We start from the raw sequence: 262,812 nt of genomic DNA, 5'->3' as shown, positions 1-262,812 counted from the left end.
TGGGCGACACAAAGGAAACAAAAGATTTAATAATATAGTTCTTCCTTTACATACATGCTCTTTCCATATTCATTATTTCAGTGGTTCTCAGGCTTATAAACTATAGTTACTGTAAGTTAATAATCATTATCATTAGACGCCCTTGATTATAAATAGTCTTTAAAATGGACACTTCTGGCTATAGTTTGGTACATGTAATCTCACACTTTTGGGGAAAATGGCTAGAATTATCTATTTAAAATGATCTATTTAACACCATGAAAAACAAATTCAAAGATTTTTTGTTTTATTTTGTTCTCCTGTATCTCTTAAATTATTTGATCGCAAAGAAAAGATTCTGATCTAATGATTACCAATGAAAATGAAAAATAAGAAGAAAATAATAGTAAGAAAATTGGTGCTTCTTGAATCTACTGTATATTTGAGTCTGCTTGTCTTTCTCTGTGTTCAAGAAATACACCTAAATGGCAAGAACTAGGACCACCAAATTTGGTATACAGCTTCCTCCTATCATAACTTAAAGCAAGGTAAGGGTTTGGTTGTACCAGGAAAATGGGATGTGCCTGGGATGGCTTCTCATAAAACCATATAGAAAAGAGACCAAATCACCAGGCAGGTGAAAGGGGCTGGGTGGAGGCTCGCTCCCCTCATTGTCCAGGACTTCCCCAGCCCTGAGCCACCCACCCTCAAAGTGTCCGTTGGGGGGGCTAAATCTCCCACCCCCCAAGTTGATATGGGGACATTGCTGGCTGATGCCCTTCATCAGGAGTGAGGGGAAAATGCATAGTTCGCTGCATTCCTCACTCTGGCTGGGGAAAGCAGGGGTCAAACGAACCTGGATCTGCCCCAGCCTGGGGACATGAACCTCTCCCCGAGCTGTGCCTACTAAGCTGCTATGGTGAGAGAGGACGAGGGTTGCCCTTTCTGCCTGGGGCAGCCTGCATACTAAACCCTTCATCCGCAGACCCACCCCAGAGCAATGATTTAAATGAAGAAAAACAAAAAATTAATTGAGTTAAGCAGTAGAGCAATGCTGGGTAAATCATCTAGTAATGGAATACATTTTTCATTAGGATTTTTACATATCATTAATCCTGTTCCAAGGCATATGAGAGGGCCAGCACAGCTGCAGTTCCAAGCTATTCCAACTGCTTGCGTAAGTACTTTAACAGGTTTTTAACATATTGCCGCTGTTTTCAGTCAGCCATAACTTTCTGAAACTCAAGATTTCAGGTTGAAATCTCCAAGTCTTCATCTTTGACCACTGACATTTTTAAGGAAATATAAAGAAACCGTTTAGCATTTTTTGACTATGAGAAAGGAGGCAAAGAAAACTGTTTCCTATTTCCTATACAAATTGTTTTTGCAACCTTTTTTTTCCCTCAACAGCTGTACAGTCACACTGGTAGGGGAAGCTATTTCAAACTGTTTATCTGTTTAGTTAGAAATCGTCCTCAATAGTCCTGTTTACAACAGATTTTCCTAAAACTTTAGGATCAGTCAGTTGCATTACCACCAGGAATGCTCCTATAAATTAGTCACAGGCATTTTTATGAACATGTTCAAAACTTAACTCTCCCCAAGTTCTTTGCCCAAGAATAGGCTTCACAGCGTGCCTAGAAAATCAACATATTTGGGTTATTTAGCCTTATTTGAAATAAAATCTCCCAAAACAACTACTTTGAAATAAGCTTATTCCTCTTCACAAGCAGGAGTTAGTATTTCAAAATAACAAGCCCATTATATCAAAATAACAGGCTTTGTAGTGTGGATGCTCACCTTGTTATTTCGAAATAAGAGGAGTTATTTCGATCTAACTCTCCAGAGTAGACATGCCCTTAGTGTGGAAGTGAATTCTATGGTTAATAGGGCCCCCCCCCCCACATGTACTTTGTCCTACTTGTAATTACCTCTCTTTTAAACTAAGGGACTTATCTTGAGTGTCTCTACTAACCACAGCTGCTTCACGCAGGAAGAGTTGCCAGCCACTCAAGCTATGAGGTTCCAAATCATTTCAGACTTTGTAGTGTAAGGTAGAAATGTTACAATGTAGTTTATTTGAATACAAATGTAAAATCTGATATAATGTTACCCTGTAAACATCTGTAAAATATAAAGTACTGTGTTATATATGTATATCAATTCTCATAGTAAAATGCCTGTATATCTGAAATATTTGGAAATTTGCAATGTCTCAAAATGGAGTCTAAAACTCCATTTTGAATTTGGAATGCCTCTGGTACCATCCATTAAGGTCCAACATTCTGTCACATTCACAGGTGACTGTTAAAGTTTAAAACATCATTCACCTGTCGGTTGCCATTTACATAAATATATGAATATTCAGTAGCATTCCCACCACCCAATCAGTTTGTACCACGCCCAAGGTGCATCATTTGGCAGCCAATCATTTTAAACCATTGCAGTCTATGCATATTCATGAGGCCAGGCTATAAAAGTTCTGACCGAACGATGGTTCGTTCTGGTCGTCGGGCTTAACCCGGGATCAGGGCGTCGCTTGTCCATCAGGTCCTAGGTTTAGGATTAGGTTACGAGTGAATGTCAGAATGAGAAAGGTCCTGTAAAGATCTTATCTTCAGAGAATTGGACGGAAGGTCTTTTTCTCATTTAGGGTTAAGTTAGTTAGTTTAGTGATTAGATAGGTAGATCTCGTCATCGTGTCTGTCCACGTATGTCGGCCGTCGTTGAGTCTGTATGTCGGGTGCGTCGAGATTAGTATAGGGTTTTATTTTAGCTTAAGGTTAGGATAGGGTTAGGATAGAGTCTAGCTTCCATCGCCTGTTCCGGTCGCTACCGAAGCGCGAGAAGAGGATCCGGAGACCAGAGGCTTCACGGAAGGTGAACCGACTGTCACTGAACTCAACCTGTACTTCGAGGGATCACCTTGGTTGTTCCTCTCCTGCGGCTTCCAATTAGCCAAAGGATTGTAGGTCGCCAAGCGACAGGATCATCCGACCAGGGACGCCTGGTAGTTCCTCCCTGAAGGCTTTCAATTAGCCCGAGGGTCGTAGGTCGCCAGCATCACATCAATCACCCCTTCTCGCCGCAGACTCTGTTGTAGGTATAGTGACCTTAAGGGACTTCCCCTTCTGGTCTATTGTTAGTGTAAAACGGGGACTGCCCCCGATGTTATCTCGAGGTATCTCTGTTGTAAATTTTATTTTTGTTTAATATAGTCTTGTGGTTGTCAGTTTAAAACCCAGACTTAAGTTTTTATTTCAACGCGCCGCAAACACTCCACCGGTGAATAGATACAGAACGAGGGTCCCATCCTGAAATACCATCCCTAAATGGATTGGTCGGGATATTAAATTATCTCTCTGGGAAATGTCCTTTAACACCCTTGACATTTCCTTATTCTATTCGATATACAGGTAACAGTAGGTCAGGATCAACACATGAAATCACACTGAAATCAACAGGTAGCTATTGCAAACTCTGACATATTTGGTGTGATGCACTCGCATTGAGATATATTGCTTAAACAAATTTCTGAAGTCGTGCATGAACTTCAGTTTGTGAGCTATTTAAGATGTGACCTTAACTATATTACAGAGGATTAATCTTAGCAAGGCGAGGACTCAGAAAAGGCTGGAAAAGGAAGAGATTGCAAAGACTGGGCTTATGGTGCAGAGTGGATCAGAAGCTGAACTAACCTTGTTTGTTACTGTGGACATAGGCATAAGGAATTCTGAAGGCACTAGCCAGTCAGATCAGTAGAACTTATACAAATTGTGCCAGATTCTGGGTCCTTCATGTCCTATATATTATGTCTATTCCCCACTATTGCCCATCCCTTCACACTGATGGAAGACGTGGGTGGACTCTTCGTCACCATACTCTGGTTGTTCCCAGCTGTTATGTTAGAGGGTCTCTTGGACCCATGAGCAGCTTTATACAAATAAGCTACTCCAAATTGTATCAAGGGCATCACAAGACCACATTTGTTTCTATCCCTGATCCATTGCTTAACACAACGCAACCAGAACCATGAATTAGACCCTCAGTGCAGAACTGGATCCTGGGTTAGAGGGTTAAGAAAACAAACATCTGAGTAGAACAACAGCTGTAACTTGTTTCTTGTTAACTCAGTAATAACAATTTCATGAGCTAATTAGCTTCTTAACCTTCAGTCTCTGAATTTACTTGCTATAAATATCTTGGCCTTTTACTTCAGTGTTTTTTCTGAATAGGATATAGTCATAACTTCATTGGATTTGGTGAATGAATATGACTCAGCATTCTCACTTTTCTGAGTAACACTAAAACTTTCAGCTTCCTGTCAGGATGTGATAACTGCTATGTGGCCTTTAGTTCCATGGAGAATCTTGATGGCTGACGGGAAATCCTTATAATGATGAGGTCTTTTGGTTTCAGCAAAAATCCTTCTGTTATTGAATAAAGCTGGAGTTTAACACTTGACAGGGAATTTACGCAAACACCCTGAAATTATGTTTTCCATCCAGGAATGCTATATTAAAGACTTCATTTTCTCTTCAATAATGTCAGAAATAATGAAAATGAACTTTAACATGGAGGAAAATCAGAATAATTCAATCTCCTAACTACATCTGAGACACTGTCCTGGGACACCAAAGATTATAAGCATTTTTCTAGCCACAGTGAATGTGTGCACGCGCGCGCACACACACACACACACACACACACACACACGCATTCGAATCACTAGATTGAGGGTTGTTGTGGGGTTTTTTTAATCCTCACCATATGGAGGCTTTTAAAACTAGCTTTGTTCTATAAAAATCCTCAGTTAATGATACTGAGGCAAAAATGTCATGACCTTCTGTACTCTTTTAGATCAACACTGCAGAATCCCATCCTCTTTGTAAACTAGACAGTGGAGATATTACAAATCAAAAACAATCATTCAGGAATCCCAGATGCTGTCTGGTCATTTATGAAATAAAGACAGATGCTGAGGAAGAGCGACATTTTAGTCTTAAATGTCTCTACTTGAGTTATGCCAAGGGACAGAAGCAGCCTCAGAATAATTTTCTTTACCTTCTGATGCCTTGGGTTTGGCGGTGTTTTCTAAGACTATTGTTTACCTTTTACATAAAGTAGTGATTTAATACCATGTTATACTCTCTGGAAAAAAAACCAGAGAAAACAGAACGTATCAACAAAGATTTAAAAAAAAAAGTGTTGTTCAGTTTTGCATTGACTATATCTGATGATTTGATTTACACTGTACAATAACAGAGATGGTGCACAGAGTTTACAATACATTGCACCCTTCTTCAATATAAAAATGTTCACTGTGTTTATCTAAACGCTTGGAGTAATTTCCTAATGCATTATTAACAGATTCAGAGTTCGTACACAGGCCTTTAACCATCACTAAATATTTAATGAAAACAACATTTTATAAGCAACAAGCAATCTCGTGGCACCTCAGAGACTGGACTGCTCTCGTTTTTAAAGTTACAGAGTAATACAGCAACCCCTCTGAAACATTTTATAAGGACCTTCTTCTGCTTTACAATCTATAACTCTAAGCATCACAACAGAGGAAAAAAAGGAACATACACTACTACCACTGTGTTTCCAACTAATGAAATGTCTTAGGACATTAAAAGGAAGTGTTACAGATTTTAATCATAGATCTTCTATGTGAAGAATGGTATTTAGCCATACAATTTCAAAGTTTTTAAAAACTTTATCATTTTCATTATAGTTCCAGTTCATGTTTTAGGCAAATGCTTAACAACATTCTTATTCAACAAAGCACTCCAGTATATGAAGTTAAATATGTACTTACAGCAATTCTTCATAATGGCCGCACACGCTCACAAATATAGGTCCCAAAAGGAAGACATTTTCACCTTTGTAGAACTCTATTGGCAGACACAAAGGGGTTTATGTACAGATCTAATTGCAGAACTGGGACCATGGAATGTATTTTTAGTTGAGGTTCCTTTTGGAAATGGATGGGAAAACATCATCTGAAGTGCAAGATGTAACTTTAATGACCAAAGTTCTTTTAAATAATACAGGTTGAACCTCTCTAGTTTGACACTCTCTGGTCCTGCAATATCCTTTGTCTGGCAAGATTTTAGTTAGCTGGAGGTCCACTTACCATGGGTATAGCCAAGTTTCTCACAGTCCCATACAGTTTGTTTACAGTGACCAGTCCTGGCTCTCAGTGTTCTGTGCTGTTAGTTAGCTCTAATTTACCTCTAAATGTCTTCTAAAAGTCCAGTAAGCAGCGGAAGTATTGGTAATGCTACTGGACAATATCGAGCTCCCGTGATTTGACAAATTCTCTGGTTTGGCATCAGTCAGGTCCCCAGGATGCCAGACTAGAGGGCTACGTCTACACTGGCATGATTTCCCGAAAATGCTTTTAACAGAAAAGTTTTCCGTTAAAAGCATTTTCATAAAAACGCGTCTAGATTGGCAGGATGCTTTTCCGCAAAAGCACTTTTTGCGGAAAAGCGTCCATGGCCAATCTAGACACGGTTTTCAGTAAAAAAGCCCCGATCGCCTTTTTCACGATCGGGGCTTTTTTGCGGAAAACAGTACTGTGCTGTCTACACTGGCCCTTTTGCGCAAAAGTCTTTCGGAAAAAGACTTTTGCCCGAACGGGAGCAGCATAATATTTCCGGAAAAGAACTGACGATCTTACATGAGATCGTCAGCGCTTTTCCGGAAATTCAAGTGGCCAGTGTAGACAGCTGGCAAGTTTTTCCGGAAAAGCAGCTGATTTTCTGGAAAAACTTGCCAGTCTAGACACAGCCAAGAGGTTCTACCTGTAGTTTCATTGAGGCTGTTGGACTATTTTTACAAGTCTAGATACACATGACATTTTGCTAGCTTGGCCAATATGCTTATCCATTTATTTGTAAAGATTTTGCTTACAAGAGAGATGGGGCAAGGACTCAAATGCACTCAAGCAAGAGCTGAATGGAGAAATAACAGAAATTGGGCAGATATTTAATAAATGAAAAGATGGCCAGCCTATTCCCCAGTCACTGGAACTTTTAAAATGATGCTTCATGCTAATATCCTTGAGAAACTGACAAATAATATTGTGTCAATTCAGTTATATGCTAGTTTGTGTGATTTTAAGCATTGTATAAATGGTTTCCTGTGTAAATTATATACTATAATATAGTTACTGTTCCCCTGCAAAATCAAAGTATCTACTTGCATTATGATGGGTCACCCTTGTATGGGATTATATTATATCCTGCAAAGCCAGAGGGAGCAGAAAATGGAGCATATAGGCCTATGAAAAAACCAAGGGGGAGCAATTGTTCCTGTTTCCCCATAACAAATGATTCCCTTGACTTGTGTTGCTGCTGCTGAGCTTATAATTTGATCTGCAGATAGAAAACTTCACGCCCTGTGAATTCTATTCCTATCACAAGCACAATCTTAGTTTTGAAATCAGAATATTGCTATTTGATCTCCCAGTGAACCATCTTTTTAGTGATATCCATAAAGTTTGAAATAAATGGTAGGAGTTTCTGATCAAATATATTGCATTAGACTCAGAAAGATTATTATTTTTCAACAGTCGTCAAGAAATCACCATGCCAGTACAACAGAGGCTGCTGATTGCTGCAGGTTGTTAAAATAAACGGCACAGGTCCTTTCTTTCCTTAAAATCAGAGACTGCTTCATCCAATTTTGATTTTACTAGCAAAAAGCAGCCCCTCAAGGAGGCAATATTTTTGCATGCCGTCTCCCAGTTTGTCAGTGTTGGTTTTTAACCCTAGAGAGCATTATGTTAGCATTGCTAAAGTGACTTTTCTTTGCCCTTCATTCTTTGCTTGAAAAAAAAAAGTTTCTCTCTTTTCTGGCAGATCAAACCTTGAAAATCCATTGCCATGGGTATTTTGAATCTTTAATTATTAATTATTATTATTTTAACCTTATTTGTGGGGATTTTTGTTAAGGGCCTCAAGGTGCAAAGGGATCACAAAGACATCAGCTGATATTAGATTTTAAGTTTAAAACCAGACTGACCTGATTATTACCTAGATATGAGGGAGTTATACAAATTAGTACGTTTCACTTCAAGCCAGAAGTTGACGTCATTATAGGAGCAACTCTTATGGTTTTCATTTAACAGATTGCTAGCTATATGTTGTCTGCCATTTTTATATCTACAGAATTTGCATGGATACTGCCTAATGTTTTTTAACATCAGCAAATGAATGTCAGTATAGGTTACTCAAGCAAGTAGCAGACCCCTGATCAGAAGAAAAAAAAAAGCTTTAGCAGTGTCTGTTATGAGAAATCACATACACACTGGTCATTTCTTCAGAGAGATGATCATATTTTAGCTCAATTTCCTATTCACATAGGGCTCAAGTGTGTCATTCAGGCATAGTCCATGGTAAGGGAGTCAAGGAGCCACATTATTCCCAGGGGAGCTCTGAGAAGCATTCTGTCTCCAGGAGGTAAAATGCCTTCTGTAGTTAATGGAAATGCAGAGGATGCACACCTGCTACCCTTGCCTTTTGTGAGGTGAAGCTGTAAAATTTTCATTAACTCCCTTCTACGCTCATTTTCACGTGGTCAAAGCCTGCCAGTCTCTCTCATCAGTCACTGTGGTATTTGAGCTCGCTAGCTGTAGAACCAAAATACCTGATTTTCTCATCACAAATGCCACTACGTCACCACTGTCCCTTGCACAACTTAAAAAGGAAAAGGGTGGGAGGAATCAGGAAATTGGAACCTTGCTTGGGGCGGTTGTTAGTGTGAGTTGCTGCTTGAGGCAACTCCTAGAGCTGAGGCCTCAGTGGTTTGGGGCCTGGGCAAAACATCCTCTGGGGACTGGAGTGTTGTGAGAGCAGGGAAGCTAAGGCTACAACAGCAAAGGTTAAGAGTCAGAGCCCCAAAAGAGTAATATGGGGAACTGGAGCCCATCTAAGCATGAGGAAGGAAGTTTTTGGGAGACCTGCACAGCACATTTGGGATGACCTGATAATGCGCTGATGGCTTTACCATTAGTTAGTAGTAATTGGACCTTACCATGTTTAGGTCAATGTAATCTTTTTACGTATTTCCCTGTGTGCCTGGTCCTTGAAAGTGTGTGTGTAGGGTGCGGGGGGAGACCGGGGACTGAAAAGATGAAATGCTCTTGTGGCCCTCTGTCTCTCTGGAGCACTCATGAAAGGCCTATAAAATAAAATTTAGCCTATAAAAATTCACTAAACGACCTTCCTTACATTCTGCAGGTAGGCCGTCCTGTACCTTCCCTAGCAAGCTTTCCCCCATTTAAAATGTTCAATAACTTCTAATACTTCTTTAGCTTCTAATACTTATTTACCAGAAACATGCCGACCCGCACTGTCACTTTGTATTTCAGACAATTCTGAAAGCTGCCGTCTGCCCTTGACTCATCTCAGACACATACCTCTTTGTGAGTGTGCAACTCACCTAGGCTAGGATACCTATACAGCAACAGCACTTAAGCATGTTGTGAAACACTCAGCTGAATTGGGGGCCTGCTATTCCTAGTTCTGGTTTTAATGACACCAGTGTCACTCCCACTGGAAATTCATAAAATGCCTCTAGAATCCAGCAAATGAAGTTATATGTTCTACGGGAGAAATTCATCTCTGTGCAGAGAACCCACTCACAACATCCATGATGGCCTTATTTTGGGCTCTGCATTTGCAATGCACACTGGGGGGACTCCCCTAAACTCCTGCATGCCTTATGAAATAACAGAAGTCCTTCCTCAGCTCTCAAGGTGTGAAGTTCTTCCCCCAGCCTGAGGTCCCCACTGTAAAAATATTCAACTAGGTCAGGCTTTGCTACCCCGCTGACTTTGCATCCCATGCTGGTGCAATGGATTCTTCCTTGGGCACATAGTTTATTAGCTCAGTAAAATAATGTACCATAATTGCTCGATATATGGTTTTCAAAGTCTTAAAATTAGACTCAAAACCAATTTTCTTTGGAACAAAAGAAGATACTGCTTCTCCAAGAGGCCTATTTCCATGCTGAATTACCAACAGTAGTTTCAGGGCTGTTCACAAAAAGGGATGAGAATTTTTAAAACCAGAAGAGCATATCCCATCCAAGCCCCATTCCTCACCAGGAAATCTTCACATGCATCTGACGAAATGGGTCTTTGCCCATGAAAGCTTATGCTCCAATACATCTGTTAGTCTATAAGGTGCTACAGGACTCCTTGTTGCTTTTGCAGGAAATCTTTGTGCCTCAAACAGATGAAACATTTTGTCTTAGACTTTCACAACATAACGCATTTTTGGCAGAGCCCAAGAACAGAAAATCTCAGAGAGGGGGCAGTTTAGAAATGTATGAACAACAACTGAACACAGAAGGTAATTGTCATGTAACCTTAACTATAGCAGTCACTGGGGCTCTTGCTATAATTAGTGTTACTTGCTGAGAGATCGATATTTCCGACAAGAGTTCAGAATTAAACTATTTGTGAAATAGAAATAAATTACAGCCTTCATGCCGCAGACTGCCTCATTAAGGAAATGGACTAGCTTATTTCAAGAGATAAAGTATCGTCTGAACAAAACCCCATGGTGAGAACATAATTGTCAGCTAACAACAATTGCTGGAAGCAGGTCCAACTTTTAGTTATATTACTCTCCCTGTTACCAAGCCTCCCAGTCATGGCAACTGCCTCTTTCCTTATATGATACTGCCATACTAGAGATTAGTGGAAATGTTCGATTGCGAACTTCTTTGGTATAAAAGAAGGGGGAGAACTGGGAGGCTTCTGGAAAGGCTTCTTGTCTTTGAAATTGACACCCTCCTCCCTCATACCTCTAATCTGAAATAGCCTGAGGTTGCTGACTATCAGGGTTCACTGGAAGTCCCCACTTTTCTCCCTGGCTTTTAGGGAGGAGGATATTTGTAAGGGTCAGGTTTGAAGAAGGTAGAATTTGCTGCTCAGGATGACGGGGTGGATTGGCAGCTCTGGAGACTGAAATCCTTCATTTATAGTTACAGCTCAGGCAGCAGCAGTATAAATACTCGATCGGACACTGCCCTGGAGACTCTCCTCAACCCTAGTGCGAAAGGAACACTGCCAAAGATGAAAGGATAAATCAGTCTCCACCCCAATTAAATCCTTGGTCTCTCTGCTGGAACTGCCTGGATCATCTTTTTCTGCTGGGAACTTGACTGAAAAAACTAACTAGTTTTACATAGGTCATACATCAGTGTTCAGCTGCTAACTTTCTGTAACTGCTGATGCAAGGCACACTTGTACCAGTGATCTCAAGGGGTGCCTCTAAACTACACGGCTCCATCGATGGAGCCATGTAGATTAGGCTGATCGGCAGAGGTGTACCTGCGCAGGTCGACAAAGGCTTCCTTGTCGACCGCGGCGCGTCCAGACTGCCCCGATCTGCCGACAAACAGCTGATCATCAGCTGGTTGGCAGAACGCGGCAGCCATTTAAATGTAAATGAAGCCGCGATTATTGACATCGCGGCTTCATTTCCCTCTGCCGATCAGCCTAATCTACATGGTTCCATTGACGGAGCCATGTAGTTTAGACACACCCAAGGTGAAATACTGAACTATTTAATTACAACATACAATGGAATATAGGTAACCTGTGGTTGCATCTAGAAATACATTTCAAAGGCAGCTTGCTTATGAATTAAAAAAATTAGAAAAAATATTTTGTGCTACTTGTGAAAAATAAAGATTCATTTGTGGGAGACAAGGGTTGATAAGCCTCTTAAAAGCTTTGCTTTTGTAATCCATTAAGGTCAGTTTACCACAGTTACCATCAGTACATAATCACATGATAATCACTTCTAATTTTTCTTTTTAAAGCCCAACTATTTACATTCACAAATCAAAATAAGAGAAATATAGCTCTTTAATAGTTAAAATGCAATTGAAAGAGCCTGGATGACTGTAGAGGAGCCTGGACGGCCCTGCCTTGACAATAATAATAACGCCTGCCTTGACCTCAGTGCGGATCTCTAACAAGCAAGACCCAGGCCTGTCTCACGTCTGGTGCACGTAAGCACATAAGCAAGGCTGGCGGGGGGAGCTTCGAGAAGCAGGAATGCTTTTTGCACAGTCATGCAGATACATGGTACAGCGAGACTATGCCAAGGACATCGGGAGAAACCTTATACTGGTACTTCTATTTCTGATGAACAAAAATTACAGCTACAGCCATAAATCTGTTAACCCCACACATAGTTTTTGCATCATCCTGGTAGCAAGATGTACCCCAAATAAGGGCATTGGGCATTGTAGGTATCTTACACAATATGTAATCAATAGGTAAATATTAGAATGACCAAATCTTGCTTTGTTATAAAATGAGCTTAGTAAGAAAAATCGATGGGAGGTAGTGAGCAGGATTGCTCGTTGTAACTAGAAGTTATTGACCCTTCACACTGGCTATAGAAGTTCATGGTGTGCCGTCGCATGGGAGTAAAAGGGACCACAACCTCCTGCCCGGTACTGTAAGTGGCATACAGGTAAAGTGTAAGTGAACTAGGCGTAATTATTGTAATATAATAAATCTTCTATTAATTGATTTTGTATTGTTTTGTGTTGTACTAATTGTTTTAGAATTTATAACATTTAAGGTTTAAATTGTATAGTAATTGTTTATAAGGCCTGTAAAACTTAAACAACTATATTAACTGCTTAAAGCTTGCAATAAATAAGAAAATGGTTAAGTCTCTTGGAAGTGTCCTGGTTTCCCTCAGATCTAAAATAAATCAAACCATACGACAATGACTCATATGCTTGGCAGCAGGATACAAAGCCTTCGGAGAACTAAAATTTATTTTCACAAAAATGAAAAAGCAAGGGTCAAATCTCAAAAAAAAAAAAGAAGTGTCAAAATTGATAAAGCTTAGCCCTGATTGTGTGCATGACACAGGTAATGCAGGAAATGTATATTTCTTGTGTCCATACTGACCTGACTTAACAAAATGCTTGACAATAAAAATATTATTTTCTTTGACATGGACCTGAACTTTGCATTATTAAAATGTGTATCCAAATTTGTCAGTTCATGTGCATTGATATGGATTTGTAATGGAATTTAGTAGGCCATGACTTTTACTTACCATCAAGGGGAACATACAGGAAAGGGCTTGTCAAAACATTTCCATTGAAACCGTTCACTGATGTAAAAATACATTTTTAAGACAGACCTCAGTCAAGGACTCCCATGATGTTCCGCAGCAGCTCCACAAGCTGGGGAATAGTGATGCCTATTATGAGAGATATAGTCCACCCCAGAAGCGTATCCAATAGAGAATAGGGACATGAGGCACCTGGAACACAACTGCTATAAGGTGGATCACAAACAAACATTTTGGGTTTTGGAGAACATTTTTGTTTGATGTTTTGCTGAAAATTTGAAATTTTCCATGTATATTTTTTCCTGACTTGCCCTAATATAAACCTTTCAACTCATAGCTTTAAATTAAGAAATATATGTAATAAAAATTGGACACTTGAATGTGTTAGCTAATTGTGTGGAAATACAGATTAAATTGCCATCAATGGCTTGTCTTTCTTTTTTTTGTTGTTGGTGCAAGTCTACTACAGACATTTTCCTCGAGCTTTAATTTGGCTGGCAAAAGTTCCAATTCCTCTTGTTATATCAGCATTCAAAGAAAGGGGAAGTAAATGGTCAATGAAAAAGATTTCTGAAATATCATAATGCTAGGCAATAGATTGTTGTAGACACTGTCTATTTGTGATGGGACATATGAGATGATTGATCTTAGTACCACACTCTTGACTTACAGGAATGTCATATGTAACGCTGGACTTACACGTTTCTTTTTATACTTTGACTGAGAATGCTGGATTTTTTATTGTATATTTTTTGTAGTTTTCTACTCTATTGCATGTAGAAGTCTATGTACTATACCATACTACCTGCATCAGCTTTCTACGATTTATGAAAGGTCAGTAAAAACAAAAATCAGTTGATCTACTAGTGTGTGGGTTTAACCTGCCAAGGTTATTGTGTGAAGTACATTTAGTATATGAGTTACTATTCAGTTATTCCCAGAATCCCATATGTAAACTGGTGATGCTCCATTGAAGATCTGTCTCTCTATCTAATTATTAATTCCTACACTGAACCTTCCAGTTATACACATTATTTCTTCATTGTTATTGAAAACCTCTAACATCAGAAGGTCAGCACAGAGCATTATAGATGGTTTAATGGAATTGTACTGATTTGCACCAGCTGAGGATCTGGCCCCAAATGGCTATTTCTAGAGCCTAGAAGAAAGTGTCACCATAAGAAGGCGAGTGGGTGCTGTCATGCTCTCTTTAAATTTTCTTGTGTTACAATTTTCCCTTAAAGATGAGGAGCCTTTTGTATGATTCAGGGACATGATTGTTATACTCACTGAGATAAATGATATAAATGCAATGCTGCTTGAATTTGAGATGGCAGGTGCAGTGAATTCTGCTTAGAGATCAATGATAATGAGGACTGAGGACCCGCCACGGGAACTTTCTCCTGTGCCAACATATTCTCTCTTCTTGTAAGGGAAGGTGAGAGGTGAAAATTCCATTGATAACTGCCCTACCATGCTATTTTCTTATCTTATCTTGCAACCAGATTCATTGCTGTTTCTTTTTTTGCAGCAAAAAAAGAAAAATCACGACCCATATGGATAACACTACTTTGATTCCAGCAATAGCAGCAGCCTATTATATTTTACTAGAAGTTGCTACTTATTTAAGGCTACGTCTGCATTACAGACCTTGTAGCTGTGCTGCTGTAAGATCTCCTGCTCTGTGCCAATGGAAGAGCATTCTCTAAGGGTACGTCTATACTGCAGGCTTATTTTGAAATAAGCTATTCCTGAATAGTTATTCCAAAATAGCTTATTTCAAAATAGCATGTCTACACTGCAGGGAAGCCTCAAAATTAGTCCAAGGCAGGCTTCCCTAATGTAGATGTGATATCTCGATTTAGAGTCAGGAGGCAATGGAGAGGAATAATTTAGAATGGCCCTGGTAAGGGGCTATTTCAAAATTGCAGCAGTGGAATGTCTACACATGCCTTATTTCAAAATAGTTTTTTTGGAATAGTAATTATTCCTCATGGATGAGGTTTACAGATTTCGGAATAAGCCATCCATTATTTCGAAATTATTTCAAAATAACGGAATGGCTGTGCAGATGCTTTCATTGTTATTTTGAAATAATGCTAGTTATCTCGAAACAACAGTGTAGTGTAGACGCACCCTAACAGAATAAGAGCCTAGAGTAGGAAAGAGGCAAAATGGAGGTGTTTCCAGGGCTTTTTATAGCTTCTGCCATATGGAAGGAAATCCATTGTTTGAAACAAAACCCACAGCACAGACAGTGGAAAATTACAGTATAAAGACACGAGTGAGTTTGGAGTCACATGGGCAAGTCACCTCTCCATGCCCGATTGCACTTAGTCATAGCCGTGGCTATTATCTATATTTCAGATGGAATGGCCACAGGAAAGTCCTTTTAGTGAAGACAGGCGTCACCCATGACCCATTATGACTTAAGTGTCCTTTTGACGGGCCACTCAATTTGAATGGGTTAGCTAACGACCTTGTGGTTCTTGCCCCAGGAGCAAACATTTGAAATACAGGGTACAGAGCCAAGAGTCATAACTTCAAATACAAACATGATACCTACATACAAATAACATCCTCATATTCAGCAACTCTTACCATACAACAGTGGGTCTAACAATGTTTTATAAGAGATATTTTAATCTGATGTCACAGAAATATCTCTAAAAAATGGAAGGAAGCTCATTGAATAGCAAAGGTTGAGTTGATTGCCATGTCCTACCTTATAAATATCTGATACATCATTCTGGTCCAATACGTAACAGTAAATCTGAAGTTCAGTATGGCCTTGATCCTGTGTCTTTAAAGTCAATGGGAGTTTAACCATTGAATACAATGGGTATAAGATCGAGCCCTGTTAACTGTGTCTTGGGGCTTAATGGTATCTAAACCTTAATGGTATCTAGAAACTAATAGTTTCTATGTCGGTAGGACAGATTTTGAGCTAGCTGCTTACTTATCTGGTGAGCACTTACACATATAAGATGACCCCTTTAAATCAAGGGGTAATTCATGTAATTGAACTACTTATGTGAGTAACAGCTCATTAGGGAGAGTGAGGTCTTTCCAGTCTTGCCCATTGTGTTGTTTGGTTTGGTCATGTGGATCCAACCTCACCCTGTACTGCAGTGAAGTTGTCTCTGTGCAATTCCACTAGAGAGCACTTAGTCTACAAAAAGGTCACTTGTGTATTGACATGGTTTAGCGGCATGCTGTGCTAAACCACTTCACTGCACAGCGCAAAGAAACAGTCAGAAATTCCACCTTCTTAATTATAAAAACAATATTGATACAGGATGGAACTTTCACCTTCAAAGTCCCTTACAAACATTAGCTGATTAACCTCTCTTCTGTGAACATTCCTTAAAGGGTCATAAAAGCCAGGGGAGAATTCAAGTACTGTAGTAAAAATTCTAACTCATCTGGTGATAAAGTAGAGCAAAGCATAAAATGCAGTCATCTTAACTCATCACTGAGTGTTAAAACATTGCTTTAAATACTTAGCTAGAACTTATTAACAAAGAGGAGTGAAATTTACCTCTGTATTGATGGCCAGCACAAGACCTTTATTTCATTTTTGTCCTACTTAAGCCCTTAAAATAGGACTTAAGTGGTACATAGGCTTTTTACACAGGAGTGAATTTCACAATAAAGCCCTGATCCTGCAGACTTTTATGCAAGCTTAACTTTATGCAATATGAGTCCAATAGAAAGTTAAGCACATGCATAGGTCTTTGGAGGCTCAGCTCCTAAATAGATATATATCAACAAAAGCTTTACTTCTGTTCACTTCAATGGGAGACAATCACTGCGTACTTCTGAAAATTTAATCTCTATTTTTTTTGGTAAATTTCTTCTTTGGTTATATTTTGATTAGTTGTTTTTATTTGATTAAATATACCAGCTGTACCTAGCACAACTACTCCTCTGAATGTGCACAGTGTGCATGAAACAAACATTTTAGTGGTTGAGTTCTACTGCTTAAGTCTATCCCTCTCAGTTAGCTAACTTGTAACCAATCTATAAATAAAGAGATTGCACTACAGGACTTACATTAGGTGAATTGAAATATACTATCTCTTGTTTTTTACAGTGCAAACATTTATAATCAAATATAAAGTGAGCATTTATATTTTATATCCTGTGCTGTAATTCAAATAAAAATATTTGAAAATGTAGAAAAACACCCAACATATTTAAATAAATGGTAATCTATTATTTAACAGCATGTATGATCATCACAATTAATTTTTTTAATCATGAAATTAATCACAATTAATTTTAATTCCTTGACAATCCTGATGAAGTAAGATGACCTTTGTTTCTTCAATTTTAGTTATTGTTCTTTTAATGTGTTCACTGATCTTGAGAATTTTTTTCCAGAAAGTATATTTTTGAATAATATTGTTTTGCTATATTACTGCTTTCTGGTATAGAAATACTGTCCTAGATCTACTTGTGGTATAACGTTTCACAGCATTCATTTCTTTGCAAAAAGAGAAAGTACATGGTTGGGGTTAGTTTATTCAACTGTTCACTAGTCCCATTATGTGTTGCACTGTGGCATCTTATATGCTCACCTTTGGGGCAAGATACAAATACCTTACATGACCAAAAAAAAAAAAAAAAAAGTTCCGTGTCTTGCTGCACCACAAGCTCACAGCTGGGACTCCTTTTCAAATCCAACCAGCATTTAAATATTCATCATGGTAGAGTAATATAGGTTTGGAGGGAAAGAGTTTGCACCACATAAATAATTCTCACTGTTTCTTCTCAAGCATATTATAAAATAGTTTTATATGTTGATGTCACACTAATGTCTCTCAGTCAGTGGGTAAGCACTCAACTTTTTACATATTATTTATTCTTTTAATACACAATGTCACTATCACAGATCTCTAGGTGAAGTCACATTAAAAATTTAAAAACACAGGATAAGCCAGTCCATTTGACATAAAGAGCCAGTTTCTCTGCTGCTGCATAAATCAATGTGGTTCCAATACAGCTATCCTGATTTATGCCAATTGAAGATGTGATACACTCTCCGTACTAATAACTCGACTGCTTGGTGAAAGGGAGTGAGGGTTTAAATGGAGGCCTAGCCCTAATGCTAGTTCTCCTTTTCAAAACCTTTTTTTGGCACAGGGCATTTTAAAATTGCTATAACTAAAACCCCACTAAATGTTAAACTCACCCTATGCAGAGATCCAACCAAAGGGTGTACTGCACTCACGTCTCATTTAAACAGGATATTGAGGTTTAAATTGTACATAAAAGGTGCATAGATTTTGGTCCGGCCCTCTGCTCAAAGCCAAATGATACTGTACATGAGTACTTGAATGTATGACATTGCTCACAAAGAGCAATGTTCCCCTTAATACGGAGCCATCAAAATGAAACTCAAGAGAAGCCAGTCAATATTTACCCTAAGGAGCATCACAGGGCTAAGGCATATTTAAGCTTTCTTTTCTGCCTTCCCAATCCTGAGCTGCTGTAAAGCCACAGAAGGCCTCAGCGTAATTTAAGCAGCCCTGGAGATGTGTCTAAATTATAGCAGCCTCCCTGGGCTGCCCAGTGAGAACACAGCACTACCCAGAACCTCCAAGGGGCTGTATTGCTGCCCTTGGCATGTCAAGGCATGTGAAAAATATCCTTGAGAAGCAACCTTACAGCTGTCTTCTGCAGTACCTGTGCTGAGGAATCTTCCAGTGGTTGGATAATGGGGCCTTTAGAATTTCTTTACATCTCATAGCATTTTTGCATGCTAGAAAGGGGCTGGGGCAGGAGAGGACTGGGATGGTCTGAAGGTCTCCCCTTAGGGTAATAAAATGGAGTAGATTTTGTGATGGAAATTAAGATAAATCCAAAAAGCAGTCAGTTTTCTTTTACTGCTGCTGTACGCAAAACATTGTGCAGGCAGAAGCAGAATCGATAGCATTTTGTGTCCACTTCTCAATTGTAAACTGGGCCCTAGGTAATCCAGATAGCCAGAGGTTTTTGAGTCCAACCAAGCAAAAATTATGTTAGATGTTCAACAGTGGGGAAGAGGCCTTATTATTCACCCAAAACATACCAGGCAGGATTTTGAAAAGTATCTAATGGACTTAGGCATTTAACTGTTGACTTTTCATGTTTCACTTGGTGGGTAATAACATGAAAGGACTCCATGCTTCAAAGCTAAAGTGGCTCTTTACAGAGATGCAGCCAATCCCACAGAACCCAGGAAATCCTAGGTGATGACCTTCCTCACCATGCTACTTTTTGGAAACTATTCTTGGTTTTCCTTAGGAGCTGTGGTAACACTGGCTATTTCCCTTTTAGTTATGCAGTAGGGAGACCTATGAAGAAGATTTAAAACTATATTACAAACTAACATACAGATTTCTACTTGAAAAAGTGCCCACAAATAGCAACTGATTTCTAGTTTTACCCCATCAGATCCTTCCCAAAGGTGGACTACATAAACTAATTTAGAGGGGCTTTTGTATACTCCTGGGAAGGAGGGGCAGCAGGCAGCAAATCTCTGCCCCAATTTTCACCCCAATTTTTTCCCTCTCATCAATCTGTGTAAGAAGAGAGACTATCCATACCATTTTTTTTAACATCCATAGTAGTATTGAGCACAAACAACATTTTGGGAACACTATTTCCTGAGGATTTATTTTCCCTCTTGAGAAACTATAGGTGGGGTTGCTTGTTGTTTTATTATTGATGGATGTACCTCTGAAGTTCTGAAGGTTTTAGTTCAGCTCAAGTTGCAGTTTATTTTAAGTGCTTCAGGTCAAAAAATGTTGGCTTCCTTTCATCAATCACCAAAGCTCAGAAGTTCACTTTTCTGTCTTCAAGTACAATCTGTAATATATTATCTCCCAAACCAAAGACCAACACACTTTTTTCTTCACGCTGTTCCTAAAGACCTAAGCTTTTTTCTCTCTCTTTAAATATCATGTTCATGTTATATCCTGTTTTGGAAGAGAGGAGATATAGGATATGTCACTACAGCATAAGATGATCTGGATTTCGTACGCTGGAGTAAAAGAAATGGGATGAAATTTAATAGTGCAGAGTGCAAGGCCATGTATTTAGGGACTAATCAGAATTTTGCTATAAATTTAGGACATATCCATTGGAAGAAATAGAGGAGAAAAAAGACCTGGGCTTACAGGTTGATACAAGATGACAATGAACCACCAGTATGATGTGGCTAGGAAAAAGGCTAATGCAGTCTCAGGATGCCTCAGACAAGGTTTTCCAGTACCAACAGGGAAGCGTTAATACCATTATACAGTACAAGGTACTGGTGAGACCTCATCTGGAAGACTGCAATTCTGGTGTCCCGTGTTTAAGCAAGATTAATTCAAAATGGATGATCCAAGGAATGGAAAAACCTACCTTATGAGGGAAGACTCAATGAGCTAGGCTTGTTTCGTTTAATCAGAAGACAACTGAGGAGGGATATAATTGCTCCCTTCAAATACATCAGCTGGTTAGCTACCGGGGGGTATTTAAGTTAAGCACCATTATGGGCAGAAGATGAAATGGATATAAACTGGCCATCAATAAGTTTAGGCTTAAAATTTAGAACAAGGTTTCTGACCATCAGAGGAGTGAAGTTCCGGAACAGCCTTTCAAGGGGAGCAGTGGGGTGAAAAACCCAACTGACTTCAAGACTGAGCTTGATAAGTTTATGGAGAGGAAGTATGACAAGACAGCCTGCAATGGCGTGTAGCTGGTCTGTGACTAACAGCAAATGTTTCCAATGGCTGATAATGAGAAACTAGATGCGGAGGACTCTGAATTGCTGCACAAAAAAAATATTTCCCGGGTGGTTCTTGCCCCCAGGCTCAGGATCTAACTTTGATGACCTCTCGAGGTCCTTTCCATGTCTAGTATTCTATGGATCTATATCAGACACAGAGGATTCTAATGGAGTTAGCATTCTAAAGACAAAAGACATTATAAAGATGTAATTGGGCTAATTGTTGCTTACCTTGCCTAATTATATATTAAAGTTTTATTCCATGATGTATGGATCATGATTTCTCTGAGCAAACTGATTTTAAGTAGATACACCATAAAAAACAAATTATGCTTAGTAGCAGTATCAGCACGTACACTGCTTGTCAAGCTCTTACAAGACAATTAGAGGTAAATTAGAGCTTCTTACCACATTTCATGCTAATTTCTAATGCTCCTTTGAACTTAACTGGCAACCCTCAAGACATAAGTTCTCTTTGCTTATATTAGGAAGAGAATAATGTTCCCTTGAAGAATGAAGACCCTCTTATCCTAGGGGATATCTCAGCTGTCTTTCCCCTTGCAGTGTTAGAACAAAAATCTCTCCCCTCTCTTCAGACAGTTTTAAAGAATGACCACATTTTTTGCCGTAATTCCAGTATAGCAATATGTCAATGATATACAATTTGATTTCTGCAGAGACGATATTCCTTTGTCATGTCAGTAGTTTTTCATTTCAGTGTGTGCACAAATCATGAGTTAGCATTAAATGTATGTTCTAGTTCATACTGAAAACACATTGTAGCACACTTCAAAGGTTATTTCATGCTGTAACTAGGCCCGATGTGGAGAGCCAGCACAAGACCTACTTTTATTCTCATCTGATGGAGTGGCAGTCAATGGGCAACTAATCTCATCATTTTAATGCTGCTATCTGATACTGGAGTACTACAACAGTACTTCCATTTGTCTGAATAAAAAGATATGCCTCTCAAAGAATCTCTTTATATAAAGAGAACAAAAAAATTTAGGCCTAATTCAACAAGCTGACTAAACTTGAGTCTAATTTTAAGCATGTGTGAGTAGTGCTATTGGATTCAATAAGGAAAAAAAATGTCAAAACTGTTTAAGTGACTTTCAGTTGAGCTTCTCAAGTCTGACATCCTTGGGATCTGACCAGTGCTGAACTAGAAAATTTGCCGAACCATGGGAAGTCAACATTGTAGCGAGCGGGTCTCTATATTTTTATTTCACTGAGGCAAATAAATGGAGCAGCGCTTGCAATACTGCTTTTTAATGTATGACTGTACTGGTACACCCTGTATAAGCCTGTGCCTAGCCAAGGGTTATCAGCTCTCTTTATAAGAAAGTGTTAGTGTTGTTACACAGTTTTACTGTATTGGCACAAGGAAATAAGTAGATACACCATAAAAAACATAAGTTATGCTTAGTAGCATTACCTGCACTTCCACTGCTTGTTGAGCTCTTACAAGACATTTAGGGGTAAATTTGAGCTAAATAACAGGACAGAACACTGAGACCCCAGATTGGTGGCTGTAAACAAACTGTATGGGACTGTGGAAAATGTGGCCAAGCCCATGATAAGTGGACATCCAACTAACTAAAATCATGCCAGGCCATGGATGTTGCTGGACCAAAGCATGCCAGACTAGAGAGGTTCAACTTTTAGTATCATTTATATCATGGTAGCATTCAGGAGCCCGCCCAGCCATGGACCGAGACTCAATTGCATAGTTACTGTACAAACAGAGCAAAAAGACAGTCTTTACTCCCAACACTTCTCAATCTTCCCAACTGGAACTATTCCCATGTGCTTAAAGTTAAGCATCTGCTCAAGTACCCAGCTGCATTAAGACACCCACAGTGAACATCTATTGACTTCTTGTTGGTAACAAAACAGGAAACACTTAATCTTAGCACATCTGCATCATCATAATTGCCAAACACAGCTTTGAGGGGGGGAAATGTTTCATAGGCAAAGAGTGGGGAAAATAAACTAACATGCATTGTTTGTGATAGGATACAACATGTGTTGTTTATATTAGCAGCCATTCATGAAAAATAACTTTAGTGGTGCTATGATCTTGAGCTGAATATTTCTTCTGTGAAAAAAGAAAAGATAGACCTGGTTATTTTCTTAATTTTAGTATTAAAAGAAAACTTGTTTTTAAATGCATTATTTGTTGAGGCAGAAATGTGTGTTCAAATGTTTATTACTGAGGATTTTCTGAGCTTTGAAAAAATATCATTTTATGCTGGCTATAACCCAACTATAATATTAAAAATAGTCATGTGCCATACACATCACCCAACATACATGACAAACTTACAATTAAAGACAAATGGTACCAAAATTGTACATTACTTTACAGGATAGGGCGATGCATTTTGAAAAATAAAAAGGTAAAGCACAGGGTTAAATATTTAGTTAGGCAAGATATACTTTTGTGCTTAGAACTTTTAATAATACTTAATTAAAAATTCCTGTTGGGATATTTGCTCACTTTGTTGTATTAATTTAATGCAGATTCCATTACTTGATGTTATCTTTTAAGAAAAGTACCACAAGGAAAACTCATATTTCACATATTAGTGGCTTGGATTAGAAGCACAGTTAATGTTTCTGTTGCTTGGTAACCATATCATCAAGGAAGTTAAAAGTAGCATTAGCTGTTGCATTCCTGAAGGATTAAAATAATGAATTTACCAGATTTATTTAATGTAATGTTACCACCTCAAGCATTTTGATTTTTCTGTTTTTTTTAAATGGGGAGGACAAAAAATAATTGGATAATTCTCCTTCCTCTGTACTTACTTCTCCCATTCTTACAGGCACTCCTCTAGGTTGCAGCTTACATTTTGCCAGAAACTGGTTATCATAGAGAAGTGGTTGTGGTGCAGAAGCCCATGCCCATGGAGTGGCTGGTGACTGTTGTGCTGGGGCACTCCATTTAGCTAGGGCCACCTGTTTCCATTTCTGTCCCCCTGCTTCAGGCACTAAGTAAGTCTCCAAAGCCTGTTGGTGCCCACCAAGATTTATAGTAGAGAACAGCACTTCTCTCTCTCCTTTCTCTCCCCCCCCCCCACCTCCTTCTTCCAAATTCTCTATAGTGTCCATTTTTCTATTCTGTTCCTGTGCCCACTGGAACATTTTGTGTGTCTGGCCTGCTTGCTGCCTTGCTTCATTACTTCTGACTTTACTTTTGTTTCTGTTTCTTGCCCTGACAAATTTGTGGTGTATTGCCCATGCCATACAAAAGGCATGGCTGTAGTTTACAACAGTATTTGATGATGATGATTACTACTACTATTTCTTCATGACTGTTTTTTCCATACCTTCATAGATTCCAGTCCATGTTTTCCCACTTTCTTCTTTGACCTCATATAGACCACATTTACTTGCTACCCTGTGCGTTCATACTCTATCAAACTCTGCATGGATTTCTACTGTGGGGGAGGAGGGCTCCACATTTTCTGCCATCTAAAATTGTGACCTAAGAGCACAGGGGGCTGTCAGACTTATGAGGCCACTGGGCAAAGTGGGAAGTGGGGCTCCGCACTAGGGGCAGAGAGTCAAATGGAAGAGGTAGGGCTGGGGGGCTAGCCTCCCCCCAGTAGCCAGTCCTCAGCACTGCCTGGAGCATGCTGTGTGGGGCTCTGGCAGCTATTTAAAGGGTCTGTGGTGGCAGCGGCAAAAGTCTTGGGCCCTTTGGAATGGCTGGGACCCGGGGGAGTTGCCCATAAGAGGACAGCTCTCTACTTACTAAATCAGCAATCACGTTACCAGTGTTGTTAGCGCTGTTGGACGCGTCTGTGCATTGCTCCTATGCAGTTTCTGGAGCTCAGGTGTTAGCCGCACCGGAGTAGCTTGCAGCTTGTTGATTCCACAGCCTTTAATGTTAATCATAAAGACCATGGGTTTGGTGGTGATGGGCACTTGTCTAGGTTTATTGTTGACAAAGCACAGTGTCAGTTACAAATACACTATGTCCATGCTAAGATACAGCCTCAGATAGCATGATGTTGTCCCCTAGGCCAATCCAAAGATGCTCCTTCCACTTTTATACATTGATATAAATAAGTTACAGATTACATTCCCGATGCTTTTCTTTACCACTACGTACCTTGCACCTGCTAGTTAGATCAAAACATCTTCATTCATTATCCTGCCATGCCATCCTTATCTTACAAAGAACTGGGGTGCTCTTGTGCCCCACCTCCAGCTTGAAAATAGGTATACATAGTTCCTTAAGAGATTGGTGTGGTTTTGTGCCATCCTCTCTGGTTAGCAATGTGCTTACTTGGTTAGCTGACATTCAAAGTCCGCTTTGGCTCTTAGCCTACTTTGGCTCATACTTTTAGTCATGCCTACAGCTCCAGCAGCTATCCTGACTGGTAATGAGGATTGATGAATTACTTTAAATAGCTCACCACATCATATATATTTTTTATGCTTTACTTAAAAAGAATGAGGAAAATTAATGATATTTTATAGCAAAATATTTTAAGCAATTTACAATATTTCTTAGTGATGCTATCTGAATAGTTCTGAGTAGACTGAAAAGTAAACCACTATACACCATCCTTTTCTCCTGTATAGTCTGGGTGAAATCCTAGCCTTATTAGGTTAATACAAGTTTTGCCATTGACTTCAATGGGACCAAGATTTCATTGACTGTATTACCATAGTCTGTATGTTCAAAACAGAACCTTTAATTATATATATTTTCCTCCAAGAGAGGGCAGTATTAGCCTTTGTACTATCATTTTCTAAAAAAAATCTCCTACAAACAAAAATTGAGGATAATTCTAACAGCTGTATTATCACAAAGTACTGCAATATATGTATTACATACATATTAGAAAATATATAGAGTTCTATAGATTGCCCAACCCTTTGTGATGAATCACTTGGCTGGATTTAACTACTTGCTACTTCTTTTCCATTCAGATGCTGCCTTCAGGGATCAGTTTGTCTGAAAGTTGTTAATCACACTGGTAAGGACTGGTTTCCTGGTTACTTTCTAGATTCCACTGAGCATTTTTGTTCTCCAAGATCAATGTGGAATGCTACATATCACAGTACTTGTGCGATCATCCACGGGGGCAGGAGAGAACTCTGAATTCTATTTCACTCAACAGTTACATTATTAAGACTCATAGGGCTAGCTCTCCACCCGGTATAAACTACTATAGTTCCAAAGGAGTCAATGGGACCAAGACAGTTTGCAACTAAAAATCTGGCTCTTATCCACTACTCTAAGAATAATTTATTCATTTACATAGTGAAATTGTAGTTCAAACATCACTTCTGAAAAACGTTATCTGTGCAACAAGAATAAAAATCACCCATATAATCATCAGCACACATCTCAGTGCCACAGACATTGTCGTGAAACTTTAATGCAAACATCAGTCAAATTACTCCAAAAATTACAGTATAAAAATGTTATGAGCTCTGCTTACCATATTCAAACATAAACTGATTTCATATTATCTTCAATGAAGTTACACTTATGATCATTTCCATAGCACCTGGGAATGCTAGTCATAGTCACTTACATGAATTATATAAGTACATGAACATTAAACTAAAAGTAGCACAGTCGGGAATAAAGTGCTAAAGGCAAGTGAGAATTGCAGGTTCCTGTACATACTGTTTTAAAGCCTTTATTTCACCTTGCATGTAGAATAGTGATAGAAATGTAGCCGTGTTAGTCTGGGGTAGCTGAAGCAAAATGCAGGACAATGTAGCACTTTAAAGACTAACAAGATGGTTTATTAGATGATGAGCTTTCGTGGGCCAGACCTACTTCCTCAGATCAAATAGTGGAAGAAAATAGTCACAACCATATATACCAAAGGATACAATTAAAAAAAATGAACACATATGAAAAGGACAAATCACATTTCAGAACAGGAGGGGGATGCGGGGGGGAGGGGGAAGGAAGGTAGGTAAGTGTCTGTGAATTGATGATATTAGAGGTGGAGAGAGTGGGATGTTTGTGAGTTAATGGTATTAGAGGTGATAATTGGGGAAGCTATCTTGGTAATGGGTAAGATAGCTTGAGTGTTTGTTCATTCCTTTTTGGAGAGTGTCGAATTTTAACATGAATGACAGTTCAGAGGATTCCCTTTCAAGTGCAGATGTAAAAGGTCTTTGTAGCAGAATGCAGGTGGTTAAGTCATTGAGAGAGTGTCCTTTCTGGTTAAAATGGCAAGAAACTGTTTTTTCTTTGTGCTCTTGTCTGATATCTGTTTTGTGGGCATTAATCCTTTGGCGAAGTGTCTGAGATGTTTGTCCAATGTACATAGACGGACACTTTCGGCACATGATAGCATAGATTATATTTCTGGATGCGCAGGAATATGTGTTCTTGATCTCCTATAGACAACCACCTAACCTCAAGATGATTCTTACCAACAACCACAGGACATACCACACTACCACCAACCCTGGTACCTTCCCTTGCAACAAACCCCGTTGCCAGCTTTGTCCACATATTCATTCTGCTGATACCATTATTGGACCTAACCAAGTGAGTTATAAGATCAAGAACACATATTCCTGCGCATCCAGAAATATAATCTATGCTATCATGTGCCGAAAGTGTCCGTCTGCTATGTACATTGGACAAACATCTCAGACACTTCGCCAAAGGATTAATGCCCACAAAACAGATACAAAACTAGAGGGCTTTCTGCACTGAGCATTCGTGTGCCGAGCTTAATATAGGGTGAATCCTTAAGACTGGATTCTAGTCCCTTGAAGACTGGTTTAAACCCAAACCCAAGAACCAACCCTTTCCCCTGCTGAAACACTGGGCATGGTCAGATCCATGACGGGGCCCTCAGCATCCATCCCACAACTATTTGGACAGATTTCAGTGGATGCCCTTCACAGAGCCCCACTGAAGCCCACCTTCACACCTGTACCTACAGGCGTAGGTGTGGGATGGTGTGTATGTGTGTGTCTGTCTTTGTAACTCAGCTCAGTCAGTACCACCTGGTCCCTCAGCCACAGAATTGGGCCCTTAATCTGCAGTGGAGCAGTGTAACTGATCAATGTCCACACTTCATATTTTCATACATTCATTTTAACATTTTCCCCAGCATAAAACCCAAACCAAACCCACTTGTGTTTGTGAAGGAATGTAACATACGCCATGACTTTTAGGCATTTAGCTTGTTTTGTGAGCCACTTGCTACATTTGGCAATTGTTGGCTGTCATGGACGCTAGCCCACAAGGTGCTGAGTTCGCTGGTCTTGATCCAGCAAAGCATTTAAGCCTATAGTTAAGCATGTGTGTAAGAGCTGACACTCAGCACCCTTGCAGGATTGACTTGCCAAAGAGGTGAATGCCCTGCCTCCGTAAGCTCAGAACCCTGCTCTTCCGCAAATGCTTCCTCCCCGCCAGCCAGGCTGATGACATTATAAAAGCCACAAACAAACTCGATACAATTCAGCCTTCTCAGCTGGAGCTTGCTGAATCCAAATCTAGCATGGCACTAGAATATTAATGGCCTGACAGTTCTAGCTGACCCAGACGATTCATTCCAGCAGGATTTGTAATGCCAAACAAAGCTTCCCTGATGTCTCAGCCTCCCGCATGACATGCCATTACCCTCTTTCATCACCGTGCTTTATGGTGTTTTTGTTGACCTGTGACATGAATGAGATGGGCTCTAATGATACCGGTACAAAGCACGTGGCACACAAGTGAGCTGTCTTTTCCTGAGCAACAAGGAGCAATCATTGATGTATTGCATGTATTCCTGCACCAATACAGCGCCAAGTCCCCTGCTCATTACTAGGCTCATCTCAAACGTTTGGAACCACATTTGAAAACCTTTCCTCATTTTGGGTTGCATGTGTCTTTTTAAAAAAGGCCCTTGTGATGGATGGTGGTTAGGCTCTTTCCTGAGTTATCTAGAAAGGGTCCTTTAGGACAGCGGTTCTCAAATGTCAGTGTTGGTAATCCCTTTCACACAGCATAACCGAGTGCAACTTTCCCTCATAAAAACACTTTTTAAACATTTAGCACTATTATTAAATGTTTAATAAAATTGTGCCCCCCCCCCCGGGGGGGGGGGGGGGGAACACATGACCTCCAGTTTGAGAACCCCTGTGTTAGGAATTGCTTGCCCTTATTGTGGAGTTGTGCAGAATCAACCATGAGGAATTAAGGATTTCCATAATGTGCTAAGAAGTAGAGAGCAAGGCAAAGGGAACATGCATTAAGGTCCAAATATTGAGACATATAGCCCCTAAATTGTGTCCACTTATGTATATTTTGTGGGAAAGATTTAAGTCCATTACTACAAGCATGTACCTAAATATACACCATGTGTCTGTTCTATTGCTAACAGCACTAATGTAATTGTACAGTTGGATAAAAGGGGTGGGTCAGAACTAAATTCCTGACATAGGCACCCGCAAATGTTGATAACATCAAGCTCAGAAGACCCAAGTTTTACACATTTATGGTATTTATTCACACATAGGCTCTTTATCAACTTATTGCAAGTTCTTTCCCAAAAGGGGATTACTTAGAACTTTCTCCTCTGTATGCTTCTCTTTCATTAGGGGTTTTGGTGTGATTTGTGAGGTAGATATAATCAGTTATCCCCTTACATTAAAAAAAATCCTGTAATTCCATGTATGATAACACAGTACCAAGACAGACATTGAGCTATATCTGGCAACCCTTTACTGTCCCTCCTGCTTCTATCCCTGCTGCTGACTTCTGTTGCTCTTCCTGTTTCAGAGCTTCAATCTGCAGCCAGTCAAGCTTGAGAAGCCACCCCAAAACAACCCCACTTTTATGAAATTTAGAATCACAGAATCTTAGGGCTGGAAGAGACCTCAGGAGGTTATCAAGTCCAAGCCCCCTACCCAAGGCAGGATCAATCCCAACTAAATCAACCCAGCCAGGGCTTTGTCAAGCCAAGACTTAAAAACCTCTAGGAATGGAGATTCCACCACATCCCTAGGTAACCCATCCCAGTACTTCACCATCCTCCTAGTGAAATAGTATTTCCTAATATCCAACTTAGATCTTCCCTACTGTAACTTGAGACCATTGCTCCTTGTTCTGCCATCCGTCACTACTGAGAACAGCTTCTCTCCATTCTCTTTGGAACCTCCCTTCAGGAAGTTGAAGGCTGCTATAAAATCCCCCCTCACTCTTCGCTTCTGCAGACTAAACAAACCCAAATCCCTCAGCCTCTTCTCATAGATTATGTACTCCAGCCTCCTAATCATTTTCGTTGCCCTCCGCTGGACCCTCTCCAATGCGTCCACATCCTTTCTACAGTGGGGGGGGGGGGGGAGGGGGCAGAACTGGATGCAATACTCCAGATGTGGGCTCACCAGAGCCAAATCAAGGGGAATAATCACTTCTTTAGATTTGCTGGCAATGCTCCTTCTAATTCAACCTAATATGCTTGCTGAATACTTAGACATATTGGATCAGATTCCATGGCCAGAACAAGTTTGCTACCGCCTATCATCTCTATGTGGTCCTCCAGGTCTCCAGAAGCATGTCTATTCTCACTAATAAACTACAACAATTATGTCTTAATTCCTATACTTTAAGTGTTCTAACTGCCTTAACATCCTGCAGAATCTTGCAGTGTTCTGTATCCTTTGCGTTCCCTCAGTCTCGCAGACTGAAAGTGTAGAATCCATGACCCAAGATTACTTTTTTGAGTCTGCAATCCTTTTAGCTAAAACCAGCCTTTAACATGACTGCCTCTACAGGGCCTTACCCTAATAAAACAGGCCTGTCATCATAGCAAAGCCTAATAACCCAATTGTAAGAGTTGCTGACTTGCCCCCTTGTGTTTCAGGTTAAGAATTTTCCATTAGTATTGTACCCTAGTGGGGTTATTCAACTAAAGCAAACTTAAAATAATACATGACAAGGTCATAGGTCAACAATAGATTTGGGCCAAAGTTGGAACAGGCAACTGGGACCATGTAGGGTGACCTAGTACGGGTTCAGCCACCTATGCTAATAACCCGCCGTTTTCTCAGGTATGTTTTGAACTCTGTGGTGTATGTTCCCCCTCAGTGGCCTCTCTTGGCAAATTCATATTATAAAACAAAATAAACAGCTCTTAAATATATTGTCCTATATGCTAACTTTAATTTTCTCTTGTTTCATTTGATGTCAAACACATACTTGGGGCAGTTAACCCTTTCCACTGCTTGCGCCTCCACCCTCTATGGTTATGCTCTGTTTTTAGCAAACCAGCTTGATTAGAGCTAGCATAGACATGCCCTTTGTGGTCATAAACAAACCCTCTTATATTTCTAGTCTCAAGTATTTGTAACTCATCCATATACTCCCCTTTGCCCTGGGTCTTCACAATTCAAACTTTCTGATCCCTTTGTCCCCTTTAAAGGACGTGCTAGTGTTATTTAATAGATTCTCACTGATTTTGCTGTCACTGAGCTCAGTGGAAACCACTGCATGCTCAGCACCTTTGAGTATAAGGCCATTTACTTAGCTGCATTAGTATGTAAGCAGGAGTCTAACTTTAGGCATCTGTTTTTGAAGATCTTGGCTGTGGGTTGTATTTCCAGCTCTCTTGCGGTCTTTCTTTCGATCAAACCAGGAAACTTCTCTGTGCCTGAGTTTTCTGACTTGTCACACTGGGGTGATAATTCTATTTTCTGCCTTATAAGGAAGTTGTGAACCTAAATTAGAGTTGAGAGAGACAAAGTGAGGTAATCTCTTTTGGACCATCTGTTAGTGAAAGAGACAAGCTTTTGAGTTTATACAGCGCTCTTCTTCAGGTCTCTGATAACTATCAAAGTGTTCTGCGTAAGATCATAAACGTGTCTCTTTTACCAACAGAAGTTAGTCCAATAAAGAGACATGACCTCATCCATTGTGTCTCAATACCCTGAGATTGACATGGCTATTACAACACTGCAAATTAGTTTTTGTAAACTGTGTGGTGATCTTTGTATAAAAGGTGTTATAGACGCGCAAAGGATTATTATAACATGGGAAGGAAATCGGAGCATATTAAGAAACCTCCCCACAAGCCAGACTTGCTCATCTCTAGAACCCCATGAAGATACATACTTTGTATCTGCATCTGATCCACAAACATGGTTCACAGGTATAAAGCTTTAAAAATTGATATTTGCAGGTTTGCAGGGCTCTACTAATCTTTAGAGTGGGAAAAAAACCCAAAACAGGAAAAGTCATATTTCATTACTTTTATTAAAATAAAAATATCATGCATTAATACACAGACATTTCTGAGAAACAGTTATAGGCTATTTTAAAACTACATTATTTTCTGCATAAAATAAGTCAAGCTGGTTCAGCATGCAGCTTACGTAATGGAAGGGATTGGATGAAAGGTGTTGTAGTGGCTTTTTCTTGGTGTACAAAGGTCATCTATAAAGAAAAAAGTACTATTTAACAAGTCAGTATAATGGGGACTTATCCAGGCTGATCTTGCACTTCATGTATCTAGTTCCAGCTCCTTTGACCTTTTACTATCTCATCTTAATATATTTTGCTTCCAGAGGAAGCATAAGATTTTCTTTCCCTTTTATGTACTAAGGATGTTAAGTATCGAGTAAATGACTAATCGTGTACTCGATACAATATATATCTAAGTACATGATAAGTCGATAAGGGACCATTGCGGCTCTACAGCTTAAAAGTAATAGGAGCCAAGTGTGCAAGCAGCCTGGCTCCTACTTCATTTAAACAGAAGAGCCACAGTGGGAGTAGATCTGGGACCTGACACAGTGCCTGCTTTTGCCAGCTCCAGACCACTGCTGTTTTGCCTTTTAAACGTAATAAAAGCCACCCAACTCTTATTACATTTAAAAGGTAGAGCCGCAGCACCTGTTTCCCCTTCTCCGTGCCTTGCAGAGACGGTGCTGGGGAAAACTAGATTTTAAGCCAGCTCCCCCCAGCACCTGTTCTTATTCCTCTGATATAGAGGCAGCAGTGGGGGCCGGGGGGGCGGGGGAGGGGTAGAATGCAAGCAGTCAACTTGATTACCTGATAAGCCTAGTCTTATCAGGTAGTAGTGCACTCTTATATCCCTACTATATACCTCATTGACATCTCCATTACATTTAGAACTATGTGTTTCCTTAATCTTTCTATGCAACACCCATTTCATTCAACAGAGAGTTCCACCATTTAAATTAATATCCTGTATAGGGTATGATCCTAACTTATATGGTTTCCATTCTTCTGCAACCCTGCTCATTCATGCTTCCATGCTGTTAGTCTGAGAAACTCTTTTCTATCATGTATTAAAACTACATTTCATTACTTCCTTTTTTCATACCACTATTTAGTCTGGAGTCAGAGGTTGTAAGTTTTATTTATTTTTCCAGGCATTTTTCACAGTGTCATTTTCCCCCTTACGTACTAAAGTCTTTTGTGGGTTTTCAGATTATTTTAATGTATTCATATTCCCTGCCCTTATCCCAGATTCTTGTTCTGTTAATTGTGGTGGAGAGGGAAGCTTCAGACGGGGACTTTTTTAGTTCACAAATGGGCAACAGCATGGTCTTCAAATGTAAAATATCCTGTGGATTTGAGCTTGAGATTTTGCTTTGACTTGTTTTGGTTTTGTGATAAAATTGAGAGACATTGCTGTGCATTTCATAGAGTGTGGTGGCCAAAACTCTTAGTTGTATTAGATTGTGCTATGTAACTCCAATAGTGAACATTGGTCACGAGGGCAGGATGAATGTGCTAGAGGAATGGTGCCTTGTTATTAAGATCAGAAAGCTCTGGTTAAATCCCCATAGTGGCACCTTTTTAAAAATCAAAATCTTTCAATAAAAGACTCAACATTAGCTCTTCCATGGCTATTAGCCTTACAAACCAGCCAACCTGATTTATTCCCCTTCAAACACAATACTGTATATTACAATAAATGTTCTCCAAAAATTAAAAATTAAGAATAATATACATCTTATTTTTATCACTCAATATACAAACAATCTTTGATCAATAATATAAACCATTAAACTGTATAAAAGACAGCATTTCTTATTTGTACAAATAGTGCTTTCATAGTTGATTAACTTTACATTGCTAAAAGATATTGTTTATATGGGTATATTGCTGGATAGTTTATTACAACCAAGGCATTACTCCCAGTTGATTGCATCAAAGACACCTAAAACTGGCACTGGATCCATTGGATCTCTATGCATAGTGAGAAGGATTTTAAAAAACACTCAACATCGGCTTCACTCTGCTTCCACTGAAATCAATGATTGCTTTGAATAGGAGCAGAGTTAGGCCAATGCGGATAGCTTTTCAAAACCACCATGCGTTAGATAGATTCTAAGCGATTAGAAAGATGTTTTGGAAGAATCTCCAGGGGCACTGGAGAGCTAAGCACATGTACCGCAATCACAAATCCCTCAGGAAGCTATTGGTTAGGTTCAGGGCTATGGATTTTGATTTTTCAGCTTGTTCATAAGGAGGGTAAGTTACTCTAAGGCAATAATGAGGTGAGGGCCACGTTTTTATATATATATATATATATATATATATATATATATAGAGAGAGAGAGAGAGAGAGAGAGAGAGAGCGCAAAATCCCAGCTTCAGGCATTTTGCCACTCTCTGTTGTGACCAGGGTTTGGCTCAATGCATCTTGTGGTTTTTGACAGCCATGTTCCAAATTCTCTCATTCGCTCTGAAAGAATCCCTTTCTTTGACTTTGACACTATCACAGGTTTGCTATGCATTCATTCCTAAGCTTTACCTCCTTCTCTCAAAGTCACCTTAATTCCTATTAGCATTAATTGGAAAATATGATAATTTCCCATCCAGAAGCCTAAGGAAACATGGGTGGCCTGAAAAGATGTACAGTCTCCAAAAGCAGGAAGAACACGTGGGTGGGAGACAGAAGTGCCTCATGAAAATTTTATGCTTTCAGTTCACACCCCATACTTAAAGAAATAATGTAATCAAAACTGTGCTTACATGACAGTCTTATCTGCCTACAAACCTTATCCAGATGAAAAGTGATCTAATCACTCATTTGCCTCTCTTTCCCCCTCCCCCCCAGAAACAAATCTGAAGTCTTTGTTCAGTTTTTTTTCAGTCCCTATTTGGCCTTAACTCCCCCTAATTTAATGAGAGTTTTGTCCACGTAGAATGTAAGTCAAAATTGAATAAAGGCATCAGGTTTGGGCCCATTAGTTACACTGGCTCAATTTGAATCTGTGGGCAAATCCTTGTTCTCATGAAAAGCCTTATTGACTTCGGGAAGGCTCAGGCAGATCCTTTTGTACGATTATGGGACAGTGATCTTCCCCCCCAGATAAGAAGCTGTGGAAATGGTAATCAATTGGCATTTTGATTGATTACTTTAAAGCAAGAAAATAAGATATTATGTCTTTGGTCCTAATGCAATCCATTTAAAGAGCTATTGAACAGTGTCTTGTTTTACTTACAGAAATTTTTATTTTATTTTATTTTATTTAAAAAAAGGTCTTTAAAAGGCATATGTTAGAGAAGAAAGACGAAACAAAACTTATTGGGAAAGCAAAGCTAGAAAAATGGGATTTCAATATAAAAATCCGGGGTAGTGGTGATTTAAGAACATTACAAAACACTCTGGTGAAGTGTCCCGCGTGGCAGTGTAACCATACAGAGTTTAAAATTTCATTACTGTACATTTTCTTCAGGAAGAAGGATACAACTAAGATACATTTTCTCACTTTGTCCCAACTAAAATGTTTTCTCACAGAGAAATGTAAAAAGAAGAGAGGAAAAGAAGAGCAATGGCAATTTTACCATTGGATAGTGAAGAGGTAGCAGCTTCTGTGCTATAGTAGATGTTAAACTTCTAACCTAAAAAATGAATATTTGTCAGCAAATGCAAAGTGTCTCTTTGACATGGAGTTATTCATCCCCTTATAGACAGACACCTCAAGCACTTCTCAGTATGAAGTGCTTGAATCATTTCAAGTCCTATGGTTTTGACTGGATTTGGAATACATACTGGATTTGGAATGCATACTGGATCTTCTGTGCACAGGATAAATTTCACATTTATAGCATAAAGCTTGAGCAAATGGGGTTTGCACCCAAAAATAAAAAAATGTGGAAATTGAGAGGATTTTCCTCCCAATCAGCAGGTAGGGCACTAGGCACCTGCTTAACCACTCACAAGAGCTACGATCATCCTGAGCTGAAGTAATAGGCAATGACCGCTGTGCCTTCCTCTCTAAGCAATATTTGGGCCAGTGGATGTGTATTGTGTGTAGATCCCCAGGTAATGGTCCGCCAGTATAATTCCACCTGCAACCACCCCATCCCATGTTGGCCTGTTTCCTTTTCAGAAGCTATGTAATACTTCAGGGCCCTAAAGATCGGCTGAATGGAATAGGAAGGAGCAGCATTAAACATTTAAAAACAAATAAAAAATAGAAAAAATTTGAGAAGTGCCATGCATTCCAAATCGCTCTGACCAAAGAAATTTGTCAGGTTGTTTCACTTGACTTGGAAACGAGACAAGGGCATTGGACCCTGCAGAGAATTTACATTAGTGAAGCATTTTCAGACTTTCCCAAGCCAACTCCTTCCCAATGCAAAACAAAACAATTTACAGGTAAGTGAGCTATACTACACTGCTCTATACAGAGAGCACTGAAAAACACCAAACTTGAAAATTCTGACTTACGCCTTAAGTGTTCTGATATTTTGCAATTTAGTGGTATGATCTTGAAATGTAGTGTTTAAAAACAGCATTTTAAAATAAATATTAGCTAGGGATGTGAACAACTAGTCAACTATTTGATAAGCAGAGGCAGCAAGGGGCGGAGGTGGTGCTTCAAAGCAGCAGCACTGTGTGGAGCCCAGGGCCAGACCCTGGGCTCCACATGGTGTTGCCTCTTTGAAATGCCACATGCAGCCCCCCCCCCCCCCCGGGGCCAGATGGGGAGACATTTCAAATTGAATTGACTATTCAATTAGCCCATTAATGTAATTTTAATATCCTTAATATTAGCTGCTAAATTAGTGTTTATGATATTGTAAATACGCAAACTGCTGTCAGTGTTGTTCCCCTTTTTGTAACATTACTGTCCATACCCTTTATGAGAGGAATTAGAGAAAGTGTTTTAAAACTCCTTCCCATGTGAGTCTATGGTCCACTAAAAGCTGTTGTGGCCTGTTAGGTCTCACTCTATTCAGGAATATTTTTTAAAAAGAAATTTTATGTATGCAACTCCCAGTATACCATCCTAGCCATTTTAAAATGGTTTTATTCTATTATGTATTAGTATTTAGGGAAACTCTTAAAATGGACCTGACTACAGATTCTTGATCATAATGGCAGGAAGTATTGGGGCTGCTTTATAATATATCAAATTGCAATTTTAATTTCCTTGCAAACTTTTCAAAATCAAAATCTATGTTTTGCTCAGATATTGCAAAAACATCCTCTTTTGGCTACTCTCCTGGTTTTAAACTGGAGATGCTCTGATGACTTTATAATGGAATCATAGAATGCCCAAGAAAAATGCAAAAAAGAAAAGAAAGTTATAAATTAGGTTATGCCCTAATGCTGCAATAGTGTATGTAGCAATACAGCTGTAATCACAGTTTAATATAATAAAATAACTATTCTTGTCATATAGACCTTCTCTATAATGCAATAATCATGAAATCCCTAGTCCAACATAGCAAGTAATACCCCCCTCTGACAAAAATAAGTGTGCAATTGGGATATCAGTAAAAGATGCTCATTTATACCTAGAGTCTGTTTCATATCAGTTGAATTCTGAGACTAGATTCATAAATCGTCTAGCAAACTGGTAAGGACAGCTAAAGCTATGTGGACTTCACTGGCTACTTAGGTTTATTAGTTTACTGTAGATCGCTGAGTAGTGACATGCAGCTGTTTCATAGGCATCGTAAGAGACTGTGTGATTTACTCTGAAATCTAGCATGCTCTAATTTATCATTGCTTTTATAGCTACGTACAGGTGTATTTGCTCACTGTTGTACTCTAGCGACTGGCCCACAAAAAGGATAAGGGACTTCAGATTATTCCCAGCTGAGATGGAGCACATTTATCTAGAGAGAGGCCTGACTAAATGGCCTGAAATGCAGAAAGAAAAGATTTATAGTTCTGGGTTTAGTAGAACAGCAGCTTATCAGGATTCCATAAAAAGGGTGAAATTGCCACATAACTTCCATTGTTCTGTTTTGAACTCAACAATACAAAATGGAATGTTTCCTGCTGCACAATTTGTGTCCTCTAGTAAAAACATCAGATCATGTAAACCATACATTTACCTGAAATAGTTTGATACAATTAAGCTGAGCTGATTGGCTAATATGCTCATTGCTCTTCATTTCTGCTGGTATTTGAATAACTTAGGGTGGCCTATTAGGAAATCATGACACACACTTATCAGAATTATTTTAAAATATTGTTAATTCATAAACCTAGCACATGTACTACATAAATTAGGATAGCCTGTAAGTTAGACAGACAGACAATATTGTATCAGAAGATGGCTCCTATAATTCTCTGCTATGTTTCCCATTAAACAATACATTAAAAAAATGATAACTCATCCTTACATTTCTTAAACACTTTTAAAGGATCTAGCTGCATGACTCATTGGCTTTCATGATGATCTCTGCCAGCAACCACTTTAAAAATGTAGAGTGGTTAGTATGTATTAAATAGTTTTCATGCTACATAATGCTGGTAACTTATAGTGTTATTTTTATTTAAAAAATAACCATTTTACAGCTCAAAATATCACTTGATGAAATGAATCATTTTCAGAATAGCTTTGGAAAGCCTGTAGGAAAACAGGTAAAATTGTACTGTACTGTATTGCTTTGAGTAGCAGACTTAGTAAACTATCCATGACTTCTGTTGGAAAGTCATTTCATTTGACAAAATACAATCTTATTGTGAGTTTGTTAATGGGGGAAAAAAGAATAAAAGAATGTTAAAATGTCTGGCTGTGTACATGGGTGAGAGTCTGTGTGAGCATGTGTGTGTCCAGTTCACTTTTAATATAATATTGGGACAAAATTTTGCTCTCAGACAAGTAAATTGTATTGGAGAGCAGAATTTTTTTCAATGTTTTAATTGCAAGAAAGTAATATAAGTTGTTACATATTCGCTGTAAGGCTATGGCTGGGATGCAATCGTTGCAAGTGAGATTTGCCCATAGAGGAGGATGATAAATATATTTTGACCAAATTTGCTCTTCAGTTCCAGACTCTGTACTGTTAGAGATGTATTATGTGCATTGGTTTTCAATGAAAACATGCACTGCATTGCTCTAACATGAGACATTTTACACTGCCTGTCTTCGTTTCTGCCCCCTCTAACAAGCCTGCCATGACAATATTTTAAGGGTTTTTGACCTGATCCCAGTCTCAAATACAAGATTTCAACTGGAATTTACACAGAGGTATTCCAAACAGTGGAGGAAGAGTGAAATTTGACAGTTCCCTGATGTTATAGATGCATTAATACCATAAGAATAAATGCTACATACTTTCTATGTTACAGTTTTCGTGTCATCTCAAGTAACTTCCTAATGATTAGCTATGAATCTTAGAGATGTATTATGTATTGATTCACATCTGGCTTCCGATCCAGCTAGTTGGCTAAAATGTTTTTTCCAGGAAGGCGCAGTCTGGAGGGTTGCCTCCCCATGACTGATTACTTTTTGCATCAATCCTTTAAAACTATTGTTTTTCACACTACTTTGAAAGAAGACAGCAACACTGTAAAGAGAAGGTATTAAAAGAACTGTGGGTGTTTTAAAGACTATACACAACATAGAGAGACAATCTCTAACTTCTTGTGCTACCATGGTTTTATGTACACTAGATATATTTTATATTTATTAAGCCAAATATTCATTTCGATTATTCCACTGTGACAATCAGACAAATAGGGTGGGACTTCAAAGGGGCCTGTAGCATTTCCAGCATCCAATTTCAGAAGAATAAACTAAGCCAGCAGTTCTCAAACTGTGGATCGGGACTCCTTTTTAATGGGGTTCCTAGGGCTGGCATTAGACTTTCTGCCCAAGCTCCACCATCGATGACCAAAGTCCCAGGGTACACTGGGGCTCAGGTTACAGTCCTCTTGCCTAGGCTCTAGCTTCAGTCCCTTCTCCTGAGATCAAGAGACTTTTTGTCAGAAAGGGGCTGCAGTACAAAAAAGGTTGAGCCCCCTAAACTATGCAATTGCATTCAAACACTTCAACCTATTCTTTTTCCTCTGATTCATTCTCACCGTATTTCCTTTATACCTAGCAATAAAGGCCACCCTAACACAACAGCAATAGTCATCCAAGAGACAACAGCTTCCCACATAGCAATACAGCAATTGGCAATAGTCTGCCACAAGTTTAACAGTATATCGATGTATTCCCCTCCCCCCTTTTCTTTGGGATTTTTATACAGGGAAAAAGGTTTTTTCACTGAGCAACTTTAAAAAAAAACCAGATCATCTCATTTCCTTGGGTTGCACTTTTGGCATTTCTATCTTAGCCACATATAAATGTTGTGTAGCTGGATTCTGATAATCAGCTCTCTCACTAATAAGCCAGTTAACAATCTTTTGCATTTCTTTGCTCGTTCTGGAAAATCTGTTCAAATGAGATTGAGACAGAGGGAACTAACACTTCATTTTTCAATTATAGTAACATCATTAAAATTTTTGTTTAAAATCTAATTTAACAAATGTAGAACTAACCAAGGGACTGGAAAGAAGAAAGGCTTGCATTCAACATGCAGAAAACAGACTTACAAGTACTTTATAAACATTTACAAACAACTCTTCCATGTGCTGAGTTCTTTCTGCTGGTGTCTAGCAGTAGTGGTCAGTAAGGTCACGTATGCTACCATCCAGTCCTTGTGCTAAATACACTGTGGGTTATAAAATTTCACCAATCTGTTCCATTAAAAAAAAACCCACTTCATCAAGTAGAATATCCATACTTCTCCCAGAAACATTTTTTTTCCTGTTTGTACCAAGAGGCAGTAAATAGAGTAAATATTTAAGATCCAATCATTTGGAACAGTATTCAACTTCCAACAGTATGAAAAAAATCTTCTCGGGGCGATTTAATAATATATTGCTTCCCCCCTCCCCTTTCTGGAGAGTCACACAACAATCCAATAAGCAACCATCTCATCTTGTAAAAGTTCCAAAAATTCCATTACAAATGTTTATAAAAATATGCAGCGTAGAAAGGAATTCTTACGGTTTATCCCAAAATGGCTTTTTAGGCTACCACCACTGGAAAACAAAAGGAATGCATCTTCAGTTTCTTATCTGCAGAAAGTTCTTGCTCTAGTCCAACAGGCATGTATGCATATGGTATGTGCCTAAGTTACATATGAGGATGGGCAAGGAAAAGCCCAAAATACACAGTAAAATAAGCTTGGTTAAGTCAGCCCACAGGCTTGAAAGGAAAAGTGTATCTGCCAGTGACTAATAATTGCTCTTCTGTCTGGTCAAAGTTTGATCCTGAAGCAGCTATATTGTTCATCTGAATTTTAACTGGTATTACTGCAAGAAGAGAGTTTTTCTGTGGTCATGCTGAGGCTTCAATGTATTCACTCTTTGGTGCTGCTACCCTTAAGTACTCAGGATTTTCTGCTGTAGGAACTTTAAATATGCCATTAGCCTTAGTTTCCTTAGGAAAGTAGTCCTGTTGGTAGTCAGGATTGTCCAGATTTATTTGGTGGTTGGCTGTTTGGTCTGAGTAGCGGGAGCTTTCCAAAACCATTGACACAAAAGGTGAATGGTTGGTGTTGAGATATTCTGGGTTGTTCACTGCTGTACTGTGGGAATTTTGATAGTTTGAGACTGTGGAAGGCTTTGGGTTCATTGGGAAAGAGAAGTTGTTGTAGATTGGATTCTGTACTACAGGTGCTTGTGGTTTGCTGTGGATTGACTGATTGACATATTCTGAGATTTAAAAAAAAGAAAGAAATTAAGGTAAGTAACAGTCCTTTCAATGATCTGATGTGTACTTTTAATCATGTGGAAACAATCTTTGCACACATCTGCAAAGTCTTTGGGATCTTCCTCAGGATTCTGAGACTTGGCCAAAGGCAAGACATTCCTTTGAATGGCATCAGATTTTCAAAACAGCCCCAGTCCCCAGAAATCCTAGCCAACGAGCTTAGCCAAGAGCTATCATGCATAATACTGATAGATTATGGAAATGCCTAAAAAAAAGATCAACAGCAATCGAGACCCCATGCCCCCCAAAAATATGATGCTCAATGCTTTTCCCTCAGTGAACTGCAGTACTATTTAAGGACAAGGCACTGGGAGTATTGTTTTATTAAAATATCACTGTAACACTCTCACAGTACATCTACACAGCAGCCTTATTTTGGAATAACTAATGTTATTCAGAAATAACATAGTGTAAGTCTATACTACAAGCCTTCATTTCGAAATAATGTCAAGCTGGAGGACTTCTTATTCTGAGTCAATGTAACCCTCATTTCACAAGGACTAAGGGAAGTTGAAGGAAGAGTGTTTTTCCTTTGACTTCCTGCTGTGTAGACAGCGCCAAAAGCTGTATTAAGCTATTTCTACTTAAGCTATGCAACTGATGTAGCTGAAATTGCATAGCTTAATTCGACTTTAGCCCTGCTATATAGAAATACCCTTAGTAATCTTTTAAGCCAGCTAGTTCTGGCTCCAGTCACCTACTATATAAGTAAATGTGAGGTAGTGATTAGCAGCACTCAATATTTCATTGTGCCGTCAGTTCTACATGAGTATGTGTCTGTATTAAAAGCAGAAAAACAGCAACAATAAGCAATTTCTACAATAAAAACAATTAAAAGGACTAAAGAGTTCTTTGAGAGGTGTGAATAGCAGGAAAGAAACCACCGTGATAATGCACTCCCAACAAAAACTAGAAATCTGATTGGTGGTGGTGGATAATGTAATCAAAAAGCTTTCAGAAAATATCCAGGACATTTTTTTCTCCATTTATTGACAATGAAGAAAAACTGTGGGGATTATAAGGATATCAAAGACTCCTCCTTTGCTAAGAGTGGGAAGGAAAAAGATTACTCAGAGATCAGCAAGAATCTTCCAAGATCTAAAAAAGAAGCAGGTGGCATTCCAAGTTGCTTTCAGTGAATGAACTTGAGGATGAGAGGATACCTAGATGATTTACTCACCTGGAGCAGGCAGGAAGCCATCATCTATGCTGTCTTCCAAGAAGAGGCCTGTAGGATCTGAACTGTAACGCTGGACAAAGCTGTCATCTCTCACAGGGAATCCCTGCTAGGTTAGAGGGACAGGTTAAGAAAACGAGTATAGAATAGTGCATTTCACAGAGGCCGGTGTGTACCGATATGAGAGTGCAGGGGGAAAAAAGGGAGAGGGGGGAGAAAAAGCCAAGAACTGGTGATGAAATTGAGGCACTATCTGCAAAATTAAGACTTAATTCCTTAATTAAGTTCACAGCATTAATACAATGAGGAGATGTGTTTAACTGCAGCTGCTCACACTTACCCCATTTCTATCAATGCAGGTTGTGGCTGAATCGTTGCTTGTGGCACTCTTCAAAAGACAGAGAAAACATTTTAAAATGAGAAAAATAGGTTTTGCCTGGGAAATGATTAACATTAGGTGTTTCAACATGGATGAAAGGTTTCATACCAATGAATTCAAGAGGGGAGTTCGGGATGATAAGGGGCTGTTGAAAAATCCCTGGTGTGGAACGAGGTACTCATCTGCATCGACAATGTCCTCCATGTCTTCCTCTTCCATCAGGGTGCGATAAAACTTGGAGTCCGTAGGGCTTGGCAAGTGCATTCTTTCATCTCCCTGTCAACCAAGCAACAATAAGAACAGCTTGCTGGACACCTTGTAGGCTGCACTACAACTAAGTGACTTTCTCTATGGAGAAAAAGGAATTTTCTGGACATGCACAATTTAGACCTGGATGTAAATTTGCAGGGAGTTTAGACCTAGCATTTCTGATTATTAAATCTAGAGTATCTGCTTTTTAAAGTGTTCAAAATCTAAACTTTATAGATTGCAACAGGAATTATTATAATCCTGAACTAAGATCAAGGCTTGAAAAATGTACTAGTCCTGAAAGCATTTGTATAGGCCCAACTACGTGTTTCTAGCCCTGGAGGGTTGCAGCATATCAGACTTTGAAAAATGTGTGTTTCTGAAGTTAGGTCATGCCCCTATTTAATCAAATGTTGCTTTTGTGAAATCTCTCGATAATTCCACAACATACACTAACAGCTCTGCTGTTCCACTACAAACTGAGAGCTATTTGAGATTTCTGCTGCTGCTACTGTTGTTCTCCTAAGTAGCTCTTCCCTCCACATTGAGTGCTAGCGAATGTTCTGAAGTGCACAACCCTGCCTTGGCAGGGAAATGGACTCAATGGTCTAACAATTCTCGTCCGTGCATCTTCTTTGATTCTATGAAAGATGAAGTGCCCTGGCATTCCTAGTTACATTTCTGTTCCTCATGTCCATATTTATTATTTGTCCTGTTCTTAATTTTAAGCAAACAGTAATATGTTAAAGCTTTTCCTGCAATCACTTGGAAATAGACTAGAACCATCAAGATGGTGTTTGGTTTTCTTTATTGGATATTTTGAAGTTCATGTGGTCGGGTTTCTTTTGAGATTTGGCCATGAAATCTAAGAACTCAGTAGTTTTCTCATCTGTGAGCATGCCATGTGTATGATTTCATATTTGCTCACTGGCGCAGACTCCATGGGTGCTCTGGGGCTGGAGCATACATGGAAAAAATAGTGGATGCACAGCACCCACCAGCAGCCCCACCAATCCCTTCCTCTCCCTCGCTCACAGCACCGCCCATCTGCTGGTGATCTCATAGGCAGAACTGGTGGTGGTGGGGGGGGGGGAGGGGAGAATGGGAAAGAGTATAATGGGGTGAGAAGAGGTGGAGCAGGTGTAAGATCGTGGAGGAATGGATGGAGTGAGGGAGAGTCTGGGTCTAGCACCCCACAGTAACTCAGAAAGTCAGGGCCTCTGTATTTGCTGCTATTTCCCCCACCAGCTCTCAATATGACTGTTTGATATCTTGGTTTCCTGGTAAAACAAGCTCTAATGAATATTCACCTGAATAACAAGATAGCGCTGAGGGTCTCGAGCCATTTTGGAAAATTCCGATATCAGCTCACGAAACTTGGGGCGGCTGTCTGCATCTATCATCCAGCCTGAAAGGACAGTATAGAAACCAAAGAACAAATCAAATCATCTTAGAACTGAAAACCTGAAGAGAGGGTAAAATAAGATGAAGAACTGTATTGCGCATAGAACATCAAATCATAACAATGCGGAACCTATTCACATCAGCTTTTTTGTTAGACTTTCGTCTTTGCTCCTTTTTCAAAGAACAACAATACCCCGTGCTCTTCTTGTAAGACCAAAACGATAAAAGATGTGGTAGAAAGATTCTTGCTTAGCATCAACATGAAGGGGGTGCCCTTCTTTAATTCCTGCTCGCATAGCCTCCTAAAAGATCAGGATTTCTGTTCCACACAAACTCACTACATAGCAGCTCACAGGGTGGGCAAAGGAGGGGTGAGCCAGAAGACAGGCAGGGGATCCAACACTATGCAGGCCCGGATAGATTCCCACCCCACATGGCAGATTTGTGGAGGCTGCTTAAGCTTTAGAGTTACTCTGGGTGGGGAGGATTCCTTTCTCCCATTGCCCTATATATTTGACCAATACATGACCTGCTGATGGTATTTAGATTTGCCTCTACAGCTTCAATTTTGTTCTCGTTTATATGGGTGCACTTTTCATGGAAATCAGCTGGGTAACTGAGACCAGAACAAGGCCCCATGAGTAACTGGATTTTTAATAATCTCCTATACACGGTACCATACAGATAGGCTAACGGAGCTGGGAAGACTATTTGGCACAAAAAATGTACTGGCTGAAAGGTGAAGTTTCAGCTCACCTGACACGATCCATGAATTTGACATGATTAGTTTTAGCCAGACATATGGTTTTCATATCCAGCTTCAGACTAGGGGATGGATGGCAGAGACAGATTATTGTATACAAGTCCCCTAATAACTTTTAGCCTGGGGGTTAGGGCACTTGGGACATAAGAGACCCAGGTTTGAAACTCCCCTCCCCTTCCCCCCCATCCCTCCACTCTGGGGTAATGACAAAGTCATATCTTCATCCCCTGGTGAGCATCCTAACCACTAGACCATCAGCTATTCGAGGGTGGGCTGTACTCAGTCTCTGCTATTGAAGGTGTTCCACTTTTATATAAAACCTTCAATATTCATTGGAGCAGGGAGATGAATACACATCTCCTTGTGGTTTATGGAATTCCTTCTGATGCAATAAGGGCTTCTCCTTGACAAATACTTCAGCCTGCCCAGGGAATATATCTCACTACTGGAATAAATTGCAAATCTGAGATATGGTTGCTGTTGTAATGCAATTAATTTTAAAAAACACATTGGTCAACTAAGCTTCAGTCTAAATATTGTCACATACCATTCAAACCCATAAACATTCTTTAGAATAACTTTGAAAGAAAACCAAATTTACAGTTGGAAGCAGTGATGAGATATGTTTCCTGTGTCCAAACTAGTGTACAGATGGCCAGCATCATTCTTCATTGCTAATTATTCAACAACTCTATAGTGATTTACACTAGCTCAGAAATGGGCTAAGTAGATTGAAAACAGGGTTTAATATATAACATTAAGTTAATTTTATTTATATTTTAATATTTGCTATTTTACTGGTTTAAATTTTTATTTATAATTTGATGTGGTGATTATTTTGCACATTTTTATTATTTTCTTTCTAAACTGAAGTGATGTTTTTATATATTTATTTCAGTTAAGGTTTACTCTATAGTCTTCATTAACTAGATACAATATTGGGACTGATACCATTGTAGTTGGTAGTGAAACTCCCACTAGCTTCAGTGAGATCAGGGTTGGGCCCTTTGGTAGAAACTCCTGTTTAGATTTCTTTCCAGATTAGAAGTGTGTGTTTATTTGGCTGATTTTTTTTTTTTTTACCAGTAAAATTATATTTCCGAGCTCTCTCAGTATTCAACCACAGACTTGCTGCTTAATATTTCTAGAACTGAACTAAATCAGAAATATTGTAAATTCCAGAGCAGTATCACTGTCCGTGCTTGGTCTGCATAGCATTTGTGCAAGTACATGGCATTGTCATGTACTAGGGGAGGTTGTGAAATCAGCTAGCTAGTTGTGAAATCAACCATTAGATCTGTGAAGCTCTTATTTTAATAGGCTAATCCTTTGTGGATGAGTGATTTACCATTGTTAGTAGTTGTAAGAAGTATGTATTCAGAGACTCCTAAAACCATAGCATTAGTAGAAGTAAATTATATGAATCAAAAGTTTTACCTCTTGGAGGACTTTATAAATGTTATCTAAGAAAGTATTTAATCGCCACCTAGTGGGCTGTTTCTGAATGTCTTCTAATGCACTCAGTAATGAGAACAATGAACCAATGCCACAGAAGTTTGCTTTACCGCATCATTTAGCTTCTGTGCATTTATCGTAATGTCTGTGTCTGAGTATAAGTCATAACAAATTGGAGGGCCAGACCAATTATGAAGCTCAGGATTCTGGCTCAAAGTCTTCATGTGCAGCCACTAACATGGCGATTGTCTGCATTCTCAGACATTTTTTTCCTATGTGTGTGTTTGTTACTGAATGAAATTAAATGAAAACATGGGAAGAGAAGGCAGGACAGATGATTGAGTGTGTAAGATTGGAATCCTGAAGCTAGATTCGGATTACAGCAATGCTGCTGCAATTCTGGAGTAATTCCACTGTTAGTTTGGATTTACAGTGGCGTAATCTACATTTACATCATGCTCACCAACACAAACAAAGACGAGAACGAGAATTTGGACTCTGAGCTGTAGTCAAAGAAAAACCTGCGGTCTTGTCTGAAGTATAAGCTATCTGCACATAGACAGTGATGATAGTCTTCTCATATCTATCACCTCGCCATGTTTTCCTGTGAATCTCAATAATACAGCATAGCCTGCAAACATTCCATAACTGGAACCATTTTCCTTCTTACTAGAAAGAACTCAACTCACATTTGACCATGATCATATAGACATCAATTGTACAGATAGGAGGCTGAGGCAAACGCTCGCCCTTCTCCAATACACACGAAATTTCACTGGCTGGGATCCCATCATATGGTTTTGATCCAAATGTCATTAATTCCCAAACTGTGACACCTGAAGAGTAGGAGAAAGGGACAATGTTAAAGTCTCATCAGGTCAGCAAGAATTCACGATGTTCCCAAAATACAATGGGTTATTGTTGGGTTGACCTAGGAATAGTATGTCTAAAATACAGAGTGGAGACATTAACATTTGTTTTAGCACTGCTAGGGCTCACTAAAGGTTCAATAATTTATTTATTCACTTGTTAAAACTGTTCATGGAAGAAGAAAACCATCCATCTCACAGTTGCAGCTGTTTTAATGAGGTCCAAGTTAACAAAACATAATAATTACTTAGGTTATATTTTTTGACAATGTAAAATCCCAAATTTCACCTTTACTTCATGACTTCACATCCTCACAACACAAAGATACTAGATTGCTAATTACTGATTCCAAACCACAATGCTGGGTTTGGTTTTTTTAAATAAAAGTTTTGTTAATGTTTTAAATAATCTCTGGATGTAAAATAACAACTTCTCTCTTTAAAGGCTTTCTAAATGTACTGCATCAAGATATTTTCTTTCAGCATACTACCTATTCCATACTGGCTCTCTTACATCATGCTCTCCATTTATATGGGCCCTAAAATAACATTATAGGCATGAAGAAAATGTATTTCAGTGAACTAACAGGGACATAGGAATGACCATATTTGATCAGATCCAAGGTCTTTCTAGTCTCTCTCCAAGCACTTCACAGAAAGGTGCAAGAGACCATGCAAAAACAGGTATGAAATTACCTGCTCCCAAATTAGAGGTTGGCTTATTCCAGGAAACATATACAATGAATTTTTAGATATGAGCTCAGAAAAGAAGAATTAGCATATATTCTACATAAAGGATATTGGTGTCCTAACAACCTGACTTTATGGGCCAATGTAATGGGCATTCAAGTCCAAAATTCAGCCTACTTTAAAATTGCTAATTTTAAAAACCAATAGTTTACCTATTCAATTATAGTTGTGTCTGTGTGTTTTAGTTCAGTGGCTAAAAGTCTATCTGCTTTTAAAGTTTGTTTCCTATGGAATAGGGTGAACTCGTATTCACTGTGTCACTTATTCACTCATGGACTCAGGAAGATAATTTCTGGCCACTGTTAGTTGATTTAAATCAAGCTCTTCTGAAGATAACAGGTACACTGATTGACATTGGCTCATCACCTGGCCCAAATTACACCCTGAGCCAATCTGCCACAATGGTTTTTGCTTAGCTATGCTGACGTCCCATTATGATGTTACTTTGTAGAGGGGGGTTGGTTATTTTTAACACAGTGCACTTTGGGAATTATACCTGCACAACTTCTTGTCATGACCATGAAGGTTAGCCAGCAGCCTGGGGACTAAGGGGTTAACTGTACCTAGCCAGGTAGCAGTTAGCCAATAGAAATGCAGGTAGGAATTCCAAACTGAAACAAAGGAATTTTTGGGTTTTCCCTCCTTTGTCTCTGTTCAGTCTCTCTCCAGATACTGAGGAGGACAGATAACATGTCTCTCTCCAAGAAAAGACTCTTCACTATCTGTAAATAAGGTAACATTTAGATAAATCCATTAGGTGTTATTGTTTTATGGTTTGGGAATGGGAAGCTGATGTCTGTGCATTTAAAAATGGGTTTTCTTCTCCCTTGTAACTAAGTTTTTGGCCCATGGGAGTCCCCCATCAGTACAGCCGGTCCCCGAGTTACGAACACATCAACTTATGACCATTTGTATTTACGACCAACTTCCTATACAGCGAGTCCCCGACTTAGGAACAAAATCCGCACACATGAACAGCACGGCCGTACGTAAGTGAATGTAATCTGACTTACGAACAGATCGCGTTATGACCTAGTGCTTGGTACGTAACTCGTTCATAAGGCGGGGACCGGCTGTATATTAATTGGTGACTTTTCCATCTAGTCATTATGCTTGTAACAGGAGTATTATGGTGATAATAAAAGTTCTTTCTTTTTTATTAACCTGGTACTGATTAATTTGTATGTCCTGGTTTTATTTTAGGGCTGAGATTTCCCAAGTGATTTCTTCCCTGGTTTTCTTACCATTACTTGGGTGGTGGCAGCAGATTTTTATCCCCAAATTCTAGGTTTTTAAGATTTTGGGGGGAAGCTTTATACCTAAGCCTGGAAAGATATGATTTTGGGGTACTTTTGCAGGCCCCCACTTCTGCATTCATCATGCCAGAGTGGGGAATCAGCCTTGACACTTCTCCTAAGAACATGGACCTCCGAAGTCCCCCAAAATATGTGTATGCATATGTGCATTAATAAAACAAGGTGTGGCTCTTTCAGGGACAATAATAAGCATATACTAACAAAATCCCATTCCCCACCAGGCTTGCCAGGGGATATGGAAGCAAAAGTGGCAACTGCCCAGGGATCCAGGAGCTTTAAAAGGACCCAGGGGTCCTTGGCCACAGTGCAGTAGGGATAAGGCAGGCTTCCTGCTTGCCCTCACTCTGCACCACTACCGTAAGCAGCCAGCACCATCCACGCAGCCACTGGGGAAGGATCTCCATGGGCTGCCCCCCACCCTGACTCTGCAGCTCCCATTGGCTTCAAATTGCAGCCAATGGGAGCTGCAAGGCTGGTGCCTGTGGGTAGTGGTATGCAAAGATCCCCAACCCCTCCACCCGGCATAGGAGCCATTGCCAGAGCAATGTCCCAGTCACATTTGGGAGCTGCCCTCAGAGAGCACAAACTCCCTGACCCCCTTCTGAATCCTAACCTCCTGGCTCAGCCCCCGAGTCTGCTCCACAACTCCCCTTCAGAGCCTGCCTACTCACCCCTTTCCACAACACAACCCAGAGCCTGCATCCTGCATGTCCTCTCGCACCCCAATCCCTTACCCCAGCCTTATGAAAGTGAATGAGGGTGGGCAGAGCATGGGGCATTGCCTTAGGGAAGGGATGGGGCAAGGGTTTGGGGGTTTTGCACAGTTAGACAGTTGGCAACCCTACTGGGCAGGCATGTGGAAGCCCTGGCAATGCTGGAAAAGCACACCCAACAGCACAGCTGGCAGCTTGCTGGGAACCAGCCAGCACAAGTGCAGCACCACCCAATGTCAGGCAGACTGTGCAAGAGTGCAGCTTGTACGTATGGGGGGCCCAGAACTGCTGTTGGCAGGCCTGTTCCACACTCAAAAATCAACTGAAATTTTGCTTCATTAGGAAGGTCAGGATTTGGCCCATCATTGATATTTATTCTCTCCTTCATTTTGGTATTAAGACCCTGTTGTAAATATCATGAAAAGATGACTGGATTTCTGGGAGGGAGGAGTAGGCTGTGGTGTCCCTACCAAATCCTACAATTATTCTCAGCCATCTAAAATCATTATCATTTTTAGACTCACCATAACTCCAGACATCACTCTGATGCGTGTAGATCCGGTGTAAAATGGACTCCAAAGCCATCCATTTAATAGGAACCTATTAAGATTCAGTTAAGCGGTAAAACACCTACTTCAAATCTAGGAGTAATGCTATTAGTACAACAGTATTATCATCAGTCAATTTGACTGTCGGCAGAGAATCCAAGATGTACAGCAAGCAGTTTGAAATTTGCAGGGATCAATGATCATTGTTTTGATTTGTCACTCTGAGTCTGGGAACTTGGATAACATTTTGCTTTTTAGCAGAAATATCACTGATAACTCGGTTGCTTCTTAACAGCTAAGCTTTTATGAGCTTTTTTTTGTTTTTGTTTTAACATCTCATATTAGATCAGGGCACAAGTCCAATCCCAGGCTATGCAGCGAAGACTGATCTGAGATCAGATGGCTTCTATTTATGCTCTCTGCAATATTCACAAGCAGCTTCTCTTGGAGCACATTCCCTTAATCAGGGATGTTGAAGGAAAATCTGACAGGCCCTTCTTCATATATAAACATAGTATTCCCTTTCTGTTCGTAAACTACATAGTATTTGGTGTTGTCTACATGACAGAATTCACACTTGCCCTTTTTAAAAATTAATCTTGGATTTTCCCAGACATCATTCCTGCAGATTTTTGAAAGGGCTCATCATCTGCCCACCTCTGTTCTCACTGAAGTTACATGAGGCTAACTCTGCTTGCATTAACATCTATGGACTTCCACTGGCTACAGTGGGAACAGACTTCAGCCACGGATGAACACTTTTGCAAATCCCACTACATTTCTCTCTTTTTAAACAATTAAGGGTGATATTCAAGTGCAAATATCTGCCTCCAATAACACAAAGATGGTTCTCTGATATATCTTACTTTGCCACCTTCTGCATGGTACTCTTTTTCCTCAGCACCAAGCAGTTTTGCCAGTCCAAAGTCAGTGATCTTCACATGTTGAGGAGTCTTCACAAGGACATTTCTGGCAGCCAGATCACGGTGGACCAAGCGGCGTTCTTCCAAGTAGCTCATTCCCTGCAATAGAGGTATGACATGCAATTGGCATACCTCTCAAACACCCACACTCATTCTGTCAAGGAGAGGGGAGGATAAATGATCAGATCTGAAGCTGGGTCAATGCATTCCACTGAGATTAAGCCCAAGAAATCTACGTATTGGATGTTAACTGTGGGTCAAATGCTGCTCTGTGCAATCCAACTGACCTCAGTGTGATTCAGAGTAGAGTTAGGCCACCCCATTAACATACATGTTGATATATTGACAGCTTAACTTCACATGCACTGTAAATACATTGAACTGGAAGAAGAGTTTAGCAATTAAAAATAACACCACCAAGCAGTTGAATCTCTGCTTCATCCTTGCAGACACCATTTTGTAGTTGGTAATACTCAGGCAGACTGTCACCATGATGATGGAAAACCACCAAACAAAAATTATATGTTTATGGCTGAGTTCAGTGACACACTCCTTTTTAAGGCTCCTCTTGAAACAGTTCCAGTAACTCTTTGTGACTAGGTAACTCTTGACATTCCACCTCTATGCTCCTTTTATTCCATTCCTCTTATGGAATATTGATATTGATTGTAAAGCTCTTTTAAGCAGATAAAAAAGTTAATTGCACTGATTTACTTATATTATGCCATGAACCTAACATCTATTTCTGACCCCAGAACTTCCCCATTTGCCTCTTTGTGCACGAAGTGCATTAAAAAGAGACACATATTCAGGCTGCTAAGTTTCTTTCAAGATCCTTTTTAAGAAATACAGTCATTCACTATTGTTGTTTTTTGAACCATTAATACAGAAAATACTTCCAGTCTACAAACAAAACACAAAAAGGATCATATTAATGTGATGACAAAACACCAGGAAATCATTTTCTCTCAAGCTCCCACTCCCATTCTTCCTCCACCATTAAGCTAGACCACCCTCAAATCTTACACTGATGTTTTAAAGCAAAACTTCCTCAGTGTATGATGGGTGGTTAATGCTGCCAAAATACACCACCCCAGCAATTTGGCAGAATGCCAGTATGCAAAATAATTTAATTTAACTTTAATGAACTGAGCTTTTGAAACAAACAAACCAACCAACCACCTTAAGCTATTGAAAAAGCAGCCTACATTGGAAAAAATCATTTGATATAATCTGTAAGAAGATAATTCTTCTATTAACTTGGTTTTGATAAATACCAATTCACTGCGACAGCACAGGACTGGGCCAGAGAAACCCAGTCACCCATAGCCTTTTATCTGAAAGCTACTCATTCTGTACACTATGGAAATAAGTTAGCCATAAAATATATTAAAAATTAACTCTAAGGCACAAAAAGAGAAACAAAAATAAACTTTACAAGAGTCCATTAGAGAGTCTGTTAGTTAAGAAAGATGAATAGATATGCTATTATTTATAGAATAAAACAACAGTGTGGGTTTTAAAAGATGTAGATAATGTCCAATTTTTAGACAAGATTTGTGGATGTAGCAACAAAAAAAAGTGTTGATAGGAGAAACTGTAAGCTTTATTTATGTTGATTTTAAGAAGAGCATTTAATAAAAACACACACAAAAGACTCTGGTAGAAGATCAGTTAGTATCTGTGAAGGAGGGAATTACTCTGAATTGGAGGGTGAAAGGGTGTGAAAATTAAACAGAAGTGAACAATTGTGAAAGATAACAGTTCAGATGTGCAGAACTATGTAACTAATGAGATGTCACAATTCTAAGATCAATTTTGTCACCTGAGAAATTAATGTTGGGGAAGATTGGAAATACAGTGAGAAAATAAAATCTCCAGAAGTGGCAAAATCAGGAAGGTGCCAAAATCAGCTTAAAATTAAGCAGATTAGAAACAGGGGCAGTTTGGGTGATACATGGACTAAAGTTTATATACTTTATTAAGTGCAGTAAACACTTAAGAGGAAAAAGGAGCTGTGTAGTTCATGAAGTCTTCTGCACGTTCATCAAAAGTAAACCACAGTCAGGTGAAATTGAAATGTGTATAAGATCTCAAGAGATAAGTGCACCAATATGTTCTGGTTAATTTTAAAATAGATATTACAGATATGAATGTAATACTGCCAGAGTGTTATAGGGACCTGAGCATCTTAAAGACTATTAGTGTCCATAAGAAAGATAACAGCAACTACATCTATTGCTCAAATCCTCTCTCTCCTTCCCTCCCCCCCATCCCACCAACCTCCTCCTAATGATCCATGTTGCAATGATATTTTAAAACGAAGACAACTGTCTTTCATCCTCCTGCAACTTAAAATGGCTAAAGGGATTTTGCTCCAACTTTCCAAAAATCTCATTGAACTGGCCCAAACATAGACCTAGTCCACAATGGGGATGCTTCAGTGATTGAGAATGGAAAGTTAAAATAAAAACCATTCTACAATCTTAATAATGGGTACAGGTAGCAACCGCTGAAATACAAGGATTTAGAAAAAGAAAATGGAAGGGTTGTATGCTTCTCAAGCTCTGTTTCTGTTTCCCTCTCTCCCCCTCCCCCCCAGACATTCAACGGCTATTGTCCTCCCAGGACAAAGTCTTCTATTTCTTTTGTAGAAATTTTAATAAAGAAAGGAAAAAGCTCCCTTACATTCCCACAAAATTACTAAGAGCTACCTCAAAATAAGACCTGTTTTGCCTCTCATCATTTTCTTCTTTTGGACTGAGCTACAGTAGTTTTGTTGTAATTACTTAGTCATTTAATCAGATCTGAAAATCTGAATTACACGGGACAGAATAATTTATGAAGATAACTATTTAAAGAACATCTCAGGACTGACTAATATCATGACTTGGCATATGCCATCAATTAATTGTGACAATGAGCCAATAAATTCTGTTGGTTAATGATTTTCCTTATAAACAAGTTTACTTTAATTTTTAGTAAAAATATAATTGCTTGTGCTGTGCCATCCTAGTTCATACTTATACTACCCTGAAATGTTGACTTGCTCTACTATGCACAAAGTTTATATTAACTTTGACTCCAGTTATTTTCTCAATGTTCTTTAGAATAATTTGGTTAAGAATATACAAATGCATGACAAATGGATAGGTGATGAGACACTCAGTACTGTAAATGACTCACTATGAAGTATTAACAGCAGATGCAAGCTACTACTGGTTCGAAAGCCATTATGGATGATCTTGGTACTCTTCATCAGCACAGGAAATCTCCATGCTGTTGTTTTTCCTTCTGCTAATGTGGGTAGTCCTTCCTGTTTTTATCCAGACTTTTTTTTTGTTCTGCCCACACTAACTGGAAGTTTTTCAAGGTGTACACAAAGCTGCAGAGGCAGCATACTATGTCATACCATTTAAACAGAAATGCCAGAGCACCATGCTTTCAGCCAAATTGTAGAAATGTCTATGCAAGCAAAGTTTGTTTAGGTTGTTGAAATGTGACATCTTGAAAATGGCTGTCATCATGGAACCTTTAAAAATTTAAGCAATCTTGTGCTTGTGCGAGGTGCAAAATGGCTGGCCAGGAGAAAGAGCTTCTTTATTTATACAAAGAAAAAGGAGCATCTAGGTAGGAGCAGTGAAATATCTCCTATACTGCCCTGTCATGGTGGCACAGCCTTAATATAGAGGATTACTGCTGAGGGCTAGAGAGTATCATTTAGTCTCCATGTTGCCTTTCATTCCGTGTTGAACCTGACAACATGCCATCCCTGACAATGGTGATCATGGTTTTGTTATATGGATACATGCCCACTGGAACTGGTTTAGGTATACCAGGGGTGAGCAAGAAGCAGTCCAGATGTGATTCACCAGGGTTAACCCTGGTGGATCACCAGATGCTTTTTTTTTATCTGCACTTCTACAGGTGTGGCCACTCACATCTCCTGTTGGATTGCCATTCCTTGCCAATGAAAATTGCAGACAGTGGTGCGGATAGGAAACTGCTTCCCGCAGCTCCTATTGGCCAGGAACAGCAATCCACAGCCAATGGGAGCTGTGTGCGGCTACACCCATGGACACACAGGTTAAAAAAAAAAATCCAGCAGCTTGCCAAGGGCTAACTCTGGAGAACCGTGTCTGGCCCGCAGGCTGCTTATTACCCGCCCCTTACCTAGCGACACTGTTTTTTGGTCATAACAAAATAGCATCAGTAGCATTTTCACTACTAAAATGAGGTTTTTAGTAATGAAAGTCTCTGCACTTGCTCACCGTTCCTCTACAGTCAGCAAAGTCAGGGTGATATCCCCAACACAAGAGATTTTACCTTCATATGTGCCCAGTAACATAGAACAGAAACAGTGTTTTGGAACAATCATTTATGGATTATTGTAGGAGAAGCTTGGAACTTCACAGGATAGACAGCCAAGAACCACCACGTTCTAGTCCCTCTTCTGCCACTGATCCACTGCATGCCTTTGGGCAAGTCATTCATTTGCAATCTGTGCAATTTTCATCATCGATACAGTGGTGATAACCCTGCACTGTGCAGGAATGTTCTGAGGATCAGTTAATATTCACACAGTGGTTTGAAAATCAAAAGCACTACACAAATGTAAAATGTTAACTTTACTAGAAAAAGCCTTTATACCCTAGACCTAGAGAGACAACTAAATTACATACTTTCAGAGCTCTTGGTTCCAGTTATGATCAGCATTTGGAATGGACTGTGCTGCCATTCATTTACCTTGGCAATCTGCACACACCAGTTGAGAAGGTACTGGGAGCCAATGTTGTCCTTATGCTCTCGGATGTAGTCAAGGAGGCAGCCATAAGGCATCAGTTGTGTGATAAGCTGGACAGTAGAAGTAAGGCAGATTCCCAGCAAGCGGCACACATATGGATTGTCAACACTAGCCATCACATAAGCCTCCTGGTCAGAAAAAGAGAAGACATCCTGAAACAGTCCTTCATGGGTGACAGAAATACTAGGATTCAAGAGACAGCAGTAAAAAATAAACAAACAAACAAATAAAAAAAAATCTGGCACTTTCCTGATTACTGAACCTTTTGTAAAATGCTTTGTGTCTCATATGGGCTAATGCATATTTCCCAGTGCACCAAGAGGTCCTGAATATCAAATGTTGAGGCAGCATTTAAATTGGTATCAGGACAGCCTGTTTCCTGGTTCTTATATACCAAGCAGCGTGGTCAGTGCAAACTTCCAGACATGAAAACAGGAAACCTAACAAGACTTAATTTTAAGTTCAATGGAAAGTGCGAGGTGCCTCATTTTCAGGAAGAATGGCTCTTGCACAAGAGGGGTTTTTTGCGCAAAAAGGAGCCATTTACACAGCTCCTTTTTGTGCAAAAGCCTCTTGCGTAAAAACAGCCCCTAATTAATTATGCAAATGAAGTGTGGCAATATTCTACTTGGCGCTTCATTTGCATAAGTTTTTGCAGAAGAAGGGTGTAGTATAGCTGTAGCCATAGGGACTTCCATTTTTTGCAGGGTAATTTTTTACACCCATTATGAACTGCAACTACTAAGCTGCTCCCTCAAAAATGGTCTTATGGAAAAATAAAGTCTAATGTTTAGCAATCATCTTTTTACTTGCTTTTGTTCCTGATCTACAGGATATTGCTTTTAGTTATTTTTTTTATGACACTGAACTTTAAGGCAGAACTAAGTGGGAAATCTTCCATGTGGTGAACTTTTAGGTCAGCATTTAAATCACCACCTGGAAAGACATCAGACACCAAAACATCATCCATTGAAAGACAGCAGCCCAAAGCAAGCAATCAAAGTCAAGACACTTCTGTCATGGAGATAGAAAAAGTTCTACTCTTTACAAAGGTGAAAGAAATGCAATATGATAGCAGTTTAATCATTATCTAACAGACTTCTGACAGATGTTAAGTTGTTGTGAGGCTGTCAGGGAGCTAGTGTTAGAAGCACATTTATGCATTGACATAAAAAAAATCTAAAATCCATGAGTAATATTTTCTTTTGTCCACTCTACAGTTATGTGACATTGTCAGCTAAATGATGACATCTGTTGTTGGCATATAATATTTACTACAAGATACCGAGATAACAATGTTGAGAGGTCTGCTCTGAGGAATAACTGTTTTTGTTTGTTTTGTTTGCCACACAACCCACACTCAGGCTGCCCTTTACAAAGATTTCCTGGGCAGCAGGATCATAAACGATTTCTACAGAACCATATAAAGAATGATCATCCTACTACAAAATATTGAAACAAAGCTATAGAATTCTCAATGAAGTTCCAGGAAAAGCATGTCATTCTTTACTAAATTATACAGGGTTTCAGAGTAATTTATATAGGAACCTCATGGCTCGATACCTCACACGCTGTAAGATGTTTCCATATGAATAGAGGCTCAATTATGTTGATCCCAAAGGACTTAAAAACCATACAACCACAGCAATAAAGAAAGTCTGTTTCTTGTACTGTTTCCTGTTCAGATTCAGATGCATACTGAATTAATTTTAGCCGAGTGAAAAATCTGCAAACTCAGAGATGTTCTCACTGCCCATCTGCTGCACAACCTATAAGGAGCAGGCCTCAAGACTGGGAAATTGGGAACTGAATGTGTGGAGTGGGTGTATGGGCCACACGGAATATGGAGTTCTTCCAGGATTTAACGCTGCCTATTAAATCTGATACTGCAAAGTAAAATAGGCCATGGACTCTTTGAAGAATCATTGAACTTACAATGGAAGCATTGTGCAGTTACAGGTCCCTTTAAATATTTTACTAAATTAAAGCAAGTCTTTGTTTCAATATTTATCTTGGAAATCTCTGAGGTACGCTCTGACCCACTCCAACTATGCTTGGTATTTGGTAACAAATCTACTGAATTATCCCTGCCCTAATAAAGCCAACGGCTGGAGAATAAAACTGGATTATATAAACAAATGCTGTTTTTTACACACTGAATATCTAACCATTCTTCTTACAAAAAGTTGTTATTAATTAGCCACTATCTTCAAGGGATCAGTGATCATGGAGAGTTTAGTAAAATCTTTTTTGAAGCTCTGTTTATTTCTCTCTCTCTCTGTGCTTCCATCTCTTTGAATCTTTTCTTTTCCTGTGAAATGGGGAATGAATTCCATCAACTAAGTCATCTAAAATGTAAACAGGGCTAAAAATGGCACGAGCTGCTTGCTAGGAGTCCCACTTCAATGGGAACAAATGGGGGGGGGGGGGGAGAAAGATCATGTAGAGATATCTAGCTCTTAAAAAAAAAGTACTTTGATATTCCATAAGTGCACACAGGCGACACATCTATTGCCCTGCCATGGGAATAGCTTGAGATACTGAATACAAAAGCAATCATTTTGGCTTATTAATTAACCCTTCATGCACTTAACATGCATTTAGGAATTTTAAGGCCAAGGCAGCTTTTGCAAGTTTACATTACAGGCAGTCCCCGGGTTACGTACAAGATAGGGACTGTAGGTTTGTTCTTAAGTTGAATTTGTATGCAAGACGGAACTGGTACATATTGTAGGGGAAACTCTAGCCAAACATTTCTCCAGAGCTCAGTTTTATTCTCCCACACCTCACTTCCCTCAGTCCTTTATTCTCAAGCTAAGGCGTCTGCTGAGAAAAGCTGCTCCACGTCTCCCTGGTCTGCTGGGAGGGGTGCTAGCTTTGCATCTCCCTGGTCTGCTGGGGGGAAGCAGCTAGTGCGGGGTTGCCTCACCCCGTTTGTAAGTAGGGATCTGATGTAAGTTGGATCCATGTAACCCGGGGACTGCCTGTATTCTCTCTACATCTCTGTACAACAGTTTTTAAAGACATTTTTATTTCTTCCATTAAATCAGGTTAAAAGTATTGACATGTATTCATGAGATATAAATGTTTAAAACACACAGACAGATCTGTAAGTACACTCACACACACACACACACACACACACACACACACACACACACACACACACACACACAGGCCATGCAGTTCCCTGAACTGTGGCTTTATCTTTGGCCATAAAGGAGCTGTGTCATTTACCTCAGCATCTGCAAAGAACCCTTTGTGTGTCAAGGGATCCATGCCAGTGTGAAAAGGGAGGAGGAGCATGGTTCAGAGTGGGTGGACTTGCACCATCCTCACCATATAGGGAAATCTCTAGGAAAGATAAAACAATATGCACCTGCACTAGCTTTCCTCTACACAGAGACCCTCTCTGCTACGAAACTGCCCTTCATAGGTGATTGGAGGCTGCCATCTTGGGGATCATGTAACTGTGCCTCAAGGCAGTGGGAAAAGCAGCAGTATGTGTATTTGTCTTACAGCAGGTTTGGAGGCACATGGTCTATGTGCCTGTGTTTTTGCTGAGTTGCATGTAGTTAGGGGCCAAACCCTTTATTACTTCCATTGGTTTAGGACAGTGGGAAAACCCTGCCTTCTCACATCCTCTGGACAAAATTCTATAAGGAGAGTATCAGCGGGTTTTCCTTTTGCCAAATGTTTTCCTGAAGGTCAGCACTATGGTTGCATCCTTTGTTTGTGCCTACCTGTTTTGCCTCTATGTTGTGTAAAAACATAGATGGTGTTTGTGAAGAGATAACCAGCTTTTAGTAAAACACCTAAAATCAGCAGGGATTATTGTTTGATATATTGGTCCTGAAAGTACCCCCCTCTTTTTTGGGGAGCGGGGCATTTTAATAGTATAGGCATATAATGATGTGTCAGGCCAATACACTAAGATAGGTGTGAAATAGAAAAGTTGTTTTTCTAGGATGAAACGAGGATTCAAAAGTGCTCTCTTGTAGGTGGCCGATAGCTACGGTTGCTCAATACTTCCCCATTGTGAAACCGGGTTTTTGGCTGCTTATCGGTTTGCCAAACTTTAACCATTTAGGCTGAAATTTTCCAGGCCAGGTGTCAGCTTGAGGTTGTTTTTGTTACTGTTGAAAGTTTCAGCTAAAATAGTTGAGTCACTTCTGAGACTGAGGGTAGAGAAAAATAAAGTTTTTGGCTCATACTTAAAAAAAAAAAAAAAAAAAAAAAAAAAAAGCTTATAATCATCAAGAAACTCTAGATTTTGGAGGCAGGACCCTGACATTAGAAAGGGATGTTGCCATGGTGCCACGGATATATCTTTTGCCATTCCTGTGAACATGTGTCCAAATTAGCCAAATTATAAGCTGCTGAGGAATCACAGTCTGCACATGCTCAATAGAGACTTGTTAAGAGTTCATAAGCTAAGTACTCTGAAGTGTCTAGCTGCAGCAAGCATGCTCGGCCTCTCACAGACATATATGTGCTGAGCGGACTGTGCACACGCGAGCCCGACAGAGAGACTGAGTGTGCTCCAGCCCGGGCTGCAGGGATTAGTAGGGCTCATACAAATAGCATGTGATCATATAATTCTGTGATGCTCAGACTGTGTGTGGCTCTCGAGTCAAAAGTGGGTTTTTTGATGTGTCCCCTCTGATGCTTTCTAGTACCTGCTATTAAAACAATGTGATTTAATTATTAAACAATCTAAGCTATTAACCAATCAGGATACTTTCACTATGCTATTAACAAATTAAGTAATCAACTTGCAGTAAGTTACTGAACTTATTTGCTGTGAGAATAATATATTATTTTCAAAGCAAATTACACACAACACAATAGCATGAAAGACAGAGGAAATATTTCGTTTATATAGATTTCCCATCTTTCACACTACTGTGGCTCTTTTGTCTATTGTTGATCAGTAATTTGGCTCCTGACCCACTGAGATATCAGCATCACTGAAAAAACAAGGAGTTCTGTGGCACTTTACAGACTAACAGATTTTTTTTGGCATCACTGATGTAACTAAAATTTACTATTAAATGCCCACACACGGGCCAAAATAAGATTGCAGGAGTAACCTTTATACTGACATTTCCTAATTTTTCTGGTCTTTGTGATCTTCACTTTCTTTTAATGTAACTTTCCTTGGAGGAAATAAATTGTATGTGTGTGCATGCGCGCACGCACACATGCACATTAGCCTCGAACAGCAAAGTTCACTAAGCTCAAGGAACCCTGGATCTGGGTTTATGGGTTTACAGTATATACATACATCTAAAACATGATCTCTGAGCAAGGGGCAGTACATTATTGTGCAGCCCCTAAGAGGCAAACTGTGATTCAGAAGGACACTCCATCACCCGTTTCCTGCCTGTTCGCTGTGGGAGGTACCCTGTATCTGATCTGAACCTAGCGCAGTGTAGCTCCATTTCTCAGCTGCCTTAGATAGTGCCTGAGGTTTGAGAAGGGGTTCAGACATAGACCAGCTCTAGCAGCTGTGAGTCACAGTATCTGTCCTGTCCAAGCACAATAGAAGTAGAATTCATGTGAGTTTCTTTCATTTGTTAATTATGGGCTAGGTTCAAGAAAGCAAATAAAATCCAACTGGCTTCTGTGGTCCTTGGTTTTTTTTTCCACAAGGCCAGATGATTTTTCATAATTTCCATGGCACATGAGCCAGAATATATATATTTTTAAACCAGTTCATTTAGTTCTATGTAACTAAACATTTAATCCTACATGAAATGTCAGAGCCCAAAGAAGATTAGTGATCATTGCTACTGTTCTAATTTGTATCACCCTCATATTTAGGAGTCCCAGTCACATACCAGGAGCCCACTGAGCTAGACACTGGACAGACACAGAACAAAGACTGTCTCTGCCTTAAACTCACTGTTTTAACATGCCCTTTAGCACCAAATCAAACTCTCTGTGCAGTGCATTAGTACATGACCTATGCACAGAGGAGTCCAGGGGAGATAAAGGGAATGCAATGGTATCCACAGACCAACCACGCAGATAAAGGGTTTGACTGCAGGATAAAGGGTTTGGCTGGCTTGGTGAAGGATTCACCAGTTGTCAACAAATGTTAATCTTTTAATGATGACTGCCGTATCTCAAAGCACACTGTTTTTCATGGGGTTCCCAGGAGGCACAGAGTGGAATTATCAGCCTAAAATACTGTCCTCTCCATTCCTTTTTGAAGTACCATCGACTATTCTGCTGCTAGTCAAATAGGTTAATATTGCTTAGTGCTAGAACCTGTAATTTCTGTAAAGCCCTGAGGAGCTGGGAAAGCACTCAGAGATCTATTTGACTGGTCTTATTTCAGACATCTTAGGCTTCCATGCCTCCTCTTGGCAGATTGCTCCACTGTCTAACAGATACTACTGTTAGAATGTTTTAATGGATAATCAGTCGGACTTTGTCATTTTAAAACTTCACATCATTATTGCTTGTACCATTCCAAGGTAGGGTTCTCAAACAGCACTCTGCTTTTGGTCTAGCTCTGTCAACGGTAAAACCTCCACTGACTTCCATGAGAGCACTGGAACCAGGGTCTTCAATGTCCTACCCTTTACCCAGTTTTCCTTACATGTATACAATGATCTTAGTCTTTTCTCCACCCCAGCTTTACTATACCTGGCAATATGAAACTCTTAATATGAAAACTAGTCCTTCAAATGCTAAAGATGTCTTGTGCATTTGATATGAATGCAAATCAAAAGCCACCAATGCTACATGAATTCAGAGCACACAATTTCCCTCCTATTAAAACTATCACCAGCAAAGATTTAATTATAACAAATAAAGATGAAAACTCACATCGAGTATTTCCTTGTTGGCTTTTGGGGAGGTAGCCTCTCTCAATTCTTTAATAGCAACAGGAATTTTAACCTTCTCTCCTTCCGGAATCCAGAGCCCCTATAAAATATGAAGAAAGGTTATTCAAGTCCTTAGCATGATGACTTACTATCATTGAGGAAACTGCAAATGCATGCTTTATATTTTAATGTTTATAATGTTTCCAGACCAGACAAATATTCCAAGCAACTGTTAAGAGAGGCTAAGCAAGCAAGTGAAGGAGGTATATAAGCAGTCACTCTCTCTGGAGGGCTGCACAGAATCCTGTTATTGGACTCGGCATACATCTCAATCTCTTGGGCCTAATCTTCCACAACATGCATTTGCAGTTATCTTCATGTGCAAAGAGCCCAAAAGATGCATAAATGGTGATATGTGCGCACCAATATCCAGTTAATGCTACCAGTCACAGCAATTGTACATGCAAGTTGGACACAATTGGACATTACTACAGGTTGAACCTCTCTAATCTGGACTTCCCTAGTCTGGCAACACCCCTGGTCCGGCCCAGAGCACTGACAGGGAAAAAATTGTGGGTTAGGGCCAAGTGTATTGCTGAAGAATGGAAGAATGGAACCACAGACCCCGGAGAAGAACCCTTGTGCCCTAGCGCGCCAGCAACTGGAGCTGTGCAGCCATGGTGCCTGGGGACAGGAGGAGCAGAACCCAAAGGGCGGGGAGTAGAGGTCAACATTGATCTCCCCTAGTCCAGCAAAATTCTGGTTTGGGACCAGTGAGGTCCTGAGTATGCCAGACTAGGAAGGTTCAACCCACAGTCTTTGCTGAACTCACTTTTCAAAGTGACACTATTGTGTCACTTCCAATGTATTAGCTGTTGAATGATGGGAATCAGGATTTTCTCATCTGAAACTAAATTTCAGCCAGCCTGCTCCAAAGCTTATACAATAATCCAATCCATAATATATACTATGAGAAGTAAATTTGTGTCAGAATGCTTTCTTGTTCACTGTCATTTAGGCAGAGGGGTTTCAGCGGTCAAAAGAGGAAAACTTCAAAATCACACCAAGAGACTTAGGAGCACAAGTGCTCCTGAAAAATAATTAGACTTATGTTTCTAAATTTCTTAGGCACATTTGAAAATCTGCTCCCAAATGTCTAAACTAAAATATAAGTAAGTCAGTCTATATTTTACAAGTCAGTACCAAATGTGTACAACCTTGAAGCTTCCTCATTGAGAAAACTTTTAGGGTACGTCTGCACTGCAGGCTAAAGTTGAGTTAAGGTACGCATCTTCAGCTACGTTAATTATGTAGCTGAAGTTGAAGTAGCTTAACTCGGCTTTTGGCGTGGTCTAGGCTGTGTCCAGACTCCATGCCTCCGTCGACGGAGGCATGTAGATTAGCCAGATCGGAAGAGGGAAATGAAGCCGCGATTAAAATAATCGCGGCTTCATTTAAATTTAAATGGCTGCCCCGATCTGCCGATCAGCTGTTTGTCGGCAGATCGGGAGAGTCTGGACGCGATGCCCCGACAAAGAAGCCTTTCTTCATCGACACAGGTAAGCCTCGTGAAACCAGGCTTACCTGTGTCGATGAAGAAAGGCTTCTTTGTCGGGGCATCGCGTCCAGACTCTCCCGATCTGCCGACAAACAGCTGATCAGCAGATCGGGGCAGCCATTTAAATTTAAATGAAGCCGCGATTATTTTAATCGCGGCTTCATTTCCCTCTTCCGATCTGGCTAATCTACATGCCTCCGTCGACGGAGGCATGGAGTCTGGACACAGCCCTACAGAGCAGGAAGTCGAAGGAAGAACACTCTTCCTCCAACTTCCCTTACTCCTTGTGAAATGGGGGTTACAGAGGTCGGAGTTAGAAGCTCATTATTTCAAAATTATTTCAAAATAATGGGCTTGCTTTGTAGACGCACACACTCTTATTTTTAAACAACATGAGTTATTTCAAAATAAGTGTGCATAGCCTTTGAGAGACTCTCTATACAGACTGTGGGGAGGGGAAAGGAAATCTTTCTGCATAACACCCTACCAGAAAGGATCCAATTGCCTTTCTGTAACTCTATGTAGTTCTTTTCACCCAATAAATGTGATCCACAGATAAAGAAAGAAGATTAAAAAAAGAGAACAAAATTCTGCTTAGCACAGGAGACTGAGTTGGCCATACTTTGATTTCTCTTAATATTTTTACATCCCTAAGAAAGCATTTCTGGCAGTGGTATTTTGTTAATAGACACATTGATTTCATATTCAGCTGCATGGCTTTCATACAATCTAATGCAAAACTTTGTGCATTCACTCACACATGGCTCAAGCTAAAGACTATTTGAAAAGAACTCAAAAAACCCCCCATGACTATGTTTTCAGCTTCCATTGCATACACTGTTTGTGTGCATGTGTGTGGTGAGAAAAACATGGTGGTCTTACCTTATAAACAGTACCAAAAGCTCCAGAGCCTAGAACTTTGACCTTTTTAAATTCTGTTTCCTTTAAAATCCTCAGAAGAGCTTGGTTTGGCGCCTCGCCACTGGGTGTTAGAGGTTCAACAAGCTATTGTATAAAAGGAACTGCACTTTAGAAAGACAATGTAGAGAAGGAAAGCAAGCAACACATACTATTGAAACGGAGCAAACATTGCTGGTAATTCATGGGGCAAATCCTTCTCTTTTTTATGGCTATGAAAATCAAAAGCATCTCTAGAGTTCATGCAGAGTTATTCCAGATTTCCACTTATGTAAATGAGACAAGAATGAACTCCATAGAATTACTCCAGATTTACACAACATAAGTGAAAACAGAATGTGAGCTTGGCATGACAACTAACATTTTAAAAGAACATGGACAGATGTCATTTTTCATATTAGGATGTAATATTTATACCCTTGAAATATGTACATAATGCTGACCAGTTTAATTATCATATATTCTATAAAAGGTTCATTTCTAAAAACCTTGACTCTCTTTCAAAAAAGTGAACTGCTTTTTCGAAAAGTCTGCTTGTAGTCTAGATGCTGTCTTTTGAAAGGGGCTTGTAGTCTAGACGTAACCTTAATGTGTGTGCCTACGCAGCGACGCGCAAAAAATTCTAACCTAAGCCCCCTTACCTCTGCAGCTGCACTCACTTCCTCCTGCTCCTAGAGGGTGAGTGTCATGGCCGCTCCTGCGGGTGGAGACAGAGATGGCCTGGGGCTGAGTTGGGGGTGGCTCCTCAGGCAGCTGTTCTGGTGTCCAGGGCCGCATCGGTAGCCAGCCGCCACTGGGGCTGAGGCCATACCATGGGGCAGGTTGCTGCAGGGGGGGTGGGGGGAGGGAAGGGGAGGGGGAGCGTTTGAAGCTGCAGACAGGGGGGTTGAAGCTGTGGGCGGGCGGATTGGAGGTAAGGACAGGACCACTGCCACACTGGGGTGTGTGTGTCTGCTCATGCAGCCACTCTGACATGCCGTAGGATGCCAAACCCTGACTCAGAGATTTGAGTGCTGCTGAAAGTATCAAGCTACGAGCCCGAGATCAGAGAACTCAGCAAGGCACAGCAAGGCCAAGGCTCACACTAATCAGTAAGATCTGCATCTCAATGTATTAATGAATGAAGCTGCTGTGAGTAGGACTATTATTGACTTGAAAACGTATCACCGGCACACTGACCCGTAAATAGAAGTGAATAAGTTAAATCTCGGCAAACCACTTCTGAAAAGTTGCTGACCCCAGTGCTAGGATGAGGTCAGGGCCACTGTACTTTGACCCAATAAAACAGCTCTTTCAGAGATGCTATGGAACACCAATAAAGTTGGTTAATATATTTAGAAATTTCTGGCAATATTTACCTCCCTTTCCTGAAGCAGCCTGCGAAGCGTGCGCTTTCTAACGATGCGACGCCTGCGCATGTAAAGCCCTATGCACAAGGCAATCACAACCAGACACAGGATACTTCCAACAACACCAGCTGCAATGGATGGAACTTTGGAGCTAGAAAACAAAAAAGGGGAAAGAGGTGTGATTTGGTGTAAGAAAACATACGGGATATTTTGAATAGAACATTCCTTGTTTGAAATGTGATCAATCTATGGCCAGGGTTGGCAACCTTTTCAAATCAAAGAGCCAAACTACATCAAAATTCAGAACAAGTGGTCAACAAAGAGCTGTATAAGCATTCCTGTTTGCATGACTGAAAATATACAACTTAATCAGCTTCCGTACCCAATGACTGGAAGATAGCTAATGTAGCGCCAATATTTAAAAAGGGCTCTAGAGGCGATCCCGACAGTTACAGACTGGTAAGTCTAACATCAGTACGGGCAAATTAGTTGAAACAATAGTAAAGAATAAAATTGTCAGACACATAGAAGAACATAATTTGTTGGGCAAAAGTCAACTTGGTTTCTGTAAAGGGAAATCATGTCTGACTAATCTACTAGAGTTCTTTGAAGGGGTCAACAAACATGTGGACAAGGGGGATCCAGTACATATAGTGTACTTAGATTTACAGAAAGTCTTTGACAAGGTCCCTCACCAAAGGCTCTTAAGTAAATTGAGTTGTCATGGGATAAGAGGGAAGATCCTTTTATGGACTGAGAACTGGTTAAAAGACGGGAAACAAAGGGTAGGAATAAATGGTAAATTTTCAGAATGGAGAGGGAACTAGTGGTGTTCCCCAAGGGTCAGTCCTACTACCAATCCTATTCAACTTATTCATAAATGATCTGGATAAAGGGGTAAACAGTGAGGTGGCAAAGTTTGCAGACGATACTAAATTGCTCAAGGTAGTTAAGACCAAAGCAGACTGTGAAGAACTTCAAAAAGATCTCACCACACTAAATCACTGGGCAACAAAATGGCAAATGAAATTTAATGTTGATAAATGTAAAGTACCGTATTTTCCGGCGTATAGGGCGACTGGGTGTATAAGACGACCCCCTATCTTTTTAATTAAAAGATAGGGTTTCATCTTATACCCCAGCGCCCCTCCGCCTCCTTTGCTCCCGGTGTCCCTGGTCTGCTGGAGATGGTCCCCAGCAGACCAGAGGCACCGGGAGCAAAGCCGCCAGGAGCGCCTGGGCTGCCCCCCCCCCCCGCCGGAGCCCCTCCGCGGCTTTGAAAGCCTCGGGGGAAGCCGGCGGGGGGGCATCCCAGGCGCGCATGGGCTGCGCCCCCGCCGGAGCCCCTCCGCGGCTTTGAAAGCCTCGGGGGAAGCCGGCGGCGGGGCATCCCAGGCGCGCATGGGCTGCCCCCCCGCCGGAGCCCCTCCGCGGCTTTGAAAGCCTCGGGGGAAGCCGGCGGCGGGGCATCCCAGGCGCGCATGGGCTGCCCCCCCGCCGGAGCCCCTCCGCGGCTTTGAAAGCCTCGGGGGAAGCCGGCGGGGGGGCAGCCCATGCGCGCCTGGGATGCCCCGCCGCCGGCTTCCCCCGAGGCTTTCAAAGCCGCGGAGGGGCTCCGGCGGCGGGGCATCCGGCGTACAAGACGACCCCCGATTTTGGGGGGATGTTTTTTAACATCAGAGGTCGTCTTGTACGCCGGAATATACGGTAATGCACATTGGAAAAAATAACCCCAACTATACATATAAGATGACGGGGACTAATTTAGCTACAACCAATCAGGAAAGAGATCTTGGAGTCATCGTGGATAGTTCTCTGAAGACGTCCACGCAGTGTACAGCGGCAGTCAAAAGAAGCAAACAGGATGTTAGGAATCATTAAAAAAGGGATAGAGAATAAGACAGAGAATATCATATTGCCCTTCTATAAATCCATGGTACGCCCACATCTTGAATACTGCGTACAGATGTGGTCTCCTCATCTCAAAAAAGATATACTGACATTAGAAAAGGTTCAGAGAAGAGCAACTAACATGATTAGGGGTTTGGAATGGGTCCCACGTGAGGAGAGATTAAAGAGACTGGGACTTTTCAGCTTGGAAAAAAGACTAGAGGGGGATAGGATAGTGGTATATAAAATCATGAGTGATGTGGAGAAAGTGAATAAGGAAAAGTTATTTACTTGTTCCCATAATATAAGAACTAGGGACCACCAAATTAAACTAATCGGCAGCAGGTTAAAAACAAATAAAAGGAAGTTCTTCTTTACACAGCGCAGAGTCAATTTGTGGAACTCCTTGCCTGAGGAGGTTGTGAAGGCTAGGACTATAACAGGGTTTAAAAGAGAACTAGATAAATTCATGGAGGTTAAGTCCATAAATGGCTATTAGCCAGTATGGGTAAGGACTGGTGTCCCTAGCCTCTGTTTGTCAGAGGGTGGAGATGGATGGCAGGAAAGTGATCGCTTGATCATTACCTGTTCGATTCACTCCCTCAGGGACACCTGGCATTGGACACTGTCGGCAGACAGGGTACTGGGCTGGATGAACCTTTGGTCTGAGCCAGTATGGCTGTTCTTATGTTTTAATATTATTGATAATTGACATACGGATTAAGAATAGCATAAATAAAACATTCTACTCCCAGACTTTAAAATGGGACTTCTGCTCCTGTATCTTTTTGCACAGTTCTCTGAAGTTTACATCATAACTGGTCAAATGCACACATTCAGGCTGTCTTCTGCCAATCTTATGGCAGGGGGAGGGTGATGCGGGGGTGCAGGAGTCTGGGTTAGGATGCATGAGGGGCTCAGAGTAGAAGATTGGGGTGTATGATGGACTCAGGGTACAAGTTTGGGGGTGCAGACATTTTGTGACTGGGGATGTGGGGGTGCAAGAGTCTGGGGAGCAGGGGGGAGGTCTGAGGGGCTCAGGCGTATGATGGCCTCAGAGTTGGTGGGAGTGGGGGTGGTGATGCAGGAGTGTTATGACACTGCAGCCAGAAGGGGGCTGGGCCCAAATTTGGGGCTTGTTGGCCAGGCTTCATTTTTAAGTAAAGTAAAATATTATGTCCAACACAAAAATTTTCTACATTATCTTTATTTATGGCGGGGTGGGGAACCTCCAAAAACCTCCAACCCTCACTGGCGTGGCCCCCAACTAAAACACTTCACTCCACCGGTGCTCCAGCCCTATAGTCGGGGCAAGGACAGGGAGGACTGAGATTCAAGGCCAGATTTAACCCTGGGGTTCCAGGGTTAGTGCATTTTGTGCCCCTCCCCTCCAGCCTCTGGGTTGGGGCCAAAAATGAGGCATTAAGTGTGAGGGGCAGGACTGCCAATGAATAGGATAGAGATGGGAGTGCAGGATCTGAGCGGGAGGTGGGTGTGGTGGGGGGGGTGAGGGTGCAAAGTCTGCTCAGGGGGCAGGAACTGAATAAAGGGGTAAACAGTGAGGTGGCAAGATAGGGGGCAGAGGGTGTCTGGCCAGGAATCTGGAAGCAAGGGGGTATTTTGGCCAGGGGGCTAGAGGCAAGGGGGTGTCCGACCGGGGGCAGGGGGGATTTTTGCCAGGGGACAGAAACAGGGGATGTCTGCCAGGCGGCTAGGAGCAGGCTGTCTGACTGGGGGTGTCAGTGGGGGGGAGGCATGTCTGGGCATGAGGGGATGGGGGACACTTACTGGTTTTTGCACCACAGTAAGGCACCGTGTAACACACCTCCCGCTGCTCCCATTTCCCAGAAATCTCCAGGAAGGGCTGGCAGGGGAGGCTGCTGGAAATGTGTCTTGAGGGAAGGAAATGTTAGTTCACAGGGAGCTATCTTTGGTTCCTGGTTTCCCCCATGCATGGGGAAGGAAAAAGCTGTTGCACTGAGCCACGTCTAGCCTGTTTGTTCACCGCATGCCACATCTGGCAGGGAAGGGGCTTTCTTCCCCTACCCTTTCCCGCAAGAAGCTGTGCTGGCATTCGAGTCTTCCGGGGGCCATAAAGCTGTAGTGTCAACATGGGCTCCCTGCTGTGGGGAGAGCTGAACTGGGGCTCCAGAAGAGGCATATCAGACTTTCTAAAGAGCCATATTCGGCTCGCGAGCCATAGGTTGCCGATCCCGATCTATAGCTTTAATCTACTTACATTCAAGCAACACAGGCATCATTTTCATTCAGAAACCATTTTTGAAATGTAAATACGGGAATGTTCTTCCCGACTGTATCATTAGTTGTGAAGAATTCAATAATTACCCTAATGGACAGCCTTCAAGACCTGGTCCTTTGCACCTGTGTAAAAAAAAAAAAAAAAGACAATTACAAATATATATTAGCAGAGCACTTATTCTCACATACTGTGGAATAACTGTATGGTCATTCACAAATTATCTTTTTAAAAGCTGACTGAATATTAACCTCCTGATTAATAGCTAAAAAACCTTTTTTGGAAAATATTATTTTGAAAGTTTTACTGTGTAATCAGAGTTCACGGGCTCTGGTGTGCTGTATATTCCTTTAAAAGAACAAATTTATGAATATCAACCTATAAATGTGGAAGAAAACAGCTAAGGCATATACACATATCATTTGAATGCACCATGGGTTCCCGGGTTCTCCCACCTCCCCCGCAATACCTCCACCATCTTTACAAGTGCTGCCTTATTCAACAACTTCAAAAGAGCCGACTTCATTCCTACCCTGGGGGTGCACAAAACGACTGATCACAAAGAGCTGACTGGTGGTCTGTGTGAAAAGAGCTCGTGATCTTTCTCTGAGTGGGAAAATGTTCATTGTAACAGGCTGGTCTTTTTGTTAACAGGGAGGCAAAGACTGAATCTGTCTGGAGACGGAATTAACCTCTCACACTAGGGGAGGTCCTTCATACAAGGCAGGGGATTATGAGGAAAAGCTTGTACTGCTGCTCACCACACTGTACAGTACCTGTTTTATAGACCAGTAAAGGATGTCAGTGTCCAGGTCTTCTAGTCTAATGAAAAATATCACTAGCAGACATCTCCTCATCAATGAATGGTGTTTGGTTGCACTATTTTACCACCAGGTACACTATTTGTGTAAGCATCCAGGATCTTACATGGCTTTGCTGACACTGAGCAGATGTGTTAGAATGGGTATGCCAAGGTTCCATATTCTGTAGAATCCTCCCAAGAATCAGACATTTTACCCTCTGTAATAGTTATAAACTATACCACTTTCTGAATGCCTTCAATTATTTCTGGCAGGTAGAGTATACTGCACACCATCGCTAACATCTGAAGTAAAAAAAAATACAGTGACTGCACAAGTGTAAAGCTCCAACTAGAAGTGCCACAGTCCAAGTACTGCTAAATGAAACAGAACAGTACAAGCACTTCTAAGTGGTAAGATGGGTGCTCCTCGTGGGAATTGTGGTCTTTGTGGTATCTACCAAGGAGAGGACAGCACTGCAGAAACCATTACATCACTTCTGACAAATGGAGCCGAGCAAGGACAAGAGTTCAGTCTGGGGCTTCTGCCTTCCTCTCTTACAAAAAATACATAATCTCAAAGCACATACAGAGTAGGTCAAGCAGGGGATAAGAATTCCATGAGTAGGAAAAAAGAACCAGAGCCATTTTAAAATGGCAGGTAGAAAGGAAGAATTTACTCCATAAATTATTCCAGGTTGTGACAGGACATGCCAACCCCGCACTGGCAGTGGAAGGGTTAACCAGGCTTGCTGGGCTGCAAAGGCCCCTCCCCCGAGGCCCTGCTGGGCAGGCTCCAGTTGCCAGGTCAGTATAAAGGCTGGTGGAGCAGCTCAGTCAGGGCTGACCAGCGAAGAGAAAGGAGCTCCTGTCAGAGCCCAGGAGTAACCGTCCCTGCTGGACCAGCAGGAGTCGCCATCGCAGCCGCTGCCGCACCAGCCAGAATCGCCACACCAGCCATGGTCCACCACGACTGCTGTACGCTGACTGCCTCCGCTGCACCAACTACAGCCACTGACGCAGCAGTATTTGCCCGCCCAGGTGGGGACGGGGCCAGTCAGCAGATGGGAGTAGGAAGCAGCCCAGAGCAGGGAGCAGAAGGTATCCCAGAGAGCTTGGTGTGCTTCAGGGGCAACTCCTCACCGAGACAGTGGTGGGAACCATTCACTGCTGATAGGACCCTGGGCTAGGGCCCAGTGGAGAGGTAGGGCCCGAGCCCCTCTACCCTTATACCCCAGAGAGGGGAGCCATTCTTGCACATTATAGACTCGGCCACTGGGCCAGATTTCCCCCCTAGGGGGTGCGACCCCGTGACACAGGTCTTTGAGGGATTTACTGCTCATTTTCTTGTGCCTATTATTGCTATTTTATTCTTTCCTTGTGTCTTCAGTGTGAACACAGTGCAACAGGGACCAGCGTATGAAAAGTTCAGTGAGTACATTGAGCTCCTATAGAAGAACTTGTTGTACAGTTAAGTTATTTTGCACAATTGTTCCTGAAACTTGAGTATCCAACTTTACCAACGTCCTTCATCTGGTTATGGTTTTCTCGGAGGACTTGTTTACTTCTACAACTTGTTGAGTTGTATAAGTAAACATAACAAATCTAAGCGTGTGTGTAGTAGGACTGAGGAGATAGCTGTAAGCATGTGCACAAGATAGCACAGAGCTTCTCCATTAGGACATTTGCCTAGGCTGCAGTCCCACCACCCTTGAACCTCTAAATGAATGTACAAGTGAAAAAGGTATATAACATTCTCCAAATGTTTCCATCTCAAAAGAAGTTGCATGGGGCAGACATATTATTTCACTTAAAAGAAACGCTCCCCCTTAATGCTTTGCCCATAGTCTGAAAGATGAGATTAGAAACTAGAACTGAAAAAGGGGCAAAGATTTTAATCTGTGGAGTCTGGTATCCATACAAATCTATCAATATGAAGGCTTCCAAGATAAAGCGAAAAGAGGTTTGTGAAGAAAAATGCTGGATCAGATTGTGCTTTTCAAATTCCGTGTGAATTTCTGATTAATTTCACAATTCAAAGGAGAATCAAAGCATATAACAAACATCAATCCAAGACTAATAGAAATTATCTTTCTTAGTGTGGATTTGTATCATTATACCTAACATAAGCAACCAATGTTGTATTGAATCTAAATGATCACTTTTTCCATTCCTGAATTATTTTTCCTCTTCTTCTTACAGAACCTAAAATGAGAAATGTGGCCTTGTGTTATAAACTATCTGGGGATCTTAAGCATATATTAGTCTGAACTTAATGTTGGGTATACTCTGAAATACCTCTCTGCTGTCCACTTACTGTAAAATTAGTGCAGCATATAGTCCCCTGAAATGACAATCTTGGTGCTATCCACAACTGTCTACATATATATATATATTAATTGTCTCATTAATTAGAAGATACTGCTAATTATTTCCCAGCTCAGAGGAAATACTGAAGTGAAATGGGAAACCATCAGGGGATTTTAAAGTCTTAAAATACCTTTCCTCATCCTTTCTTTTTCACGGACCTTCTAAATAACAGGCAAATATGTCCCACATGTGCAATGGCTGCAAAAATTTATTCTGGTCATTTAGCATGAATGATCTGAGAATTCATAAATCAGTAGTAACTAAATGTCTAGGGAGGTTCTATCAGTGAGGAAGCCGAGTACAATTAATTATACTTTTGCCTCTCTCTTCATAGTTTTTGCTGCACTCCCACACCGGATGGAATGAAATGTACTTGTAGTCTCCTGGGACAATAATGAGGAAAATTCAAATCACCCACATTTGAGAGATTAATCATATGAATGTGTTTCATTAATTGCTGGAAGACTGACTTGGGTAATTCCTAGGCTTTGGTAGAATTACTCTCTCTTTAAATGACATATATTCTCTCAGTTGTACATGGAAAGAGACAAACGTTAATAAGGAAAAATTCCCAAGCAGTTAGAGAGGGTGGAGGTAGAGAAGGGGCCATTTAGGCTGAATAAGTGATGGCTGCATTTTTTCCGTTTGTCTTATGAAAAGTTGAACAAAGAGGTAAAACCTCGAATGTTGGGGTCAGCATCCTATGGCTTGTGAGCCAAATACGGCCTTGTCGTGGAAGCAAATATGGCTCTTGGCAGCCACTGGGCGTTCCCTCTAGTGTGCGTGCACAAAGAATTAGTGGTGGGCCAGGATCACATGGCAGCTGCCTGTCTGCTCCCAGGGCGGGCCATGTGCCGGGTGGCTGCTGGAGCTGAAGCCAGGCTGTAGTGTGCCTACTCCGGAAGCCTGGGACAGGGTGTGGCTCCAGGCCTGGCAGCTGCCACAGGGCCTGTCCCGGGAGCAGCTGGGCAGCCATTATGTGTCCCTGGCCCAGCACTAGCACTGATAGCTCCAGCATCTCCGCTCCTGTCTCCTCGGGTTGCTGTGGGAAGCCACCTCCCACCACTCCTCACCCTGAGCCACAAGGCTAGCAGGAGCCTCTGGCAGGTGAGTGCTCTGGCTCCTTGGTGGGGTGGCCTTGTACTTCACTTCCACTTATTATTATGAATACTTTACAATGTTGTAGGTACAGAAACAAGTGGAGACAAAATTCAATCCACAAAAGGACTTAAATGCCACAGTTAAGGTTTAATTTAGGCTATTATTAATCATGTCAATTATCAATAACATTAATTTCTATATTTTCAGTCATGCATATGGGCATTTTTCTATGGCTCTTTGTTGACCACTTGTTCTCAATTTTGATGTAGTTTGGCTCTTTGGTTTGAATGATCCCTATTCTAATGAAAGTATAGTGAGAGAAACAGAGATTGCACAAGCCCAGAGCACAATGGGGAACAAAAAGCCCGGAGAGTGAACAGTCTCTACTGCACCGGGGTCTCAGCTGGGACCTCTAGGAGCTACTATAATATCAATAATTAACAATGGCAAAGTTATCCCACCTCACGCAAATCAAAGACAAATAGGAGTATCTGTCTTTGTGCACTTCCTTAATATGGCTTATGGTGGAATACATAGAACCTTTATTACATATTCAAATAACCCTGCCCCACCACACACATTGGTTCGTCATGGCTGTGTCGTCTTAAACCTTGCTACAGCTCAAGACAGCCAAAAAACCGAGGTTCCTGGTGACATGCAAACCACTTCCAGCTCTAGGCTGAGGCATAAACATTGCCCAACAAGCTCTTTACCTAAATGACAACTACTCACACATTTGGCAACTTGTGTTACTCAAATGTGTTGTTCATTTAACTTCAATTTTCTTTCTAGCAGAACCACACAGTTAAAAGCTTTGTTTAGCTGATAGCTTTAGCAGAACAACGGCTAACCATGTCTAAAGGGGACTGTAATACTGTGGTCTAATTTTGATTGTTGGGTTTAGTATGTGGGTGCTAGGTGGTATAGGGGGCCTGTGATAAACAGAAGTTCAGCCTAGATAGATATTCTAATAGCTCTGACTCTGGGCTTGCAAAAAAAGACATTGATTTACTATGGCCAAGTTTCTATCAACGGGGACTAATTGAAATCATAATAAAACACAGGGAAATTATCAATCCGTGTTACTGTCACTGATGTAATCTAGAAAACACTGCACTGAATTCCATAAAGACTTGAAACACACCAGATGACTTAGGGCAGTGTTTCTCAATGAGCAATCCATGGTCTGACACGGATATAGGAGATCTCCCTAACACAGTTTAGAAAGGCAGCTAGTCCCTGATATCGTAAAAGGTTGAGAAACACTGATTTTGGTCATGTCTACATGGGGAAAACCCACAGTATGAGGATGCGCTTACTACGCATTCAGTGTCTTTGTGCACCTGGCCTTAGTGCATTTTGAAAGTACACACAGGATATTTGTGTGGAATGCTAGGGCACATATACACCCTAGCTCAGTGTGCACGAACATTTCCTTGTAGACAAGAACTTAGCTTCCAGTCATCTATGCAATAATAGTGTAGGCTCTTTAATCCCTTGCTTTCTTTCTCTCCATGCATGTACGAGTCCAAAGAAGGCTCTATTTTTCAAGGGTTGGCAGGGAGGCAGTTGAATACTTGATGAGGACATGAGACCTGGGCCAAATGGCAGTCTGAGCCTAGGAAGAGTGCAATGTATAAAACTTCTCTTAGCTACTTGAGAGCACTGGAGGCAAGATTCCCACTAGTATAGAGGAGGTTCCAGGCCAGCCACCTGCCCTTTAATTGGTTACCAGTTAAACATCACATTTAACGAGTTAACCAATTGAACTGGATTTTACATCTCTATTTTGCATGCACAAAAAAGTCAAAGTTTCAATGAGATACATGAGCAGCCACTCGTACTATCACATTAATTTTAAAGGCACAGGGCATACTTGGTAGTCTTCCAGAAACTTGTCTATAAAGGGATCTCAAAACCCACCAGATGTCACTATTGCTCCAGACAAATATAGCTGACACAACATTGAACTGGTGGGGAAAAAAGTGAATCATATGGCAGGAAACTTGTAAAAGTGCAGAAAGTCAAATTTTAAAAATAATTTTGTTTTAAGTTCACTAAAGCCTCCACTTCTTTTTCATCTTTTCTGCAGACTAGAAGCACTACTGAACCTTTCCCTCTTCCAAACTCAGCAGTACTTTGCTTACATTACCTGCAAATTCATAACCTCTTTAATTTTCTATTTTTTTAATCCCAATGAATGACTTTAGAGTGAGAACAATCACAAGCAAGAAACATTTACTCCTTCCACTTTTGTATGAGCAGGAATTTCACCTACCCGCGAGTACAATTCAGATGACAAAGCTGACACACTTGATTTTCATCTGCATATTTCCAAACTAAGGTATCATTTTCACCCAGAACGCCTGCTGGACAGGATTTAACACAGTGAGGGCCATCTTTGTAGTGGGCACACTTCATGCAGTTGTCTGGACCCTGGATAAAGAGAAAGAAATTGTTGTTGTAATAGATTTGTCCAAACCATATATTAGCATATACAGGAAGAGACTCTCAGAAGATAAATAAATTCATGTTTGATCATTTGAAATTCTAAACATGACACTGTTTTATCCTACTTTATTATCCTATTATTGTACTACATGAAATGCTTGCAAAGTTTTGATTCTCTTGTATAATATGCTATGTGAGATAAAGCACCTGATGTTAAATTATTCTCTCTCTGTGTATCACTGCTGAAGTATGTTTCCTGCTGTTCTGTAATTTTCCTATTTTCTGTTCTAATAAAATAAAAACTTACATTTTTTATTTAATACTGTGAATTAAGATGCTCTGACAGTAAATAAGTTTAAAGTCAAAGGGCCTGTCCCTCCTTTAATATAAATCACTGTTGCTCTATTGGAATCAGTGGATTTCAATATCCATTTATACTAGATAAAAGATCTGGCTCATAGATTATACAGAGAAGCAAACAGCTTTAAGACAACATTTCTTTATTTCATTCTGAAGAAAGGGAAACTGGGAATATGATAAGCTTTTCTATTCTGGGCCAATCTGAAGTGCTTTTAGCTGAAGTGTAGCTGAATTGCTCTGACCATTTTCTGGAATGTTGTTTTCATTCATTTTCAAAACTGAGATTGTGGCAGGACCCAAAATGATTTAGATACTCTCAAACAGAGGAGCGAGGAGGTCTCAGGCAACACTGTTTTTTCAGAAGGAAAAGCTGGAAGTGATGTGAACATGACAACCAGAAGGAAGACTTGTGAATGTAGTTTTATGAGGCCAGTAAGCAATTAATCACAAACATGAAGACACTTAACGAAACTTCCAGGCTACCTGGATGGCATAATTTATTTCCATGCAGGAGCTCCAAGTACGTTGCCGAAAGTAGTAGGCTAGATCCTTAGTTTTGACTGCAGCAGAGCAACACGAATGTATTTATGTATTATTTGTACTGTCTAGCAGCCCTACTTATGGATTGGGGCTGCCCTGTACAGATGCTGTATAAACACAGAACAAAACAATGCCTCCTACCCCAAAGCAGCTTGCAATCTTAGTAGCTGTACATCTGGCCCAAAGTTCTCAGGTGGGGGCTCTCAGCCTTTTTCTTCCCCAGGGGCTCTCCAACATGCTACAAAAACGTCACTGCTTGCCTGTGCCACAACAACTGTTTTTCTGCATGTAGAAGCCAAGGCTGGCATTAGTGGGTAGCAAGCAGGGCAACTGCCTGTGGCCCCATGCCACAGGAGGCCTTGCATAGCTAAATTGCTTGGCCTCAGGTTTCAGGCTCACTGCAGCTTCAGCCTTTTCGCGGCGAGTCTCCGGTTTTCTGCCCTGATCCTCAGCAAGTGTAATGCTGGCCCTGCTTGACAGAGCCCCTGGAACTCTCTTGCAGACCTCTATGGGGCCATAGACGCCTGGTTGAGTACTGCTGTTCTAAGCCATAATGGAATGAAGTGAGCACCTTGCATTACTGAACAGTGGCTTTCAGACTCATGAAGGATAGACAGCCATCTTGTGTCAGGATAGTGGCTGCAACAGAAGGTTCAGGGGGTTTCCAAGGACTGTATGATGTGGTGGAGGATAAAAGTGGATCTTTGACACTCTGGCAGGGCCTGAGAAAATTCTTTCCACTCCTTTATTAAAAATATATATTATTGAGCTAATGGGTACACTGGAATTGAAATATCCTCCAAATTAAAAATAAGGGACTAAATTCAGCCCTGGATGTAAAGGAGTATAATTCTCCATTCACTTTTACCCTTAAGGCTGAATTTGGTACAACATGTAAAAAAAAAAAAAAAAAAAAAAAAAGTGTGTTTTTCACAGGTTCCAAGAGATTTCATAAAATATAGTATTTTAAAAATCTGAAAAAGATAAAACTAAGGAGAAATTTGCCACTGGATATTGGGAAAGACCAAGATGTTTTAATATTTATAAAAAGAGCCTTTATACAAGTCCTGAAAGTTTAAATTACTTTGGAAAAGTTGATTATCATTTTTATAAACATTGAATAATTGGCAGTTACAGTACAAGAACTGCATTAATTTTAATTGTGTTGGGGTGGAAGTTGGTTTTAAATAGAAACTGATTCCTTAATATTTTCTAATAAACATCTGCTATTGATTTCTTCTCTGCACCAATAATATTGAGGCAGTGTAGATGTAATAAAAATAAATTGCAGTTCACATGTATGTGGGAAAAATATAACAAGGAGCAATACTTATGATATTTAATATGAAATCAAATAAAGAAAATTAACACTACCCTTGGAGTACATATATCATCAACCTTTCTAACAGTTCAAGCTAGTACTTGCTACTTCTGACTCATAAGAGCCACAACTCTACGACATACCAAAGATCTGGCCTTAATGCAATACAGTTTACCATGTATTAATTAGTAACACAGGATTAAAAAAAAATTAAGATCAGAGTTTTAGATATCTGCAGGAGAGGTGAGTTTGAAGAGTCCCATATGCACGAGGGTGGGGAGAGCGAGAGAGAGAGAAAGAGAGAGAGAGGCAGAAACTCAGCACACTCCCCCTTAGCCAATTACTTACTCACTCACTCCTTCCTTCCCTCTTTGTCCCAGCCACTTATTCCCTGCTTATTTGCATTTTTACTTGCTCTAGGAGCTGCTCCGTTTCAAGCATGCAGCTAGCTCTGTTTAGCTGCCTGTTTAGCGAGACACCCTGCTCCCCATCGGTCAGCTGAGCTCCCTGCCTATGTGGGAGCTTTGAATTTCTGAGAGGAGCTCAGAAAACAACTGCATGACCATGTAGGCATGCAGCTTGCAGGGAACTTAGATGTTCACTACGTGACAGGGTCTCTATGTATACAAGTTTATTAGGTTAAATTTGTTCTTACAGGCCCTGTGCAGGTTGCATTGTAGGCAGTTGAGTTTTGCACCAAGCATTCTGGGTGACATGGAAGACATTCAGAGTCTCTTTCAAACTCTCTTGGCTCCCTGAAAAATAAAAGAAGAAATACCTGACAAGATGTCAACTTCAAATTTACATGTCACAACCTCCCGCCTATTAGGATGACTATAATGAGATGAGAGGGAATATCAGAAGAACATGACTAGTTAGAGCACATGGATAAAACTTACTGAACATAACACATGGAAAGGTGTGAATAAGGACAAATTTGCCCACACAGGGCAATTCAGGTTGTAAACTACAAATTAGTCTTTACATTTTAAGCCATTTCTGAAGAATATGCTCAAAAAATTTCAAAATATTTTAATAGCTGATCAGCAAAAATATTTCTAGTGATTTTGAGACCCTAAATAAGAAGTTGGCTAATAATCAGATTCATGTCCTCCCCCCAAACACACAATGAATCATTAAAATATGAAAACTGAGAACAGATGGTTTTGATAGCAATAAAGCTGTTCTACTTCAGGTAATTGTGTTATTAATTAAAGCAAATCCACCCATCATTTGACACACAAAAATATCCAGTTCTGCCCTGTAAGGCATTATATCAGCTGGAGGGAATTCACTTGAAAAGATAACAGCTACTGAACCGCAAATTGCTAGATAAATATAAACATTATCGACATCAGCATTCTGTAAATTATTGTCATACTATTATTTTTCAAAGTTTTACAAATCTCAAATAATTAGTAAAAATGAAATGGGAAAATACGGTCACTGTAGTTTTATGGAGAATTAAACATATTGTGCTCTGTATATGCAGAGTATTCAAAATCCTTCAGTTTGGGGATAATCTTTCATGTATCATTATATTAAATATTACAAATTTAAATAACTAGGAGAATGTTCCTTTTCAAGATGTAAGGACACTTATAAATGTTGCTAAACATTAGCCTAGCTGATGGAATTTAGGTCATCTTGCCTCCACTATAGTTCAGCAATAAAAGTGGGCAAAAATTGTAAGGACAAATTATTCACTTAGGCCAGGCTTCCCGTAGTTTTGATGGGAGCCATACATGGGCATTTGAGAGAAGACTTTGACCTTACAATGTTTAGGCTGTGATCCAGCAAATTCACTTTGGCGTGTGCAAAACAATAAGCCCATTAAGTCATCACATTGAGGTAAATGAGTCTAATCAACGGGTGAATTCCTAGCTGCAGTAAAGTCAGTATCAAAATGCCATTGGTTACACTAGGGTCAAGATTTCACTTAATATTCTTAAAGACAGATTTTTCAAAAGAACCTAAAGGAGGTAGGCTGCTTGATTTTCAAAGGGAGTTGGGTGCTAAGTTCTCTTCAGCCCCTTTGAAATCTCAGTCTTCTTCCAGTAGGTCCTAGGGGAGTCATCCACCTGATGTTGGGAGAACCAGCTCATAGAGCAAGAAAGTTATTTCTTCCTTTTCTGCATTTAGGTACCACACTCAACCTAACATTTTTTGCAAAAGTAACAAAAACTGATACAACTAGAATGCCTGCTTTTTATTTCCCCCTATGACGTTAATATTTTTCTTTCTAAGCTAAAAAAAAAACCAAACAACCCTCCCCTCCCCAACAATCTCCTTACCCTTGTATAATATTGCATGTTTTCACACACTCCCTTTGGCGACTGAAATGACGGCAGGAAAAGCATTGGAATGGCCCCGGCCCCCAACAGCCTACTTCTGAGCATAAGGGGTCGCACACATGTCCTGTAGCACCTAAGACAGACAGAGACAAAGACAAACAATAGCCAGGAATTTCAGAGAGAGTAATTAGAGCACCACAAATGACTCATTTTTGAAAGCCAATTTTTCCAAATTAACTCAGTGTAGATCTGAAGGATTCTGAAAGCATTACAGAGCAGGAGGAGAAACATTTATACTTTTCTCTAGTTTCCAAAACTTGAAATGTAATGGGACTGTTAACTTTTGTGATTACTCTGTTGTGAAGAAATCTACTTCTGAAATGGACATTAACATAAAACAAATCAATATGCTGCAGACAGACACAATAAGGGCTTGATCCAACGTCCAAGAAAGTCAATGGAAAACTCAAATTGGGTCCTGACTGAATGTGACTGACATGAAGTTGGAACATGCACTCTTGTACTTCAGCTCCCAAACTGCAAGCCTCTACAAGCTGAGGCATAGTAAAGCAAACCTTGCCTAGCTGTAGGTCATGTTAATCTTTTATCCCAGGGTGGGGAATCTTTTTTGAATTGGAGGCCACATAAGTGAGAAAAAAAAAAAACCACCACCACCAAAAAAATCACCCTCCTTGACGTGGTTCCCATTTAAAAAGGAGAACAACATTCCCCACATTTTTCTCACACACCAGAACCTATGGGGGCCCAGGTTAGTACATTTTGTGCACTCCAGCCCCATGGGTGGGTTTGTGGATGGGTGGAGGTGGGTTGTACCAGTGCAGGCAAGCCAGGGGCTGCAAGCCCGGTATACAAGCAAGCCAGGGACTGCATCCGACCCTCAGGCCTTAGGTTCCCAACCCCTGCATTTATCCTCTCTGTAGGCCAACTGCTACAGCACAATATAATGCAAACACACACATGCATGTGCACACCCAGTCCCTACTGTGCAAGAGAATGTGTTCAGAAGAGCACAATCCTCCTGACTCTGGAGGATTTTAAAAATTTATTCTTGCTCCCCATTTGGGACATATGAACGAGTGCTGCCAATGTGTGAGTGGGAAGGGCTGTTTGGTACCAAACTGCCAGAAACTAGGTTTTGCAAGGCTAACGTCTCATCATTTTGGGCTCATGGTGTAATGACATTTACATAAGGACTGCATCATTCACAGCCTTTGAGAGGAAACAAGTGACATTTTGGGTCTGCCCTTTCTTGCCTCTGCCATAGAAGTGGACAGAAATAGTAATACGCAACCTAGGAGGGCACCACTGTTGCATTCATATCAGCTGCAACATACATGCCTTACTTCACTCTTGGCAACATACCCATACACATTCTCAGTCAGTTCAGGTGAAATGGTGATCCCAGGAGAGTCGGGGCAAAGCCTCCATTCACTTCAGCCAAACCAGGATTTCCCCTCTCCTGCCTTCCACAACAAACTCCCTTTCAGTTCCTCTATTTAACCAAATACAATGAAGACACCCACTTCCTCTCAATCACACTCAAAATGAACCACCGAAACTCTTTCCGCACACTTTCTCCTCAAGAAACACCGTATGGCTGAGCGTGGAGTGAGCATGCATCTTTGAGGAGAAGTGAGAGGAACGGGGAGTTGTCTTTGGTTATATGTTGAAACTGACAGGAGCTTTCTGTGGAGCAGGGTACTCATTTATTGTGGTGCTTAGTTTCTAAGACATGTGAGCTGAGGTTGAGGGGGGATGTGACTATTACTTTCACTGATGCCTAGAATTTTAGCAATTGCGTTGATAGACAAGGAGGCTGAACAACATCAACAACAATTTAATGGAGATTTTTGTTTGTGGTAATACAAAAGGAAGAAAAGTGTGCTTAAATTACTGCTCTCCATCTCTTTCTCTGCACCTCAAAAGGGCGTTCCAAGACGGACAAAAAAATAGCATTAACTTACTGCATTCATTTTGCTTTCTGTTGCTTATTTTTGTGTTCTGAGTTTCTGTCGCAAACAGTTTATTCCAGTTCAACGTCTCAACATAGCAGAGGTTCTTGTTCTTCATAATGACAACATCACCATCACTTATTTCCTTGAGGGAGCGCAGTCCCAGGAAGTTTATATTTAGGTTAACAACGGCGAGAGAATACTGACCACTAAAATAGGTGAACATCAAAAAGAATAATAGATGACAAGGAATTAAATGTTGTCTTACTGAGTACCTTTTCTGAATTTCAAAGACCCCACCTGGGTTAGTGTAAACTGTATTTTTTACAAGGAAAGATTCTGCTTGGTCCACCAATTTTAATTTGTAGGACATTAGTTGTGGCATAAAAACATTTGTATTGTAAAGGTACTATGGTCACATTTGATTTTCTATATACACTGGAAGTTAAGCCCTGCCATGGAACAGACACACTGCAGCACGCATGCACTAATACTATATAGAAGTGAAGCTAATGTCATTATTTTGCACTTGAATCTGCCATACTCCTAAGCACTTACAGCACAAAGCACAAAGGGACATTGATCCATACTAGGACTTCTAGATTGGGGATGGTTCTATAGTCCCCAAGGGCAGAGCCGGCAGCCACTGTATCAGAAGCAGCAGTGTGGGGTTCCAGGCAAGAGCTGGTCCGCAGCAGTGAGGGATGGCGGCAGACTCTGAGGGGTTTGTGGGGTGGGGGGAGGGGGAAGTATTTGAGCTCCTGGACCCAGACCAAGCCAGAACTGAGCTGGGCTGCCTGCCTGCCTCCTAATATATTTTAAATGCAGAGCCGCAGCAGGGGTAGGTCCCGGACCCAGTGTGAACTGGGCTGCTGGCCAGCCTGCTAAAAAATTTACTTGAAAGGGAGGAGGGGAGGGAAATGCATGTAGTCTATAGCATTAACCTATAAGCTTTTACTTATCGATTAATCGACTACACTATTACATCCCTATTTTAGACACTGCTGTAATTCATTCTTTCACAGTCATGCCTGGAGGCACCAGTTGAACTCAGGGCCCCAGTGTGCTAGGCACTGTCCATGTACTGAATAAAAGAAAATCTCTATACCAAGGAGTTTGCAATCTACATAAAAGATGGACAAGGAGAGGCAGCAATAAAACATTAGAACTGTCTACATGATGAGCTGTGATTTCTAAAGCACACTAACATGTTGCATGTTAATTGGTCCATGTAGACTCTGCACACTACTGTTTCAAATAGTACTACTTTAAAGCACACAAGGGCACTTTAGTCTGAATCAGCAGGGTCTAACCAGACCAATTACTGTGCAGCTCATTAGTGAGCTTTTGACATCACAGTCCCATACAGCATATTGCTCCAGCATATAGACAAGCACCTTTTACAGCTAAGGAACTGAGGCCCATAGGGCTAGATTTCTGCAGTACTTGGGCATTGCTCTGCTCTGAGTTACAAGGCCTTACTGACTTACGGGCCCAGGTCTCATTTTCAAAAGTAACGTAGGCACCTAAATTAGGCAGTATTGCAGTGTTGAGCACAGTGACCCTTAATGGCATTTAAAAATCTGAGCCAGTGAGATTTTGTGACTTGCTCAAGGTCAGAGAGGAAGACTGCCTCAGAACCAGTAACTGAAGCCACATCTCCCAGGTTCCATTCTAGTGCTCTAACCCCAAATCCATCCCGCCTCTCAAATGTAGACAGGGACCATCTTGACACAGTCACTTGAAAACATAGAGCAAAATTGGTATAAAACTGGCATTGAGTCAAAAGAACTGCATCATTTCATAAGACTACACAAATTTACACCAGCAGAGAAATTTGTACAACCCACACTTTGTACAACCTTTTATTATTTAGACAAACCCGGCAGTAAACACAGTTTCTCCCACCCTCATTCTGGCACATCGTTTACTTACTGTTGCTTTGTTCTGCCTCGTATAATCTCCAGATTTTCAAAAGCATAGAGATTAGTGGCATTTTCAGGCCAGGCTTGAAACAACAAAAATCCTGAAACAGGAATAAAAAACAAAACAAAACAAAAACCCTCAACAACTCAGCAGCTTGAAAATGTTGTTTTAATTGTGAATTCCTGGTGAGCCAGGAAAGGCACTTTTACCTTCCTCACATCTTTATGAGACTTGCAAAATGAAGTATGACATTTTCAGGAGTCTGAAGATATTTTTAACGCTGCTTCGTAAACAGTTTACTTTCAGGCCACCAAGAAGGCTTAACATTATACAAGTCTCATATGCTATAGAGCTGTACTTCCTGCAGCACTTGAGAGACCACAGGAGTTTCTGCTGGAACATGAGAACAACACTGGATCTTTCTAGATGTGGAAGCATTTAGGAAATGGGGGAAAAAATGAGTGTGGGGGGGGGAGCACAGAAGATTTTACCTGCTCAAAGCATTGACTGCTTGGACATTCAACAGGGAAAGAATTTTGGGAACAAAATTATATAAAAGTTGTGTGTAAATTTAGTGGCAATTATCTTAAGTAACTGGATATATTTAAAACAAAATACAGGACTATGTAGCACTTTAAAGACTAACAAGATGCTATATAGTCCTGTATTTTGTTTCAGCTACACCAGACTAACACGGCTACATTTCTGTCACTATTCTGGATATATTTAAAGTGAGAGAGAAAAGGGAGAGACCATGGGTCTGATTCAGATTTTACACTGCTTTCGCAAAAGCATGGAGTCCTTTAGTTTCAATAGAATTACCTTTGAAAAGCTTTCCATTATTAGAAATACAACCATTATTTCAGTGAACACCATTTTCTGTGTGTCTCCATTAACATTTTTGAGTTTCTGAAAGTGTTCTGATTTTGCTATTTAATACGTCTGATAATTCAGCAGAAGGGATGGGCTAGTAAAACCAGGCACCTTAGATCAGGTTCTGATCTGAATTACATGGCTGTAAATCCAGAGTAATTCCATGGACTGCAGTTGAGAGGCATTACTGTAGATATATACCAGCACTAACTCAGATTATTTAGTTTCTTGTGTGTCTCAACAAAAATTGTTTTTATTTTTTTACACCCTTTTATTGATGTTTTTCTAGCACTCAGGTCAGACAAAATTTTTAGCTAAACATATCATTACCTGTTATTTCTTTAACTGTTTTGAAGATATCCAGTTTCTTTGGATCCAGAGGTTGTGTTTTGGTGAAGTCATCACTAAATATCAAACAGACCACATAGTTTGAAAAAAGAACACATCAACTTTAACTGCTGTTACTGGTAAAAGATCCACCTTGACCTCACCCCTCCCCTCAACCACATACAAATCAGTTGGCAACTTACCCTAGAAATGAGACTGGCAGAATGCTGACATCCCCATTGATCTTGGTACAATTTTTGAAAGAGTCAATATTTGTAGCATTTATGGAGAGAACCCCTTTCAGTTCACCTATTCCAATCCCATTGCAGACTGTTAAAATGAAAGCACAAAAGCTGCAGGTTTTTTAGAGATTTTAGGAATTAACGAATTTAAGAAAATAAACATCAATGTGATATTCTGGAGAGAATCAATTGCGGCAGTTTTATCTCTAGATCTGTAGCTATAAAATTCATTACAGAAGTACCTAGGGGGAGACAGCTGACAAGACATGGTAATAATTGGAGAAAATGGGAGTGCATAGGCACTGAAAAACTTATTGTGCATGCGTCTAAGGCCCTTTTACACTGCTTTGGTTTTGTATGTTGAATATATTTTTTTAAAGAAAAAAAAAATCAGTATTATGGCCAAAGCCAGAGTGGAGAGAAATTAGCAGTTATAAAAGCAGGAGTGAAACAATTGTTTCCAGAGACTCATCTCACTTACACCTGATGTGAAGGGAGAATTAGGGCCAGTGAATGAAGGGGAGGAATACATGGCAGTAGCTGCAGCTGTGAAAGCTTTTATGCACCAAGTGGCAGGACTATGGAAAAGGACAGATGATGAGCTGGGAGGAGGGAGATGGCAGTAAGCGTATTACGATGAAGAGGAAGCGGAGGGGGAGCCAAAGGTGCCAGGTAAAGATGGGGAGAACATAGATGTGCTGCTTGGTAGGAGAGGGCACGCAGCTACACACCAGGGGTGGGGAACTTTTTTTGGGGTGGGGGCTGCAGACCCACAGAAAAATCAGTCGGGAGCCATATACCAGTGAGAAGTAAAGTGAGAAGCCCCTGACTGAGAAGCAGAAAGACAGTCCCCCACATTCTCCTCGCACACCAGAGACTAGAAGGGCCAAGGCTAGTGGATTTTGTGCCCTCCAGCCCTGCGGGTGGGTGGCAGGAAGCTGGAGCGCAGCCCAGGCTCCCCAGTGTTGCGGGGGCCAGGGAGGGGGAGAGATCCCTGAGCCTCAGGGTGGGATCCAGGCAAGTCACGGGCCACATCCAGCCTCCGGGCCTGAGGTTCCCCACCCCTGCTGTACACGATGGACTCTAATAACTAGGTTATTATAAGACCACAGGGATTCTTATAATAGTCAGACTCTTAATAGTCAGGTTACAAGAGCTGCCTGCACGGATGTGTATCTACGGATGTGAATGAGTAATATTGCCTTATAAACTCATAGAACATCTGGGCATAATCCTAATAAACCCCACACAAATCACAAAGCAGTTCATACTAAGGAGTGGTAGTAGTGGTGGTCAGGCATTTATGACACTGCATCCGATGCTGCAGTTGCTGAACATGATACTGGCAATGTTAAAATATGAGCTGGGACCTTAGTTCTACTCAGGAACTAGAGGTTTAGGCAAACAGACATTGTCATTCTACATCAGACCCACACTCCATCTAGTCCAGCATCCTGTCTCTGACAGAGGCTGGTGCCAGATGCTTCAGAGGAGGGTACAAGGAACTTGCTGTAGGCAGGTGTAGGCTGGTCAGCTCCCTACACAGGTCTCCTCTTTGTTGTTTTTTTTAAATATAATATGGCTGCTGTTCAATTGTTTGTGCAGCACAGGATCTAGGATAAAGTTGCACACATGCATGCATGCATGCTTCTTCATACACGCTCCTCTCCATTTTTGTGTTACTCTCATGGTCAAACAGTTGGTGAGACAAGCTAAGCAAAACTGTGCAGGGGACTTTCTTCCCATGCTGAGCAACCCACCCAAGTACATGCTCTGGAGCATTCATTTCCGTACTAAACTACTTGCTCAGGGCTCCATATTGTTAATAGGTATTTATATTGCAGCAGCACCCAGAGGTTCCAGTTAGGATCAGGGTCCCATTTGGTTGGATGCTTTGTCAAGTAAATTCGTGCCACACTAAAAACATTACTGTTTTCCTGCACTTCCTGTACCTTTGCTACACGGCCCGTCGCATTTTTTACATTTCTGAACACCATTTTCTTCCACTTCATAGCTATCGACATTACATGAGCGAACACAGGAGCCATGGTCTGTCACCACGTAGTTATCTGCAAAGACAGGAAGGGAAATACAAGGTGGGCATTGACACAAAGGAGAGATGCTTTGGGGGTTGCATTTATGCTGTAAACAGGCAATTAATGGACACAAAATTATGAAGTGCCTTTTAATTTTTGAATAGAGAAGGAGAATTAACACACACACAGCATTCAAAGCACTAACCAACCAAATTAAAGACATTAACTAATTAATCCTCACAATATCCCTGAGGGTTAGGTTGATAACTATTATCATCATACCAGTTGAAAAGGCCTTTCTTAAAGTCAAATAGAAAGATAGTCACATAATCAGAAGAACTGAGCACTTCCCAGTGCCCGGTTCCATCCTCAATCTTCCAGACCAAATGGTCTTTCTAATAGACAATGGTGATCTTGAGATATAGGGCCTAATTCTGTGTGTCAGTTGCTTCTCTACCTTTAAATAAATATTTTCAAAAGACCGTGGACAGGGAACAGAGAGAAAAATCAAAACTAAACAAAAATCTCTCTCACACACACAGGAGCGAAGAACACACACACACAGGAGAGAACACGCGCGCGCACACACACACACACACACATACACACACACGAGCCAAGAAAAATCCATATGCTTTGTGGTGTGGTACCAGAGGTATTTAAAGCAGTAGATTTCTGTAAGCCCCAAGTAAGAACCAGCTCTGCTTTATTTATGGGCTTGCCCTTGTGCCACTGAAGTCAGCGGGAGTTGCCACTGACTTCAATGGGAGCAGGTCTTATAAGAGCACTCGATAGATTTTATAAAGCATTTCTTTTTTTTGGCATTCACCAGTATAGACTAAGATAAAATTTTCAAAATAAAAAGACCAAAAATAACCCTGAAAAAACAACTGATACAAAAATGTTACGTGATTTGTATTTTCTCAGGTATAAATCATTTCTGATGTCTGCTAATGATTTCCAGAGCAAAAGCAGCTGAGGAGAGAGAGGAAATTCCTCTGTCTAAAGGGAAGCACTAAACTGAGGTGCCTGAAATGCGTGGGAAGAAACAGACAATAACCTCTGCCTGCCACCTTTTGGACCTACTATCTTCCCAGCTCTGATCAGATTAAAGGTCTAAGTGAACTTACGCGGGCATTCTTTCACACAAATGGCTCCAAAGCTGTATTTTCCATCAGGGTTGACATCCATCTGATAGGTGGTTGGGTTGTACAGCACTAAAGGCGGACAAGTATCCTTGCATGTTGCTTCGTCCCGAAACTTGCGGCATGCCTGCCATTGCGGAGGTGACAAGGGTATAAAGTAAACTACAGTCTATTTGTACAGCAAAAAGGAAGATACAATAAATGTATATTTTATAAGGCTGCTAAGGCCAGATCTACCAGGCTCTTAGCCCTAGGCCCACTGATAGGAGGACAAGGGGGGCAGTTGCCCCAGGGCACAATGTTTCAAAGGTTGCAATGACTGGAGCCCTGGGCCATTTAAGTTGCTGCTGACGCACTGTGCCACACACTCTGGGCAACGCTACAGGCCGGTGGGGAGGGGCTCATTGAGCTCCAGGGAGCACTATGGGCTGACTGTCCTCAGCCCCAACCTGTCCTCATTCCTATCCCTTCCAAGAGCACGAAGCCGCCCTCCCTCACCCAGAGGCTGTTGGCTCTGCTGCTTGGCCCCAATTGGTACAGAACACTCTCCAGGATGGATCTCTTGTGCTGTGGAAGTGAAAGAGTCCAAGGGTGTAGGCCAAGCTTGTCTGATATTTACAAAAAGGGAGTATGAGGGTTCTTAATCTTAATGGACTCATGCAAATAGCTTCTGCTTTACAAAGTCTTATGAACCCAGGCTCCTGCACTCGATCAGATCCCTGAGAGATGGACCCTTATACTTGTATGGAATGCCCATAGGTTCCACCTAGAAACATCGACTGCCTGCAAGTTTTGGATTGTGAGGACAGTGCCAAGAAATCAGAAACCAAATCAAGAGAAATGGCTATTTTCTTTATTGGCAACGTTTTAATAACATTAATGAAATGAAGTCCCTGCAGTCAATTACTGATCTGGACAGTTTATTAAAGGAATGCCATTAGGCTTGGCTATTGGTAATGAGCAATTAAGTTGGCATGTATGAAGTACAAGTTATTTCTACCAAGCTAATTCTACATTCAAATTGACCATCTTCCTTCCTCTCTTGGTTTTTCCCTTTTTTCCTGAGAGAGACACAATTAATGTTCCCTTCTATCAGTCAGTAAGAACACAATAAAGGTGATTTGTTTACATCTTTAATGAGCACAAAATATATCTAAGCCAATGAATGAATGAATAAATAAATACAATGAATGAACTTGGACTGTTTCCATAGAAACCGCTGAATTCCACTTAATTTAGTAGTAAGCCCCAACTATATGGAATCACTTCTTTTAAAAGGAGGAAAGATACAAAAAAAAACAAAAAAAAAAAACCACAGAAGAAAACGCTGCAACAGTTAAAATACCAGCTAGCGTAAACAGTTTTTTTTTAATTTCATCCCCTTGAGTGTTAAGAACCTAGTGAAGTTGTGCCGGTAAATAAGAAACAGAAAAAAGAAAGTGAATAGTGTATTATCATGGTCTATGCTAAATGAAATGCAAAAAGGAATATTAAACATGATGAGAAGTTAAGTTTCATTTTTAAAATTCTTTGTTTTAAAATTCCAATTTTGTTCTACTTCTAAAATTGTTGCCTAGTGTAAGGAACACCTGAACCAGATCCATCAGCTGGCGTAGACTTGCATAGCTACGAAGAAGTGAAGCTGTAGCAGGGATGGGCAAGATACAAACCAGATTCAGCTCACCAAGCCTTTTAATTTGGCCTATGGCCCTCCCTCGCGGGCATGGAGCAGCTCCATGCTACTGAAAGTGGCTGGCTGCTCCATGCAGCTCTCTGCACCATGCTCCACAGAGAGGGGGGGCTTCATGTGCCACCTCTGGCCCCAACACAATCTCTCAGCTCCTACTGGCCAGAAATCCGCTCTAGACCACTCCCCAAAACCTTGGAGTGGCCCCCCCATCAAAAATTATTGCCCAGCCCTGAGCTAGTGATTTACATTTTGTGCTCAGTGTTACTTTCAAGGCTGCTAAAGATTAAAAAAAGTTACAGTACATTCAGTCCAAAGCTTGGCTGCTGCTATTGAACTTTAAGTAAGTTGCTGTACTATTACCAGGCAGTCACTCTCGCGAGGCCCCGTACAACCAGCAGCACACTGGTTATGACAACAGTCGCTGGGCACCCTTCCTCTGCATCGGCCTGAACATTGCTGGGCACAGATAACTTTTGTTACTGAAAGACAGAAAAAAAAAAACAAATTAAAATGCATATTCGCCAAACCAAGATCCACAAGAATGGAGAAAACTCCAGATAAAAAGCAAGTGGGGAGGGCTTCTCATGGGACACCAATTTCTAGTGTCAGCATCCTGTGAAATTGGTGGGATGGAGAGGCCAGAAGCGAATTTCTGAGATTTTCCTTAACAGTGTATTTGAGCCAAATTTAATTCTCAGTTATCCGGCAGTACAGTATCAGTTCTTCAAGGACCTGATCACAGTGGCCCTGATCTCATAAATCACAGTTAAAAGTGAAGCTTTGTGAAAAAGGAGCCAATGCACAGCACCTTGCTAAATCACAAATAACTCCATAGGCATCAATGAAGTCACTCCCAACCTATGAAACACCAGAATTTGACCCTTGTTTCAAATAGGTTGTCTGAGATGATACAATATTAATTGGTGCTACCTGTGAGATATCAACTTTGTGGGAAGACCAGTTTTATATGAACAGGTAACAGTACATATTCTGTGTGTCATTAGAATTCCTGTTTAGTATTAAACATATTCCTGATGCTAGCAGAGGAACCCCACTCCTGCAACTCATTTCATATGTTTCTACACTATTTTTTAAACTTCAATGCCTTGGGCTAAGTCTTCCTCTTATACAACTTGCCTGGGGTTTGTGCTAATATAATTGACAGGATAATTTTGGATCAGAAGCTGTTTCCATTACCAAAGCAATCACCCGCAACAATTTTTTAATATCAAAATTATCAGGACTAAAATAGTGAAAAAAAAAAACCATTGACTAATGTATGTTTGCGCTACTGCCCTAGGCAGGACAGAACCAGAACTGCTCAACTATGCGTCCTTCACGGCAAGTTGATTTTCCTTAGACTGATAGAGCCTTTGTTTTGTTTTCTGAGCAGGAGGATTTGATTTCTAACCTGTTGAATAGTTACAGGGTGCAGTGTAGTCCAGATGCACTCAGAGTTGTTACAATATTTTAAAAATTCTTGTAACTCAGAAATAATCAGACTGTAGTCCAATCACAGAGTTAATACTTACATCATCCGAAAATTGCATTCTGCTGCAGGGTAATCAACTAGGATTGCTTCTTTTTTTTATTTACTTTTTTCTGTTAAACTTTTGCAACTAAGTTTTATTTTTTTCTGATCTCAAAATTTGTAACCAAATACTACATTTTCAAAGAAACATTATCTCCAAAATACACATAATTGGTATAGCAGCTGCTCCACACAACCAGGAACGGTGGGATAGAAGACACATTGTTTTACAACAGAATTTTTATGTCATTTTTGTAAGCATCAGCAGGAGTGTAAAACAGCTCATCATTTTGAGAGCAACTGACAAAAGCTTCCCACTGGACACTTACCAGAGCAAATGCTTATATTTTGTGCAATATATTCCACATTTGTTCAAGGATGGCAAGAAACAGGACGTAAACATTTCCCACATATGGAAAGTATTCTGATAAGCTAGATTCATAAATAGCTTAACAAATGAGTTTTAATTGCTAAATAAGGTTTGATCCTGCAAACATGTATGAGTATGCTTAACTTTATGCAACCTTGAATAATCTCACTGAAGTAAACAAGTCTACTTGCAGTGCGTATGATTAAGCACATGCATTCATACATGTTTGCAAGATCAGGATGTAAATTTCTTAAGCCCAAGGGACAGCATTACCTCTGGACATCAAGCTAAAAGTGAACATAATCCTTAACATGATCCAACCACTATTTACAACAATACGTACAGAGTAACTGTTACATTAGTCCCACAAAATCCAGTATAGGGTGTTTTATGAGCAGCTGTGAAGGACTGAGTCATGAAACCATTAGAACTAGTTGAAAAGTTATGAAACTGATAAAAAACTGAGGGGACCGGGGGCAGTGGGGAGGGAGGAGGGAATATTTGAGTGCTTTGTTTCAAATCGCTCTAGAAGGTATATAGATCTGGCTTGAAACACGTTGAACCTTCCTTGTCAGGCACACACTGGTCTGGCAAGATCTGTGGTCCAGAAAGATTTTAGTTAGCTAGATTTCCACTTATCATAGGTGTGGCCAAGTTTCCTGCAGTCCCATAAAGTTTGTTTACCGCCACCAACCCTAGTTCTCAGTGTTCTGTTATTTAGCTCTAATTTAGTCCTAAATTTAAAAGACAACAAATAGTCTAGCAGCACTTTCAAGGCTAACAAAAACACACAGATGGTATCACAAGCTTTCGTGGTTTCATCTGAAGAAGTGGGTTGTACCCACGAAAGCTCATGATACCATCTACATGTTTTGTTAGTCTTTAAGGTGCTGCTAGACTATTTGTTGTCTTAAGTTTTTCCAGTTACAGACTAACTCGGCTAACCCTCTGAAGTTTTTACTCCTAAATGTCATTTACGAGTTCAGCATGCAGTGGAAGTGTTGGTAAGGCTGCTAGACAGTATTGACCTCCCGCGGTTCTTGAATTCTCTGGGTCAGCACCAGTTAGGTCCCGAGGGTGCTGGTCTAGAGAGGTTCAACTTGTATCTGAATTGAGAGCAAAGAACTTCGATCTAAATACATTTGTAGGGCTGGATTCTGCTGTCACTTATGCAGATTTAAATCACTGAACTCGGTGGAATTAGATTAGTGTAAAGCTGCAAGAAAGAAGAATAAGGGCCAACGGCATTTCCCTAAATGCAGACTACACTTATTATAAAGTAGTGAAGAAATAGGCATCAAGAGAAACAAAAAACATTCAAAATACATTCCTCGCCAGTCTTTATATACCAAAAAGTAAAATCTTCATAGAAACTTAAGTGTCTGAACATCTTGTGTTTGTTGTTCTCTTGATGCCTAAGGGCAGCATCCAAAGTGCAAAATTGCAGGGTAAAATGTGTTCAGCCTGTGAGTCACGATTGCCTAAGAATCCTGACATGCTCTATAAATAATTAAAGACACCTTCCCCATGCTGTGAACCCTCTGGACCATACACCCGTAAGGCTAACATATCATTTTCTGAGAATGTCAGGACTTGCTTTATATGCCTATGCAATATATGAGTGTGACCTATTCTGGCTCTCTGGTGTTTATGTTGGAAGGAATTCTACAATGGGGATTTAAAAAAAACAAAAAATACAGTATTGGTGAGTTAGTCCCATTCTCAGCCTAAAATATTATGTAAGAATGTGTATGCTAATACGCTATTATTCTACTTGAAACAACAAAAGTGGAGAAAACTAACATTGTAGCTATTTCATTACACCTTTATAATAACATCGGGCTATATTTTCACATTTGTGGGGAAAAGCCATGAGAGGCAGGAAAAGTGCCTCCAAAACTTAGAGTGCCCCACACAGCTGAGCAATCATGGAGACATCTCCATCCAACCCAAGCTATTTTGCAGCTTCTATGCTGCTTACCAGGCCTCCACAAATGGGTCTGCTGTGTTTTTCGTCTGCCTTTCAATTCTGCTATACAAGAAGAGGGAGGAGTGCATATGATCAGCATTAATTGTCACTCGGATATTTGATGGATTGCAAGGGGAACATGCCACCAAGGTCCATGGTGTGCTTATGAGTTCTCAGGGCAGTGGAAGGGAGCATACTGTTCTTTGTAAAACACTTGTCACCACATCAGGGCTTGTGAAGGACATTCTTCAGTGAATAAAACAAATATGTAAGCACAAAAAAAGTCAACGATATTTTAAATGAATCAATGGACTTACATGTCTGACAGTTCTCTTGGCCAGCACCCCAACAGTGTCCTTCTGTACAATTTGCATGGCATATAGGACCTAAAATGCAAATGTTACATTGATAGGAAAACCTTTATGATGTACGAAATCTGTGCACGCAATTGTTAGATAACACACCAGGGCTGTCGGGCACTGAATCTTAGTCTTTTAGTCACAAAATATCTCCCATGTGCCTGTTACTAGAGTTAAAGTCAGCTTCTGTGCCACATGAACAATGTGGATAAAAATAAATGTTAAATAGATACCCATTCACAGTCAACACTGTCCACCCTGCGTACTAATTAAGGCAGGGAGAAGGTCCTGTGGGGGGGGGGGGGGGGGGGAAACAGTATACGATCCCATAATTAATTGCATCTTAAAACACACACACAGGGGGAGGGAAGGGAGTGGCAGGAAAGGCGGAACACAAGGGAGCTGGAGCAACATTTTAAGTTTGGAAGTTCATGTTTGAGTGCTTGACTTCACAACCCTAACTTTCTTCTTGTTTGTGATTCTCTACATTTATTAAAAAAAAAATCCCAGAAATTCTATCATATGGAACCATATGGACTCCAGCATGGTCACTGACTGGGCTGGGATATTCAATTCACAGCACACATCTCTATTTCTTGAGCTAATGGTGTTAGGCTGTTGTTCTTTATGTGGATCAGCCACTAGAGAAGGAGGAGACACATACTCTGCCAGTAGATTTCATAACTATTTGCTGACAGCAGAGAAATAGGGATACAGGCTGTGGAGAGAAAGGTAGTTTACAGGTTACTGGTTTCCATGTCCCCATCTGCCTGTCTCTGTCCTTCTCAGTTCACTCCCTCAAACTTGTGTCCATCTCCACCCCAACTCCTGTATCAGCCTCCCTCTATTCCTATTCTTTGTGGGCCTCTGTAACTGTTCTACTCCTCACCCCAAGCTCCACTACCTCCTGCTCTTCCCCCTGTCCTTTAAGTCAGGTTGCTTCCTCTTACTGCTTCACGCTGCCTAGGCTCTGCAGGGGTAGCACTGAAGGCATAGGAGAGAGACAGTCTAGTGACTGGCATCATAGTGGCTCCCAGCCTGCTTGGCCCCTGAAGTTCGGAGCTGGAGAATATTCAGGGCCCATATTACAGTGCTATTGTGCTTAGTGAAAATACTTCCTACTCTGACAGGAAAGCTTCTCTCTATTACAATGACAGACCAGTTCAGGGTCAGAGACATAGGCCAATTCACTTATGCATGCAAATCAAAGGGGTTAAGTGTATTGGCATACATTCAGGCCAACTCACTCACCTGTGTGTTAACAGAGATCAAAGATGATGTTAAATTGCATTGCTTTTCCCTATCTGTATCCTGTTATGTAATAGTAAATAATGGAGGCTCAGTAATTAAGTAACCCTAGATCAAAGTGTGTGTGTTAATGAAAGAGTGTATTCAGGTGTTAGAACTTCATGAAAATCAATGGAATGTTACTTGTTTTATTTTCATTTGTCTATTCCCAATACAAAGTAATGGCAGACATCCCTATAACTAAATAACTCATCAAATGCAAAAGAACAGGAGCACTAAATGCAAAGCAATTGGCCATTGTGTAGGTATAGAAATTTGTCCTCTTCTTTTTATCAGAACTTGATACAAAGGAAGATCCTTTGTTTCTAGACTGTTTGAATCCTAACAGGATGGAATAACTGAATGGACAGATGGAAATCTGCAGTTTTTTTGGGTAGCCCTGGAAAAGATCTTTGGGAAGCTGACAATCACTACATCTCCGCTTTGGACTTAACCAACGTTGATTCACCTTTTGTTATATTTCACCTGCTTTAGCCTCTCAATAACTCTTTTTCTTCTTAGCTAATAAACCTATAGGCAGTTTACTACAGAATTGGCTGCCAGCAAGGTTTTTGGTGTAAGATCCAGAGTACCAAATGATGGGGGTGAGGGGAAGAGGTGTGATCAGTCATTTGGGACAGTGTGTGATTTCTGATTTATGTGACCATTTCACTATGTTCAGTTTGTCTGGGTGACAAGATAGGCTGGAGAGTTTGTGGGGACTGTGAGACTCCATGGTACGACTGGGATAGTGATCCAGGACTTTACATGCTCATTACTGGTGTGGTGAAATCTAATAATAGAATATGCTATCAGTCTGGAGTGTCTGCTCTTGTTTTCTGACAGTCAGCCCTGAGACAGGCACTCCCAGTAGTGAGTCACTCCAGCCAGTCTGACCCTCCCGTTAGTGTAAGTACTCCACCTCTCTGAGAGGACAGGAAAACTGTGTTAACAGAAAAAAAACTCTCTCGTCGACATAATACTGTCTATCCCAGGAGTTCGGTTAATATAACTGTGCCACTCAGGAGTGTAGATTTCTATACCTGGAGAGACTTAGTCATACCAACATACATTTCTAATGTAGATCAGGGCTCAGTTATTTTATGGGGATGGCACATGCACAATCAGGTTGACACATAGGAGTTGTAAGATGGATCAGAGGCAATACAAAGAATACGGCTGGCATACTATATCAAGCCTTTTTGGAGCACGTGTGATTTTTCAGAGACTTACAACTTGGCAAAATTTGGATGAATGTTGAGAAGGATAGTTGAAGGCACATTCCTGACACCAGAGAAACCTCCCCCAACTGCCCCAGGCAAATTTCAAATGGCTGCTCCAAAGCATGGAGTTTCTCAAGAAAATGGTTGGAAGAATTATTTAATGAGAGGGGAAAAAAAACCACTTAATTTAAAAATAAGTATTTAAAAAATTACTCATATAAAATAAATAAAACCAAGAACTTGCCAGCTAAGTGTTTGTCACTGATTCTGCAGATTTGTAGATAGTTAAATTAGTAGGTAGAATTAGAGCCTTAACGGACAGAGTATGTGTGTCTGGGCAGAACTGAATATAAAACCAGGATATTATCTCTGGGAATTGAAAACAAAGACTAACTGGCCTCCTCACCTTGAAATGGTATAGTTAGCGCTCCCAACCAGATTGTAATTGGCCATGTAAATCAATATTTTTGATTAATACACCACTAACAAGAAAACAAATATGACAGAATTTGCAAGCAATTGGCACACACTGTTTACTCTAACGACAGGGTAATATGTGCCTTGACTTAATTACTGTAATCTCCACAGCTCTGAAAAAAAAAAGTAATTCTCAGCACTGAACTGTGCAGCACATGTACAATTAATGAAAACAAGTTAAGGTGAACAAATTGATCTGTGGAGTAAGTACAATCGTTCCAACTCTCATCTCTCTCCCCTTACTTTTTTATTGTTATTTTTGTTGCTTTGTTTCCCCTTCTATTTATTTATTATTAAAATCCCAGGGGCATGTTGCATGCTCATTATTTATTTAAAAAAATGGCTGCCTGAGAAGATTAATCAGAAATTCACTATATTTAAGGAATATATCTACCTAGAACACTATTGTCCAAATAATGCATGGCTCTTTCCAAACCCCTCACTGCCAAAGTAATTGAAAAGTGCCAATACATGTCCAATAACTGACTGATTTACTGTGGGATCAAAGGGATTCAAGTTGAAAAGCTAAAGGTTAAAATTTCCATCATTTCAGGGCCAAATTCTCTGCTGATTTGCAACTCTTGCAATTCCACGAACTGCTTGTGTCACCTTTTAAAAATTTGAGAGATGAATTTAGATCTTACAAAGAATTTACAGTGCTGGCTTGAACTAGGGATGTTAGATATTGGGTAATTGAACAGTTGTGTAACTGCATGAAAACCTCTCTTAGTGGTTACATGACTGTTTGATAGTCCAGGGGCGGGGGGTGGCAGCCAATGCACTCCTGGCCGTGCTCCCAGGGTCTGAGGCAGCAGCGCAAGGTGGCAGGGGGAGCCAGTCCATGAGGGGAGTCAGTTTAGAAACCAGCTTCCCTTGCAGACTGGCTGCCTGCTGCCCTGTGCTGCTGTCTCTGACACAGAGGCAGAAGCGGAGTGGCAGCAGTGCTTGCCCATGGGGGGTCCTGAGCTCCCCAAGGACAGGCATCCTCTGTCCATGGGGAGCTCGAATACCCTACAGACAGGGCTGCTGAATGGGATGAGAAGCAGGCTCAGTCCATGGGGCGCTTGGATGCCCTGGGGACAGGGGCTGGTTTGCGGCAGCCTCCTCTGCCCCCAGGGGCTGCCACTGATCGAGGCAGCTGTGCGGGGAGGGGGACTTTGGGCACACTATGAAGCCGGTGATGGGGGGGGGGGGGGGGGGCGGAACAAGCTTTTAAGGCAGTTCCCTCAGCACTGGCTCCTGCTTCCTCCCCCCCTTGATGCCTCTGATTCAGAAGCAGTGGGCGGGGAGGAATGGAATGCATGTAGGCATCAAGTTTAACTGATAGGCCTGTGCTGATAGGTTAATCTTATAGTTGACTACACATTGACATCCCTAGCTTGGACCAGATATAAGCATGGATACATGGCATATAAGCTTTCAAATCTACATCTATGTCGGTGTGTTGATCTAAAGAATCACTATTTATCCATTTCTGGTCCTCATTTTTGCAAAGATTTCCTATACTGTCAAACCATGTGTAGAGTTCATGATATTCACAAATAGGAAAAAGGGCCTCAACCCAGCAACACATTTAAGCACCTTGGGAGTACCTACATGCCTAAAGTTAAGCATACACTTAAGAGCTTTGCTGAATCAGGGTCTTGCACTATAAATTTAAAATCACTTGAAAAAAAAATGTATATGCATTTTATTGCTGTGTGTTGTTTTTACCAAAGAAGCACACATTTAAAGGCCCAATCCAAAGTCCACCGAGATCAATGGGATCCAATCCATTGACTTCAGTGTGCTTTGGATCAGGCTGTTAGGTACAAATCTTGGTCCTAGTAAATTCAATAGCAAGATGTAATTGATTTCTATGCAAGAAAGATTTGAAGGCAATGCATTTACATAAAAGTGTTTACAGAAATGGAGCTCTATAAAGCAATAAGCAGCACTACTACTTAAACAGATACTACTGTTGTTGGCATTGGAGCGACTACTGTTTTGTTAAATGGATACTTACAATCAGTCAGATTTTCTTGATAATCCAATATCATTGCAGGTTTTTTGCTCAAATCAACAATGTCATCCCACAGAACTGTTTGCATGTTGCACAGTTTTGGACTGTTGCTGATTTTAACTCCCCCATTAAGAATTTCTGGGGAAAAAAACAAAAACAAAACACACACACACCAGGATGAAAATGAAGCAATTGATTGTTTTTTCTTTCTTTCTATACATGATGAGTTTTGGGGCATAAGTGGGGGCTTTGGCTATGGGTTGGGAGGAATCAGGGGTGGGCCAGGAGGGCTTACCTTCAGCAACTCCTGATTAGCAATCCCGCTGCTCTGCTAAGGCAGGCTTTCTGTGTTTCCAGTCACCGGAAACCCTGCAGTGCAGAAGCAACCTGCAGCAGGTTTCCAGCCACTGGGAGTGCAGAGCTAGTGATTGGGGCATGGGCAGTGCTCAGAGCCCTGTGTGCTCTCTCCTTCCCTGCACCTCGGAGGCGCAGTATAGTCTGCAGTGTCAGGACAGGTAGGTAGCCTTAGCACCCCTGCTGATGACCTCATCTGCCTGCAATAATGAGACCCAGTGCCTGGCATTCCATGACCCCAAGTTTGGAAACTACTGCTCTAAGGCATCTGTAACTAGCACCCAAAAAATGTCTTCTCACTTTTGGGCCAACACTATTACTCTACACTTCTATTGACCACCGGACATTACGTGTCTATGCATTGTAAAACAAGGATTTTTTTATACTGAAACCTGGGTAGTTATAAAGTGAGTAGGTATGTGGATAGACTACATTTAAATTAATTCAGTGTATCTTCTTTGGAACAGGGCTCTAAAGGTGAATTATTCTTAAATGAACCTTTTCATAAAGATCTGGGAGTTTACTTCAAATAAAGTAACATTTCCCAGCCACATTGTCTGTCCCGCCATCTCACCTGATAAATGTTTCATTGGCAGCTCCCTGAGTCCACTGGTTTCACCTGTACTTGTGTCATAATTGGATAAAATTGCCAGTGCATAAAGGTTGTCATAAAGCACGTTTCCTCGTATGATCTGGAGACTGGTCAGTGGAATGCTATCCACGTTGTTGAGTGCTATTAAGACATAGCCTGCAACCTCCTGTATGGTCTGAGGAAAATCGGAAGGAACAAGACATTTAGTGTCATTGTGTCAAGCTGTTTTTCTGATCTGTTTGCCGAGAAGAAAACAAGATTAATTTGAAGAGCTTATCACCTCAGAACTTAGATCAGTGATCCACCCATGAATCTTAGGTACCCCACAGTTCTTTTATATATTTTATTTTAACACACAAGTGAGTTATATTTGATATAATTACTCTCATAATCTCTCACCGACCAAAAATACTGTAACCCAATAAACAATCATGAAATAAGTACTGAACACACCATTATTTGCAAAAGCACAGATCTGAGGAAGAATCATCTAGTGCGGGGGAAATCTCTTCTAACAAAAATTACTACATGACTCCAGGAGGAAAGACTGAAGCTGAAGTCCATGTGTGCCCTGCTGCTCCAGGCAGGGAGGCCAAAGCCCACATCTGACTACCCAGGGCAGGCAGGCCTAAAGCCAATGCTTATGGGCTTCATCCCCAGACCTGAAGCTGAAGCCTGATCCTTGGGTGGGAGGAGGGGGTTAGGCTTTGGCCCTGAGCCCCAGCCAGTCTAATGCCAATCCTGGTGACTCCCATTAAAATGGGGTCATATTCATAGTTCCTGCTAAGGTGTACGCCTTCCCTGTCCACTTCCTCTGGAGAACCACACAGCAGCACTCATGCAGCCAATGGCTGCTTCAGCAGGAGGGGCCAGCTGAGACAGCATGCTGAGGTAGCCACTGGAGTTGGGGGCCAGGACCTGCTGCAACCACATGATGGGAGGAAAGCCTGCTCCAGTGGCCAGGGTTAGGGGGTGTTCTAGCAGTTGGGGCCAGGAATGGGACATACCGCATGGCTGGGTCAGGGTATGCTCCAGTGGGAACGGGACCTGCAGCATGGTGGGATGTGTCTGCCTGCTCTGGTGGCTGGGAATGGGACATGCTGCATGGTGAGCAGAAGAAGGGGCAGTGTTTCTGCTCTGGCAGCTGGGAAAGTGTGTGTAATAATAAATTGGGTGTCACAGCGGCACACGTCCAAACCAGAGCACATGAACCTTAATGCTGTTGCACAAGCCAAAACTCACTGTGCTCATGGCTGGAAACTATTACACGGAACCCTGGTCACAACTGGGGATGTTAAAGACTAGTTGACTATTCGATAAACATTGCTTATTGGATAGTCAGTTGAACAGTCGATCTTCCTCTCCTCCCCCCTGCTGGGAAAAGGGAGGTACTTCAAAGCAGCAGCGTGGCACAGCTGAACTCAGGATCAGCTGTGTGGCACTGCTTTGCATGGAGTCCGGGGTCAGCTAGAGACTGGGAGTCCCCAGCTGACCCCGGGTTCTGGGGAAATGCCGCGCAGAAGTCGCTGTGGACTCTTGTACACTTCAAAGCTGCATGCAACTTGGACTCAGCAGGACTTTCCGCTGGCCCTGGGCTGCACGCAGAGTTCCGCATTCCTGATGGGATTCTTGTACGTTTCAAAGGAGGAATGCAGAAGTGCCTATCAACTAGTCAAGTAGTCGATGGAAATGCCATCGACTACTCAACTAGTAAATTAACTGATATTTAACATCTCCTTAGTCACAACCCTCAATGCGAGAATTGCTTATTTAGTGTGTAAGGCGTCAAACCAGTAGTCAGAAGAGCTGAATTCTACTCCCACCTGTTCCACACCCTTCCTGTGCTACCTGGGACAGCATTCTGCAATATGCCAGAAAGTTCTTTTCTCAATACATCCAGTAAACTATGTATGTCCCTCTTTTAAATGTCCTCCCTACACTTGCATAGAGATGGGCATGAGAGAAGTACAATTTCATGCACTACTGTCTAGGATTACCTTTGAAGATCACACAAAATTACTGTCCAGAACACAGCAGGCTTCCTTGGTGCAGGAACATATCGGACAAGTACTGATGAATGGAGATATTAACATGTCTTGGTTTCTAAGCATAAGGGAGACAACATCTTTTGCCAGGTATCACCATGGCAGTAGAATGCTCCTATGAAAAATGGAAAAAGATCTGCTCTGCACCCTGAAGATAACCAAATTAGAGGGTTGTCAGACCAGTCAAGCAAACTGCAACGTTGGTGGTTTTTCCCTGAAAGGCTATGTCTGGAGTACATCCCTCTTTCGAAAGAGGGATGTAAATTAGACATATCGAAATTGTAAATGAAGCCGGGATTTGAATTTCCCACACTTCATTTGCATAATCACGTCTCAGAGGTCTCCCCCCCCCCCCCCCGAAAAATGCTATTTCGAAAGTGAAACTGCAGTCTAGACGTGGTTCTTTTGAAAAGAAAATCCTTTTTCGAAAGATCCTGTAAACCTCATTTTTTTGAGTAGTACAGGATTTTTCGAGACAGGCTTTTCTTTTCGAAAGACCTGCATCTAGCCCACCGTTTCACTTTCAAAATAGTGTTTTTCAAAAAAACCGCCATGACGTGATTATGCAAATGAAGCATGGGAAATTCAAATCCTGGCTTTATTTGCAATTTCGATATGTCTAATTTACATCCCTCTTTCGAAAGAGGGATGTAGTTTAGACGCACCAAAAATAACAGCATCACAGTTTGTTTTTCTATTTTTCCTAGGAGCATGGGGGCGTGAGGGTGGGGAGAGAGAAGTAGGAGAATAGGAGCGCAATACTTTTCCTATTTAAAATAATTACTTTTGAGTGGTGGGTGATGAGCATAAAGAGACTGCTTGATGGGAGCTGTAAAATTATTGATAAAAGTATAGAGTATCCTAGGCTAGACAGATATTTTAGAATTCTAATCTGCCATGTCTCTGATTGACAATCAGTAACCATGTATTTGAAGAGTGTTTACATCTGCCACCAGATGTTTTATACATATTTGACCCATCGCCTTCGAAAACCATTCAACAGACTAGAAAAATCTCTCAATTTGGAGGTAAACTCTCTTGAGGTCCAGTGGATTTCACTAATGTATGTTGTGTGCTGGATCAGAGCAATGTGATTAGCTATACTAACCTTCAGGAATGAAAGATCGTAATCACGTGCCACATATGTGATCTCCAGATTGCCAAGCACCACCTCACAGTTGTTATACATCCTTTGTAGGCTGGCGAAATGGCCCTCCACGCTCCCTAGCAGGGTCAACTTGTTACTTGTTCCTTGGCAAACTGTGGGGAGAAGAGAAAGCCACATGAAACAAGAACACTCACATACAGAATGAGCCGCTACTGTCTCAGCCACCTTTACAAGCATCAAATCAGAACTGTATAAGTGAAGTATAAGTGCAGATTGTCATGAAAAGTGACACCCTTATGTAGTATTTCCTGCTATCTAATAATTAATTTGTTAGGAATGTGCAACACTCCTGAGGATCAGAGATGGGTCAGAACAAATATCCCTCCATCATCTACTTTTTTGCACGGAGAGAGCCCAATGGGCAGCTTCTGATTTAGGGTCCCAGATCTAACCAGCCCCAAGAGTTTTGTACCTGGAGCAAAATTAAAATCAGTCACAGCCACCTTTACAAACATCAAATGGTGGAATGGCCATGAATTTAACATCATCAATCTGTATTAAAAGAGAGGGTTAAAAAAAAAGGAATATATGGAATTGTGGCATATTTACTATATCACAATAACCATATTGAAATGTGCTCCAATTGCAGTTGGGGAGTGGCGTATAAAGAGAGAGGTTGTTCTTTTCATCTAAACTCTCAATGCTAAAAACTTATCAAGATTGTGTCCTCATGCATCATCATCAGAACAAAAATACTGCCATTCAAATTATTTATAGCTGGGCAGCCTCGCGAGGAAATCTAATAATGCTTCGCAAATGTAATGAAGGGCAAAATTCAGCCTAGGCAATGTGTTAAGTGTTCATAAAGGGGCAATATAGAAATGGAATCCCAAAATGCTACGCCTGTGGTCAAGGGAGAACACATGAAGTCAGGAATTTAGAGCCATCATGTTCACTGGGCAGAAATCACATCGAATTTAGAGCCCTCTAGTTCAAGCTGACTATTAGCTGTTCAAGCGTGCTGCTGCCAACCTCACTTGTGCTGAGCTGAGGCTGACAGAAACCCCATCATGCCTACTGCATTAGATAGGGAACTCTAGGAATTTCCAAACAACTGCGCCCTGGGAGACCATTAAAGAAATACAGGGCTGCCTTCAGTTCCAGCTCAGTGGCTGGCATCTGTGGTAGAAGAAGCAGGCTTATGACTCCATGCCATCCAATGGGGTGGAAGACATTCCTGTCCCACAAAAGAGCCTTTACAGACCAGCGGAAAGAAATGTTCTGAATGGCTTGAAACTCCTTTCTTGGGCTACTTTAAGCAAAGCAAGTGATCAACTGACACACACAAAAAACCAGGGGTATGAGATGAAAAGAGAAACAGTGAGGGCAATGAAGGTGATGGGACATATTGGCTATGTCTACACTGGCCCCTTTTCCGGAAGGGGCATGTAAATTTCACCAGTCGTGGTAGGGAAATCCGCGGGGGATTTAAATATCCCCCGCGGCATTTAAATAAAAATGTCCGCCGCTTTTTTCCGGCTTTTAAAAAAGCCGGAAAAGAGCGTCTAGACTGGCCCCGATCCTCCGGAAAAACTGCCCTTCAAAGTGCACTTCAAAGTAGGAATAAGACCCTCCGGAAAAGGGCACTTTTTCCGGAGGATCGGGGCCAGTCTAGACGCTCTTTTCTGGCTTTTTTAAAAGCCGGAAAAAAGCGGCGGACATTTTTATTTAAATGCCGCGGGGGATATTTAAATCCCCCGCGGATTTCCCTACGACGACTCGTGAAATTTACATGCCCCTTCCGGAAAAGGGGCCAGTGTAGACGTAGCCATTGAGTTTATTGAACCCAATGCTCCACGCAAGCCTACAGGGGTTGTTTTGCTGCATGCCCCTACCATTCAAAGCTGAGGATTTAGCTAGGCAACCCAAAGCAAACTGAGTCCTGCAGGGTTCACACAGCTTTTGTCGCTAGAAACATTTGGAAGCCTGATTCAGGGGTGAGTTGTCCTGACATACTTTCGCCTTGGAGCACAAATGTAATAAACAATGCTGAAGTCTGCATTTTCAATGGGGAGGCAAGTGGCTTCACATAGCATGCTGCTGAGGTCAAATTTAAAATGGGGTATTGGAAAAATTAATACTTGCTCTGCATTCTATTATCCCCCTTTTAGCAAAACTACTGGAAGTGTCAAAAAATTGCATCAGTGTATTTAGTCACAACAAAAGAATGGTATTGCAAGTATTTTTGTGTAAAATGCTTTGTTGTAACACAAGTTATCTAGCTATTCAATTCCATATTACATAAAAGTACGCCTCCTGCTCATCCCCTTTTCCAGTTATCCCATTGTTCCCCAGGTTACTTTTCTGTAGATATAAATAAAACCTCTATCTGTGCCACACTAATAAAGTGAGAGAAATAGAACAGTACATGAAAACGATACACAGTCACACACTGTGAGCATTGAAGTGCCAGCCTCCTTACAAATTCACATCAAGACCAATTCTAAGTTCACCCACATGAGTGCAAAACAGGACTGACTTCATGTACTTCACAGGTATAACTGTGTTAGTCTGTAACTTTAAAGAAACAATGAGCAATCTTGTAGTAGCTAGGGCATGTCTACACCAGGAAATTATTTCGAAATAACTAAATTTGAAGTATTAACTCCCGGAACAAAAAAATTGAAATAATGTGTCCTCATTACAGGCGAGCCTCAAAAATTAGTTTGACGCAGGCTGTTATTGTGGATGCACTACCTTGACTTAGAGCCCTAGGAAGCACTGCGGAGTAATTACTTCAAATTACTCAGGGGAGTAATTATTTCAAAATAGCAGCAGCAGCAGCGCATCCACACTATTGATATTTCAAAATATGTATTTTTAAATAAGTGTTATTCCCCAAAGAAAGCTGGGGTACAGCTTTCAAAGTAACCAGTCTGTTATTTCGAAATAACGGACTTAGTAGTGTGGATGCTTTGCTTATTATTTCAAAATGGGGGAGGGGACGGATTTATTTTGAAATAACTCCCTAGTGTAGACAAGGGCTTAGAGACCAAGAAAAATATATATTATATATAGTATCATGAGCTTGCATAAGCAAAACCATGTTCATCTGAAGTAGTAAGTTTTGCCCAGGAAAGCTCATGATGAGACACACACACACACACACACACGTCTCGAAGGTGCTACAGGACTATTCATTTATTTCATGTACTTCAGAAAGAGGCTCTAATTTTGTTGCCACTGTGACTGAAATCAAAAGCTGATGTGCTACACTGGAAGGATGAAAGAAAAGAAACAATACAAGCTACGAAAATAGCCGGAGACATAGAAACAACACCTGTATAAGAATTACTCCACAATGGATGCTTGTGCAATAGAAAGAATAGACTGTTTTTATCACTGCTTTATTAAAGGCACAATGCATCAAGACCTTTGAACGAACACTTTTTTATTTCTCATTACAGTGTTCACCACATTCTTTTTCCACACTCACCATAAAAATCATACCAGATACCACACTACTTTGCTTATTCTTAAAACAGGCTGTTGGATTACGTATCACAGGTACAAACTGTGTGGCAACTGTTAGCAAACGGGGGTCATTTTAGTAGAGTCGACTATAATTAGACAATGTAAGCCTCATGTCACTGAACTGTTAAAGGTTACATGTTAAAGGTTACGTATTGTCTTGGGAGACGCACACAATTCTCACTGAAGTTTCCACAGTGTGTGTGAGGATCAAGAGTAGATCAGGCCCTTTCCTATTTTCTTCAAATTGTGTTTGTACCATGCATCATTGATTGAAAAATGGAAAAATCCTTCAAACAAACAAGATATTTCAACTGTGATTTCAAACTTCACCTTCCCCAAGTTTTACATGTTTAAAAAGCTGCTTTGAGTCCTTTTGATTCAGGCATCAGAACTGTGAATGATCACAGGAGTTGTATGATGGGCCTTTCTCCCCACAGGACAGTCATATTAGAAAGGGAGCACTGAAATACATTGCAGATTGTGTCATTAACAGGAATTCTGCATAAATCAGGAGAGCAGAGTGCCAGATTGGAGATTTACTATGGAGATTATGAGCAGAATTCTATCTTTATATTTTACTCGGCCAACTGAAATGTTTTCTCTCAAAACATCATAATAAAGAACCCAATTCTCAGTTAGCATATATGGGTGTAGGTGGAAGATCTGACCCTAAAATAACGTGTATTTAAAATGATCTCTTTGCACCCAATCCAATGTGAATGATCAATAGCAAAAGTTTAGGCAAAACTGTTTTGGCTCTTGGATTATCCACCAACACTGACCATCAGAACTTGTTATACCATAAGCAGGAACAGTTATTCATGGCACCCTGCCTCTGTTCACTGATCAAAAAGTATTCAAGAATTCTAAATCAGGCCTTTTGGCTAAGATCAAGTGTAGTGACCACACCGCTAGGTCTCCTCCACCCATGGACCTGCGAACTATGCCAAAGACAAAAACTCTGTCTTACTAATGGGTGGTGCCCTCAAGGGCAAATATAGTCTAAGTTGTTAAATACCCTTTACCTGTATTTGAGACATGGTGAGTTACATCTATAGCCTTTTTAACCGTGTTTGCTTCCTTGCTTTCTCGGTAAGTCACCCTTGATCCCTGGATTCGCTATACCTTAATTTGTCTTTGCTATCAATTTATTTCAAACATTTGCTTAAACAAACATTTCTATCTGTTCTTATGAGTTTAATATCTGATATGTTCTCTGAGAACTAAGTATTATTGAGTTAGTAGTCCACCTTTCAAAGATTTACATTAACAATCTGTGATTAAGTTAATTTACATATAGCTTAAAGATAGTTTGGCGTTCTAATAGAACAAAACTGGCTCCAAATCCCTTTGTACAGTTTTACCAACATACCTGCTATATGTCAGCCAACAAATTATTGTCAGGACTCGAAAGATCCTGCCTGCCTCAAGTAACATGACCTAACCCATAAATTTCTGCATACTCTTCTCTTCAATTAACAAAAGTACATTCTGTGTTCCTTTGGAGCTAAGCCTTCCAAAAGGGAACCTATGAAGTGCGGTTTCTTAAATCGGCAGTAAAACTGCTCTGTGCATCTCCTCTGCTGTTGAATGGGCACAGAAATTAACAAGAACCTGGTTTGTTTCATTGGAAGGGTAGAGACCCTTATGGGAAGCAGTGATGCTAATAATCTTCTGATTTCCCTCTTTTGATGCCTGTTGCAAAAGCTACAACTAAGGGAACCTCAGGTGCTGGGGCCAGTCTATGGGAAGACCCAATACATAGAGGCTGGAGCGTAGCAGACATCCCTGTAATAGTCATAGGGGAGGAAGAAGAGGGAAAGGGAGCTCTTTTTCCTTTCCAGCAGGTGTGCTTGGGCAGGACACACATGAGCACAGGTCTAATACAAAAGATGGAGCTTCATAACTAGGTGCAAGGGTAACACTGCAATGGCCAACCCAGCACCCACTTCCTTTCCAGCATTTTGGAGGCAGGGAGAAGTTTGACAACTTTCAACACAGATTGTCATGAGCCATGGATCAAAAGAATAACATCATCAGCCACTCAGGCACAATAACAACACAAGATTTTCCCCAAAGCAAGGGCATGTAGTCACCTGTGGAGAGGTAGGGAATTGTTTGACACTCTTTGGAGGCCTCAGTTGCCCGTGTTCCTAGTGATATTAAGAAGTTTAGAGCCATCTTATTGCAACTTTCCCTGACTTTTATTTGCACAGAAGATACGGGGCTGGGTCCTTAGTTGATCTAAGCAGATCTCGTTCTACTAAGGCGAGATCTATACTACAGGGCAAGGTGAGATAAGGTACACAATTCTAGCTATGTAAATAGCATAGCTGGAGTCGATATACTTTAAGATGAACTTTGTGCGCTCCCCACAGTGGGAAGTAAACAGTAGAAATGCTCCCGATGACTTTCCTTACTTCTCGCGACAGCAAGGAATACCATAGTTGATGAGGGTGCCCGCAGCATTTGATTTAGCAGGTCTTTACTGGACTCACTAAATTGAACATCAGAAGATCAACCACTGCAGTGTTGATCTTCCCATTAGTACAGACATGGCCTAAGTCATTCAACATATTTATACAAATTTATTTATGCTAGTTCAGAATCTGGTTAATTGTTCCAGATGTTCATCTGGTTCTTGTGATGGGTAAATTAGGTAAGAAGAATGATTAAAACCAAAACAACCCTTTCCACCAAACCCACTAAATTACTAATTTATAAAGAAGCACCTGATGAATACAATGCTTTGACTGAGAAGGAAGGAATTGGCATGCTAGCTTTTTATGAATAGGGGCATTAAACTCCAATACTTTGCTTATAAAAGCTATACTCTGAGAAGGAAACAAACCCTATCATTTTGATGCTGTCATTTTAACTCTGTTCTAAAACATTAATTTTGGCCAGATATAAGGGGGGGAAAGAAGCTTTATTATAATACATTTGTGAAGACTAAACAATCCAGATTGGTATCTATATCTGTTAGAGAATAATGAAGTGTAATTTTGTCTAGTCCACAAAAACCTGAATTTGTGAAGAACATATACACAGACCACGCAGGATTCATGTTTCTTAACAGAGATTTAAGCACAAGAAAGGTGATGTTAAAGAGAAATATACAATGGATTAACCTCTTGACAGCTGGATATATTCATATTCTCTTGCACTCAGAGGGGCAGATTTTGATCCCACATACCTTAATTCTTTAAAAGGTGAAACAACATTCATGTTAATATATTTCAAACATCAGTGACACTACTAATTGCTTTTGGGATACCTCATCTATTGTGCTAGATACATTTCCATACTCAGCCCATGTGTAAACTTTCACTCTCCTAAACAGTTTCAGTGTTCTATATCGATAAAGGGCTTCAAAGAAGGCAGGGATATTTCCAGATCAAACTCCTGGGTGAGTGTCCCTGCAAACACTAAGAAAACTGAGATCTAGATCCAAACATCCAGGCATAGGCTAATATTTAAAGGCAACAAACTTTCTTTTTTACTGAATGTGAATACAACACAAACACAGCCAGCCTGGATATTGTAGATACACAAAAGCATGCAGCTAAGATCTGCTGGGCTGAGAACAGGGCTGCAAGTCACAAAATCCAGTTTCTGATCCTATCATACTGCCACAGACTAGCTGTAGTGTTCCCTGTAAGTTTGGCACTTATGTGGCCACTCAGGAGAGAGTCCAATGCCACCCAGCTGATTAGCAGATAGCCCACAGCTAGGCTTTTGTTATACTGGTGGTGTATATTCACACATGTCTCAGTGCACATAAAAATGTATTTCCATATGGATGAAAAAAATCTGCACACGGATGGAAAAGATTAGAGGGAATGACGACTAGCTGTATGATCCTGGGCAAGTCACTTAACTTGGCTGAGCCCAGTCATCCCACCTGTAAAATAGTAATAAATGAGGCTGTTTATCAGTCTTTGCCTGGAGACTTAGTCAAGGATGAACATTGCCACATACAATTTAAAGTAGGATATTCCCTTATGATGTTTTTCTTAGAAGAACACTCTGTACTTTAACAGTGCCAAGGTTTGGTGGATATCTTATTAGACAATTTCAAAATTACACCCTAAAGAAAGTATACAAGAAATAGGAATTGTCAGTAACATTTATTAAGTTTAGGCCAATGTAAACACTGAACAAACCCTGCTGTCATACGCAGCAGCATAGACATGTACAGCTATGGCTGAAATGATCAGGTAAACAGCTTTTCAGAATGCCAGCTGAGACTAATGTTTAACCCTTATGCAGGAGTCAGGAACACTGTGAGCCAAATTAGCATTGCACAGGCTGACATGAACACCAACCCACATAAGCAAAGATAAAACAATCACAAGACATGTCTATGGTCTTTAAAATATGAATCAATTCAATATTAGTGTTTGTGACAGGGATGAGGCTGACAACCCTGGAGACTAAATTCCTCTGTTTATGCACAGAAATAAATGGTTTCTCTTCATTGTCCCACCAAGGTGCCGCAACCTTGACCTTAAAAGCTCAGTCTCGATTCCCTCCCAATCCTCTGTAAGATGATCAACAAGGGTGCCAATTACTGACAACTGAGGTGACAAAAAAACTGGAGGAGACCAAATAAATTCATTAATACATCTTCTGTGAAGCCTCCATATACAGAGGACTTTAACAATGCAGAATCCAAACAATTTAGAGGCGTCTCATTTGTCATGTTATTTGACTCAGGAGTAATATCCCCAAGTACTGTACATTAAAACTCAGTGTTAAAACCTGGCCCCCAGTCCTGATACAAATAGAAACATTTTTTACATTTTTCAGCAAGTCTCCAGTTACCACAGTACAAATCCTGTTGTTCATGTTTCCCATAAACCTCAAATGACCCTTGAGAATGCCATGAGACCTAATTACCATCAACCTCCATCGTCTATTGCAGTCTACATTTTGCCATTCATGCTGTTTTTTGCCAGCTTTAATACATGCCAAAATAAATAATCACAGCGATTTCAGAGATGCCTGGGTCAATTTCTTTACTTCATGTGTTACCTATACTCCTACACTGAGTCAATGTAGCATTTTCCGCCTTTATTGAAAGTAACTCAGTAAAGTTACTTTATTGGAGGATAGCAGCATATTTCTGTATTCTGTTGTTTACACCTGCTCCTCTATTTACACATTTTCCTATGTTGATTTTGCTTCTGAGATATATCATGAGTACAGGCAGTCCCCGACTTACGCGGATCCGCACTTACGTCGGATCCGCACTTACGAACGGGGCTTTCTCGCCCCGGAGGTCGAGATAGCGGATTGCTACCTGCGAGCTCCGGGGTGAGAAAGCCCCGTTCATAAGCTGCTCTGGTGCCCCTGGGCTGCTGGAGACAGTCTCCAGCAGCCCAGGGGCACCGGGCGGGTTCCCGTGCTTCTGAGGCTTTGCCAGAGCAAAGCCTCAGAAGCGCGGGAACCCGCCGCTGCTGCCGCTTCAGTCCGGGTGCCTGTGGTCTGCTGGGGACGGTCCCCAGAGCAAAGCCTCAGAAGCGCGGGGAACCGCACTCTGGGCACTACTGGACCAACCCGGCAGCACCCCAGCTGCTCTGCCCCAGGCGTCCTGATTCAGCCACTGCTTAAACTGACCAGCAGCGGCTGAATCAGGACCTGCAGCAGAGCAGCTGGGGTGCTGCCGGGTTGGTCCAGTAGTGCCCAGAGCGGCGCTGCAGGACCAATCGGCAGCGCCCCAGCTGCTCTGCTCCAGGGTCCAAAACAAAAGCCTGGTCTGCTGGGGGGGGGGGGGGGAGGGGAGGGCACACTAGCCGCGTCCCCCCCGCCCCCCAGCAGACCAGGGACACAGGGAGCAGAGCCGCAGAGGCAGCGGGGTGCCGCGCCTCTGAGGCTTTGCTCTGGCAAAGTCTCAGAGGCGCGGGACCCCCCCGCGGCTGCGGCTTCAGTCCCGTCCCCAGCAGACCACAGGCACCCGGACTGAAGCGGCAGCAGCGGGCGGGTTCCCACGCTTCTGAGGCTTTGCCAGAGCAAAGCCTCAGAGGCGCGGCACCCCGCTGCCTCTGCGGCTCTGCTCCCTGTGTCCCTGGTCTGCTGGAGGGGGGGGGGGGGGGGCGCGGCTCTGGGCACTACTGGACCAACCCGGCAGCACCCCAGCTGCTCTGCCCCAGGTCCTGATTCAGCCGCTGCTGGTCAGTTTCAGCAGTGGCTGAATCAGGACGCCTGGGGCAGAGCAGCTGGGGTGCTGCTGGGTTGGTCCAGTAGCACCGAGGAGCGGTGCTACTGGAGCAACCCAGCAGCACCCCAGCTGCTCTGCCCCAGGCGTCCCCAAGTCAGCCGCTGCTGAAACTGACCAACTGCTGAAACTGACCAGTTGCTCTGCCCCAGGCTTCCTGGAATCAGTGCTGATCAGTTTCAGCAGCAGCTGACTTGGGGAAGCTTGGGGTTCTTAAGTTCAATCTGTATGTAAGTCAGAACTGGCGGTCAGTTTCAGCAGTGGCTGAATCTGGACGCCAGTTCCGACTTACATACAGATTCAACTTAAGAACAAACCTACAGTCCCTATCTTGTACGTAACCCGGGGACTGCCTGTATATAGAAGAATAGTTTCTTCCAAGGCTACTGTGCAATACTTTTCTGCCTGTGAAGCACACCAGAGGGAGTAGTACTTTTGTGTCCTAATATCTGTGTTGTTTGTAACTGATTCTTTTTTCAGAGGGCTTGGAGAGAGGATGGGAAATCAATGAAAGGAAAATTTTTTTATGAAACACTGCTCAGCGTGAATTCACACTTTCATACATGCGTATGTATGCGTGTATGTGTTGCCACAGTTGCACACAAACGCAAAAAATACACTTTCTACTTTGTCAACTCCTCACAAATGCACAGAACTAAAGGGAACTCGAGATAACAAGGGTTTAACAGATTTTTTTTCAAGCATCTTTTAGTATACAAGTTCTAAACCATGAGCATAGGGTCCACGATATATCTAGCTAGCCAAGTCAGACACAATTTGTGGTCACAAATATTTGAGACTCCAAAATTCTGGGTGTTAAATGAGAAGCGAAACTGAGAGACCCCTTTCAAAACCAGGTCCATGATTCAAAAACACATCCTCCTACACACACACAGCTCTCTCTCCATTTTAGCATGCAATCTCTGCATATCCTCCCCCCTTCCATCTTAGCAAGCCGACAAAACAAAAACATTTTGAAGTTCTGTTTCTGACTAGGGCTATACAAGGCCACACAGATGCTCTCAGCCTGCAACCTGACCTCTGCTCACAGTGCTTTACTTTTCTGAGGCAGAGGTTCTCATATCAGAAATGAGTGCTTGCACTGTTTGCTAATAGCTAGAGAGAAGTTGGGTGAAAGCAGCAAGGTCAGCAGGCCATGAGGGGACTGAGGAATTACCTAAGGAAGGAGCCCAGCTGGAGACAGATATACATGACAGCTTCCCATATTACTGTTGTTTTTAAAGGCGCAGCAATGAAGCTGGAATATGAGAAGTTTATTTTAACAGATCAATGGAGATCAAGTAAAAGCAAGATATCCACAGATGCAATACATGCATTTAAAGGGAGGGATCCCTAATTTTTTTGTTTATCTTCATGACAAAGGCCCATGACTGTAACTTTAGGAGCAGGTTATTTATCACATTATCTGGACATAAAATAACACAGGTCAATGGACAGTGTTGAGTCATGCTATTTAACTGGTTAGTAAGCTAGAACATCACAATATATTTCCATATGCTGCATGGCTGTGACATGCCACTTCCAACAGAAGGCCCACAAGATAATCTCTTCACTCTGTTCATCATATGGACTGGACAGAAGCACTGAAGGTCGAGATAGCAAAGCTCTCTCGGTGAATTAATCCATTTCCTGTTATTTTGCCAAGTCTCAATTTTAACATGCTCTACAACCAGGCTTCATTCATTTTTCCATTTAAAAATCATAGTGTAAAAGCAACATAAATAATAAAACCCTCCTTTAATATCTGTGCAAGTTTGTTTTTAAAGGGCCAGTTAAACACACACCATTCATCCAGCCAGATAAAGGGAAGGCATAAAAGGGTTAAAGTCATGTCAGGGTGTTATGGACTATTCTGTGCTTTAGTAACATTTGCATTGCTGTGCAGCTTGGACAGGCCAAGTCTGTGACCAATTCCAAGGGCTAGGCTGGGTAATTTATTTGATGCTCTAAGTAGGGCAGCAGTCTGAAGCTGAAGCGCTTCAGGAAGAGTCTGGAGAGAAAATCTGGGATTGCTGGCAGGTACTGCATGTAAACCCAGCTCACACTAGTGTGTACCCTCCTGTACTGCCCCATGTGCGCCAATTCAGAAGAAAGGATGGAGTTCTACCATTGCCTCTATTCCATACCTTGCAGCCCCACTCTTCACCACCTTGAGGAGATGTGTGCCCCCTAAAAGTGCATAGATGGAGCTGTTCTGGTGCACCCCCAAAAACAGGCACTGTCATGGACTACAGCCCACACGGGCACTCTCCAACTGAGTGAAGATTTCTTGCACCCTCATGCCCCAGCCCTGTGTACCTGCCTGTGAGCCATGAACAATATGGCTGTAATATGAACTGTTTTTTAAAAGCTGGTCTTATGGAATACGGGATAGATTCATGTGAGATAGGATACTTCCAGCATTGGCAGTACTTTCCTATGGAATCTGGGAAAGCACAATTTTTAGCTCTCTTCAGTAAACGGTTCAAAGTAATAGTGTTAATGTTAGAAAGACAGACCAGTAGCAGATAGGTGGCTTGTTACGATTAATAACATGCTGCCTGAAAAAGAGCAACCCATGATAATACGAAGACGACTGTCCAAGAATTTCAGGAGTGCAGGAAGAGGGAGCTAAGAACACTAAAGTACTGTTACAGATAATTAGCCATCTAAGTAAACCTTTAAGTATTTAGATTTATTTGTACACTTTCTCTGTTTTCTGACTCAATTACATTCTATATCTGAGTGTAAGGATTCCTAAGAAAGACAGAAAGAAAGACAGAAAGAAAGAGAAAACCCCCATGATACCAAAAAACAAAACATAAAAAAAATCCCTAAGCGCGCACAAATCCCAAACCAAAAAATCTGCTATAAATTGTTCTCAAAAGTTTCAGATAGAAAAAGAGCAGGAAATCCTCCCCCTAACCCTGTATAGCAATCAGACAAATGGAGTTAGTTTCCTTTGAAAAAACGTAGCTGCAGATGCGAGCCCCAACTTAAAAAAGAGCAGTTTTCATTTTAAAAAAATGATAAAGACAACAGCATTTGGGCACTGAAAACATAGCCAGAACAGAACTTCTCACAATTATCTTTGCATATGTTCTACATTATAGGATTTAAACATCACAATAAAAAGAAAATCCTCCAAAAACACAAACCCAAAAACAACTACAGTAAACTTCTGATAATCCGGCACCTTTAGGACCCAGTGGGTGCCGGTTTATCAGATATGCTGGACTATCGGAAGGGGAGGCTATGAGGGGTCTGGGATGGGGTGTGGGGGATGCCACCCCAGACCCCTCATAGCCCCCCTTCAGATAGTCCGGCTCTGACCCAGGCGTCCCTGATTAAGCCGCTGCTGGTCAGTTTCAGCAGCGGCTGAATCGGGGACGCCTGCAGCGGAGCAGCTGGAGTGCTGCCTGGTTGGTCCGGTAGTGCCGACCCTTGGCGTGGCGAGACCAATCCGGCAGCATCCCAGCTGCTCTTGGGAATGCCTGGGGCAGAGCATCTGGGGTGCTGCCGGGTTGGTCCCACAGCGCCGCTCCTCGGTGCTACTGGACCAACCCAGCAGCCCCCTAGCTTCTCTACCCCAGGTGTCCCCAAGTCAGCTGCTGCTGATACTGATCAGCGGCTGACTCCAGGAAGCTGGAGGCAGAGCTGCTCTTCCCCTGGCTTCCTGGAGTCAGCCGCTGGTCAGTTTCAGCAGCGGCTGAATCCAGATGCCTGGGACAGAGCAGCTGGGGCACTGCCGGGTTGGTCCCCCCAGCGCCACACCTCGGTGCTGCGGGGACCAACATGGCAGCACCCCAGCTGTTCTGTCCCAGGTGTCCCCAAGTCAGCTGCTGCTGAAACTGATCAAGGGTTGATTCCAGGAAGCCAGGGGCAGAGCAGCTCTGCCTCCAGCTTCCCAGAGTCAGCTGCTGGTCAGTTTCAGCAGCGGCTGAATCGGGGAAACTGGGGGCAGAGCAGCTCCAATGGTCCGGCTGTCTGGAGCACTTCCAAGTTCCTGATGGTGCCGGATCATCAGGAGTACCGGACCATCAGGAGTTTTACTGTACTCCAAAACCACCCCTCCCCTTCTACATATCCCATCATGATTTTTGTGTCTGTATCCAATGACTGTCGTTTGGAACACTAACACGTTGATTCGGACTTCCAGACACATTAATAAAAACAATGACATAGCTCTTAAAATCTATTTAGAGGGGAATCATGTTACAAAAGAAGCCAGCCCCAAAACCCAAATTCACCATGGTGGAAACAAAGAACATGCCTTAGGGAAAACTTCCCAGCTGCTTTTTTCTTAAATATTTGTTTTAATGAATGTAGTTTTTTTTCCCTTCTCTAGACCTAGATCATTTTGTTTCCCTTTGTGGTTTCAAACAATCTGTGAGATATAGTTGTGTAGAACCAGGAGGTCCCTCTCCTAAACGAAAGACTTGCCAAAGCAAGACAGAACAGTTTTTATAGTAGTTAAGTCAGCCTTACTGATTCATGCTCTCTGCCTCAGTGACTCCCCTTTTCTTCTCAAATACCATCTAAGAAGGTTTTTTTCCCCCCCACTTGCTCATGCCTCATGTTTTCTGTGTTTAAATGCCTGTTCAAATGAATTCACCTTACTAAGTGGTTGAGATTCATATGCATAATGATATGTCACTATTATTATTTACCACCCAATCATTTTTTGCTATTTTTCTGCTATTCCTTAATTCTGTGGAGTAAATGTCTGATCTAAAGTTTACTGAAGCCTGTCTATTGACTTGAATTTTTTTCTTCTACACTGGGATAAATTTGGAGTAAGGAAGGTCCAAAAAGTTAGAACAACATTTTATGAACTATGTCAACTAGCATCGAACTGTTATTTTTAAATACAAGCAGAATTTCAATAGAATGATAACCTACACCCAAGAATTTTCTACAGTTAACAGATCCCCATAAGCAAACTTTAGTGGGGATTCCTGATCCAGTGAGTGGTGTTTCTCATGGGGTCTCTCAGGAATTTGCTCTTGGCCCGGTGTTATTCAGTATCTGTCAATTATATGGAAGAAAATATCACTGGTAAAATATGAAAATGACAAAAATTGATTGGCTGATGAATAATGAAAGTGACCCATCATTATACAGACCAACCTCAACCACTTGATGAGTTCATCTGAACAGGTGTTCAAAACAGCCAAAAGCAAGGTCCTGCCTCAAAACCAGGGAACAGAAAAGGCTTTGTCTACACTTAAAAAATTTAAAATATAGCCGTGGCAGCGTTTTAAAGTGAGAGTGCACCCATGGCATGAGCACTGGGAAAGAGCTCTCCCAGTGCACTCTGTAAACCACCTCCAAGAGGGGAGTAGCTAACAGCACTGGGGGCATGCGGCTGTAGCCTGGCTCAGACTGGCAATTTACAGTGCTGTAACTTGGTGCGCTTGGAAGGAGGGGGATGGTGTTCAGAAAGTTACAGTGCTGTAAAGTGCCAGTGTAGACTAAGCATCGAAGATCCTGGAATGAGGGGACACTGTAAAAGACTTACTTACATAGATCACGGTAGATAAACAACTATTGTGTATTGCAGAAATAATTAACTATGTGCTCCCAATGCAATCCTAAGAGGAAAATCCTTGGATGTAAAAGCAGAAGACTATCACATAGAAGTTAGGACTATGTATTACCTCTGCATACAGCATTAGAGAGACCATTATGGGAACACTGTATCCAGTTCTTGTGTCCAGACTTTAAAAAGGATATTGAACAACTGGAAAGGGTCCAAAAAAGTTCCAAAAGAATGACAGTGTTTTAAAAACATGCCCTGTGGTGAGAAATAAGCAGCTCAATCTATTTCATTCATCCAAGAGAAGCTTAGGAGGTAACTTGATCGACAAAAATACCTATATGGAGAAGAGATTTCTGATAAAAGACAGCTGTTTAATCTAGCACAAGAAGTCCTATTGAAATCCAGTGGTTGGACGCGGAAACTAGACCAATACATACTAGAAACAAGGTGCAGGTTTTTAACAATTAAGGTAACTAATCATTGGATCAACTTACCTAGATCGGTAAGATTCTTAATCAAGACTGAGTGTCCTTCTAAAATATATGCCAGAGTGCTCATAAATTATCAGCTTGATGCAGAAATTACTGGGTGTTTATATGGACTATTCTTCGCAGGAGTTCAGACCAGATGACTATAATAGTCCCTTTTAGCCCTAAAAATCCATGAATTTTTTAAATCTATTGCCATTGAGTTTGTGATCCTGTAACAAAGGAAAACTGTCATGCTTTTTTTAAAAAAATTGCAGGCTATTTATCTGTAAAATTGACCTCCTCTGAATCATTATAAGCAATGCCATGAAGTAGGCTCAAGCCCAATGACAGCAATGAAGGATCAGCTTTCAGAACTAGTACTGTTTGGAGGAGATAGGATGCTGACCAGAAGTCAGATACCTATATTAAATACCATTTGTTTCTTTCTTCTTTTAGGAGAGGAAGAGATCAAACATGGCTGTTTGACCTGTTGCTAAAAGTTCAATGGTAATGCTATTTGCGTAGTCAAGGCAACCCAAAAGGCAACGTGAAATGTAACCAGCTAAGTTTTACTACATACCCACCGTTTCCCTTTCTGCATAATTGTAGGGAGGAGGGGATTACCCTAATCTATTGCAACTTGTATTGCCAGTGAAGCCAAACACGTCATTTCCATTATGGACTCATAAGACTGTACAAAGCCAGAAGGGAGCCTCATGATCATGTAGACTGACCTCCTGCAAATTGCAGCTCTGTGTGTGTGTGGTGGTGGGGGGGGGTGCGGGGGGGGGGGGGAGAGGAGCTGACAGAATTGCTGGGCCCTGGGGCAAGGTTGGCCGTGGGGGACTCTGTGCTCCCAGAAGGGGCAGAGCTTCAGGCAAAAAGGGCAGGAATATAAATAACTAATTTGTGATCTATGCCTCACCTGTCAAAAAAGCCACAAGCAGTCACGGTGCTTAGCGCACATGGACTCATGTCAAAAAACGACAAGCAGTACTTTAGGCACCAATCAGCATGCAGGTCTAACAATAGTGCAGCAGCACTATGGCAGGAAGCATTTATAGTCACAATCAGACCACTTGCAGGGCAGCACTTAAGATTATTCACAAGTCTACAAATTCAATGTCCATTTAATGTAGCCCCTTTATTGTACATCTGGTACAATCAGGCATAGTTTGGCTTTATGAGTGTATTTAGAAATGATGTCTCGGTAAAAAGTTTTAGGCCACGTGTCCAGTATGCACTAAGGCTTAATCTGCCCAGGCAAGCGAGAATTCCCAAAAAGCTAGCAAATGTATTTTGCAAATTCTTTTTCATGGAATTGATAAATGCACGTGGGTTTCTGGAGAGCCTGGTTTTATTTAAAATGTAAGATGGCCAAGATATTCCAGTACTTCTGTCCCCACTTGCATGACTTCAACCCCATCAGCATGATCTCACATGCATGAGGCATGTAAGGCCATGCCAGCTGGGGCGGAACAGTACACTCTTCCAACAGGCTTCTCCTGTTTCAATACTGAACAAAATCATATCATGTCATCTCTTAGTACTGGAGGGGAATGAGACAAACCTTAGAAAAGCAGGAGACTGGTTTACAACAGGACAAATGACTTGTCTCTTGAAGTGTCCCAGCTCGCTCTCCGCAGAAGTGAAATGCAACGCCAGGAAGTTAGAAGCACATAGCGTTGCGTGAGGCCCAAATTTCGATATAGCTAACAGAGTCTGAAAAAGCTGCTGTGTGACAATGGCAGCGTACCATGTCCATGATGGATTTTCTATATCAGCACATTGCTGTGCTAATCACAGCTTGATAAGGCCATGGCAAGAGTGCAAGGTGCGGTCCTCCCCATCCTGCTCCCACACAAGGAGCCACTCACTGAATTCTTGGCCCATCTTGTGCTCCACTCTGACCCGCCCCGTACTGGCAGCCGTGGTGACTCCAGTTCCCAGAGCTGCCAGCTGCTGCCTCACTCTAAGTACGTTATCTGTTGGGCGGGAGTGCAAATAACTATTTTGTGATCTGTGCCTCGCCTGTCAAAAAAGCCACAAGCAGTCACTGTGCTCAGCGCACATGGACTCACATCAAAAAACGACAAGCACCAATCAGCATGCTGGTCTAACAATAGAGCAGCACTGTGGTGGGAAGGAGACCTAAAAAACCTGCTCTGTAGAAATAGGGTTGCCAGATGGCTTCAACAAAAATACTGGACACGCTTGACATTACATCAAATCTACATTACCTCTTATTTAGAAAATACCGGATATTTATATTTTCTCAGTTTGTTTCCCGAACATAAAGCTCAAATACTAGACTGTTCGGTTCAAAACCGGACACCTGGCAACCCTAAATAGAAAAATCAGCTAAGCATGGTAGTCTCAGGTACTCACTACTAATGCACATAGAAGAAAGAGCTCCCCCGTGCCCTACCTTATTTAACTGGCACCTCAGAGATCTTGTAAATAGCACAGTCCAACCTTGTCTATCTGTGTGCCTCACTCAGCCTTGAAGCACTCACAGAGATAGAGCTGTTGCTGGAAACAACAAGCATTCTGTGTGTTCCTGCAAGGCCAGTGTTCTGTAAAGTCTGTTTTCTAACGGGCTTTCAAGTGAATGAGAGGTCAAGTACAACTGCAATATGTCAACAAGTCTGTATTTATGGGAGAGATGTATGACTGGGGAGATGTAAGATCAAACACCTTGTTATTTGGGAAAATAACTGGACAGTAACAGATGCAAGTTTATGTCTTGAGAGCTAAGAAAATTCATCATTATATTGTTTGTACTGGCACCCTGTCAGGATCAATAAAACATTACAGCTTAATGGAAAGAAACTGAAGACATGTACCTAGGCATATATAGGATTATTTTCTCTAAACATTAGTTATGGACTGTTTAGGACAGATTCATAATAGTTAATTGACTACATGAGATTTTTGAATATGAGATTGTATCACACAAACTTTGTCACCTATGGGATTTCATTAATTTGCTGCAGTTGCATATTTGTTTCTCTTTGCCATGAAGACAGACCGCATGTTTCTTCTCTCCTGCACTGATGTCTATCATCCAGCATCTACTGCTAAACAAATCTTTTCCAACAGTGAAATTAATATATTGCAACCATGAGCTATTGCCATCTCACCTGCTTTCCTAAAAGTTTCACAAACCCCTCAAAGTATACGTTCATAGAGTAACGGTCTCAGAGTACCTGTCCATAGTAGCACTTTTATTTACAAATGCAATACTTTTCCCTTTTCAATTTTTTAAAAAAAAAGTTAGTGATCAAAGTTACCAGATTAACAACATGGAGATTGAAACTGGCCATACATAGAGAAAAAACTGCAACAGTATGAGCTCTGACGCCATCTTGGAATTAGATAGACTAATCTACTGTTCACAGAAGTCAATGTAAATATTCCCAGTGATGTTAGTGGGTATTGGATCCAGTTCTTCACCTCTCCACAGATGTTGCCAGCAAGGGCTAGAACACAATTAGCCCATTTCATGTAGATCACCAAAGACCCATTTAATAGTTACTAATATTATAAATTTAAAAATCATGTGGATTCCAACCATACATCTAAGAGATGAAAGGATCCATTTCACTTTAGCATCCCCTGGAGCCACAGTGTGTCTCAGGAACAGATTAGGACTCTCTCAACTAGGCTAAAAAAAAGTGTGCAAGCTAAACCATATTTTCTGCTTGACATAATGAAGATTGGGTACCATTAACACCAACAGTATTTTTAATAACCAAAAGAGAACAAATAAAAGCTGTTGGTTTTACTTTTTTGAAAGATTACCTCTAGAAAATGCTCTTTAATGAGCGTTTCCATTAATATACAGTTATTAGGACATCCAGCAGAAATCTGAATTTATATTTAGATAGTGGCAGATTCTGAAAAGAGAACTAGCAAATACATGCTTGCGTGGGCTTGACATGCTAGCTAGCAGGAGGTTTTTCAAACTTTCAGTAATGTGCAGCTTTAGAAAAAATAGTTGAACCATTTTAGTACATGTATATGGAAAAATTCCCATTGACTTCAATGGGACTTGAATCAAGCTTATATTTTGCTTAAATTAACAGCGTGAAATTCAATAAATGAGACAAACTGACCAAAATCACCATTTTTCATTATTTGGTGTTGGTAGCACAGCTGGAAAGCCACTCTGTTATTTAACAATATCTGGATAGCTTTTGAAAATGACACACCAATTCACCTTCAAAAGTCTGGGGAAAAATACTGGGTTTGATATTTGGTGCTATAAATTATGCACGTTAAAACAAGTTGCCTGCTCTTATTATTCCTGATCAGCAATACAGAATCTCAGCTATACTTCATGCCACATTTCAGTCCTGTGGAGAAACAAGTTTGAACATTTTAAAATGTACTGAAATTCACCCAACAGTGAGTTATAAAAAGTTGTAACTATGGAGAAAATTCTCTTTTCTCACCCATGATCACAGATTTACACTACCAAATTCTAATGTGTATGCTGCATTTGAATGGTATTTTACTTCCCTGGGCTCTCTCAATATTGTACAAACTATTTAATTAAAGGTAATGCTTTGTTACTCATCCTAAGGAATCTGCAGCCTGTACTCCAGAAATAAATTGTTGCACCAGGAAAATATTTACTAGGATTCACAGAGTTACACCTTCATAATGTATAGGCAAATGGAAAATGGTACAAGGAATATTAAATTGCAAATCAGAGGACAGGGTTATGTCTTATCTTGGCTTCTGAGGCTTTGCAGATATAATTTTACTGCTCTGTGCTTTATTTTTTTCTCCCATCTCTGAACTGGTGACAAGTATTCATCTTTATAAGTCATTTTGAGATCTAATCATAAAAGGGCTATCTGAAAGTGTGTTAATTATTATAATTGCATACTTCTTAATGGAATCATTATTCTGTATATTATTCCTGGAAACACTAATAAAAGAGATAGATTAATGTATTTATTTTCTTTGCTAAGAAAAATAAAAAAATTCATACAGCAAAAGCAGAGAGAAATCCTGGGCCATGTTTTTACCTGTATGCAAAAACATATTTATTCAAATTTATAGCTGTTTAGAGTCAGTTTTCTGGTCTAAAACCATTATTACCTAGACTCAAGCTATCAAATTTGGGTTCTGAAACTTGAATTTCCCTATAGTTTTGGGGCATCTACATTATAGTGTTACAATTTGGACCAATTCTAATACAGAGAGGGAGTGAAAGAGAGATCCAAAAAAGGGAAATCTCAATTTCCTTTAATCAGACACAAAAGCTGAAATTTCAAAGGTGAAAATTCAAAATATCAATTGCAAATTCAAAAAAAATAAAATTAAACCAAAAGAAATCACATAATCCTCAAAACATGTAAATTCATCCTCTTCCATGAAGATAAAGTTGCTGGAAATTAACTGTAACATACACTCAATACAAAAAGTTGTCAAACTATGCAGAAAAGAAGTTACAGCATCAAATGTAATACATTATCTGTAAAAGTCAGTCAGTTGCACTGTGCTTGTCTTTGCCAAAGATGACTTGAAAAAAATGTACTTTCTGCTTGTACAGCAAAGTTCACGTACAGACATGAAAGCTCTATTGTTAAACTGATCTAGTTCATTTCTGTTCCCAGGTACTATTCCATCCCTCATAAAATACTGTTTTAAATTATTTTGTCAGTTACAGGGTTTTGTGAAATCTAGTGGAGGTGTTTTTTCTTACTCTTGCATTGTAAAAGATTTAAAAAAACCTGTAGTGAAAGCATAGGAAACTTTTTAAAAACTCTTAAATTGAAGCCTGGTGATTCTTCAGTGCCTATGTAGTCATTTGAGTGTGGGTAGAATGAAAGTGAAATGGATGTGAAATGCTACCATTCTGATCAGGCAGGATTTTTTCCCTCACTTTTCCAGGGTTAATGAGTCTACAAGATGTACGGCAGTGGACAATCAGGCCAGTGGGGGTGAAATTTACTCCATCCTTCCATAAAGCCAAAATAAATATGCTTTACACTAAGAGCCAAGCAGTGGTTAAGGGGCAGAGATTTAATCCAAGGTATGGGCCAAACATGAGACCATTGTGCAGCATCTCCAAAACCATTATTCCAGCTGCTCGGCTATAATGGCACCTGCTCTGTGTTCTGGACCTCTGTAGTATGATTCTCAGCCATTGTGAACAAATGAATGCACATTCTATCAGGCCCCCTTCCCTCACCTGCCTGAAGAATTTAACTGAACTGAAAAAGACTGATGTGTGTGAGCTGTAAAAAGTGAAAGCTTCTGGCATATTAATTGCTGTAAATGCAAGCAAAGCAGCTGTTACTTAATGAAAAACTTCTAGATGTGTAATATTTCAAATATAATGACAAATCAAGCAACCATGAAATGGTCCAGAGAAAATTGGTCACCTACATATTCTGTATAGACTTGAACTAAAGACTGAGGCAAAACCGTACCGGTAACTGCAGAATGATTGTTTTTCAATTATGGGCTGCAGACCATAAATTACTCCTATCACATGAGTAAAGCTCCTGTCTTAAAATATTGATGTTTCTTGTTAGTTATAGCTGGTTGTCCTTTGACTTCAATGGAGTTTTACCTTATTTACACTGTTGCAAGATGAGTATCACACCCTTTGTATTTTGAAAGGCTCTCATTTTTAAATCAGAAAAAAAATCATTTTATACTACATGCAGCTGCTTCCTTTTTTGGGGGAGTGAGGGATGATGTACATTGAAACACTGATCTGAAATGTACAAGGACTCCAAAACCAGTAGAGATGCAAGTTGCACAGCAACCTGAATTGGAGTACTTGAGCTCCTATTTGAGCAGTCCCTGCAACTTTGTATGCTGACATATCTAATTGTAAAAGGGTGTAACAATTTGTGTCCTCCAATGCCTTTTCAGTAATGTCAGAAAAAGAAAGCATACAATTAAATGTTTACTCACACGAATAGAGGGTATAATTATGGACTGCAATTTAGAAGTTAAATATACTCTCTCATGTCGTCACATTCATGTTTGAAATACTTGGTTTTGTCCACTGCATTTTCAGGAAATTTCCAAAATTGCAACACAATCATTCTCTAAAAGTGTATAATGTACTCTTTGATCCCTTCCACTCCACTACAAACAGGTGAGTTCAACAGAGCTATTTTATTTTGCTGAAATGACACCTAGCTAAGCTTTTAAAACCACAGGGCCCTTTGGCTGCGACAGCGTTTCCAATAACAGATGTTGATATGAGAGTGAAAATGCATCAATGACAGCCATTGTAAAAACCTAGCTGAAAATAATGGAATTTACAGCCCTGGTGAACAAAAACAGTTTGTGTTCAAACTGTATATTATAGGAGCTGAACCAAGGGTTCTTTCTTAGCCAATTAATTGATTAAAAGTGATTGCTTAAGAGAGAAGTAGCGTGTTGGGGCCAGTTGCTTCTCCCTGAATCTCTACTGCCTGAATCTCTACTCACTTCATGTATTGATGAGCCAAATACAGTAGGTAAAAGAGATTTGCAGACAGGACTGAAAAGGAGCATTTTAATCTCAACTCTTCATTTGTGTAACTATACAAAAGAAAAAGAAAAAAAAAGAAGAATCAAGCCTTTTTAGTGGTATTAGCCAAAAATATTAGAATCCTGTTGGATGGCAGCTGAATTACTGCCCTGTAATTTTGGCTCTCATTTCTCTCCCCATTGGCTTGTTAAAACAGCAAAAGCTAGGGTGAAATCCTGGCCCATTGAAATCAATGGGAGTTTTGCCACGGACTTAAGTAGGGCCAGAATGTCAATTCTAATACTGTAGTTTCAATTTAACGGTCCCTGAATAAATTCTTTGTACTGAGAGAGTTTCTTCCCCCTCCCCACACGTATACAATGAAGCAAATGAAAACCTTGAACTAGTCAAGCCATTTCTTGTTCGGGGTGAGAAAGTAGTGAGAGATACAGAATGTTGTTCTGGAATGTTACACCATGATGTTACAAACTGTTGTGCACAGTTATTTCATGCCTCTCTATGCCCATTGGTAAGGGTCTGTGTGATCAAGAATTTATGGGGTGCTTTTCCGAAGACAAAAATGTGAGTTGTGCACCCAACTTCCACTTGAAGTTGCTAGAATGTGAACACCTTATTGTCTGATATGCTTTCGAAAATCTTGGGGCTTTGATTTGATTGCTGCGCCAAGTCTCTGGGTCACATGTGGGGAGACACATATTATGCCTAAGAAATGCTATTTTGAAACGCTCTCAGTTCCATTTGCAAGTAAAATGCAATGGAACCTCAATTACAACAGAACAAAAAGATAAGAGGACTAGGTATCAATTGAAAATAATTGCTGGTAGTGACCCCAAAGGTTCTAGTACAAGAGTGAAGAATACCCAAAGTCTAGCTTGTGATCTGAGTGTCTAATATGGTGATGTCTTTACTGTCACAAGGGATTGTTTTTAGAAGGCTGACTTTGATAAAAGGATTTTGTATCTTGGCTCCTAATTCTTTGTTAAACAGAGCATTGTAAACTTGAGAGCACTTGAGAGCTTTAGCAAATATATTTCCACAGTAAGTCTTAAAACGGTCTAGAGACAGTTTCTGTATAGTCTACATATTGTTTTCCACTGACCTCTTCCAATAAATGGAAATACAATTTATCCTTGGGTTGGGGGGGGGGGGGAGCAATATCTGGTACTGAGGACACAGCATATCTTGTGTTACCTATACCACACTGAAAATATAATACACCCCCCTCTATGACACATTCAAATGTGATTTGAGAGGTCTCCTTTCTTCCAAACTTTGCAAACTGATGGTTAAGCCTAATAACGGGGCTTTTCAATCTTGTTACATCAGCTTAGATTCGGTGACTCAAGAACCAAAATTAGGTATGAGGAGTCAGAACAAATGCCCTCTAAAAGCTGAGGTTTCAGACACCATGGTTCCAAGGGCAAGTGTCTCTACCCAAAACTATGTGGATGGCCAGTGGATTTAATTACTTAAATACAACAAATATAAAATAGCATTATCCACTATTACTAATGTGTACACCTCATACAAAGCAAATTGCTTACATCTCATTTTTCAATGTATTCATATTTAACTAAAACCTTTTTAAATTTCTATGAAAAATCAAGCGTATTTTTATTCTTCAAACTCTTAAGATGAGATTTCAAAATAACTCTGCTCCTAGTAAAGTCAGTGGTAAAGACTGTATTGACTTTAACGGGAGCAGTTAGTTCAATGCTTTTGAATATTTAAGCCCTATGCTTTCTGTGGAAGTCAGTTAAACACACAACACAGTCTCGCATCCCCCTACATCTTGAATGGAGCTTTGACACTAATTGCTGGGTTCCTCCCCACCCACATTTAGCCTGCATTTCAATAATGAAGTCAATGTAAAAACTCTTATTGATTTCAATAAACTTTGGATAAAGTCTCAGGAAAATAAAATTTAAAGGACAGTTTTGTCCAGAGCTGTATGAATTACTGGAGTATTAGTTTGACATACTCCATGTATCTTATTCTCTAAGCCAGGGTAGGAAAACTAAGGCCCGGGAGCTGAATGCAGCCCCCAGCTTTCCTGGATCCAGCCCTTGAAGCTTGGGGCTCCCGCCAGCATTGGGAAACCCATGCTGATGGGGGGAGAGGGGAGGTTTGTTTCTCACTTGTTTGCGGCTCCCAACTGATTTTTTTTGTGGATCAGTGCCCTCCTTCCCCCCAAACCAAAAAAGATTCCTTGTCCCTGTTCTGAACATTCAGATTAGAAAAAGGTTTTCTGCATCAGGCAACATTGCTTATGTTTTACTCAAAACAAAATTTCCGCATTAGAGACAAAAGCACCAATAAGATTTCCTTACAAAAATCAGGGTACCATTTTATATTGAAGTTGTACTTGTGGATTGTTTAACATGAGTAAATAAATTAATAATAGTTGTTATAAGTATGATATAGGAAAGTGTCATGTGTTACTAATATTTACAAGACCATGCTAGAGAGCTATAAAATCCATGAACAATGTGGATAGAATATTATTTACCCCTTTGCTCAACACAATAACCAGGATCACTTAAAGAAATTATTTGGCAGTAATATAGGAAAGTACTACTTCACACAATGAACAGCCACCCTGTAGAATTCATTGCCAGGCAATATTATGAAGGTCAAAAGTATAACTATTTCAAAAAATAGATTACCTCTGACTGTCAGAAGCTGGGATTGGACAACAGGAGCTGGATCACGCAAAAAAATGCCCAGTTCTGTTAATTCCCTGTGAAGTATCTGGCATTAGCCATTATCAGAAGACAGACTACAGCCTCTCCCCGACTTACGAACCGGTTACGGATGAAGTAATTGGTCGTAACTCAGTTTGTTCGTAAGTGGGACCCCATAGAGTTACACACGACCGTGCTGTTCGTGAGCACGGATTGCATTCATAACTCAGGGTCCGCCATTACAACAGCTTCGGTCGTAAATGCGAACAGTCGTAAGTTGACCATTCGCAACTCAGGGATCGGCTGTACTGTCTTAGGTGGACTATTGGTCTGACCCAGTATTGCCATTCCCTGTTCTTGTCAATAGATAATGTTGTAGATGGCTAGGCATCATGATAACAAGCAACATGCCGTACTCTAACAATCTACAACAATTGATTAACCATATAATAAAACCTACATTAATAATTTATTAATCTTTTTTAAACTATTTGTATCAAATCAAAAAACTTGACTGAGAGGGATACTCACTGGAAAACCCAGAAATTACATACGCAGTGTTAAATTTCCAGTATAAACAATTAAACGTGAAATTCTATTAGTTAGAAATTGCACCCTTACTTCCTTATAATGCTGGCCTGTTTACCAGTAATATTGCAATTGCACTAACACACAAAAAGTTCTGACAACACAGGAACTAAATGCAGGGCAAATACATGCAGGTTAATTGTGCGTGCGTGTTTCCAGTGACACACACGTTCTACGTGATTACAAGTGGAGAAATTAAGACTGACAGGCTACAGAGCCCATCTGTGATTCATTTCCTTTTTGCTCAGAAGTGAGGATCCTTAAACAATACAATTTCCTGGTGACCCATCACCTGATCACAACCCTTTAGAGAAGTATGGGAGATTTGTCTCTTAAAACTGAGTTAATTTCAAGTGCAAACATGATAAAAAGCCTATCAGTCATATCTGTATCAGTGAGACATTGTGAGCAATTACCTGGTGCTGTTCTTTACAACAGTATTCAACACTGCCTTCTGCATACCTTATTTGTAAAGCTCTGCTTACTTACCTGTCACTATTTGGCTGTTCACCACAAATTAGCCTGATGGGCTTTTTCCAACAAAACAAATATTTACCAGAAAAATACAACTTAGTCAGTAGGCCGAATTCAAATATTGACACCCGCCCCCCCCCTTTAGGAGGAGCGCTACCTATTTCTGCATAAAATAATGCCACATGGAAGGAGTTCTTATCTGTTGCCTGCCTTCTCAGAATATCATGACCACTGTAATTTGTCATTCACTCATTACGTTCCTTCACCTCTGTACAGTACTGAGAAGAGTTTTAAAGGATTATACTGTTGGCAGAAACACATTTCAATTCATGGCAATGCTGAGAAGCCACTTCTGATTTTTTGTTGTACTTTTGCTCTTTTGTCAGAGTCCATGGGAGTTTTCAGTATGCAAGGAAAGTAAGATCCTGCCCATGAGCTCTAGCTTATCACTGACATCTGTCTAGGCTTGTGTCATGCTGTACATTATGGTTTCAGTCTTATATTCCTGGGAGGTACTGAGCAAATTTAGTGTGGCGACAGTGGGAGGTTGAGGGCACCTTGCATAACCAAGCTTATGTAAGACACTGTTTCCGCACTGTATAGCAATCATGTTATTGTGTACAATAAAACACCCCCACACACTAAGTCTGCTTTCCAACGTGGCCGGAACAATGAGGAAGTAAAACTGTCCGTCATACTCAAAGATTCAGAGTTGGGTCATCCCGGACTCAGGATAAAACTTTAAAGAAAGACTTGAAACTAATGTCAGAATTGAATGTACATCAATTTTACTCTCCTCTTGGCTAGTTTATCAGAGCTCCATGTGCCTGGATTACAGCTGAGGACTGACTTTTAATGAAACAATGATTTATACCCCCCATGCATATTTTCCTATTTGAAGGTATTTGCACAAGGGTGTGGCAACAGATTTAGGATCCCGGGATCAAGCTGTGGGATCATATCTGCTAAATTTAGCACTCATGGAGGGAAACATGGAAAAATGCAAGTGCACATGGAGTGATTTCTTCCTGTGGATTTTGCAAGGACTTGTGAATGTTCATAATGTTAAGCACATGAAGGTCAGGCATGTTTTTGCAGTACTGCAGCCTATATTTTGTCCCTTCTGAGAATCCCTATAAAATTCAGTGCTATATGAAAGTTCATTTTTCTCAAACTAATAGAATCAGCCCTACCTTAGTGCTTGGTAATTTTAAGGTCTGCATGGCCAAGTGGGATGCCTCTAACAAAAGAACCATTATGATAATATTCTCTGTAACGTAGTAGTAAAGTCTATTAAAGATAGAACTATAAGTTGTTGATATTCAATAGCAAGGCCAGACTCTGGTCTCAGATACACCAATGTCCAATCAGGAATAACTCCATTGATCTGATGTAGAATTGCTCCAAATTTGCATCTGCCAAAATGAAGCTACCACATGGCCCTGAGAAAGTATAATCCATTAAACAAACCCAGACTGGTTGTATTTTGTCAATTACAACCAAAAAGAGGGGAAAACATTAATCCTTTCCCCACCTCACAGTATTTTAAAAAAACCACTAGACTCAACGTGTGAATATGCTTTATACTTGTGAAATTCTAATGAAAAGGAGAATAAACTTCCCTCTTCCAAGTTAAATAAAAGTCAGTCTGGCATTTTGCTTAACCCATCCTTCATGTGGAAAAAAAAAAAAAAAGGTTCTTTGTAAGAGGATACAATTTCTGAATTTTCCTTTGTTTCCTTAATGACTTTCACATTAGGTTTATTCTACTTTAGTCAAAACAAGTTCTTTGGCAGTTATGTTTCTGTTCTTTCTATAGCTGCCACTACCATTACAATTCCTAGTAAGATTTAGGAACAGATTTTTTCCTGAAATACATGTACATAACTACCTTTATTGTCAAAGTAGTTGCATGTTCTTATCAGCATGGATTTACACCATCAATAGCTGTTAAAAAAAATCAGGCCTTGTGTTCTCGTCTTTCCCCCCCTTTCACTAGGAAGTGTGAAAGAAGCAAAAAAAGTGCACTATAAAGAAAAAGAAAAATGTAAAAATGTATAAAATAAATATTAGTAAACACTTATATCATGATAGTACCAAAATGTCATACAGGGCCCTGCTATGCTAGGCTACAGACATACAGGCAGTCCCCGACTTACGCGGATCCGACTTATGTCGGATCCGCAGTTACGAACGGGGCTTTTCTCGCCCCGGAGGACACGGACGGCGGGACCTCGCGGTCCCGCCGCCCGTGTACTCCGGGGCGAGAAAAGCTGCTCCACGTCTCCCTGGTCTGCAGACTGGGAAGATGCGGAGCAAAGCCGCGGAGGGGCTCGGGCAGCCGGGCAGCCCAGGCGCGCCTGGGCTGCCCCGCAGCGCCAGCTCCTCCACGGCTTTGCAAAGCCTCGGGGGAAGCCGGCGGCGGGACAGCCCAGGGGCGCCTGGGCTGTCCCGCTGCGGGCGTTCTCCAAGGCTTTGCTCCCCGTCTCCCTGCAAACCAGGGCCACGGGGTGCAAAGCTGCGGAGCACGCCCTTAGGGGGACAGCTCAAGCACGCCCGGGCTGTCCCACTGCGGGCGTGCTCCAAGGCTTTGCTCCCCGTCGCCCTGCAGACCAGGGAGATGGGGAGCAAAGCCTCGGAGCACGCCAGCAGTGGGACAGCGTGGCGCGCCTAGACTGTCCCGCTGCCCGTGTGCTCTGCGGCTTTGCTCTGCATCTCCCAGGTCAGCAGACCAGGGAGACGGAGCAAAGCCGTGGAGGACTTGGGCGTCCCGCCACCCCCGTCTCCCTGGTCTGCTGGGGGGGGGGGGGGAGGCAGCTAGTGCCCCCCCCACCCCCCAGCAGACCAGGCTTTTCTTGCGTACCCCTGGGGTAGAGCAGCTGGGGGCTGCCGGGTTGGTCCCGCAGCGCCGCTCCGGACCAACCCGGCAGCACCCCAGCTGCTCTGCCCCAGGCGTCCCCAAGTCAGCCGCTGCTGAAACTGACCAGCGAATGACTCCAGGAAGCCCGAGGCAGAGTTGCTCTGCCCCGGGCTTCCTGGAATCAGCCGCTGATCAGTTCCAGCAGCAGCTGACTTGGGGACGCCTGGGTTTCTTAAGTTGAATCTGTATGTAAGTCAGAACTGGCGTCCAGATTCAGCCGCGGTTGAAACTGATCAGTTTCAGCAGCGGCTGACGCCAGTTCCAACTTACATACAGATTCAACTTAAGAACAAACCTACAGTCCCTATCTTGTACGTAACCCGGGGACTGCCTGTATAATAAATGACAGTGCATGTACTTCAAAGGCCTTACAGTCCGAAAGGCAACAAAACCAAATGGCGGTAAACAGACACCGAGACTTGCCCCCAGACAATACGAGTCATTGGTAGAACCTACGTGTCCTCAGCTCCCGTTCACAGGACGAGGCTGCTTTGTACTATACTGTATGCTTGTTCTCCCTTTGCTCAAGATCTTCAGATAGATATATAATTTTAAGTGAGAGAGTTTCCCTATTCTCTTTTTAATGTACATGATTACATTAGGGTAAGATTAGAAAGGCAAAGGCACAAAATGAGATCAAACTAGCTACAGGCATAAAGGGAAACAAGAAGACCTTTTATAAATACATTAAAAGCAAGAGGAAGACCAAGGACAGGGTAGGCCCACTGATTAGTGAGGAGGGAGAAGCAGTAACAGGAAACTTGGAAATGGCAGAGATGCTCAATGACTTCTTTGTTTCAGTCTTCACCGAGAAGTCTGGAGGTGTGCCTAACGTAGTGAATACAAGCAGAGAGAGGGTAAGTTTAGAAGATAGGATACACAAAGAACAAGTTAAAAAATCACTTAGGAAAGTTAGATGTCAGCAAGTCACCAGGTCCTGATGAAATGCATCCCAGGATACTTAAGGAGCTGATAGAGGAGGTATCTGAGCCTTTAGCTATGATTTTTGAAAAATCATGGCAGACAGGGGAGATTCCAGAAGACTGGAAAAGGGCAAATATTGTGCCCATCTATAAAAAGGGGAATAAGAAAAACCCAGGAAACTACAGACCGGTCAGTTTAACGTCTGTCCCAGGGAAGATAATGGAGCAGGTAAATAAGGAAATCATATGCAAACACTTGGAAGGTAATAAAGTGATAGGGAATAGCCAGCATGGGTTTGTGAAGAACAAGTCATGCCAAACTAATCTGATAGCTTTCTTTGATAGGATAACGAGCCTTGTGGATAAGGGAGAAGCAGTGGATGTCATATACCTAGACTTTAGTAAGGCATTTGATACGGTCTCGCATGATATTCTTATTGATAAACTAGGCAAATATAACTTAGATAGGGCCACGATAAGGTGGGTGCATAATTGGCTGGATAGCCGTAGTCAGAGAGTTGTTGTTAACGGTGCTAAATCCTGCTGGAAAGGGATAACAAGTGGAGTTCCTCAAGGGTCTGTTTTGGGACCCGTACTGTTCAATATCTTCATCAATGACGTAGATATTGGGATAGAGAGTACGCTTATTAAGTCTGCAGATGATACCAAACTGGGTGGGGTTGCGACTTCTTTGGAGGATAGGGACATAATTCAAAATGACCTTAGCAAGTTAGAGAAATGGTCAGAGGTAAACAGGATGAGGTTTAATAAAGAGAAATGCAAAGTGCTCCACTTAGGAAGGAACAATCAGTTCCATACATACAAGATGGGAAGCGACTGTCTAGGAAGGAGCATGGCGGAAAGGGATCTAGGGGTCATAGTGGACCACAAGTTGAATATGAGTCAACAGTGTGATGCTGTTGCAAAAAAAGCAAATATGATTCTAGGTTGTATCAACAGGTGTGTTGTAAGCAAAACTCGTGAAGTCATTCTGCCGCTCTATTCTGCACTAGTTAGGCCTCAGCTGGAGTACTGTGTCCAGTTCTGGGCGCCACATTTCAAGAAAGATGTGGAGAAATTGGAAAGGGTACAGAGAAGAGCGACAAGAATGATTAAAGGTTTAGAGAACATGACCTATGAAGCCAGGCTTCATGAACTGGGCTTGTTTAGTTTGGAAAAAAGAAGATTAAGGGGGGACATGATAGCGGTTTTCAAATATCTAAAAGGGTGTCACAAGGAGGAAGGCGAAAATTTGTTCCTCTTGGTTTCTGAGCACAGGACAAGGAGTAATGGGCTTAAAGTGCAGCAGGGGAGGTTTAGATTGGACATTAGGAACCAATTCCTAACTGTCAGGGTGGTCAAATATTAGAATAAATTGCCAAGGGAGGTGGTGGAATCTCCCTCTCTGGAGATATTTAAGAACAGGTTAGATAGACATCTGTCAGGGATGGTGTAGACGGAGCTTGGTCCTGCCTTGAGGGCAGGGGGCTGGACTCCATGACCTCTTGAGGTCCCTTCCAGTCCTATTATTCTATGATTCTATGATATTAATAGGAGTCAAGGGGAAATTAACATACAGGCAGTCCCCGGGTTACGTACAAGATAGGGACTGTAGGTTTGTTCTTAAGTTGAATTTGTATGTAAGTCGGAACTGGTACATATTGTAGGGGAAGCTCTAGCCAAACATTTCTCCAGAGCTCAGTTTTATTCTCTCACACCTCACTTCCCTCAGTCCTTTATTCTCAAGCTGAGGTGTCTGCTGAGAAAAGCTGCTCCGCGTCTCCCTGGTCTTCTGGGGGGGGAGGGACGCTAGCTTCGCGTCTCCCTGGTCTGCTGGGGTTGCCTCACCCCGTTTGTAAGTAGGGATCCGATGTAAGTCGGATCCATGTAACCCGGGGACTGCCTGTACAATAAATGCTTGCAGATTACTCATTCCAAATACAGTATAAAAAAAAAAAAAAAAAAAAAAGACCAACATTATGATGAACAAATCAAATAAAAACTTTTAAAAAACAACAAATAGTCTGGTAGCACTTTAAGGACCAACACAACGGTGCTACCAGACTGTTTGTTTGTTTTAAAAGTTTTTTCTGTTACAGACTAACTTGGCTACCCCTCTAAAATGAAATAAAGACACGCTTATTGTGAAGAGAAGAGAAACTTTTGGGAATGTTGGCATCATCTAGGAAGAGATTTACCACAGAGAAACTGACACTTGAGAACAATAACAGTGCATTTGTCTATGTAAATTTGTGGCTTCTTATATAATGTCAGAATGTGTCCGCAATCCAGGGGATTTTGCATTTGAAACAACACACAGGGAACCGTAAGATTCACAAAATCCCTGGGCTATTTGTTCCTCCTCTGCTTTTGAGATCACTACTGTTCTTTTTAGAAAGAGTTACTGACAACTGTTTTAGGCCTTGTGCAAATATTCTGTTTCTATGTGTTTTCCGATAGAGGACCCTTCTGCCTACGCACTCTCACTGTGCTGCTGTTTATAACTGCAGTATATGTAGCTCTGCAATATCATCTAGAAGTATGAGACAGAAGTATGAGACAGAAGTATATCCACACACAGCATGGGCTCGCAGTGAGGTACTGAGGAGATCTGGATTCTATTCTCAGGTCTACCATGGACGTCCTGTACTATCTTAGGGATTTTGCCTCTTCCTGCCTCTTTTCTCTTGCAGCATTTACTATCATCTAGAAACCTGGAAGAGTAAAAAGCTCTTTTTACACTTCTACTGCCCATTGACTATGAGCCATTTGTTTTCTGGAAATTAGGTGTTTAGTTTACTAAAGATTTATGGCTGCACCCTAGGCCATTAATGGCAGAGGGAACCTTTCTGTGCACTTTATTACTATGTAGTGCCTTGTGCATGTCACCCTTTTTCAATTTCTCCAATTAACTGCTCATTGGAGATACTTAACCTGAGACATGAAATGTAGGGAGGTCACATGGTGTCACATGTTCCCCATCTTAGATTTTTTTGGTTGCATTTCCCCACTTCCCCCACAGTCTAGTTGGCCTGTTAGAGTGAATCACGGGGTGGAGGTGGCATAGCTTCTCTTGCCAGAACTACCTCAAGCTGCCTAGAGTCACCCACCTAAGCCATCTGGTGTTGCTTCTTGATCCCCAAAAATATTTTCACCCGTACCCCACTAGGGACACCCTCACAGATTGAAAGCTTCTGTGGGATGGTCATGGGCTCCACCTTTACACTGTGCCCCTCACTTGCAAACATTGTGTCACATCTGGTCAGTAGCCAGCATGAGCTCCACAGCCAACCAGTTCCTACATCCCATGCTATGATATGCAGTCTAGGGGGGTTAGTGTGGTGCTACACAAATAATCAGGACATGAAAGCCAAACAGTTAACTTCTGTTTACATGGAGTTTTTCTTCTATCTCATTCCTCAGCTGAGTGATGATCCAAAGATCAATAGAAAAAAGTGATTCAGGTTTTTACAACATACTTTCGTTTTTATATTTGATGGTTTTATTATTAGCCACAATAAGGAAATGACAAGCTAGACACATTCTTGGTGGCGAAAGAGGAAATACTGTCTTTCTGCACTGGCTCCACTGAAGTCCAGAAGGAATTGATATGGCAAATGGAGGAGAAGAACTCCTCCTGTAAATGACCCTGTTCAGATGGACCTCTTTGAGCAGACAGAGTCACTTTATTCTCTGCAATGAATTCCAACAGCTAGCTGAGGCACCCTATGTGATGCAGGACACCCCCCAAGCTTCTTAGCCACACCACTATCTCTAAACAAGGCCACATACCTTTTGGGACGTGCTGTCTATCTGCAGGGCACTCGCAATTGCCCTGGAATACCAACTGTGTACTTATAGTAGGGTTTTATTTTTTTCAATAAAGATTGTCGCAACGAGACACCAATAGATGGCAAACCTAAAACGTATACAATTATCTATTGCTTAATTTGAGTTTAACAGTCCTCAGCTTGTCAAATTGCTATTATTTTCTTGCAGTTGAATTGAATCAAATCAAAATTCATAGATACAGATCAACTCAAGGGACTCTGAATGAATTTCATTCAGTCTTTACTGAACAAACTACAGGTACCAGCTTTAAGGGCATTTCCCCTCCAATCCCCACAGTGGTTTTGAGAGATCCATTCCTTCTTGTACATTAGTTTGGCAGCCCCTTCATCGCCCCAGATGCATCACATCAGTTAGATTGCATTACAACTACATGATAGGATGCCCGAAGCCATACATAAGTGATAAGGTGTGAGGTCAGCCAATGCAAGATGAAGCCTGCTTGGGTTTGACAGCTGTCTGAAACCAGACTTGCCATGGATCAAAATAAATCATTCTCCAAATCTGAGTCCAAAACCACAGAATTACTGAGCAGCTAAGTCAAAATGTTCAGTTCCAATATGAACTTCCCTGAGAAGTTAGTGAAGTGAAGTTGATGGACTGAAAGATGTAAAATGGGGGCATAACGTGCAGGGTGGGGAGGGAAGCAGTAGCTGGTGTGACATCCCATCAGCTGTCTACTACAGTACTGTTTTATTACTCAAAAACTCATTTGTGTAGCTACAGAATCAGTTCCTTGAGTACAGACAGAAAAAAATAAAGCCACAAGCAGCAAAGCTTTTAGCCATTTGGAGGACTCCAAGCTACCCACTCATTATATGGACTCTTCATTGGGCATTGCATCCCCCTTAACTCTGATTTTTACATTTTGGTAAATGGAAAAAGGTCGGATCACATAACTGATTTAAAATGATAGCAGAGCTCACTTTTCCACCTGTATTTGCCATTGCTCTTCGGAATCACTGGCCAAAGTCCAAGACAATGGTGGGAAGGTAGTTGCTGAGGTCCAAAAAAGAGCAAAGGAATAAAGGGAAAGAATTATCCTGACTGGATAAATTACATCTATGCATTAATCATGTGTTAGGAATTAACTGAGAAAGGGCCACATGATTTACACTCCAAGTATTACGCAAGATCTCACTGATATTGATAGAATTAATATACATGTACAGGAAATCTACGTATGGATGAGTAGGCATTAGGCACATTAGTCAGATTTTCCTTCTCTATGAAGCAGCATGAAACAAAAGACTAACACGGCTACATCTCTATTACTATTCTCTATGAAGCAGCATATGTGACTTTCAAACTTACTGAATTTGGCTCCAAGAGGTGACTCTAAAGAGTATAATTTATACCTTCTTCTATCCTCCAATGTAAATGTAATATCAACGTTGATTCCCTCTAGACCTACATGCATTGCAATGTGTAACTAAAACCTCTATCCCCTTTACAACTCCTTTCCCTATACTACCATCCTTTGATTTATACATCACCTCTGAATCTTAGTGTACTTAGAGCTGAAAAACAGACAGATGTAAGAAACTGAACATTAGTCTCCCGTTCAGTTTTAACTTACATTTTTGTCCTTATATCTCTGTAAATTACAGTAAACTGGACTGCCTTATGCATCAGTTATTGGATACAAGTCAGCTAAGAAAGTCTCCATTTAAGGAAGCATAGCTTACACTACTCCTTAAAGGCATTGCTTGTGTAAAATAGAATAGAATCTGTAGTATACAGTGGCAAGACCAATAAAGCCATTTTTCTATGCCCAAGGCTTCCATTACAATATTTGATGGTTTAATGTAGCATTCTTGCCTGTGGTAGGATACTAAAACTTATCATATGATGTTGCCTCAAAATGTCCTCTTGTACATGGAAACTTAACCCAACTAGAAGATAGCTTATAATTTCTAGCCCTGGCTTGTAAACAATCCAGTTGACCCTGGTAATTAAAACTTGCTTAGGTGTAAATGTGTGAACCTTAAAAACATTTTAGCTTTCATCGAAATCAAAAGATGAATCAGAAGTCAGAGGTTGGTGAAGGCACTTCTAAGCAAGTATAGGATCAAAACACCACTATACAGTTCAGAACCCTCTCCATTACCGACAGGTAGAAGCTGGAGCACACACTAAGCCACAGGTGGGCAAATTCTGGCCCACGGACTGGATCTGGTCCACCCGAGTTACTCCCTGGTGGGCCACCACCTTTAGCGTTACCTGCACTTCGGAAGGTATCAGGCGAGCACAGTTCTAGTTAGCCATGGATTGCCGTTCAAAGCCAATGGGAGAAGCGGTAAGTGGAGTCCCAGTTCATGCTGCTTCCTGCCACTCCCATTGGCTCCAAACAGTGATTGCCTGATACCTCAGAAGGTACAGACAAATATAATGGCGGCCCACCAGGGACTAACCCTGGCAAGTTTTTTTTTTTTTTTTTTAATTGCCCACCCCTGCCTAAGTGTTGTCAATGAACATGGCTAACAGGCCCCCAAATCCCTTCCTGACTGCTGAATAGTACTTTTAATCCTCTGCCTAGCACATGACATGTTTTTGACACTTTTTAAAGTCCCCATTCCAGCAATGCATATGTTTAACCAATTAATAAAAAAAGACTTAGCTTCCACATTGTAAGTAAACCAGTGTCGGGAAACATGAGAGGCAATCAAGCAACATTCAAGGTACCGTACATTAATGTGTAGACCTAACAGATTTGATTGTGACTGTATCCCTTTAACTTTTACAACAGATTTCTGCTTATTTGAAAATATGGCAAAAGAATCATTCTAAGGCTGAGTCACCTGGAGAAAAGAAGCTGTACATTCACTTATTGTTTTACAGCTCTTTACTTTCAATGAGGGGAATCATTAACCAATAACTAATATGCATGTACTATCCAACCTTTCATTTCAAACAATTTGAGAGCCACTGCTTTTATTTACTGAAAAGGACTACACCCTTCTCTGCACAAAGAGGGGGCCATTCTGGGTACTTCTGTGTGAACTAGGGCAAAATAAATCTTCATTCATTATTAGTATTAGCCTGAACATTGCCCAATTTTTGACTTGGTAAGGAGTTCTTTGGTGTTTCCAAAATAGATGGAAAGTCAATGCAAGTCTAAACTCTGAAATTTGTTCTTTTCTCAGTGAAAAAAAATCCCTAAAAATTCAATCGTTTCTTTCTATCTGTGAAGAGGGAGCAAATGCATCAGTATGTGCATGAGAGTATATGCACTAAAGAACATGGAAAGACAAAGTGTTCAGGATCCAATCATTTATGCAAGCAGACTCTTTAGCAAAGCATGCGAAGAGATTGGTACAGCTCTTGCTTCACAGCGGAAAGGTCTGAACTGTATGTCTGTAATGCAGTGACTCCCAACCTTTTCCAGCATATGGACCCCTTTTCAATCTATTAAAATTTTTACGGACATACCCACCCCCAACCAAACAATATAGCTATGCCTGCAGCCTGGACATTCCACAGCCTGCACTGCATCCCAAGCCATGTCCCTCATCCCCCCCCGGGGAGGAGGGCTCTCGTCCATTTCAATAGCAGGGAGCCTAGGGCCAGCAGGGGACTGTTTGAGTTCCGCGCTGGCCCCGTGCTCCCCGTGGCGCTTCCGCCTTTGAAACATAGCAAGAGCCAGCAGGGCTCCTACTACATTTCGAAGGCAGAGATGCCCTTATCAACTAATCGAATAGTTGACTAATCTAAATTTAATATCCTTACAAGCAGAATTTGGTTCTTACAGGTTGCAGTTCAACGGAAGACAAGCTATCTCCAGCATCTGTTCTTAATACAGCACAGACAGATGCCTCATCTAGCTTGCTGTGGAGTCAACTAAGAATTCACATCTATTTACCGTAGGTTTTACGTATTTATTTTCTGTTTATTTACATAACCTTTAAATATTTTTCTTAGCTTGCAAACAGTTCATCCTGTAAACCTGTCCCAGTAAGATTCTATTGGCAACCTTGTTTCAGATCATTTGAGGAGATTCAGAATTTTTTTTTAAAAATCTTTAAGAAGGTACAGTTCTCCGGGAAAGTTTTGCTACTACAAGTAACGAAAATGCCCATGCTAGACACATGCAGAAAAAGGAGTGTATGAAACTAGTATACACTCTTCTTTTCTCTTCTTCTTTGCTTTTTTTTTTTTAATAATACGAGTGGCAGAATTGTGCATAAACTAAGCATTGCTCAGCCACCTGAAATAACAGGATTTTTACTGTTTAAACACCACAGGAGTTCGTGGCTCAGTAGCAAAGATAATATACTTCAAATAAAGAAATGTGGCATCATTTTTTAAGAGGAGTAACCTGACCAAGTGGTTCCTTCTGCTCCACAGGAGGATCACTTCTTTATTAATATCTATTCACTGATTAGCTGCTTATCATTGTAGTCTCTTATTTCATGCTAGAAAGGTTTTATTTTCTTAGCTTTGATGAAAATGGAAAAAAGTCTTCCCACGAACAACATACCAAAAAGAGAACTACAGTACTATTTTAAAGGGTCTGTGCCTACAATGTAAACTGCTCTGAGCCAAGAGACAGATCTCCTCTTGCTTTCAGTGAAGCAGATGCGTGTTTGTGTTTAAACCAACCAACCAGGAGTTAAGATTGAAAGAAAATTGTACTTCATAAAACTGACCCACCATTATATGAGCATGTGTCATTGATAACACTGAGTCCTGCATCTCACTTTTCCTTACTCTAGTGAGTACAATTCAGACCTCGATTGCCCAAATCTAGCTTAGATCTCAAAAATTTCAGATCAATATATTTTCCTACTTAAGTGAAAAAGGCTTGAATGCAAAACTCTCTTCACACTTGGCTATCAACTCCTGGGGTGTGTCTAGACTGGCAAGATTTTGCGCAAAAGCACTTGCTTTTGCACAAACACTTGCCAGCTGTCTACACTGGCCGCTTGAATTTGCACAAGAGCACTGAATTTGTAATTTACAAAATCAGTGCTTCTTGCGCAAATATTTTCCCGCTCCCGCTCAGGGACAAGCCCTCTTGTGCAAGAATACTTGTGCAAGAGGGCCAGTGTAGACAGGCACCTTAATTTTTTGCGCAAGAAAGCCCGATGGCTAAAATGGCCATCGGAGCTTTCTTGCGCAAAAGCGCATCTAGATTGGCACAGATGCTTTTGCGCAAAAGCATCCTTGCCAATCTAGACGCTCTTTTGCGGAAATACTTTTAACGGAAAAACTTTTCCGTTAAAAGTATTTCCGCAAAATCATGCCAGTTTAGCCTTGTTGCATATGGTGAGTGAGCGGGAGAGCGAGCGCACACAGACATGCAAATATAGCTATATATTTATTACTGGTGGATGAAGGTGCCAAATCCCACATGAAGTATTAGTGTGTCTTACTCTTCAATTATTTAATCTTAGACAAGGTCCAATTTGGGCATCAGAACCATCACACATATTGTGCCAAATGAGAAGGCAGCATTATTTGAAATATGAAATAGTGTGGCTCAAAAGACACACACATTAAACCAGATTATTCCTGAGGAGTGGAAAGCTTTAAGTTTCAATTATAACTCTGGACAAAACATAGCTCTCAAGTAAAATGACGATTACTTCTTTTTTTTCTTTCTCTCTCTCTCCCCCCCCCCCCAGTGGGCTAGCAAGGAAACGAGACTTCTGAGGGTGGTTTGAGAAAATATCTCACCTCCCCCGCCCCATAGCAATATGCTGGAGATTTACATTAGTAATGGTTTGACTTGCAGGCTCTCCTTATTCAAGGACTAAGGGAGAAATCAGGCATCAGTCGGTAATAAGGAGCTTGCACTGATCAACCAAAAAGACATACAACTCTGGAAGAAGTATACATCTAAACGCTTCTTAAACCTCTGTTCTTGTGTGAGTCAACCTTTTTTCACTAATCTGCTAAATTGAGAGTTTCCAGACTCTGGAAAGTTTTCCATATCTGAATTTCATCCTTTTGCCTCATATTTTAATGAAAGAAAATCTCTGAAGTAAAACAAAACAAAAAGTAATTCCTCCCCCTTAGCAAAATAGATTTTTTTTTAAGTTACCAAATACTCTAGGTATGTAAACAGCTAAATTTTTCCTCATCATCATGCTCAGCATATTTTCACATGATATATGTGAATTCAGAAGTTGAGCTTAAATCCTATAGCCGAATATCTTAATTTTATTATTTTTCAGTAAAAATGAGACATTGTTTCTTGTTATCCTTCTCTTCTCATACCCTCTAAGATAGTGACAGATTCAATCTCTCATAATTATGCAAGTAAAAACACAGAGTCACACTGCAAGCTCAGAACCATCTTTTAAGCAAGGGGTGGGCCGGGTTTTTTTGTAGGGTTGCCAGGTATCCACTTTTGAACTGGACAGTCCAGTATCTGACCTTTCTGTTGGGGAAACAAATTGAGAAAATATAAATGTCCAGTATTTTCTAAATAAGATGTAATGTCAATTGTGATGTAATGTCAAGGGTGTCCGGTATTTTTGTTGAAACCCTCTGGCAACCCTAGTTTTTTGGGCTGGGGTTGCATCCAAGTGAGAAGCAGAACAACTCTTCCCCCTTCAACCCTCACTGATGTGGCTCTCCCTGAGAAGCAACTCTCCATATTGCCTTCACACGCTAGAGCCTAGGGGGCCAAGGCTAGTAGATTTTGTGTGTGCCAGCCCCATGGAGGAGGGAGGGAGAGTGAAGCGCCTCAACGGCTGGTTCTAAGCAAGCTGGGGGCTGAATCCAGCCACTGGGCCTTAGGTTCCCCACCTCTGTTTTAAGCCATCTGTGCATGCAGTTCTAAATTGTTCCAGTAAGCTGGCTAAAGGTTTTCAAGCCATAAAATGCCAGATATATTTATTCTGCAAGCCTTTCACATGGATGCCCTGTCATCTAAAGAAGTGGGCTGTGCTCACAAAAGCTCATGATACCACCTACATGTTTTGTTAGTCTTTAAAGTGCTACCAGACTATTTGTTGTTTTTTTAAGCTAAGTAAAAAAGTCAGAACCCTAAGAAAAGAAGCTCTATAAAGAGAAGATTTACACCCAATGGTGTACTGTTAGGTATAATAAAGGGCTTGGCTAAACCAGCTGATTTTTCTTTAACACACAACTGTCGGTGATAACACTGGCAATACTATTGTGAGAGTCATCCCTCCAACGCAACTAAAAGGCACGGTATCCATTTTACAATCCTCCCGCTCTCCCTGTTCATATTCCAAAACTTGAAAAGTCCCAGTTCGCATCACAACCTCAAACTTCTCAGAACAAATTCACACAGGGACGGCACGAAGACACATTTCTGAATTTGACCATGAAGATGGAGATGTGCACGAGACTACACTACCTTATATCAAAGCCTTGGAAGGGGAAGATATTCACATATTTTACATGTCTACCCATTGAGAAACCCTGGAAATATGATCATTATATCTATTTTCCAATGTGCCTTTTTTGTTATCGTCATGAGTTGGTGAATGTCAGCAGTTATAAAATGAACATTATAAACTGACATACAACAAACTCAACAAGACCCCAAAATACCAAATCACATACTCGTTGTCCCCTCGCAGTATGCCAGCAAAATCCTTTGTGAATAGACTTCTACCCTGAAGGTTGACAAATTCTGTTCCTAAGGGAGCAGGCACAGAAGCAAATTTCAGAGCTGAGGACCCTCCACAGAACACTCTACTTTTGGCCTCCGAGTGTTTGATTCCTGGGATTAACAGAGCAAGTATCATAGCTCCCAGCAGATCTCTGCATTTGGAATGAAGCAAATCATCAGAACGCAAGTAATCCTCAATTCCACTCAAGCAGTCACTCATCAGACTATCTACTGGAAGTTTTGGTAGTTCAGGCAGAAGAGCAACTTTGCAGAAATAAATCCTCGTAGACACAGTGCTTCAAACTGGGTCACAGTGGCACCATACTTTCCTGTGAACCAGATATAGATTCTTCCTCCACCAGTCTGCTAGGCCCAGATTTTTTTTTTTTTTTTAAACACAATTAAAACAATATGCTTGGAAAGAGAATTAAATCTGATCAGCACAAAGAAGTTGGCTATCCTTAAACTGCAGATTCTTAGGTGTTGACATAATTGAAAGTTTCTATATAGCTTAGTGGTCCCAGGAACTAGGAGCAGGCAATTAATTTCAAAGTTGGCAAAGGGGCTAGTTTATTTGAAAGAAAAAACAGAAGTTTGCCTACACTATTATTTTGCTTTCCAATTGACTCTATGGCTCCCAAAGGAAGCTCACAGTATTCTCTGTCTCTTTATATATCAAACATTCATTTAAAGTCTCGCTCATCTAATCTTAATGAAAAATACATGAATAGAAAATAAAATCTCTCTCAAGAATAGTTTTCTGGCAGTCACAGGAATTGACAATGAACAAACCAGGATTTTCAGGGATGTTCAGCTTCTTAAATTTGATGGAGATTTTATGCTTGTACCTTTTCTAGTAAATCCTTTCAGATAAAAGCTATGGACTGGGGCAGCCAGTAATTGTGCTGATACAGTATACAGGCATAGTTCCTCCACATTTGTGCTGGCAGAGGGCAGCAAGAGCCAACAGAACTAGGCAGAAGGCACAAAGCGTATTGGGGAAAGGAGCACAGAAGGATCCTACATAAGCTGCTCTGTTAACATACTGTGTGATTGGGGCTACAAAAATGGAGGGGGGATAAGTGGACCCCATGTTTATACCTCAGATATTCAGCTGGGGTAATGTAGTTCCACTGAAGTTAGCTAGCAATATGTCCCATAAAAATAGGACACCATTTGATCTGAGGAAGTGGGTCTGGCCCATGAAGGCTCATCACCTAATAAACCATCTTGTTAGTCTTTAAAGTGCTACATAGTTCTGTCTTTTGTTTCAGCTAGACCAGACTAACACAGCTACATTTCTATCACTATTTCCCATAAAAATAATGATTTCTTAGGGTTTGAGTTTTCATGAGTAACGCCCACTTCATCAGATGAACTGCCATAGTGACAAATTAAAACTTGTGTAACCTATTCCCAACAGCAGACCTACACAAGAGATTAAATTGGCCTACACGACCTAACTTCATCCTCACAAATACCAGTACAAACTCCCTATTACTTCAGAAGGAGATTACCGCTCTGCCTGAGAATAGAACTGGGCCTTAAGATGTCATTATAATCAGGAAATGTTACAGACAACAGACTTGACGAAATTTACAAATACTGCTCTTCTAGATTGATCCAACAGTTTAGATTAAAAAAATGGTTAAGGCAACACAAACTTTTGCCAGGTTCCAATTAAGAAAAGAGTAAGACGGGCTACATCCCAGCTATGTAATCAAAATGACAATTTGGCCTAGCATATTTTGGGAATCCCTTCTTCACTCGTCATATCTTGCTTCTTCCTATTCTGATAGCATTACTGAAAAGTAAATCTAATGCACAGTCTTTCTACATTTGCATTTCCTTTAAACAGAATTTCTCCTGGAACAAAAAAAGTACACCACTATTAATTTCACCTGATTGGGATTTTTAAAAGTCACTGTTCATAAAGAGTATAATTTCAGCAAGAATTAATAAATATTTTAATTTTAAGAAGCTAATATAAAGAATTCCTTTTATTATTTTTACTGTCCTTTACTGATATTGGAGTTACATAAGTGAAAATGAAAACCTATAAAAAGCCATTGTGACAATTCAAGACCTACAATAATCTCTCTCTCTCACCATCGCCGTTGCCCACCTTCGTCCTCAGCTTCCAGCCTCGTCACTGTCCCCTCCAGGCATGGGCTGCTTCAGTTCCATCTTCCGCTTCACACCCTGCAGTGTTGTGCTGCCGGGGAGGAGCTGCTGGGGCTAGGTCCCCTCTGCCATCCAAGCCCGACCCCGCTAGGCTGCCCCACATCCCTTCTGCCACCCAAGCCTGACCCTCTCCCCCACCCCCGAGCTGCCCTGCTTCCCCCTTCCTCATCCGAGCCCAGCCTCCCCTTCCCCTTACACCTTTTGTCGAGACCCTGTACCTGCAGCCTGCTCCTTTCCCCTCCCTCCAGCCAGACACCTGCCCCCTGCCCACTCCTGCCCCCTTCCCACTGGCCAGATCCCACCTCTCTCTGGGGGTAGATTTGGCAAGTGTAGCAAACAGTGTGCACAGTCCCCTACTGTATGCAAAAAAGAAAATCAATCTTCTTCTGTCCTGTTAACATTAATTGCAGACCAGACTGATTTGCTATTATACTTTGTGTGCTTCTTAGAGTTAACTGCAATTTGGCACTTAGCAAACAACAACAAATGTACGAGTTTCCAAAATGCTTCAGGTTTTGTAGACAACAACATTACTTTGAATTCTGCCTTGTGAAATGGACTAATGAAAAAAATCACAAATGCTACAAATAACTTCCAGGAGTCCTGCCACAAGAACATTTAAACATATGAACTAACTGCCAAATCTGTAATAAGGGTTTGATCCCGTACCTACTGAAATCAATGGTAACATTTCCATTATTCATGCATTTAGGGCCGTGGTCACCAACCAGTAGATCGCGATCTACCGGTAGATCTCAGGGGCTCTAAGAGTAGCTCTTGAGCCCTCTCTGAACTGCGCACCTGCGCAGTACATTTACATTAGATTTCCTCATATAATGTAGGCGGGGCTTCAAGGAAGGGGCGGGGCAGTAGATCTTCGCCTGTTCTGAGACTTAAAAAGTGATCTTGGGTGTAAAAAGGTTGGAGACCACTGATTTAGGGTAACCCTGAAGAATAGGGAGCAATGCCAGTTTACACTAGCTGAGTATTTATTACCATGAAGCCAGATTATCACAATAAATGATTTTTGTAGTAACTTATAAATTGGCTGTTGGCAACGAGTGAATGAATTAAACAGTTGCTACTGTACCATGAGGTAAGGCCTTCAAAATGGTTATCCTAAACCCCTTTCCTTATAACTGCTTAGCACAGGGCTGGGGATGTAAATAATTAACCAGTCTAGGAACAATCTAAAGTTGAATTAAAAGCAGAAAGTTAAAAGTAACCAATTTTATGGAGAGAAATATTAATTAAATTTGGTACAAACATATTTGACAGAATTTTCTATTTTAAATAATGCTACTGATAAGTAATCAGAAACAAATGTTGTACAGCATGAACCTCTTTAGTCTGGCACATTCTAGGCTGGCAACACCCGTGGTCTGGAATTGTTTTAGATGAATGTCCACTTATGGGTGTGGCCAAGTTTCCAGTGAACCCATCAAGTTTGTTTACAGCCACCAATCCTGGCTCTCTGTGGTCTGTGCTGCTATTTAGCTTCAATTTATCCCTAAATGTCTTCTAAGTACCCAGTAAGCAGTGGAAGTGTTAGTAATGCTTCTAATCTAGACAACAGTTACCTCCCATGGTTTGGTGAATTATCTGGTTTGGCCTAGGTCAGGTCCCAAGGGTGCTGAGCTAGAGAGATTCAGCCTCTCCTATTCTGAGAAGCATCTAAAAGCAGTAACACAGAAATGTTGTTAACCACAGGTTAGAAGATTTTGCACTTTCAAAACACTTGTCAACTAGAGATCTTTTCCGAACATTAATGAACTGAACCTCAATACTATCTTGTGAGACATTCCCATTTAACAGATAAAAAAATCTGATATACCGAGAGGCCCAGTGATTTGGCCCAAGGTTAATAACACAAGTGGCAGAGAACCCAAATCTCCTGATTTGTGATTGTGTTTTTTCACCTTATATACTACTTCTCAGAAACTGGCTTAAGATATGTCTATACTGCAAGCACAGGGTGTGACTATATACTAGGGATGTAAGCAACTAGTCAGCTAGCCAATAAGCATATGCTTATCAGATAGTCGACACAGCTAGTTGCTTCCCCCGGCCCTTGCTGCCTTTATCAGAAGGAAGCAGCAAGGGGGAGAGCAGAAACTGGTCCTGGGGTGGGGGGGAAGCAGGGGCAGCAGGGAACTAGTGGTGTGTCCGCCTTTGAAATGTAGCAAGAGCTCTTCTCTTGCTACATTTCAAAAGCAGCAGCACCACAGGAGCAGGGGGCGAGCGGGGGACTCAAGCAGTCCCCCACTGACCCTGTGCTCAGGCTCTTGTACATTTTAAAAGCAGGGAACACAGGGTCAGCAGGGGACTGCTTGAGTCCCCCACTAGCCCTGTGCTCTTGCAACATTTCAAAGGTGGAGGTGCCCTTATCGATTAATCGAATAGTCAATGCAAATTGAATCGGCTATTCAATTAGTTTATTAATCTATATTTAACATCCTTACTATATACCGTGAGGACGTACCACACCTAGCCTTAATTCGGCTGGGCTGGTACTGGCACCGTGAAACTGTGACAGACAGCAATACCGACTTCAGTGCAGACTAGCCACCGGAATAATCATTCAGGGTTTCAGGCAAGACTTCATTACTCCAGGAACTGAGCTATCTAGGTTAAAGCTAGCTTAGGCATGTCTACCCTCAAACAACAGAGAACCTCAAGATATTTGCATACATCTGTCTTTTACATACACACAGAATCCCAGCCAAATACTACAGCTCTGCTTAGAAAATCTGACTTGAGAAAACTGTTTGCTGAAAACATCTGTATAATCATACACAGTCACTGTGTGCAAGAAACAGCTGTGATTGGATAGTTTCATGATCACGATCTCATGATTTACAAACGGAAGTTGCCATCTATACAAAGTTCTTGAAATGATCAAAATTTGATTTATAGCTCAAGAGCTTCTGGCTACATTGGTCCCAGGATTTATTATGCAAGAAGGCTGTTATACGGTCTGGGGTTTGCTACTTGGGAAAACTAATTGCCTGCAGCAAAGATACAGCGAGCAGGGAATTGATAAAATAACTATTTTTAAATTAGATAGTTTTCTGGTATAAAATTGCTTTGCAAGGGAATTCATGTCTGAAAGGTGGATGAAGGGACATCAAAACCAGAAAGCAGTGCCCTACTCAATTCTTTTTCTGTCATCTAGCTGACAACTCAAACAGGGATCCAAGTAACTATCCCCTGTTCCCCCACAACATATTTCTGAGTAAAGTGACAAAACCATAGTTAACTATGTGGTGGTTTGGCAGAGGTAGAAATAAAATAGGCCTACCAGTTTAATCTTTAACAAGCCATATTGAAAAATAGATGTATGGAAACAGCTAATTTCTACATTAACTCATCATCATCCTATCTATCAATATTAGTTATCTGTAAGGTGTTTTATCACCTTGGCACCTAATACCCTGATCCAGAAAATGGATTAAGCACATGTGTAATTTTAGGCATCAGACCCAGATCTTTTGATATTTAGGTGTCACTACACTCAGCATTGCAATGCCTAGCTGATTTAGAAGCCTAAAGCTAATTTTAAAAAGGGATTTAGGCATTTTGGGGGTCAAAATCCCATTTAAATCATAGGGATTTAGGCTCCTTAAATCCCTTTTTAAAGATGCGATCTGGGATTCTAAATCACACATTCATTACACTACTAAACCCAAAAAATGCCTAATAAACCTTTAAAAATGTTGGCAAAAATAATAGTATGTGGGAGAACTCATTACTACCTTCACTGGAAATCTACATAAGTGCTTAAGTTCTTTGCTTGACCAAGATCTACACTTCAATAACAATCCCTTTTTAGTCAAACAGTACAGCAAAGCCTAAAAAATATTTCTACCATATATCGGTTTTTCCAACAAGCCTCACCTTCCAAGAACAAATTGATGGCATAATTTACTAGATGAGCACTTAAAAAAAAAAAAAACCACGCTGTGCCATATGGAGCATGAAAGAGAATGCCCTTTCCCTGAGGGGTGTCATATTAAAGATAATCAATATTGGTATAGGAAAGGTATCTCACTTCTCGTTGGATATCACATGACAGCACGGGTACACTAGAGGTGGAAAAACCCAATCTTGTATCTTCTGACATCAACAAGATATGATAGGTAATTGTGGAATTTAACTGTGGAGTTTCTCACACATTCAACACCTTGGCGATTTGCCATAGAACTGTGTGGAGAAGCCTAACGAACGTGTTTCTTCAACAGCAGTTTGATGTTGACTGAATCACATGAGAATGGTTCTAAAACTTTCAGAGTTTTGGTGACAGCTCTTCCACAGTGGCGTATTTTAATTTACATAGTTTGATACTGCCCATATAACGTTGTCTGGGAATTTCTGAAGCAAGGTTTGCTAACTGTTAAAAGGGTTTCCAGTAGCTCAGACTTGCAGAATATGCATTGTCTCTTTACTTGTACAAATACTGGATTCAGCTGAGCATTTTGCACTTCCAGTAAATTGTTTCTTCTCTATTACTGTAGTTAAGGTCTCGGATTGGTGGATATTTGGCACAAAATTTGACACACATCAGCAAAGATGGTGATTTTTTTACAACTGCTCTTAGGTTCCCCCACAAAAATTCAGAGTAAAATGCCACAGGCTTTCCCCTTTGTGGTGCTCATACTCTGGATAGCTTTGAAATAACTCTGTCAAACAGCTGCTATACAACCACAACATTAACAATGTAAATACAAACCAAAGCAGGGCTGACGGATTTTAGTGGCAGGGGTGAGGTTAAAATTACTTGGGAGGGAGGGGGGCCCAGAGAGGAAGAAAGTAAAGGAAAGAATTACACATACTAAACCTTTTGCTCACCCCCTCAGTATTAGTCTTCCAAATAATGCTGTAGTGAACCAGTTGGTTACTGTCTCTTTGTGGGGAAAACTGCTATCATGTTTCAGGATTCCACTTCCCACTTCTCACAAAAACCCAGAGGAAGTGGAGATTTCACATGAGTGTTTCTTTCAACAGTGGAAGGAAAAAGATGCTTGAAAATATAAAAAAACAATTTGTGATGGGCACAAAGAATGTACCATGCCAGGAAAAAGTTACATCTAAATTTCAAGGAAGTTTATATACTAGGGCTGCTTTTAATTTCACTTTGTCATTCACTTTGTGGAAATATCCAAGACCAAAAGAGAACAGATCAGTGTACAGGCAGTCCCCGAGTACAGGCACTTACGAACGGGGCTCTCTCGCCCCGGAGCTCGCAGGCAGCGGGACCGCCCAGAGCGCAGCGGTCCCGCCACCTCGACCTCCGAGGCGAGAAAAGCTGCTCCAGGTGCCCCTGGTCTGCTGGAGACCGTCTCCAGCAGACCAGGGACACCTGGAGCAAAGCCGGGGAGGCAGAGGGGTCCCGTGCCTCTGAGGCTTTGCTCTGGCAAAGCCGGGGAGGCGCGGGACTCCACCGCCGCTGCGGCTTTGCTCCCGGTCCCCAGCAGACCAGAGGCACCGGGAGCAAAGCCGCAGCGGAGTCCCGCGCCTCTGAGGCTTTGCCAGAGCTAAGCCTCAGAGGCGCGGCACCCTACCGCCGCTGTGGCTTTGCTCCCCGTGTCCCTGGTCTGCTGGGGGGGGGGGGGGGGGGGCGGGCGCAGCTAGTGGGCCCCCCCCAGCAGACCAGGGAGACGTGGAGCAAAAGCCCCAGGCCTGTGGTAGAGCAGGTGGGGCGCTGCCGGTTGGTCCCGCAGCACCGCTCCTTGGCGCTACTGGACCAACCCGGCAGCACCCCAGCTGCTCTGCCCCAGGAGTCCTGATCAGCCGCTGCTAATCAGTTTCAGCAGCAGCTGAATCAGGACACCTGGGGCAGAGCAGCTGGGGTGCTGCTGGGTTGGTCCAGTAGCGCCGAGGAGCGGCGGCGCTACTGGACCAACCCAGCAGCACCCCAGCTGCTTTGCCCCAGGCGTCCCCAAGTCAGCCGCTGCTGAAACTGACCAGTGGCTGATTACAGGAAGCCCCTGCCCCGGGCTTCCTGGAATCAGCCGCTGATCAGTTTCAGCAGCAGCTGACTTGGGGATGCCTGGGGTTCTTAAGTTGAAGCTGAATCTGGACGCCAGTTCCGACTTACATACAGATTCAACTTAAGAACAAACCTACAGTCCCCATCTTGTATATAACGCCGGGACTGCCTGTGTATTATTAAAATAAAACAACAGCTACAATGTAACTGACAAAATAGATTCCCAGCAAAGCAGTGGAAACAGGGAAGCTGTGTTATGGGATAGAATTGCATAGATACTGGAGAGGCTTCACAGGAGAATCAAAGATAGCTCTCTTCACAAAATGGAAGGGAAGCCGCTCAAGGGCAGGCCAGGGTCCATCTGGTTCCACTCACCATAATCTGCTCATTGGGTAAAATTAATTGCAATGCAGCACAAAGTCTATTCATCACTTACCTGCCACTTAAACCCTACAAGTGGTGCATAGACTTTGTTTTGGGTCTCTGCACAGTCCTGAATTTTATCTTTAGAGAATTGCAGTAAGAACAGTTGAGTGGCTGCTCAGTTCCTACTCACTGAGGCTTACAGTTAGGATTCAAATCACCTGGTGATTACCAAGGTTTGTGGGTGGCATGAAAACCTGGCTCTTTGCTTGAAATTAGACCAATCCCCTGCTCTCAGGCTTTGAAGGGGGAAAAATAAAAAGGAGTCAGAATATAATCAAATGTGTTCATGATGCTGCTTTTCTACCGCTGTGTAATCATCCCAGGAGCTTGGGCAATAATCAGATCTAAAAATTCACTCCAAGTTAATCAATGATCCTGATTTTGCTGTGCTGAACAATTTGCAGCAGCACATACTCACACTCACCAATGGTAATACTGCTCTCATCCTGTCTTTTTGAAACCACTGCCAAAAAAAATCTTGGCAACTTAGGGTATCCATTAACTTTTCTGAAAAAGCTTTTACCAAGCGATTACGTCGAGTGACATTTTACTAGCACCGAGTTTCCAGTAATGTTTCTGTGCTCATTAGTAATATATCCGGATAAAAGTTCAGTGTTGCTTCTGGGACTTGACACTTTGAAGTACAGAAGAATATGAGCAGGGAAATTAACAAGCCAGTCCAGAGACCGGAATTAATTCATCCACTACTACATATAGGATTTCTTTAATAAAAGAACCTAAAATGAAACAGGCAGTTTTGTGCATTTGTAGATTTTTTAAAATGTTCCTTATTTATTACTCCCTTTAAATTTTGGGCCAAATCCTCCAAATCATGACAACTTTAATCGATATTTACTCAGTGTTTAAGCATACAGAGAAAGTGCCGAAATTATGCAACATTGCGGCCTTTTATTCCTTCTGCAACGTATCCTGTCCTCTCAAATCAAACCTTCCCTAAAAATCAGAGCTCTCTATGTTCCACGACATCAGTACCTGTCATACTACAACACCCACTTTTGGGAACTAAAGCAAAAATCTCATTAACTAAATAAAATCTCAGTACAACTGACTGACTGTGACAATAAACCCAATGTAAATATGAAAACTACAGAGAGCCTCCCTGATTAATTTCAACTACAATGACATACGGTCTGACAAAAGTTTTAATGGACAGGCGATTTGTACCATGACATCCTTGCGGAAACACCTTTCTAAGCGTGGGATATCAAACCTCTCTCTTTAGTTGGATACAAAATCTTATAGATCTCAGCCGTCTTGTAGAATTTTCATCCACCTTTTTCCCACTTGCAATTGTTGAGGTTTGTATTTATCCAGAACATACCCTGATGACCATGGGACAGGGAGAAGAAGGGATGAGTAACCTAAATCATCTGTTAGTCCTAGTGAAAAATCCTTAATCCTGCAACTTTCTTCTTTACTGGAGATAAAGGCACAGGGAAAGTTTATATTATGAGTTTCAATAATATATTTACAAACTCTTTATTGTAAGTTGTCCTAATTGACTGTCATGCTGAACAGAACAGTACTACACTTCAAGTACAAGACCATCCTTCTTCACAAAATGAAGATCTATTTAGAAATGGGCTAATAGGGCTAATACATAGAGTGCTTCCAACTAAAGAGTGAAGATTTAGTTTTGCTTAACATGGCCCATAACTCGTTAAAGAGAAGCAACAGCAAATACACGCCATCTAGTACACACATTTGGCGTATATTTTGTGTATTCACCCAAACAAGTCATGAGCAGATTGATTTCCAAGCATGGAAAGTTACCCTACTTACGTCTTCTAGAATAAGGCAATTCCAATTTATAATCATTAAGTTATTCTCTTCACACCGAATGAGGAGGATTTATTATAATTAAGCGTTCTGCCTTTTCAGAGCCCTCTTCGGTTAACTATTCCCTTTTGTAAACTCCAGCTCCTCAGGTAGTGTAAATCAATGACGCTCTATGGAAGGAAAATTTTCAGTATAGCGGCAGAGTTTTTAGCTTCCCCACCTATTGATGGTCCTAGTAACTCCAGATTAGCCACTCATTGACTTACAATAAGCTATTTCCTCCTTCCCTCTCCCTCGCCCCACCTTCTGTTCTAAAATCTGATTTATTCGTTTATAATGTGTTCACTTTCTTCATTGTATTACTGTGTTATATATGGTTATGCCAATTCTCTTTCAGAATATGATCGGAAGAAGTGGGTCTGGCCCACGAAAGCTCATCACCTAATAAACTATCTGATTAGTTTTTAAAGTGCTACATATATTTTCCTTTTGTTTTAGGGGGAAGTATGACTTGCCAGTTAAGTAGATGTTGATGGGGAAATAAAGTCAGTCAGTCTATGCCAATTCACACTAGCTGAGGGTCTGGTTAATTCCCAGATACTTTCATTCTTCCCTAGCTCCTGAGTGTATTAAATCTGAGACGCATTACAAACAGGATGCTAACTCAGTGAGTTTGTATGACTGCATGAGGAATAATCCCAAACATTAGGATACAGCCTTAAGGGGGGAATTTCACAAGTATCTATTTCCCATTCAGGTACTCTCGCCTTCTAGTCACTGTTGTAGATGAACCACATCCATTCTGGTTTAATTAGCACTAATGTCTCACTCCCATCTCTGTAAGCTTTCTCCCCTTCCTGCCTTTTTCTTTTCAGCAGCTGAGGAAGGTGAGTCGCTTACGCTCTAAGACTAATAAATTTGATGGTCTTAAAAGTGCCACCAGACTCCCTGTTTTTGTTTTTTTTAAAGTACCTATGTAATTCTGGAGTACAATTTCCACTGAATATGTAAGTTTTAAAATAAAGACTTATTTGTGGTCAATTACAATGCTGTCATTTAATCGGTAATTCTTAGCCAACCCTGCTACAGCATTTTACTGATTGCTTCTTTTAATTAAAAATCATTTCATAATCAGGGCTGTCCTTAGGATTTCTGGAGCTCTATGTAGTGCAGGTTGTACTTCCCTCAACTGGGACTCAGTGGCCCGACAATATCCGTAGTCCAGTATGAACCTCAGATTTCCTGGACCACAGAGCATAGGAGCAGGGAGGTCTGGTGGCGGGGCAGGAGCCCAATAGGGGGCATCAGCAACTAAGTCAGGAGTCCAGTGTCTGGGGAGGAGGGGCGGGGGGGACAAAGAGAGAAGGGCAGCATGACATGGAGTTCTGGCCCCAGTGGCCAGTGAGCACCAGCACAGGAGTGGCTGGGAAGCTCGGCTGCAGCCAGGAAGCTCTGACCTCAGCAGCAGCTAGGGAAGTCTGGCGCTGGCCCAGCTGCAGAGCTCCAGCCATGGCTCCATTCTGGCTCCAGACCCAGCAGCAGGCAGGAAGCTTTGTCCCCAACTGCAGAGCTCTGCCCTGGCTGTGGTGCACCTAGAGAGCCCTTAGGGCATGGGTTCCCCCATCAAATTTTGCTGCCCTGGTCAGGTTTTTTTTCCCCCCCCCAACAAGTTTTGCTTGGGGGGCGGAACGGCCCATGAGGGTTTTTCAAAAATCAAAGGGGGCGTGATGCCGAAAACTTTGGGAACCACTGCCCTAGGGGCTGGGGCAGCAGCGGGGGGCAGGATGGAGCCCTAGCTGGGTGGTAGCACAGGCCATGAGGGGAGGGACCTTCCCTGATCTGGCAAATCCACTCATTTGGGACCAGTCAGATCTGGAGGGTGCTGAACCAGTGAGGTCCAATCTGTGCTATTAAACTGGTGCCCTATGCCTGATGGCAACTGGGGGAAGGCAATTTTTCCAGAGAGGTGGTTTTATAGTCTTCAGCAAGACACTAATGAAATATTTTTAAAGCAATTTTTAAACTAAGCTCCAGTAGACTAACACAGTGAATTCAGAAACTGACAATATATAGCTGGTTAGGGCAAAGACCTGTTAAATGGATTCACTACCACTTGAATAGCTCTTTCACGAGTTCAGTGTTTTGCTCACAGGTCTGGCATGCTTTTTCACTTTTAAGTTAATTTGATCCTCTCTGGAGGAAGCAGAGCCACAGAAAAGGGGAAGGAAGAAGTGGGTGGACATTAAAACCCAGTGGTGCCCCATCCAACTGTGTATTCCAAATATGGGTAAGGATGGCCCGATCCCTAATTACTAAAGCTTCAGCTATTATGCTTTGAACTCTCAGCCTGTTCCCTCAGAGTTTCTGTGCTGATTCCCTGGAAAGTGAAAGAGACATCAAAGATGTCTCTCTGTCTTAGACGTCAGCACTGACCATGACACAAGTGCTCTGACTTAAATAACTGAGTGATTCAGGGAATCAGTCACAGAACAATAAATATTGACTGTTCTTTGCCCTGTCCTCTCCTAATGCAAACAGACTGAAAAGGTTAATGAAAATCAAAGTTCCTGGATAAATATGAAAAGAAACTGTTTTTGGGGGGAATTTTGGGATTGTTATTTTCAAAACCGTTCTGAATTACAGAACAAAGCCCAAAAGAGTGGGTTTTTAAGCGATCGGGATCTTTAGTTTTAGGGAAGACATTAAATGTTGACATGCTTTCTGATCCTAATAATTCCATGGCACTTCCCTTAAGACTAGAACACTGCCCTGGAAGTCTTGACCAAATGTTTCTTCATCCTTCTCTCCTCTCTGTTGGGCAATATGATACATACCACAACCCAAACTTTCAAAAGCAAGTCATTCTTTTGCATATGCCAGTATTTGGATGACCAACTTGAGGCACTTCAGTTACACTAATGCTTCTCCTGCTGAGTTAAATGGGATTGGATCCAATGAAGAAAAAGAATAAAAACAGTATATGTTGAACCTCTCTAGTCCCGCACTCTCAGGGCCTGACCAGTGCCAAACCAGAGAATTTGCAGAACCATGGGAGGTCACTGTTGTCTAGCAGCATTACCAACGCTTCCATTGCTTACTGGGCTTTTAGAAGACATTTAGTAGTAAATTAGATCTAATGTTCTGCAGCACAGAACATTGAAAGCCAGGACTTGTGGCTGTAAACAAATTTTATGGGACCTCAGGAAACCAAAAGGATACATGGCTAACTAAATCATGGCTGACCATGGATGCTGCCGGACCAGAGAGTGCCAGACTACAGACGTTCAACCCATAGTAGTCATGGTCAGATGTTATTTAAATGAATGGGGGCACAATTCTCCTCTGAGTTACCTAACTCAGTAGGCTCAACTCCTTAAACTTCAGCAGAGCTAAATTTATATAACAGAGAATTCAGTCCATTGAGTTAAAAAAAATTACGTAATTATTGAAGCTTGACAAGTGTATCTTGATTCAGTGTTCCCTTTTAGAGTAGGCCTGGCCTCGGATATGATACTCTTGTATGGTAGGATGAATGAGCTATGGTGTAAGTAGGTGTTTACTCTGATACTGTACTAACACATGTTTTTCAGTCAGTCAGTCAACAGAAATTGTATTTTGTACAGAAACAAGTTCCAAATGCATATTATCATCACCAGATGTCATCCTGTGAGATATACCCTTAGGAAATACATACTCCCCTTGAAATATGGAAAATTGTTCAAAGCATGATGGTTCTACATACTACGGGAATTATTTTGTTTTTAATGTTAACAAAATATATAATACATGACAGTATTCAGATGCTTAATTGATAAAATCTCTCCCATGTCCTTCTTACACACCCACAGAAGGGTTTACACACCCACAGAAGGGTTTACCATATTCCCAAGTAAGATAATGGTTTTTGAAAACAAAAAGATCCAGTGTGAAGGCCTCATGAAATGCATTAAAAAAAAAAGAGCACTTCACATGACAATAATGTTGGTATTTTTGAAGATTTTCAGTTTATTTGTGATTGATTATATTCTAACTGGTTCAAAAGCACCTTCACACCGACCATTTCAGAAACATATCAACCTTCATAGCAACACTCTATAGGAGACTACTTAATGATCTTTCCTAATGTTGTTTGTAACATTAGCTAACTATCATAAAATACTTCGGATAAAAGCATTATAATTAATAAATTTAATCAATCTATTATTCATAAATGTATTAATAATTAATAAAAGTACCCTTAATAACAAACACTTTATTGTTCTACAGATGCAATCACAAAGCTCCCTTTAACATTCATTAGGGGTCTCTTTCGCAACTTTACCTCTGTGACTGCTGTGGTAGGGAAGAGGGCCTTCTCTCCCTAGCAGCTGTTGCTCTGGAGCTGGGGAAAGTCACCTCTTTCTCTGGTCACTGCATCCCTGCTCCCAAATTTCCCCCACCTCCTCTCTTTTCACCCATACAGTCCCCTGCCACTTACCACTTATTTTTCCCACCTCATATCTACTCCCTCTTCCACCTACCTCTTAATCCCCCCTCTCAGGCTATCACCTCACCTCACATGTAAGGGTCCAGACACCTAAATAGCAGAGCCACTCCTGCAAGTCACTGATTAGGTTGGCATCTGTTCGTTCTCTCACATGCAGGCTGCCCAGGTGCACACTTTAACAGGAATTATCCATGAACCACAGTTTGAGAACCTCTGTGGTAAACAATGCTTTCCACTACAAGTATTAGATCTGGTCTATATTACAGCCCTGTATGGACACGATGCCATGTGGAGTGTGATAAATCCACATCTCGGAGTGATGCAGTTATACCAACCTAATCCCCTCCCCCACTCCCCATACAGACCACACTATGTTGGCAGGAAAGCTTCTCCCAGAGACAATTCTACTGCCTCAGGGAAGTGGACTAACTGCACCGAAGTGAGAGCTCTCCCTCATCGGCTTACAGTGCCCTCATCAAAGCACTATCATGGCACAGCTGCAGCATTTTGAGTGGAGACTTGCCCTTAGTTTCCCTTGCCATATAGTATAAAACAATTGATGAATAACCTGGTTATTTGTAGCTGGCGAACATAAGCGTTTTGTTCCCCAGCCCCTCTCCCCAACCTCACTTAGATCCAAACACATTTTTTTCAGCATGATCTGGGCTAATGAACAGTAGACTTAACATGTTTCTTAATTATGTCTGCACACAATTTATTAGGAATAAACACCCTAGCTTGGTAAACTTCTGTAACAAAGAACTGAGAATTGAATGAAGGGAAACCACATGGATGACGCATTCATCATATTTGATCAAATACCCAAATAACTAAAATGTGAGTACAATTCGACTATGCTGCTTGAGAATTAGCATTATACAACCTTGAGAGAGACAAAAGTTTTCCCTACAATAGTACAAATTGCAATGACAGACGAATCAATATCTGTTTGGCACAGGGGCCTTTCAGACACACACAACAGGTTAAAAGCTAAGTAAGATGCTCTCTGGGATGCTCATTCCGTAATGGCTGCTGCAAGTTACCCTAGAGTCAGACATACCTACATGTCAATGTGCTAGTGGTGGGTGAGTAATGCATATTTGATATATAGCCAGAAAAATACATGACTATGTGGTACAAAAGTTTTATGGGATGTGTTCCAAATGACCTGCATTACCTTAGTGGCAAAGCCACAAATGCAGTCATCCCAAACAAGTCCTGATAAAATCTCATACCACAACCTATGCCACGTATTTTCTAAAAAGACCATTTTAATTATGTTGTGGATGCTAGTTTCATACCCCTCTACAGCTAAAGCCTTAGTACCAAATCCAACTGAATCCCTGAAGGAAATCTGTGCAGTCGTTTTTCAGTCAACAAGAATATTGCTATTTTAAGCTTTGCTATTATGTCTGAACTACTGAAAGAAGGGAAAGGAGAAAAAAGGCCCTTTTTTAAAAAAGAACTCCTGGATTTGGTCACCATAGTTCAGATACCAAACATCAAGCCCCACCAGTCCACTGTTCATAGATTGGAAAGTCTGTGTGTTTACTGCTGTACAAGTATCTAGGAAAAGCATCACCGTCCCAACGGGAAACAAACGGTCCTGACTGGGGGCCCTGGAGCGATACAAAATAATACATCATAATAATTAACAAACAAACAAAAAACAGCTGTATGAAAGCTGCTCAGAGGTTTGGAATGTTAGACATAGTCCCAGGGAGAGGAATTAGTGGGCAGAGTGCAGGTGTGGCAGTCACATGACAAGTGCAATTTCTCATGGGATGCTGCTGCAATTAATAAACAAAACTATCACTGCCACAGTTCCACAGACTGTAAAGAACTGAGTTCTGTGAGGAGCTGCCAATACACAAATGTAGATCAGGCCACTCAATGCATTCTTGAAACCTTTTAAAAATATCCTTGCTGCTTATGTAGGACACAAACCCACATAGTTTGCTACACGTTTTAAGACAAAGTCATGGCCAATAGATCAATAAGACAGATCTCTCCCCCTCCCCCCCCCAGCAAAAGGCACAAACTTCCTTCATAATCTTCACGTTATATATAAAGTAGGAATATTGGCGGGGGGGGGGGGGGGGGGCGGAGAGTTGGTTGGTTGTCGTGAAAATCATCTTTAGAAAGGTAAGGCATCTCCCACTGGAGAGGACATTAAAGAAACTGTTTGTATGCTTCAATACGACGTTCCCAACTCTGGCCCCACCAAATATACATGTGTAACACCCATAGCCAAATTCTCAATTGGTGTAAATTGTCAGTCAAATTATAAAAATGTACATAATCTGTGGACCTGGCTCACTAGCATTCCCAGTGAGAATTGCATATGAGCATATCTGAAGGCACATTTGCATTTTTGTACGCTTACCACTCTATAACTTGATCAGTACCACAGCATGGATATTGCTTTTCGGGCCACTATCAGAAAACAAATATAATCCTAGATATTGTTTTAAAATAGCCTCAGAGGCAGAATTTAAAATTCAAAATAACTCAAGAGAAGTTATTTTGCTCTAGAGAAGTTAGAACTTTATAATGTTTGAACTGTCAAAGAGTCCTTTGCTGTGACAAACCCCAGAAAGAACACCATGCCAGCATTTAAGAAGATGAGCTGAAATTTAGCATCACCAAGGCCCTCATTTAGAATAAAGGAGTAGACTGGATTCTTTCTTTCATGAGTGTCAGATATTCTAGAAGATTTATTTTAAGTGCCAATTCATCTGATCATCATAGGGATAGCCCTGAGCATAATGCACTCTCTTGCTATTACTGTAAATGTCACATGCCCATAGGTGTTCTCATCTACTGCAAGTTGTACTGAAATGCACCATTATGTTAAAATAATACACATCCCTTTTAGTTTCAATATGCAAATGCTTGATATGACATGGAAATTATCGGCATGTAGTTTGAGTGAGTGTCTACAAGTTAGTCTGATCCAGGCATTGCTTGTATGTCAGGCAGCACATTTATTTTTAGCGTAAACTAAAAATTAAGCATGAGTCCTATTACTGAAAATAAGAGATGTACATTTATTTTAATGGGCATTATTCTGAAAATGTAATAGCCTAGTAAAGGAAGCCACAACAATCTGTGTATCCTATCCTGACAAACACCCTTTTCTGTCTTGGTTGAAGATATACTAGCAGTGATGGATAAAATTTTCCAAGGCACTGAAGAGACTTAGCATTGTTGACTTTTAAGGACACGTGATCCCCAAAGTGCATAAGTCGCTCTTAACAAATGGAACTTGAGTGCTTTTGAAAAGTTAACCTGATATTACCGTCAAGGCAGGACAGGAGCCTACTTATAACATCTGTGGTTATAGTAGGAAATGGAAGTCAGGACCCCTGGGTTCTATTCTAGTGACTACTACTGATTTCCCCCCCTCATAAGCTACTTAAATACGTGGTGCTTCAGTTTATCCGTCTATTAAATGGGCTTAATATGTACTCCCCGTGGGGGAGCGGTGAACCCTATTTAAATGACTATAAAGATGCCTTAAATTTCAGAAGAAAGAAGTTATGTAAGTTCCAAGTATCAGTGTAGTTGCTTATATATCCCCGTTTAGCAGGTCCAAAGTTCTCTATCATGTGTAAGTGCAGCATAGTTCCCGCTAAGGTGCACAGCGCCTATGCGGCTGTGCACAAAAAATTCTTCCCCCCGCCCACCTCCTCTGGAGAGCTGCCTCAGTGGCTTCTCTGGTGGGTGGGGCTGGCTGAGACAGCATGGTAAGAGAGCCACTGGGGTAGGGGTGGAGGCAGAACCTGCAGTGGCCTCGTGGCAATGAGGGAGGCCTGCTCCAGTGGCTGGGGCTGCCATGTGGTAGGAAGACCAGGGCCTGTTCTGGCAGCTGGAGCCGGGAATGGGACCTAGCAGATGGCAGGGGGACGTCTGCTCCAGTGGTAGGGAATGGGGCCTGCCACCTGACGGGGGGTGGGGAAGGTCTGCTCTGGCGGCCGGGAACGTGTCTGTGTTAATACAATAGGTGCCATGGTGGCACACATCCAAAACAGCGCACATGAGCTCTGTATTGGTACACAAACCAAAACTCATTCTGCTCATGGTTGGAAAATCTTAGAGGGAACACTGAAGTGTGGTAGCGGATCTCCCCCCCCCCCCCCATACTATTAATTAGATAGCACCTTAAATAAATGCATGACACTTTACAAACAATTATCTACACAGAATCCATGCATTAGCATTTTAAGCTCTAGAGTATTCTTTAAATATACCATGCTGGCTACAATACATGTCAGAGAATAAGGGAGAAAAAGAGATGAGATTTTCCCCAAAGATTAATGAAGTGGTCTTTTCTAACCTTCTCCTTTGTAAAACTGTATCCTAATAATATATTCATTTAGTATTAAATGCTTTAAAATAACCTCTTTCTGAATCTGCAGCATCACAGAATTACCACCATATTCAAACTTATGAATCATTATCAATAAATTCAAATGAATGAGCCGTGGTGGCACATTCACTTTTGTAAGACAAGCCGAAAGTTTTCCTACATCTGTGTTTGATTTCCAGTTTTTTTTTAAAAAAAAAAGTGTTACTATAGTGGAAAGCACTTTTAGGGAATACAACCGTCTTTTTCACTTGGCTGTCAACTCTGAATTGAACTACAGCAGCAACACAAAAATTTTTTGGGGGGTTGTTGTTTCAAGCAGATAGCAGCAGCAGTGAAAGCCTAAGTAAACTCTGATCATTAGATAACAGGGTCATTATTACACTGTAGGACTTCCTGAATGGCCTAGAAAAACAGACACAGCTCTTGTTCTTGTCGGAAGGAAAGGAAAAACAGAATGAGTGCTAACTAGGGTATGTAGGCAGCTAGCTCTTTGGCTGGGAGGTGGAGTTTTGTTTGTTGCGGGAGGGAGGAACTCTCCATGCAGCCAAAGCCAGGAGAATAAAAAATAAGTTTCTATTGTGGGGCATGAAACCCACACATTTCACACATCATTCCTACTCAGCACACCAGCTGCTTCTACATTCCCCAGCTGCACTGCAATGCATTCCAGCCAGAGTTTTGCCAGCAGAGTAACATTAGTGCTGTGAAAGCAAAAGAAAGGAAACCAACTACAACTGAAAGGCAGGCGGCTTTCATGCAATTTGTCTGGAAGGGAGAACACAGAAATAGCAGCAGCAATAGCAGACAGCATTAACATAGGAACATCTCTGGTTATAACATTAACTGGGACATAGGAAGAGTGGGGGCAGGGGAGAGGAAATGGCCCTTGCACAAGTGAACCTAAGATATTTCACATCAGGCATTTAAACATACAAAAAAGCAAATCAAATACGATGACGCAACCTCTTTTGTTCCCAAAGTTTTACAAGGAAACCACTAACTGATCAATACAAATGCTCTTTACATCTGGTTTTCTTTATTTCCCCTATGGCAGTCACATAATGATATCAGATTCATCAGGAACTTTGATGGCTCACCTACAGCATCCCTGTGAAATATATTCTATGCTAATTTGTGGATAGCTTTGGGTTGTATATACACAACAATATAGTTTCTTTATTCAATCTGTTAGGATCATTAGGAGAAAAACTAGACCAGTGGTGCACAATTACAATTATTCAGGTTCCAGGAATAAGAATCCTGTCACGATCTTGGTTCTAAAGAGCTCTTATGAAAACACCAGCTTCTTTTAAGGAAATAAATCCCCTTCCTCCCAGGGTTAACTCAACCCCACATGAATGAATGTATGTATTTTAGGTTCTGAACTTTTTTTTTCCCCTCTGCCAAATCTTTCAAACTTGTCCTTTCCATTTCCTCCACATTCTCTTAACTTGTCTACAGTAATTTCCACCTCTTTTGGTCTCTCCATCTCATTGCAATTCCCTCAAGTCCACATACACATGTTGCTAAGATCATCTCACTTTGTTGCCTCTCAGACTAAATTACTTGACTTTCCAAATATCCTCAATAGCTTCCTTGTCAAATTTGGATTTTACTTCCCTTCTCCACGCCATGCCAAATTTCTCTCATTTCTGGAGCCCTGTAAATCTGCAGATATCCACTTTATATCTGCAGGTATCCACATCCATGGATGTAACTATCTATGGCTCATTTTTGTGGACATAGACATGGATGCAGACACACATTTTGTATCCTGGCAGGTCTTTACTTATTTTCTCCTACTCATAGTCATTTTCTCTTTATTCTTTTCTAAACCACTCAAACTTTTTATATACTTCTCCCAACTCTTGCATCCTCTGACCCTCTTCCCTGATACCTCTTCCTCCTGCATTCCCTCTTCTCTTTCCTACAATGCCAAACAACAACCCCTTGTCATTTACATCCCCTCTTAAACACACATGGCTCCCCACCAAACATCTTCTCTTCTGTGACATCAGTTCATTAGTGAGGAGTTAGTTGGTGAATTATCAATTGAATTATCAATTGTATTATTGATCTAATCATGACTTCTTGGGGGCATGGACTATGCCCCTTCCTCCTTAGTTGTGTCTAGTGCAGAGAGTAACCACCACCATTTTGACTGTCACCAAGATCTGAACCACGAACCCCCAGAGCTGAAGAGGCAGGGTGTCTAGAGAGGACATAAAACTCATGTGCTCTGTGGATCAGGCACAGATGGGGACAAACCTGCATACTACCCAGTAGGTTACAACTGTCAAATATAAGGGGTTCCATTTTCAAATTCAAGCACGTGCATTGCATTGGCTTTTCTTTGGCACTGGGGAATGGGAATTTGTTCTTTCCCATCAAGGGAGGAAGAGGGTTTTAAGAAGAGATTTGTGGAGGAGAGGAAAGATGTTCCAGGCACAGCAGGCATCAGAGAAAAAAAAGCATAAAGAAGTCAGAGTGAAGACTAAAACAGGAGCCAATTGGTGGGAAGGATGGCCTGACTGAAGCGTGGTTTAGCCTGTGTAGGAGGAACAAAGTAACTCTTAAAAGCAGGTTTCTGGTGCTATTTCACATTTATAATTTCCTTTCCAGAAATAGTCTGTAATATTCACATAAGGTTTGTTGTTTCACAAAACCCTGCTGCCTAGGTCACTAGACAACTCCAGGAAGTGAATACAAAAGGATACCAAATAAAAGCACTGAATTTTCATTTGCATGTATTTCAGGAAACATTTAACACAAACAATTCACCTAGTTCTAACTCATCAAAAACTCTAGGAGCTAAAAAACTTGTAATTCAATGGCAAAACAATCATTGCTAAATAAAACAAAAGATTTCTAATCCTGGAAATGTACTCTGCAGGGTCAGCTGTATAGATGGGCTAACTACATATATACCCTGTACATATGCAATGCTCACTTCCTTTGAAAACTCCAGTGCTTCCATGAATTCTGCAACGTTTATCACCATCTTAAAATCTGCTTGAAGTAAATTAGCATAATTTCTTCCAGGGTTTCCTTAAATTCCAGAATTCCCCCAAGGACTAAAAAGTAGTAAATTCAGGAGCCCTCGTTACCACAGATAATTGATTTCTGGTTAGTGACTATTTAATCTTCTAGAAAGGCTCATTAAATAAATACAAAAAGTTCATGTATATGTTAGAAAAAAAAACTGTCCCCCAGTAAAAAAGTTTGGCCAGGCCACTCTTGCTATAGTGGTCTGCAATACTCCTTGGGAGAAACCGGTCGCACCCCTTTAGAAAAAGGGAAGGTGTGAAAAGGGGAAAATAGCCTCAGACTCTCCCTCTTGTTACCTTGGCGTGAAAACTGCGGGGCTTACCTGGTCACATGAAACCTGCACAGTTTCGGCCCAACCCCTGGGACACAGACCCCACTTGGTGACCGTTGGGCTGTATATGGTAATATGCAATCACGGGAAAGCGATGTGCTGACTTGGGGATAAACCCCGATCGCACAGCTCGCTCGGGGAGATCTTCGCAACACACGTACCATCGTGCATGTGCCCTCCCGTATACTGCAAAGCGCTGCCGGCCTGATCAACCGACCAGCCACCTCCCCCGACTCTCAAGCGTAACCAAGGCCTTTGCAACCGAACCGATATCTTTGAAATGTTCTGTGTGCTGTGTAAGTTGGTATGAATGATTTGATTTTCTTTGTTGTATAAGCTTAGTGTTGCAGTTGTTTTTGGTAGTACATAGAGTATGTAGTTATCACTGTTATTTAATTAGTGTAGCTGGATATCTTTAGAATAGAGACTAGTCCCCTTTCCGTTCCCATCCTTATATTTCTGACATGTTTAACTAGAAATCATAGAATAAATACTGCAAATTCATTAACACGGTCTATTAAAAATCTTAGAATAAATACTATAAATTCATCACTGTAATAAATAAATCTCTTATTTGCTAAAACAGTCCACCTGGTTCTGTCCTTCTCCCCTTGGGTATGCATCATCAGACCTGTGGTTCTCGCAACAGTATAGGAAGTTCAGACACCGTTCATGCTTAAATAAAGGAAAAACAATTCTGAAAGTGTCTATAATGGCATACTGTACATAAAGCCATATGGCATCAGGATGGAGTTGGAAGTGACTTAAGTCCTTCGAGAGACTTCATCAGACAATTAAATTAATCATTCCTTCCAATCAAAGCAATGGAAATGCAGAAAGCCTTATCAATAGGAAGCCCTAATGTAATCCATAACCGTTTCAACCTTACTAAATTTTGGAGCAATCCCTTGATGTGGATGAAGAATCAGCTTTGTACAGTATCTTCAATTAAATAAGTGAAAGGGCATGGGATTGGGGAGAAGGACAACAACAAGCCTAAGCTTGCTGGTGAAAATGCCATCTGTGAAATGCAACGCCTCAGTGTGCTAAGTTACAGAGGGACATTCTTCCCCTCGGCGGTTTAGTACTTGTACCCTGGTCACATGAAGCATTGGTTAAAATGCTTCTCTAAAGATACTGCTGCCATAGCTGCAAATCCAAGGCCTATACAGCAGCACTTCAGTCCCTACTTGGAATTCTGCAACAGACACAAACACCTAGGAGCTTATTTGTCAAGGAAACTTTTCAAAAAGATAATTTTAATTAGCCAGATGTCCTCATTGAGCTTATTGCTCGGCTAACTCCAGTGCACACCTAATGTCCACTGAGCCTAAAGCAGGGATTGGGAACCTCTGGCAAGGGCGGCCAGATACCTTGGCAAATTGTAAGCCCCTGGCAAGATGCCAGATGCTTTGTTTACTAGAGCACCCAGGCATAGCCACTTGTAGCTCCCAGTGGCTGTGGTTCACCATTTCCAACGAGAGCTGTGGGAAAGTAGTGGTCTCATGCAGCCCCATTGGTTGGGTATGGCAAACCACAGCCAATGGCAGCTGCAAGTAGCCATGCATGTGGACACGCAGATAAACCAGTGTTGGCACAGAGCAACTATGCAAGAGAACTTAGGGCACTGCAGCATTGGTACAGCTGTGCTCCTGTAAGCTCTCCTGTGTATTCACAGCCCTACTCTCTCCTCATATGGAAACTGTTCCCTACCTTTGATCATCTTTGTTGTGCTTCTCTGAACCTTTTCCAGTTTCAATATATCCTTTTTGAGAAGGGGCAACCAGAAATGAATACAGTATCCAAGGTGGTAGTTATGATATTTGCAGTCTTATTTTCTATCCTTTCCCAATAGTTCCTAACATTCTGTTAGACGTTTTGACTACTGCTGTATGTGGAGATGGCAGAGAACTATCCACCAAAGCCGCCCTGTCCATTGGATGGTTCAAGGCAATCAGGCTCCACACTTTGGAGGGCCCTGTGGGACTCTACTATTCTGAATAATTTTATACCATCTGCAAATTTTGCCATTTTATGGTCTTTTCCAGTTTATTTGTGAATAGTCTCAGTACAAATCATTACCGCCCTCTGTTTTGATAACTAACCATTTATTCTTATCTTTTGGTTCCTTACTTTTAACTAGTTGCTGATCTATGAGATGCACTTCCCAGTTATCCAATGACTACATAAATTCCATAAAAGCTTTTTGGTGCGGAACGTATCAAAAGGAAGAGGCTTATGTTATTAATTAAGTTCTACAGGGCTACTCTGACAACAGTGATGTGGATTTGTACACTGCTGGTATTTCAGCATATGGGAAGAGAATTATTTGCACTAAATAAATCACTTTACCTTGACCTAAAACGTTATTGGGAGGAGGACTGCATAAAGCACAGTTGACATCAACTGCCATGAGCTTGGCAGAAAGATTTGAATTCGAATCCCGGAGCTACCCGGGCATAGAGTTTGCTTGCGTCATTCTCAATGCAAAGAAACACAATGCAAATATTGGTCATTTCCTGTGGCTAAGTGAGTAAGGATTTAGTCAGGTTGAGATTTGTTATCAGATATGCCAGAGATAGCTATCTGGACTGTGCCCAGGCCCTTTCATCCAATACCACAAAGCAATAGTCTCTGTATGCACTGACTAAAGCTTTAGGTGTTGTGAATTAACATATAGTGTTACCATGGAAATGAGGCAGAACCAAGTATGGAGTAACTTCAGAAAAATGCCTGGGATCTGATGGCTAAGGGGACCTGTTTAGGACAAGGAGAGGATGAGGATGACGACTTTGGGTGAGACTGACTATGCCAAACAAATCCTGATAGACTATCCAAGCCCATGGACGTGGAGAGTACGAGGAGGCTGCCTCTGGGCTTGGCGATTCAAAAGGAGCCGGAGCCTCAGGCCCTTTAAATTGCCACTTGAGCCCTGAATGGTGAGCTCCAGGCAGTGCTAAGGGCTGTCTGCCTCCTCCTGACTGAGACCTCACCCCTTCTGGGATCTCAGAGCCAGACCCACCCCCACCTTGCCCATGGGCCAGGTGAGTCTGTTCGCTCCCCTGCTGCTACCCCCTGATTCTCAGAAACTCCTCAGGGTCAGTGTGGGAAATCTTGCCATATGATTTTTAAGTTAGCTGCTAGTAGGAGTGCAGATAACATGAAACTGCCTGGGGAAGCAGGTGGGAGTTTTGCCAGTAATGAAGTTCTCCTGACTGTCAAATGCATTGAGCCATATGCTTATTTAAATGAAAATAAGATTCCCTGTGGTGACCTGTAATCTGTCTAACTAATTCCAGAGTTTGTTGCTGTATTTTCCCCCTTCAAACTCACAAGCACACACTCCTGGCCTCTTCCTGAATCTCCTAGTTTTTTCAAGCCCAATTTCTGCTGGATACCATGCTCACTTCTATCGCCCCCTTCCCTCTGCCATAACACATCAGCCAGATATTCTGTTTCACAAGATAAATAATACTTCATTTGGAGAATTCTGACATATGAAGTTGGAATATTTGCTTGGGAGGAAAAAGTGGTATTATTTTTCCTCTGATGTTTAGAAACAAAATGTATGAAACATGAGTGATAAGTATCGCGATATGCTTCTTGTTGCCAAATCTTAAGTTGTAATTGGAAGGGTTGAGGTTGGTTGTGATAGTTCTTGTCTCAATCTACCCTGGGACTCCCATCAAATCATCATGCACTGATAGAGGAAAATGCTAATCGACTAATAAAAATATGGACTGTAATGTAGCAACAAAGTGCTTCATACTCTTGTATTCAATTTAAACTCTCTAGCAGTACATAAGGGGGCTAAAAAGGAGCTTGAAAGCCTGCTTTGTTAGTTTAGTTAATAAAATTTGCCTAACTCCTTCTAAAGAAGAAGAAAAGGTGTTTAAGTAAGGGATTATGTATTAAATAATATAGAGCCAAATCCCAAGAAGCAGTAAGCACCTGCATTTCCCACTGACTTCACTATGCTCAGCATCTCTTAGGATTTGGCTCATACCTTGTAAAGTTGGGTAAAATACATTTATATTGGTCTAGAGTTACCAAGGGTAACTAATAAAATCTGTGCCAGCCTATTTTTTTTGTTTAACTTGGCAAGAAAATGGTGAATGAGTGCAATGGGGTCAGGTTATTTTCTTTGTGGATGACAATTCATAAGCTAAATATTTAACCACAAAACTGCTGCACATTTAATCATAGTAGATATTTCTGACCAGAAGTCTCTCAAAACACAGAAGGTGCAGTACTTTCTTCAACCCATTTCCATCCTCTTGCAGGTGAGTGAAGATGATGCTGTAGGATAGGAGCCTAGCAAGGCCTTTAGCTATCTGTGTAAAAGTTCATCGGGTCTGATGTATCATAAAGGTAGACTGATGGGATTTATGGGAGAGGGGAAGAGGCAGAGAGAGAAAAATCACCCTTCATGCAAGCTTCCATGACAAAGTAGTTCACCATTCATTAGCAAAGGGAGTTCTGTTTTAGAAGTCTCATAAAAGTGTATCTCAAACTATATTACACTACCCAGAACATAACGGCTTGTTGACAATGAACTTCAATTAAAAGATTGTTTTTATTCCTGCCACTATGCTAGTTCGACAGTGTGGTAGGTTTTATACTTGTCCTTGCTTTGATTGTTTTGAATCAAGAGAGAAAGGTTGGGCTGTCTTCTCCATCCCTCCCCACAAGAAAGAATCAGAACTCAGAAGAAGAGACTGGGTTGTTTTGAACAGGTAAGGTGGTCTCAAGAACTCAGCTCTCAGTCTAATTATAGCCTGTTATCTCCATCTCTTTCTTACTCACAAGCCCAAGTCAGGAAATGACTATACATTATTTATTTTTAAGAGTACACCACAGAGGAGCTGAGATTAGATTTGTTAATATTTGTAAAGTGCTTCTATTTCTGGTGTGAAGCATTATTAGTATTTTATTAGCAAGAACATTCGGTACAGCTGCACTAAACCTCTATTATTCCTTCATAGTTACCAAAACCATCTCCAGCGAGGCCTATAGAGTTGTTGGCTCCAGGAGGACCTCTCAGCTGACAGCCCCCTCCACCCACTACCACTGTCCCACTTAAGCCAATGCAAGGGCTTCAGGTAAGGAAGTGAAGGAGCATAGGGTGGACATTAAAAATGCAGTAATTATTGTGGTGGTTGTATTTTGACCTGATATAGGTTGACTTAATTGTGTCTTATAGACAAGGCCTCAGGGTACGTCTAAACTACAGGCTTTTGTCAACAGATACCATCGACAAAGCTTCTGTCGACAAAGAGCATCTAGACTACATCCAGATCTGTCGACAAAGCAAGCTGGTTTGTCGACACGAGAGTCGAGACGCAAAGGACAGTGAAGATGCAATAATGCCTTCTGTTGACAGAACTCGTCGAGAAAAGGTGCTATTCCTTGTAGAATGAGGTTTGCCGCTGTCAACAAAACTGCCGAGTTCTGTCGACATCATGTTGACAGAACTCGGCGGTAGTGTAGATGCAGGTATAGTTTTGTCGACAAAAGTCCACTTCGTCAGATGCATGTGATGAAGAAGTGAGTCTTTGCCCAAGAAAGCTTATGCTCCAACACTTCGGTTAGTCTATAAGGTGCCACAGGATTCCTCGCCGCATTTGAAGATTCAGACTAACAAGGCTACCCCTCTGACACTCGATCCCAGGTTTTCTTAGTTAAGCAAACAAACAAACAACCCCAACAAAAAACGCTGTGATAGGGCAGGTAGATCAAATCAAACATCTATGAATTATGTGTTACAATTATCAACTGTATTATGAAAAAACTTTTGTTTAAAAAATATTATTATTTTAATTACCATTCTGCAGTGTTTTAAGTATTAACTGTTTATGTGGTTTGTTCCTACATGCTTATGTGCTTTTCAAAATGAATTTGGTAAAGCCATGTTCCATCTGTTTTCCCACACTCCCTCGAGAAAATTAGCAGGCGCTACATACCGTATGGCTCTATTTTGTTCAGAACTTTCTGCTTGCATACCAGGAATTCAATGCTAATTCAACATAGTTAGTGGGAATTAAAAGACACATGGGACAAAGCATGGAGGGAAGAAAGGGCACCTATACCAACTATTACCATGCAGCAGTAGATGAACAAATGTAGTACACCCACACAAAAATAATAAAACATAAAAGGTTTTCTTAGAAGCTTGTTGGTGTCTCAATGCCTCCCATAGTTTCAAGCTTCAGTTCTTTAGCTTATGACATTATTATGTTATTTATTTTCATGTACATTTAAAAAAAGATTCTACCTAACACTTTTAAATTCTCCCCCTCCAAAATATTTAGAAAAATCCATCAGCGTTTACAAGAAAACCAAATATGCACTAAATTTTAACAGCTGTATGATTTATTTTTAGTGGAGGTGGGCAGGGCTGTCATTGAGGCAATGAATGAACTAGGATTTCTCAGGGCAAACGCTGAATGCATTTTTAGGTGGAGAAAGAAGCTGACAATTTAAACCCTGAAATCTGCTCTCTGCAGATACCATTCCCTCCCATTTTGCTTTTCTGACAAAAATAGCATTTTAAAAACATATTTGGGCAAAAATGATAGTTGTCTCAACTCTGTGAATGTATTTAACCTAAAATATGTATTATCTTTGCTATGTTTTAATGTAGATGAGCTTCTGAATAGGCAACTTGGAGATGAGCATGTGTATACAAATTCAAAATACTACATCCACAGAGATAGATTTCTGTCACTCCAACTTGGCTGACATATATATTAAATTATTATTAAAACATATTCAGAAGGCACCTATATGATAACTTGGTGGGGGGACAGAACTTATCACCATCAAACTTTTTAAATTTCTTTAAGGACATCAAAATCTTCCATTCAATACATAAAAGGAGGTCAAAAGTTTAACCATGAGTAGAAGCTAAATCTAAATAAAAGAATTTTCAATATAAATTTGTATCACTATTAGGGTGACCACCTTTTCAAAATGAAACACATGCAGGAGCTGAACCGCCCCGACAGGCCAAAAAGCCGGACAGCGATAGGAGCCCAAGGATAGCCCCAGCTCATATCCCTCCCCGCCATGGCAACCAAGGCAGGTTGAGATTCTGAGACTCCCTGCAGAGTACTGGGCTTTCTGGGTGGCTCTTTTCATTGTCCAACTCCCGCATATGAGCTGGAGAGGGGCTGAACTTAGAGGGAAGAGGAGGAGCCGGGGTCAGAGTCTTGGGGTGAGAGTGAGGGTACTTCTAGACTACCGCATTTTATTGACAGAAGTTTTGTCGACAGATACGGTCGACAAAACTTCCGTCGACAAAGAGCGTCCAGACACATTGAGTTCTGTCGACAAAGCAAGCTGCTTTGTCGACAGAACTCCGTAGTCTGGACGCAGCGTTACAGGCAATAAAACACCTTCTGTCGACAGAGTTCTGTCGACAGAAGGTGTTATGCCTCGTAAAATGAGGTATACCAGCGTCGACAAAACTGCTGAGTTCTGTCGACGTTATGTCGACAGAACTCAGTGGTAGTGTAGACGCTGGTATAGTTTTGTCGACAAAAGTCCACTTTTGTCGACAAAACTAGGTAGTCTAGACACACCCTGAGGCTAAAGCCCACTCGGTCTCTCCCACCAGGAAGAGGCTGGCACCACCTCTAAGCCTCAAACAGGTGCAGAGCAGAAGGAACCACAGGGAATACAAGTCAAGTTCTGTCTTGGAGTCATTCAGCTTAGGACCGGAGCTTGAAATGTATATTTCAGGAATGATCCATCCAAGTAGGGTCAGGTGGTCATGGTCATATAACCACAGTATCAGGAAACTTCTGGGCCATAATATTACTAAATTGCAACTTGTCCAACTTTTTGTACTCATGGATTGGAGGTCATTTAAAAAAAATTGGTCGGAATTAACTATTACCCATGTTAATACACTGACTTCAAGTGAGATATACTGATGCAATCCTGGAGCAAGAGCGCCAATCCTGAGGTCCTTACTCAGTTTTTATTTGGGCCTAAGGGAAATTCCCATGGATTATTAAAGAAAATGTGTACAAACATCAAAACACTGGCCTCCCTGAAGTCCATGACAACTCCCATGGCCTGCAGTAGGCCACCCAAAACCTTGTTGAAGGTTAACAACTAACAGAGCTAGTAGCCATGACCCAGCCAAACAAACTAAAAATGTTGTTCATTCAATATTTTAAGAATAAATGGCATCCACTCACGGGATGTGGTAAGTTATCATCTACTATATGTAACATTTCCTTAGAACTATTTTTAGAAACAAGCAATACTGCATGCAGTTGAATTCCAATGGTATGGGGATTTTTGGTTGATTTTGTTCCTTTTTTTTTTTAAAGAAGATCTTTCAAATGACAATATTTATGGAATCCTTAGTAGTTTCAAATGTTACGGGAAGAGCTCAAGAGAGAGGAAGCAGTATGAAAATAAAACTCAGAATTCAAGTAAATATGGTCTCCTGAGAAATGTGAAAGCAATCACCAGTCCCACTGTAGCAAATGTACTTAGCAGCACTGAAGTGCCTACTCAACCATCTGAGCGTGTATGGTGTCACTATGATTTTTTTCCATTAACTTTTATGAATTCCAAGTCATTACCATAAAGAGGCTCTCTGTGCCCACTCATGAGAATTGTGAGCGTGGGGAAGCTATAATAACATGGAAGACAGTTAGAACTCTTTGTGCAGCTAGTTCACTGCTCCCCATCTGTTCATGCACTGGAGTGAAGCAAGTACCCTTCAGTACTTTGGCTCACGTTCATAAAGGAAGTTTTCTCTGAGCCATTATGGAAGTAAATACTATAAGCAAGGACCATCAATGTGAAGGGCAACAAAACATATGGGGAAGAAGGGAAAATGCCATACTAAAAAATAAAACTAAGAAAATCAAATTGAGAAAAGTTGGGATATTGTTCTCAACATTAGAGTTCGTTGAGTTCAAATACAGCATCATGTCAATGTTCTTCGTTTATTTTGGCTTGAAATATACGACATTATTTATAATGAGCTGGATTTTCCTAGCCACCTCCTGCCCACAATCTAATATTTTATAAGGTCACCCATCACCATGATATTCAAATGTCTGCAATTTGAGGTAAATGATCTTGCTCAGCTTCACACAGGATGCCTGGGGTTGAATCCAGTTCTCTTTATTCACAATTAGTTTCTTTATTTATAAAATCTCTGTAGAGGAGTGGATGGTGTTGGTCCATTGATCCTAGAGTTATGTGGTCAGCATGAGTGCATTGCATGAGCTTTCTTTTTGTCTATAAGCTAAAGGGCTTTGCAAGTATTTGGAAACTGAACCAGGGAAGAATGGCAGGAAAGCCAGAAACTAGAGTTTAGTTGAAATATATTGTATGTTCTATGCTCCTTCCCTCTTTAATTAAAAGCAATTTAACTATCTCTAAATTTCTGGACTAGAGTAATTCCATTGACTAAAATCTGGTCTGTCACTCATCTATGACCACCTTGACAAATAACACTGAATAGTAGCCTGCTGCTTGCTTGAACACTGTTGCAGTTTCATTTTGCTTTTCAAATTACAATTGTACGAGGGGAGGTTAGTTCTCGGGAAATGACTAATCCACAATGTGGCCCTTTTTCCTTTCAATACATTTTCAATTGTGAATTATTTTTATTTCAAACACCTTGGCAGAGTAAAGCAGATTCTGAAGAAATAGCTTTCTGGACTCCATGCCTCTCAAGTGTAAATTAGCAGAGCTCCACTGAATTCAATCCTTAGCGCACGCACATATCCTGTAGAAGCCTGGATTTCTGCCTCCTCCTGTTGCCCAAACCATGAGTGATGGGCTCCAGCTGGAAGCAGCAGAGCTGCAGCCCGCGTGCCCAGTGCTGTCTGTGGGGAGAAACCTCCAGAGCGTGTGGGCAAAGTTGTGGGGCTCTGTAGCAAATGCAGTGCTCCAGCTACAAGGCAGCTACTCCTCTGGCTAGTGCCGTGGGGTAGGCACTGCTGGTGTTCCTTCCTCTTGTGCAGGGGCTGAAGCCGTCCCTCTGCTTCCACCTCCCTTTGCTCACACAGCCAGTAAGAGTGGGAAGGCAGCAGCCAGTTAGGAAAAGCATGTGTGGGCCTCAGGCCAGGTGGAGAGGTGAGAAGAGGCAAAGCCAGGTGGGAGGAGAGCCAGCCCTAGGAGAGTGTCATCTCAACCTCAGCGCTCCCCATGGGACTGAAGCAAGAGCTGCTGAAGTCTCAAATCCCTGATGCCCCACCCCAGGCCTGAAGCCTCAATCTCCAGCATCCCCAATCCCTGGTATTCCCCCTACACCCTATTGAAGCTGGGAGCTGAACCTCAAAGCCCTGGCAACCCTTGCAGTATGAAAGCAGGAGCTGAGGGGGTGAATCCTGGATCCCTGGTGCTCCCCATACAGCAGAAGCCAGCATGGCCAGAACTGGGGGGATGGAGGAGGGGGCATTGGGGATGTTGCTCCCCTCCAAACTTCAGTGGAAGTGCACAGACCCACCCCTCCTCTCCCTGCCCCCTGGACAGTTTGGAGGCAGGAAGCCAGAGCCAGGCAGCTGTTCCTCTGGCTGGTGCCATTGTGCAGGCAGGGTAGTGTTCGGCTTGTGGTGGCCACCCTATGGATGGGAGGGACCCAGGGGATTACAGGGCCTGGTGTAGGGCAGCAGGAAGAGAGTCTCAGTCTCTCTCTCCCCCCCCCCCCCACCCCTCTTTCCTCCAGCTGGCTCCGCTTTGTTTCTCCATGGCAACGGGAAGGAGTGTGCCACTGCGCAGAGCAGGCTGGCAGGCCACTTCGGATCCTGCCGCTGTGGTGAGTGCAGATCACTGCTGCCACGTGCCAGGCCCAGTAGTCCCTTGGGCTGCGATGCTTGGCAGAGGAATCCAGAGGGCAAAGCAGGGGTGGGGCATGGGAGGGTGGATCAGAGATAGGTAGGGGCAGGGCCTGTGGCAGGAGACTTGCCCAGGGCCCCACTCCTAGGGCATTGGGAAGGGGTTGCCCTGTGCAGCTAGTCCTTGGGCTACTCCCTAGCCATACACTGTCCCTAGCTACCTTCTGCCTGCCCTCAAGCTACCCTCTGTCTGCACAACCCCTAGCTACTCCCTACCTGCAGCCTATCCGCACATAACCTCTAGCTACGTCCTCCCTGCCTGAGCTACCTGCCTGCCTGCACATAGCCCCCCCCAGCCACACCTGAGCTACCAACTCCCTGCACCCTGTTTTAACTGTATAGTTTTGCTTGCTTGTTGTTAAACCTGCTTGAATACAAATAATTTTACCAGGTGTCCCATATTCAGCATGGGGACCCTAAACAACATTCCTTCATTCCAGAGGCATGAATAATGTCAAGCAATACAAGCAAGGAAAATATGCACATCATCCTCATCATTTGTTCCTTTTCCTCTTTCGAGCCAGCAGAGAGGTCAAACATGAAACTATTTTTGTGTTTTAAGAAAGAATTTGAGGTCCAAAATGAGATATGTCCCCTGTAAAAATGATACTTGAGCCAAATGAATAAAATATGACAAAGTGGTCCCCTGGAGTTTGTACTTTAGAACAATCTGCCATAAACATACCATTCTATATATTGCAGACACCTCTTAAGTCTGTAATTTGCCTTTAACTTAACCTCCATGCTCCCTTACTAGCATCTATGCTAAACACAAGAATTACTGCAGATTCTATAGTAATCATGTTATCAAAGGCAAATGGAGTGTTTTCAGGCAACCCCTACAAATAGGACTAACAACAAATATCCCAATTATAAAGGACGTTCTTAAGAGCTCCCCCCCCCCCCCCCCCCAATGATAAACATTTAACATAAAAAACTACTTCAACATAGGTTTTAAAAAATGTTTATAAATTACATGGATGTATGTCTCTCTCTCATTCACCTTATGCTCCCTGACTCAACTTTTATGGACATCCCCAGTTTAATTCCTAGGACATATTTTATGTTCATGCAGGACCATAATGATGCAGATGTATCTGATGTACTATAGATGTAAGCAATTGCTATTATGCAATTATACTGTGGTAGTCATCATTCCTTATAACATGATCTTATGGATATAAAAATCTCTGTATATTAATTGGAACTATAAGCTACTCTTTTTCTCTAAGTAGGTCACAGAATACCAGGAAACTCAAATCCCTCTGTCTAGCAATAGTGTAAATGTCGCAGTTCTGCCAAAGACAGCACGGAGGGAAAAAAATATAAATTCTTACATCCTGCTCTGCTTGTTTTGTTAGTTTGCTCCACTTTGTAATCTGATGCTCTGTGCACCGACAGAGAAAAGGAAAGAGAAAAAGAAAATGTGTGCATATACATGCACATGGGAAGAAAAGCAGTGTTTACAAACTGAATGAATAAGCTCAAATACTTCTAGCAATCCATTACTGCAGGGAACTTTTTTTAAACCATGGACTGTCAAACATTCACAAACTTTGGGCGGACTGGTAACATTTTATTTGCATATTTATTATGCGGACAATGATTGGGACCTGATGCTTTACTGCATGCTAGTTTTGCATCTTATCATTAATGGCCTGTTCCCTGAAAGGTGCTAAATGCATGCTATCAACTCCTGCAGATTTCAAGTGCAATTGACTGTTTAAGTAAGAAGTCACTCAACAAATGGAAGGACTTGGCACTTACTCTTTAAAACAGTTATTTTCCTACATAATGTGTACAATAAAATGTATATGCTACTGTTTCTATTTTATCTTTTAATCAGTCTCAGCAAGTCAAACATCATACTCTAAATATTTCATAACAGCAGCCATACTGGATCAGACCAAAGGTCCATGTCCCGAGTGAGAAATTTATAAAAGCATATTCAGGGAGTCTGCTGTCCTCTGAGATGTGTACAACTCCATCAATCTTTAGTGGGAGTTAAGCATGCTCATGCAGGGGAGCATATTTCTTATGGTATCTGTGAGAGGATAATTGGTTAAGTGAGTTGAAGTAATAATAAATCATTTATTTAATAGGGGGCAGGTTTATAACAAACAAAAGGAAGTTTTTCTTCACGCAGCGCACAGTCAACCTGTGGGACTTCTTGCCAGAGGATATTGTGAAGACCTGGTCTTTAACAGGGTTCAAAAAAGAACTAGATAAATTCATGGATGATAAGTCCATCAATACTTATTAGCTGGGATGAGTAAGAATGAGGTCCCTAGTCTCTGTTTGTCAGAGGATGGAAATGGATGACAGGAGAGGAATCACTTGATCACTCCCTCTGGAGCATCAGATACTGGCCACTATCAGAAGTCAGGATACTGGGCTACATGGACCTTTGCTCTGACCCAGTATAGCTTGTCCCTCTGTTTAGAATATTGAAACTCACTGTTTTAAGTGGCAGAGTTTTGACTCCTTTAACTTGCAATTCATCGGATCTCTGTAATTAAACCAAATGGAAAATCTTTCAGCTCCCTAAGCAGCTTTTTTGTGAATCGGTGAGAGAACAGTTTTCTTGCATGTCCTTTTTTAGCTTTTCCTAAGATGATCCTTTTTTTTCCCCTAGTTTGAACAGCTGCTGAAAGGTTACCACAGGGCAGCTTTGGGTAGGAACCAAACATTATCCCCTTGTCATTTAATTAAAAACAGAATAGTCATACACTTCAGAATATGAAAGGAAAAGCTGCTCTTCTAATCAATATGTTTTCACTTATAAGTTACAAAGTCTACGTCTCAAGTATGTTTTCTTGTAAATGACACAGCTAAGTAGAAAAGAGGACAAAAAAACTCCCTGACAACAATGCACCAAATTCTTGGTTACACGGCTTTTTAAAATATCAGGAATCATCCAATATAGTGCCTTTATTATTTTTATTTACAGAGTCTATAAGCAGTTAGAATAGTGATAGAAATGTAGCCGTGTTAGTCTGGGGTAGTTGAAGCAAAATGCAGGACAATGTAGCACTTTAAAGACTAACAAGATGGTTTATTAGATGATGAGCTTTCGTGGGCCAGACCCACTTCCTCAGATCAAAAACTGACACTTCCAAAATACCTAGTTTAAGAACACTCCATTTCTTTTTAAGGTATCCCCTTTATCATAAAACTAGTGTTTTCTTACATCCCACCCAATCCAGACATCCCCCTCAGTGAAGTACAAACTACAGACAAAGCTAGACTATTCTACTGAGTCACTGACAATTCAAAGCACTTGGGTGCTTTGAGATTTTAGGTGCATGTTTTGCACGTGATAATACACACAGTAATCATACCCTGTATTTTCCTTTTATTCTCCTTGTAAGGAGGCAGTGAAAACACAGTGAAACATATCTTAAGTAACTCTTCAAAGAAATACACAATACTAGTCACTTAATACAGGTTCTCTCTACACTTCAGAAAAAGGTTAAAGTGATGGACTTAGAAAGGGGTTTTCTGTACAAGGGTCCATTTCTCCTGACTGCTTACAAGAACAGAACAGAGTGGAGGTACTATGTGAAGTGAACACACAGACCCAGAAATGAAAGCAAGGCTGGTAGGCCTAATTTTAAAGCTCCTGATCTGGACTGCATTCGTTTCTGTCCTTCAAAAACCTTGACTCTTAACAGTGTAGGACTATGGTGTCCAACACACTAGCCTCATGTGGCTATTTAGCCAGTAGAGCATGGCTAGTTTGCAACTGTCCATAGAGCATGCAGGTGGGAACAGACAACTTAAAACAATATTTATTTTGAATATTCATTATATTGTGATGCCAATTGGGATGGTGGCGATATTCACTAGAAACTAGAGGCCATCTAATGGAAATAATGTTTTATCGTTATTGAACTGGGCATGTTTGACTCAATGCCCAATAAGTGAAAGGCTTTGGTATAAATTCTGTCTCAACATATGAGCAGACAAATTCTACTGAAGTCAACAGAAGGTAGGCTTCGGTATTTCAGGGCAGAATCCAATCCTTTATATCCTATGACTTGAGTCTACATCACTTCTTTTCCCCAAAGCCTACATGCTACATGCATAACATGAAAATCTCACATGCCCAAGTAAACTCTGTTTTTTCAGGCTTTTTGAGCTAGTTTCCAATTAATTGTGCTTGTTTTCTTTGCATTACAACACCGGGAAAATACACACTGTAAAATCCCATTATTTGCTTCATCCTAACATGAATGGCTTGAAAACATTTTTGAAATCTCTTGCTTCAGACTACAAGATCATGTCTAGGAATAACAGGTGCTTGTTGTCAAACAAGAACAGGACTAACTCAATGTGCTTTTTATGCAAATCCAACAGGGTCAAGAGAATTATTCAGTTACAGTTCCATTAAGGACGTAAAGGACAAACATAACACACAGACATTTTGATTGGGATTAGCATGTAATGTGTTTATCGGCCATTTCAAGAGAATTGTGCAGAGGTATGTCGGAGTATAGCCATTTGAAAGTGACAGTGCCTAATTTAATAGTCTTTTCAAATCAGCAAGCACTGCTTTAGAAAGCTGATTTGCATGGATTTTAGCATAATCCTATTTACTCCTGCTCAACAAACTAAGTTTTTCCATTCCAAAGTACATTTTGTAGCATTTAAGTTCTTGGGGGGGGGGGGGGGGGAGGAAAGAGGTACAGCTGTAGTATTTCATATCAGCAGTGAAAGCTCAGCATGTAGTCTTCTCCTTAATACAGTTTTAACTTAGATGGCAGGCATGGTACTTTGTATATAGTGAAAAGTAGCCTTTGAGAGAACCACACAAAGGAAACAAAAATGAATCATCTGACCTAGGTAACATGCTGTATCTAACTGCCAGATTCAGATGGAAGGGCTCTGTGAGGTTGTTAATTGGATGAGAAGTGGAATCTAATCAAATACAATGCAAGTTTAGACCAGCATTATAGTATTTTTAAAAGAGAGCTCAATTACCATTTTCATTTGCAGAACCAAATGAAAATGTTAATTGATCACTCCCTTTAATGCTTATTTAATATTGTGCCTCCAGCTTTGCAATATAAAGTCTCTGACACAGTGTTTACATTACTAAATAGATTTTGTGAAGTGGAAATTCATTGCACAATGTTTGCCAAAGAACCCAATAAAAGGTAACAGAAATGATGCAAAATGACCACGTCTAGTGCAGAGGGCACAAATGCTGAAAGAGTTGTTAACTAATGGGGATTAGTGATTAAAAGCTGTAGGACCAAAGATTAAATTATTTACATTTATGGACTACAGCTGTTTGCACCAGTGGCAGTATCTTGAACTGCTAGGTGAAAATTTGCAAACCACGCTGTAAGTTTGATACCAAACCCCATATTTAAATTTAAATGCCTGCCCCGCTCTGACGACCAGCTGATGATCAGCTGTTTATCAGCAGATCGGGGCAGTCTGGACACGCTGCAGTCGACAAGGAAACCTTTGTCCACCAGCACAGGTAAACATGGTTTCACGAGGCATACCTGCGCCGGTCGACAAAGGCTTCCTTGTCGACCGCGGCGCGTCCAGACTGCCCCGATCTGCCGACAAACAGCTGATCATCAGCTGGTCGGCAGAGCGCGGCAGCCGTTTAAATTTAAATGAAGCTGCGATTATTTAAATCACGGCTTCATTTCCTTCTACTGGTCAGCCTAATCTACATGGCTCCGTCGACGGAGCCATGTAGTTTAGACACACCCTATGAGCAGTTTAGTTTAGACACACCCTATGAGCAGTTTAGTTTAGACACACCCTATGAGCCTGCCAACCCTGGCTGCCACAAATAGGGGCTGGTGCCTAAGAAGCCTCTGTTCGTGGCAGTTGGGGGGGGGGGGGACCACAGGCAGGTGCTGCTTTGACACCAGCCCGTTCGTGGTGGTCAGGGCTGGCCGCTGCAAACAGGGGCTACTGGACTCAGTGCGAGCTGGGACCGAGGTGTCCTGGCTCATGCTGGTCCAGGACATTGTGCCTCAGCATTTTAAATGTAGTAAGAGCCTGGTGGCTCTTAGTAGATTTAAAATGGATAGTCTCAGCACAGGTGCCTCCAGAGCTGTGGCTCTGCAGAGTGGTCCTTATCGACTAATTGTGTAGATGATACAAATTGTATCGACTCACGATTAGTCAGATAACCGCAATTTAACATCCCTACTCCTGATTGCTCCCAAACCATGGGAATTCTGTGATTATTTCAAGATTTGAGGGATGCTTGGGTTTTAAAGAGGTGCCAACAGGAATGAGGAGGTTTGAAGCTGGGCAGCCCATTGCATACCCACCTCAGAACCCCACAGATTTTCAGGGAGTAAATGCTACAAAAAGCCATCGCTTTTCCTGCAATCTCTCTTAGTTGGCAGGCATGCAGTGACAACATGCCTTCCTGAGATAGCTGTGCTCGATGGGGAGAGTGGGAGACTTCTCTGCAGGAAAAACAAGAGAGCTCTTTGTGGGGCTAGCCCAGGGAATGGTTGCCAGTCCTACAGGTTTTCCAGGAATTAAAGATTAACTAAAGATTGTGTCATGTGACCATATCTCCAGGAATTTCTCCGATCTAAGTTGGCAACCCTAGTCCAGGGTCAACGGTAGCATGCTCTGACTTGCAAGACTTTCAGGATTCATCAAGTTCAATGGCTGCATCTTGTCCCTGTCCCACACCTCTAAAGGGAGGAGGCAAAGGTGAACTTTGTGACTTTTAAATAGGGTTTCTTGAGCAAGTGCCCCTATTGGGTCAGTTTATCTATAGGAGGGTACCATATAACCCTAAGCACACAAGCATACATAAAGAAAGGAGAGTTGGTTGCTTTGTTTTACCTGTTTTTTTCCTCTTTCAATTGCTTATACCGGAATTGTTTATTAGAAACCCAAAACTTTGGCATCTAATTTGAATACAGCTTCAAAGAGGAACAGGTGAGTTTTTTTCATACTCTTAGTGGATTTTTTTTTTTTTAAATGGAGATTGCCTATCTCCTAGAACTGGAAGGGACCTTGAAAGGTCATCAAGTCCAGTCCCCTGCCTTCACAGCAGGGCCAAGTACCATCCCTGACAAATTTTTGCCCCAAACTCTTAAATGGCCTCTGCAAGTATTGAACTCACAACTCTGGGTTTAGCAGACCAATGATCAAACCACTGAGCTATCCCTCTTTTGTTTCCATTGTGCTCCTGATCACTTACCAGTGATAGTGGGAATTAGTTGAACTTGTAACTAGGAATGCTGAAACAATTTTGCTGTGATCAGCGGAATCAAACTGTAAATCTTTTATATAAAGAGAACCACTTCAAGCCAGGGGGTGTTGCATCCACAGTTCCATCACTTATGCATGTAACCTCTTCAAGCACTAAGATTTGTTGTGATAGAAATGTAGCCGTGTTAGTCTGGGGTAGTTGAAGCAAAATGCAGGACAATGTAGCACTTTAAAGACTAACAAGATGGTTTATTAGATGATGAGCTTTCGTGGGCCAGACCCACTTCCTCAGATCAAATAGTGGAAGAAAGTAGTCACAACCATATATACCAAAGGATACAATTAAAAAGGATACAATTAAAAAAATTAAAAAAAAAAAAGAACCTAGCAGGGCCCCTGTTACAGTTCAAAGGCAGAGGCATCCTTATCAACTAATCGAATAGTCGATGGACATCCCATCAACTTTTTGATTAATCTAAATTTAACATTCCTACTTTTAAATAGCATCTGGCATTATTTATTATTAGTATTTCAGTAGCTCTGACAAACTTCACAGTGCTGGGTGCCATACACGCACGGAATAAAGATAGTCCCTGCTCCAAAAAGCTTTTAGTAATTCACCTTCTGCCAACTGGCTCACTAAATAGGTATTAGTGAGCCTACACCTGTCAACCTTGCTGATACTGAAAGAGTTGAAGCCACTGTAAATCAGGGAGAATGTGACCCTCTTACCTTTATTTGGAGAAGACTACATAAGAAGTTGAGAGCAGTGTCTGTACTGCAAAAGATAAGCAAGATAAAGAACTTCCAAGTAAAGAAGTTTCTGCTTGGATTAAGCACCAGAAGGATTCAGAATTAAACCCCAGAAACCAAATAGTATTCTGCTAACCTGGAAAGTGTTTAGTGAATTTCCAAACTGAGCAGAATCACATGACTACTGACTACAGTCACATGATCTGGATAAAGCCTTCCAGCTATAAAACAGTGTCATTCACCAATGTCACTGCAGTGGTAAACACAGAGACGAATGCAAGAAAAACAACATATAAAGAGTTTTAGACTTACTATGTAATTAGCAATACTGTTTGTGGCTCACCAGCTATGTACAGCCTCCCAGCACTCCTGGGGTGGTCAGATCTAGAGCTGTCTTGTCCATATGATGGTTCAGGTCAGCTGCCCTAAGGGATTACCAGGGGAGGGCCTAGACCTGACAGCAAGAGTTGGTCCCAGCAGAAACCTTGGCAGCGGGAACCTTGGGAAGCAGAGTGACTCTGCTCCACTCCCCTGAGTAACACAGCTGGGAGCTGGTTCAGAGGAACAGAGCAGGCTGGGGCTCAGTCACTCTGCTTTTCCATGCTGTAGTGAGTGTGCGGGTACTCAACCACTGCTGTTAGCACCAGGTAATCCTCCTAGGAGGAAGGAGTGCAAGTGGCTGAGAGGGGGGCAGACTAGGGGTAAAAAGAAATGGGATAGGGGGCAGAGCAGAACAGGGGTAGGCTAGGTTTGAAGTAGTGGCATAGCGCAGGCAGGGGCAGGGTGGGGGGGGGGGGGGAATTCACAGGTGTGGGGGGTTGTCCTGGGCCCACACCTCAGCCCCGGTCCGGACACAACATTCAACACTGCAGTATAATTCTGCACACGTCCTACAACCCTCCAGAAGCCAGGAGTATTAGCGTGCTCTAAGATTCTTCTACCTCTTATGGTAGAAGATTAGCAGGAACAGAAAGGGAAGATGAGCCTAGCACTAAGAGAAACAACTGAGAGTTTTTGTTTGCTCCAAAATGGAATGTAGGGTAAGAACAACCACGGGCAAGAGAATGTCTCATTCTGCAGCCGTTACACTGATTTAGAGCCTCTCGGGAATGAAGTCAGAGTGTTTCTCAATCCTTTGAACACTAGGACTGGCTTGCTGCTTTCCTAAACTGTATCAGGGAGATTTCATGACTGGCGCTGGTCCACTGCCCCCATCATTGAGAAATACTGCTGTAAACTATACTCTGGCTGGAACTGACCCCCCCCCAAAAAAAATCAGGGGACACCCCCTAAATGCTCCCCTTCCTCAAGTATACTCAGTTTCTTTTAACAGTAAAAGGAAACCTGGCATATATATTACAATACTTATGTTATGCTTTAGTTTTAGGAAGAAACAATCAAAAGGACTCCAGGGTTACGTCTAGACTGGCATGATTTTGCGGAAATACTTTTAACGGGAAAGTTTTTCCGTTAAAAGTATTTCTGCAAAAGAGCGTCTAGATTGGCACGGATGCTTTTGCGCAAAAGCATCCGTGCCCAGTCTAGACGCGATTTTGCACAAGAAAGCCCCGATCACCATTTTAGCCATCGGGGCTTTTTTGCGCAAAACAGTTCTTCCCCGTCTACACTGGCCCTCTTGTGCAAGAATACTTGTGCAGGAGGGCTTTTTCCCGAGCGGGAGCGTGAAAGTATTTGCGTAAGAAGCACTGATTTTGTACATTACAAAGTTAGTGCTTTTGCGCAAATTCAAGCGGCCAGTGTAGACAGCTGGCAAGTTTTTGCACAAAAGCAGCTGCTTTTGCGCAAAAATCTTACCAGTTTAGACGCACCCCAGGAGACACCAAGAGGATCTGAAAACATGCAATATTTAAATGAATTATTAGCAAAAGTACTAATTACTGACTACACTGAAATGATCTTTCAAGGAGTAATGGTGAGACAACAATTCAGCAAACAAATTTAGAGTCTGTATTTGTGGGTTGCCACTTGTCTGCTTGGTACTAGCAGCAGGAATGACAAAAATGTTGCCTCCAATGGTGCTCTACAGTACACCCTTATATTCCTAATCCAACTATAATTAAATATATTTAACATGGTAAAGATTCAATGGAAGGTAAGTTATTAAAAGAAACTTTCACCTACCATGTGCATTAGATAAATATTCTGAAAGCATATATAGAGATTAATACAGAGCTGGGTGAAAGCTACGGAAGAGTATTACATTTTTGTTTGAATAAAAACTGCAGTACTACTAGCCCTGTGTTTTTAAAAACCAGAGTAGTGCACCCAGAAATGATGACACATACACCAAATATCAGCTGTCGACACTGACATTGACAATGAACTTAAAAAATGTTCACAGCCGCTTCTATTCAGCTTTTACAAATATCTGTATAAGAAAATTTAGTTCACAGAAGAAACATTGGTGTGTGTGGGGGGGAGATTCATTATTTAAGCAAAGAGGAAGATGGAGCCATTGCATTTTCTCATGGTAAATAGTATTGGTAATTTTCTCCACTTGGAATTCAGCCCTGATACCTGTCTGTTTCTCAGGAGATGCTGGACAGCTCCCCAGTCACACACAACTTTTTAAAACAGCAGCAGAGAAGGTAGCACACCTTTCAGATGTTCTGGAAATTGCAAAAACCTGTGGGATATTGAATGTAATGTCTGTGGACAATGCTATCTTTTGAGATAACAAGAATAATCTATAATGAAGGTTGGCACAATATGCAGAGTAACCGGCCTAAACCAAAAAAGACAGAAACAAAAAAAGTGTTGCTCTAGATCAGTGTTTCTAAAGGTACACGTACCACTGGTTGAGGGGTACATGAGAGAAGTCATGGGGATACATCAACACAACTGAAATTTGGCAAAAAAATGTCTGGGATTTTGCCCTGCAAAGGGTACCGGGGACAGGGCAGTGGCACATACCTGTCAAATTGAATGTTCAGAGCCACCCGGATGTTAATAGCTGCTCTGCACACATGCCCCAGTGCTGGTGGGATAAGTGCTAGGCTGCAGCAGCTCCAGTGAGACCCAGAGCAGTTCCGGGTTGGGGGGCAGGTTTGGATGGGGAGGAAAAAAAAAAAAAACATTTCCACAGCTGCCTCTCCTAGTTAATTACCGCTCCGGCAGCCTCCCCCAGGGTGCTCCAGCAGGAAGGATGGCTGAACCTGGACGTGTGCATTAGTCCCACTCCCGCCAGCAGCTCAGTACAATGCATCTCCATCACCCATTCCCAGTGTTGCTGCGGAGAGGAGCTACAAGGCAGTGAAGCAGCACAATAAGCTTTGCTCCAAAGGACCCCTCCCCCACATCAGTGGTGTAGCAAAGGGGGGGCAGTTGCCCCCGGGTGGCACACTGGGGGAGGGGCGGCGAGCTGAAGTGAGAGCGCACAGCACCACATTGTGAGTCCAGCACTAGCGGGCCACTTGCTCCCTGCAGACAAGCAGCCGAAGCAGGGTCAGGTGGTGGGAGTGGGCACTTCAAAGGCAGGATTACCATACATCTAGTGTCTGACTCTGGGGGAGGGAAGGGGCATTGGGTTAGAGCAGGTGGGCTGAGGGCGCCTGCCTCTGCGAGTGGGGGAGGGCATTGGGTTAGACTGGGGGGGTTGGCGGTGCTTGGCTCTAGGGGAAGGGTGTGTGCATTGGGTTAGAGTGGAGGAATGGGGGTACTTATCCTTTTTTTAAAAAAAAGGGATGCTTTATAAAAAAAGGTTGAGAAACACTGCTCTAGATTTTCAGATAGAATCAAGAGCAAAACATGGTCCTTAGCAGTGACATTAATTATTAGTACAGGTCTTGCACAATATTTTAGATTAGCCATGTAGCAATCCTACTGAAAATCTGAGCAATTATAGTGGGATGACTGTCTCCCAACAACTCTTGCTCCAACTGTAAACTTATCTCACTCTTCTTAAGATGCACCTTAGTCAAGAAGAGTGAGCCATCACAGGAAACTAGTAGAAAGGGCCTTGCTAAGTCTGAGTTGCCCAACAAATTATTGCCAAAAAATACAAACAGAACAAACTTTCACTGACCTTACAAAAACATGACCATTCTGGTTTTGATGAGCAAGGTTAACATGGCTTCATTAAGGAGATGAGTAACTGGCCTGTCACAAGAATAGAGATAATGCTGCAAGTCCAAGTATACATTACCCAGACAAATGATAATCCACTCACTTCTGGAACCTGATGGAGAGGCCTGGTCTAGTTCTTTCCCCCTGATCACAGTCTCCATTGCTCAGTTTACTTACATATGTAAACCATTCCTCAAATAGCTAATCACTGCCCTGATCTTTCTTTTCACTGGTACAGAATTACAAATGAGATTTAAAGTAACAGAGAGGTATCTCTCATAGGCTGACCATCTTCAATACTTTTCTGTGATTGTAGGGTCATATCTTGATCTATTTATATTGTAATGAAAAAAGGCACTTGAAAAACCATTTTCCATTTCAGTTCTGTTGGCTCTTCAAAACTTATATTCCTTGATTAATTTACCCAGAGGAAGGGATGGGGTAGGATGGGAAAGCAGAAGTTATTCACAGTGCCAAGTTAGCTCCTCTGCTTTCTGTTGGAAGGCAAACAGTTCATTAAGTAGCTGAGGTCTGTAAAGCTCTTACACTAATTTTAATATTATTCCCATGGGGACTTGGCTAGAGACAGTTATGCTGGTGACCATCTGTCATTTCATTTCCAGGTCTGTCATGATAAATGATAGAACTACAAATAGAGTTGCAAGAGAGTGGGAAAATACCAGACCACATAAAAACACTATTTTTCCTAAGAAGTGTAAACAGGGGGCTAAAATAGGTGGAATATAATTCACTTCTTATTCTAATAGGAAACCTTATTTTTCTTTCCTCCCAGTTTGTGGAAGCAGTGCTTCCCTTTCCCCCTATCTGAGCCCACTCTCTGCTTCCTGGCTACTATGGGAAAACCCCCTTCCTCTCCCCGGTTTCTAATTTATTTCCCCCCATCATTTTTTAAAGGTGCTGTGACATGAACTAAACACAGCATGTGGCCATAAAACAGAAGCATGCTTCCCTGACCTGTCCCAACTGCGTGTGAACTCTGAAACTTAATGTTGACTATCTGAATGTCCAAGCTGTTATCCTGCACTTGTTCTTGTGCTTTGTCAAAAAAATAGAGTGCAAGCTCTTTGGGGCAGAATATGTGTCTGCCCATTTACTTGAAAAGCATAATGTATAAATGACTCCACAGTCCTGAACTTAGGGCACCACTGTAATCTAAGCAATAAACAAACACACACTGGATAGCCACAGTTTCAAATGCTCTCACTGAAGTCTGTTTCACAGGCCAGGTTTTCCTCTCAGTTTTACTAATCTAATATTGACTTCATGGAACAGAGAATTGTCCCACTTGAGTGCATACACATTCTTTAGCACCAGGGAGCACAACTGATGTTTTATATTAAGCACTAAATAAAGGAAACTATTTTGAGAAGAGATGTCAGTTCATTTTTTGATTCCCACACTCCCCTACAAAACTGAACAAAAAGACAATTTGTCATTAATCTGCCAGATCAGACAGACCCAGTGGGCTAAGATAATGCAACTTACTGAATGGTACATGCTGGGGAATTGGGCTGAGATGAGAATGAACTGAATTGCCATGAGAAAGTAGTGGTCTCTCAGCATGATCTCCTGCTGAAACATAGTCAGGGAATGGTTTGTCAATCACAGAGCACTGCAATTGTTTAAAGACTTCTGGCATGGCCTGAAATCTCTCTTAGGCTTTAGTCCTATAGGAATTCTTCAGTTTGATTACTGGCACAATGGGCACCACGAGTCACTGACTGGGTTCCAAGCACTACCATTTTAATAAAAGCACACAATTTGCAACAACAGGCCACATCTAGGACAACTCCAGCAATAAAAGCCCATTTGCATAAGAAAGTGCTGTCTGTCTCCAGAGTAGCTAATCAACATACAGTCAACATCTAGTATCACACCCATAGAGTACATACAGCAGGCCAAGAGATGCAATTGGAAGCACAAGTTTCTTGTCTATACTGGCAAGTTATTGCACTAACTTTTTTACTCAGGCCTGTGAAGAAACACCCCTAGGGCAGCAAGTTACATCGTTGTAAAGTGCCATTGTGAACAGGCTCCCAACACTCCCAGTGCTATTATCTACTCTCCTGAAGGTGGTTTTCCTAGAGCTCTGAGAGAGCCTTCTCTAAGCACTGCATCCACAACCACACTGTAATGGCAGCGTGTTACAGCACGTTAATGTTCTGAATGTAACTAAGACCCTGGCACTGGGTTGCCATTAAGAAGTCAGAAACTGCAAGTCTCAATTTTCAAGAAGCCTTGCATCTTTAATGCATTGTTAGAGAGCTTTGTAAAGAAAGTGCCAATGGCTTACAGACAGCCATATACTAGAGCTCAATATTGCCTTTAAAAAAAAATCAAATGGATTTCTCGCACACAATTAATGGAAACCTATGAAACAAGCCAAAACCCCAGTTTGCTCCATAGCGATGGCTGCTGCTAACATACAGCAAACAGAATCACACATATCCACTGGTTTCACCAAGCTTCCCCATTTCACTCCCCCATTTTTTGGCACAGGGATTACCTGCCCTATGTTATTCAAATGGCATGTTTAATCTGTGTACCCAGGTTGCCATGGAATGGAGCAAAACTTTGTAAATCTCCACCATTAAAACAAATTCTCTCAAGATGTGTCATTTCGGTGCATTTTCTCCTTCTCCCTTTATATTCCTCCCCCTTCAAGAGCAGTGCAATGAGCATGAAGTGGAAATGCAGCAGCTGCTCACTTGTTAAAATATTTACATTTGTCATTTATGCATTACAGATTGAGCCAATTATGCACTCTGACTCAATGTGAAAAAGTAGCTATATGTTTTATTTACTCTAAATAAACCTGCATACAGTGACTGTCTTTTGAAAGACAAAACCAGGAGAGCTTGAAGGGCTGAAAGGGGAGGAGGGGGGAAAGCAAATACAATCATGCCTTCCTTTTCTTTCTTGGAAATGTTTACATTTACATTAGCAACTAAACTAATTTCCATCAAATTATCAGTATTGCTAACTATGGTTGTGATTTCCCAGCTTAGTTTAAATGTTAGTATTCTAAATAACCTAATCTTTCTGAAAACAACATAGGCAGACTGTACTAATGTGTATGTATGGAGATATTTTTCTATGGTGAATAATAAAGCCATTTAGGTCATCTTAGTTTTCAGTCAATTTAACATTAGGTGAGCAAAAATATTCATCCTGGAAAGAAAATATTAAGTAATGCAGGTCCTCCTTCAATCTCTGAACAGGCAAAACTCTCACTAAATATAATGGGAGCTTTGCTTTCATTAAGACTGCGGAATTGTTTGCAGTATTGTTTTATACTGTCATATAGAGAGATCCGAGTCCTTAGAAATAGCAGTTTTAGTGAAAGCTATAATCTAAAGTCACTGGCCAAGTTCTGTTCATCTTTATTCATGAAAATAGTCTTATTGGCTATACAAAGTCTTCTCATGTGAATAAAGGGAAACAGGACTGGGCCCAATGAATGTAGCTACTAACGCCAAAAGCAGCTTTGCTGCGTTTAACCTGCAGCCAGTGTTACGTTGTGAAAGCTCACAATGGCGTACCCGTCTCACACACTGTCTTTTTTGGCAGATTATGAGAACTCTTACAACTTCTGAAGAGATTGAAATCCTGGCAAGTATTTTATTTAAACATCTTTTTAAAAAAATCTGAGAGAACTTTTTTGTCCTTTTAAGATAGAAAACATCCACATTCCATTAATCCACTTGGAAAAGAGGGAAGACTATATTCTCTCTGCATCAGAAATTATTATTTATTGTTTGCATTACAGTGCGTAGAAGTAGTGCAACACTCTGATTACTTTCTTGGACAGAATCCTTGGCATTTCCTGTGGCTTGACCTTATAGGAATGAGAGAATTATGAGCTCCTCTGCTGTCGGATAGTCATGAGCTTATACAGCAAGAAATCTGTGTTATTGGTCTCTTCCTCATCTCAAACTTCATATTTTTTTACAATATATATTCATCTTTCTTGACGTCAGACTGACCTGAAAAATGGAGTATGATTGGCTACCCCTAATCGTTTTTGCTGCCCTTTTCTGGACTTTTTCCAATGCCAATAAACAGGGCTTGCCGAACCACGGCGAGCCCCGCTCACCAGCGACGCCATCCGGCGATCTGCGCATGTGCACCTTGTTTTGCGCATGCGCAGATCACCCGAACTCAGCTCTTCCGGGTTGCAATCTACTCACCACGGGCGAGTAGATTGCATTATTTGTCGAGCCCTGCCAATAAATCTTTTTTGAGATGAGGCAACCACATCCGCATACAGTATTCAAGATGTGGGTGTACCATGGTTTTACACAGAGGCAATAAAATGTTCTCTGTCTTATTCTCTATCCCTTTTTTAATTATTCCTAACATGATATCTTTTTTGACTGCCACTGCACATTGAGTGAATGTTTTCAGAGAACTATCTACAATGACTCCAAGATCTTTCTTGAGTAGTTATTAGTCTACTGTATGTATGTATATTTAGGATAATTTTTTCCAATGTGCATTACTTTACATTTACCAACATTAAATTTCATTTGCCATTTTGTTGCCCAGTCACTTAGTTTTGTGAGATCTTTTTAAAGTTCTTCACAGTCTGCTTTGATCTTAACTATCTTTCAGCAGTTTAGGATCTTCAAATTTTGGCACCTCACTGTTTACCCCTTTCTCCAGATCATTTATAAATAGGTTGAATAGGACTGGTCCCAGTACTGACCCTTTGGGGACACCACTAGTTACCTCTCTCCGTTCTGAAAACTTACCATTTATTCCTACCCTTTGCTGCCTGTCTTTTAGCCAGTTATCAGTCCATAAGAGGACCTTCCCTCTTACTCCATGACAACTTACTTTACTTAAGAGTCCTTGGTGAGGGACTTTGTTTACACTTCCTTCACACTTTGAAAATTAGCTTTACAACAGAAGACCTTGACAGTTTTTCCCCCAAAAAAGCTTAGATTCTCAAGAACAGTTATATAGCAACTTTTTAGAAAGCCACGACTCAGTCATGTGTGTGGCCATATAATTTAAAAAAAAAAAACAGGGCCTTAACTACAGGCAAGTACAAGTAAGTTTGCTTTTTCTTTTTTTCCATCTGTCTGACTTTTTTTTACTCCTTTCTGGGGACAGATTTTCAGGTAAAATACTTGTTTATCTTGCTTGGATACATAACTGAAACTAAAGTTTAGCAGTCAGATTTTTAAAGTTCTTTCTCTTAAAGCCCAAGTACCTTCTAATAAAATGCTACAGACAGAAATGCCAAGACAGAACATACTACAGGCAGAGCAATGGATGTCTTTTATCAAAGGATTGCCTAAAAGGGTAATTTTTCAATCATCCACATTTCAGTGGACACGTCTTTAAAAAAACCAATAGCCATTAAAAGATTTAGTCAGAGTCAGAACAAAGGATATTTACTTTAACTGAAGTCAGGTAATGTACATGGTAATCAGCATGCTAAATCGGGTCCTGACTTGAGATGACACAAAAAAAAAAAAAATCTTCACCACAATGATATCTATAAGAATGGTACGTACTATTTTTTATACAACACCCAAGAAATTGTGAAGAACTTATGACTCTCTTATATTGTTTGAGTGTCTGTCAAGTACTTGGAGTGTCTGAAGCCATTACAGATTGAACCTTTCTAATCTGGCACCCTTGGGACCTGACCGGAGCTGAACCAGAAAATTTGCTGAACCACAGGAGGTCACTATTGTCTAGCAGTATTACCAACATTTTCACTGCCTATTGGGTGCTTAGAAGATATTTTGGAGTAAATTAGAGCTAAATAGCAGCACAGACTACTAAGAGCCAGGACTGGTGGTTGTAAACAAACTTTATAGGACCACAGGAAACTTGGCCACACTCATGATAAGTGGACATCTGGCTAACTAAAATCATGCCATACCAGAGAGTTCTGGACTAGAGAGGTTCAACCTGTAGTATTAAAACTGTAAATCAAGGACAAAAAAGATAACCAAACCTGATTTAGTATTAGTGCCAGGACTTTCAAAAGAAGGGAAATTGCTAAAGACAACATCAAATCAGAGATTAGTGAAGATGATCCAGTTGAAAAGTTGCATTGTCATCAGTTACCACAATCACACTGTAGCCACACACTCTTATCTGCACTGTGGCAGCCCCTAGAAGCCTAGAGCAGGCTAAGGACCCATTATGCTAGGCAAAACTGTTTTTTTAAAGTATCACTAAAATGATTATTATATACAATTTGGAGTTAAAATTCATCCCAGCGTATATAGCCTATGCAAGACCCTGTGCAATAATAAAGTCCCACTTAAACTCTGCATTAAGTGCTTAAATGGTTTATTGGGTTGTGCAAATAGTCTAACATGGGGTGGATTTTCTCCCAATATTTCTGGATACTCATATGTTCCAAACCCCCAATCAAAGCATATATAGGCTGCAGGTGGTCAGCACCTCTGGGAAGGAAATTTTTATCTTTGAAGAGTAAGTGCTCCGGTAGGAAACAAGATGAAAAGAGAACAAGTATTAGTACAGTTAACCCAAAGCTGGCCACAGTATTCTCTCTTTGCTCTCTAATGCTGTTAGTACATTGGCAGATGTTAATAGGAAGAGACTACTAGAGCTTAAAATAATTTCAAGATGTGAACTCTACCTATAGAAAAATCAGGACAATGAATTAAAAAAAACATTTTTAGCCTGTTATTTCTTTCCTATCATTTGAATGGGTTACACTATTTTTTGTTTCCTTTCCAACAACGTGTTGCTGGCTGACCATGTTGTGTTCCCCAGAGGGGGCAGCATTTCAGTGGTGGGTGAGCATAATCCATGTATGAACTGAACAGGAAGTGTGTTGGGATGCAAGTAAATTTCAAGCAGGGTGCGGGGGAGAGTTTTAAAATAATCCCCCCCATCATATTTTACTCCATCTTCTTGTAAGGCTTGGCAATGAAACCTTGCCTAATATTTTGTTAGGGAAGTTAGCTCTGTTTGCATGTGGTTCTGTCTATAGCTGCTCATATACAGTTAATGGCTTTAACAGAATAACAACTTTGAAGACAAACCCAGGATTATGGGGGTGGGGAAGTAAAGGGAGGGAAAAAACAGAAATGAGCATAGCAAGGAGCCACTATGGGTCCAGTGGTTATTTCCTGCTGATTTTTTTCTGAATATTTTTTATTCGTGTAAAAGCTGACTCCACCTGCTTTTTTCATTCAGCCCCCGGATAGAGTATATGTGGCACAGTTTAGCAATTAAATTCCCATAAGATTTGAATATTGGAAGACGTTATAATACTTTGTGCAATGTTAGAAGCAGAAGGAGCATCACGTAATTAAAGTAACATTACAACAGTATCATGAGAAACTACAGCTGTTTCTGAAGGAACATGGAAAAACATTAGTGGATGGCAAAAGTGAAGGCAGACCAAAAAGAGATAAAAACAAACACTGAAGTAAAAACTTAGTCTGAAGGCTAGCGTTGGCACACTGCAGCGCAGAAAGGTGGCTTTTTCCATTATCATCATCACAGGCTTGATATCCATGGCAAAGCACAATAGGACAAACATGGCGCATTTAGAACTTTGTCATGCACTGAAAAAATTATGTACTTTTTGAACAAAAGTTTCATATATAATTCGGAGGAAAAAGCACCAACAAAAGGTCCAAGCTAAAAGGTGCATAAAAGAGAATCCAAACTAGGGATGCAAATTCCTGTTTTAATCAGCTAAATGTTATGTTTAACTAGTTAACCACTTCAGTAGGGGCAGGGGAAAGCTACTCTGGTCTGGCTAGGGCGCCAGCATGGACGAGGGCTGCTCTGGCTAGGCTGAAGCACCCCCTGTCCATGGCTTGGTGGGCCCAGCTGGGCTGGAGCAGCCCCCTTGCCTGAATCATGCGGGCATTAGCTCCAGATAACTATTAACATCCCAAATCCAAACATGCTCATGTTATTAATACATTAAGCAAGGATGTTTCACTTCAGTTGCCAAGGATCAAAACCAACAAAATCTCCCAAATTCTGAACTTAGAGATCTTCAAATAGATTCTGGGGTAGTTTTATTTGTTAGTCAGCTGCTCAAGAGCTATGTATTCAGTTTTTCATGGCCACTCATGGGAATCCACTTGAAAGTCTCTTTTCACACTGATAAACTTCAGGCACAAACTCTTGTGATTACTGCCAGTCTATGGATCAGAGCAGACTTCCAAGACCTTATATATCATATATAATAACTCAGCTCAACTAACTTATTTGGAATATATTTTTCAAATTTGGACTGATTTTGACCAAAGAGTACAGATAACTGAAAACATGTCTGGAAAGTGAGGGATTCCTTGTCAATAACAAAAAGTGTGTGAGCAGAAGTAGATGAGTAAAACAGAAAAACAATATTCTGGATCTAGCCCCCTATGATCATGAAGCAATCTGTTGCCCTGGGAGTACTACAAGAAGAGTACAGGGAACTGAAAACATGTCTGGAAAGTGAGGGTTTCCTTGTCAATAACAAAAAGTATGTGAGCAGAAGTAGATGAGTAAAACAGAAAAACACATGCCTGGCAGATGTTGTAGAGAAACCAGTTTGTTTCTAACTCATTAGAGAAACTGGTCAAGAACACCTAGTGAAAAGTACAATCCTAGTAAAACACTGAAGAGGTCACTAAGGCTGCCAGATGGTTTCAAAAAAAATACTGGACACACTTGAAATTACATCACAATCTACGTAACATCTTATTTAGAAAATACCAGACGTTTATATTTTCTTATTTATATTTTCTCAATTTGTTTCCCGAACAGAAAGCTTAAATACTGGACTGTCCAGTTCAAAAGTGGACACCTGGCAACCCTAGAAGTCACTGAGACCTAGAAGAGCCAACAGCTACCTTTAACTTACACACACACACACACACACACTTCCCCCAAGCTTCTTAAAAGTTTGAAATGAGAATATATCCAGCTTGCTACTCAGAGACCTGATTCTGACTGCGACAAAAATAAGGGTTTTCCATGTTTCTTCAGAAACAGCTGTAGTTTGTCTCCTGTTCAACGAGAATCAGACATTTAGGAAAATTGATCCAATATTTTATTTCAGCCATCTCTTTGCGACATATGAACACCTCTCCTTCCCCTCTCTCAATACATGCTGACACAAATACTATTTACTCCTGACAAGTTTTACAGGAATATTTAGGAAGGAAAATATCGAATTTGTAACAAACAAGTCAAGCTATGCATTATAGTTTTATTAAATCCCAAATTCTAATGTCAGCAAACTGAGACCAAGCCAATCAGTATCTGCTATGTATCTTCTGGCAAGTATCTTCAGAGTACTTTTTTTACTCGTACAGTTAAAGACAAGTGACTTATGAGCCCCCTCAATATTACCAGGCATTGTTTCCCAGCTCAACTATCCACACTACACATTTTTTAAGCAAACATTATTGATTTTCATGTGGTGTTGAAGGAAAAGGCAAGTTAGTCTTAAAAACCAAAAACATAACATAGCCCTTTTTGGTTTCTTAACAGGGAGGAAAAAAATCCTCAAAAGTCACAATAATTGCAAAAAATAAAAAATATGAAATGCCAGTATTTTTCCATCTGACAGGAGTAACTTGCATTTAACAGAGACACTTAGCGTACATCCACACTTTATAGCACTGTAGCTTTCTGACACAGAGGTGTGAAAAAACACACACCCTGAGTGGTGTTAGCTTACATAGAGCGCTGGGAGACCTCTCTCCCACCACTCGTGCCATGGCCACACTTTCGGTTGTAATCTCTGCTGCAGCGACTGTATTTTTCAGTGTAGACAAAGCCTAAGAAAACACCAGATAAACAAAGTTTGAAAGACATTTCTTGGTGCACTGGGCTTGTATTGGAAAAATACAGAATAGAATGGCTTACCAAAATGCATGTGGGAGAAGGCAATTAGACAATCAACAGACATAAAAATCTACAGAAATTTAAGGAAATATATGAAGATATCTAAATGAGCCACCTCAACTCTTTTAATTAAAAAAAAGTATTGTTTTCAATCCTGCTCTCTTTATCCCTGAGAACCACTCTGTTGGAACAGTCAGTTATTTATTCTTCCAATAATTAGCAAGTTATTTTAACCTATAACCAGGGCAGTTACCAGGGCAAGTATATATTTTCTGTAATATATGACATTGAAGACACAAGAGTCTGAAAGCTTCATTTCAAATTCAACATTGTTCAGAGGTTCAGATACTATCACCTTGTATATGTTGGTAACATTTTCCATTTACAACTGGTTTTAAAAAACAAGGTAAAAGATCATTGCACTAAGAGTACAGAAAATAAATGCTATATTGAATAACTTGGCTGAAACAAAAGAGAGGTTGTTTTATAAGTTTATACACGAATTAATTTCAAGTCACTGTCAATTTTTTTTGTCACAGTCTGTTGTCATTCTCTTTGCATCCTCACAACCATCACTGTGACCCTCAATTAGAACATTTGTTACAAGCAATATATTGCTGAGTGAAATGCACAATAATCATCCATGCCAATGCTTTATATATAGATTTAAAGAAACAGTTGGTGAATGGACTATTAGAAGTGGATATACATTATTGATTCTCCCTTGAGCAATTTACAGTTAGGCAGCACTGCTCAATGTTTTTAAAACAAAAATTGCTGGTATTTATCTTGTTGGCAAGGACAAAACACTTGCATTAGGGATGTGGTGTTTGTTTTGTTTAAACAGAACTAGTAGCTTGTCCACTGTGTAAGGATGTGTATATATATAGTTGAACTTGTTCATGTACTGGTGTACTGATACTTTAAAATGCCAAGATATGGAAATGGAGAAAATACTTAAAGAAAAACTGAACACAAAATACTGTAGATTTCTAAAGAGAATAATATGTAATACAAGTGTATTTCCATGAACTGCTGTTTTTCAGCATTTTGTATAATTATGCCATATGATTCCCTACCTCACAATGATAGATCTTCCCTAATAAGCCACAGTAGCTCACTTTCAAAGAAATAAGAAAATACAGTTGGTGGTAGACAATGCATTAATTGTATTTGCTAACCCTCTAATTTATTCTTAGTGGTTTAATTGATTTCAGCAAAATACATCCCCATCTATGGTATGTCATTTCTCACTTCCAGATATTATTTACTTCATTGTATATTACATTAATCACAAATTAGTTATTGAACTCTTAGCAAAGAGAATGACACGCATGCTGGAGGGAAACACGGTCACAGCTAGTGAGTATTAGGAGCAGCCTATGAATATGGTTTTGAGCATGACTTGATTGACAAAATGCTTTTCAGGAACGTTACTTAATTCCTTTAGCCTGCTAGAGCTCCCCCTGCTCAGGTGCAGTCTTACACATGGACTGCCTTCAGGGCTTGTCAACTCTGGCAAGTTCTGTAGCCAAAAACTGCCTTTTGGCAACAAAACAGTGAGAGCATTTACACTGCAATGCAATTTTTGACAGGACAAACACCTAGTTTTGGTGACAAAACTTCCACCCCCGCACAAGACTTTTTCTTCTTTCTCCTTTCCTTGATTGTCAACAAAGAGCCAGTGTGAACTCTGCTGTTTGTTGTTTGGTTGAGAGAACCGGCTTCTGCCAGTATTTTGTGACCTCTGCTGCCCTGCAGGCATGTACCCCTCCCTTTTCAAAGCTCCAGGAAGTATCTCACAGCTGAGTGAGCTGCTCCATTTGGGGAACAAACAAACCAAAAAAAACTCCAAACCAAAAAAACCCCAACCACCTGGAATGCTCCTGTTCTGCCCCGCTAGGAACACAGCATCAGGCAGACTGCTGCTGCAGGGAGAGGGCTGGAGAGACTGCTGTACTGTTTTGACATTCCTCAGCATAGAGAGCTCAAAGAGCTCGGAAGGAACCCCAAGAAGGGCAGAGATCAGCTCTGACTTCCCACAACACTGTACTATGGGTTGCTTACTCACATTGCTTTGCTCTATCTGTCAAAAGGGATCTAGCAATGTGGTCATGAAATGTTAGCAATGGAGGCAGAACAGTTTAGCCGGTTTTCACTTTTGGCAACTTTTGCATGTCAACGGCACTTTTGTCGCCACACCTTCCCAGAATAGAGACATAGCCTTTGTCCCCTTGGACAAGGCTTATCTTTCCCCACGCTAAGTAAACCCTGGTTGCAGCCTGGAAGGGACAAGCTTACAATGATGCAAGGAATACAGAATACCTCACTGTTCACTAAAAAGCAGAAAAAGCAGAATTTCTAGAACGGGCCACAAGTGTTTAAGTCACAAGCTGAAGGATGCAGATAATGTATTTGTAGTTATGATGTAACGGAAATTAAGACTAAACATAGCATATAACAGGCTACTCAACTTTGGAAGCCCCGGGAGGCATAATGATACCTCAATGGCACATGCTGAGGGTCGCAATCTTAAGTATGGTTGCATATACATTCAAATATATGCAAATAGCTTCTTTCACACGGACAGGCATGAATACAAAGATTAAGGCAAGACTACACAACACACAAGCCATGTTTAAGTCAGTTCTGCCGATATTAATAAAATGCAATATTTATCCAATTTCCACCCATATGACAGCAATTTTAATGAGCAATGACAGTCCAGGAATGTAACTACTAAAACGCATATCAACAGAAGACAATTATATTGGACTACTTTTTTGTTTTGGCTCCCACCCATGGACTGCATGTTGAACCCCATGTAAAGAGAGGTTAAAGCAACTGGGATTTTTCAGTTTAGAAAAGAGGAGACTAAGGGGGGATATGATAGAAGTATATAAAATCATGACTGGTGTGGAGAGGGTGGAAAAAGAAAAGTTATTTATTAGTTCTCATAATAGAAGAACTAGAGGACCCCAAATGAAATTAATGGGTAGCAGGTTTAAAATTAATAAAAGAAAGTTCTTCTTCACACAGCGTGTAATCAACCTGTGGAACTCCTTGCCAGAGGAGGCTGTGAAGGCTAGGACTATAACAGAGTTTAAAGAGAAGCTAGATAATTTCATGGAGGTTAGGTCCATAAAAGGCTATTAGTCAGGGGATAAAAATGGTGTCCTTGGCCTCTGTTTGTCAGAGGTTGGAGAAGGATGGCAGGAGACAAATCACTTGATCATTGTCTTCGATCCACCACCTCTGGGGCACCTGGTGCTGGCCACTGTCAGCAGACAGACTACTGGGCTAGATGGACCTTTGGTCTGACCCAGTATGACCATTCTTATGTTTTTATGTTCTAACCCAAACCACATCGTGGGCTGCAAATAAACTAGCCGCGGGCCACATGCAGCCCATGGGCCACATGTTGAGTAGCCCTGGCATATACCATTGGGCCAAAACCTTGTATGATTTCAATAGGGTTCCACATATTCAGATAGCTGAGCCTCTTGATTTCCTAATACCATTTTATAATAAGCAATCAAAGTCACCTTTTGCCTACATAATCAGATAGATACAAATATTGGCTGCTTTCGGTCACATAATAAGATACAGGACACTATAAATGATTTCTATTATTTTTTGTGTAATGACAACATTGAATAGAGTATGGTATCCACATTGTCGGAGATGACTGCCAATACAGAACAGTCCAACTATCGGTTTGGCCATCATGACGTTGTGTTACCATGTAATGACACTGTGCTACAGCATCACATCTGGATTTTGACCTGCCTTACCTCTGCTGTTCCAGTTCTAAGCCTCAATCTCTCAGGTATTTCCACAGCACTCATCACCATGATTACCTACGCCTCCCTGTAATTTAGGCAGCCAATTGTGTTGCCCCATTATAAGTAAATTATAATTAAAGGTGGCTTTACGAGACAGATATCCTGTAAGTAACTAGGTTGGGAAATTTTTTGAACTTGGGTATCCAAATGTAAAAGTGTTTTCTATTAATTCACTGGACTACCTAGCTATGAATTTCTTTGTTTTCATTGTGAAGAACAAATAGCAGCTAGAATAGTAAAACACAATTAACAAGTCAAAATTATCTGTTGAGTTCTCTGGTCAGATGAGATATGATTTAACAGCTGCTGCTCACCCTGAAACTATTGTACTCCCTTCGACAGTTTGTGGGAAGGCATCTTTGAAAAACACACAGCTATGGATGATCATATGAGAACCTAAGAAAAAATGATGGCAACAAGTATTACAGAAACTATGAGTTCCAACAATATAATAACCAACTTCCCTTTCAGTTTCGTTTAGCTGACACATGCCAATCAGTCTCAGGGCTGGTTCTAGGCAATCTGATGGGATGGAGAGAACTGGTCAGTTCCAAGATCAGGCCTGGTCAAAACCACGGAGTCCATTACTAAATTGAGAGCATGAGAGAAGAATTGGGGTTCTTTCATCAGGATCAGCAATGGCCGTAAGCCAAAGACAAACCAAGATCAGGGTCAAGAGCCAGGAGTCTGGGATCCTCACAAGTCACATAGAGGAGTAGTTTGCAGGGTCGAGGCAAAGGCATCCCAGAGGTTTACATAGCTCAGACGAACCCCAGCAATTACTAGCTTATATGGAAAATGCCAGATAATAAGGAAATCACAGAGGGCTGTCACTCATGTCCTTAGGGCAGGATATTATGCAGGGCTTAGACTCTTAGTACCAGAGGATGCCTCTGGGAAAGGTTGTGGGAGAAACTCTGCATCCCTGGAAGAGGTGGGGCTTCTGATGGTAGGGGCAGGGCTGGAACAACCAACCCTCAAGGCTTCCCCGAGTGCACCATGCCAGCCCCAGCTGCCCAGAGTATGCCACAAGGCGTTCTAGCAGCTATTTAAAGAGCTCAGGGCATTTGCCCCCTCCACTGGCAGGCCTGCTCAGTATCTCTCAATGGCAACCCCACCTTGGCCCCTGCCGGTGATGAGGAAGTGGCATCTGCCTCATACCTTGTCATCGCTGAATCTAGGGGTGGAATTCCTACACAGAGGCTCAATGAGACCAGTATAATTAGCTTCTGCCCTGGCAAAGGAAAAAAGCAAACTGATCTTTTAAAGAGTCATTTTTGTCACATTGAAAGGTCACCAAGATCATTCCAAGATAATCCGAGGAATGCCTCCAGTGACAAAGTGTTATTGGCATGTGCTTGAGTTTGGAATCTGGACATAGTTTAGATAGAACCACTAAATTCCTGCACCTGTATTTATGCCATCAGTTCAAACTGCAGATTGCTGGAACAATATTTCAGCAATAAAGTTTTCCCTCTCCCAAGACCAATAGCTGATTGTGCCCTCTAGATACTGCTGTAATATTAATAATACATCAGATAGTCCCATTTTTCTTGCACTGTCCCAGTGTGCTTTGTTAGGCAGGTCACATTTTTCAGTTACATTCATTAAGCATGTGTACAGAAACACACTGTGTTATTACTATTAGGCATATTATCAAACCTTGATCCTGCAAACCTTATGCATATGCATAGTCTTGTCGTCTTCAATTATAAGGCTTATTCAGCAGATGTATTGTCAAATCTTAAAAGCTTCTGACATACACAAAAGCTGATCCACAATTATATTATTTGTAAATAAACAGATAATACTTCTGTGATGCACTTTGATTTCTACACTGTCTATAGAATTCAATTTTCCAATTACAGTTTTAGAGGACTCCAACTTTCATGAATGCATAGTTAGGTTCCAAAGAAGTCAATAAAAATTGCAACATGTGCATCTAAAGGCATAATTTGGTCCTTATTACTATAGGAGAATTTTAACTAAACTGTGCTTCACTAGCCCACATTCTCTTACAATTTGCTCCCCAAAAAACTGAACTAAAACTCAGAGAAGACTCTCTTTGGATTTGGACTCAGAACACATTTGATTAAAAAAATTATTTTTATAATAAAATTTTATATTACATTTGTACATTATGAAGCGTGACCATGAAAAACCCTACAGCTGTTACGAGAGAGCATTTTTGATGCTGTAATATTGATTTTCTGTTGCATTTACTGGATTTTGCAAATTAAAAAGAGAGTGATTTGCCTTGTTTCTTTCACTGACTGCAGAGAGATACAATGCAGTCAATGGCAGGCAATGTTACAGATAACACTGCATATAGTATCTCAGGGAGAACATATTGTAATGCATTTATGTATCACTGTTGGTCAAGGATTGCATGTATAAACTGTGTTCTTCACAGCTCTTTTACGTTCTAAAACAGTAGGGTGTGATTAAGCTGATTGTGAATCAGTCACATTGTAAATATTTCCAGTGAGGTAGCACCCCTGTGGAGGTTTGTATAGACTGGTTCACACTGATTTTCTAGAGATTAGAAAAATAAAGAAAGGTGTGTAGCTTAAGAAGGCTGCATTCAAACCAGATCAGGGCTTTTGTTGTGATCCAACAATGTCCACTGGCTCTAACCCTTGATGGGTTGGAAGGCCTACTGGTTTCATCTTCATTTTCACACACACACGCACACGCACAACCATTCTCTCTTATCAAAACACTATCCCACCCCCATTTTTCCTTTTTTACCCTTCAGCCTCCTCTTATACATAATAGGAAATAATTGAAAAAGTGAGGTACCTTGATTGTTTTTATAATCTAATTGTTCTTCACAGACCACTTAAAATCACTGATGGTCTGTCTCAGTGGACTACTTAAGGATCTTTGCAAATGTTGTTTGTACCCATAGCTAGCTATTATGAAGTGCTTTGGATAAGAGTGGTTTATAAAAAACACTTATTAACCTTTCCTTAGCCAGCTGAATGGAGTCCTTGGACCATAGTTTGAGAACTCCTGGTCTAGATGAAAGCTTGTATTTGCATTATGCTAACATGAAAAATGTGCAAAAATGAAAAAAACATAGGTGACATCAATGGAAAAAATCCAAGTTAAATTCCTCTGAAAAATCTTAATTTGGGAAAAAATATATTTATTCAGACAGCTTTTTTTATACCTTTTCTTTACAAAATAATCAATTGAGTAATCGTACGTAATCGTTTGTGAAGAGGCACTTTCAATTGTCAATATTGCTGAATTTGTCAAATGTCCCCATCTCAACATATTTCACATATAAGGTTAGCTTGTTTCAATACAGAAAAGCCACATTCACTAGAAGCATGTCTGAAAAGTACTGTTAAAATATTTTCAGAATGGTTTCTACATTCAGAAAAGTTGCCTGCAAACCGTCACATATAAATCTATACATATCCAACTGGTGATTTTGAAGCATAGACCTCATCATTTTTGATAAAAAGAAAGAAATGTTTCATTTCCTCTTCAAAGAGATTTGTGTCTATGTCCCCTTGGTAGAATTCATTTAATTTCTTACTGTAGTGACTTTCAGCATTTTTGTCCATACTTCTATCAAAAAACACGTAAAATATATCAGTTTTCTTTAGAGATTCACCTCTATCCTGTAATTGCATTATTATTTTGTTACAAATAACACTGACAGTCTCAACCATGATCTTCTTTTCCTTATTGTCTCTAGTTTCATCTAAGCTTTTTTTTAAAAAAAAAACATTTCTCAGAGGAACATCTATTTTCAGTTAATATTAGTGCCTCTGCTTCCACCTAGCTATAGTCATTTTGAACTTCCATGAGAAAACGTACTGAGGTTAACAATTGGGCAACATTCAATACATTTGTATCTTACTTTTGCAATGATTTGATGATGGCATTAATTCTTTGAAGTAAATGGTTCCACAAAACAGCAATATCATACCTTTCAAAATTTTTCTACTAATGATTTTGCTTCTCTTCGCTCGTGACTTTTCAGAATGTGAAGTAGCAATGTTTAGTATGGCTTTGAAAATGAGCTATGATGATATGTAGAAAACCTAAACTGCATCTGCATGGGCAGACCATCTGGTGTGTCAAATTCTTTTGACTGTCAAATGCTTTCCATTTGCCTGCTCTGAATGTCATTGTAGAATACTCTACCAAATGCAAGAAAATAGGGGGAAAAAGGGGGAAGAAGGGTGGGAGGTAAAAAAAATATGTAGCTCCCTCAACAGATTAGTCTGCAAAATTGCAGATTAAAATGTAAGGAATGACTAAGATTTACCTGCCATATTGCAGCATAATCAAAGCTCTACACACAACAGGGTTTAATGTCCAAACTTAAATTTGCAATGTTTTCCAGAAGAGTTATCTCTATATATTCAGAAGTGTGGGATTTTAGTGGAACAAAGAAATTACTCTAACACTTCATCATTGCTAGTCACAGATCTTAAAATAAATGTTAATGGGTCTACAATAACCCATACCTGATGTTGAACTGACATGTGAAATAGCATCGTTTACTTCAGGGATGGGAAACCTTTTTTGGGTCCAAGGCTGCTGAGCCACAGAAAAAGTAGTCAGGGGCCACACACAAGCGAGAAGGAAACATTCCCAAATCTTCACGGTTGTGCCCCCGGACTAAGAGAAGAAAGACACTCCCCACATTCCCCTCACATACCAGAGCCTTGGAGACACCAGGCTAGTAGATTGTCTGCTCCAGTCCCACAGGGGAATGGATGGGGAGGCTGGAGCACCAGCACAGGCTCCCCAATGCTAGGAGGGAGCCTTGAGCCTCAGGGACTGGAACCCTATCCTGCCCCCGAGGCTTAGGTTCCCACCCCTGCTTTATTTCATCAGTAAATTGGTTTCTGAGCTGCTCTGCCATTGCAGTGATGAATTCATTGTAGGTTTGGTGCATTAAAAGCTGGTCTTCCCTGACCCACAATACTGATATTCTTTTCAAATGTTCTGGACCACTCTGCGACTTGCAACACTAATTAAATTCAAGTCATTTGTCAGATTTGTCCTACATTTTGGAGTCCCCTGTCATGGGGAGCCCCAGGTGACATCACAATTTGTTTCATAGTAAATCCTCTCCTGCTAAGACCCCATAACAATGACCGATAATAACTCCTAAGTTTTTAATACCTGTATAAGTCAAAACTTATATTGCTTTGTATGTGTTTTCTCTGTAATGCTTTTATCCTAAGAATACTTGCAGATTGCTGTGTGCAGGCAGCTGATAACTAGCATACTCTACTGTAGCTCTTGGAGAAAGGTTAACCGTGGGTGATGGGCCCTGGGTAGACATGCTTCGGAAACTAGAGGATTATAAATCTAAATCCCTAGTTTGGAAGGAAAAACTAACCGAGGTCTCTGCATAAGGGCATGTCTTCATTGCAGGCTGGATCGACAGGCAGTGACTGAGCTCGCGGGGGTTGATTTATTGCATTTAGTACAGACGCGATAAAATCGACTGCCAAGCACTCCGTCGACTCCAGTACTACACCAAAACGAGACGAATAAACTGAGTCAACGGGAGAGTGTCATCTGTCGACTTCTCACTATGAAAATACCACAGTAAGCAGATCCATCTAAGTCCATCAAAAATAGCTTTTAAAAAGACCACAAGTAGCCCTGTGGCACTTTAGAGACTAACAAAAATATATGTAAAGTATCGTGAGCTTTGATGAATAACGTAGCTGAAGTTGATGTACTAGAAGAATTGGGTTTTGCTCATGTATCTAAAGTAGGGAATGTTAAATATCAGTTAACTGAATAGGTGATTAACCTCATGAATTCTTATTGGGTAGTCGACTATTCTATAGTCCCTGGGCACAGCCCCAGTCCGGGGGAGAGAAAGGGGGGGGATGTTCTCAGCTCCCAAGCTGCCTGCCCATCTGGCTCCTAATACACTTTAAATGCAGAGCTGCAGAGGGGGGTAGGTCCAGGATTCAGTGCAAGCTGGGACTGAGCTGGGCTGCTGGCCAGCCTGCTAAAATGTTTACTAGCAAGGGGCAGGGGGGGGAGGGGGGGAGAGAATGCTTTTGCTTATTGGTTAATCGACTATACAATTACCTCCCTAATCTAAAGTTGTGTAACTTAGGTCAAAGGCTGGTGACAGTATAGACAAGGCCTCAGGGAGCTGAGACACACATCTTAACAGGGTGCCATTGAGGAAGATGTAATTTGGGGGTGGGGAAGTGAAATCGAAGGTGCAGTTAACCTTGAATTTGACAAGCAAAGGAATGCCAGCTGGGTTCTTGTGCCACTTGAAGAGCAGAGGATCAACATTTTCTTTCAGGGAGAGAAGCAAAACTGCCTAAATGTACAGAATTATCACCTGAAAGGGAATCAGGCTGAGTGTCCCAAGAAAAAGGATAAATAATAGGTGTATGTCCTCCTTTTAGATATTCAAGATTACTGAAAAAAGAAGATCTGTAGCCAGAAGGGAAATAGCAAAAACAATAACAACAAGTTGTTGTTTGCCTTTCTGAATATGCCTATCAAAATGAGACAACCAACAGTATAGGCATATTTTCCCCTGAGGAATAATGGTAACTTGACAAAATTGCTCTGCAAATCCATTTACCATAGCTATAAGAACAATCTATGGGCCAGAACATTTCATTAGCCCATTATGTCAGATCAACATGAATCACATCTATCTAATTGAATGAATGCAGGTTAATAGCCTGTAGCACAATGCAGCTAAGCCCTTTTAAACCATAAAACATTAAAAACCTGCTAATTGATTGAAGGGTTTCACCAAGTTGGGCGGGGGCAGGGGGACACAAGAGAGGGGAAAGGGCAGCATCATGTATAATGTGTGGCTATTGAGCAGCCCACTAAGAAGAAACTGACGGGGGGTTGAAGTTCTTTTTAAATAAGAAAACATCCTTGAAATGAAGTCTGTAAAAAGCACTACAAAAGAGATTCTACATTAGGAAAATATAGACCAATTTCTCTCAGGAGTAGCTGAATGGCCAAACAATTTCAGCCATTTCTTCCAGAGTTACGATGTTTTGGGTGTCACATCCTCCTCCTTTTGTCAATTTCCGAAGTTAGTGGTTTGATCAGCTTCCTGCTCTGAGTTTTCCCTGTTACACGCTGACTCCATGTTGGTAACATCACTTATCAGGGCAAAACACAGGCCTGCCTGTGATTGTAGCATACCTAGCACAAAGGGGCATTATTCTTGGTTGACCCTTTAAGAACTAATGTAATAAAACCAAACAGTATGGTAGGAAACACCAACCTGATTTTACGCAAAACTTACCCACAAAGGCACTTACATTATTTTTATTGCCAGTGAAACATAAAATATTGAAAACCTTAGGAGATTGTACAGCACAGAAGAGAATCAAAACTTCAGCATTTTTCTCCTCCACAAGCTGACTATTTCCCAACTCTGATCAGTAACAAAAGCCTTCTCCAGCCCAGCACAGGCAGCCACCGACTGATGAAGAAGCTGGGGATTCTTGAAGTGCACATTTGGGGACTTCAGAAGGAAGAAGCTAATCACACCTTATATTATGCATGAAGTAGATTTGGTTCTCAAATGCCTCAGAGCTCAGAGAATTATTGTGGCCATGCCTAGAGAGGCAATTAAAGACCCAGTCCTGCAAACATTTACACAGGTTCTTAACTTCAACAAGATTCCTCAAAAGCTTATGGCAAAGCAGGTATGTAAACATTTGCAGGGTTGGGGCCTAAGTGTTTGAACTAGTTTAGAAAATGCTCAAATATTACTAATGCTTTGGCAGTTCTGTTAAATTCTGCTTTTCTGTGAGACTTATTTTTGTTGTTCTCTGGACTGGATCTCACAGCAAAGTAAATGGCATCAAAGAAGAGGTCAAAAAGAACAACTCTGAATGAAATACTCCTTGAAGGATACAATTCAAACCATTCAGGGCATTGTCACCTGAGCCTAACTGCCATTTCACAGAACAATAGCTTCCTCTAATAGGTTTGTAATTTTTGAGGGCACAAATGGGCACACTGAGTAACCATTAGGATTTCTGAGGGGTTTTTTTTAAGTCTTCTAAATTAGGATACTTCCAGAATGTTATATCTAATAATTTTTTTAAAAACCACAACACGCAACTAACTGCTAGCTCTAAGATCTGCATTTCAAAAAATCCTTTAAAGACTCAAAAGCAGAAATTGGTATCCTCTCAGCCTCATTTACATATCTAAGAGTTACAGATTCGATGCACGGCACAGCAATATTGGGATTTGTGTCTATGTGGGAACGGTTTAGCTACCTTTAAAAATGTTCACCAAGTATTCATGCTGAACAGTGCTGCAGACATGAATGAATAAATAACTCCTAGAAGACTCTTATAGACACAAGCTCTGTGAATCAAATCAAATGAATTATGCAACATGAAAAACAATCGCAATATACGAGTGAGATTGAGTTCACAATAAGGAGTCTAATTTCACTCCATTATAGATAAAATCTTCCTTTTCCACAGATTTTTGTAATATTAAGGCTTAGCTCTTGTCTTCATGGCAAAGTTAACTCAAGTTATAACTCAAAAGTTACCCCTAACTCATGTCCCATCCACACATACATCCCTTAACTTCAGAGGGATGGTGATTTTAATTTGCCTTGGCTGGCTTCTTGGGTGAACAGGCCAAAGCTTCAATTTGCATAAATTTACCAGCAGCTAGAACAGAGGTGGGCAAAGAGCCCTCCGCGGGCTGAATCCAGCATGCCAAGCCAGTGGATCTGGCCCACGGCTGCTCCTCCACCTCCCAGGCTAATCAGGTCCTGGGGGCAGGGGAGCAAATGAAGTCTTCTCACCCCCACAAGAGCACATGACACACACTGCCTGTTTTTAAAACAGCCAGCCTCTAGCTGCCGTGTGCCTTTGGTGGGGGGAAGTGGAGGGGGAGCTTTGCACATTCCCTGACTCTAGGCCAATGAGGGCTGGGGATGGAGAGGAAAAGCACACAAAGTCTCTCACATCCCATACCTGCCCTGTCAGGGGCACACAGCAGCTGGAGACACATGCCAGATGTTTTAAAACTGCGGGCATGTGTCTCTAGCTGCTGTGTGCTCCCCTCCCCACAGGCACTAATTGGCCTGGGTGCAAGGTCTCCTCCCTGTAGGTGCCTAGAGGAAACTGCCAGCTGTTTTAAAACAGCTGGCATTTCTCTCTAGAGGGCCTGGGGGAGGGAGGGCGGGATGCACAAGAAGTCTCCCAGCCCTGCCCCTTCTGCCCTAGGCCCCACCTCTGAACTAGAGACCCCATCCCTCCCCTTTTAAAAATTATTGCCCACCCCTTAGCTAGAACGACCACTCTGCAGTGTGGACACAGGCTACTGCCACTCAAATGCCATTCTGACACCATCACAAAACTATCATATACCCAGAAAGGACAGGTAAGTTCTGCCACTATTGACTAAGAAAGCAGATCTGCTCTATGAATTCTTACTGTAGTGCTAAAGACCATAGGATGGGTCCCTAGACTGGCTAAGTATCACTCACATTAGTGTAACACCAGTGTGGATACTACCTACTGCCATGTTACTTCAGTGTGTGACTCACTTGAGCTAGACTAACTAGCAAAGAGTAACTAGAACACAGATAATTTTGTGTTATTTTACATAGATATGTGAAGACATATCCACAGTGAGGCAGGTACTGTCATCTTAGATATAAAAAGTATTTTATTTCAAGTTACAATCTTAAATCTACAGCAGTTTTCCACGGAGTGTGCGCATCCGGTTTCTTTAAATCTGTAACCAAAAGCCAGGTGGATCCCAAGCTGAAGAATGTTCTAAATAGTTGTTCTTTGGTGAAAAAGGAAGAAGCAAGCTTTAGGGCAGTGCTGTTCTCTTTAGCTTAATAAGCTTCCTAATGTGGCATTAGAAAATAATGAATCTTTATTATTGTTACATGATAATTAAGAATAATTTAAATTTATATAGCACCTCTTGCCATCAGAGATCTAACATGCTTCACAAAGCATGGGCCAGATTTTCAAGTTGACGGCCGTGCATGTATAAATCGGACACTTTCATGTGCACGTAGCCATTTTGGTATTCAAAAAAGTCATGTGCTTTGGTGCTTACATTCTGCAATCTTAGGGCTTGATAAGCAAGATACACCAGAAAGACTTGGACTAAACTTACAAGTTATAGCAGCATAATTACATTAATTGGGCAAGTGAAAAATCCACCCCAAGAGACGTAGCTAAGCCAACATGACCCCAGTGTAGACACAGAAGTACTCATCCATATTACGTTGCTATCAACGTAACTAATGTTGTTTGGGAAGTGGTGTTATTGTGCTACACTGACAAATAGCTCTTCTGTTGGCTTAGGCTGCATCTACTGTCCACGGTGATGCTGTCATAGCTATGCTGGTATAATCTTCCCTGGGCAGATAAAGCCTAAAACTGAAGATTCTATATTTTGTGTTGGAGGGCCTAACACCATGTGGTCTTGAGCCATGAAAAGGAATCCTAGGTGCAATGGGAATACAAACAAACGATAAAGTAATTGGACACATTCATACCCATATATTTCACTTAATTGGAGCATGCTTAATTATCACTTTTACCAGGACATCTCTCCAGGAACATACTTTATGCAGTGAGTGGTAATGACTGCTGATGAATCAGGACAATAAATCCCTTACATTTTGCTTAGTGCCAAAGCATGGGTGAAAAGTGGGGTTTCACCAGATAGTAAACAAGTGTGAAATTCCAAATCCTGATCTTTTAATTGGGATGAAGTTACCAAATGAATATTACAAGGAAAAATAACGGTAAAATGTAGTTTGGATCATTTGTAAAACGCTTTCAAAATTAAAATAGTCCTGTTGGACAATAAAGCATCCCGGTGCCAACCAAAGAAGTAAACACTCAGAGGGGTGAATAGGAAAGGCAATAGGAAGGACTCCTCCAGGCGAGCAGGCTTCTGAGACATTGTAGAACTCCCTTAAGAGGAACAGCTAAAGCACCATTCTTTAGCCTCAGTGCACCAAATATACAGGAGACTTGTTGCCTCTGTCACATTGTTGAAATAAACTGGAAGAAAACATCCTCCAGCAAACCTGACAGATAGTTGAACAAAGATAGATAAGGTGAGTGAAGTAATATTTTTATTGCAGTAGTTCTCATCCAGGGGTACGCATAATCTTAGAGTACATCAAGTAATTTAGGTATTTGACTAGATTTACAACAGGACGCATAAAAAGTACTAGCAAAGTCCGTACAAACTAAAATTTCATACAGATGTTGACTTGTTTATACTGTTCTATATTCTATACACTGAAACATACATTTTATATTATATACACACACATATATTCATGCCAATTGATTAATTACATAATTATATAAAAATAAGAAGCCAAGCAATTTTCCAGTGATTGTGTGCTGTGAGACTTACGAAATTTTAATTCTGATTTTTAAGAAAAAGTAATTTTTAGTAAGATGTCACTTGGGGTACTCAAGATACCTAAGAATCCTGAAAGGGATAAAGTAATCTGGACAAGTTGAGAGCCATTGTTTTATTGGACCAGTTTCTGTTGGTGACAAAGACAAACTTTTGAGCTACAGCATATAGCTTGTACAAACCAGAGTGGATCAATATTGAGGACTTATTTTTAAAATTAAAACAAAAATCAGGTTTTTAATATTTAAAATTTGATTTTTTTTTATTATTTTTTAAAATTGGAAGTGAGTAAGAATGGAAGGATCTGGTCCTTTGAAATCATGTTTGGGGCTCATCACGGCTACTCTCTTGCAGTTTATGAATAATAGAAAAAAGTTACAGATAATGAAAAGTGCAAAGGCATTAATATTGCATGTATACTTCTCTAACCAGTTGTGCTGAAACAATTTTTATAATGGGGAGTGCTAGAGGTGGAACCAAGTAAAGCCGGGGGTACAGCAGCACTCCCTAGTTCCAGCACATCTGACTCTTAACATTCATATAAACTCAAATACCATACTCAGTAAAATAAACTATTTCACATTCTATAAGACACCCTGTTTTTAGTTTAAAAATAAGATCTTTGGACAGACCTTCAAAAATTAAAGGAAACTGAAATAAGAACATTTGCAAGTGATCAGAATCCAGACCACTCTACCCGCAGTTTTCAGGTATCTAAAAGGGTGTCATAAGGAGGAGGGAGAAAACTTGCTCATCTTGGCCTCTGGGAATAGATCAAGAAGCAATGGGCTTAAACTGCAGCAAGGGAGATTTAGGTTGGACATTAGGGAAAAAATCCTAACTGTCCGTGTAGTCAAACACTGGAATAAGTTGCTCAGGGAGGTTGTGAAATCTCCATCTCTGGAGATATTTAAGAGTAGGTTGGATAATGTCTATCAGGGATGGTCTAGACAGTATTTGGTCCTGCCATGAGGGCAGGGCACTGGACTCGATGAGCTCTCGAGGTCCCTTCCAGTCCTAGTATTCTATGATTCATTCTTCATGCGCTCTTTTGATTGGTTCTTATTACCATCTTACCAAAAATCAAACTATTGTTTTCAGTGTAGTTCGTATTGCTATTATAGAAGACATGAAAAATAATTGACAGAGGTGGTAATTCATTCTGAACCACTTAGATGTCTCAGTCATGATTTATTATTGCAGCAATGGTGCTGGAGCCATTTAGTCAATTGCTCCTATATGTTCTGTTCCAGTTGCATTTATCTGATAAGCTAACTAGGAGCATAACAAACAAATGCTAAACCTCTACAAATACAGAAGTGTTCAGAAGCTAGGAACAGAAGAACGAGATCCACACTCACCTAAACAAATTAGCTAATTTCTACCACTAATTTAGGTTCGCAACATCTGTCTCTCAGGCTCATTTTCCTCCAGTATCATTCTCAAATGTATTAAGAACATGAATTATGGCTACAAAGCAATTAACGTTGCCATTTTTGTTAATACTTTTAAAAATACAATTTCTTAAGTCCTACAGGAAAATGAAAAGCAGAAGTCCTATAATCACATTGAACTTTTTTTTTAACCTATGTACTTTCAAAACCACAAATGTTCAGACAGACATGCCACCACATACATCATTTATAAGCCATGCAGGACACATGCATGTATACATGGTTTCCATTTTGTGCCCCAGAAAAATATTTTGAAGGACTGGTGCATTGCTAAGGAAGAACAAAACAATGATATGATTTAATTTCTGAATATCACTTGCATCTAAATGCCTTGCCCACAATGAAGACAAAACTACAAAAAAGGCATTGAGTTAAGTGTCAATATAGCATCAGATTAAATTCAGACTTTAGTTTAGACCAGTAGAATTTTCCTGAGTAAACAATTGCTTAATAGCAAGATATAGCTTTAATTACTGCTAGTCTGTGGGTAGCTAGATCTATAAGAGGCAGCCTAAACTTGAAGCTCATCATGACAGAGCAGTGAGTAATTTCACCAACGTAACAAGTTTACAATAAAGGAAAAATAAGCAAAAAATTTGTTTGTTCTAGATTTTCACACAAATATTAGAGGTTTTATTTACCTCCCCTGCTTTTTGTTTGTTTCCTTTGTAAAACCTTACAAATGAACAGAACATTTTTTAGCATCCCAGGCAAAGAAAAAATGTTTATTAACCAAAAGAAAACAATTCTTTTTCAGACATGGCCTCTCATGCACAAATATGATCAAAGTCACCACTCTAAGCTTCTATATTAATCAGCTTAAACTCATCATTAGAAAGAAAGAAAAAAGGGTGTTTGGTCTGCCCACTCACTACCTACAGTAGCACAGATTTTTCTTTTTGAAATATTTCTATGAATGAATTTTTCAGTAATATTTCAACACATATGGCATTTTTACCTTTTGTCATTTATTAATTATGCCACAACCTCCATGAAAAAGGGCTGTTTTCAATTATTAACCATATGGCTTCCTAATCACTTTGTTCAATTTGCATTCCTTCTAGCTTTTTAAACGCCTAAAAATATCCTATCATTAAAAAGTGATTGTACAATGTTTTAATATATCAAACAACCATTTAAGATCCCAAAACTTTAACAAAGCACAGATGTAAAATTTGCATGAAATTCAGCACACAGCCCAACTGCAGAAACAGATCTTTGAAACAGCAAATAGTATCATTTTTTAAATGAACTAAAAGACTATCTGCCAAAGCCAAATTTCCGGGTTCTAAGTTATCAGTTTCCTTACTTAATAAGCAGTCTTTCTCTGGGGCAAGCAGTTACACATTTCAGAGGGAGATAAATATCTAGTGCCCTAATTCAGCCAGGTACATGAGCATAAACATAACATACTGAGCACACACATAACATAATGTACTAAGTATAAGAAGTCCTGCTGAAGTCAAGGAGACCTATGTACTTTAGTACTTGAAGCATTAGGCCTTGAACACATTACCATATATCACTCTCTCAGATACAAGCAGGTGTTTCTATTAAACTCTCTGCTCAGAGAGCAAAATGAAACGTATCTATAATCAGAGAGAAGTAGAGAGAGAAGGCAGCATTAACTTCTCTCTCAAAACTCCTCCAGAAGGCCCCTGCAGTCATAGATCCCCACACTCAGAGAAACTTCCATAGTATGGCAGAAAGGAATCTAGGGGTTATAGTGGACCACAAGCTGAATATGAGTCAGCAGAGTGATGCTGTTGCAAAAAAAGCAAACATAATTCTGAGATGCATTAACAGGTGTGTTGTGAGCAAGACACGAGAAGTAATTCTTCTGCTCTGCTCTGCACTGGTTAGGCCTCAGTTAGAGTATTGTGTCCAATTCTGGGCACCGCATTTCAAGACAGATGTGGAGAAAATGGAGAGTGTCCAGAGAAGAGCAACAAGAATGATTAAAGGTCTAGAAAACATAACCCATGAAGGAAGGCTGAAAGAATTGGGTTTGTTTAGTTTAGAAAAGAGAAGAGTGAAGGGGGACATGATACCCATTTTCAGGTATCTAAAAGGGTGTGATAAGGAGGAGGGAGAGAACTTGTTCATCTTGGCCTCTGGGGACAGAACAAGAAGCAATGAGCTTAAACTGCAGCAAGGGAAATTTAGGTTGGACATTAGGAAAAATTTCCTAACGGTCAGGATAGTCAAACACTGGAATAAATTGCCCAGGGAGGTTGTGGAATCCCCATCTCTGGAGATATTTAAGAGCAGGTTAGATAAAAGTCTATCAGGGATGGTCTAGAGAGTATTTAGTCCTGCCATGAGGGCAGGGGACTGGACTCGATGAGCTCCTCGAGGTCCTTTCCAGTCCTAGTATTCTATGATTCTAGGCCTGGAAGATTTAACCATCAGCTAAAGCATGGGCTAGTGCATCAGCATCAGCAGCCATTACTTGGAACCAAAATGGGGTTGTGATCTTCAGTCTATGACTTATGGACATCTGGGGGTTCACACACTACTTCTAAGATTTCCAAAAGGGGGTGCACACCTCCACCCAACATGTTTTTAGGGGTCCACACATGAAAAAAAAAAAAAAGGTTGAAAACTACAGCTTCAGAGGTTCTAAAAATCAGTTTCCCTCCTGCAGTGGATTGTACAGAAGATCCCTGGGGGTTGTTGTGATGCTCATTTCAGCTACTTGCTGCACTTTTTCTGCACTCTTGATGGGGAGTTGCCTCTTCTCCCTACCTCCTTTGTGTGCAATATATGCTTTTACTTGTTTATCCTTCTGTTGCTTTAGGGGGCGGGGGGGTTCTTTTTTAAAAAAATGGAGTAATTATTGTTGATAAGAACAACCATACTGGGTCAGACCAAAGGTACATCTAGCCCAGTACCCTGGCTGCCAACAATGGCCAATGCCATATGCCCCAGAGGGTGTAAAGACAATGGGGAATCATCAAGTGATCCCTCTCCTGTCATCCATTTCCATCCCCTGATAAACATGGGCACCATTCCTTCCCCTTCTGGCTAATAGCCATTGATGGACCTAGCCTCCATGAATCTATCTAATTCTTTTTTGAACTCTGTTAAAGTCCTGGTCTTCACAACATCCTCTGGCCATGAGGGGTCATAGCTCCAAGCTTACGTAAGTGTTCAGATCAGGACCATACGCTCTGGAGCGGCTAAAAATAATTAAATGTTTTTTGCAGCAGTATCTCTAATCCATACTTTCTCTTGTCCATTTCCCTCCCCATCTTTGTGGCAGAGAAGCAGAAGCCTCTGTTTTAACTGGTGTAAGTATAATGTTCTTCACTGAGCATAATCAGTGTGTTAAAGTGCAACAAGTGGCTGCACTTAGGGTTGCCAGGTGTCCGGTTTAGAACTGAACAGTCCAGTATTTGAGCTTTCTGTTTGGGAAACAAATTGAGAAAATATAAATGTCCAGTATTTTCTAAATAAGATGTAATGTCGATTGTGATGTAATGTCAAGTGTGTCTGGTATTTTTGTTGAAACCATCTGGCAACCCTAGCTGCACTGTGCTGTCTGGACCTAGATGCTCACCCTAGGACCTACAACCTGCAGAAACAGCTTAAGCTGCTTCTGGCCCTTACTACAGGCCTGACACCGTTGGACGAGAAGGCCCTAATGACAAAACATTGACTAAGCCAGGATAGTGCCAATCAATTTTCCATAACCAAGAGCTTACGCCTTTTTGATAGCACTGACACAGAGCTCTGTCAGGGCTTAAATGGATGGGGAGCAGGAGGGCAGGCAGTTCACTTAATAAAAGATTCAGTATAGGCATAAAGCATTTCACACAAACATAAAAACATAATTGAGATAAAGGCTGTCAATGAAACTGGTGCTAGTTATTACAGAATATTTAGTTACCTACCAGAAGTACAATCTTGACACAAAATGGAAGATCACCCTTCTAATAAGATGCATTTTTTCAGGGAAAGAGGAAAAAATCCAATAACTCTTCCAGAGATCTGGGATTCCTCCTGACCCTGCCTTTCATTTGTTAACTCAGAAAATGGTCACGGTATTCCCTTGCACACTGGACTTCAAGAGGAGCCCATTATTCTAAGGCAGGCATTCTGAAAAACTCAGCCACAGCACCGTCTGCTGACAGGATAACTGTTACGGTGAGGGATGGCAGATTCAATACAACATAACAGGAGCCTATAAAGGAACATGACGAGTACTTTTTAGTTTTTACAGATGCTGCAAGCAAAACTGGCAGAACACATGGTTTGGCTTTCATATCCACCATCGTCCCAAAAAGTGATTTTAAAAATCAGTCTCCAATGTTGATTATTGGCTACCCATCCTACATTGGCAAGTACCAATCTGAAATATGGAAGAAGGCCCAAGTCAATTCTCTGTCCAAAGATATGTGGATATAAATCAAACACGTTAACTACAAGAGCACAAAGACATACCAGCAGCCGGTTAGGACAGCCTTTGATATCTGATGGTTCAGCAAGAGAAGCTGCCTCTGGGAAAGATGCAGGCCAATTTGCACAGCTGCAATCACCCAGCCTTCATTACCGAAGCACAGCAGAAACTCAAGGACTTGCCAAGACAGTGAGAAACCATTGTGGGAAAGGTTAATTCCAAAGCCAAAACAAAGGAAGACACCTTTTACTTTCCAAGGTCAGTCCTGTAGCCTTCTTTCTTGCCCAACAGTGGGAGAAGGGAAAGGCACTAGTGAAGAAGGTGGTTTATGTTTTTTAGTCAGGCTACAAGGTTGCTCAGTATCACTAGAGTAAGGGTGTACAACTTCCCCCATAGCAGAGCTACAGGGAATTACTTCCAAGACACTTCATGTTTTTAAAGGCTCTGACAAACAGCTATTCAGCCAGCAATTGCTTTTAGAGAACTTTTCTTTGAAAGAGAGACTACAGACCCTCTCCTGGCAGAAACTTGGCCATAAGAGTCCTCAGCATTGTCAAGTGGGACTACAGAATTCAACCATTTTCTTCCAAAGCGCTCCCCAGAAGGTCACATGCAACAATTTTGGTGCACCATCCGTAATATCTGGGGTCACACACAGCCATTTCTCACAGATGAGAAATGATGCCTGATGCTGCAGTGATGACAGCGCAGAATGTGCTCTTCAGAAGGGACATCCAAATTCCTCCCATCCAAAAATATAGAACTTGCAAGTACTATATTTGGGGAAAAAAGGAGACCACATTAAAGGGACCATACCCAAGATACTGGTTTGCTCTGTTTAGGAACAGCACGTGGATGTAAGCTTTCTTGAGATGAGAGAAGCCCTCGATGAACTCAGAGCAGTCAGGTGTGGCATTACAAATCACAGACCTAATTCAAATGACAGACAATTACATTTTACATCAGCAAGCAGGAAGGTAACAAGGTTATTCATCCTGTGTGAGAAAGCCTGCAGCTGTGGGACAAGGCTGTGCCCCACGAGATGGCATCTTTGTTGCCACATAGCTCCCAGAAAAGGACAACATTCTCACAATTAGGCCAAACCAATTAATAGCATTCCCTGGGCCAACTTATGGTCACTGTGGTCTCTCCAAAGAGCTCCCTTTCTGGAGGCAAACATAATACTCACTGTTGTCCCAGTGCAATCAAAGAAAGCATTTGACATATGATTCTTGCCAGCATGTCTTTTAGAACAGCAGTGGACAACCTAGGCTAGTGAGTGTCATAACCAAGATGGCCTCCTGGGATAGGGTGGCTTTGCTAACTCTGCTTGTTTACTAGAATTTGCGGGGTGTGCAAATTGAATTGTAGGAGCACTTTGACTGGATGCAGAGACAACACACGGTTCTTAGTCAATATTGTGTGCAATCAACACACACACACCCCTACCTTGACTGGATGCAGACACAACACACGGTTCTTAGTCAATATTGTGTGCAATCAACACACACACACACCCCTACCTTCACGTGCCCTTGTTTTAAGTGTGTGTCACTTCAGTAACGCCATAGAAAAAAATTAACGCGGACAGAAACCAGCAGTATCTGGCAACCCTGACCATGGGCAATGGTAAACAAAAGGTCTCACCGGCCACACACACAAAACCCTAATGGCTGAAGGTTGCTCATCACTGTTCTGGAACATCAGAATAGCTATTCTGGATCATATCAGTGTCTAGCCCAGTATCTTGTCCATGATACAGTCCAGTGTCACATTGGGGCGGGGGAAGGGGGTGAGGAGGGGCGGTATTTCAGAACAGGGCAGTTGGAGTAACCTACTTCTGTCTTAAACACCTAGCTTCTGGAAGTCAGAGGTTTAGGGTAGGGGATGTGAAGAGTTAACCCGTAAGCATCACCTTCACCGGGTGACACTTACCCATCACAATTAACCCATGGCTTGACCAGGCTGGAACAACCCCAACCCACGATGGGCCTGGCATGATGGGAGCAGCCTGCAGTGGGTGCTCCAGCCCAGGCAGAGTAGTCCCTACCCATGGTGGGCCAAGCATGGCTGGAGCAGCCCACCCCCTTTTAACTGATTAAGTGGGATTTTACATCCCTAGATTTTGGCTAACAACAGGTGTTGAACTTCTCCTCCATGAACTTACTGAGCTCTTTTTTAACCTAGTTATACTTTTGATCCACTGTAACATTCTCTAGCAATGAGTTCCACAGGTGCATTGTATGTTCCATTAAACAGTATTATTTCTTATCAGTATTAACACATTTCATTGGGTGATACCTAATTTTTATAACGTGGAAGTAGGTAAAGGACCCTCCTCTATTCCTTTTTTCCCCACACCATTCATGATTGACCTCTATCACATCTCCCGCTTTGTTGTCTCTTTTCTAAGGTGAAAAGCCCTAAGTAATCTTTTTTGTCTCTACTCATAAGGAAGCCATTCCATACTCTTGTTCATCTGTGTTAGCCTTCTCTGAACCTTTTCCCGTTCTACTAGATCCTTTTCTGGAATGGGGGAAGAGGGAGAAGACACCAGAACTGGATACAATATTCAAGATGTGGCTGGGGCTATAATAAGGGCAGGCGAGCAGGGTGCTCACTCCATATGCATCATAATTAGGGGCACAGAGATGCAATAAGAAGATGCAAAAGTAAAGAGCGCAATGTGTGCTAACCTAGGGAGAGGAGGCGCATAATTAAAATTTTGCCCTGGGTGTAAAAATACCTAATTACAGCACTTGGTGTGGGAAGACCAGGGATTTAGATAGAGGAATGATGATATTTTCTGTCTTTTTTTTCCTACCCCTTTCCTAGTAGTTCCCAACATTCCACTAGGCTTTATCAACAATGTTCTTTATTGTCTGGATGTCTGCAGAGACCTACTCATGATGACTCCAAAAATATTTTTGAGTGGTAAGAGCTGTAGCTGGAATTATGTTTTCCAACATGCATTACTTTACACTTATTAATGGTGAATTCTGCCATTTTGTTGAACAATCACCTAGTTTTGTGAGATCCCTCTGTAATTTCTTATAACAATTTTGTATCATCTGCAAACTTTGCCACTTCATTGTTCATTACTTTTTTCAGATCATTTATGAATATGCTGAATGGCACTAGTCCGTGTAATGCTCTCTGGTATACCCTACTGTTTACCTCTCCATTGTGAAAACTGACCAGTGTTTTCATATTCCGCAGGCCATATTCCTAACCTCGGTTTCCAGTCTTTTAACCAGTTACTGATACATGAGACGACCATCCCCTCTTATTCCATAACTACTTAAGTTTCCTTGAGACACTTTGGTGAGGCAACTTGTCAACGGCCTTCTGAAAATCCAAGTACTGTATTGACTTGATCAACCTAATTTACATGCCTGATGACACTCTCGGAGTTAATTCTAATAAATTGAGACATGACTTCCCTTCACAAAAGCCTTATTGACTCTTCCTCAACACACCAGGGTTAGCTCTGTGTTTGATCATTCAGTTCTACAATGGTTTCTATAAATTTCCCTGTTGACAAAGTTATGCTCACTGGCCCAGAGTTGCCAGGGCTGCCTCTGCAGCTTTAAAAAAAAAAAAAAAAAAAAAAAAAATCAGCACTGCATTAGCTATCTTCAAGTCATCTGGCACAGAGTCTTGTTTCCTCAATAGATTACATGCCACAATTAGCAGTTCTGCAATTTCATACTGGTGTTCCTGCAGAACTCTTGGGTGAATATCATCTGGTCATGGTGCCTTATGGCTGTTTAATTGACCAATTTGTTCTAAAACTTCTTCTATTCTACTAAAGGCTTCAGAAGATTGAGGCAGAAAGATCTGGTATCTCCAGACAGCTGTCTGAGCACCTCACAAATACTAGAAAGGAGTATACTAGATAGGCACACCAAAAGGAAAAAAAAACATGGATGTCTTGTGTGAAAAGTCCATCATGGACTGTTTAAAAAAAAAAAAAAAAAATCACAAAAATAATTTCATGGCTGGCCTGCTTCATCTCTCAGAGTCTTACTTATATGTGACAAATATTTTGCATGTGTTTATCTGTAATTGCTAGTCATATGGTACAGGAGGAACTTATTGCATTATAATGTTTATTTCAGAAATCCCTTGGTCAAAGTCTTGTGTGGCCGTCACTGCCTGTGAATTGAAGTTCTCCCATGAAAGATAATTCATTGGTAGCAATGAGTTCACCCCAGAGAATAAGCAAGCTTCATGCCTTAATAAATGATCCACCTCACTCTAAATAATGTTGTGTAACAGATACATCTGTAATTCCTCTGAAAGGCGATTAGAATTCCATTTTAATTCAATCCATCATCTTTCCAACATTTTCCTCATACTCATTAGTCAGGCTCCTCTCCATGAACTAGTCTGAAAAGACCCCTAGAATTTATCCAGGACAGACTAAAGCTTCCTTTCGCACCTGTACATCTATGTCTAAATGACTTGTTGCATTTTGACAGCTTTACAACTTAAAGGTCATATCAAGGCTTAATTGGTCTGACTGATGCTTCTGTAACAAAACCTCTGTATAATTTCCATCCAGAATATTTATAGGATAACCACATTGTCTTTTCTGCACAACTTTCAAGAGCATTACCACTTGGGCTCAGTCTCACAAAACAAAACAAGATTTTGCTCACTGATGTTATAGAATCCATTTTTAGGCTTACAAGACCCATCTCTCCCAATACTAGTAGTCTGGGAACATCTCTAGAAACATCTCTAGAATTCTACCATTATTGTAGTCGTGTTTTTCTTGAGGGACTCTCACATTATTTTTGCCTATCCTATGAAAATGTTGTGAGTTGCATTAAACTCACAAATTCTTCCTGCCTTTAGATAGAACGATCAATTTTTTCCACAATTGAATGCCAAAAGTTGGCCTTTGGGAATTTCAGCTGTGCAGAATACCTAGAAGTCCCAATGACTTCTCTTAAAATCAGGACATATATCCAAGGCCTAACTCTGAACATCCAAATTCAGATGAAAACAAAACAAATGAACAAAAAGAGTATTTCTTTCAGGCCAATCCAAGATGACACCAACTCATGGAACTCAACCAATCTTCACATCTGAAGAGGATTACAAAACTGGCTCCTTTCCTGTGTTTACTTCTTTGCTCTCTTCATTATACTATCACTCTATGCAGTCACTATCAACAAAGCTAAATCAGCTAGAACAACAATGCCAACTGCTTCAAATTCACCTGGCATAACCACAGTAATTTGAACTTGTATTCAATATTTGCACTCAAAAAGCTTTCTGGGATAAAATGTTTTTCTACTCTTGCTGAGCTCTCAGAATGGAAAAGTGGATTATGGATAGAAAGAACAACATTTAACTATATATGCTACACACAACTATACACCTGTGCCAGGTGGAAATCCAAATTTAAGCCCTAGAGCTTTTTCAGTCCTCTGGAAATTTAGCAACTCATTCTATCTATGAGAAAGAAATCTGCAATATAAGCATCTATAACTTTATTTTTCATTTCTCAGTTTAAATTCTTATGCAAGAAAGGAGGAGTAACTCCCTGCAAGTCTTTACTTATTGTTAACATTTGATAAAACTTGTATGGAAAAAAAAAAGTTGCTTCCCCCTTACCGGATATGGCATAATATGCTATTCTTTTCACAAAGATTTAGGGAGCGGTGTATTTAGAGCTTTCCAAGTTTACTGGAACTGTTGCAATGCTATGAAATTAAAAAAAAAATGTTTGCCAGATGCTAAATTTATGATGTATCTACAGAATAAAGGAGTCAGCTTTCTTAGTTAGACCCGTGAAATTCCTTTATAAACAAAGCTTTGATGGGAAGGTATAATTAAGAATTCATAAAATTTCCCTTGCTTTCACTTGAAATGTTTTCAAGCTTAATGATGTACTATAGGTGTGACCCAAAATACTGCCAGGTGAAACAGAGCAATAGAAAAGAAATCACCTACAGCATTTTTGTACAGAGAAATGTACTTTGCCACATAATACAAATAAACAAAAGGTAAAATATGATCCCAGAAATTATATGCAATATGTAATTATATAGTTGTAATCAACTTCATAGGCGTAAAGTAAAACATACATGCAGGCCAACTTCATGAAAACCACAGTAAACTAAGAAAAAAAGTCACGAGATTATTTTAGACACGCAAAATAATTCTGTTCCTCTCCATGGCACAAAGGGGACTCTTCAGGGAGCCATGTTTCTATATTGCACTTTATATTGATGCCTGGGATAAATGAGAAATGCGGATTTGTGGATTTTTCACTTTGTTACAGTTTTTAAAGTAACAACCTATACGGAAGAGCTATACTAATACGTTTCCACTCAGAAATTGGCCTGAATGCAGCCGATGGGGTTTATTTAATGAGAGTCTGCCTGCTGATAAAATGTTGTTGCGGGACATAAGTCCCTCTTATTTTCCATCTTAAAATGTAACAGATTAATGAAATTGGGGCTAATATTTCTCTGGAACGGTAATACACTTTGTTTCACTCTTTTAAAAAAAAATCCTGTAGTTAATAATTGTCATTCAGCCATTAGCAACTATATGGATAGCATTTTGTCTGGTTTATTGTCAAAGGTAAATGCTTATGATGTGCTGGAAAATGTGATCAATCCCACTGGTTATTTTTAATTTTAAAAGTCAGCGTGCAAGAAAACTGTATACTGGTCATCTGCTCAATTTATGCAGAATGGAAACATACTTTGTCAGCTAATGACTTCAGACAAATGTATATGTATCTTCTTTGTATACTCACAGACTGTTCAGTGTAACTACACTTTTCTCCAAAGTTTACTATTTCAGGGCAGACAAATAAGTTATGCTGAAATGTGAAACCAACCAGATAAAAATGGTTATTGAGCAAGTGAACTGAAACATCAAAAGCATTAAACTGCTTGCTGCTACTTCCACAAATTATATGAGAATAGCAGATTTGTACTACACTGAAGCTATCCTCCCTCCTCACTTTCCCGAACAGTTTAACAAACACCTTTAATACTCAGCATTCCCTCCACTTAAGGTTAGGTGTTCATAAAAAGAAAAGCAAAGTCTGAGATTAATCGGAATAACGTTGTGAAAAATAATCAAAGTTACAACATCTTTAGTCAGACAAAACTTCCCCTGAAGTTAATGACGGTTTTGGTCATTGTGGTTTAGGATAAATTTCAAATATTCTAATTAAGGGATTACACCGCCAGTAATTTTTTATTGCATGGAACTGGTGTTACTTGCATAACAACCATCATCTTGGTAGACACCGGAGATGTCAAGAGGTCCAAATATGAGTATGTTCAGCTTGAGTGTAAGAGCCAGGTTCTTAAACTGAGAGCTGTAAAAGGTACACACTAGAGTAGATGATACTCGCATCCATAAGAATTCCAGAATTTACTATGATGAAGATACAATCAATATAGGTTACAAATGTTATACTGTCATCTGCATACTGTCATCTGCATGCATAAATATGATAGTTCTTCTATGAATGCAGTATCTGACATCCAATATAACATGGGAGGCTTCAAAACTTATACTCACTGGTAAATCAAAAATGGAGTTTAAGTCTGGGACAGTTTTCTGTTTATTGCTTCTCAACTGCATTAGAAGACATTTTAAAAGCTACACCCACACTCATACCATACACGCAATACAGGCAATCCACTAATGCACATTTTGCTGTCTCTTCAGAATTTTGCTATATAATAGTTTTAACATCAGTTTTAAAAACCTTAGAAGTTACTAATTTAGTATTTTTAACTAAACAGTCTATAGCCAACCTATTATACAGGAAGAGGATTAAGCATTTGATCACTGTATATTTTCAATGATGGACATTTAACACAAAGTGATGTCTTTCCAACAAAGTGAAAATTAGAGACTTTAGAAAAGAGAGAATAGGATTTCAGAGGCCTAGGTGATAATCACAAACATGGCTATTCTGGCTTCCCCCACTCTCACTTCTCTGTAAATACTTTGAATGAATGAATGAATGAATGAATGAATGAATGAATGAATGAATGAATGAATGAATGGAGAGAGAAAAAGAGAAAAAAAAAAAAAAGCTTTCCATGCCTGCCCCTTCAAATGAATAGGAATGAAACTGATAACAGGGTATTAACAAAGGCAATGAAAAGAGATCTCTCAGAGTCATGTATTGTACTGCTTGATCCAAACATGCAGCTTCCATTGACATCAATAGAAACAAACAAGAAAAAAAGAGGGAGATTATGCAGGAGGGACCCACTGTTTACAAAGGCGACTGTTTGCCTGTTGATATACATATGCAACTCCCATCAGTGCATACCAGTTACTTAAGGAATATAACCACAAATCCACAGAAAGTAAACTGACTTCTGTTTAAATAATGTCCCTTCGATGCACTGTGCATATACTTATTTTCAAAATCTTGTATCGATCCCATGAATAAAATTGGGTCTCGTTCTCTCCTTTTGGCAATTGCTTTTGTTTGACAAGAGTTTGGTTGGAGAACAACTATCAGCTCTTTTCCTCCCTTTAGTTCAGTGGTTCTCAACTCATTTCAGTCCATGGACCACCAGGCCAATCAAAAAATGTTCGTGGACCACCTCCTTTTTCAGACACAATAAAGAAAGAGCAGACAACGAACATTTTGGTTTGAAATGTATTTCTTACTAACAGGTTTTTGGATTCTCTTCTCACTGACAAGCTTTTCAATATTTGGAGTAGTACCTGATAATACACAATGAATATCGCTTCCTCTGTTTGGACTGAACGTGTACAAACATGAAAATCCAGTCTCACAGGGTATGTCTACACTACAAAGTTAATTCGAACTAACAGACGTTAGTTCGAATTAACTTTCATAGGCACTACACTAGCAAACCACTAGTTCGAACTTAATTCGAACTAGCGGAGCGCTTAGTTCGAACTAGGTAAACCTCATTCCACGAGGACTAAGCCTCGTTCAAACTTACTAGTTCGAATTAAGGGGTGTGTAGCCCCTTAATTCGAACTAGTGGGAGGCTAGCCCTCCCCAGCTTTCCCTGGCGGCCACTCTGGCCAACACCAGGGAAACTCTATTGCCCCCCTCCCGGCCCCGGACCCCTTAAAGGGGCACGGGCTGGCTACGATGCCCATGCCAGGTGCAAGTCTGCCAGCACCCAGCTAGCAGACCCTGCACCTGGCACGGCTCGAGCCAGCCACCCGATGCTCCCCAGCTCTCCCCCTCTTCCCGGGACCAGGCTGGCGGCTCCTGGGAGCTTGTCCAGGACCGCAAGAGGCAGGCACCCGCCTAGTCCAGTGCAGACATCCTGGACCTCATCCACGACCTCCGCACTAGGCACAGGAAAGTGGCCGGCTAGGGCAGGAGAGCTGCCAGCCTGGCCACCCAGGAGCAGGTGTGCATGAAAATCAAGGTGGTCCACTGAGACCCCCAACCCTGAGCTTACAATGGCCGTACTGGGTCAGACCAAAGGTCCAGCTAGCCCAGTAGCCTGTCTGCCGACAGCAGCCAACCCTAGGGACCCTGGAGGGGATGGACTGAAGACAGTGACCAAGCCATTTGTTTCATGCCATCCCTCTCCAGCCTTCCACAAACTTTGGGAAAGGACACCACTCCTACCCCCTGGCTAATACCACTTCATGGACCCAACCTCCATCACTTTATCTCACTTCTCTTTAAACTCTGTTCTAGTTCTAGCCTTCACTGCCTCCTGCAGCAAGGAGTTCCACAGGTTGACTCTTTGCTTTGTGAAGAACAACTTTCTGTTACTAGATTGAAGCCTGCTACCCCATTTCTTTCCTTTAGTGTCCTCTAGTCCTTCTATTATAGGAACTAATGAAGAACTTTTCTTGATGCACCCTCTCCACCCCACTCATGCTTTTATAGACCTCTCTATCCTATCCCCCCTCAGTCTCCTCTTTTCTAAACTGAAAAGTCCCAGTCTCTTTAGCCTCTCTTCATATGGGACCTCTTCCAAACCTCTGATCATTTTAGTTGCCCTCCCCTCTCCCACCCTCTCTCTTCCCCTCTCCCACCTCCTTTTCCCAGTCTCCCCGAGTTTTGTTCAATAAAGAGATTCTATTTTTGACCACACGTTTTCTTTATTTTGTACATCAGGAAGGGGGGCTAGGGAAGGGTAAATGGAAGGAGGTGAGGGAGGAATGGGGTACGAGCCCCCAATGGGGAGGACTGGGCTGGTTCCGCGGGCTTCTGGGGGTGGAAGCTCTTCTGTAGCCCCCCAATTGCCCCCTCTCCCCAGATGGCAGCCTGCAGCAAGTGCAGCCGGTCTGATGGCCGAGTGCTGTGATGTGCCCAGTGTGGGCACTCAGGGCACTCCAAGCCAGGACTGCTTTGCAAGCGGGGCACCCCTGAGAACTGTCTGTCCGGGGTGGGGGTCGGGTCCCTCTAAGCACAGCCCTCGGCTAGCCTGAGGCAGCATCTCCACGCTCTAAGTCCTCATCTGATGCCCTGCCGGCACTGCTTCCGGCCATCCTTAAGCCCGGTTCAGGGTCCACTTAATGTGGACATGCTAGTTCGAATTAGCAAAACACTAATTCGAACTAGTTTTTTAGTCTGGATCCGTTAGTTCGAATTAGCTTAGTTCGAATTAGCGCTGTAGTGTAGACATACCCACACATATAAGTTGATGCAAATGGCAGAAGAATCTGAATGCGTGTGGTGACAGATTTGGGCAACTCCTAGTCACGCTGGCCCAAAATTTCTCTATGGTAGACTGCTGGTACATGTCTTGAGCCACAAAATCATTTTTCAGATCCAAGAATTCCTCCTACGGATCCTCTGGAACACTATTAACATCTGTTTTAAATGGATTCCTGATGAAAGATAATCCATCCCTTTTCCTGTCCACCTCCGGAAAATATCATTACAATTCGTCTCGTAGCTTCTGTAAATGATTGAGAATTTGCGTCCGAATGGCTTCCTTTTCCCCAAGCATGGCAATCCACATATGGAAATGGAACCAAATTATTGCCTTCAACTCTAACAATCCAGAGTTCCAATTTGTCAAGAAAAGCCTTGATGATGCTTTGGTGAGCGAACAGACTTGCAGCTTTCCCTTTCAGCTGAAAATTCACTTTGTTCAAATATCGACAAGATAAGCAAGTTCTAAATTTGACTGCATCAGCACATTTCAGAATTCCTCTTTCCCTTGAGCCTAGAGAAATAAATCCAACTCCTCTCTCAATTGAAAAACTCTGTTGAGTACATTCCCTGCTGACAACCACAGTACAGAAGTGTAGAACAGCAACACATCAAAGTCGGAACCTATGTCCAGGCAAAATCTTTTGAACAGCCTGGTGTTCAGAGCCGATGATTTGATGTGATTCACCACTTACACCAACCCTTTGAAAATGGCGTTCCGTTCATCAGGCAATGTGTTTTGACGCCAAAGCTTCCTTATGAATGAAGCAATGAATTTTGGTTACCATTGGAGCACGCTGCATTTGGAAGCCTGATCTTGAGCCCGGCATGACAGGTGCACCATCAGTGGTGACACCCATAAAATTTACCCAATCCAGACCATGTACTTCAAAGAAATTGTTAACTATTTCCAGCACATCCTGAGCCTTTGTGGTGGTATCAAGAGTCTTACAAAAAAGCAACTAATCCTTGAAGTCCCCTCAACTATGTATCGTGCGAACACCAATAGCGGAGAGCACAATGCAACGTCGGTCGATTCATCCAATTGTATGGCAAACAATGGAGACTTCTTTATTTCATCCACAACTTGTTCAATGATGTTCTGTGATCTCATTTATCCATCTCGATACTGTGTCGTTAGAGACAGATATATCATTCAGCTTCCTTGCTGCTTCCTCGCCAAGAACAAGCTGCACCATCACTGGGGAGCACAAGTTGCTCTACAATGGTATGAGGCTTCTTGGCCTGTGCAACTTTGTATGCAACAATGTAGGAAGCGTGCACTACATTGCTTGTCTTATTGTAGAATGCACTTGTTGAGTCAAGGCGCTGCCGCTTCAGACCTGATAACCACCGCTCAAAATAATCTTCATCCTTTTGCAACAAATTGGGGTGACACGGAGATGGAGTTTCAGCTTAGCCAGCTTCATTGAATCAGTTCCCAAGACTTTGAAACAAACACCACATTGTGGCAAATCCATGCCTTCTTTTTCTTGACAAGTGAAGCTGCATTTGATGTTGTCCTCCGAATACTTGCACTTGACATTTCTTCCTGTCGTTGCCATTATAAACAAACTATATCACACCTGTAAAACAGCACATGTAGCACAGGACGAACGACACAGCAACTGCTCAGCACGACGGGGGCAGCTATACTGACACTCAGAGCCTCAGATGGAAGTTACTGGCAACACAACGCAGTTGCGTCCTAGGTGACGCTATGGATGACATGCCGTGTGCTTATGAACACGGCGTAAAACAGCCTAACGGTGGCACCTGCTCATGCTGTGTGACTTTGGACAATGTTCCTGTGGACCACCGAAAAAAGTCACCATGGACCACCAGGTGAGAACCACAGCTTTACTTGTCTCCCACCCTCCAAAAAGGCCCTCTGTCACAATAACCTCTCCTCTGGCAGAGAAGGCTTATTGTGGTTCCTGCAGCTGTTTTGAACATTGGCCAGAGAAACCTGCGCAAGATCAGCAGGAGATGCTTCCTCACATATTCAAGTCTCTTTTGCAGGGATCTTAAACTGGGATGAGAAGATGAATGCCCAGTCTAGTACATTCTGTCTTTACCAGAAGTTCCATTTTATTATTATTAATTATTCTTCTAGTGAAATTAGTGTTCGGAAAAGTTGCTGAATAGGGAAGCACGAGCATCTATAGTGAGATCTTCTCCCTCCAAGTACCTTAAACTCAAGGGATCTACTGTAAGTCCAGAACAACTTACAAGGTCAGTAATTTTGTTTGTGACATGAACACTTGTTTACTATGAGCAAGAATGAATGCATAGCCACCATCAGAAGAAAATGTTTTCTGGTAACCATTGACCTGGACCAGATTTCACTGCACTAGACTCAAACTGGTAAGCAAAAGTTTCCATTCACTGGAAATCCCACAATCTCTTCCAGTACCCAAGCTCAAGCCATTTATAGTATTCCAAGTAGTTTAGTTTTATCACTTTGTCATGCTGATATTGGATTTTTAATTTTGCCATAGATATAAAAATCTTATAAGCTATGGAAACAGATTTCCCCTCAGTCTCACCACCCTAACGCCCCCTAAAAAACCCCTCAAATTTTAAACCAGCGAATTTAACAAACTGTCTTTATTACTAATAAAATATTAAATTGAATTCCCTTCACAGTGTACTAAAATTTGACCTATCTATAACTTAGCTTACCAAATAAATATTCAAAAACTATGCTGATTTAAGACCTGAATGATTTTCCCTTGCATCATACAAATTTCTCATTTAAGTGGCAGGTTGTCTGTCTTCTTGTTGCAATGATTAGGGAAGCAATTAAAATACCCAGCACATCACATTTCACTAAAATTGCAATAGTAATACCCAGCCATGTTTGCAGTCAATTCAAATAGCTTTACCTAGTAACTGGAGCAAACTAACAGTGACAATACTTTAAGGTATTAGCTTATAAATCCGTATGGATCATACTAAATTGCACTCCTGACACAATTTTGTCAATAAATACTAAAAATAAAGCACTCAAGTTTTAAAAAGGGCCATTAAGCTGTTAAGTGCCCACTTCACACTAAAGCAACTAAGCAATGCTGGTCAAATAAATGTTTGTCCATGACTGTGCTCCCAATATGGATGAGATGCTATTGTCTGTTACATGATCTGTGTGTTTTAATGGATTTAAATCTCTGGTAAAAGAAGGGGTCACTCTCCAAGACTATGATGGCCACAGAACAAAGGATAAAGCACAAATATTTTTTTCCCAGATACTTTCCACCTGCCATGAACATTAAGCTCCTTTTTTATATGTGAGCCAGAAAAATATAGCTATCTAATAATAAAATGTCAATAAAAATCAAAAGTCTGTTCTTTTCAGGTTCTTACACCATACTTGTCACTCTGGTTCCAGAGTAAAAAAACCAGATAGTGAGTAATGTTTGGGTATGTCTACACTACAGTTTTTTCAGAAAAATGACTTTCCAAAAAAACTTCAATTACGTCCACACTGCAATCGCATTCTTTCAAAAGAAAAAAAAAAAAAAAATCAAAAGAACAGAAGGGTTTTTTCGGCATTGGTAATACTCTTTCTACAAGAAAGAAGCCTTTTCCCAAAAGAGCTCTTTCGGAAAAAGGTGTGTGTGGATGGGGAAGAGGGAGTTCTTTTGGAAGAAGAGGGACGAGGAAAGAGAAAAAAGCAGTCAGTCACCCTAATGGCCACTCCATCCATAGTAATCACAATGTATATGCGAGATTGTTTTTTCGATGTGGTTTGGTAGCGTGGAAGCTCTCTTTCAGAATTTCGGAAGATCTCTTCTGGAAAAGCTTTTTCTGGAAGACTGCAGTCTAGATGTAGCCTCTGTCAAACTATGTTCTTCACTCTCGCCCCCAACAGAAAGATTGTATATGTATTATCAGGGCTCGACAAACTATAGAATCTACTCGCCCAGGGCAAGTAGATTTCAGCCGCGTGCCCCATTTACCAGCGGCGCATGCATGCGCAATGCGGCTCTTGCGCATGCGCAGTGCGGGGCTGGTGAGCAGCTTTTGCCGCCGTTTGTCAAGCCCTGTGTATAATGTATACCTCTTTGTGACGGGGAGTTAATCTGATGTGGTGTATGCAAGAATGCAAGCTTGTAAAAAAGTGCTTTACACTAGAACAGGAAAATGAGAAGTGTAGTGGTGGTTTGATTCTGTGGAAGTTAAGGCTGGCTTACACACTGGATGCCTTGGGGGTGTGATGCAGACAATGCCAAGCTGAAAGAAGAATTCTTCCATCAACCTAGCTATTGCTTCTGCGGGAGATGGATTAAATACAATGACAGCAGAGCCTCTCTAGCTGCTGTAGTGAAGGCTGACACTGAAGTGCTACAGCAGCACAGTTGCTCAGCATCACTATGAAATGAAAATTCCCTGCAAAGACAGATCGGTGAGCAAATACAAAGACACAGCAACGGGAAGGGTTAAATACAACTTAGCTGAAATAAGAAAAACTAATAATACACCCAAGACTGGCTAAGCTTTTCTTTGTTACTGAATAGTTTCCATCTCCCTTACGGCTCAATCTTGCCAATTGCGGAGTAGCCTCATAACCCTGCAAGGAGTTTGCTCAGCCCCTTTTAGGAGGCTCTCTGAACCTTCCAGGTCAAGTTCCCAGTAAACAAAACTTCAGGTTTTTGCATCACAGAATCATTATTTTCTAAATGTTTACAAGAACCTTAAACAAAACATTACACTGTGATCTTTATATTTCTCAGCTTAAAAGGGGCAGAGCCTCTACTGGCATAAATAAGTATAGCTCCATATTCATGGATCAACCACTTTTTAAGACATGAAGTACATTTTAATACTCAGGTCCCAACAAACTATAGAATCTACTCGCCTGTGGCAAGCAGATTTCAGCCATGTGCCCCGTTTACCAGCAGCGCGCACATGCGCAATGCGGCTCTTGTGCATGCGCAGTGCGGGACTGGCAAGCAGCTTTCACTGCCATTTGTCAAGCCCTGTTAATACTAATCAGTTATACTGGTAGAGTGACACCTGTAATACAAAACAACAGTAAAATGTGTTGCTGGAGCATCAGAAATATCACATTTACATATTTATCAACAGTTGAGTTTGGCCTAAAAATCCAGTTTGTGTACAGCAGCAAAGCCAGTGTTATGCAAAAAACCCCATCGATCTTCATTTTCAATATTAATTGGAACAGAAAAAAAATCCCAAAAATTGATCTACTAAAATACATTTTTGTTATTGGACTGGAGGGCAGAAGCATAGATTTGTAGTTAATCAGTGTGTTGTTCAAAAGTTCATTTTTGTGCCTTCTGCTTCTCCATTACATATACGTTGCCAGACTTTATTAGACTATAGTTGTAGGTAGATAAATTAGAATTAATTTAATAAACTAGATTATTTAATTACCCATAACTTAAATAAGGCCATGATAAGGTGGGTGCATAACTGGTTGGATAACCGTAGTCAGAGAGTTATTGTTAATGGTTCTAAATCCTGCTGGAAAGGGATAACAAGTGGAGTTCCTCAAGGGTCTGTTTTGGGACCCGTACTGTTCAATATCTTCATCAATGATGTAGATATTGGGATAGAGAGTACGCTTATTAAGTTTGCAGATGATACCAAACTGGGTGGGGTTGCAACTTCTTTGGAGGATAGGGACATAATTCAAAATGACCTTAGCAAGTTAGAGAAATGGTCAGAGGTAAACAGGATGAGGTTTAATAAAGAGAAATGCAAAGTGCTCCACTTAGGAAGGAACAATCAGTTCCATACATACAAGATGGGAAGCGACTGTCTAGGAAGGAGCATGGCGGAAAGGGATCTAGGGGTCATAGTGGACCACAAGTTGAATATGAGTCAACAGTGTGATGCTGTTGCAAAAAAAGCAAATATGATTCTAGGTTGTATCAACAGGTGTGTTGTAAGCAAAACTCGTGAAGTCATTCTGCCGCTCTACTCTGCACTAGTTAGGCCTCAGCTGGAGTACTGTGTCCAGTTCTGGGCGCCACATTTCAAGAAAGATGTGGAGAAATTGGAAAGGGTGCAGAGAAGAGCAACAAGAATGATTAAAGGTCTAGAGAACATGACCTATGAAGCCAGGCTTCATGAACTGGGCTTGTTTAGTTTGGAAAAAAAGAAGATTAAGGGGGGACATGATAGCGGTTTTCAAATATCTAAAAGGGTGTCACAAGGAGGAAGGAGAAAATTTGTTCCTCTTGGTTTTTGAGGACAGGACAAGGAGTAATGGGCTTAAAGTGCAGCAGGGGAGGTTTAGATTGGACATTAGGAAAAAATTCCTAACTGTCAGGGTGGTCAAATATTGGAATAAATTGCCAAGGGAGGTGGTGGAATCTCCCTCTCTGGAGATATTTAAGAACAGGTTAGATAGACATCTGTCAGGGATGGTGTAGACAGAGCTTGGTCCTGTCTTGAGGGTGGGGGGCTGGACTTGATGACCTCTCGAGGTCCCTTCCAGTCCTATTATTCTATGATTCTATGATATTTTTAACCCAGTGAACGATGTCTAAACCAAATAGAACCTCCAAATTTATCAACAGAGTATTAACTTCATCGGACACAGAACAACTAAGTTTTGACTGGTAAGATTTCTGGGGCTATTGGTGATTAAAATGTCTTATGTAATTAGAGCCTGATTCTGAGATATGCTGTGCACGCTTAAGTTCAGTGGGAATGGAGGTTTCTCAACATCTCTCCTCCAAACAGGCCCTTAAATAACAAGGTTTTAGCATGCATGTTTTAAAAAAAAAAAAATCCATATTTTTGTGAAAACAAAAAAGGTCCAGATCATGGAGCTAAGTGGATTTAAGCCGATTGAGGATCTGGCTCTGAATGACTTAGACCTGTACACACTTCCATAAAAGGTGTGATGGTATTGTAACAACTGCAACAGCTGTCATTTGTGTTGTGCTTCTCCATTATACCAGACCTGGGATTGGTCTTTACCAGTTGCCCTACCAGTAAAAGCAATGGTCTAGGCCAGAAACAGGTGATTTCACTTCGGGTACAAGCAGCAGAGAATAAATTATTCCCCCCTCAGGGGAACAGCGCATTACAGAGCAAAACCAGGCTTAACTCATTTCTGTCTGCCCGCACCCTGCTCATGTGAAAGGGAAATGGAGGAGTAACCTCATGGAAGCTGTTGTTCCTACACTGGGATCTGCAATGTAGGTAGCCCAGACCATGTGAAGGTCACACCTCTTGCTCCTTTACCCCTTATGCACCCACTTAGGAAAGAAAAAGTGTAAGTTGTATATGATTAAGGCTAAAGTTCCCAGAAAAATGGAGTATCACAAGAATATTTTCTTTAATTGCATATCTGCGCGCACACCCACACACCTTTCAGATTACAGAAATTAAAAATAAAAACCAAAGGTGCTTCTCATTAATCTATCATCCTTATGTCTTACCTTGAATTTCTCCTCCTCCTTTTGTACAAAGTTTAAAAAAAGAGAAGAGAATCCCTTAAGCCCATGCATTTTGTACTTAGAAGTATGATTTCTTTTTTATTTATAATGTCTAGTGTCTCACATAAGGCATATTGAAAATATGTTACTGTGTGGGTAATCACAGGAACTACACAGACACTGCCTTTATAATCCTCTTTGGGCAATCACATGGGAAATCTATTACTCTGATCCCTATATAGTCCAAAAAATCAGAGCATGCAGTGGATTTAATGCTTGAATTCAAGCTGTCTTTCATAATAGGCTCTCCTCAAATAAACTCCATCCCCCCCACCCCCGTATTTCTTCCGTATGCCTGCAGGTCACTGGAGTATTATTTGACACACTAAACTAAAATTCCCTGCAGCTAAAGTAAACAACCCCCCCCCACAACAATACATTTCTGATACAACTAAAATTAATGCTTCAAAAAAAATCCTAGACACTTCACAGCACACCTACATGACAATTTGAGTCAGAACGCACATTTCATTGCTCCACTGTTTCGCTGTCTTTTTGCAAAGATCTCATGTAACAACAAAGCTTACACCTGTTAAACCCACTGCTTTGGGATGAAAGGTGCTACAGAAATAAATGTATGTTACTTTTCACTTTACCAGGGAGGATCCAGTTTTTCTTCAAGATGAGCACAAATGATTGCCATCTATGTAAATGTGTTATTTGAAGGCCAATGTATACTAATCTAAAAGCATCTCACATAACCAGTTTAGGGCCAGGTCTGAAGAAAAGCAGAGCAACACACTTCCTACTCACTTCAATGTGCCTTAAGCATGCAGTATATATTATAAGAAATTACAAATTATGAAAAATCCAATGCAATGTAATAGTTTTAAGTCAGTAGGGTTCTATAGCTATTGCTCTAAATAATCTATGGAATTTAATGGAGATTAAGTATCCTCACAATTTTTGTGAATCATATAGAATTTTATAGCAGGAACATAATCCTCTATACAATTCTACAGTAGTTAAAAACACAGAGAAGTTATTCTCTTCAGAATTCAATAGAATTTAACGCATAAAAGATGTTCGGAGTGATTACAGTTCATAAAGGTGAAAACGGCGGCTTTGCCACAAATTCTATACAGTAAAACTTCAGTGGTCCGGCATCCTATGGTCTGGCACTCCTGATGGTCCGGCACCATCTGGAACCCAGAAGTGCTCCGAGCAGCCGGACAATTGGAGCTGCTCTGCCCCCAGCTTCCCAGAGTCAGCCACTCGTCAGTTTGAGCAGCAGCTGACATGAGGAAGTCTGGGGCAGAGCAGCTGGGGTGCTGTCGGGTTGGTCCCGCAGCACAGAGGGGCACATCCCCCCCACTCCACCCCAGATCCCTCACAGCCCCCCCTTCCGATAGTCCGGCATATCTGATAATCCGGCACCCCCTGGGTCCTAAAGGTGGCGGATTATCGGAAGTTTACTGTATATAGGACAGCACACCATTTTCTGGAAAGAGGACAGATTTTTGCCTTAGTTTCAGAGGATATTTTGGCCCAAATTCTGTCTTTAATTACACTTATGTAACCTCATTATTTCATTGGGGCTTGACAGATTTAGCTAAGGGCAGTACTCGATCCCGTGTTTACATAACACCATGTTACCAATTACTTAAAAACTTGTGTTCCATACCTGTACACATTGAGGTATTGTTAGCTTTAGATAACACCTGCCCATACCGCTGGTTGCTGCACAAATTAATGTTAGCTATTCCTCCCCATAGAAGACACCTCCCCCATCAAACCAAGTAAGCCTTCATTTTTTGTTTTGATGTAGTCATTAGTTTGGGTCCATAACTAAGGGTACATCTACACCAAACCACCACCCAGCACATTTCAGAGCCTGGGTCAACTGACTCACGGTAACTGGGCTCAAGCTAGTTTCAGCAGTGTAGACGTTCCTACTGGGGTTGGAGACTGGGCTCTCCACCCTTCCCCTTGCTGTGCTCCAGAGTTGCGGCTCCAACCTGAATGGGAACATCTACGATACTATTTTTAACCCTAGGAAAAAACATGTAGCACTTTAAAGACTAACAAGATAGTTTATTAGGTGATGAGCTTTTGTGGGCCAGACCCACTTCCTCAGATTATATCCTGAAAGAGAATTTGCGTGACCATATATAACAAAAGAATTCCTTTGTTATACATGGTCATTCCAGTTCTCTTTCAGGATATGATCTGAAGAAGTGGGTCAGGCCCACAAAAACTCATCACCTAATAAACTATCTTGTTAGTCTTTAAAGTGCTACATGTTTTTTCCTTTTGTTTTTCCAAGACCAGACTAACACGGCTACTCTCTATTAGTATTTTTAACCCTGTAGCCAACCAGTTGGATGGGCTATAAAAATCACTGCTTCAGGGCTTTTAGGAGGGTTTTTTGCAGTATAGTCATGGCCCTTATTGGAGATGAACAAAAGGCTAAGAAGTAACCCTTAAATCAACAAGCTTAATCTGTTTTTGAATGCACCGCATGTTTTATAAGAAGGAAATGCACCTACAGTTTGCATATGTTTTAATAGGATGGGTCAGACACTATTGCTGATTTAGCAGAACAAAACACAAAGCCTATCAATTTATCTTCTAATCCCTGAGAATGTCTCTAATTCTAATTTGACACACACTTAACTGTTGCTTTTACAGCAAGTTCCAAACAAAACGAACAAAAAACAAAACCACACAACCACCACCCCACTTTTCCCTCATTTTAATCCCTGCTATTTATGGCCCTGACTCAGCAAAGCAATTAAGCCCAATACTTTCTTTAAGTATGGCACTAGACTCAATGTTTTCAGTAGGACTATTCAAGAGTTTAAAGTTAAGCATGTTACTTAGGTATCTTGCCAAACAGGGAGCCCCAGACCATAGGGTGTGACAATTATTCTGGGTAACTACTTGCAGTACCAGACCAATAGTTAGAATTGCAATGGACCTAGTACATCACTGAGCTTAACATTAACCCCAGCAAATGCAGGACAGAATCCCTTTCTTAGATAAAATATGCTTTTGTGGCCAGGATTGTGTCCATTCCTCTCTTCTCCTGGAAAACTCAGGTTTGATGTATTTAAGTTTCATTACAGCACATTTGTGGTATTAGCAACTTAAAGAAATCAAAGCGCAGATGACTAAACAGAAATGGGCATCACCTCATCCCTCAACCTTTTTGTGCGTAGAATACCATATAAATCCCCTCAATGTTTAAACCAAGTGTGCCACTAAGAACATCTTTCAGATAAATTAATGTCAAACTTCTGACCTATTCTATTTTTGGTGTTTCAAATTCCAAAAGCATTTTTTACATACATCTAAAACAATTTTTAGAGGAAAGTACCTCAAACAATGCTTGTGTCATCCCCCAGGGTACAGTAACTTAACTGGAAATGCAGGGAGTTATACTTTTAAAAATATGCACATTCTCTCAAAATAAATTACAAGTGTCATCAGACACAGAAACATGACTTCTCCAGTTCTTATGATGCTGAACTGTCTCTTCACTGGCAATCGAAAACTGCTCGTGGAGACCTTGTTGCGAGAAAAAAAATGAAGTCACATTTTTGGGAGGAGTTTTTTTTTGTTTGTTTTTATAATTGTGTCGTAAGAATATGAACTGGATTTTTTCAAGCTCAAGGCAAATTACCACACAACATATTTAAATGCCCTTAGACAGACATAAGCAACATTCATTGGCTTTAAAAAAAATTGCATAGACTATTGGGCTTTTTAAGCCCAGGTCCCAATAAATTATTAATAGGATTCTCTCAGTGAACCCCAACCCCCATCCCAAAAAACACACACTTCACAGTGCTCCCTTGTCCTTGCAGTACGGTCCTAATAAATTCTGCCACTTGTGGAACTGCCAACTGCCCAAGTTTCAGCCACAGATACTGACCTTGGCCTCAATGAACTTTGTTAAAGTGCTTTCGTATTTGTTCAAACAAACTTTATTGAGGTTTCAGGCAGGATACCAGTGCAAATATGCCACAGCACACCTAGCTAACTAGCAATAATAAAATGTTGTAGTGCAGTCAGTCCCAGGATATGAAAAACATGAGGTAGACAGAGCCAGACTGAGACAGGGGCTTTAGGGGCTGCAGCCCGTGGAATCCCTTAGTCTGGGAACCTGGACTGCAGCCCCCATAGCTCCTGTGTGCTGTATCCTTCCAGCTTGGGAGGAGGAAGGTGGCTTTACACACTGCTGTTTCTCCTCCCTATCCTACCAGTCCTCCTCTGGGCACTGTACAATGAGCTCTGCACCGAGAAACTGTCCTCGCACTACCCTTGCCTATAGGCTCCACCCCCCACAGCTTCCATTGACCACGATTCCTGGTCAATGGGGGTTGTGGGAGCAGTGCTTTCCTGCAAGGGAGCGTAGGTCACATGGAGCCCCCGATCCGTACCATCATCAAATGAGAGCTACCTCAGGTAAGCGTCCACAGCACAACTCCCTACTCCAGTCTCCTATCTTATCCTAACCCCTTTCCATACCCTAAAACGCTACCTCTCCCCCAGACTCTGCATTCCACACTCAAATTCTGAGTCCTCTCCTACACCCAAATTCCTGACCAGACCCCACACCTCCATCCCAAACTCCTGCCTTGAGCCCCTTCCCACATTCCAAGTCCTTTGACCACAGCCTGGAGCCCCACTGCTCCAAATGCCTCATCCCCTATCCCACTCAAGAGCCACATAAGAGTTGTTAGACCAAAATTTTCTTTTTCCTATGAACTTCCATGGAGAGAGATGAATCACTGCAGGTTTTCTGCAAAAAGAAATGCACTACAAAATTACAAGGCTAGACTATCATCTGGAAAGACGCCAGGATAACCATTGAGTTCTCCCTGCCAACTCCAGCTTCACTACTGGGCTAACAGATATGCCTGCGAGCTGCAGAGAGTGCACAAGTATTCTGACTAGTTTCTGTAATTTCATCTCTCTATTAGTAGCACACTGGGGTTGGAGGCAAAGTGTTCAATGGGTTGCGCAGGTAAACAGGTTGTTCCCATGTCACTAGGACTACAAAATTGTAAGGTTCTAGAACTCGTTTTCAGCTCTCTGCTTTTTTCCCCATTGTCCCTCTGTCGTGTAGTGCCAACTATCACGAATGCTAATTGACATGCTATTTCACAGCTTTTGTGAATTAATTCTACATTGCCCTCATCTACATACTATGCAAGTACCATCCAGTCGGTGCCATAAGCAACCTGGTAAACATCTCTCACGTGGCGTTTGTTCCAAGTCGCCTTCTCTCTAGAGTCTACAGGGAAGATTTCCCATCAGATGTCACATGATTGTTATTTTACCAGTCGGGAGAAGAGGATGGAGGCAGCGGGAAATAGTAAACTTGAGAAAAATTTAAAAGGACGTTATCCACTTATGACTGACACAAAATGTAAGTTTTAAACAAGCTAAAGTGTTTCTGTAATATTTTAGAATGCTAATTAAAGCACATTTTAAACCAACATTCCACTGCAGGGTCAATTTTCAATACTACATCATTAAAAGCCTGAAAATGGAACCAAAGTAAAACTTGATTTTTTGTCCAAATTGAGAAAAATGTTTAGACAAAGACTATAACTAATGACAGAACAAATTTTAAAATTCTTTTCTTCATAAGAACCTAAGGTGTCATTGGCAACATAGATTAACCAGTGTTCACAACAAATACAGCCAGATCCTCAGTTGGTGTCAATTAGTACAGCCTACTCAATGGAGCTCTGCTAATTTACACGAATTGAGGATCTAGCCCGTGAATTTTAAAATGACAGTCTTTCCCCCTTCTCCCCCCCTCCCCCAATTGTGGTATTACATCTAGGGAATGAAAGCGTCATTTTGTATCATTAAAATGTATGTATTTGTTAACTTAAGGAGAGTGAAAAAGTTCATTTTGAAAATTCCCAAAGGTAAGAATTCTTGCTGCCAATTTTACAAATACCTTTATCAAAGTCAAACAATAGGATTATCGGTAAAATAGCATCATTTTCAATAACACAATGTTGCTCCAGAGTAATCTATTTTATAATCCAATCTATTCTGGCTCGTCCATTTACTTAGATAGAAATAACTTGCTTACTCCTTCTGAAATGGCTGAAGATTTGAAACATTATTTGATAATAGTTTATAGGCAGAGTCCAATTTCCACAGTACGGAAAGATGAATCAGTCTCAATCTCTCTTGTAAATGGCAACGACTGGCTTTCATGTCATTTCATGAATACAAAATACAGACAATATAGTAGACATGTAGTAGACAAGCACAGTATTTTTATGATCTAGAAATGCAGCATGGAGGGGACAAGTTATATCTGAGGGCAGCAAATTTTCATCAAGATCTTTGATAAGTTTTTTATACCAGCAGCTTCTTGGATGTTCTCTCCTATCATTAATTTATTAGGTTCATAATTAGTACCAGCCAGACACAAAGGAAACAGAAGCTTTGTTAATTAATAGGTAATTTTTATTCTTTTAATCCAGTTGGTAGTTTACATTAATTGACACATAACAGACTGTTATTCAAGAAGTTTAAATACATTCATACAAAGTACTAACCAATCATTATTCTGGTGAGGGTCTATTCCATCTCACTTGTGCCCAAACAATACTCCTTAGCATCAAGGGGAATTATTTTCACACACACACACACACACACACACACACACACACACACACACACACACACACACACACACACACACACACACACACACCCCTAAATGATGCTGCCTAGGGAATGAGCCTCATTAAAAAGCTTTAAAAACAAAAAGCCACCCAACATAGAAAGTACAAGCATTGAAATAATAAAATCATTAAACAAGAGCAGCTTGCAGAGCTTACTAAGACTAAACATACACACTGAAAATACACTTGTTCAAAATTAATTGTGTCCCTTCTTGAAAATGGAAATGAGTGTGTGGTAATCCTTTCAAACTCTGAGCAAGTGCTCAAATTGATCCAGTGATAAGATGCATATCTAAAACCTGCATGTTAAAGTATCACATCTAAAGCAAAGAAATGGAGAGAAAAAAATTCCACTCTTAACTCTTCCCATTAGAACTAGCCAAGTTATTCACTCTAAACAAAAAGTTGTTTGTAATTTAAAACAGGACAGAAAAGAAAGGGGGGGAAAGGGATGGGCAGGGGAAAATTGGAAGTCACAACCAGTGTTTCCTGTAAGCTGAGCATTTGGGCAGCCATGCAAAATAAGATTTAAATGCTGTCCAGCTGATTAGCAAAGTGCCCACAGCACCCACAGCTAGCAACATGTGTTTCTACTGGTTGTGCACCTCTGCACATGCATCAATGCACATAACAAAATTTATTCCACACATGACTGAAAAAGATTAGAGGGAACACTGGTCATAACAAAAATTGACCAGGCTGAATAGCAGTTAAACAAAATGAATCTTTTTTTAAAAAAGCAAGAGGATTAAGTTTCAACTTTACAGGAAATTTAATTATAACATCAAACAAAGTTTAAAGATGGAAAAAGCAACTGGCTCATGGCTAAAAGTTCCAAATTCTTGTTCAGTCATTCCATGATAGTGAATTTTGCCAAATGAACAGTCACTACAACAACTTCATTTAACACACACTTGGGGGAGTTTCTGTTTGTTTAAAGTTCTGTGATCATGTGCCATAATGGACATTATTAATCCACATGCCTCCAATGAAAAATGTACACTTGAATTTGCCAAGTTATAGTTGTATCTATTTCTTTTTTAAAAAAATAATGGCCTCATTTTACAGCTAAAATGCTGCTAAAACCCTGACTATTTTCAGATTCATGCTTTAGGCACTCCAAGTATGAGAAAGGAACCCAACCTGAAATTCTAATTGTGAAAGAAATATTACCTACACTTAGAAGGAATACATTTTCACACAGCACTGAAAACTTATTTTCCGTATTTTCTTAAATATATACATACAATGCCAACCCGCACTCCCATCCCACAGAGATACCAAGTCCTACCCTTACACATAAAGCAATACCATAGTATTTCTAGGATGTATCCCTTCAAACATATAACAACCTCATCAGTCACTTTTGTCTAAGATAGCATGGGATCACTAGTAACAACACAGTAAACTAGGTGACCATATGTCTAGTGTCTTATTGCACAATACAACCAAAGGGCCTAGGAACTTTTATAGTAAACGGATTGTGCAGTAAAAGACAACACTGACAGTAACTAAATTAGGAAACAAAGAATAAGTTCAATCTTTATCTGAGAACACCTTGGGAAAGTGTTGCTGTCACCAAAAGTCCAATCGGGATGATAAAAGTTGGAGATGCAAGAGACCTGATTGATTATGCAGCACAACCCCTTGGAAGCACTAGAGATAATACATACCTCAAGATATATTCATTTGAGAGAAAAGATAAAACTGATATTAGATTGATATTGCACTGTTTCACTTAGAGTGTCATAAGCACCTGAGGCTACAGTGTAAGTAGGACATCTAATGGTACAGCAATTGAAGGGAAAAAAAGGAGAAACTCAAAAATTATAAAAGTGTAAGCAGGAGGGAAAAGAATTTTCACAGTCAAAATTTTGTTTACTGAAAAGTAAAAATCCAGCAGGCTGAGGATATAATACTATACCCACTATACAAATAAGTGTAAATGTTTATTTTAATGTAAGCCTTTGCTAAGTGGGGTTTTTTTCAAAGCATAACATTATTCCAGAATCAGAGGGGTAGCCGTGTTAGTCTGAATCTGCAAAAGCGACGAGGAGTCCTGTGGCACCTTATAGACTAACTGAAGTGCATAAGCTTTCGTGGGCAAAGACCCACTTCGTCAGAAGCAACCCACCTAATCACATCTATTCTAATAAATAACACAAGATATGTGATGTGCTATTTGCAGAGGTTGTCTCTTTTACTAGCCGTCATTTACTCATCCAAATGAGTTGAAATGTGTGTCCTAATTTGAATCATGGAAAGTAGCCATTGATTTCAGTAAGTAACCTCTTGCTTCTTTGCTGAAGGCATTGTTGAAATAACTGATCCAACTGCTAAAACAAGTTTCTCCCCAAGTCTTACCTCATTCCCTTTCAGTTTTACATATCTCCACATATTGGATCAGTCTCAGGAAACCCACATGAATTTGTGCACGAATTTCAAAGATACACTCCTACTCTCCAACAAAGTTTAAAAACAGACACATCACTTGTTAAAATATGTGCAGTGAAAAAAATGTAGCATTTTTCAATAAAGGATCATTTAGAAGATTTAAACATAAGACTATCAGCAGCAATTAATGGAAATAAGTGCACAGAATTTGAAAAAGTAGTATTAAATATTTTGCATTTAGGGCAAATTCCACTTTCAGATGTGCACACCATTTCCACTCAATCTAATCAGCAGTGTGCATGCATATTGTAAGTCAGAAATTGACAGATCTAATTGCTATGGGATTGGTAATACAAATAATAGAGTACTATTTTGTTTAAAACACTATATCACTGAAGTTAGAACCAGCCTTAAAATTATATTGCGTTTACAGTGGAGAAGTGATTTAGGATTCAAATTCAAACCCAATGTGAGTAGGCAGCTGCTTACACAGCCCGGAATTTGGCTCTACAATTACAATTCTCCATTATTTAAATATCCACAGGGGACTCTTTTATTGGCTTTAAGTTTTTTATCACAGTTCCCTTATCAGCAATCAGGGTATGGAAATGGAATTTGGTAGTGTGGTATTAAACCAGGCACACTGCATGAGAGCCCTCTTTGTGAGGTTCACTTCTAGGCCTTCTGGCTAAGATCAAGTTTAGTTATATTGTAGTTGTGCTCCAAGGATCTAGTCAGGTGATGGGAATGCCTTGTAATAGAAGCTGGATGAACACAGAGCAGCACACACAGTTCTTGCAAGCCCAGCAAATGCTAGATAAGCCTTTATACATGTGCACCAGGGAAAATAGACCTCAATGAAACAGATCATTTCAAAGCTTGACAATAAGCACATCTGGGAAAGTGGAAGGGGGGGTACATTAAACTGACAGGCAGTGTGATTAGTAGGTAAAGCATGGGACTGGAGGCCAAAATGCAGCTCTCCCTCTTTGTTGCATCAGGCAACTGCTTAACCGCTCTGTGCCTCAGATTCCAAATCTGCCAATAGGCAAAATAATACTTGGCTACTTAAGAGAGACATTATGAAGGTCGCATTGCCCCTTTGCCAAGCAACCTCAAGCATTGGGAGCAGAAATTGATGTGGAATCAAGTATTATCTTCCTTTAATAGGCTTACCTGAGTGCACTCTGCAAATAATGTTTAGCTAACAGGACACCAGTAATTCTCTTCTGGCAGAAACCTCAAGTCAATTCCCACTGACCTGACCTTTGAGCCCTTCTTCTCCCCTCCCCTGAGCCTCACAGCTTCACTGTCTCTTATTCCTTCCTAGACGACATAGTCCCCTCATCCTCTTTCTTCTCCAGTTCCCAACATTTAGCAGGAAGAAGGCTCTAAGGCAAGTCTGCACCACTACTGCTACTACTAATCCAACACTAAAATGCAGTTAACCTAAATTATGTTGACGCACAGCCACCGCAGTAATTAAAACATGTTTGCATATTCACACTATGTTCTTTTTGTCAATGGTGTGCACCCTCACCAGAAGCACTTGCACTGATTTAGTTAACACTGTGGGGCATTGTGGGGCTTCTGAAAGGCAGCAACAGTCCATGTAAGCAACACAGCATCTAAATCTACACTGACACTGCATCAACTTAATTACTGTACATTTGGCCAGGGACTCCTGGTGTTTAAGGGGTGGGGGGACTGTTCAGTGGGAGCACACACACCCCTTATCAACTAATCAGGTAGTCAATGGAAATGCCACTGACTATATGATTAGTTAATTAACCAATACTTAACATCCCTTATGCATATAAAAGTGAGTAATGCTACAGGATTTACCTGGCATTGTGGGGGCTCAGGGCAGGGGATTGAGGGAAAGGGCAGGGTGTTAGGAAGTGTGTGTGGTGGAATATGGGGAGCCTCAAGGCTGGCTAGAGATGTGCTGCTTTGCCAGCAATGCTTCCTCAGGGGCCCTGGAGCGGGATGGGCTGTGCTGCCCAGCCCTGTGCCCAGCACTGGAGCAAAGAGCTGGAGATGGGGTAGTGGTTTGGGGTGTGGCTTTGGGACAGGCGGGCCGCTTGCCTGTGGCCTGCAATACACAGAGTCCCGGTCCCACCTGGCCACTCAATTACTGGTGCGGTTGTTCCCTTATGGTCACTTGGCAGTACAGCTGCCCCCCTCCTACTAATAGAGAGGCAGCCGTGTTAGTCTGATCTTGTTAAAACAACAGGATCGACTAACAAGATGGTTTAATAGGTGATGAGCTTTCATGGGCCAGGTAAGAGGAAGCTGCATATCAAGCTTGGTTGTTCTAGTTCTTATCATTTAGGAGAGCGCTTGAGCAAACAGACTCACAGACGGACAGACAAATGCACATTTCTAAAATGTACAGTAAGATACTAGAGGAGGCTCGTTAAAATACTAGCTTAATAGGTGAAGGAGTCTTGCATCTGTCCCATAGGGAGCTCTCACCAGGCAAAACACATGTAGTACTACTTTAAACTCACACACCAGCTCAACTGACGTAAGTCGAGCACTGTACTCGATCAGTATTTTGTTCCTCAAATACACTCAGGCTATGTCTATACTACAGCCTATGCTGGCAAAATTTATGTCACTCACAATGTGATGATTCTACTCCCAACCCCTCCCCCTACCATAAGCATTTGTGTGCACAGACTATGTCAGCAGGAGAGCTCCTCCTGCCAAAAGAGTTTGTGCTGCTTCTGGAGATGGGTTGTGTCAGCCTAGACTAGAACGTCTTCACCAGACATGGTGCAGCAGCACGGTTGCATCAATACAGCTGTGCCACTACAGTGCTGTATGTATCAATATACCCTTAGCATAGCTATTTGCAGCAACTGCACTTACACATTTGGTTGCCAAATGACAATGCCTTCTTTGTTGATTGTGATTATAAGAAGGCTTCTTTTTTCTTTAAATGGGAAAACAAATTAATAGGTTCCTCAACCCTTTTCTTTGAAAGTAATAACGGAGCACAAATTGAGAGTCATTGGCAGCAACACACTGCCACCCATATGCATGCATTTTCCCTGTGAGGAAGCCAGTCAAGGTTGGCAGATTATATAGACAATTTTCCTGCAGTACCACCAGACAATTACTTATTTTGATAGTGCCCCACTATACATATAGTAACTCTCACACACAGAGGCCAATTCTGTTGCACTTATTCCTGTGGAATATTTCCTTGCTCCTAAAACACTTGGGGAATGAGTACTACTCAGTATGATTAAGGTGGCAGAATTAGGCCCTAAATAAAGAAGTATTATAATCTATTTTGACATAGTTGAAGGCCAAGAATTACAGTACCGGAGAACTGTTACAGCAAACTATTTCATATAGGCAGAAACAGTATCAGACTTTGTATTGCCCACACTAACCAAATAGCACTATTGTCCTTCCTTACAGCAATGTGCATGTGAAAAACAAACAAAATAAAACTGATATGACTTAAAGAGTGAGATCATGTGTTCCAATAAGTATAACAAAGACTGTCAACTCAACATGTAAAAGAGTCCAAATGAAGTATCAAATAACAGGCTCCCACAATATGTACTATGACCTCATGGCCATAAAGTGCAAAGTGAAACTTAGCTGAATGTTTTCTGTCTGGACCAACAAAAATATGATAAAACTCTAACACCAGTCCTCAATGTCTTTATGCATTTCATGGAATCACTGATAAGGATGAATAACTGCAATGCTTAAGAAGGAATGACTCTCCACGTTTTGTATTCATCCAGGCTTTTATACCACCCTCATCATCAAGATGTCTAGACAGGGTTTGACCATTCTTACATAACAAGAGTGTTCTGGAGTAAAGGGCTCCTCACGTAGTATCACATCACTGACCACAGATTGTGCTAATTACAACTGTAGCAAGCCATCTGGGAACAGTTGCAAACTTTCTGGCTGACAGCTACAGCAGCTTCCTCATCACCAACAAAACAGCTAGTGTGAAGCACTGCTTGGGAGGTAGATACACTGGATTTCACACTACCTTTAGTTTTCACATGGTCTTTAGAAGCGTCCTGGAAGTAGAAACATTACTGTGGTCTACATTTGAGGTGAGAAAGGCACAAATAATTGTAGCAAAATCCTATTCGTGATTAATACTATGTAAGTATCTAGAGACAACTATAGAACTAACAAGGCTGCCATGTTGCAAATCTGCATAAAGAAGAGCTAGTACGCTCTCTCCAACATGGGGGCAAATAAGATCTTGGCATAATTCAGAGTTCTTTAAAAAGATGGCTAAGATTATCAGAGTCTTGACAGGTAGAAACTCAAAGAAGCAGAGACTACATTTCTATTATTCTGGCTAGGATGCCATTTCACAGGGTAAAAACTCACCTTTTAAAATGCTACATTTGAGACAAATGTTGTGTATTTGTGACTATGGCACGTTTTAAAAATACAATATTCATAAATGCAGAAAGATTGTTTCTCTGATACACACATGCATCACCAAGACTTGGAACAACCCAAGCTCCCCTGGGAATATCAGCAGCTTTCATGCCAAACCATTTCATCAAGATACAAGCAATCTGAAGAAAGTGAGTTAAGGCAGATATGCATGTTCACTATGCTTGTTCTTGACAAGTCACAAAACAAGACAAGATTTGATCTAAAAGGGAACACTGAAGCACTATGAACAAACTGGTTGGACCAGTCACTTATACTGCTGCCTTAAACTAATCTATCACAAAGATTACAGCAAACTCAGATACCCAAATGCAAGAGCAAGCAAGAGATTGTCTGACACTCTCCATGAAGGAGTTTATCTCCATAAATTAACAAGCGGACTTAGAATCCAGGGCACCCTGTTTTCTTACTTGTATAAAAAGCACTTAATACACTATTTTGGCAATAAATAATACATTAGTATTTTTTACACTTGGCTATGCATATGTTTTATTCATATATTCTATAGATATTCTTAATTTAAGGCCCAATTTTGTTTGAAAGTTATTTTGCTCACCTAAGGATTTTAATCTGACCATTTTTGCCAAAGGCATAGATTGAGGATGAAAACCCAGGACTATATACATTTGGCTACACTTTTACTGCTGTCTCTTTCCCTCCTTACATATGAGAAAATCCCTTGAATATAATAAATATTTGCACTAAGGCAGAGGGCAAATTGTGGTCTTCAGTGGGTGGATATTCCTTTTTTTATTGTGTTTTAAAACAAACAACAGGTAAGATTAAGCTTTTCATACATTAGGCAGCAATCTGAGGTCAATCAACGCACCTTTTTAAACAATGTATGTTGTATTTTATGTTAATCAAAATAAACCATACTAAGGTACACATCTACAATGTAACAAATGTCAGTTTCTAAACCAATAGAGTTAGTTTGTGTGTGTAGTATAGACAAACATATAGATGTTAAAAAGGCATATTGCACCATCTTCCCTTGGGCAAAACTCCCATTGAAAGGAAATTCTTTGCTCAATATGTATCATGTGTGACCCTAATACATTGTCTTCTGTCTACCAGAAATCAAAGGAAGTTGCATGCGCGGGTCAAGGATATTATATGATGCCAGAATTGTATGACCCAAAAAGTTGTAACAGAAATGTTAACTATTGGTTTAGCAGTATTTAGCAGCGTATGAACATGAGCAAAATATTTGGTGCCTACAGAATAAAAGACATCATTAGCCTGCATACTAATATATTTACACACATTTAGTGGATGTGCAAATATTGGACAGTATTGGATGTGTACTTTTTATTTCACATGAAAATAAATGAAAAACTCTTTAAAATTAAAAATACAGAACACCAGGCACTATGGAAAACCCAAGAGAACATCTGTAGTTGCCCAGTATTTTGCCCTGCACATTCCCAGTATATAGAACTGTGCTCACATGAATGGCTGACCACTCAAAATCAAAATTAAACTGATGCAGAATACAATGAAAAACAGGTTATCTGAATTTTAGTGGTACCACTGGTTTACTATTTGCTCTTCAGTTTGTTATTAATGAAGTGTACTAGGCAAGAACTGGCCCTATTATTACTGCAAATTTCTAGTATTAAAACTATTATTGTGACCAGATAAGTGAAAATGGCTCATTGTTGCATTAATCTGTGTTTACACCAATGGATCTGAGGCTGAGCCAGATTCTCATCTGTCAGTATGTTAAAATGTTTAGTATCACTGATTTGGTTTGGGAAAGTTGATGATTCTTTAAAAAAAAAAAAAAAAACCAAGATTAGTTTTCACTCGGCTGTATTTAAATTTGTTTTTAATTCTCAATGTTTAAAGAAAGATTTTTAAAAAAAATGGTATTGAAGTCACCTCAACTCAAACCAAAATGTAAAATTGTACATTTTGCATTCTAACAAACATTGTACTAGTATCCGAGTCCTTTAAAAAAATCATCTCTTTGTACAGTAAGAAATGACATTAAGTTCAGGTGAAATTTTTAAAATGTGAATGCTCATAACTATATACAGCTTAAAATTTCTTAGATGCTTCATATTAGTTTACTGTAGCACTTCATTGGTTTGTATTGCTTATGCACCTCCAGCCCCTCAAGTTGGTGATATATCGTATCAAAAAAAGGATCCCATGTACCCAAACATGGAGGCAGGTTCTGGGGTCATGAAGATGATCTGATCTATCATGCACCTATTACTTTGAAGGCAAAAGTTAAAATGTGGAACTATTTTATGAACCTTCAGCGGGTATCCAAGTTAGTCTGTCCAGGATAAACTTAAAACTTCCAGCTCAGCTTTCCCCTTGATATTTTTTACCCACTGCCTCTTCTTGTTCCTCCCTCCCATTTTTTCCTTCTTCTATCCCCACCCCCTTCTCCCCTATTTATTTTGGGCCTGGACATCCAACACTCTGCTCATCTGAAGAAGTGGGCTGTGCCCATGAAAGCTCATGATACCATCTACATGTTTTGTTAGTCTTTAAAGTGCTACATAACTATTTGATGATTCTTCAGTGAGGATTCTTCCTGTATCATAGCCTCCAATGGGAATTTTATCATTTAATTTGTTGAAGCAGGAGCATGCTACCTAAAAGCACTTTTCTGCTGCTCACCTTTAATGAGCATACAAATACAGCAAAAACAGAACAATCAGGCAACTCAGTGTAATTTGAAGATGACATACACTACTTCTGTCTTGGTCAACAGGTCTAACTCTCCTGATGTGAAAAGGCACTGGCAACTAATTATAACCGAGGTGTGGGTGGTGAAGCTATTGTCTATCATTTCTTTACTACTGGCTTATTAAATAATCATAGAATGGGCTCCTTCCTGGTCAGACCTAGGGCTCCGAGACTGTAACACCAATACAATAATTGCTACCTCTTAATGCTGTAAGCTTTAGTATTGTCCTTGCATCAAAATATTTTGCAGAAATTGTAAAACTCAGTCTGTGTTTCAAAACAATTTTATCTGAGCTGCACAATCACAGCAAAGGGAGTCAACTGCCCCCAAACCCTGCCCTAATTACATCAGCAACAGGTACGAGCTTGCTTCTTGGAACCAGAGTGCCTCTTGATTTCAAGATTGTGCAATTAGCTTTCTGAAAAGGCGTGTTTCTACTTTTCAAAGATGGTTTGATTGTTCGGAGTCACGAAATGCTAACGCTCCTCTAACAGACTTTCTAAAACTATTAGGTCTTTTCTCAATTTTTTTTAAACAAAAATCTGCATTGTGTTGTTGTTGGAGGATTCCCAAGATAAAGACAATTTTGCCTGGAACCGAAGTTGGCTGCCTATCCTTGAAGCTTATAAAAGGGGGGGGGGGGGGAGAGAGAGAGTTTGGCCAACCAAAAACTTTTTTTCTTCCCCAAACTGAAACTGCTTCCTTAACGTATTAAAACCTTGCAAACTAGGCTGAACAGTTCTCACTACGCCCGCGTCAGTACACGGCTACAGGACAAGAAACAGTCAGCGCAGCCGACCGTGAGAAACAAGCCGCGCCGGCCATTCACAAAACTTGCCAATTTGTTTAGACTGGTCACCCCACAACGTGCCCCCTGCGCGCATTTCAGCTCAACAGGGCTCAGGAGCCGGTGAGAACCACAAGCCAAGAGCCCAACCTGCCTGCAGTTGTTCCAAAACTGAGGCTCGCCTGGTACACGAGTTATTTGGCTCCGGCAGGTCTGTGAATCATCCATGCGCCCCCATCCAGGAAGACGTTAATAAGCCTCGGGCAATAGGACAAGCCTCAGCGCTTGTGAAACCGACCCAGCCGCCTGTCACTGCCTCTCCGCTCGTGGCTCCGCACCCCCCAGCGACGCCTCGGAGAGGCCCCTGAGAACAAGGGCACGGAGGGACTTCGTTTGCCAGGCTGCCTAGGACCCGCCTCGGGCGCTGCCGGGTTTACACGTGCGGGGCGCAAAGGGGGGTGGGCGCTCCGGAGGGCCGGGTTGCGAGGGGCCAACCTGGGGATCGCAGCGCGCGGTGCTGGCTGGGGAAAGGGCAAGGGACGTGCCCAGGATTTTCTCTCCCTCCCCTCCCAGGAGAAAGCAAGCCCCCGCCTCAGGCAATGGGACGCCGCGCCAGTGACACCCTCTCGGTCAGGGCATCTGGACAGCGCAGCGCTACGGAGCCGGAGGGAAAGTTTAACCCCCCCCCAGCCTGGGGACAGCGGGCTCCCCCCGAACACACGGGCAGCGCAGCAGGGCGCGAGCGGTACCTTTCTTCTCCACCGCGGCGCTGAGGCAGACGCAGGAGAGGAGCAGCACCAGGACAGCGGCGCCCCCAGCCCGGAGGTGCCCGCTGGCTGCTGCCCGCGGCCGGCGGCTCCAGTCCCCCATGCTGGGCTGGGCAACAATCCCCGGGGCTCGTCGCGGCTCCCTCCTGGTCCCGGCGGCGCTCAGCTGCGCTGCCCGGCTCTGCAGACCATGCTGAGCTGCTGCTGCTGCTGCCAGGGCGGCGGCGGCGGCTCCCACCGCCCCACGTGCGCGGCGGAGCAAGTGCCGGGGGCTGCTGGCGGCGACCCTGCTGCTCGCGCCCGGGGCGGAGGGCGCTGCTGGCTCGGGCAGGCGGCAGCTCCGCTCTCGCCCCCTTGTCCCAACTCCTCCGCTCGCAGCCAAACTTTCCCCGCACGCAGCCAGCCAGCAGGCTCAGGGGCTCCCTCTGGGGAATCCGCCCGCCCCGCGCAGGGGGCGGGGCAGGGGCGGGACTGGAGGAGGAGACACCCTGGCGGCGCCTCCCCCCTCCCGTGTTCCAGGTGAGGGGCTGGGGGGGGGCGCTCACCTGGGCCGGGAGCCCTGGGGGGAGCTAAGCGAATGTCCCTAGTTCCTGCCCAGTCCCCTCAGCCTGCCGCTCGCCTTAGCATTTGCTAAAGAGGAGCTCGCCCTCTTCGCTGTGGCTGCAGCTTTGCAGCCCTGCCCTTGGCCTCGTACCTAGGAAGGGCAGGGATCGAGCACGGTCTTTGCCTCAGGGCTCCTCAGGCGGAGGCAGAGCGAGCTGAGCCCTGGGCGAAAGGCTGGGAGAGGACTGGAGCCCTGCTCACTTGCACGTCCCCCCCGCCCTTTGACTATCGCCGCAGCTACGCAGGAGGTAGCCTAATCCCATTGACTTTGCTGGAATCCCCTGCGTTCCGCACCTCCTGGAAGTAAACACAGGCTCGGCCCTTCTCTCTGGGTGTGTGTGAGAGAGGGAGGATGTCTGGCAAAAGCGAACTGGGAAGTCTCGCCTGCGTTCTTGAGGAGGCGAGAGTGGAAATCAGTTCCCGAGCAACTCTGTCAGAAAGCAAAAGACTGATAAGGAGTAATTGTGGGAGACGGGAGTGGGAGGCTAAAATCAGTCAGTCGCTCCTTTGCTTTCAAAGGAGAGATTTGGAAATGAACTTTTTAAAAAATGCCAAGAGAGCTTTATGAAGGACCTCCCGGGGGAAAAATAAATAATTACCGGACGAAGTTA

The 262,812-nt window shown here is 41.2% G+C and overlaps 1 protein-coding gene across 2 annotated transcripts; it reads right to left on the bottom strand.

Moving 5' to 3' along the window:
- Positions 1-32,091: 32,091 nt before the first annotated feature.
- EGFR (epidermal growth factor receptor) lies at positions 32,092-262,009 on the bottom strand. Of its 2 annotated transcripts, none has more exons than XM_075921718.1 (28): positions 261,581-262,009; positions 106,834-106,985; positions 103,663-103,855; positions 102,738-102,872; positions 97,704-97,772; positions 93,877-93,995; positions 91,812-91,953; positions 90,598-90,714; positions 88,607-88,733; positions 88,407-88,480; positions 87,213-87,303; positions 85,290-85,486; positions 83,305-83,437; positions 81,666-81,765; positions 78,617-78,774; positions 72,158-72,193; positions 67,931-68,072; positions 66,537-66,659; positions 64,098-64,196; positions 57,200-57,385; positions 52,397-52,552; positions 51,507-51,582; positions 48,024-48,170; positions 45,023-45,120; positions 43,572-43,739; positions 43,425-43,472; positions 43,088-43,193; positions 32,092-41,849 (listed from the first exon to the last, which is right to left on the bottom strand). In XM_075921718.1, exons 1-28 carry the CDS (start codon positions 261,699-261,701, stop codon positions 41,473-41,475), a joined length of 3,690 nt encoding a protein of 1,229 aa, XP_075777833.1. In that variant the 5' UTR covers positions 261,702-262,009; the 3' UTR covers positions 32,092-41,472. The 2 variants fall into 2 exon arrangements, with proteins under 2 accessions (XP_075777833.1, XP_075777832.1); XM_075921717.1 differs by having other exon boundaries at positions 43,088-43,190; positions 261,581-261,842.
- Positions 262,010-262,812: the final 803 nt, after the last annotated feature.

Source organism: Pelodiscus sinensis, chromosome 2 (genome assembly GCF_049634645.1).
Source record: "Pelodiscus sinensis isolate JC-2024 chromosome 2, ASM4963464v1, whole genome shotgun sequence".
Taxonomy (NCBI): Eukaryota; Metazoa; Chordata; order Testudines; family Trionychidae; genus Pelodiscus; species Pelodiscus sinensis.
This window is presented reverse-complemented; position numbering and strand designations above follow the sequence as displayed.

What these genes read in the sequence shown, in the direction of transcription:
- EGFR (XM_075921718.1), bottom strand. Translation starts at nt 261,701, where the DNA reads ATGGGGGACTGGAGCCGCCGGCCGCGGGCAGCAGCCAGCGGGCACCTC. An exon ending in AACAGTTAAAGAAATAACAG is followed by an intron (nt 87,304 to 88,406) that starts GTAATGATATGT and finishes TTCCTGTTTCAG; the next exon opens with GATTTTTGTTGTTTCAAGCC. An exon ending in CCAACAAGGAAATACTCGAT is followed by an intron (nt 57,386 to 64,097) that starts GTGAGTTTTCAT and finishes TTTTCTGACCAG; the next exon opens with GAGGCTTATGTGATGGCTAG.